Source organism: Equus caballus, chromosome 16 (assembly GCF_041296265.1).
Source record: "Equus caballus isolate H_3958 breed thoroughbred chromosome 16, TB-T2T, whole genome shotgun sequence".
In the NCBI taxonomy this organism is placed as follows: domain Eukaryota; kingdom Metazoa; phylum Chordata; class Mammalia; order Perissodactyla; family Equidae; genus Equus; species Equus caballus.
Window position 1 is genome coordinate 62267719 of NC_091699.1, and position 210265 is coordinate 62477983.

Consider the following 210265-nt stretch of genomic DNA (forward strand, 5'->3'; position numbering starts at 1 on the left):
TCTCTCCTAAACTAATTATCAGTGTCCATTTACTGCACTGCTCAGAACTAATGAGAAACATAATTCCACATTACAAAACATGTTTATTTCTAATGGGTTTTTCAAAATCTATAACAGACTTCAGACATTTTCAAGTGAGATATGGTTTGAACATGAAATTTTAAATTTGGAGTAAATTTGCTGTATTCTTTCATATTTTGTTCTTACAAACTTTAGGTCAAAATGACTTTTCACCAAGTTATGTCTTACAGTAAAAGACTAGAATCTCATCATCAGGCCAGATCTATTTGTAAATTCAAGTGTATCTTATAATGATTAATTTATAATAATATTTACGGTAAATAGAAAGGATTAGTATATTAATCCTTAATACATGAGGGTTTTTTTAAAAACTTAACCTTTGACTTCTCATATTCCTGCATTGTTTTAGTTCATTTTATTGCAGTTAATCAGTACAGTTTTATAGCTATGCAAAAGAAAGGTCTAGAATTAAGCTTAAAAAATATTATCTAACAATTATCTGTCTATTGTTGAATATTTGGAAAATAATGTAAAATTGAAGAAGAAAGAATTACCTTAAATAACACCACTTGAGATAATCTGTGTTGCTATTTTCTGGAGTACTAAGATAACAAATTTGATTTAATACTGAAAACTGTAAGGCAACAGTAAATTTTGTTAACCAGAAGAATGGCAAGATTAGAATGAGCTAGTATTTTGAATGCTGCTGTTCTTCCATGCATGTATTTAACTATATATTTTTAATATATTAATCCTTTCTTTGTTCTTCTATAGGATGACTTCTAATGGCAGCAAAGTATTCCTTTGTGTGTACAGCATAATCCGGGGCTGGTGATCTTCACTGAATGTTCTTATAACAAATAGCTACATCCTTGGCACATCTCCATTTGTTTCATACTAGGCAATTTTGTCGATGGCTTTAACATGAAATTGGTAAATTTAGAAAGATATTGATTATTCAAAGATACACTAGTTACTTAAATAGCTGGGTTTAAATTATTCTTACAATAGTAATCTAAAATAGAACAGGAAAGAAAAGATATCTTTATATGTATCAGAATTTCAGTATTTCAAATTTACCTACATCCATCCCAGCAACAAATATCTGAGTACCTGCCTTCAAGGAGACAGAGTAGAGCAAATAACTACAATCCACTGTGGTTAGTGCTATAATAGTAACACAAGGGACTAATGGGAGCTGGGGATTGGAGGTGGGGCACACATGAGATATAATCATGGAAAGCTTCCTAGAAGAAGAGGTGATGCTTCAACGTAGTTGGAGAGCTGAATGGATCTGAGACTTATTGGGGTTATAGGGTAGGGAGAGCAGAGGAAAGCAAGATAGCAAAGCAGCAATGTATGAAATAACAGGAAGCAGTAGGACATGTTGCTGGAACTTTTTAAGCATGGTTTCCTTTGGTAAATGTAAAAAACCTCATATACTCCCTTTTCCCTTGAAAATACCTGCAACCTTTGGGGCCGGCCTGGTGGCATAGTGGTTAAGTTTGGGTGCTCTGCTTTGGTGGCCTGGGGTTTGGGGGCCCACATCCTGGGTGTGGACCTACACACCACTCATCAAGCCATGCTCTGGCAGCAACCCACATACAAAATAGAGGAAGATTGGCACAGATGTTACTCAGCAATAATCTTCCTCAAGCAATAAGAAGAAGATTGGTAAGAGATGTTAGCTGAGGGCCAATCTTTCTCACCAAAACATAAATAATTAAAACAAAAAACCTGCAAGCAAAAAAATTAATTTTCCGTCCATCCTCACAATCAAGAAAACTTGGATATGTCTTTTCTTTCAGTGTTTTTATTTCAAGTTTTTTTCTCTTATTATAAAGTTATAATTTAATTTGCTTTCCAAATTAAACATGCCGCTTGTGTCTTCCCAACTGGCCATCACTACACAGCTCAGTTTAGCTGCAACATGGATACCAGTGGGGGAATTACCCAAAATGGAATATTAGGTATTCTAAGATATAATCTAATTGAATGAAGGCATTCATTGAAGACTTAAGCAGAAGAATGTGATTAGAATTAACATCATAAACACTTTAATTTTACTCTGAAAACTTCAGAAGTTAGGTGTGTTTAGGCTACAATTTTTTGCAGGCTGGTCCTATGAATCTGGTTCTGATTACGTTTATTATTAAATATTTGAATTCCTGCTGTGCATCTGACACCCCTAAAATCTGTCTGCTGTAAGTATGTGGTTGTGGATCTGGTAATGGGAGAAGGGTATTAATGTGCTTTCAGGAATGAGATTGGTCCAGGAGGGACCAGCCTGTAAATCAGGGTAAAAACGTGCCTAGAGGTGCTGCTCCTTGCAAACCATCCTCCCAGCATGCCGTGGGTGCAGCCCCAGACTCCTGGTGCAGTGTTGATATCAGACTCTTAGGGCAATATGTTTCTTCTTAAGAAAGTGTAAATCTGTTATTTTATTGGAAGTGAGTGCAAAAAGAGATTGACAGAGTGACGTCAGCATCATGGTGGAGCGAGTTCTCCCAGGAATCTCCCTTCCATGATACAATGAAGAAGACATTCATACTCCAACAGAGGATATCCACACAACACAAAAGACATCTGAGAGACCCACGCAGCCACATTGGAGGGTGGAGAGGCTGGAACTCTCCTCGGAGGAAGTGGAATGGCATAAGAGAAAAGACTCTCTACAAAAGACTGCAATCCAGGACTGCATGCAGCCTCCAAGAGGGAAGAAAGCAGGGAGGGGACTCCTGTTCGTGGGAACATCAAAGATGCCCAAGGTCCCGTGTGGCCTGGGGGAAGCCCCCTGCTGGGGTGAAAGCTGTCATAGCGGGTGACCTCATCAAGCCAACACCCCAGGAGAGCAGATAAAGCTGAGTGAGTAAGCCCACAAGAGCACACAGAAGAAAGTGCCCTTTCCCCGCATCCGCCCAGCACCAGCTCCAGCTCCAGGCCTGGAATCCTGGCAGATTTCAGAGTGCTCAGAATACGTGTCTCTTGACAACCACCCAGTGGCAGTAGGTGGTAAATGCGACCAAATACCAGGATGCGAAAGAACAAAGCCACACTCTCTAGCAGTATCAAAAATTATTAAATCTGCAGACCAGAGAGAAAATGACAAGTACCCAGAAATCAGTCTTGAAGACACAGAAGTATGTAATCTAAATGACAGAGAATTCAAAATAGCTATCATCAAAAAACTTAATGAGTTAAAAGAGAATGTAGAGAAACAATTCATTGAGTTCCAGAGCTACTTCACAAAAGAGATTGAAACTATAAAGAAGAATCAATCAGAAATATTGGAGATGAAAGACACAATGGATGAGATAAAACAAAATATGGATTCCCTGAATGCTCGAATGGACATCATAGAGGAGCCAATCAGCATAATCGAAGATAGACATATTGAAATGCTCCAGATAGAGGAGGAGAGAGAGCTAAGACTAAAAATAAATGAAGAAAGTCTGATAAATATTCAACTCAATTAGGAAATGCAATATAAGAATTATAGGTATTCCAGAGGGAGAGGAGAATGGAGCAGAAACCTTATTCAAAGAAATAATAGCAGAGAACTTCCCAAACCTAGGGAAGGAGATGGAAATCCATGTGAAAGAGGATACCAACTCTCCTAAATATGTCAATGTAAAAAGACCTACTGCAAGGCATATGGTAGTGAAACTGGCAAAAGTAAATGACAAAGAAAAAATACTAAGGTCAACAAGGCAGAAGAAAGTAACCTACAAAGGAACCCCTATCAGGCTTTCAGTGGATTTATCTGCAGAAATCTTACAGGCTAGGAGAGAGTGGAATGACATATTCAAATCTTTGAAAGACAAAAACTTTCAGCCAAGAATACTCTATCCAGTAAAAATATCCTTCAGATATGATAAATAAAAACTTTCCCAGATAAGCAAGAGCTAAGAGAGTTTGCAGCTACAAGATCCCCCCTACAAGAATTTCTCAAGAAGGCCCTCATACCTGAAAAGAAAAAAAAAAGGGGGGGAGAAAGGGGTTACAAATCACACAGTAAGGAGATAAATAGGTAAACAAAATCAGAAAAGTGTAGCTATACACCAGAACAGGTTAATGAATACTCAAGTATAACATTAAAGATAAAGAAAAGGAAAACACCAAAAACATAGATAATCTTGTCATTTTAACCACAAACTCACAAGATGGAATAAAATGTGAGAAAAACAACTTAGGAGGAGAAGAGGAAAGAGACTGAATCAGCTTAGTCTATGGAAATAAGAGGCAATCAGAAAATGGACTATCTTAACTACGAGATTTTGAATACAAACTCCATGGTAACCACTAAACAAAAAACCAGAACAGAGACACAAAGGATAAATAAGGAGAAAACAAAGAAACACAACATAAAAAACTACATAACTCAATCCGTAGCCCAAACACACAGGACGAGAAACAAAGGAAATGCAGGAGAATCGGAAAACAAGTGATAAAATGGCAGCATTAAGCCCTCATATATCAATAACCACCCTAAATGAAAATGGAGTGAATTCTCCAATAAAAAGACAGAATTGGGGCCAGCCCAGTGGTGTAGTGGTTAAATTCGCATGCTCTGCTTCAGCAGCCTGGGCTTTGCAGATTCAGATCCTGGGCACAGACCTACACACTGCTCATCAAGCCATGCTGTGGTGGTGTCCCACATACAACAATGGAGGAAGATTGGCACAGATGTTAGTGCAGGGACAATCTTCCTCCAGCAAAAAGAGAAAGATTGGCAACAGATGTTAGCTCAGGGCCAATCTTCCTCACCAAAAAAAAAAAAGGTGGGGGGGGACAAAGAGTGGCAAGATGGATTAAAGAACAAGACCCAACAATATGCTGCCTCCAAGAAATACACCTCAGCTCCAACAATAAACACAGGCTCAGAGTGAAGGGATGGAAGACAATACTCCAAGCCAATGGCAAACAAAAGAAAGCAAGTGTCATAATACTTATATCAGACAAAGTAGACTTCAAGATAAGACAGGCAAAGAGAGACAAAGAGGGGAAGTACATAATGATCAAAGGGACACTCCACCAAGAAAACATAACACTTATGCACCCAACACAGGAGCACCAAAGTACATAAAGCAGCTATTAACAAACCTAAAAGAAGACATTAATAATAACACAATAATAGTAGGGGACCTCAACACTCCACTCACATCAATGGGTAGATCATCCACACAGAAAATCAACAAAGAAACAGTGGAAGTAAATGAAAAGCTAGAACAGTTGGTCTTAATAGACGTATATAGAACACTCCATCCAAAAACAGCAGAATACACATTCTTCTCAAGTGCACATGGAACATTCTTAAGGATAGACCATAAGTTGGGAAACAAGGCAAACCTCAAGAAATTTAAGATTGAAATAATAAGCATTTTTTCCAACGACAATGCTATGAAGCTGGAAATTAATTACAAGAAAAAAGCTGAGAAGGAACAAACATGTGGAGACTAAACAACATGCTATTGGACAACCAATGGATCATTGAAGAAATTAAAGGAGAAATCAAAAAATATCTTGAGACAAATAAAAATGAAAACATACCATACCAACTCATATGGGATGCAGCAAAAGTAGTACTAAGAGGGAGATTCATTGCAATGCAGCCTCACCTTAACAAACAAGAAAATCCCAAATAAGCAATCTCGAACTACACCTAACTAAATTAGAAAAAGAACAACAAACAAAGCCCAAAGTCAGCAGAAGGAGAGAAATAATAAAAATCAGAGCAGAAATATATGCTAGTGAAACAAATAAGGCAGTAGAAAGGACCAATGAAACAAACAGCTGGTTCTTTGAGAAGATAAACAAAATTGACAAACCCCTAGCCAGACTTACAAAGAAAAAAAGAGGGAAAGCTCAGATAAACAAAATTAGAAATGAAAGAGGAGAAATAACAATGGATACCACAGAAACACAAAGGATTATAAGAGATTACTATGAATACCTATATGCCAATAAAATGGGCAATCTAGAAGAAATGGATAAATTCTCAGATGCTTACCACCTCCCAAAGCTGAATCAAGGAGAAATAGGTCATTTGAATAGACCAATCACAAGGAAAGAGATTGAAACAGTAATCAAAAGCATCCCCCCCCAAAAAAATCCCAGGACCAGACGGCTTCCCTGGAGAATTCTATCAAACTTTCAGAGAGGATTTAATATCTATCCTTCTCAAGCTATTTCAAAAAATTAAGGAAGATGGAACACTTTCTAACACATTCTATGAGGCCAACATCACTCTGATACGAAAGCCTGACAAGGACAACACAAAAAAGGAAAACTACAGGCTAATATTGCTGATGAAGATAGATGCAAAAATCCTCAACAAAATATTGATAACCTGAATACAGCAAAATCAAAAAGATCATGCATCACGATCAAGTGGGATTTATACCAGGGACACAGGGATGGTTCAACATCTGCAAATCAATCAATGTGATACACCACATTAACAAAATGAGGAAAGCATTTGGCAAGATCCAACAGCCATTTATGATAAAAACGCTTAACAAAATGGGGACAGAAGGAAATTACCTCAACATAATAAAAGCCATATATGAAAAACCCACAGCCAATATCATACTCAATGGGGAAAAACAGAACGCCATCACTCTGAGAAGAGGAATAAGACAAGCATGCCCACTATCACCACTCTTATTCAACATAGTACTGGAGGTTTTGGCCAGAGCAATTAGGCAAGAGAAAGGAATAAAAGGAATCCAAATAGGGGGCAAAGAAGTGAAACTCTCGCCGTTTGCAGACAACATGATCCTATATATAGAAAACACTAGGGGCTGGCTCCGTGGCCCAGTGGTTAAGTTTGCATGCTCCACTTCTGTGGCCCAGGGTTTCGCTGGTCCGAAACCTGGACATGGACATGGCACCACTCATCAAGCCATGCTGAGGTGCATCCCACATGCCACAACTAGAAGGACACACAACCAAAAATACACAACTATGTACTGGGGGGATTAGGGAGAAAAAGTAAAAATGAAATCTTAAAAAAAAAAGAAAAGAAAACACTGAAGAATCCATCAGAAAACTATTAGAAATAATTAGCAATTACAATAAAGTTGCAGAGTACAAAATCAACTTACAAATTCACTTATATTTCTATGCTCTAATAACGAACTTACAGAAAGAGAACTCAAGAATACAATTCCATTTACAATCACAACAAAAAGAATAAAATATCTAGGAATAAATTTAACCAAGGAACTGGAGGACTTATATAATGAAAACTATAAGACATTATTGATAGAAATAGATGATGACATAAAGAAATGGAAAGAGATTCCATGCACATGGATAGGAAGAACAAACATAGTTAAGATCTCTTTACTACCTAAAACAATCTACAGACTCAGTGCAATCCCAATGACATTCTTCACAGAAATAGAACAAAGAATCCTAAAATTCATACGGGGCAACCAAAGACCCTGAATTGCTAAAGCAATCCTGAGAAAAAAGAACAAAGCTGGAGGCATCACAATCCCTGACTTCAAAATCTACTACAAAGCCATAGTGATCAAAACAGCATGGCACTGGTACAAAAACAGACACACAGATCAATGGAACAGAACTGAAAGCCCAGAAATAAAACCACACATCTATGGACAGCTAATCTTCGACAAAGTTGCCAAGAACATACAATGGAGAAAAGAAAGTCTCTTCAATAAATGGTGTTGGTAAATCTGGACAACCACTTGCAAAAGAATGGAAGTAGACCATTATCTCACGCCATACACAAAAATAAATTCAAAGTGGATCAAAGACTTGAAGATAAGTCCTAAAACCATAAAACTCCTGGAGGATAATATAGGTAGTACACTCTTTGACATCAAACTTAAAAGGATCTTTTTGAACACCATGTCCTCTCGGACAAGGGAAACAAAAGAAAAAATAACAAGTGGGACTTCATCAGACTAAGGAGCTTCTGCAAGGCAAATAAACTAAGATCAAAACAAAAAGACAACCCACCAAGTGAGAGAAAATATTTGCAAATCATGTATCCAATAAGGGGTTAAACTCCATAACATATAAGGAACTCACACAACTGAACAAGAAAAAACAAACAGCCCAATCAAAAAATGGGCAGAGGATACAAACAGACATTTTTCCAAAGAAGACATACAGATGGCCAATAAGCACATGAAAAGATGTTCAACATCACTAATCATCAGGGAAATGCAAATCAAAACTACACTAAGATACCACCAGTTAAAATGGCTATAATCACTAAGACTAAAAATAACAAATGTTGGAGAGGGAGTCGAGAAAAGGGAACCCTCATACACTGCTGGTGGGAGTGCAAACTGGTACAGCCACTATGGAAAACAGTATGGAGATTACTCAAAAAACTAAAGATAGAACTACCATATGACCCAGCTATCCCACTACTGAGTATCTACCCAAATAACTTGAAATCAACAAGCCAAAGTAACATATGCACCCCTATGTTCGTTGCAGCACTATTCACAACAGCCAAGACATGGAAGCAATCCAAGTGCCCATCGACTGATGATTGGATAAAGAAGATGTGGTATATATATACAATGGAATGCTACTCAGCCATAAAAGAAGACAAAAATCATCCCACTTTCAAGAACATGGATGGACCTGGAGGGTATTATGCTAAGCGAAATAAGCCAGACTGAGAAAGACAAACACCATATGATCTCACTCATATGTTGAATATAAATAAACACATGGACAAAGAGGACAGTTCAGTAGTTACCAGGGGAAGGGGTGGGGGAAGGGCACAGGGGGTGAAGGGGAGGATGTATATGCTGATGGACAAGATATAACGTACAACTGAAATTTCACAATGATGTAAACTATTATGAACTCGATAAAAAAAAAGAGAGAGATTGACAGTTTTGCTGGTTTTGGTCTAAAGCTAAATTTACATTAATTTTCTTATCAAAGTTTAGGTCAGAGTAGAGACTTGAAATCAGAGTTGGATTACTTCAACGGCAAGAAATATGCTTTTTCTTCCCCAACCTCCTACAGCAGTGGTTGTCAACTTGGGCTGAATTTGCCCACTGGAGGACATTTGGCAATATCTGGAGACATTTTTGGTTGTCACAACTTGGGAGAGAAGGCTACTGACACCTAATGGGTACAGGCCAAGCATGCTACCAAACATCCTACAATACACAGGACCACCCCCAACAACAAACATGTATCCAGCCCCAAACGTCAATAATGCCCAAGTTGAGAAACCCTGTGCAAAAGCAAGAGTCACCATGGACAGCTCCTCTATTAGCCCAGTTTAAAGACAGTCATTTTTTTTACACTAACGTTGAAAGGTGAACAATCCAGATCTCACTTCTAGCTGACTGATTTTAAGATAAACTTTCTCGAGGAGGGGGCAGAGCAAAATGGCGGGGTGAGCTGACCCAGGATTCTCTCCCCTCCAAAATACAACAAAAGATTGGAAGAACTGAATTTCAGAGAACAAAAATAATGCCAGCTCGTTAGAGACCTACAATACCAAGAAGGCAGAGATCATAAACTTTGTTTACCCCTTCGGAGGCGCTGGAACGGTAGGAGAGAACATCGCTCCCTCCCCTAGAGCCTGCGATCGCTGCAGCGCAGGTCGGGAAGGAGCGGGGGAGGGGCCGCGCGACCAAGGGATCATCCAGGACTCCTGCCGCTGATTCAGTGGAGACCCGCTGATGGGGGGAAAGCTTCCGTCCGCGGGCACCCCATAAATCAAGGGCCTTGGGAGACCAGAGAACAGAACTGATCTGAACCCAGACCAGCGCGTGTGAGTAACAGCCCCTCCCCCCCAGCAAAGCCAGTGGGCGCAGCCATCTTGCCCCAAGGCGGAGAGGTCATAACACGTGGCTCTCGACCACCCCATCTAGTGGCGACAGGCTGTAACTGCAACTGAATTCTACCACCATGAGAAAAAACTGCTCCTCTACCATCCAGCAATTTATAAAAGCCCCAGACCAGAAGGAAAACAATAAAAACATAGAATTAAGTCCTGAGGACTTGGAATTAGGTAAACTAAGTGATAATGAATTCAGAGCAGCTATAATCAAAAAACTCAATGAGGTAGAGAGAAAGATAGAGAAACAAGCCGAGTTCTGGAGTTACTTCACAAAAGAGATTGAAATCATAAAGAAGAATCAAACAGAATTACTTGAGATGAAAAACACAATGGACCAGATAAAACAGAATACGGATTCCCTGAATGCCCGTGTAGACAACATAGAGGAGAAAATTAGCATAATCGAGGACAGACAGGCTGAATGGCACCAGACAGAGGAAGAAAGAGAACTAAGAATTTAAAAAAATGAGGAAAATCTCCGAGAGATAATGGATTCAATGAGGAGTAAGAACATAAGGATCATAGGAATTCCCGAGAATATGGAAAAGGAAAATGGAGCAGAAAGTGTGCTTAATGAAATTATTGAAGAGAACTTCCCAAATCTAGGGATCAATGGAGAAATGTGTGTAGAGGAGGGTTTTAGATCTCCTAGATTTGTCAATGTAAAAAGACCCACCGCAAGGCACATAGTAGTAAAGTTGGCAAATAGGAATGATAAGGAGAGAATTCTCAGGGAAGTAAGGAAAAAAAAGAGAATAACCTATAAAGGAGCCCCTATCAGACTGTCAGTGGATTTCTCTACAGAAACCCTACAAGCTAGGAGAGAATGGAGTGATATATTCAAAGCTTTAAAGGATAAAAACCTTCAGCCAAGAATACTCTATCCAGCAAGAATTTCCTTCAGATATGAGGGAGAAATTAAATCTTTTCCAGACAAACAAAAGTTAAGGGAATTTGTAACTAAAAGCCCTCCATTACAAGAAATCCTCAAGAAGGCTCTCATACTTGAAAAAAGAAAAAAGGGAGAAAGGGGACACAATCCACAGACTAGGGAGACCAATGGATAGAACCAGAACAGGATAGCAAATATTCAATTATAGCATTAGGGTAAAGGTAAGGAAACTACCAAAACAAGAACGATGTTAGCACTCTAACAACAAATGAATAAGACGAGTTGGAATAAAAAATGAAAATAATTATTTAGGAGGGGAAGAGCAAAGGGTCTAAATCAGTATTGGTCAAGTAGGTAAGAGACCACCAGAGAATAGACTATATTATAGACGAGATTCTAAATACAAACTTCAAGGTAGACACTAAAATAAAGTACAGAACAGAGTCACAAATCATAGATAAGGAAAAATCTAAGAAACCCAGCATAAGAAATTACAGTATTAAATGGGTAGGATAAAGCACACAGGAAAAGAAACACAGGAAAACAAGATAATGAGCAACAGATTGACAGCATTAAGTCAACATGCATCAATAATCACTCTCAATGTGAATGGATTGAACTCTCCAATAAAAAGACACAGAGTGGCAAAATGGATTAAAGAACACGATCCAACAATTTGTTGCCTCCAGGAAACACACCTCAGCCCCAAGGACAAACACAGACTCAGGGTGAAGGGGTGGAGGACAATACTTCAAGCAAATAGCAAGGAAAAAAAGGCAGGTGTTGCAATTCTCATATCAGACCAAGTGGATTTCAAAATAAGACAGGTAAAGAGAGACACAGAGGGACAATATATAATGATCAAAGGGACACTTCATCAAGAAGAAATAACGCTTATAAATATCTATGCACCCAACACAGGAGCACCAAGATTCATAAAGCAACTATTAACAGACCTAAAGGAAGATGTTAAAAACAACACAATAATAGTAGGGGACCTCAACACCCCACTCACATCAATGGACAGATCATCCAGACAGAAAATCAACAAGGAAATAGTGGAGCTAAATAAAAAACTAAAACAATTGGACTTAATAGACATATATAGATCACTCCACCCTGAAAGAGCTGAATACACATTCTTCTCAAGTGCACATGGAACATCCTCTAGGATAGACCATATGCTGGGAAACAAGGCAAGCCTCTACAAATTTAAAAAAATTGAAATAATAACAAGCATCTTCTCAGATCATAGTGCTATAAGGCTAGAAATTAATTACAAGAAAAAAGCTGAGAAAGGCACAAAGATGTGGAGACTAAACAACACACTACTGAACAAGCAATGGATCATTGAAGAAATTAAAGAAGAAATAAAAAAAATACCTGGAAACAAATGAAAATGATAGCATGCCATACCAACTCATATGGAATACAGCAAAAGCTGTATTAAGAGGAAAATTCATTGCAATAAGGCACATCTTAACAAACAAGAAAAATCCCAAATAAGCAACCTTAAAGCACACCTAACTGAACTAGAGAAAAAAGAACAAATGAAGCCCAAAGTCAGCAGAAGGAGAGAAATAATAAAAATCAGAGCAGAAATAAATACTATTGAAACGAAAAAGGCAGTAGAAAGGATCAATGAGACAAAGAGCTGGTTTTTTGAGAAGATAAATAAAATTGACAAACCACTAGCCAGACTTACAAAGAAAAAAAGGGAGAAAGCTCAAATAAACAAAATCAGAAACGAGAGAGGAGAAATAACAACAGAATCTGCAGAAATACAACAGATTATAAGAGAATACTACAAAAAACAATATGCCAACAGAATGGATAACCTAGAGGAAATGGATAAATTCTTGGACTCCTACAATCTCCCAAAGCTCACTCAAGAAGAGGCAGACAATTTGAACAGACCAATCACAAGGAAAGAGATTGAAACAGCAATCAAAAACATCCCAAAGAATAAAACCCCAGGACCAGATGGCTTTCCTGGGGAATTCTACCAAACTTTCAGAGAGGATTTAATACCTATCCTTTTCAAGCTATTCCAAAAAATTAGGGAAGATGGAACAATTCCTAACACATTCTATGAGGCCAACATCACGCTGATACCAAAACCTGACAAGGACACCACGAAAAAAGAGAAGTATAGGCCAATATCACTGATGAACATAAATACAAAAATTCTAAACAAAATTTTGGCAACCAGAATTCAGCAATTCATCAAAAGAATCATACATCAGGATCAGGTGGGATTCATACCAGGGACACAGGAATGGTTCAACATCTGCAAATCAATCAACGTGATACACCACATCAACAAACTGAGGAATAAAAACCACATGATCATCTCAATAGATGCAGAGAAGGCATTTGACAAGATCCAACAGCCATTTATGATAAAAACTCTGAACAAAATGGGCATAGAAGGAAACTACCTCAACATAATAAAGGCCATATACGACAAACAAAGCCATAGCCAACATCATACTCAATGGGCAAAAACTGAACCCCATCCCCCTGAAAACAGGAACGAGACAAGGATGCCCTCTATCACCACTCTTATTTAACATAGTGCTGGAGGTCCTGGCCAGAGGAATCAGGCAAGAAAAAGGAATAAAAGGAATCCAAATAGGGAGGGAAGAAGTGAAACTCTCACTGTTTGCAGACGACATGATCTTATACATAGAAAACCCCAAAGAATCCATTGGAAAACTTTTAGAAGTAATCAACAACTACAGCAAAGTTGCAGGGTATAAAATCAATTTGCATAAATCAGTAGCATTTCTATACTCCAGTAATGAACCAACAGAAAAAGAACTCAAGAATACAATACCATTCACAATCGCAACAAAAAGAATAAAATACCTTGGGGTAAATTTAACTAAGGAAGTGAAGGACCTATATAATGAAAATTACAAGGCCTTTCTGAGAGAATTGGATGACGACATAAGGAGATGGAAAGACATTCCATGTACATGGATTAGAAGAATAAACATAGTTAAAATGTCCGTTCTACCTAAAGCAATCTACAGATTCAACGCCATCCCAATCAGAATCCCAATGACATTCTTTACAGAATTAGAACAAAGAATCCTAAAATTCATACGGGGCAACAAAAGACCCCAAATTTCTAAAGCAATCCTGAGAAAAAAGAACAAAACGAGGGGCTGGCCCCGTGGCCGAGTGGTTAAGTTCGCGCGCTCCGCTGCTGGTGGCCCAGTGTTTCGTTAGTTCGAATCCTGGGCGCGGACATGGCACTGCTCATCAGACCACGCTGAGGCAGCGTCCCACATGCCACAACTAGAAGAACCCACAACGAAGAATACACAACTATGTACCGGGGGGCGTTGGGGAGAAAAAGGAAAAAATAAAAAAAATTTAAAAAAAATAAAAAAAAAGAACAAAACAGGAGGCATCACAATCCCTGACTTTAAAACATACTACAAAGCTACAGTAATCAAAACAGCATGGTACTGGTACAAAAACAGGTGCACAGATCAATGGAACAGAATTGAAAGCCCAGAAATAAAACCTCACATCTATGGACAGCTTATCTTTGACAAAGGAGCTGAGGGCATACAATGGAGAAAAAAAAGTCTTTTCAACAAATGGTGCTCGGAAAACTGGAAAGCCGCATGTAAAAGAATGAAAATTGACCACTCTTTTTCACCATTCACCAAAATAAACTCAAAATGGATTAAAGACCTAAAGGTGAGACCTGAAACCATAAGGCTTCTGGAAGAAAACGTAGGCAGTACACTCTTTGACATCAGTATTAAAAGGATCTTTTCGGACACCATGCCTTCTCAGAGAAGGGAAACAATAGAAAGAATAAACAAATGAGACTTCATCAGATTAAAAAGCTTCTTCAAGGCATATGAAAACAGGATTGAAACAAAAAAACAACCCACTAACTGGGAAAAAATATTTGCAAGTCATATATCTGACAAAGGCTTAATATCCATAATATATAAAGAACTCTCACAACTCAACAACAAAACATCAAACAACCCAATCAAAAAACGGGCTGGAGGGGCTGGCCCCATGGCCGAGTGGTTAAGTTCGCGCGCTCCACTGCAGGCGGCCCAGTGTTTCGTTGGTTCGAATCCTGGGCGTGGACATGGCACTGCTCATCAGACCACGCTGAGGCAGCGTCCCACATGCCACAACTAGAAGGACCCACAATGAAATATACAACTATGTACCGGGGGGCTTTGGGGAGAAAAAGGAGCAAAATAAAATCTTTAAAAAAAAACAAAAAACAAAAAAAAAACGGGCTGGAGACATGAACAGACATTTCTCCAAAGAAGATATACGGATGGCCAATAGGCACATGAAAAGATGCTCATCACTGCTGATCATCAGGGAAATGCAAATCAAAACTACACTAAGATATCACCTTACACCCGTTAGAATGACAAAAAATATCTAAAACTAATAGCAACAAATGTGGGAGAGGTTGCGGAGAAAAAGGAACCCTCATACACTGCTGGTGGGAATGCAAACTGGTGCAGCCACTATGGAAAACAGTATGGAGATTCCTCAAAAAACTAAAAATAGCACTACCATACCATCCAGCCATCCCACTACTGGGTATTTATCCAAAGAGCTTGAAGTCAGCAATCCCAAAAGTCCTGTGCACCCCAATGTTTATTGCAGCACTGTTTACAATAGCCAAGACGTGGAAGCAACCTAAGTGTCCAGCAACAGACGAATGGATAAAGAAGATGTGGTACATATATACAATGGAATACTACTCAGCTGCAAAACAGAACAAAATCATTCCATTTGCAATAACATGGATGGACCTTGAGAGAATTATGTTAAGTGAAATAAGCCAGCGAGAGAAAGATAATCTGTGTATGACTCCACTCATATGAGGAATTTAAAATTATGGACTAAGAGCAGTTTAGTGGATACCAGGGGAAAGGTGGGGTAGGGGGTGGGCACAAAGGGTGAAGTGGTACACCTACAACATGACTGACAAACATTAATGTACAATTGAAATTTCACAAGATTGTAACCTATCAATAACTCAATAAAAAAAATTGGTATAGCAAAAAAAAAAAGATAAACTTTCTCTTTATTTTAATGCATATGGGCTTACCTGCCAAACATTCAACACAAATCATTGATCCCCAACTCGACCCAAACTGTCTCTGCTTATTTTCTCCTACAACTTTCTCCATTCTAAAGTCTCAGTCTAATGCTAGGTTAGTCTCTCAAAATTTGCTCTCATAAAAGGAATGGTGACTTTTATTTAAAAAAAGTGATACCTAGCTCCTGACATCAGAGAATTTCCATACAGTGAGGTTTACTCCTGATCAGCAGCTATGTGGGTGATCAAGGAGACCCAAAAGAATGGCCTTGGGTTTGGTTGGCTGGTATTAAAAACTTAGTCCTTCAAATATTGTATGATTGCCCCTGTATGAGGTACCTAGGGTAGTCAAATTCACAGAGACAAAAAGTAGAATGATGGTTGCCAGGAGCTGGGGGAAGGAGGGAATGGGGAGTTATTGTTCAATGGGTACAGAATTACTGTTTGGGAGGATGAAAAGAGTTCTGGAAATGGACATTGGTGATAATTGTACAACAATGTGAATGTACGTAATACCACTAAACTAAACAGTTAAGAAGATTAAGATGGTAAATTTTATATGTATTTTACCATGATTAAAAATAATAGGGGCCAGCCCAGTCGCGTAGTGGTTAAATTTGTGCACTCTGCTTCAGCAGCCCAGGGTTTGCAGGTTCAGATCCTGGGTGCAGACCTACGCACTGCTAACGAAGCCATGCTGTGGCAGTGTCCCACATACAAAATAGAGGAAGATGGGCACGGATGTTAGCTCAGGGACAATCTTCCTCACCCAAGGGAAAAAAAATCACTTATTCAACAACTACTTGGACATCTGTTCAAATGTCAGCCATTCTTCTAGGCACTAAGAATACTGCACTGAAAAAGCAGACAAAAATGTCTTCCTTCATGGAACTTATATTCTAGTTGAAGAGAAAAGACAAACAAGAAAAATTTGGCATACCTGAGATAGCGATGAGGACTAAGAAAAAAAGATCAGGGAAAAGGGGTAAGAAAGGCAAGGAGGATGTGACAGAATCTTATAAAGACTGGCCAGTGAAGACCTCACTGAGAAGGACATTGAGCAAAGAGGTGAAGGCAGTGGAGTGTGGTAGGTAGAATAATAACTCCCAAAGAGGTCCTTGTCCTAACGCCCGGAACCTGTGAACGTGTGACCTTATGTGGCAAAAGGGACTTTGCAGATGTGATTAATTTAAGGATCCTGAGATGGGGAGATTATCCTGGATTATCCAGGTGGGCCCAGTGTAATCACAGGGGCCCTTATAAGTGAAAGAGGGAGGCAGGAGGGTCAGAGTGAGAGAAGGAGAGGTGATGGCAGAAGCAGAGGTCAGAGTGTGGTAGGAACCGAGGAAGGCACACCGCCTCTCGAAGCTGGAGAAGGCAAGGAAACGAATTCTCCCCTAGAACCTCCCAAAGGAATACTGGCCTGCCAACACCTTGACTTCAGTCCAGAGAAATATATTGTGGACTTCTGACCTCCAGAGCTGTGAGATAATAAATTTGTGTTGTTTTAATTCACCCAGTAATTTGTTAGAATGCAATAGGAAACTAATACAGGGAGCTAGACCTGTGGTTTTACAGAAAGATTAACTGTTTTACCAAATATCTCCAAAATTGTAGTGGCTTTACATTTATTCCTCATGTACAGCACCATGTAATGCTCCACGGAGACATTCAGGGATCCAGCTCCCTTGGTCCAATTAGTGGTTCCACCACACCCTAGGCCTCACAGTCCTCCACTGAATACTTTGCATCTGACTTGATTATAAAAGAAGAAAGAGTATAGAAAATCACAAGGCGAGAACTTAAATGGCTGGGCCTGGAAGAGGCAAACAACACTCCCACTTGTGTCCCACTGGCTAGAACTTACATATAATTCCATGGCCACCTCCAGCAGTTGCAAGGGATACTGGGAACTGTACTTGTGTGCCTAAACAAAAAGAAATTGGTTTGATAAATAGCCAATCTGCTATAGTCCACCTTTCTGGATGCAAAATGTTTGTGTACATCCTTTATCCCGCACATAGAACGGAGTCACCCTTTTACAAGAGATACAACCCCCAATCCACTCAGTCAATACACCCCACTCAAAGTCCAGATCGCCAGTGATGTGAAACTCTCTCCATCAGATCTTATTTTAAAAGGAAACAGAATGTCACCCCCAAAAAAGAGAGTGCAAAGAATCTCACGAGAGTTTTGAAATGGCCAAGCCTAGAAGTAACTTATGTCACTCTTGTCCATATTCCTTTGGTCAGAACTCAGTCACATAGCCACACAAAACTACAAAGGAACCTGGAAAACATAGTTTAGTCCTGCTCAAGAAGAAGAAACCAGCCCTCCAAGTAGACGGATGGATAAGAGCAAAGGGTGATTCTTGTCTGTCTTTACCTATTGTTGGATAAAATTTCTATTGCTTTACCAAATCAGTTTATCTTGCTTGCAGAGTCCTAGCCCAATTTATTTTCGTGGTTAGCATTTTATGTAAGGCAACTTATTTTGAATGTTTCATTTGTCCGTGCTTCTCTTGAAAGAAAGCATACAGTACATATGAAAGGAAAGTACTTGTAGATGCAGAAAGACATACTCTAGAGAAATAGAATCATACAGAGTTGGTTAGCCTTTAGATCCTGTTTCTCCTCTTTCTTTTCAGATATCTCTATTCCACAGTTTTCATTCCAGTTTTGTCTTAAATACGAGAAAATAAATTTGGGAGAAGTTACGAGGTAGGGGAAGGGAAGGACTTGCTGCCCAGCTGCAGGGAGTGCGGTCAGCGCGCAGCCTCCAGCTGTCAGCCCCTTTCAGGTCAGCTCATGCCTACAGCCACGTGGAAAGTCTATACAACCAGGTGTAGCAAGAGGGAAACGCCTGAGCTTAGTTTATGACGGTTCACCGTAGTAGATAGTGCACATTACATTTTCACTCGGGAGTGGCTTTGAAAGGTAACGGTGAAAGAAGGTGCCCCCCAGGAGGAGAGCCTGAGGTGGTGGACATATTCACCACTGTGTGGGGAAAGAAGAGTGGCTTGAGATGAGGATGAATATATACATGCACACTCTTGGGCAGTGGTGAATGGCCTGCCTCTCTCATCAGGGTACCAGAAGCAAAAATATTGGAAGCTAGGTAGAGTTGTCAGGCATCTTGATAGTACACAAGCTATGTCCTGTATTTAATGATTTTTGTCCTATGTTCTGTACTGACTTGGTCAGAATAACCTAAATGTCCTGTGTTTAGCTTTTTCAACAAATTACAAAAATTTGGCAGTGAGAACTATTTTTTCAATCCAACTGAGTGTGCCGTATTTTTATTTGCTACATGTAGCAACTGTAAAGGTAGAGGACAAGGAGCTCTGTGGTAGAGACGTGTTGATAGACGTGTGGCAGTGAGTGTTAAGAGTGGAGATCTTTGTGTTAACGCTCACCAGAGAGTATCCATCCCTGAAGAAGTACTGAGAAGCCAAGTAGAGGGGCTAGCCCCATGGCCGAGTGGTTAGGTTTGCGTGCTCCACTGCAGGAAGCCCAATGTTTCGTCGGTTCGAATCCTGGGCGTGGACATGGCCCCACTCATCTAGCCACACTGAGGTGACGTCCCACATGCCACAACTAGAAGGACCCACAACTAAGAATATACAACTATGTACTGGCGGGGGGGGGGGGGGGGGCTTTAGGGAGAAAAAGGAAAAAAAATAAAGAAGCCAAGTAGACAAAATGTCTCAGCCAGTTGATGTCAGTCAGTCTCTGTCATTAGCCATTTTAGTGCTGATATGAAGGGCATATGAACAAAGGCCATGGTGGCAGAGATGGAGGCTACACATGGGCCATCTATATGGACTCCCACTTATCAAAGCTGAGCTGCTGTTGCTGACACTGAATATGGACATGCCAGCCACAGACACTGACACTGAGTCTCCAGTGTTGAATCATTCTTTCGGGAGACCAATCAGCCACTTGATGGCAAATCGACCACGTCGAGCCCTTCCAGCCTGGAATGGCCAGAAGTTTGTACTCAGAGAAGTGAGCACGTATTCTGGGGATGGTTTTGCCTTCCCCGCCGGCAGGGCCTTAGTCAGCAGCACTATCCATGGGTTTACAGAGTGTTTGATCCACCAGCACAGGATCCTAAACAACAGTGTATCAGATCAGAGAACTCACTTTATACCAAATTTGTATGAGAGAGGGCCTAAGACCATGGGTTAACTGGTCGTATGACACGCCACACCAGAAGAGAATATACAGTATAAAAACACAGGCCCACGGACAACATGAAATAGCTGCCACAAAAGTGATTTTCTTTGGAATTTATCTAACGTTTCTTTCCTGACATTGGACATTAGTTTCAAGAAATAGTATCAAATTGTACATATCTTATTAATAATTGCACTAATAATTGTGTTAATAATTATTGTTAATAATAAGCCTTTGTCTGATATCCACAGCCTATGAAAATGTAAAAATCAAAACAAAAGCAAAACAATCTCAATCAATCAAAAATCTCAATTAATTATCCTAGCACAAAAAAATCCATGAGAATAATCTTCATGTACCCACAACAGTCACATAGAGTGTCTTGGCCAGAGGAAGAACCGAGAAGGAAAAATATCCCACATTTAAGATAGGCAGCACTGCATCACTCAGTATTTCTGGAAAATGGCTCTAGGTCATTATGATCCATATTTAACTTGCCAACTTACTAAAAAGCTACAACTATGACTGAAAATACTGCAACAGCTTGCCAACTTAGTCTAAAATTCTTCTTTATTCTGAGAGAATCCCTCTTTAAGAATATTTGAGGGGCCGGCCTGGTGGCACAGCGGTTAAGTTCGCACGTTCAGCTTCTTGGCAGCCCGGGGTTCTCCAGTTCAGATCCCGGGTGCGGACGTGGCACTGCTTGGCGAGCCATGCTGTGGTAGGCGTCCTACATATAAAGTAGAGGAAGATGGGCACGGATGTTAGCTCAGGGCCAGGTTTCCTCAGCAAAAAAGAGAAGGACTGGCAGTAGTTAGCTCAGGGCTAATCTTCCTCAAAAAAAAAAAAATTAAAGAAAAAAGAATGTTTGAGAAGCCACTTGTTTTTTCTAATCAATTCCCCTGTTATGAAATGTAAGATAGGATTTTGACAAGCGTCATAATCTAACTCGTCTGAGATTTTTTTCTTTCATATCTGTGCACACTAGTGCCCAGCCACACAGTTCTGGGATGCTTAAGTACTGAGATTCTGTCCTGCAATCCTTCTAACATAAAAGTCTCTTTCCAAGAAGTGTACTCTCAGTCCAACGAGAAGTATGGAAAACAGCCCCACAATGTGACTCCATGTGAAACCCTGAGTTGAAAATAAATCTATCTTTGCTTGAAGGTCCAATTGTCCACGAGCTGAGTCTACCATGAATTACCTGAGAATGAGAATGAGAAGCTTACACATTGCTTTCCAGAATCACAATCCCTTGTGCAGACCTATTTTTAAAATGAAGTACAACAAGAAAAGAGTTGAGGAATATTTAATCTAATAATCCTGAAATTTTAACCTACTGTTTGTCAATACGTATCAACCCTGCTCTGACAAACATTTGTCTAAGAGCATCTGCTTGCTGTTCACCAGTTTCAACCAGCATGACTTCATCACTGTTGTAAAACAATACAGACCTGTTGACTGAGGAAGTGATCATAGTCCCTGCTGGCTAACGTGTCTCTAAGGAAAGTGAAGCAGAGTGTTGATGTATCTCTAAGGAAAGTTAACATGTACTGTTGTCCTTGCCAAATGAAAGCAAACTTCTTCTGGTATTCTGATTGTTAAGAAATAGAAAAAAGCCTATGTCAGATCTGTTAACTGCATGCACAACTATGGGATGTATTGATTTATGCCAGTAAAGAACCATCTAAAAGAGCAGCTGAATTTAACACAGTGATACTAATTTCAGACTTCTGGCCCCCAGAATTTAAGAAAATAGATTTGTGTTATTTTACGCCACCACGTTTTTGGTAATTTGTCACAACAGCTAAATGAAACTAATAATACCCATGTTGAGAGAAATGGAATTGAATTGTCCTTGAGTAGAAAGAACAATTTTCCAAGGTCATCTTACCTGCTTCAAAAGAGGAAACTTGAACTTCTTAAGGATCACGTTCATTGCAATCATCACCAATACTATCTTGAGAGCCTCAAATTTAAGATTTTTGTAATCTGGAGACTGGATGTAAATAGACAAAGAAGGAGGATCTACACCTTCAGCTCTTTCTTAAGGACCATTATTTATTCGCGCATCTAGGACTCTGAGCCTCATCTAGTGACGCCCATTCCTGAAAAATGTTTCACGTGTTACAAAGGCTGAGGCAGAGGAATACTATTGTGACTTTATAAGTTTATACATCCTTTTATGAGTAAGTGCTTTTCAATTCTCATTAGACAATATACACTACTCCCAAATTAACCTAATTCACACAGAAAAATTTACAGATATAAAGAACATCTCAAATCAAAACGTCAAAAACTCAGAATATAAATGGATGTAAAACAGGAAGATATGAAATGAGAGTTGACCAAACACAAGAGGGAAATTTAAGAAAAATTTCAAAGCAATCAGAAAAGAAGACTAAATTAAAATTTGCAAGGTAAAAGAGATGTGACTGAAAAATACAATGAGGGATATTGAGGAGATAAGTGAAAACAACCAAGAGAATGAACTGAAATAAGGACAGAGGCCAAAATGATCAAAGAAAAAGTGATAATGATAGAAGATAGGCAAAAATGATCCAAGCATTCATATGATTGGAGTTTTTTAAAAGGAAAACAAAACAAGGGAATAGAATAAATATTTAAAACTAAATATTCAAAAATATCTTCCAGAAAGAAAAGAAGATCTGAATCAACATATTTAAAAAGCCACCATGTTCCTGGAAAAATTATTCTGAAATGATCAATTCTTAGACATATTTCAGTAAAATGATTAGACTTTAAAGGTAATGGGGGGGGGGGCGGCTGGCCCCGTGGCCGAGTGGTTAAGTTCACATGCTCCGCTGCAGGCGGCCCAGTGTTTCATTGGTTCGAATCCTGGGCGCGGACATGGCACTGCTCATCAAACCATGCTGAGGCAGCGTCCCACATACCACAACTAGAAGGACCCACAACGAAGAATATACAACTATATACTGGGGGGCTTTGGGTAGAAAAAGGAAAAAAAAATAAAATCTTTAAAAAAAAAAAGGTAAGGGGGGAAAAGTCCTCTGGCCACAGAAGCGAACAGATCAATGACTTATAAATAAAAGAAAAGTAGGAGGGCATTAGACTTCTTGAGAACAATACATAAAACAAGACAACAGTAGAGGAAAAAAGAAATCAATGAAATTGAAAACAGGAAAACAATAGAGGAAAATGAAAAAAACCAAAGCTGGCTCTTCAAAAAAAGTCAAAACTTTAACCAAGCTAACCAAGAAAAAGAGAGAGAGAAGACAAAAATTACCAATATCGGGAAGTAAAAGTGGAGAGATCTGACAAACACAACCTCAGCCAGGTGATCAAGGTCAATATCAACACTGATAAATCATGTTGATACTGTGAACCCTTGATATATGTGGTGACACGGTGCTTCACCTCTATGGTTTTTCTCCTCCAAACCTGTAACATGAGTCTAATCATGAGAAGAGCATCAGACAAAGTCCAGTAAAGAGGCATCCTATAAAATGCTTGACCAGTATTCCTCAAAACTGTCAAGGTCATCAAAAACAAGGAAAGTCTGAGAACCTGTCACAGCCAAGCGGAGCCTAAGAGGACAGAAAAACTAAATGTATGGTGGCATCGTGGATGGAATACTGGGACAGAAAAAGGCATTAAGTAAAAATTAAGGAAAACTGATCACACCATGAACTTTGATTAATAATAATAATATATCAATACTGGTTCATTAATTGTTGCAAATGTACCATACTAATGTAAAATGTTAATAATAAGGGAAACTGAGTGTAGGTTATATGAGAACTCTCTGTACTATCTTCTCAACTTTTCTGTAAATCTAAAACTGTTCTAAAAAAAAAATAAGTCTATTGAAAAAAACAGATAGGGGTCGGCCCTGTGGCCTAGTGGCTGAGTTTGATGCACTCTGCTTCGGTGGCCCAGGTTCAGTTCCCGGGGGCAGACCTACATCACTCAGTGGCAGCCATGCTGTGGCTGCAAACCACACACAAAATAGAGGAAAATTGGCACAGATGTTAGCTCAGGGCGAACGTTCCTCAGCAGAAAACAAAACAAAACAAAACAAAACATAGGTGGGGGGAAAACTGCTCTTAATGAAAGCAGACTGAAATGAAAGGAGACTGAAGAAACTCAAAAAACAAATGGAATTGTGACCCTTGAGTGAATTCTGAATTTTTAAAAAGCCATAATAAACAATTTAGGGACAAACGGAGAGATTTAGAAATGAATTGAATATTAGATAATATTATTGAGTTTCTTTAATGAATTATTAAATGTCTTGGATGTAATAATGATATTACAATTATGATGGAGAATTTCTTTGCTCTTAGAATACATTTTGGAGTATGTAGGCATGAAGTATGAAATCTGCAATTTAATTTCACGTGGTTAACACATAAGTAAATGAAGAGAAAGAAACAAACAAATATAACAAAATCTTAATCTCAAATATAACATATGACTAAAGAATACATAGGTGATCATTTTTATGTTCTTTCAGCTTTTCTGTAGGTTTAAAAAAATGTTAAATACATAGTTGGAGAAAAAATAAGAAAGTTCACTAAGTTTTTTTTGGAGAAGCATAATTGTATACGAAATATGCCTAGGAGAAAAAAATCACCTGTTCTGTTTTCTTCAAGATAAAGGCATTTAGAAGCGTATAGATTACCAGTTCCACAGTTCCAGAGTAAAACTTTTTTCAGTACGTCATCACTGAGTAAAATATCCAAGAAACTGGCAAGTGGCTGGTGTGTCTCAATGAAACGGCTGTAAGCAGTAGACTGTCCACATTCACATATGGTCAAATAACATTTCATCCTTGGTTGGTTTTTATGACATGATCAAAAACACCATGAATAGTGACAACAAGGGCACTGGCAAGGAGGATGTCTGTCCTTGAGTTGCCTGTTTATCCAGGGCATAGGAGTCAGCTCATTCTCGTTGATGAGATGGGTCAAAGAGTAAAGCTCTTCAGAGATTACACATAATAGCAAACACTCACATGATGCTAACCGTGAACCAGCAGAGTTCTAAGCTCAGCCAATGTATTAAGTTATTTAATCCTCACAACAACTCCAGGAGAAAGATCTACCAGTACCTCCGTTTTACAGATGAGGAAACTGACAGAAAGAGAGGCTATATGACTAGTCCTGATCACCCATTAATAACTGGCAGAGCTGGAATTCGAATCCAGGTGATCCAGCTACAGTCAAACTACCATCTTATGTTCAAAAGAGCAGCTGGGCCTTATCTGTGGTTATGTAGCTGACATGATGTTCATGTTCTTTTTGACACAGTTCCAGTTCTCGAAATCTGGTTGCAGGGCATTCTCCCCATGCACATACAGAACCTGAAGGTAACATTCTCATTTTAAGGGCAAAAGGACTTTTATCAAACCCTACCAAATGGCATTGTTATCCACCAACCTCAGAATGAGCATATTTGTTAATTGTTCCAGGTACAAACTTTGCTAGTTTTACATCCAGTTGACTTGAAGCATTTCAGCCATCTTCCTATCTACCCGGTTGGGGTATGTTGTTTTACAAAAATGGCCACAATTTTCCAATCCTTCCCCCACCTCTCTTAACAAAGAGAGAACCTGAAAAATGCACATTTTATAATGGCGAAGCATTTTAAGAACCACCGGCCAAAAATATTTTTGTTCCTTGTCAATTTACATTCACAGAATTTTTGTGAGTTTGCATCTCCTCCCATCAAGAGGTGGTGGAGTCGTTTTCTCCAGCCCTTGGATCTAGGTTGGTCTTATGAATTGCTTTGGCCAAGAGATTTCAGCAGAAGTGATGGTGTTCCAGTTCCGGGCCGAGGTCTTACACTGCCATGTCGTCTCTTGGAACCCACTCACCCACCATGAGAGCAAGGCAGGGCTAGTCTGCTTGAGAATGGGAGACCATGTAGTGTAACTCAAGTCAGCCCAGTCAGCCCAGACGAACCCCAGATATGCGGGACAGGCAGCCAAGATCAGCAAAGCCATCCCACAGCTGCTTGCAGATGCCTGAGGAAGCTTAACTGAGCTCATAAGAACTGCTCAACTGAACCCAGCTAAATTTCTGACCCAGGGAAGCATGAGCTAAGTAAATGGTTGTTGTTTAAAGTCATTGAATTCTAAGATGGCTGATTACTGTCAAAAGCTAACTGTCACTCTGGCTCACTGGGTACTTGGCACTGCCTTTTCCAAAACCTTAGCATGTCCGAGAGGTATACCTGGGACCCCATTGTCTTGGTTTCTTCAGGCTGCTATAACAAAATACCGCACACTGAGGGGCTTATAAACAACAAAAATTTACTTCTCACAGTTCTAGAGGCTGGAAGTCCTAGATCAGGGTGCCAGTGTGGACAGGTGAAGCCGTCTTCTGGGTTACAGAGGACTCACTGTATCCTCACATGGCAGATGGGGGGCGAGGGAGCTCTGTGGGGTCTCTTTTTATAAGAGCATTAATCCCATTCATGAGGGCTCTGCCCTCATGATCTAGTCACCTCTCAAAGGCCCCACCTCCTAATCCCACCACCTTGGGGTTTAGGTTTCAACAAATGAATTTTGAGGGGACACAAACATGCAGACGACAGCACCTATGAACCTCTTAACAAAGATGTACATGTCTGAAAGGATGCATATTTTGAAACGATTAAGCAGCTCAAGAACCATCACCCAGAAAGTGTTGTTGCTACTTGTCAGCATTTGAAAGTCACGCTATTTAGAATTAACTCTTCTTGAGGAAAAATTAATTGCTGTGTAGAAGTCCAAGCAGGTAGCACTTTTTAATCCCTGTAGTCAAATGTGAATATTTCTTAAAGACTTAATTTTCTCCATCAAGAGCTCATTCTTCCCATTTACCAGCTGTCTCTTCCTGTTCATTAGCTGCTGCTGAGTACTGATTGGATAAAGGCTCTGTAAGGAGAGCAGTTGTCCCTTAGCCTGATCCCCAGGGTCACATCTAATTGGGAAAAAATGGTAGGTATGGGATTATTGACCACAGAGATAGCAGCCTTTCTGTTGAGAGCTGTGATCAGCTTCTTTCACAGTTTTGCAAAATAGCAAGAAAGTAATTTTCACCACTACTGGCAACAAAAAATTCTAGCAGTGAGGTTTCAGATCGTGCTGCAAGAACAGCCCCTCAGCTTAGTTGCTCTTTTCAATGAAAGTTTCTGTGTGGGTGAATCTCAGAGAGATGTACTCCAACTGGTATATTTCTTGGAGTTGAGGGTATAAGTGTCATTTTCATCCTACTTTGTTTAATCTATTTTAAGAACTCTTTATATATTAGGGAAATAAAACTTTTCTCTATGATCTATGTCCCAGATGGGTTTTTTCTTTTCTGTTTTCTTTTGATTTTGCTTACGGTGGTGTTTGCTATAAAGAAAGTAAAATTTTTATGTTGTCAAATGCATCAATCTCTTAAGATTTCTGGGTTTTGCGTCATAGTTAAAGAAGCCTTTTCCTCTCTGAGTTTCTAAAATTATTCTCGCATCTTTTCTTCTAGCGTTTAATGATTTTGCCTTTTATCCTTTCAAACCTTTTTTGAAAAAAACCTTCAAGCCACTTGGAATTTATTTTGGTACGGGTGTCCCCCACTATCCGAAAGTTTGCTTTATTCCCCTTCTCTTTCACAAAAGACCTACATTAATGCCTGCTGAGTGAAAGAAATCAGAAGAGGATTTTCACTTTTATGAAAAAAAGGCAAAAGGAGAAAATAGCAGTCAGCGTTTGCTTTGCAGGGAGGCGTTATAAGGGCTAAACAATGAAGCCTACTGTCATATTCCAAACCCTCCATGTCAGCCACAATAGACAACAGACCTCAATCTTTGACACCGAGGCGGGCAGATATAGAAGATGTAGACATTAGTGACCCGCCTCCCCTGATGGATTCAGACAACGATGAGATGAGAGTAGCCGCCCCTCTTCCTCTCTCTCCTACACTCAAGTCTCCTGTACCTCCCACCAACTCAGCCTCTGATGACTCAATCTAACACACCCTGGTCACCACCGCCACCTCTCAGCCATCGAGTGTGCTTGCTGTCTTCCGCATTCTGGTGAGTGAAACTACACTATACATACATTATTTCTACTTTATATAGGCTGTGTATTTACCATGTCATTCCTGCTTTTACTATGTGTCAGTGTCATTTTAGATTTTATGTGTTATTTGGTATGTTTTGGTAGGTTATTTTTTGGGTCTGGTAACATTCAAAATTTTTTCCATGTAAATTAATAGTAACTGCTTCTTTGCTTTATGCCATTTCAGCTGATAGAAGGTTTCATAGGAACACTCTACTTTTGGATAGTGACAGAAACCTGTATAAGCGTTTTCAGATGGTTAAAGGTGATTCCCAAACCATTTATTGAATAGTCCATTTTCCTCTACTGATTTGAGATGCTAGTTTTTATTGCATAATAAATTTCCACATGCATATAGATCTGTTCCTTGATTTTTCATTCCCTTCCCTTGCTCATCTATTATTTCACCAATGCACACTCTTTTAAATATTCAGATTTTATAATGTTTTAATATCTTTTAAATCTTTTTAATTTTTTCTTTACTATTTTTGCTCATTTACTTTTTCATATTAATTTTAGAATCAGTTTGTCCAATTAAAAAAATTCTGTTAGTATATTTGTTGGAGTCACATTAAAGTTTTTGGTTAGCTTACAGAGAACTATTATTATAATATTGGATGTAGTATTCTTTATGTTCAGTGTACTTCTCTGATCATTTTGAGAATTTAAGTTTTGTTCACATAGTTCTTTACACTTCTTATTAAGTTGGTTCTTAGGTATTTTACCTTTTTAAATCCTATTATAAATTGATCCTTTTCTCCTATTATATTTTCAAATCTGTTTGTTTATATAAAGCTATTGATTTATGAATATTCATGGTATATGCCACCATGTTATTAAATTTTTATTTGGTTCCCATGAGATTTCCAGGTATATGAGCCCATAATCTATAAACAGTGATAATTTTAACCTCTTCCATTTTTATTATCTCAAATTTCTTCTTCTAATCTAATTGTGCTGTTTAGTAACTTCAAAAACCTACTAAGTGATAATGGTGAATGTGACTGTGCTGATTAAAAATATGCCCATAGTATCTATCCAAAGAACTTGAAATCAGCAATTCAAAGAGACTCATGCACCCCTATGTTCACTGCAGCATTATTCACAATAGCCAAGACGTGGAAGCAACCTAAGTGCCCAGCAACTGATGATTCGATAAAGAAGATATCATGTATATATACACAATGGAATACTACTCAGCCATAAACAAGGATAAAATCACCCCATTCACATCAACCTTGAGGGTACTATGTTAAGTGAAATAAGCAAGAAAGACAATAAAAGACAATCTCTGTATGACTCCACTCATATGTGGAAGATAAGCACGCAGACAAAGAGAACAGATTAGTGGTTACCAGTGGAAAGGGTGCATGGCAGGTGGGCACAAAGGGTGAAGTGGTGCACCTATAATATGACTGACAAATAATAATGTACAATTGAAATTTCACAAGGTTATAAACTATCATAACCTCAATAGAAAATAAAATAGAAAAAAATATGCCCACAAGTTCTTTGACATTCATCCCTTCAAAAGATGGAGACCAAGTCTCTTCATGAAGGGATGCTGGACTGAGTAACTTGCTTCTATTGAACAGAAACAAAGTGGAAGAGATGGTGTGTGATTTTGGAGACCAGGTCATAAAAGGCACTGTGGCTGCATCTCTCTCTTGTTTTACTTACTCTGGGGTGTGTGTGTGTGTGTGTGTGTGTATGTGTGTGAGTGTGTGCTCAGGCAACCCTATGGTCCCAAATGTTGAGGTACAGAGGCTTCTGGCCAACAGTCACGCTAGTGAGCTTAGAAGTGGTTCCTCCTGCCCCAGTTAAGCCTTCAGATGACTGCAGCCCCAGCTGATATCCTGACCGTAACCTTTTGAGAAAGCTTGAGCCAGAACAATACAGCTAAGCTGCCCCCAGGATAGGTGTTGGTGCAGATTTTCTTTATTGGAATGGATTATAAACTGATTCACAAAAAACCCACCAAGTTTAAAAATGAATTGTTTTAGCTTGGACTGAAAGGGACAACGTCAGTACAACATGAAGAGAGGACTTCAGATCCCTGCACAACTATAGACAGGAAGCAGCTGAGAAAACCATTTAGCTGTAAACATGGGCTTCTTTTTATAGAAGTGAAAGGATAACTCAGAGAGTGGAACGGAGAAGAGCCCAGTGGATGGAGACAAGAGCCACTGAGTATTCCCAGGAAGTATGACAGAGTCCTTCTAATCAAGGAACTGGCAACCTTTACCCAACTGAATTTCAGAATTTCTATGGACTAGTGACTGCTATATACCTTCCATTTCCACCCTCTTTGAAGGGAAATGTCTGTAAAGACAGTTTTCGATACCTCTCCCATCATTACATGTAACATGTGGTAGTGGTTGGGGCAGATCACTTGTCTTTTTAATTCACAGATCTTCATATGGAGAGGAACAACTTGAGTTACACCCAAGGAACTGCATCCAGGGAGCCTCACCTGCTCCAGGGCCTCCCAAGATCCTGGACCTTAATGCTGTAATGGAATGAGAACTTTGCAGGGGTCTGGGGAAGCGGTGAGTGTATTTTGCATGTGGAAAGTATGTAAAACACTTGTGGCCAGAGGATGGATTTTGGAAGTTTTAAAACATGGCCCCCAAATTATTTAACTCACCTCTCATCAATCTGATTTTGTGGCTGTTTGACTAATAGGATTCAGTACAGAATGAAGATTCTGGGTCAGTTTCTGGTCCCAGGCCTTGAGTGTTAAAGAAAAAAATATTCAATGACACTTGTTAAAGATGGTAAGGCAGACTTTATTCAGGACCATTACAGTAGGTATAGGGCCCACTGCAATGGGATTTTGCAGTTGGGGAGAGAGATTGGGCGCAACTCCAAACCCAGCATGGTCAGTGGGAATTTAGAACCAGAGCACGGTGGTCAGAGGATGGAAAATTACTACGAAGAAACATCAAGGGTAAGGAAGGTTCTGGCTAAACCCACCTAACAGGATTCTTGTTGAAGGCAGGCCAGGGTGATCTGTTATCACCTGGGGGATGGTGGAGGCTAAAGAATCTTATCAGATATCGAGGTAGAGGGTTTCACAAGGAAGCACAGAGATGAGCCTAGGGAGAGAGTTCAGGAGCCTGACTAAAATTTGGCCAAGCAAGGAATCTTTGTCATAAAAAATTGGCAGCTTCCACTTCCTAGTTTGGGACACTTGCTTTCCGGACCCAGCTGCCACGCTGTTAGGAAGTCAAGCCCACACGGAAAGGCCATGTGTAGGCATTCCAGTAGTCCCAACTCAGGTCCCAGTGGACGGCGAGCATCAAGCAACAAACATGTTGGTGCAGCAGCCCTCACATGACTTTAGTCCCGGCCATATGACTGCATCCGTAGGAGAGACCCTTTGGGAGAGACACCTAGCTACGCCCAGTGAACGCCAGACCATGAGATACAACAATAACACGATCGCCTGCTGTTACTGCGACGGAACCCTTAATTTAAGTCAGCCTGGCCATACCGCTTACGGCTATCAGTAGTTGGGAAAAGACTTTCCAAAGCTCTTTCTCGGGAGCGTTGATTGGATTACACTAACATCAATCAAGATTTTCTGCCCAGGGGGCCTTTCAGGCCCCAGAAAGAAAGTGAGCCTATTGGCTAAGACTCCCAACCGCGCTCTCCATCTATAGTGCGGGCAAAACCCAGAGACTACCTGAAAAGACCACAGGGGAGCAAGGCAGCTCCGGAAGTGGCGTTTCGGGCTGCTTCCTCTAGTGCAGTCCAATGAGCTCTTTCTTTTGGTAGCAAACTCAGTTCTCGAGTCCGCCCAAGAGGAAGAACGTTTTGATTGGTTGTTTAGCCCGGGGCACAGAGATTCACGGGAGCCTCGACCAAACGCTTGCCGCTATTGTCCAGTTCGCCTGTCAATCAGCTGACCTCTCTGCATGGGCGGAACTGGCTGTCCTTTTGGCACCGCCTCTTCCTGGGTTGGAGCGTAGGGAGGCTGCAAGGCCGCAGGGGCTGGGAACCTGCCGCTTGGGCGGGGCCGGTATCACGGCCGGGACAGTTCCTCGGCCGCGAAGCGCCGGCAGTGTCCCGAAGCGCGTGGCCGGGCGGGGCTGGCCTGGGCGAGGGGCGAACGCGGGGGCGGGGCCGGGGCGGGGCCGGAGGAGGCGGAAGCCGCGCGCGAGCTGGAGCCGGAGCCGTATCGAAGCCAGCGTCCGGGCCGGCGGGACGGCGTCGGCGGGGTTGGCCGGGGCGGCGGGGCGCTAGAGCCTGGGCGGGCGGGCCGAGGGCCGGGGGTCGGGGGACGGGCGGGCTCGCTCCCGCGCGGGCATCGGAGCGGGCTGAGCTCCCGCCCCCGCGCAGTGCCGGGGAGGATGCGGCCCGGGGCCCCGGGGTGGGGCGGGCGGCGGCGGCTGCAGCGCTAGCGGCGCAGGGGGTGGGCGGCGGCGGTATGAGGCGCGGGGCCGGCGCCCGCGGGAGGGAGGCGCTGCCGGCGGCCCGGCCGCTCCCGCTGCAGCTGCTCGCCGGGCTCGTCCTGCCCTGCCCGTCGGGCCCCGGCCGCTCTCGTCACGGCCGCCGCCCGGGTCGCCGCTGGTGACCACTCGCCGCGCCGCCGGAGGCTTCACCCGCGCCCTCCCCCAGGACGCGCCCGCGGAGCTCCGGCCCCTTCGCCCCGCTCGCGGAGACCGCGCTGCGCGCCGGGCGGCGGCGAGGCCGGAAGATGGCCTGGGTGCTCAAGATGGACGAGGTGATCGAGTCCGGACTGGTGCACGACTTCGATGCCACCCTCTCGGGCATCGGGCAGGAGCTGGGCGCCGGCGCCTACAGCATGAGGTACCAGGCGCCCTGGGCCGGGCGGGCGGAAGCCTCAGTCTCCTTGGGAAAGGCCTGCTCGACCCTAGGCCTCTGCCCACCCCGGTAGCGGGCGTGGGAGGGCGGCCGCGCAAGCTGCGGCCGGGGACCACTCGTGAGGGCTTCATTTTTGCTGTAAAGCACGCCCCGCTATTAGGATGGCTTGGGCTGGTGGGGGAAGGAGCTTCCTTTCCTTGCAAGTGTTTTACAGGCCTTTTAGAGCTGGCACACACCGTCCGAAATGGCAGGGCTCACACTGGGAAAATACTCTCCAAGGTTTTAGTATCAGTTCCTACTCTGTTGTCCTACATTGTAGTCTTTCTTGTTTGCCAATTGTAATCACTTGATATTACAGTAGTAATTATATCATAAGGGAGAGTAGCCACGGGAGAAAAGCACATTGCCTTAGGTATATTTTTTTATTGTCGCAAAGTGAAATTTCTCATTTTGGGGACTTCCCTCGCAGGCTGTTTCCTGCCGAAGAAGGCTGAGAGATGCAGTGATTGCCCCACAAACCAGAGTTTGTTAAGTATCTGCTGTCTGGCCCAGCAGCCATTCATTTTGCTTAATTCTGAGAGGTTGACACAGCTCTGAGCTTAGTGTCTGCCCTTTCTCCTGAAGAATACTGTTTTTTAACTCCTGTCAGTTTGGCAGCTCTTTATTTTTATTTCTTAGCATCTTTGCTGAAATACAGTTTACATGGTAGAAGTTCACCCGATTAAAAGTGTAAAATTCGATGGTTTGGCAGCTTTTTGTTAATGCGAATTGAGGTTTTCCAAATATGTTCATTGAAGTAAGGCCTCCTGTCTTTGGAGTGCTGTCCAGTTTCCCCAGAGGTTTTTCATACATGTCACCCAAGCCCTGGGGAACCAAGGGAGCACACGTGTCCTGACGACGACGGAGGGCTGGCTCGGAGCCCGCCTGGAATGATAGGGGCTGCTCCCTGTAATTCGGCTTTTAAGTCTTCGAGGGAAACCCTGGGCCATAGCGAACTCTGGGGAAGGTGGAGATGTTTCTTAGGGTGTGGACATGCACGGAGGACAGACTTTGGTCCCCAGTCTCTCTGACTCGGAATCTGTTGGTCCCCCTGAACTTGGCGCTGTTCTCTGCAGTTGTGCAACTTGCGGGCTCTGAATGAGGTGGCTTATTTTCTAGAACAACTCTCTCAATTGTTGAGGAAATTGAGCTATGTAAAGTCATAGGGTCGCCCCAGATGGGACTACTAGAGGCAGTGATTACCTAGGGAAGACCCTGGGCCTCAGGTGCAGTGAAGGCCTAAGCGGGCGGGTAGAGCAAAGTCACCTCTCTTTTTTCACTTGCTTCTCGCTTACGGTAAGATGCAAGTTTGCTGCTGAGAACCCTGCTTATTGAGGGTTATTTTGAGCTTTTACTTTTTTCTAGAGTTTTGTTTTAGTGAGTCAGCCAGCTAATTAACTTTTGTTCACGGTTTATTCCGTGAAAAGGAAATAAAATCTTCTTATTAAACCTTTCCCTCACCTTGTTCTTAAAGTAATGCCTGACATCCTTGTAATTCTGTGCCTTTTTCACCACTTTCCATGGGGTAACTTTTTCCACTGAATGTTTTTGGGTCCTGGTTATATGTTGTGTGTCATTTAATCTAAATGTTCAGGTATCTTCGAAGGCAAATACCGTTTTTAAGGAGCTTATTTAGTTTTTTCGTATTTCATTGTGTCCTCAAAAACTGAAGAGCCAGTGAGAGTACTTGCTTCGTGCAAATTCAAGCCCCCTTATTGGGAATTCAGACTTAGGAAATTCCCAAATTGAATTGATAAGGGAAAGGCAGGAGAAGGCAGAGGCTGTCGAGGGCCTCCTGCGATTGAATCTGCCGTTGGTGCACCTGGGCCCGAAGCTCCACCGGCTGGACCTCAGCTGCCCAGCATCTTTCTTTCTTGGGCAGTCAGTCTCTTTCTCTGGCATCCCATGGGAAGTAAGGCTGTTGATGCTTGTCTTTCTCTTTCATTTGTTCTTTCTTAAGTTTAAGAAGTAAACTTGAGGTGCTAAATTTGAAATTATTAGAAAAATGACTTCTTGAGAAAAACTTACTTTGTAAGCGGCTTTCCAGTTTTCTTTCAAAGTGAAGTATGCTTACTGTATTTGCTTTTTGGATGGCTTAAAACAAGAGGTCTTTTTAAAGATTTCTTTTAGGAAATGGTTTCCTCAGCTTTGGGGAAAGATAGCTTGAAAGGAAGAGGTGGTTTCTCTCAATAGTCTGACTTAATGTATTTGCATTAAACAGTGTAGGCTGATAGTACTGGGATATGTGGAGGCTAATTTCTGATATTATCTTTACTACTGTTTTTTTGCTCTGGTTTTTATTTTGTGTGTGTGATCCCGTGTTACTGTTGTTCCCACATTTGTATGTGAGGTATGAGCTGCTGCAGTCTATTTGAAATGAAGCATGTCCTAAATGTTTTCTAAAATCTTAGTTAAAATATCAGGATTCTAGCAATGGCCAAAGAGACCTTAGAAAACTAACAGACCGGTCCTCTTCTTCTAAGTGAGTAAACCAAAGCTCATAATTGTTAAAGTGATTGGCCCAAGCGGCCTGCCATGGTACCGTTCCAAATGCAGGCCGAGTTTCCCCTCGCTGAATGAAGGCCGAAACCCATTGTAACTTGAAATCTGGGTCATTCATGTTTTGTGAAGTAAAGAACAGACAACCAAATGACTTTAAAAAGTAAAACTCATTAAAACTCGCCTAAGAGGGTCTTTTGGGCCACCTGGTAATTTTCTTTCCATCTTACCATTCATATGTTATAATCTGTAGCAAGTTGATTTTCAGGATTTAAGGAGTAATGCAACTTCTTTAAATTATGCATAAAACTTTGCTATTAAATTACTACCTCACCAAGGGCATTGATCTGAGTCCTGTTAAACTTCACTATGGTATAAATCTGTTTTGAAGCAAAAGGTTTACTTTACATTTTCTGAAGTGGGAGGTACATCCATAGTTTACATGTCATTTGCTAAATCAAAACTGCTTTGAGGTGAAGACAAATTTCCTATATTGATTGAAAGGTTAAAATGTCAGTTTACAGATCCTCTGGGGTAATGGGAAAATTCCAACTATGATCAGTGTTAAGTTAGTAAAAGATTACTAAGGATATAGATTATTATGTAGCTATTAATAGCTGATTATTTCCTTTTGGTCTCAGGCTAAAACAGAATGTCCTTGAGTAGGTGACATGTCTTGGAAGTATGGAAAAATTTTAGGATCAGTGAAATTTTTAAAATTTATTATGGTGGTGCCTGAGATTGCTTCCAGAATTGGCAATAATTTCTATAAAACTTCTCATTTTAAAGTTTATCTCTGGATTTAATCTTGGCTGAAGTGCAGGAAAGAATTTAATAAATGGCTGATTAAAAAACATCGATTTCAGATTATAGTGTCCACATTGGTTTTTAAATTTATTCCTTAAAGCAGGGATTGGCAAGCCTTTTCTCTAAAAGGCCAAATAGCAAACATTTAAGGCTGCAAGCCAGAGGGTCTCTGTCAGTTTTTTTTTTTTTACAACCCTTTAAAAAATGTAAAAACCATTCTTAGATCATGATTGTACAAAAACAGGCCGCTGGATTGGGCCCTGGGCTGTAGCTTGCTGATCCCTGCTCTGAAGGATCGAGTCTAATAATAACTTTGATCGCCTTGGAAAAAGATTTGCTGAGTGTTGAAATCTTAGAGGCAAGAAGTAATTTTTATGTAGACTAGGAACTCTCTCAGTTAATTTACGTTCTATTCATTGTCCACAGATTTTATTGTGTTCAGTTTTTAAAATGAGGGTGTCCCCCCTCCCCACTAAAGGTAAGACTCAGTACAGTTTATATCCTTTAGTCAGGGCTGTGTGAAGCTTAGTAGTTTATTGATAAGGTCTCATGAACTTGCTGTGTCTCATTGCAGTGACAGGACACAAACATTGGCTCTTGGTGGAAATACCATCTGATGTCTCATCTTTTTTCGCTTTAGGCTCTGTGACTGAATTTAAGAGAAGCTCCGTAGTGCTTGCTTGGCTTGCTCTGGGACACCTAATAGATGGATGTCCAGCTGTTCTGCTGTGAACCTTAGGAGTAGGCTTTTTTTCTTTTCTTTAACTTCCTGCGTTTTTTGGAGATTGTTAAATTGTCTTGATTTAACTATGACAAAATTAGTTTTTATTCATTTATATGTTGGTAGTTGAATTTTTAACTTTTAAAAAAACCTTCTCATTTTAAAATAATTTTAGGTTTACAGGTTACAAAGATAATATAGAGAGGTGGTATATTCCCTTTACCAGCTGCTTCTGCTTCCATAACCAGTGGACAGTTTTCAAAACTGCGTGGGTGCAGAATTGCTATCTAAAGTACAAAATTTTTTTGGATTTCACAGTTTTTCCTCTATTGTCCTTTTTCTAATCTAGGTTCCATCTAGGTTCTAATCTAGGTTCCATATTGCATTTAGTTTTTGGCTCGTTCAATGACAATTTTTTAGTCTTTCCTTCTCTTTTGTGACTTTGACACCTTTAATATGTAGTGATCAAAACTGTCGTTTTTAAACATATAAAGTTTTTTTGGAAGCAAAGATAGAATATACCTATGAATACTATTTAGCTTTTAAAGGATCTCTGTCATTTTAGCAGAATGATTTTGAGTAGACTAAGACTACTGTTTGTGTCGTTCATTTATGAATTACTTTGTCTCGATCTATCTGAATAGAATATGCTGTGTACTTTGTAGTCCCTTCATGATCAAGGAATTTAAAAATTTATTAACAATCACAAATCGTTATGTATTACCATAAATGTTTTCTATTAAAAAATTATTTTCCACAACAAAACACTCAGTGAGAAGAGTGGCATTATCTTCTCCTTGTTGCAATCTCTTTAATGTCTGTCTTAGAAAAACAGATGTATTGTCCTGTCTGCTATTGGAATACATTGTTTTGGTTGACATGTGAAGAAAATCCAGCCTCACGTAGGTATGTGGTTGGAAAAAGGAAGATTACTTTAATAACCCTTTCAGATAATTTTGGATGTTCTTCTTTGATACTATACCAGCACTTGACAAGTGGTAGTTTCTTAAAGTTGCAATGTGGAATCTGAAACTATATCAATATACTTTTTGTACTGTTACATTAGAATCAATTGGCCTGTTTTGTACTTTGATCTCTTACCCTGCTTGATTTTGAAATATTCATGTGTTGGCCATTTGGAAAATAATGATTTTTCTGAGTTATGTAGATCTAAATATTGGTTGACACTTTTTATTAGGCAATATCAAAAAATTCTTATTCCTTAATATCACCACCAGTCCATCAGAGAAAGCATATGGTGGAGGGTTCAGATTTTATTGTTGACAACAAATACCATCGCAGGTGGTTTCCTTGAAATGATAGGCTCACTTTATTCATTTTTTGAGGAAATTTCTGTCAAATATGCAGGTCTGAATAATCATAGTTGTCAGGTTTTCTTTCAGGTAAAAATGATATTCTGTGAGAGAAACTGCTAAATCAGCTCACAGATCACACCGACGTATAAAACTTTTCCTTGAGACAACCATTGCACTTAGGTGTGTGACAGAAATACATTATACCTACCCAAGGACCAATATTTAATAAAATTAATAATTTTTATTCAGTGACTACTAGTACAGTTTGGTGCCACTGCCTTGATTCATGCCAAAGCACCGGCAGTCTTAACCACCATTGGTTTTTTGTGTTTTTTTAAGATTTTATTTTTCCTTTTTCTCCCCAAAGCTCCCCTGTACATAGATGTATATTTTTAGTTGTGGGTCTTCCTAGTTCTGGCATGTGGGATGCCACCTCAGCATGGCCTGATGAGCGATGCCATGTCGGCGCCCAGGATTCGAACCGGTGAAAGCCTGGGCCGCTGAAGCGGAGTGCAAGAACTTAACCACTTGGCCATGGGGCTGGCCCCTAACCACCGTTGGTTTTGTGCCGTGAGTGTAAATGTCAAAAAGGTGAAAAAGGCAAATAATGTTTTAGTGTTATTCTGAAAAAGGTATGACCTCCTGAACCCCCTGAAAGAGCCTCAGGTTCCCCAGGATTCCTCGGACCACATGTTGAGAACCTCTGGTCTAATGTGTGCCTAGAGTTTAAATACTTAAAACATTTTCTTCTAAAGTGGAAACAAACCCATTATTAAATAAGAGCTTAGAGAAGTTAAGTAGCCTGCCACAGTGTCACTCAACAAATGGCAGAGCTGGGATGTCACCTCCACTTCTTTCTACCACACCCTTTGGCTGCCTACCAAGTAATAATGGAGAAGTCTTCTCAAGGTGGTAGAATATGATCTTTGTGGATAGGAGGAAAATCAGTCAGGAATGCTATATATATATTTTCTTGTTGTGTCTTGCTTTCTTTTTTCTTTAGGACCTTGCTGAATTTACTAGCTCTAATAACTGGTAGGATCTCAGATTTCCTAGTTAATGTCTTTAAATAGCGATAGATTTGTTTCTTCCTGTGTAATCTTTGCATCTCATTTTCTTGCCTTAGCTTGCTGGCTAGGGCTTCACCGCAGTGTTGTTTAGAAGCTCTAAGAACTTGAATCTTTAATCTTCTTACCGATTTTAAAGAATGCTTCCAAAGTTTCATAAATAGGTCATTCTCTGTTCCGAGATGAGGTTGGTCCTCAATTTTCTTTGACTTGTACTCCTGTCTTTTTTTTTTTTTTTTTTTTTAAACATTAAGGCTATGTCAGTTTCAGGGGAGTTGGATTGCTTTCTCTTTTTATGGGCTGCAAATTTTTATATAAGATGGAACTTAATTGTTTCTTCAAGGTTTTGTAAAAGTCATCTGGAATATAACCTGGATTTGGTGGTTTTAATTTTTTTTTTTTGGCATGAGTAGGTGTTCTGCACATATAATTTACTTAATGGACATAGGAATATTTACAATTTATCTTAGTCAGTTGTGGTGATTTTTATTTTCATAGAAAATTGTCTGCTTTAAGTTTTCATTTTTTTTTAAAGCTCTCTACAGTACTTCTGTATCTTCAGGATTTTGCAAGAAACCAAATTTTGATTTTGTTTTTCCTCTCTGTTGGGTTTTCTGTTTTATTTTTGTGGTTTTCTTCTTCCTCATGTTCTTGCTTACTCTTATTTTTCAACTTCTTGAGTTGGTTTCTTTCTCCTTAGTTTTTGGTGTCTGTTTTCTTTCTTTCTTTTCTGATGAGGAAGATTTGCTCTAAGTTAACATCTGTTGGCAGTCTTCCTCTTTTTTTTGCTTGAGGAAGATTAGCCCTGAGTTAACATCTGTGCCAGTCTTCCTCTATTTTATATGTGGGATTCCTCTACAGCGTGGCCTGACGAGCAATGTAGATCCGCCTCTAGGATCCAAATGCATGAACCCTGGCTGTTGAAGCAGAGTGTGCTGGACTTAACTACTGTACCATGAGCCAGCCCCTGGTGTTTGTTTTCTAAGAGATGCATTTAAGGCTATTTATTTATTTATTTTTGCTGAGGAAGATTTGCTGTGAGCTAACATCTGTGTCAGTCTTCTTCTCTTTTGTATGTGGGTCACCTCCACAGCATGGCTGCCAACAAGTGGTGTAGGTCTGCAGCTGGGAAGCAAACCCGGGCCACCTAAGCAGAGTGGGCAGAACTTAACCATTAGGCAACAAGGCCGACCCCCAAGGCTGTTTATTTAACTGTAAGTTTCTCTCCCAAGTTTTGAAGGCAGCACCTTTGTTTTTATTCAGTTCTGTTGTTTTCTTATTTTCTTTATTATTGCAGTTTTTTTGCATATTCTAGATGCTAGCCTTTAAATATATGGATAGGTCACAAAAAGTTTCTGCTCCATGTCTTGTCTTTCCATTCTCTTTATGATGGCTTTTGAATAGAAGTTCTTGATTTTGATATGGTCAAATTGACCAATCTTTTCCTTTGGTCTTTCCTTACTCTGAGGGTCTACAGATATTTTACAGTCTTTTTAAAAGATTTGTTACTTTATATATTACACCTAAGTTTACAATCCATCTGGAGTTGATCTTTTTTTCTTCTGTTTTTGGTATGGTATGATGTAGGGGCCCTCTTGCAGTTTTTCCTGTATAAATATCAAGTTTACCTTAGTATCATTTACTGAAGACTGTTTCTCTCCTCTTTATAATGCCATTCTGTTCTAAATCAAGTGCCTATAGATGTGGTGGTCTGTTTTCAGATTCTGTATGCTGTCCTTGTTTTCCTGGGGAATACCCAACTAGATCATGGTTTGTCATTATAGTCTTGGATTTGATTTGATAAGATGTAGCTTAGGATTTTTATTTGCATATTTATGGCTGAAATGAGCTTTTCATTTTCTTTTCTAGTTCTGTTTGTACCTAGTTTTGACTTCGAAGTTATATTACTCTCATAAGATGAGTTAGGAAGTATTGCCGCTGTTTCTGTTCTGTTGAAGACTTTGTGTAAGGGCTACCATTTAAATTTTGGTTAGAACTCGCCTGTGAAACCATTCTAGGCCTGGAGCTTTCTTTGGGGGAAGTATTTTAACTACAGTATCAGTCTCTGTAGGATTATTTTTTAAAGCTTTTTACGTCTTGAAGAAAGTTTTGATATTACTTTTCTAGGAAATTGTTCATCTTATCCATATTTTCAAATGTAAGGGCATAAAGTTAGTGACATTCTCATCTTTTGAGTTTTTGTGCCGTTAGTTTTATCACTTTCTTTATTCCTCCTTATTTGTGCCTTTTCTGTTTTGATCGCTCTCCTAGACATGTATCTCATTTTTTAGAGCATATTGGCATGGTCCTTTTGTGCCCTGAATACTTGTTTGTATGACGGGCTGTGAGAAGTTCCACATTTTCAGGACACTCCTTTTCTCAAGCACTCTGGTCAGCTAAGGCTCTGCGCCTCCTCCGTTCTGTAGCCATCTCCCCTTTCTTACCAATTCCTTCCACTTTGCCCTCTGGAATTCTCAGTGTGTCATCAGAAAATTGCCTAAATGGTCAACGTTATGGATTGAATTGTGTCCCCCTGAAAAGATATGTTCAAGTCCTAACCCCTGATACTTCAGAGTGTGGCCTTATTTTGGAAATAAGGTCTTTAGAGGTAATGAAGTTAGAATTAGGTCATCAGGGTGGGCACTCATCTCATTGGTGTCCTTATAGAAAGGAGAAGTTTGGACACAGGGACAGGCATGCACTGAAGGAAGTCTGTGTGAAGACAGACAGGGAGAAGGTGGCCATGTGACTAGAGTAATACACCTGCAAGCCAAGGCACACCAAGGGTTGCCGCCAAACACCAGGAGCTGGGAGCGAGGCCTGGGACAGCTCCTTCCCTCACAGCCCTCAGAGGAACCGACCCTGCCGACACCTGTATTTCAGACTGCTGGCCTCCTGAACTGGGAGGCGGTGAATTTCTGTTGTCTTAAGATTCCCGTCTTTAGCACTTTGTTACGACAGCCCTGGGAGACTAATATAGCCAGCTTTGTCTCGTAATGGTATCTTTACCTTCTTATTCTTTGGAAAGCTGGCTGTCCCGAGTACACTCTTGCCCTGAAGCCCTCTCAGGTGCTGGGGTTTGTTGCCACAGTCCTGCCAGTGCACTGGAAGGTTGAGGGATCCTCCTTACTTCTCATGCCGCTTTCAAGCTGTTCTCCTTTCTCTTTCCCTGCAGACCTGCACCTCTTCCTTCCCATACCCACCTTCATCTGATTGCCTTACTTGGTACTTCACTGAGAAACTTGAACTGCCACATCCTGTGCTGGCTTAGACGTTTTCCTTGATATATTTCTGTGGATTTTTTAAAATTTGAATTTCTTTGGTTATCTGGGCTTTTTTTGTTGTTTGCTGAGGAAGATTTGCCCTGAGCTAACATCTGTGCCAATCTTGCTCTATTTTTTAGTATATGGGCTGCCAGCACAGCATGGCTACTAACAGAGCAGTATAGGTTGGCACCCGGAAACTGCACCTGGGCTGCCAAAGCAGAACACTCTGAACTTAACCATTAGGCCACTGGGGCTGGCCCAATTTAGGCTTCTTGAATCAGTAAATTGGTGTATTTCATCAGTTCTGGAATTTGCTTAGCTTTTATCTCGAATATTACCTCTGCCCCATTCTTTCCTCTTCTGGGACTTCAATTCAATGTAAATCTCAGTTTGTCCTTTCTTTCTTTGTTTTTTTTTTTTTTTGGAGGAAAATTAGCCCTGAGCTAACTACTGCCAATCCACCTCTTTCTGCTGAGGGAGACTGGCCCTAAGCTAACATCCGTGCCCATCTTCCTCTGCTTTATACGTGGGATGCCCACCACAGGATGGCTTTTGCCAAGCAGTGCCATATCTGCACCCGGGATCCGAACTGGTGAACCCCAGGCCTCCGAGAAACGGAACGTGAGAACTTAACCGCTGTGCCACCGGGCCGGCCCCTGTCCTTTCTTTTCTTAACGTCTCTTCTGTGTTTTCCATGATTTCGCTCTTTGTGCTTCCTTCTTGCTAACTTCTTGTATCTATATTCCAGTTTCCTTGTATACTCTACATTTCTGTCTGAGCTGCTGTTAAACCTGAGTTTTTGTTTGTTTGTTTGGTTGGTTTTTTTGAGGAAGATTAGCTTGAGCTAACATCTGTGGCCAATCCTCTTCTTTTTGCTGAGGAAGACTGGCCCTGAGCTAACATCCATGCACATCTTCCTCTACTTTATACGTGGGACACCTGCCATAGCATGGCTTGCCAGGCAGTGCCATGTCCGCACCCAGGATCTGAACCGGCGAACCCTGGGCCACCGAAGCAGAACGTGTGCACTTAACTGCTGCGCCACCGGGCCGACCCCAGACCTGAGTTTTTAATTTTAGTAATTTTATTTTCCAGTTCTAGAAGTGCTGTTTGTTCCTTTCCAGTTCTGCATCCCTTAAAAATTCCTGTTCCTTGTACATCTTTTCAGGCTTGTCTTTTATTTCTCTTTTACATAATAAGCATAATTTTACAGTATGGGTCCAATAATTCAAGCATCTGAAGTTTTGGGGAATATCTGTGTCCAATCAGGAAAACAGAAAACATTTAGATGTTTCAAGCAGAGGAAGATTTAGTGAAGTATTTGATTGGAAAAGTGCTAGAAGGGTCTGGGGTGGAGGGCATGTTACCTGGTTGCTCCTGGGCTAGCCGCTGGAGGCATGGCTGCTGCCACCTGAAATTTCCTGCAGCTGCAGGCTGTGTTTGCCTGCCTCTGCCCTTTCCCATTCCCTGTTAATTTCCCACCAGTGCTTCCCTTTGGAGCAAATAACAAGACTGCAACTGGCCAGGAGCCTTGTAAATGTAGTTTTCAGGCTCTAACCCTCTGCAACAAAGGCAGAGAAGAGCTGAATACCAACAGACGGAACCTGGAACAGATGGCATACATCTGTTGTTTTTGCTGTTGGTTCTTGCTCCTAGAGTCTTGTTTGTCTGTGTGCCTGCTTATTTTTGGGTACTGACACTTCAAAATTATTTGGAATAAATTGAAGCCTTGAGGCTTTTCATTTGCTTGTCAGATACCTTGGAGTCCTGTCTGAGATATGGGATTACAAACACAATTGAATACTAGGACTCTCTTAGAGTTCAACCTAGTAGAAATGAGGATCTTAAATTGTCTGGAGGGCTGGCCCGGTGGCATAGCTGTTAAGTGTGCATGTTTCACTTCAGTGGCCTGGGGTTTGCTGGTTCGGATCCCGGGTGCGGACATGGCACCGCTTGGCAAGCCATGCTGTGGTAGGCATCCCACATATAAAGTAGAGGAAGATGGGCACGGATGTTAGCTCAGAGCCAGTCTTCCTCAGCAAAAAAGAGGAGGATTGGTGGCAGATGTTAGCTCAGGGCTAATCTTCCTCAAAAAAAAAAAATTGGAGACCTAGTTTTTCACTTTAGTAACAATTGATTGGTTATTAATGCTGCAATTGTTTCCTTGAGTCAGCGGATACGTAAGCTCCGTCTTTGTGTTACATGCTGGAGTCAGTCAGTGAAGAGAAACAAATTTCGGGGATGGTTATATACTTATGGGGAATACAAACTTATGTCATGTATACTGTTGGAAAGTGATAAGTTTTATGGATAAATAGAGCAGCAAAGGGAAATTGGGAATGTGGATAAGAGGACTGCACTGTCAGATTGTCAGTGAGAAGGTGACATTTGAATGAAATGAGCCAGAAGGACATCAGCTGAAGAGTAGAGCCAGTGCAAAGGCTCTGAAAAGGTTGGGGAAGGAGGCTGGGGGGAAGAGGAGCAGATTGAGTAGGGCCTTGTAGGACCTTGTAAGGATGCTGGTTGAAAGTGAGCTGATGGAGAATTCAAAGGAATGAAATGATCTGACTGCTGTTTGAAGAGCATCACTCTGGCTTGAGTGGAATGCATTTTCCTTCTAATTAAGTAAAAAAATTAATTGAGTTTTCAAGAGCAAATGATGTTTACATGATTGTATGTTAAGTTCACTCAAGAATCATTTAGCACCTACCATGAGCGTAGTATTTCCTGTGTGGATCATCTAGGCTATAAGTGAGTGAATAAAATGGTGGTCACCTTCTAGGATCTGAAGCAAATAAAATTTTATTTGCTACATGTGACAGTTTATTTATAAATGGTCATTCTTATGCAGTCTTATTTCTTATTTTGATGACCTGTATTTAATGATCAACTCAAGGAGTTAGCATTGAGATCTTAAAATTATTCTCCATGTCACTTATAAGTATAATGCTCGTGAGTCATGGCTCTCATCTCATTTTTGTTTTCTTTCTAACTAAGAGACCTTTAAATGGTTACGTATATATGATGTAAGACTATATATATGTTCATCTGCTTTGGAGCCATTTTGACTGTTACGGTTGTTTTTCATAAAGACAGCTACTTTGAGTCTTAAAGTACCATTTTTAAATCTCCTGAAAAGTTTTTATATCTGCCCCAACGGTTTTATATCTGTTCCACCTAGATGGGACAGAATTCCTAGGTCACAGTGTTAAGAACTCTAGCAGAGAGTTGGGGACCATCACTGAGTATGTGTTCCTCAGTTATACTTTTGTACTGCGGAGTGTTTTGACAGTTCCTAGATATAAATAAAAGAGAAGGAGAATTAGTGGGTAATTTAGTCTCTGAATAATCAGTCACTCTAGTGCTTTAATAGAAATGTAGGCGGGGAGGAGGGAGTGCAGAGTTTCCCTCCCATTTCATTTATTTCCACATTTTGTTTTTAAATTGAATTTAATTAAAATGGGCCAGCCACATACCTGACTTAGGCAACAGCTTGTCAGAAGGAAAAAAAGGGAAAATAAGAAATTCAGATAAGCCTTTGCTGTTGGTATTGATGTAGTAGTTATTTGTTTGGATATTTTATTATTTTACTTTTTATTGAAGAATGAACATACAAAAGTTATCAAGATATAAATGTACAGCTCAGCGAGTCATTTCAAAAACAAATATCCACCTTTTATACATTAATGGTGGGAATGTAAAATGGTGCACCCACTTTGGAAAAGAGTTTGGCAGTTCCTCAAAAAGTTAAATAGTTACATATGACCCAGTAATTCTACTCCTAGATATACACCCAAAGGAGTTAAAAACATGTGTACACAAAAACATATGCAAGTGTTCATAGTGGCATTATTGATAATAGCCAAAAAATGGAGACTATCCAGATATCCCATTATCTGATGACTGGATAAACAGAATGTGGTATATCCATACAGTGGAATACCATTCAGCAATAAGAAGGAATGAAGTATGGATACATGCTACAAGACGGGTGGACCTTGAAAACATACTGAGTAAAAGAAGCCAGTCTCAAAAGGCCATATCATTCTATTTGAAGTAAATGTCCAGGGCCAGCCCCGGTGGCCTAGTGGTTAAGTTTGGTGTGCTCTGCTTTGGTGGCCCAGGTTCAGTTCCCAGGCGCACACCTACACCACTTTTGTCTGTCAGTGGCCATGCAGTGGCGGTGGCTCACATACAAAAAGAGGAAGATTGGCAGTGGATGTTAGCTCAGGGCAAATCTTCCTTTAAAAAAAAAGAAATGTCTGGAATAGGCAAATCCGTAGATCAGTGGTTGCCAGGACTGGAGATAGAGTGGAGGGATAAGGAATGACTGCTAATTGGTACGAGATTTCTTTTTGAGGTGATGAAAACATTCTGGAATTAGTGGTGTTGATTGCACGGTTCTGTGAATATACTAAAAATCACTGAATTATGTACTTTAAAAGGGTGAATTTTATGGTATGTAAATTATGTCTCAGCTCAGTTAAAAAAAAAGCACACATCCATGTGTATTTAACCACCCAGGTTAATAGAGAATGTAGACAATGCCCTAGAAGACTCCCCCTCCATCTTCCTCCTAATCAATGCCCCTAGTTATTCTTGGGGGAAAAGATAGCAGCTGTTTCTGCTGTTGCTGTTTGCCTCTCAGAAGGAGCCATTGTTTTAGACTAAGCATCAGGCTTTATGCTCTCAGCACGTGCCAGGCCTAGTAGGGAACTTTTTGTAAAGTACCATTTTAATCAAATGCTTCTTTGTGATTTCATGGGGCCAATGTGACCTACCTTTTGAAATAGGTAGCTACACACTGTTGTTCTTTTTTTACGGAAATAATGAATTTAAAGTTTTTAAAGATTTTTTTGAAGTAACTTTTTTTCAAGTACCATAGATATCGTTAGCCTGATCTCTTACTTCATCAGTAGCATGGACTTTATTAACTATTAAATACTTTTTATTTTACCTGCCTCATGATAGCTGCACACCCACACTAGAGATAGGGGTTATTAATATTCTCTTTGAGGGGAGCCAGATTAGCATTAATAGTTCTTTTATTCTGCATATCATTTCTGATCTTAAATTTTAAAAGAAACTACCCCTAAATGTTTTTATATGCTTTTACATATTTTCAGTGCAAGTAAGGTCAGTGTTGATGTTTTGCTTTTCAGCGATGTCCTGGCATTGCCCATTTTCAAGCAGGAGGATTCCAGCCTTCCATTGGATGATGAGACTAAGCACCCACCTTTTCAGTACGTGATGTGTGCTGCAACATCGCCAGCAGTAAAACTGCATGATGAAACGCTCACTTACTTGAACCAAGGTTAGTGTGGCTGTGTCAGATTTTGATGTAAGAATTTACAAAAATCTGAAATAAATGTTTTGGCACTGTAGCCAAGATTACTGTAATAATTTAAAATTAGATTCTTTTTCTTACATTTTCCAACTTTAGTTAACAAAAATTGTAGGAATTTTACAGTTGAGCCAACAAAGTAATAGTTTGTGGAGACTGATTTACATAAAGAGGGTCTGGAACAAGATTTATTACAGGATTTTTCAGACAGAATCCAAAGGAGGAGCAAGTAGGAAAGGATGTCAGTTATTTTTAGGAACAGTGGTTTCAATATGGAACTTGAGAGTGAATCGGAAGTCCAGCTATCGAGGAGCCTGGGTCTCAGGCATGAAGCAGGTTTGTGCTGAAAATAGACATGAGCTGCAGCAAGATGGAGTCTGTGGCTAAAGTAAACCTTGTCAGATTTTGTCTACCCATGTCTTCTCTGTGTTCTAGAAGAATAGTATCTTTTGGTGATGTGCAAGTGAGAATGGGCAGAATGGAAAACAGCTGTGGGGGTAGACTTTACCCTTGGGAAGGATGAGGGGTTGTTTTAGGTGCTGTTAGCAGTTTGGACACAAGCCAATGTGACCTACCAATGTAAACAAGAGTACTTTGTTATGCAGGAATTAATTTGTTGGATCATTTACTGAAAGCATGTTGAACTCTTATTTTGTAAAAAAATTGAAGATTCTTATTGTTAGAAAAGTAGTGTATACTCATTGTAGAAAAGTTGGGAAATATGTCAAGGGATGAAGCTGAAAATTGCCTGCAGTTGCATCCACCAAGAGAACTAGTTCACAGTTTAGGTATATCTCCTTGTCTGTATATCTATTTTATTTCAACAAAATTGGAATTAATGTCTATTCACTTAGGAGTGTATTGTGATTATCTTTCTGTCATTAAATGGAATCTTTAATTCCTTGAACTTTTAGAAAGAGCTATAGATTTTAGACTCTTTGTGATTAATATTCTGAAATGGGGAAGAATAACTTCTAACCTTTCATTTGAAAAATAAATTTAGAATCTATGAAGTTTTACTTCAGGTAATTCTATCTGTAGCACCTATGGCAATACCCTAACGTTATTGTTAACGTCAATTTAGTATTGGTTTGGGGAGGCATTCAGATATTTGAGACTTAAGTTTCACATTTGAAAGAACTTTAAGAGTTTACGTGGTAATCTGTTTTAGACCTAAAAATATCAGAAGAAACAATGTAGGGGCAAGGATATTCACTGTAGCTTTATTTCTAATGACAAAAAAGGAAATAACCTGAATTTCTCTTACTTAGGGAATAGTTGAATAAGATCTGTTATGTGCATACCGTGGGATGAATGAGTACACACACATACACACACATACCTCTGTTTAAAGGAACATGTTGCATGTATCTGTCTATTGGCTTGGGGAAATAATCCATAATTTGTTACTATTATTAAGCTGCATAGCAATATTTCATATTGAGAAAGTGGCAATCTACCATCTCTAGTGATGATACATTATACTGACATTCACTGAGTGTTTACTGTGTATGAAGCATTGTACTAAACTATACATGTGTTATCTTATTTAGTTCCCACAATAAACCTAGAAGTTTTATTAAGCCACTTTACAGATGAAAAAAAACTAAAGCTTAGAGCAGTTGATTAAATTGTTCAGTATCAGTTTGGTCAAGCTTAGATTTTTTAAAAAATTATTGCAGTATATACAGTAGTATGCACAAGTCTGAAGTGTACAGCTCAATGAATTTTTACGTATATTATTCCCATGAAACTACTACCTGTGTCCAGTTTTTCCAGCAGCCTCCCTATGTCTTCCTCCCAGGTGATGCTCCAGCTTGACTATGATCAATATAATAAGTGCAGGTGATTTTCTTGTGGTTAACTCTGCTCACTGCAGTATCAATGATGAGTATTTTCTTGGTTGTAGAATTGTTAGTTTATTTATAATTAATATAAATTTTTTTCTTTTAAGAAAAAAAGTAGAAAAATGAACTGCATATGTAGACATATTTTTTAAAACTTTGATTTGAATAATCACTAAAAATGCATTCGAGTAATAAAAGAATTCTTTTATATGCCTTTTAAAAAGAAATTATAATACCTTTAATACCTGAGTATCAAATATACATAGTGTGTATAGTTCTTTTACATACTTGTCTCGCAGCATTTATCACTTTGCCAAAAGGTTCTGAACCCAAGATTTTCATGAATTCCCTAAAATTTTCAAGTTTTTTATAAATGTACGTTCTCCTAGGAAGAGGATCCATAGCTTTTTCTAGATTCAGGCAAGGTTTGGACCTGACTGAATTGTTGCTGCGTATCTTTCACCTCACCTCCTAAACTGATAAAACAAACGAAGGTCCAGACTTAGCAAAGGATCTTCAGATGCTCAAGCGCACTTTCCCAAAGAAAACATCCTTGACAGTGCATCTGCAGTTTTGACTTTTTACTGAAGCCTTTCCTGCAGTGAATAGTGTAAAGAGAATCAGCTATAGATATAGAAAATAATATTTAGGCTTGATTAGTTTTATCCAGGAATTCTAGTAAAATCCCATGAATATTTTTTTTAGCTAAAGTGACATTGCCATGGAAAGTTCTTGCAGAGTATACCTAGGTGATACCATTTTAGTATAGTAACATCTATGCATCAGCTTTGATGGTGTGACTGTTAGGTATTGACATAATGTACTGTTTACTCTTTCTGTTTTTAGGAATCAGATCGTTATTCAGTTTTAATGCTCACCAATCAGTTTTTCCTGTATTCAGATGAACTCTTCAGCTCTAACCAAGGAAAATGACTTATAATGGCAGTGTTGCCTTGTTCATCAAAAAAGCATACAAGTTTTTTTTTTTTCCTGAGGAAGATTAACCCTCAGCTAATATCTGTTGCCAATCTTCAGCTTTTTTTTTTTTCTGCTCGAGGAAGATTAGCCCAGAGCTAACGTCTGTGCCAGTCTTCGTACGCTTTATATGTGAGTTGCCACCACAGCATGGCTGATGAGTGGTGTAGGTCCACACCTGGGATCTGAACCCACAAACCCAGGCTTCTGAAGCAGAGCATGCTGAACTTAACCAGTATGCCACAGGGCTGGCCCCAAGATACAAAAAATTTATAAAGGATTAGATAGGGCATTTGAAGTTGTCATCCATTAGCACAAGTTTTCATTCTGCCTAAGCTTCCACATGTCAGTCTGTTTGCATTCATTCTAACAAATGAGAGGGAAATTAAGCAGTCACTTTCTTCTGTACTACTTGGAAATAATGACAACTAATGAAAGCACAGTTATTCCCATTTTATGATATTAAAGCTTTAGAGGGAGTAAATTTTTCCTACAGTTTTCTATTTAGATTATTGACCATGTTTTTTATAGATAAAGGTTTCAACCCGGAGTTTTCTCATTCCAAATCTCATTTTCTTGACTACCAAGTCTGTTTACTAGAATAGTTCTAATGTTTTCTAAGTTTTCAGTTAATTGTTATCATTTTAAATTTAACAGTTTAAATAGATGATTTATATACATGGTTCAAAACTCAAAAGATATGAAAGGTTGTACAACAAAGTCTTCTTCCCCTGTCACCCAGTTATCAAGTTTTGCTCGCCTCAGATAGCACTGAATTAGAACCATTTTTAAACACCTAAGAAGATTCTAATCATGTTTTATGACAGTCTTTGTATAACAGAAGTATAGTTAATATTTTATTGAATTTATTCTAGTAAACTTATTTGTTCATGTGATGAGTGAATTATATGGTTAATGTAGCTGTGGTGAATATAATGGTCTTGTTACTAAAGGATGAAATTCAAGAGAGAAGTTCCATCTCTGAAAGTAATGTCTAGTAGAAGCTCTCATATGAATGAAATAGAACTGCCCAGGATCTATGCTCCTCTGCTGCGTAGTGGACGTCCTTATGCACATTATTCAAATACCTTTTTCTTCCTTTTAAGTGTTTCAACTAGTTACAGTGACCAGTGATTTAAATGTCTTTTCTGCATTTACTGGGGTGTGAGAGGTAGAAAGAGAAGATTGAGTAGTGGTTATCAGCGGTGTCTGGAGCCAGGCTGCCTGGGTTTAGATCCCATTGCACCACCTGCTAGTTAGGCAAGTTACTTAATTTAATACGCTCCACATAAGGCAGTTGAGAATTAAATTGAGTTAATATATGTAATGCACTTAAATAAACTGGCCGGCGCATGGGAAGCACGACATGAGCCTTTGCTGCTATTACTATTATTTATAACTAAGTAGCTTTAATGATTTCTGATTGTACTGGAAGACCAATTATTTAGACCTTGGTTGATGTGTTAGTTTCCTATAGCGGCGAGATGAGCAATTTTTACAAGTGGTTAGAACACAACCCTGGGATTAGATACCCGTGTGATGACTCAGGAATTTTGCCAGATTTGTTGGAAAGTACAATTATAATCTTTTAAATAAACCTGTGTCAGTTTTGAACTGTAGAAATGGTGTGTTTGCATTGCTTAGCAACTGTGGGAACCTGTTACTATTTTACCTTATATAGCAAAAGAGACTTTGTAGATGTGATTAAATTAAGGGTGTTGAGATGTAGAGGTTATCCTAGATTATCCAAGTGGGCCCAGTGAAATCACAAGGGTCCTTAAAAGTGAAAGGAAGGCAGGAAAGTCAGGAGCCAGAGAGAGATCTGAAGATGCTACGTGCAGCTGGCTTTGAAGATGGAGGAAGGGGCCGAGAGCCAAGGGATATAGGTTGCATCAAGAAGTAGAAAAAGTCAAGGAAAGAGATTCTCCCCTAGGGCCTCCAGAAGGAACGCAGCCCTGCTGACAGCCTGATTTTAGCCCAGTAGACTCATTTTGGACTTCTGAACTCCAGAACTGTGTAATAATAAATTTGTATAGTTTCAAGCCACTAAGTTTCTGGAAATTTGTTAAAGAAGCTACAGGAAACTAACACATTAACCAAGGCAAATGGGTACTACATGGATGATCTCCAGGGTGGTGCGGGATGAACCACTGTTGTGTGTATCAGAGCTGTTTCCGTATGGTGGTCATCATTTACGGTTCTAGACAAAACCTCCACATCTTCCAGGACTGCCTCCAGACAGAGCTTATCTCTGAAGGCCCTGTCTAAGTTTCTAAGCTGGGTCTTGAAATGGGCATCTCATGAACCCTGAGCCCTCACTTGTGGTCATGTATATAAACAAAATGTGTGCATATACATATATTCAAATACGTGGACTGTACACACGTGTAATGAATATATGTGAACGTAAATGTACTTATGGAGCATATATATGTAATATAACAAGAACTGTCCTAGACTGTTGTCAGATGTACAGTCCTGTCAAATAAGTGAATGACTGTTTAGTGAATTTTGGTTACGTGTATAGGAATCATACTGCAATTTATTTATTTATTTTAATTTTTATTTTTTTCGGATGTACATCATATTTCGAATTCTGTATACATTACATCATGTTCACCATGCAAGTTATTTTAAAGAGCTTTCAATTGACTTAGTTCTTAATTTTAATAGACAACTAAATAATTTGAACTATAAAGGACTTTTGAAATCTTGTTACCTTTGATATTGAACAGTGACTCATATAACATTGTATTAAATGATCCCTGTGCAAAATGATGCAAATGTATAATCAGCATTCTAAACCAGGCCATTTTTCTCTTTGGTAGAGCACTTTGGGAGAGTGTTTAGCATAACATATCCTAGTATTTGTTCAGCTGCTAAGAAAAGATGGTTAGTTCTTATCGTTTTACTCAGAGCATTTTGAGTATTAAGTTATTCCCAGGAAAAGGTCCTGAACACTTTATGTTGGAAAGAGTATTGACTGACTGAATATTTACATCTTTACATAAAGCAGTGGTTCTCCAACTTTAGCATGCATTGGGGTCACCCAGGGGACTTGTCAAACATGACTGCTCGGCCCCATAGAGTTTCTGATTCAGTAGGTCTGAAGTAGGGCCAGAGAATTTGCCTTTCTGACAAGTTTCCAGGTAATGCTGATCCTCTGGTCTGGGGACCATGCTTCAGTTTTTTATTACTTTGAATATTCAAGCAAATATGTGAGCTTACCCTCCCCATCACCTGTTATGTTGAATGGTTTTCCTCAGAGGAAGGCTGGTGCATAGTTGGGGCTGTGTGCCATTCTTTGGTCATAGCTTGGGCACTGCTAGTAGCCTCCTCGTAAAACTCACCTTCTGCCTCTTGGGCAGCTATTGCTGAAGAATATTGATCATTGCATAACACCATAAAGAAAAAGATGTAAATTCTGTATAGCCTTAACTTCATCAGTCAGGTAGAAATTGGAACACATTTCACAAGTTGTATTGATGCCTTAGAGTGTTCGTTTTTGTACTATTTTGAACAATAGAAGTACAGAGTTTAAAAACTGTATTATGTTTTCCTAGTTATGCCTGAGCAGCTGGCCTCCTCTGCTCATAGGTAACAAGAAGAGTTAAGTCTCTGACTTTGTGGAGTAAAAAACTGTAGTCCCAACATGGAGCCACAAGAGGGTGGAATAAACGCAGTTGGCTCTCCCTTTGAGCTGGCATAGGCTGCCCCTTCTCTTACAGCTCCAGCTGAGTCTTTGATGCTTCCACACCTCATGATACGAGGGAGACTTCTGATCTTAACCCCTTGATTTATTCCAGATCAGCTCATTGCTGCTGCTAGATCAGAAATATCTGTTCATTTGGAGGCCAGATTCTGCTTGGAGAATCCTGTTAATTAATCCATATTAGCTACTTTGCAAATGGTTTTAGGCCCTAGGAAATAGTGTCTCGTGGATTAAAAATACTGTTAAATGATAGAAGCTTCAAAAAAGAAAAAATATTTTTTATTAATTTCATTTTACACATTAGTAGATTTCTTTGAGGTTAGCTTTGGTTCTTGTTATAGATTAAAGTTCAATATTAGGACCTTAGAAATAAATGCTTTGAACTTAGCCAAGGAGGGGCTGTCACATCTTGGGCTTCATGTTGCTCTGGAGTCCATCTGAGGAAGCTAGACTTTAGAGTCCATATTCAAAGGTGAGTGGGGACATGAACTCAACAGTTATATTTTTCTGTCAGTGCTTTTGTGTATCTAAGCCAAAAAAGGAGTGAAAAATCAAAACATGAAAGGTAAATTCAGAAGGTAAAGCAAAAAATAAGACTAGCAACTCACAGGATATAGCTGTTTAAGTTAGCTTTGTACTTCATATATAGTGGAACCTTCTTTATATTTCAGTTAGAACCCTGGCCTAATATTTCAACAAGTTGTGTTATTAAAAGAATTATGGAAGAATACAAGAAGGAGAAATTAAACCAATAAAAGCCTGGTAGTTCACTCAGTGGACATTACCATTAAAGAATATTGTTAATAGAGAGGGGTTTCTAAGTCGTGAGTGAGTTGGGATAAAACTGAAGGAGAACAGCTGGGACGTGCATAGTTTCCAGTAGGGAGACCATCTGAAGCACAACAAATGTTACAGAACCTTTCTTAACCTACTTTTTGATTTTAGAAGAATAAAAATTTACAGTGTGTTAATACAGGAACAACAAATCTCAAGATCTGTTTGTAGAAATCGATTAAAGTTTATATTGAGCACAGAAGTATTCTTGTTAGGTTGACTAGAAAAAGTTATACAAAAGAGGATAGGAACATTGAGATTCCTTCCTTTATTTGATGTTTTCAATCCTGAGAATTTTTGAGTTTTTGAGGATCACAGGGTAATCCTGGGGAGACAAGTTTTCCCTCCCTGCTTGGCAGCCAAATGGAAGGGCTTCCAGGATACTGTGCACTTTGTTCACTTCTTCCACCTCCCAGCTCGCTGGCTTCTTTGACTCTTTATTTATCCCAGCAAAGTGCCCTCACTCTCTTCTCTTTTTCTGCACTCACTTTTTGAATGATCCTGTCTTTAAATGGCTTTACCTAACAACTATACCCTGAAAAGTCCCCTATTAATATCTCCAACCGAGATCTCTTCCTCTTGGCTCCAGATTTGTAAATCAACTTGATTATCAACTTGGATGTCCAAAAGGTATCTCAGACTTAATGTATTCAGTCGCACTTTTGATTCCCCCCTCAATTCTAAGCCTAGTGATCTTCCATGTCAGGAAATTCCTTTGCCAACAATCTGGAATAATCTTCAACTCTTCTTTCTCTCACACTTTGCATCTAATACACCAGAGAATGCTTAGGCTCTTCCTTCACAATATCTCTAGAGAGTGACTGCTTCTTACCGTCTCCACTCCTCCTGTCAGTATATGAGAGTCCCTCTTTCGTCCACAGCCGTACCACCCAGAATGCACCCAGTCTCATCTGCTGTCCGAAGCTGAGCAGGGTCAGGCCTGGTTAGTGCTTAGGTGGGAGAATGTTTCCCTTTAGACTCAGCAACTCAAACTGAGAGATTTATGCTAAACTGACTGGTGAAAAATGGCTTTGGTGTGGTTTTAATTTACATTTCTCTGGTCGAGGTTGAATGTCTTTCAATATGTTTAAGAACTGCGTTGGCATTTCCCTCTTTCATGAACCACATGTTCATGTCATTTCCTCCTTTTTCTTCTTCTAGGGATGTTGGATATTTGTTAGTGATTTTGTAGGAGTTCTTTATATATTAGGAAGAGTAGCCCTTTTTGTGTAATGTGAGTTGCAAATATTCCCCCTCTTGCATTTTTTCCTGTTTTCTTGACTAATGAATCCCTGAGTCAAAGGATACAGTATTTAATTCGTTAATAGGTACAGCCAGATTGCCTTTCAGAAAGACTATATCAGTTTATATTCCCCCACATTTTATGTGCTTATTTCTCTCCATCCCTGCCTACTTGATTTTTAATTAATTAAACATTTTTTGTTGATCTGTAAATCACATTTTGTTAATTTTGTGTGTATGTGTGAGGAAGACTGGTCCTGAGCTAACATCTGTGCCAATCTTCCTCTATTTTACGTGGGACGCTGACACAGCATGGCCTGACGAGTGGTGCTAGGTGCACGCCCAGGATTGAACCCACAAACCCTGGGCTACCAAAGCAGAGCGCACAAACTTGACCACTATGCTGGCTGGTTGGACAGCCCTACGCTTTGTTAATTTTTATTTCCTAAATTCTTGTGAAGTTGAGTATAACTTTAAATGTATAATGGTGTATTTTTCAAAGATATCTATTCATATGCTTTATTTTAAAAATTATTTCTTAGTTCAGATCCATTGTTAGATATGCTGCAAATTTAACTTTTTAAAAATGTCTCTTACCATAAAGGTGTTTTTTAGTGTTAATCTCTTTCAATCTGTTGAATGAATCCTAAGGACTATTCCTTGGTAAATACTATATATAGTTGTTTTCCTTCACCAGTCTTGGAGTGATTTGGTTGTGTTTTGATACCTTTGTTGTATTTTGATCCTGTGATCTAGTACCCTTTATATATTTTTCTGCAAGCCTCATTGGAGTGTGGACAAGATATTGGTAGTTATATCATAAAGAGCCTCAACTTCATACGATACTAGAAGCCCTCTTTCATTCCTCCTGATTTTCTACATATCAAATTATACTGTCATTTTTTAATGGCATATAATCTGGAAATCATTTTCCTGGGTTTGGAGTACATTATTAACTTTAGGCAGCAGCTTATTTTCCTAATTATATAGATTGGTGTGTGAATATCTCCTCATGTTTTCATATGGATGCTAATTGAGCAGTGAGAAGGTATGAGTTGGGTGCATTGGACACAAAGGAGAAAGCTCTAGGATTAAAATTTGACCATGCCTCACAGAAAAACCTATACACAAATGTTTATATTATTATTATTCATAATAGTCAAAAAAGTGTAAACAACCCAATGTCCATCAACTGATGGGAATGGATGAACAAAGTGTGCTTTGTTCATGCAATGGAAAAATATTCAGCAATAAAAAGGAATCAAGTACTAATATGTGCTGCAACATGTGTGAACCTTGAAAACATTATGCTTAGTAAAAGAAGCCAGTCACAAAAGGCCACATAATTCCGTTTATATCAAGTGTCCAAAGTAGGCAAATCCCTAGAGACAGAAAGTAGATTGATTAGTGGTTGCAAGGGGCCGGGAGGATGGGAGAATGAGAAGTGGCTACTGATGGGTGTGAGTTTTCTTTTTGGGGTGATGAACATGTTCAAAAATTGATAGCGGTGATGGTTACACAACTCAGAATATACTAAAAACCAGTTGTACACTTTAAAAGGGTGAATTTTATGGTATGTAAATTATATCTCAATAAAGCTGTTATAAAAAATTAGTCTTGGATAATGCATGTATGCATAATAAAGATTTAGTGTGAGAGAGTAAGATGAAAATAAATTGACAGAGAAACTTTAGTCTTCTGTAATAGTGTAAGAAGGAATGGATGGTGTGATTTGCAGGGAAGAGAAAGATCAACCGGAATTTGTTTCTCCAGCAAATTAATATTGGGTAATTGTATGTTTTGAGAGACAGTTGAATTTTTATGTTAAACAGAGTAATGTTCTTTATATGGATTGTTTTTGATACATGATGTCTTTAAATAGGTCAGTCTTATGAAATTCGGATGCTGGATAATCGGAAAATGGGAGATATGCCGGAGATCACTGGAAAATTGGTAAAGGTAAGGACGATCCATTTTAATTCCTAATACATACTGCAATGATTGAAAAAAGTAGCAGTTTTGCTGCAAGGGATTTTTCTTTTTTGCTGCAAGAGTTTTTATAAAAGATTTTACTTAATTTCACTTTAACAAGTAATGGCTATATTAAAACTCCTAAAATTTTGAGCTATATTTTGTTCACTCATCTGTAAAATAGGAATTATAGCAGCTACTGGGTGAAGTAATTGTGAGAGCCCTTTGGAAACCAAAGTACCATAGAAAAGTTAGTTGCAGCCATTGGGGGAAAAACTCACCACCACAACAAAAACTTTGTTTCTCTTTAAAAGTAAAAGATAATGTGGGGGAAAAATGTAAGTGTTAATATGAAACTTTAAAAAGTCCTTTTATTTCACTTCTTAAAATTTCTCTAAGTAAAATTTGAAATCTCTGTTCACCTTACTGATGTATCTGAATGAAGAAGTCAGTCATTCCAGGTATAGGAGGCGTAGCCATTGGCCGGCCAACCTGTTCCTTTTAGGATATATCTTCAGAACCATCCCCGCCCCCTCCAGTGTCATGCAAGGTGGGTCCTTCTAGCCTCTACCTATCATGCACCACAGTTTATTATAAATTCCATAGCATTATAGGGCAAGGTTTATGGAAGAAACTTAATTGGGAAACAGCAAAAAACTTCAGTGTGACTACGTGTTAGCAAGAGAGAAACAGGCATGACTTCTCTTGATTCTTCCATCTTCCCACAGAGAGCCATCTTGGGGCCTTGGTGCTGCTGGGTCCTCAGTATGGAGAGGCATTCATTGGAAAGACCCTCCCCTCTCTGGACCCTCCTTTTTAGAGGGCAATCAAGGAAAAGGAAGCCTTGGTAGGGCGAATGGGTACTAATACTAAAGCTAACAAATTGGCATATCTGGGAAAGCCAGTTGCTCAGCACCTAGAGGCCTGGGAGTCTTTGGGATATTTTAGTACTCCTCCCACTCCTGGGGGCAGGAAGCCCCCAATTATTTGGAGAGTTGAGGGAAAGATAGAGGGTCTGTTCCACACTGGATCATTGTCTCTCCAGCTCGGAGTAAGCTCCTAGATTTATCTTTCTGCCTCCTGGGGCTCCCAACATACTTGCAACAGAAGGAGAGAGGTTATTTCCCCATTCTCGAATTTGCCGTCTGCTCTTTGAATCTGTTAATGTCTATGGTCAATCAGTGCGTTTGGTCATTTCCCTAGAGGATGAGTCAGATGGTCTTATTTTTTTTAATCCTTCCTATTGTTAGTGGATTGGATTCACCATTTTAAAAAGTCATCAGCATTGTTTGCAGTAAGCAAGCCCTACTTGGACTGGCTATACTCTGCTAGACTCTAATGACAAATAGCTACAGTTTGGTCAAGGAGCCAGACTAATAGCTCTCATTTTCTGTGTCCGGGGAGCTTAGAAATGTTGAAGATTGTCTCAGCATGCCCTAGTCCCAGCTGGCTTGCTGTCAGACAAGCCATTGGATGTCCTGGTGCACCTTTGGGCAAGTCTGCCAGTTGTACCACATGTGGTTAAAATTCAATATATATGTATTTTTTTTTAAGATTTTATTTATTTATTTATTTTTCCTTCTTCTCCCCAAAGCCCCCCAGTATATAGTTATATATTTTAGTTGTGGGTCCTTCTAGTTGTGGCATGTGGGATGCTGCCTCAGTGTGGCTTGATGAGCGGTGCTAGGTCCGCGCACAGGATCTAAACCGGTGAAACCCTGGGCCGCTGAAACTTAACCATTCAGCCACTGGGCTGGCCCCTCAACCTAGTAATATATATTTTTTTTAAGGGAAGATGTGGGTGAACTCTTCTGTCATGTGGAAGTTACATTTGATGACTGAGATGCTGGTTTAAAAAAAAGTGTAAAGTGTTGAAAAATTATTTTAATTGTAGATTCCTCTATAAAATGGAATAGGGCTTGATGGGCCCTGATTTGAGCTCCTTAAAAGTGTATCAACAAATGTTAGAACACTTTTTTCAACTTCTTATAGTAAAATTCAAACATACTCAGAAGTAGAGAGAATGATGTGATGAATCCACACATTTCTCTTATGATGGTATATCATCTCTTATTTCATTATTATCATTTCTCTTATGATGGTATATGATAAATACATCTATGTCATGAGTCCTCATCATAAGTTCTCCCAGATTCAGCATTTATCAATAATTTGCCAGTCTTGTTTCATCTCTTCCTCCTGTGCTTTTTTTTTTGCTTGAGTATAGAATTTACTAATTCATAATTTTAACTCATATTTTAAATAATAATTTTAACTCAGTTCATCATTGATGACTCTTCAGTATTCTGACGAAAATATAACAAATTTTGGTATCTAGATCAAATGCCAAAATTAAGTTTCCATCAAAGCATTGAAGAAAGTCATTCTGAAGCAGTTTGTCATTTATCGATGAAGACAAGCTGGCTTTCACGGGCAGTTCCCTGAATAGGTGGTAAGATTTAGAAATAACCAGTCCGATAGGTGAGACTTAATGTTTAAAATACTTTTGGCAAGCTAGTTAAAATACCTGTCAGATTAACTTGGAATGGCAGGGTTAATCAAGTTGTTGCTTGACTGTTTTAAGTTCACCTTCCTTGCATTTATTTCCAAGTTAAAACATTTAATATACAAAATTAGTGCAAGTTAAGAAAATTAAGGTAAAAATGACCCTTCATCATGAGATAATGAATTGTTGACACAGAGAAACCAGGCGGCTGTAAGTCCAAAGTGGGTGTTTTGCTGACATAACACTAGCATGTTGTACCTAGACAAAGGTAGTTATTTTGAAAGCATCAGTATCCCTGAACAGTTAGCTTATAGATTGGAAAGGGCTAATTTTTAAAAGGTCTTCAGTCAGTTTCATCTTCCACTTGGTAAGCAACATGTCTGATTTTTGGTGGGTGTGCCGGAATACATCCAGTCATATCCTGAGAGCTTGCCTGGGATTCAGAGCTACAGTCTGCTACTGCCAAAGACGACAGGATGAATTCCTTAAAAATCATATCCTTCTTCAGCTAGAGGATCCCTAAACTATTCTATAGCCATTGAGAGTTTAATTTCCTAGCCCCACGATCTTTGGCTTTACTACTGTGAGGGAGTCTTGGGCATCAAATGCTGGGTTAGTAAAGGTGCTTTGGAGCTTCTTCAGTGTGCTTAACATACTCAGCGATGTGGTTGCTCTGCTTGTTCTTTCTCTTATTGTTAGGGCCCCTTTATCCATTGCTGGTTTTCCAGGTGTGTTCGGTCTCCTTTTAGTCAGAATGTCCACACAATGACTTTTTCCTTTCCAAATTTAAGAAGTTTTGTTTAAATCTTGCAATTTCTTAACTATGGTGCTCCTTTCATATTCTTTACTGTACTCTCTTAGTCTGGCCTTCTAGAATGGGGTTTAGTAAGGCTCTTAAATCTATTATCTGTTTTCATCTGAATTTGTGGATTTAATCTGGTTCTTACTAAATATGGAAGAATCAAAATTATGACATTTTCTGTGCTGTACCTCCTTCTGAGAGATCGACCTGCTGGCGACCGTGAACCAGGGGCCACCAACAGCCCATGCCCCATCACTGTGAGGGCTTTGCTGCCAGCAGGCGGTGGTGTGAAATGGGTGCTGGAGAACTGCCCAGGGAGGCTCTGCAGACGTGGGTGCAGGTGGGGAAGATGGGCATGGATTGGAGTGGCCACAGGGCCTTTATAGACTTACACATCAGTCCTAACCACTGACTTGGCCTTTTTAACTATTTCAAATTAAAATATTGCTACTTGTAAATGGTTCCCTTCAAAATAATTACAGCTATGTTTAGGACAGTATTTGGGGGGTGGGAAAGGCAGGAGCACTAAAGTAGTATTTATGTGTATTGCTAACAAATTATTTCCTGTCCAAATCAGCAGAGAGTCTACTGGAAATAGGATTATCTTATTGCATCATAGTCTGAGAAATGCTTATTTGTAAATGTGTCAGACACACTCATTAGTGCAAATCTGGTAGCTGAATGGATTTTGATGACCTGTTATCTGTTCCTGGAATGAAACAGTAGTTGGCACCCCAAACCTGTGGGAGGGAAAGGAGGGGATGGTTGGAGAGCAGAGAATTGGCCTGGAGTTTGTAGAGTTACAGCCTTCCCTAGGGACCTGAGTGTCTGGATAAAGGTGACCTGTGGGGTTTTTCTTTTGTTTCTTAGATACCCTAACTTGCAGGTTAAATAGTTGAGAATGAATTTTGCATATAGGTTCTCCTTTTCGACGGGCGGGCAGATCCCCTCCCTTGACTGTCTTTCTAAAGAAACTCGATTATTAACTACTATTTTAAATTAATAGTTTTACCATTATACCTGGGTTTCTCTGTTTCTCTGGGTTTTACTACCTTTTAATTTTAGTAATTCCTCTGTGCATCTGATGGTTTCTTCATAGAAAAGTAATTCTTGCTCACTAATTTTATGGGCATGTACCTTAATTTTGAGCTGCAATATCAAATTTTTAAATAAAAATTTTACTAAACCATTTTATTCATGCTTTTTATTTTTGAGTTATAATTCTTTGCACCAAATAATTGTACCCATAATCCAGGTATCCAAGAGCAAAACAGTTCACTTACAAAATGTTAAAGCAGAGTTAGTTTTTGTACTCTTCTATTAGAGGTTAATTCATAAGAAGTGAAGATGCTTTTGCATTTTAGCTGCAGCAGTTTAAAAGTACTTGTTTTCCCCACTTATTCCATAGAGCATCATAAGAGTTGTATTCCATGACAGACGGCTACAGTATACAGAGCATCAGCAACTTGAAGGTTGGAAGTGGAATCGCCCAGGAGACAGACTTCTCGATTTAGGTACAAGTGGCCATCAGAAGAGCGTGGAGAGAGGACGGCGGTTGGTTAGCTGTGCCTGTTAATATGTTGGCACAACATGTGACTGTGGAGAAAGTTGTGGTGTTAGCAGATCCTGTGTGCCTTGAGTTGTTTTATAGTTAAAAAGTCATTTTTTTGGTGCTAAAAGAACGAGCCAGGAACTTTATGAGTTTGAAACCATTTATTTAATTCTCAATTGGCACCATCTATCATATTCTTAGTAAAATGAAATAGAAACCATGGTGGGACAAAGTATGACATGCATTAGGTGGGTTTTGATGTTGAAGTGGTTGACTGTGGAGAACATTGGAGAACAAAATTCAGCATGGAGCTATCATAATTTCATTAGAACATAATTATAGTAAGTTGTAAACTTTTTAATTATAGTGGATGAGTTTCTATGTAACTTCTTTTTAAAATATAGATATTCCAATGTCTGTGGGAATAATTGACACAAGGACAAATCCAAGCCAGTTAAATGCGGTTGAATTTCTTTGGGACCCTGCAAAACGCACATCTGCTTTCATTCAGGTTTGGATTTTTACGTTATTAGAAGCGTACTAGCTTAGTTATTTAGAAGGCCTTGGATGAGACTACATTCTTGATGCACAATATCTTTTGTGATGCACAATATCTTTTTCTTTAAATGCTTATTTGTGAGCTGTCTTGTAATGTCTTTTTAAAAAATATATACACTGTTAAATTGGAGTTAATCTACTAAATCCGTGATTTATAGACTAACAAATATAAAGGAAATCTGATATGTAAAGCATTATTCAAGCATTACTTTTACCATTGGTAATAACAATAATCAAGTCTTCCATTTTTCATAAGATGCATTTTTCTTGAACAAAAGCCATTTAAATGGATTGTTTGAAAAAGTGTACGGTTTTAAGATTCTCTAAGCATTATTTAAAAACATTCTTATATGGAAATTTTCAAACCCCCACAAAAGTAAGAGAATAACAATAATGACTCCTCTGTGTACCCGTCACCTGCCTTCAACAGTTAGTAGTAGTTTTCCCTTTTTAACTTATTGATAGAATATTTTAAAGCAACTCCCAAGCATTTCATTTCACCCATAAATATTCAGTTTGTGTCTCTAAGAGATGAGTTTTTTAAAAACAAAAATATAATATTATTATATGTAAAATAAAATCAGCAGTAATTCTAATACCCAGTATGTTCAAATTTGTAAGTGATAGAATTAAAACTACTGAGTAGGTCATCTTTATGTAGAAAAGGAAAACTACTTAATTGTTGACCAGCCTAAGTTGCCTCTGGTTTGTGTGAATTGTAAAGAATCTTTAGTGTTTTGCATTTTTGTGGTCTCCCAAATATCATGCCCCATCCACGCATAATCCCTAGGGACATGGTTCATATTGGTTGAATATTTTTTCATAGTGTTTGTCTAACAGGGTAACTAGTCATATATGAAATGACTAGAATGAAAGCAATGTAAATGTCAGCCTTACGTCTCAGGTTGTGCACAGTCATACTGCAGAGATCAGTTTTAACCTTGAGCCATTAGAGGAACTGTGTAGCAGTTTACAAATTACCAAAGTCTTGTTGCTAACCCTGTGCGGTACCCTAAAGCTGTCACTGTAGTGGTATTGGGAGAGGGGGCAGAAGTGGTGGAAGATGAGTATTGTCCTCAGGATCCTCAGTGAACTTTGAAGGGTTGACAGAAGAGTTTAGATGGATACAGGTAGGATGAGTAGTGGGCAAAGCATCACAAGTTGACGTATGTGGGACCAACAATAAGGTGATTGACTGGCTAGAACTGGGGTGATGGCGGCAGAGGGCACACAGTGGAAGCTCAGAATGATGAGGTGAGGACTGCTGTGGATTGAGCCACGTTCACAGCTTAGGAGCTGGGTCTGAGAGCAGCACAAGGTCCGGAGTGGAGGTAGGGGGAGGACGCAGGAAACGACTGGACTGTTGTCCCTGTATTCGGAGCAAGTCCTGAATTAGAGGAGAGGCACTGGATGGGGAAGAGCTCATTCCCAAAATGTTCAGAAAGGCTCAGTTGGATTTGTGAAAAGAAAGCCATATATCAAAACAATCAGAGAAATTCACGACAGATATCTGGCTGATATGTAGGAGTTTGTTTTAGAGGATCTTGAATTTTATAGCTCTAGCAGGACATCTGAGAGGGAACAAAGTAGAAGGGTAATCACTGGGCGGTACTTTGAATCCATTTCAGCTTGACTTGTTTTCTAGGTACACTGCATCAGCACAGAGTTTACTCCACGGAAGCACGGAGGTGAAAAGGGAGTGCCTTTTAGGATCCAGGTTGACACTTTTAAGCAGAATGAAAATGGAGAATATACAGATCATCTACACTCAGCTAGCTGCCAAATCAAGGTTTTTAAGGTAAATGATGGAAACCGGGCTTTTAGTAATTAAGGCCCAGTCTTGCTTATAAAGTTGTCTGTCTGAAGCCTGATGGATGAAATAATCTACTTTGTTTTTAAGCCTAAAGGTGCAGACAGGAAACAAAAAACTGACCGAGAGAAGATGGAGAAGAGAACTGCTCACGAAAAAGAAAAGTATCAGCCGTCCTATGATACCACGATCCTCACAGAGGTAATGCAGAGCGGCATGTCGGCTTCTGAAGAGAAGCAGAGGTTTGCATATTAGCAGTATCTCTAAGGATGAGTTTTGCTACAAAGGGGTTGGGGAAGATTGGGTGGTAGACAATGTTCTTTGTGAAATTTGTGGGGAAAATATTTTATTTAAATTTGGGGATTTTAATGGTTTCCTGGGTGGGATCTTGAATGAAGATGCTGAAATCCCAATCAGGTCTCAGAAAAAGACCTTAAAAACCTTGAAGTTGGCAAGAGATTAAGTCGGGGCCTAGAATGTCCTATTTTTGTCACTGCTGGGGTTTTGCATTTTCTTTAATTTTGAATCCTGCTAGTCATGCATTTGTTTAAGTGGACTGCAGAGACGTAAAGCAGGGTATTAGATCTTTCTTTGTATAATGAAAAGACATTGATCCCAATCTTTGGTGTTTGTCCAGATGAGGCTTGAGCCTATAATTGAAGATGCAGTTGAACATGAGCAGAAAAAGTCCAGCAAGCGGACTTTGCCAGCAGACTACGGTGATTCTCTGGCAAAGCGAGGCAGTGTAAGGGACTTCTGCTTCTCTTTTCATTGTGCAAGAAACCTTGTGCAGTGTTAGATATAGGACCAACTTCCACCGAAAAGTAAAGCCAAATTTGTTTCGGATGTCCTTGTCTTGATTTAATTTGCTTTTGTTTAGACTTCCTGCTTTCTGTTTGTTCCTCACTGAGGAAAATTTCCTAAATCTAACACTTTAAAACAAAGTTGACCATATTGGGTGGTTTTGGAGGGAAAAACGACACTGAGAAATATGTTCCCTCTCTGTCTCCTTCCCTTCCTCCCTCCCTCTCCCTCCTTCGTACACACACTTCCTTCACGAGCACTGAAATTAATTGAAATACTTTCTTTAGTAAAATAATTATCATTTTTGTGTAATTAAAAAAGGTTTTGCTTTCTCATGTGTATAACTGATAAGAAAATTTCATGGCTATTTCAAGAAATGATGGCAGCAAGCATGACATTAACGTATGCAGTATACTTTGTGTCACACTTCCCTGCATGTAGTATAAGAATGTGTGTCTGTCTGTGCTTTTAAAAGCCTGTTTGGCAGCACTAGTAGGAAGAAAATCTTTGACGGTGTTAGTGTTTCCTCTTGGCACCTGCATTGTGACCTTATGCTTCAGGCCAGAATAGTGCAGCTTGCTACACTCTCACCTGGTTCCCCCAACCTGCACTTAACGGGGTTTTTGGTTGAATATGAGCTTTGTCAGCCTAGGTTTAGCAAATCTTTATTTTATGACACAACTTTTCATCTAACAATCCACAAAGGATGATCCTGTTATATAGACTTAGATCAGCTATATACCTGCGGTAAATGTAAAGACAGAGCATTAAATAATTTTTTTTAAATAACTGTCATCATATGTATTAATGGCTACTCTATTCGTCATTGAAGTGTTTGTCCTATCAAGGTGACAGAAATGGAATTTTCACTCTTATACATGTATCTGTAATTATCTGTAGACTGTGAAACTCAGAAGTACTATCACAGGAACCTCATTTCCAAATTAAAGCATTGATTGAAAATATTGTTAATGCTTCTTTATGCATAAAACTGAAAAGATACTCATCTGAGTGAATGGGGAGCACACATGTTGCATTTTCTTTAACTGGGCTTTTTGGACTGAAATCAAGGTTGTATGGAACAACTGTATACTCCTTCCCCAAAATGCCTGCCCCTCAATTTTATGTTTTTATTTCTCTTCTGATTTCCCAGCTGAAGACTCGCAAATGGTTCTTAGTAAACTTTTTTGGGGAGACTGATAAATCACTTTTCTTCTCTTGTTAACCAACTAATTAAAAGGAGCGAGTTCTGATAATTCATAAATCTGTTACAGCCCAAAGCTACTCTGAAGATGGTAGAAATGTTGGTAAATTATTAATGATTCTTAAGTCTAAAGTATGCAAAACATCAGCAGTTCACTGGCCTGGGATTTCACATCTTCCTAGTGTGCTTGTTTGCTGCCCCGGGCTGCATTTGGTTTGGTTAAGATACTTCTGGGGGTGGTTAGAGCTCCTCTTGGAAACCTGTTTTAAAAAAGCAAGGTACAGATTAATCCCTTAAAAAATAAAGTCCGCAGCATTTTATGTATTTCTTCAAGTGCCTACGAAGGAAGGCCAGCATTTCTTATCGTTCTTGGATAGTTACAATTGGCTTTCAGTAGAAAGGGATGTCCAGACTTACCTGTTCAAGTTCAAAGGTGCTGTGTGAAATGGTCCCACACTGAATAGAGGCAGTACTCTTGGTTCCTAAGAGCTGCTGCACAGCAAAACCCTTCGTGTGCTCCTGAGCTCTTTTTTATTGGGTCAAATCAGGACTGCCAATTTCTGCAGTGTAAGAGGGGTCATTGTTTTCTAACCTACGAGGGGAGGGACTTTGTTCACTGTATACCAAAACCATGACCGTACGAGTCCAGGCCAGGTATTGCTAAACCTTAATGAATTAACAGATTGTCTTCAGAAACGTAGGCACCTTGCCACTGCTTGCTTCTAAAGACAGGCAAGAGTGACAAGGTAGAAGAAACACTGAAAATATTCCCAGCTATGCCTTTTTTATCCTCCTGGGTTGAGACAGCAAGAGAAACCTGTAAAACACAGGCAGGCAGGTCTTGGTGTTTCCTTCAACCTGGCCATTTAAGAACTTGGAATCCATTATTTTCTAAAAGTAGAGGCCTCCCAACAGGACCGGTTTTCACTGAACGCTGGTTTTTAGTGTTTGGTGAATTGAGTCTGATATTTATTGGGCAAGTTTTAGATGTCGACTATTAACAGCCCTTTTCTACTGCTAAATGCATCTAGATGTAATAGTAAAATAGGTGTGTTTATGGAGTTTCAGTAAATTTGATGTCTCTGCCTTTTAGTCTGCCGTTATAACTTGAAGCTTTTTGATGGCTTCATTTCCTCAAACAGCTGGCAGTAATTACCAAAGAAATTTGGGGAGACTTAATTTAATTAAATTTTTTTTTTGGAGGAAGATTAGCCCTGAGCTAACTACTGCCAATCCTCCTCTTTTTTCTGAGGAAGCCTGGCCCTGAGCTAACATCCGTGCCCACCTTCCTCTACTTTATACGTGGGACGCCTACCACAGCATGGCTTTTGCCAAGTGGTGCCATGTCTGCACCCGGGATCCGAACCAGCAAACCCCGGGCCGCTGAGAAGCAGAATGTGCGAACTTAACCGCTGCGCCACCAGGCCGGCCCCAAGAGACTTAATTTTAAAAGGTTTTTACTATTTAGATTTGTGTGTTATGTTACGTTGTAATATTTTGTATCTGGGGAGGACGGTGTAACAGGAAAATCTTCCAGGTAGTAGAGATGACCGTGAGCATGTGACACCTGTAAGTTATTATCAATTGGCTCACTGTGTCTTGGGTTCCTCAAACTGCATATGCTGAGGACATACTACTTTTTAAGATAGAAAGAAAACAAAGACCCTACTTTAAAAAGAATGAGTATTGTTGTATAAAATGTCATTTATAGTGAAATCGGTATGCCATGCAATAAGTTTAGCAGTGCTATCCAGCCAGATTAGATTTCTTTTTTGAAAGTTGACAGTAGTTGAAGCAATAAGTCTGCAGTCATTTTCCCCATTTTTGAGGGGATACATAATGGGTAGTTGTAAACAATGTTAAGATTCTGGGATTTCTGTTTTATGTTCTTTGTATTCATGCTTCTTACAGGTGTCAGACATGTTGTTTTAAGCTCGTGTAACCATTGGAGAGATTTGGTTTCTGCCCTCAGGGTGCTTCAGTCTCAGCTCCTTCACACAAGAAGTGGTCTTGACACTTACACTCAAAAGAATTTTGAAAAAGAATATCCTCCCTTACACATTTTTAGGTTGACATCTGAAAGTTTTCATATAAATTTAAATAGATGCAAAGGAGACAATTTTCTGGCATAGTGAATATTTATATTTACAATTTAAGATAAAACTATTACATTACTTTTTGAAGTGTATCCTGTGGAATCTAAATGCCCTGGCAGTGGTGACACCCACCATCATTCATGTAAAAAGTCCGAGATAAAGCTCTTTAGTGAAGTCCGAATTTTACTGTGCTCTTCCTTCTTGATCTCGTTTTCTCTTCCATTCCCCTTAAACAATTTTATGCTAATATGACATACTTTTATGCCTGAAAACCTTTTAATGATCACCCTAATTACTTCTTTACAATGAACTTATATTAATTGAAATTTCATTTTAAAATTTCCTTTGACCATAATTCTACGTCAGTTGAGAAATTTAAAACATCATTATTGGTACCACTTATAAAACAACAAATCCTACAAATTTTGATGAATAATTGTTAAATATAAAAACAGAAATGTTATTGGAAATGCATCTTGAATGATGAGACAGAACAGAACATAGTTAAATTCCAGGTTTTTTTTATAGATAAGAGAAACTTTGGTTAGAGACATTTACTTTTCTTTCAGCAGTCTCATTCAGGTCTTGGAACTCCTTTTGAGTTATCTGCCCCAAATCCCAGTGATCTATTTTTGTATGATCTAGGAGATTATTTCACTTACGTGTCAGCTGACAATAGGTCCTCCTGAAGTTTTTTGAAGGCAAAGAATTGAAACCACCTGACGTACAGAAGAGTGTTTTGAGAGTCAGGTACTTTCTTAGTATCTATCCTGATAACTTTGAGTGGCCTTTTCTTAGTTTCTGGCAGAGCCTTCTACCCCATGGCCATGGGGAGATACGATGTCTTTTTTGCGTAAAATGGAAGAAGATTGATTATGAAGGGGAACTCTTGAAACCGAGGGCTTTCTGAGGCAGATTTGTTTTAGAAAGAATACCTGTGGAGTGGTATGGAGTCCCTCCATACCTCCGTTTGAAGACATCTCCTTGAGACCACCCTAGCCTGCTCAGCAGGTTTTTCAGCTCTCCTAATTTACAGTCAATGTGTCTTTGTATCTTTGCTCTATTTTTGGTCAGAATTGTGCCGAGGGCTGAAAAATATTTTAAGTTCACCAAGTGCCTTCCAGGAAATATAAAATAATAAACATGTAGATAGGTATGGGCAGTACCATACACAGTTGATGTATTTTGATGCTAGGTCTGTCTCATCTTACTTGGGAAGCTCAGAGCAATCAAGGAAGCAAATAGAGACTGGTGAGGCTGCTCCTTGGGGAAAAGGGCAAAAGGAGCGCTAGGTAGGACACAGCCACTGTCCTGGTCACCCTGCCGTGTCATATGTTGCTTATGAATCCTTTCTTGCCTCTGCTGTTCTTAAACCTTGATAGGCACCTGTTGGGGAATTGAGAAAGAGGGAGGTGAAAGTTCTCGAAAGCAAACTGTACATAAGTATATATTTAAGATGCCTTTATAAACTTTTGCTGCTATCATCACTTCAGGTCTTCCCTAAGATTAATCAGTATCTAGACGCATACAGCAGGTAAAATTTTTCCTTGCCGCACAGAAGATTTGATATGTTTCTGTGAGGTTGCTTGATGAGTGTCAGGTGTCTTGTGTTTTAATCTTGCTTTTGGCCAGACTAGAGAGTGAATTACAAGAGTATTTCTTCCACCTACTTTATAAGCATATCATTAATTTATTTTTGTTTCTATCCTTAGTGTTCTCCGTGGCCCGATACCCCCACAGCCTATGTGAATAGCAGTCCTTCCACAGCGCCCACTTTCACCTCTCCACAGCAGAGCACTTGCAGTGTCCCAGACAGGTATCTGGTGTGTGTAATTGTGTGCCCGAGGCGGATTCATGCTCATGCTCCTTTCTTTCCGTTTCTCTCAATTTTCAGCACCCACCCCCCCTTTTTGTTTTTTTTTTTTACTATCTAAAGTATATAGTGATAGGAAGTAGCCTGTACCTCATTTTCAGAGGAAAGTTATCTTTTGTTCACCCACCAGCCTTTCCTAGCCCCTTATTTTTCACACATTCACAACTACGGAAATGGTAGAAGAGGGGGCATTTTCAAGATATAGTCTTTGTGAGATGAACACAGCATTAATGAGGTTCATGAATAGAGGACAGGGAGTTATTACGGTGATACCGAGACTTGAATATGTTAGATTGCATTTATTATAAAGTGCATTTGTCTTTAATGCTCACCATATCAGAGTTATTTTCTGCCCTGTTTCTTCTCCCTCCCAACAGAGACCCTATTTTTTAAAAATTAAGTCTTTAAACTTGAACGGCTTTCAGTTTCTAAAGATTTACTGTGGTTTTAGAAATGGGAATGGTGGACTTTGTTTATCTATTATCTGGCCCTGAGTGGCAACTGAGAATCTCATGAGCTCCAGGCAGCAGCAGGAGAGGCGTCTCAGGCGTCCAAAGAGGCTGCCGTGGTGCCACTGCAGAGCTTTCTGTCCCCGGGCTTTGCTGAAGAACTAATGTGGCGTAGGTCACATCTTGTTTCTACTCTGGTCCTGCTGACAGGGTCGGTCTTAGTCTGCTTGGGCTGCTATAACAAAATACCACAGACTGGGTAGCTTATAAACAACAGAAATTTATTCTCACCGTTCTGGAGGCTGGAAGTCTGAGATCAGGGTGCCAGCAGGGTCAGGTTCTGGTGAGCATTCTCTTCTAGGTTGGAGACTGCTGACTTGTGTCCTCACATGGTGGAGAGCAGAGCAGACGAAGCCGACTCTCTGATGACTTTTATAAAGCCACTAATCCTATTCATGGGGGCTCCACACTTAATGTCCTCATTTAATGCCAATTACCTCCCAAAGGCCCCACCTCCTAATGCTATATAGCACCTTGAGGGCAAGGTTTCAGAGAGTGATTTTTGAGGGAACACAAACATTCAGACCATAACAGGGTCTGTCCCTGAGGAGATGGACAGACTAAGAAGGCAGCTTGTTTTCATCTAGGTTACTATGCTTGAAGAGTAGAAAAATACTCATAGACTCAGAGACATTGGGGAGAGAAGGAGCCCAGCATGCTGCCATGTAGGGGGACTCTTCTAGTTTCACAGTCAGTCTGGTCTGAATAAGCCTAACAAATGATTATGATTTTACACTGGAGCTGTGAATTCACGTAGCCACTAGTTGACCTGATATTTCCTGAGAGCCCACTGTGTGCCCTCCACTGTTATGGGTGCTGTGATATGTAAGTGACAGACAAATCCCTGTGTGAAGGAGCTTAAGTTCTGGTGGGTGGAGACAGTTGGTAAACAGAATAATAAACCTAAGGAATTGAGGTTATAAGTACTAAGAAGGGTCAGAGCTCAGGACTAGGAAGGTGGTCACATTCCTATGGAATTGTTTTTCATTTTCATTTTACCTTAGAAACCACTAGGATAGTGGTGCAGTTTCTTTCTTTTATTCTCTTGAATTCCACCCTCTTTAATCGCGGATAAATGTATTAAAGGGATATCATTTTCTATCTTGGCTTAGGATCATTATACCCTTTCTTGTAGCTCATTATTTTCTTAAAGTAGATTTTTTGCAGTTATTTTCAACTGTTTATCTTATTTGATTTCTCATATTTTTTTCCTAACTAAAATGAATCAGTATCCTCCATTTTCCTGGCACTCTTGGAGATAATTAGAACCCTTGTGTTTCATAAATCTTGAATTTCTTACTAGAACAGACAGAGAAGGAGGCAGCACAAATTAAGAAACTGTCTTCTGTGTCTTAACCTTATCATCAAATTTACTCCCTGACCAGTTGTACCAATATTCTTGTTGCAAATTTACATTGTTCTGTCCCACAGTATTATTTTAAATTTATGTAGTTTAATAGCCTTTAGGGTCTTAAAAAAAATATATGTATCATAATCATCCTTGCTTTCCTTCTCTCCAGCAATTCTTCTTCCCCAAATCATCAGGGAGATGGAGTTTCACAGGCCTCTAGTGAAGTAAGTATCTTTTTCCTGAAACTATCAGATGCTTTCAAAGTTCTGCATGTTTAAGCCTCTGATGACAGGGCTTGAGTCGTTGTTTGGGGCGCTGAGTGTCAGACCTGTGCTGCTGACTTTAAACTTGGAGGATTTGTGTGTTCTGTTTGAGTGTTCTTCTTTATAACATGCCAGTGAGTTGGATTATTTTTTTAAGTTTGAAGAGTTTCTTCTATTTATATTCATTTTCTTTGTTAATAGAAACTTCAGCCTTCAGCCACAATCCAGGAAACACAACAATGGCTGCTCAAAAATAGATTCTCTTCCTATACAAGACTGTTTTCCAATTTTTCAGGTATGTCTGTGTGTATGCACATGCCTGTATGGTTTACTTATTTCTGTGCTTTTATTAACTTTAATTTAAAAAAAAATTTCGAAATAGTTATAGATTCATAAACAGTTGCCAAAATGTGTACAGGGAAGTCCTGTGTACCTATTGTCCAGTTTCCCCCAGTGGTAACATCTTGCATACCACTTGTACACCCTCAAAACCAGGAAATTGACTCAGTATAATCTACCATTTCACCAGTTGTATGTGCCCTCATTTGTGTATAAGTGTATGTAGTTCTTTGCAATTTTCTTTCTTTCTTTCTTTCTTTCTTTTTGGTGAGGAAAATTGGCCTTGAGCTAACGTCTGTTACCAATCTTCCTCTTTTTGCTTGAGGAAGATTGTCGCTGAGCTAACATCTGTGCCAATCTTCCTCTGTTTTATGTGGGATGCTGCCAAAGCACGGCTTGATAAGCGGTGTGTAGGTCCATGCCCGGCATCCAAACCTGCGAACCCTGGGCCTTATATGAATGGCAGCATATAATAGGTGACCTTTTGAGATTTTCTCACTCAGCATACTGCCATTGAGTCCATCCAGATAGTTGTGTGTATCCATAGTTTGCTCCTCTTTATTGCAGTATAGTACTACATGGTACGAATATCCTCAGGTATGGTTTGTAAAGTGTGAATTTCTTCTTGTATAGTAAGCTAAGGGAGTATTTAGATGGAATTTTTAAAGGGACCAAGCATTGCTTCTCTAGGAGGTATATAGGGAACCTGTCTAGAGGGACAGTAATAGATAATGCCAGGAGGGGCAAGGGCAGCATTTCCCAAATGTATTTGGCCCAGGGACCGTTTTCCTACAGAACACTTACCAACGTGTCCTGGCCAAACACATCTTGAGCAGTGCTGGGCCACAGTGAAATGGGGCTATAAAAACACAGCTTGAGCCTTTTAAGAACGTGCGTGTGCACACACCCGGCCTAGAGGAGAGCTTGATTTCACAAAGAACGTTGTGTCCTATTACGTCAGCCATTTATTGCAGGGCTTGTGCAATGATTAGTCATTCCCTGTGTTGCTCTTTGTCTCTAAAGTAGCCAGTGAAAGTTGTGTGCTAGCTGGTAGCCACATTTTTATATGACTGAGTAAAAGCCTTTATCTGTGAAAAACTGGAAATTAAGAAATTTCAGTTGGGGGGCATACACACATATTGAACCCTCATGGGGAAGACAGATGCAGAGCATAGCACATACAGAAAGCTCTGGCAGTTGGAACTGGGGGCAGTCCCAGGTTACGCCTATTATATGAGGTAGATACATGTTTTCGTCTGGAGAGTTCTGAGCCCTTTTCACTGTGAGCACTGATCTCGTGGCTTGGCCTCCTGCCTTTTCCTTACCCTGTGAGCTTCCCAACAATAGAAAGGTGAGGAGGAGAGTTAGGCTCCTTGACCTGAGCCTCTTGGGCATTCACATTTCAGAAAGAGTTGTACACATAAGTATCTGTCCAGTTCTGTGGACGGGTTAAGGATGTTTACACACACCTCTGGGCACTGCTGTGAACCCTGTTTTCAGAGGTGTGTGCAGTATGCCCTGGTAGAGAGGTGAGAGGGAGCCTGTCTTTGCTTACTTGGCTTGCATAAAACCACGCCATCAATGCTTGTGCCTTGTGGGAGATGTGCTTCTTTGGTCTTTATTTCTTTTATAAATTAGAAAGTTATTAGGCTCTCACATTCAGGCCTAGAAAGTTATTAGGCTCTCACATTCAGGCCCTCAAAAACAGAAAGGTAACCCTATTATCTTGTTACATATGTAGGTGGATATTTATCCTGTGAAAGTCATGGCTCAATCCCAGAGAGTATCTTAATTCTCCCAGTTAAACTACATCTTGAGTGTTAATAAAAGAGAGAAACAAAAGATTATGGACACATCAAACATAAAAAGTAGAGAGAAGAGTATGATGAACCCCGATGAAACCATCCGCAGCTTCAAAAATCATCAGCCTTTGGTCAGGCCAGCTCTCTACCCTCTCCCCCTTTTCTGTTGTATTTTAAAGCAAATCCTAAATATCATGCCATTTACATTTACCAACTATTTGTGGGAGAAATCTTAAGGTATAATATGCAATTCTTTGCCATGCTTTTGTCCTGAAACTGGCTGCTGTGACAGAGTTATTTTCCAGAATGTTTGACTTTTCACTGTGTGTTGCCGTATAAAGAGGCCTAGTCCTGGCTCTGCTGCTGACTTGTGTGACTTGGAGCAAGTCCCCCAAACTCTGGACTTCCATTTCCTTTTTTTGTAATACAAGATTGGTCTGAGTGATCTTAAGGTTAATTATCTGGGGTCAGAATCACGTTTATCCACACATCCACCACCCAGCCAAAATAAGGTAGGTGGGGAACTCCTGTATAGGGCCCCCCCATTGATCTGCCTCACCAGACTCTGGGCTTCTAAGCTCCTTCTTGATTTAGGACATGGAAGAGCCAGCATTTTTTTTGGCTCTGTGGGACAGAGAGCGTGTGTGTGTTCTTGTGTTGCTCATGTATATGTGTATACTCAGGATACCTGTGATGGTTTTGAAGGACAGTTAACTGTGTGAAGACAAATGCCATAAAGTAGCCAGTCCTGCTAGTTCTTTTCCATTTCTTTGAGAAGAATCTTTCTGCTGTTCTCCAGGTGCCGACTTATTAAAACTGACAAAGGAGGATTTAGTACAAATATGTGGTGCAGCCGATGGAATTCGGCTCTATAATTCACTGAAGTCAAGGTAAAATACTGTGTTTAAAAGGAACTGTGTGCTTGAAATAAAAATGTACCTTTCTTCGCGTGGGGAATTTGGGCAGAATGTGTTTCCACGCTGGGTTGGCGTGTGCCTGTGTGCGCTGTCGAGCATCGGCAGCATCGCGCTCACAAGAAGACTGTTTTGTGTACACCTTCAGGGCAGGCCCAGATATGATGCAGGCACTGATGAGGGCAGAGGTAGACTGTAAGACTGGTAGAAATGCACATGGGCAGTACTGATTTCTTGAAGACGACTGGGTTTGTTGCCAAGAAAACAAACTTCTCATTTAGGTGAGCTATACAGAATCTATGGTTTTCAAGGTCGTTTGACTACTACTAAACAGTTATTAAAAATGTAAACTTCTCATTGTGAATTAAAATGATAGAACCGTAAACTGTGCTGGCTTTTAAGATCCATTTACTATCATTGCTATTTCTAGACTTGTGGTATGAGAATTCCATTAAAATTGAATCTTAACTGATTTTAAATTGCTGACTTAATCTTGAAACTTAAATTTACCAGCATCTGACAGACCATCTCAATGGTTTAGAGTCTGGATCATCAGATTAGACCACCTGTGATAGTTGGTGTGAGGTGTGTGTTTTTATATTTTTATTAGTAAATTATTTTGTATAATAAAATAACATTGTAAAGTTCTCATAAGGAAATAGAACTTAGATTCCTGTAGTTATCATTTGTTCATGTGGTGAGGCAGCTTTGTCTCCCCGACTCATGAGTGGCATCTTCTGCTTACAGGTCGGTTAGGCCCCGCTTAACCATCTATGTCTGCCAGGAGCAGCCAAGCAGCACACCACTGCAGGGGCAGCAGCATGCTGCAGGCAGTGGAGGCGAGAGTGGCAGTGGGACACCCTACGGTGGGTATCAAGGGCATCTCAGCTTCCTGTGACCCTTTCTGATGCGGAGGCAGAAACGGGAGAGACTGAGCAGGGTTTCGAGGACTCCTGTCACATCAGGACTGCAGAGTTGCTGCCGTAGGGGTCTTGCCAGCAACGAGAGGCAGCAGCTCTTGGTTCAAGTTGTTGGAAGAAGAGGAAACTATTGGCCTTTCTCAGTGATTTCAGCCACACTGTGGGTCTTTTTTTACATAGTTCTTTATGCCAGAAACCTCTAACAAGTGAAAGACTAGCTTGAATGGTTTGGGGTTTTGCTGTTTGTTTTTTTAATCTCAGATTTACTGAAATGATGACTATAACATTTGCAGCTTGGAAAGCAGGGGGTTTTTCTTTTCTTGTTTTCCATTTTACTGATTGGGGAAAAACTTAAAATATCACATGAGCAAAGATGCGTCTGTGTAACAGGACTAAGTGTGTATAGTTGTCTCTCACAGCATCTGGCCAGCACTGCGCTTGGTGCAGTGAGTGGTGCCATGGCCTTTTGTTACTGTAAATATGCTCTCTGTCATTATCCCTTGAGTACTGGGGGGCTTCTCATCCTGCAGGTTTGCCTTAATTGTCTGATAGAGTGCTGGATAGGGCAGAGAGAGAAATCCTGACCCTCCTCCCCTCCTCTAAATATGATCCTTAAAAAAAAAAGCAAGCATTTTTTTAAAGGCACATGTTTTCCCATTTGTAAGGTGGTATGTGGAAATATGTTCCCTCTTCCCAAATTCTGAAACAAAATAAGGGCAGCACACCCAGAATTTTCAAAGAAAAATGTGTTATGGAATTCAGAGAGGCAGCTGTTTGCTCTCATAATGAGTAGAGTCTGAAAAATACTTAGCAGCTTGAATTTTACTGCAGAATCCCAAGGAAAGCATCTGTGGTGAGCTTTCCATTGGTATCATTTTGAGTTCAAAAGCTGTGAATTTTAAGACTAAAGATACAAAGTCTTAGTCTAAAAGGATAAAAAGTCTAAAGGAGCTCTCCACATATCACCAAGGTCTTCTGTATCATTTACGTGTGGTCAGTATTATAATATTTTGGAAGGCGTATCCTCAAACATGAGTGTTTATGGAGGAGTGTGTGGACATATTGGTGAACTTCACCCTGGATCAGGCACAGCAGACCTTTTCTCTGAGAGGCCAGGTAGTGAATCTTGCCAACTCTGTGGACCACAGGGTCTCTTTCCCTCTCAGCTCTGCCATGTGGTGCCACAAGCACCATAGACAATCTGACACAATGGGCCATGTTCTGACAAAATTTTATTTTAAAAGAACAAGTGGAAGGCTGGGTTTGGCTCACACAGGCTGTAGTTTGGTGACCCCTGCTCTGGATCATCTGTATAGTCTTTAATTATAGTTCCAAATTCTAAGCTTTTCATAAAGTATAATTAGCGAAGCTTTCTGTACACACACCAGGAAAAGCCCTTGTTTAGAGAAGCAAAGCTCCAGCACTGATACTCCTGATGGATGTCGGGCCTGAGTCAGGAAGGGAGCAGGACCCACAAGAGGCAGACTCATGCGGCTGTGCTGAGTCACATGTTCTAGAAACACAGAACACTGGGTGGACTGGGACTTTCTGTAAAGAGGAACCAGGCTGCATTGTCTGCATCCTTAGCTTTTTGTGTGGCATCTTTTACATTGTTTTTAATTCTTTGGGGCATGGAGAGGGAGGAGAGGTAGCTTTTATTTCTTAGGATAAATTCCCACTAGTAGGATTACTGAATAAAAAACTATGACCCTTTTTAGGATTCTTTGTATATACTGCTAGAAACACGTGTTTTTGAAAACAGCTTTCTTGAGGTGGAGTTTATATACCATAAAATCCTCCCATTTAAAGTATACAATTCAATGATATTTTAGTAAGCTTACAGAGTTTTTGCAGACATTACCACAATCTTACTCCAAAAAGATCTCCTGTGCGCATCCGCAGTCAATTCCTGTTTGTTTTTAAGAGAAATTAAAACCTCAAATCGTTTTGTACAGAGATTACTGTTACTGGGTATTCTAGGTGTGAGCACAAAAACTTAATGCATTATTGTATTTCAGATGGGTGATAAGGGGGAAAGAACTATCAGGTTGTTCCCATTTTCTTCTGTTTGTTTTCAGTACTTTGAAAGGTGTGACCTTCCTCTAGATGAGGTAGAAAACAGATCAAAGATGACTGCTAAGATGCTGTTCTTATTTTTCATTTCAGTTTATCATGCAATCTACTTGGAAGAAATGGTTGCCTCAGAAGTCGCTCGAAAACTTGCATTGGTGTTTAATATTCCTTTCCACCAGATTAACCAGGTTTACAGACAGGGTCCCATTGGTATTCACATTCTTGTTAGCGATCAGGTAACTCGAACTGGCATGCCCTCTTGCTTTTCCCATTCACACTGGTGTTCACTTTTATATATATCATTGCAGAACTCGGGAAAAATTCTGTGATCTCTTTTGCCCAGTACTCATGGGAATTGTTTTCAGGGAGTTGGGGATCAAAATTTGTAAGAATTTATAACCAAGAGTTTCAGATATCCTAGTGATATAATAACACAAATCGGGGAGAACTGTGGCTCCCCCATCCCTTTTCAGTTCAGACACTCATGGGGGGACTTCTGGGTGAGTGGGGGCTTTGGCCCTTTTTATGTAGACAGGCATTTGGATGTGTTTTCCTTTTGTCCACTATTTGATGAGTAATTTTAAAAAACAGTAAGGTTAGAAGTACAATTCCTCCCCCGCCAGTGTTCAGTGATGAGCAAGTAGTAACAGAAGAGCGCTTAACGCAGTGACTTGTCCTTAGAGTGGTTATTCACGGGATCAGATCTCACAAGGACTGTCATGGGCAGGCCCTGCCAGTGCAGCAGGTGTAAATTTTTACTACGTCACACTGCCTTCATGAATTACCATTTTGGCTGTTGAGTCCTGTACTTGTGTGACAACATATAGATTATGACACTTTCTTTTACTAATTTTAATCTTTTCTAAAGAAAGGACAGTTGGATCTTAATTATACATCTGCTTTATCCTTCTAGATGGTTCAGAACTTTCAAGATGAGAGTTGTTTTTTATTCTCCACAGTAAAAGGTACTTTGCATGTGTGCATGTGTCTTGAAATGCTGGAATCATGAAAGAGTGTGTGTGCCTGTAATCAGCAGTCATCTTGTGTGTTTACTTTTGAAAATGCTGGCTTTACTAATTTTAAGAGAGTTTGACAAATGAATCAAGAGAATGTTTCTAGCGATTGTAATGGAAGTTAACTGGCAAATAAAGAGGAGAAATCAGTCCTTCTAGATGACTGGGGGGAAAAAATCTCAATTCCTTCAGCCAGTGTTTCACTGAGCATCATGTGTCAGATACCATGCTTTTGGTGCTAGAAAGATCTTGAACAAAACAGACTCCGTGGAACTCTAGAGTGGGGAAAGCAAACCAGAATTGGCCAGCAGATGAGCATAATTACAGATATGTTAAGTGCCATGAAGGAATGGGAAAGTGTGGAGTGCTTATGGACAAGGGGGATCTGGGTAGGGGGACATGAGCCTGTTAGGCAAGGCTTCTCTGAGGAGGTGTCGATAACGCTGAGACCTGAAGAGTGAGAAGGAGCCGACCATACGAGGAGCATCCCAAGTGCAGGGTAAAGGAAAAGGAAAGAGCTTGGCCTCTTTGGAGGCCTGAGAGAGGGCCATGGAGCTGCCGTGCAGGATGTGAGGGCCAAGCAGAGCAAAATGAAGTCAAGACGGGCAGCAGGACCTGCTATTGATGGTAGTTTAGACTTGATTTGAAATGCATTGGGAAGTCAGTGAAGTTCTTTAAACAAAGGAGTCATCTGATTAGATTTTTCTTCCATCTTGCAACTCTGTGGAGAGAGAAGAGAAGGTGGGAAGGCTGAAGGCAGGAGATATCATCTAGGTGAGGGGTGATGATATCCTATACATCTATAGACAGGGCCCTGCTGGGCTCCACGTTTGAGGGAGGAGTGGTTGTGACTCTTGTAAGAGCAGCTGGGCAGACAGTGGTCCCAGTAGAGCGTTAGGAATGGTGAAGAGAAAGCAGCAGGAGTTCCATTTCAGTATCTGGAATTGTCAAGGTGGCAGTGATTATGCCCATCTGGAGCTGGCAGGAGAGGCTTGGGCTTGAAATGTAAATCTGAAAGCCTTGAGCATATCAGCGGTGACTCAAAGCTGTGAAATCGTTGGGGTCATTTAGGGGAGAATGTGCAAAGAAGGCCTGGACAGGGCTCACGTGAGTTGCAATTAAAGAGTTAGATGAGGGATTTTTTTTTAAGATTTTACTTTTTCCTTTTTCTCCCCAAATCCCCCCAGTACATAGTTGGGTATTGTTAGTTGTGGGTCCTCCAGTTGTGGCATGTGGGACGCTGCCTCAGCATGACCTGATGAGTGGTGGGATCCGAACCGGTGAAACCCCGGGCCACCAAAGCAGAGCGCGCGAACTTAACCACTCGGCCATGGGGCCGGCCTCCAAAGGAGGGATTTTTAAATGTTAAATTATTATACAGAAAGAGACTTTTAAAAGCCTGTGGTTTAAGATCTAACTCCAGTCCTGCACAAAAGCTGCACTTTGAAGAGCAGGATATCCTGTGTCACTCTTTCCTAGAAGTGACTCTGGAAGGGAGTAGCCCAAAACAGTGCTGAAGTTGATGTCACTTTGTGCCTGATGTGATGCATATGTCATCAAGTTACCTGCCAGGTTGAGTTTTAACTGTGAACTGGTTTACTTTATCTTTTACTTTCACAAACATCTTTAGCGTAGTACCCTTCTGCTCAGTTTTTTGTTCTCAAAGCAATACAATTTTACTCACAAAACTCACATCATTTAAGAAAGGGCTTTCGTACTGTAACTGGATGGTAGAGTTCTGTGAAAGCAGTGGACCCTTCTGACGTCAGGCATCACAGGTATCCCCTCCAGTCTCAGGGTACCGTTGTTCTCATGAAAAAATTCATTTGTTCCTCCATGAATGCCTGTACTGCTTCTCACCATTGCTTGAGAAACACTAGGCCATCAGGCAAAAATAATGATAGATTTTTAAAATGTTTCAGCTCTACCTCTAAGCAGTTCAAACATTATTTCCAGCAAGGACCGATGTGTGCAGTCAGTTGATTTGTATGTCTGTGGAGCTGATGGTCCTCTGCCCTGGCAGCACAGGCTTTTCACTTCTTCTGCCTCCAGCTTTTGCCCCTTTGCTTCCAGCACTTTCGCTGCTGGTCTTGATACCCCCACCGCCCTAGAACTGGCAAGCAGTACGGGCCAGACATGGGAAAGCAAAATATCTGAAAGGGAATGTGTACATGTTGTTGCCTTAGGGAAGAGGAGCTGGAGCAAGTTAATTGGCTTTTGCTCCTGTAGAATTATTTAAAGGTAATTCTGAAATGGGGAGGAAGGGTGTAGATTTCTGGGACTTTTCACTTTAATAGCCTTGATTTTCCTAAGCCTGGCTAAAAAAATTGTACCTTCTTTCCTTTTTTTGTAGCTGAAAATGGTGATGGTATCCACATAATTTTGAAATGATGTCTTACATAGTCTGAACTATATTCAGTACCAAATAAAGTCACGCTTAAAAGTGTGTGAAGACTGAATCCAAGAAGTCTTGGGATTGGATTTTACCGTATGAAATGTTTCATATTGAAAACACAAGATGACCTTTCTAATGAGCTGTATGAGAGGCGAATCTCCTCACTGTCACTGCCATAGCCAAGCATCCTCGTGAGAGTGAGCACGTCCGGACAGCATGCGTGCAGCTCTGGGGGCCACGGTGCAGGCAGGGCTGCCTGCTTCTCTGGCAGAGGCCAGTAGATACAGTTCCTAGAAGCAGCCTGTGCTGTCTTTTTACACTGTATGCGGTTTGGAAATGAATGTAAAAATGGACTGTGGGCATTTACCTTTCTGTGCCAGTTTGGCTTTTATTGCCTGAACCTTATGCTGACCTGGGGCAGGTGGGGACAGTGCTGCTGTGGAGCCAGCATGGAATCTGTCTGCGGAGAGGCAGTGTGCTGATGCAGTGATTGGTGGTCAGGTAAGAGGCGTGGCACCTTCTCAGAAGAATCATGTCTAAGGCTGTGCGTCTGATGCGATCATGCCAGATGGAGGAAGAGCCAAGCCAGGAAGCCGGGCTCGAAGCAAACTGCATTATCAAGAGTACCTTGGTGAGAGGATCAGTGTAAATCCTAATAGGTACAAAGACTTGTGTTTTGCTTTGTCACAGTTTTATTGAGAAACTTTCGCTTCTGCTTCCATTTTTAGCATTTTGTTTCTGGTTTTCATTTTTGAAGCCCCATTGTCTTTTAAACTCATGTGGTTTTCTTTCTCTTTTTCCTCCTCCTCTCTGTCTCTAACACCCTTCCTACTCTACCCTGTACCATCCTGTTCTTAGACATTTTCAAAGCCCTTCCCCAGACATCGGAAATAGGTGACTTAAGCAGGGGGAGAAGTATGATAGTTTCTGACTTGGTGTTAAGGGGTCCTCGTTATCAACAAGTTGAAATTATTCATGGAACACTAGACATGATAAATCAAACACTAAATTGTACCATAAAAATTCCCTACACCACTTCTCAAATATTAAGCTTTAGTACAATCATGGGTGAACATTCTGCTGATTAGAGGCTTTTTTATACACCACATAGTAGCTTCTTTTTCTATAAAAAAGAGTATCTCTTTCATAAAACCAAATGCTTGTCTGCTAGTCTGCTTTTCAGAGGGAATCCACTGTTTTCAAGTCTTCCCGAAGTTCATCAGCAAGCATTTTTGAGGGTTGTGGTATAGCAAACCCAGTGTTTTTTTTTAAACTTTGATTCCATTTTAATTATACCATCTCTGTCCTCTTACCCAGATTTGATCCTTATCTTTGTTCAGGAAGAACAGAAGTGAGTAATTTTGAGTTTGAAATCTCTCCCAGAAGACAAGTTTGACATTTTATGTTTTATTCATAAAGGGGGTATTTGATATGAAGCAGCACTGTCTCTAAATATTTCCATCTTCGGTTTGAAAATATCTGTGACTCCTACAGACCCTAGAGCAGGAGAGCTTTCCTTTCTGTCATCTTCCCTTTGCTTTTGTGTGACCCACATGTTTTCTGTACCAATCACTTGGGAAAGAAGTGAGCTTCTCTCTTAATTGTTTTAGAGTTTTGCTTGTCTATTTAGCATTCCTTTTTGAGTCTCAAGATTTATGGAACAATAAATGTCATTTAATGCTGTGTGCTATTTTGAATTCCTCATCAGGTTTTAGAAGTGGGGTAAAAAGAATTTTAAAAGCTCATCAAACTTGAAATTACACCAAGTGGTGGTGAACATTAGTCTGTCCCAGTGAAACAGGTTCAATTATGGCACCAGCAAATTTGCTACTTTGTTTTTTTAATAGTAGGATGTATACATTTCAGTATAATAAATGTTTTCCGATTGTTTTGCAAATGTGTGTCTCATTTAAAATCCCAGTTCCTGCCAGTGTGATCAGTCATAGGATCAAGGGGTTCCGTGTCTATGTCCTGAGTACACACCAGTCCTGTGCTAGAAGAGATGAAGCCCGTGTGGTGGTGGTTTCTTTTCAGTTTGTTTCCTCAAAGCTGATGCAACTGAGCACACTTATTCCAGTAACTGTTCCATACTCAAAGAAGCAAACGTGGTTTCCTTAGCAGAGGTTGAGGTGATGGGACACTGAGCAGCCAGTCTAGTAGCTGTGATAGGTTGTGTCCTGGCTCAAAAGAGAGAGATAATGTATGGAAGGCCCTGGTCATTTAAATTTTTAAATAGAAACTACAATTCATAGTCACTGAAGCAAGTCTGTGTAATACGCTCCTTTGTTTATTTAAATAGCTTCCTGCATCAGTCATTTGTCCCTCCACACAGTGGTGTAAATGTATATTTAAGTAACTGCTATGGTTACACACAATTTTTAGACCAGGGAATACTAGAGTATACCATAAGGCAATAAAATCATCAGGACTTTAATGCTTATTCCAGTAATCCTGTTAAATCGACTTATGCGGTTGTAGATGTATCTGCCTTCCCTTCTAGAATGTAGCTGAGGCACTGTATCCTAAATGCTTCTAAAACTGTCCATCTAAGAGGTATTGTTAGTCATGGGAAAATCTCTCATTTTTGCTATTTCACTTCAGCTTCCCTTGAGCTCTGAACTCTTCAGTTTGGAGAGTGGTTGCTAGGAAACGTTGGCTACCATTAACACAGAGGTTCACAATGAAGATGGCGATGGGTTCCTAATCTTTAAAAAAATCACAAATATGGACAGCACAGAGCACAAACTAGATCATCTTATCAGATTTTAGGTAATATTAGGAAGATATGAAATTGGAAAATGGTTTTGCTCAGATTGTCTACCATAAGATTATAGCAATAAAACCCTCTGACTTAAGCATTGCAATGGTTTGTTCATTTTTATATGAGTCTAAAAGGTGCCAACACTTTACTGATCTGAGTTTTAAGTGTGTAAAATTTTCAAACAGTTCTGGTGTAACTTGATTTCTAAGATTTTAAAATAAACTTGGAAAAAAGATCACACTCATTCTACATGCATCCATTCATTATTTTTAATTGATTATATTATAGATAACTTAAGCCTTAATCAGTTCTATTTCTTTAAGGTCCCCAAAATTTTGTGGGAGATGACATTAGCTTTTCTCCTATAACAAAAATGCATTATGTGCTATAGCATACCCCAGAGCCTATAATTTCCAACCAGGCAACACAAACTCTGAGTTGCTTTTGTTTAGTTTTTGGTCCCCAAAAGTTTATATGACAAGTTGACAGAAAGGTGAAGACCCGGCTTCACCCAGTTGAGAGTCCTCACTTCTTTGGTGTCTCATGGAAACCTATTTGCCTTCCACATAGATCTCTACATATAAAAGTATCAGACATTAGGAATTTGCAGTACAATCACTTTGATAAAGTTGCTTTAATCTTCAAAGTGGAAAAGTCCTGCTAATCAAAATGGAATCAGTGTGAATTAAACTAGCCCACTGGCTTAAGTATCAGGTAGAAATACAACAGCTTATTTTTTTGCTCAATTGGTGCTAACACTGATGGTTTGTTTGAGGAACGCTGACAAAGCCGAGGGCAGGACTTTCGAACCTGGGAAGGCACCCACCTCTCAAGAGATCGGGGTTTATTGCACGGTCCTGGCTGCACTGAGACCTCTCCTGCCGTGTGTTAACTGACACAGGCTTTAATTTGATTGCATCACAGCAGAATAAAGGTGAAAACTATCACCAGAGTTACTGCAATCCCTACAGAAGTCTTTTACCTGTAAATGCCTTTCCCAATGGAGAATCAACAGATTTGGGTGACAGTGGAGTAGGTCAGGAAGACTCGGGTCTTCTCTGGAGGAAGGGACATCTCATCATGCCTTGGTCCCAGGCAGCTGCTGTCAGAGAATGACACAGCACCTGCACAGTCGCTGTCCACTTCCTCCCACTGCTGTCGGTGGGGTGACAGGAGCGAAGTAGGCATGGACTTTGACATGAGGGAGCTGAGCCTGAAAGTAGAAAAAAGAAAAAAGTGGAGTAGTCTTTACACTGGTATTTTTAGGATTATATGCATAATCCTAGAAAAGCCCACAGTTCTCATGTAGAATCTATTTCACTTTACTATTAGGCAAATAGTTCAAAGAGAATTTCTGGTGTAGGACAGAGTTACTCCTGTTTACATACACGTCCCCTAAAACAGCACCTTCTAAAGACAAAGGGAAACTAATATTTCTGCCCAGAGAAAGTCACTGGCCTTGTATGCAAACTGAGTGGAGTTCTGGACAGCTGTAGCACCCTGGGGCTGCTTTGGGGTATAAATGCAAAGTTGCCTAAACTTAAGGCATATTCAAGAAAATGACATAGGTGAACTATGCGGGGAAAGAAAGCCACATGCTATTAAGCCCTCTCACCCGGAAATTAGCCAAGACCACGTTCTTGCTCCTACTGGTAATGACCTTAAGTCTCTTTCTTTATAAGGGTGCTGATCATCTGATTACATGGAACCTCCACCCTAGACCCATTCTGGATGTTGAATCTTCCAGGGTGGGCTCTAATAAGAACATTTTGAAGAAGTCTAAGGAGACACTTGTCTAACAGATCAGTTTGCATAACTATTGGCTTAGGACAGAATGTAAATAGATGTTGATTCTTTTTTGGTGAGGAAGACTGACCCTGAGCTAACATCTGTTGCTATCCTGCCAATCTTCCTCTTTTTGCTTGAGGAAGATTGTTGCTAACATCTGTGCCAGTCTTCCTCTATTTTGTATGTGGGACACTGCCACAACATGGCTTGATGAGCAGTGTGTAGGTCCGAGCTTGGGATCCAAACCAGTGAAACCTGGGCTGCCGAAGCAGAGCACATGAACTTAACCACCATACCATTGGGCTGGCTCCTTGGATGTTGATTCTTGATGTAGTCATTGTTTGCTTAGAAATTATGCCAGGTGTGACTGATTCCTCCCCCACACTTACCCGCATCCGCTTGATGCCTGCACGGGTAACCTGCTGGCAGTCATAGAGCTCAAGGCGCTCCAGGCCGCGGCAGTTCTCTAGGTGTTCCAGGGCCACATCAGTGATGAGGAGGCAGTTGTCCAATTCGAGTACCCGCAGCCTCTCATGGCCACAGGTGCTGTTGCTCAGGTGCAGAATCCCATCATCTGTGATGAGCTCACAGTGGGACAGACTCTGGAATGGAGAAAAGAGCAAGTGTTTGCAAGACTCTCTCATTCCAAGGCTCAAGGCCTAGGAAAAGCAGAGAAGCTGGCTTGGGTAGTGTCCCAGAGTAACCACTTAGCAACAGGAGGATCAAACACAAAGCCCTGGGGCCCTATGGCCAGGGATTTGCTGCAGCTGGGCAGTGGCTTCTCTCACCTTTCTGATTGTGTAAGGATGGAAATCAAAATTGCAGGGAATAGTCCAGTTCAAGTCGGTGACGCAAGAGGATCCTGAACTCACCTCCTCCCACGAAGACACCAAATCTACAGCTACGTATGGAACACTTCCTCTGAAGAAAACCTGAAAACTGGCTGAGCGACTCCTACACATCAGGCGAATGAGAGAAGACCCATGTTGAAGTGAACAGGAGAGGGTGGGACACAGTCTTGCCATAAACCCCACCTCCAGTGCAGTGACCCACAGTCAGGAGGGAACTCAAAACCTGAACTTCTCCCTGAGGAGCAAAGGGTTTGACCCCACATTGGGCACCTCCAACTTTAAGACCTGTACCTGAAGGACAACCCCCCAAAACGTCTAACTTTGAAAACCAATAGGCTCACATAGACAAGATCCACAAAACTATAGTGATAGGAGAAAAGGCTCTTAAAGAGCTCGTGTGCTCGGACTCACCCACACCAGGACCCAGTGCGGAAGCAGCCTATCTACAAGAGCCTGGGCTTGGTGTGGGAGAGGCTCATTTGCTTGTCTTTGAGGCAGGCATCTGATTTGACACATTTTGGGGGGCCTGGTGGGATGCTCTCTGGGGATAGATACTGATGAGTGCCATCTTTGCACACTCCCTCTGCCTCGATCCATCTGGAGAGCATCATCTTTTTTTTTTTTTTTACCCCCAGCCAGCACCATCTTCACATTCTCCTTCCACCTTGCTCTAGCCATTGGACACTTTTTCTTTTACTTTTTTTTAATAAACTTTAGGCTTTTTCTTTTCTCTTTCCTGGTAGGCACCATCTTCACACTCTCCTTCTGCTGTGCTTCAGAGAGCCAATGTCTCTTGGAGGGGAGCTTTTACACGTGTCTGGTGCCCCAGTTTTTGTGGCTGCCACCACAGGTCACTACTACTCCTGGCTCTGGTGGCCAGCAGGGCTTAATTTCTGGGTCCCACCAGACTGTAACCAATGGAGAAAGAGTTCTTAAATGGCTACCACCTCCAGGGAACAGCAAGAGACTGCAGACCCAGGAGCTCAGTCTTTCTGTGAAAGAGGCCTATTAGGCTGTCACCATAGTGGTAGCCTGAGGAGCACTCTTCTAATTAAAACACATCTTAAGGGCTAACTGTAATCCTTTTTAGACACCTTGGAGGGCGGATGCTGTACTTGTGCTCCCCCTCTGCCACACTCCAGAGCACCACTATCTCCCAGAGGGAAACATTTACACACATCTGGTACCCCAGTTTTTACTTCCTGTGCCTGTCTTTGCAGCTGCTGCCCAAGGGATGCCCCTTGATCACCTGGCTCTGATGGCCAGGAGGGTTTGCATTCCTGGATCCCATGGGACTTTAACAATTGGAGACAGAGTTCTTGGCAGGTTACCACCCCCAGGGCACTTTACAGACAGCAGACTAAAATATACCCCCAGTCTTTCTGTGAAAGAGGCTTATTTCCTTGGCTTAGAGCTTCGGCCTGAGGAGCAGGTTTCTGCTTTGGCACATATCTAGAGTAGTACAAATGTGCTCTCAGGGAATGCAGGCTGGTGCATGCCATCACTGTGCTCTCCCTCTGCCTTGCTACAACTTACTGGTATCTCCCAGACAGGAGTTTATGTACTCATCTGGAGCTCTGGTTTTTGCAAATGCCACCCAGGGGACAGCTCTAAATCACCTGGCACTTGTGCCAGTGGGGCCTATGCTTTCAGTCCCATAGGAGTACATATACTTGCATACTTTAAAAGCTGCTGCCTGAGGGTCTGGCTTCCAATCAGCCTGAATTCATCTACTGACTGAGATCCTGCCCCTTTGGGACACTGACAGGTCTTGGTACACCCTCAATTACCAGGAATCATTAAAAAAAAAATAGGCTTCTTGGACAATCACAAAAGTGTGAGAGAAAACAAAGAGCTAGGGCAGGGTTGAACAATAAGGTTCATCTCCCACATGAGGCTACTCCTTCAAGACTGGGAGAGGTTACTGTTTTATCTAATGCATAGAAACCAACAAAGAGAGTCAAGCAAAGTGAAGAAACAAATGAATATGGTCCAAATGAAAGAACAAGATAAAACCTCAGGAAAAAATCTTAATGGAATGGAGATGAATAATTCACCTGATAATGAGTTCAAAGTAATGTCATATAGATGCTCACCATACTCAGAAGAATGGATGAACACAGTGAGAACTTCAACAAAGAGATAGAAACTATAAGAAAGTACCATATAGAGCTCACAGAGCTGAAGAATACAATAACTGAAGTGAAAAATACACTAGAGGAGTTCAAGAGCAGACTAGATGAAACAGAACAAAGGATCAATGAACTTGAAGACAGGGCAGTAGAATTCACCCAGAGCAGCAAGAAAAGAAAAAGAATGAGAAAAGTTGAACATAGCCTAAGGAACTTACAGGATAACATCAAGCGTACTAATATTTGCATTATAGGAGGCCCAGAAGGAGAAGAGGAAGAGAGAGAGAGAGGAGCAGAAAACTTATTTGAAGAAATAATGGCTGAAAATTTCTCTAACCTGGGGAAGGAAACACACATTCACATCCCAGAAGCCCAGAGAGTTCCAAGTAAGACGAACCCAAAGAGACCCAACACCAAGACATGTTATAATTAAAATGTCAAAACTTAAAGAAAAGGAGAGACTCTTAAAAGTAGCAAGAGAAAAACAACTTGTTACATATAAGGAAACCCCCTAAGACCATCAGCGTATATTTTAGCAGAAACTTTGCAGGCCAGAAGGGACTGGCACAATATATTCAAAGTGCTTAAAGAAAATAATTTCCAACCAAGAATACTCTTCCCAGCAAAGTTATCACTCAAAATTGAAGGAGCAATAAAGAGTTTTCCAGAAAAGCTAAGGCTAAAGGAGTTCACTACCATTAAACTGGCCTTACAAGAAATGTTAAAGGGACTTCTCAAGCTGAAAAGAAATGGCACTCATTAGTAACAAGAAAACCTATGAAAGTATAAACCTCACTGGTAATGGTAAATATATACAAAAAGTAGTGGATTAATCACTTATAGAACTAGTAGGAAGGTTAAAAGACAGCAGTAGTAAAAAAACTCCCAAAACTAAAAAGGTAAGAATACACAAAATAAAAAGATGTAAAATGTGACACCAAAAACAGAAAATGTAGAAGGGAGGGAGAGTAAAAATATAGAGCTTTAGAATGTATTCAAACTTAAGTTATCAAATTAAAATAGAACAACTTACATTTGTAATAGTCTATGTAAGCCTCATGGTAACCACAAAATAAAAACCTATAGTAGATACACAAAAGAGAAAGAGAAAGAAATCCAAGCACACCACTAAACAAAGTCATCAAACCACAAAGGAGGAGAGCAAGAGAAAAAAAAGAAACAGAGGAACTTCAAAACTGCCAGAAACAATTAACATAATGGCAATAAGTATATATCAGTAATTACTTTAAATGCTAATGAATTAAATTCTCCAATCAAGAGGCATAGACTGGCTGAATGGATTGAAAAATAAGACTCACCTATATGCTGCCTACAAGAGACTCACTTCAGATGTAAGGACACACAGACTGAAAGTGAAGAGAGAGAAAAAGATGTTCCACACAAATAGAAACCAAACAGAGCTGGGGTAGCTATTACATCAAACAAAACAAGCTTTAAAACAAAAAGTGTAATAAGAGACAGAGAGGGATAATACATAATGATAAAGGAAACAATCCAAAAGAGAATATAACATTTCTAAATATTTATGCACCCAGTGTAGGAGCACCTAAATATATAAAGTAAATATTAACAGACCTAAAGAAAGAAATAGGCAGCAATACAATAATCATAGCGGACTTTAATACCCCATTTACATCAACAGACAGATCATCCAGACAGAAAATCAATAAGAAAACATAAGCCTTCAACAACATATTAGACCAAACGGACTTAACAGTTAGATACAGAACATTCCATCCAAAAGCAGCAGAATACACATTCTTCTCAAATGTACATGGAATAGAATCCAAGACAGATCATATGTTAGGCCACAAAACAAGTCTTAATTTAAGAAGATCAAAATCATATCAAGCATCTTTTCTAATCACACTGGTATCAAACTACAAATCAATTACAAGAAGAAAACTGGAAAATTCACAAATATGTGAAGATTAAACAATATGCTACTGAACCACCAATAAGTCAACAAAGAAATAAAAAAATACCTTGTGACAAATGAAAATGGAAATATAACATTCCAAAATTTATGGGATGTAGCAAAAGTAGTTCTAAGATAAGTTCATAGTGATAAATCCCTACCTCAAGAAACAAGAAAAATCTCAAATAACCTAACTTTATACCTCATGGCACTAGAAAAAGAACGAGGCCCAAAGTTAGTACAAGGAAGGAAATAAAGATCAGAGCCAAAATAAATTAAATAGAGACTGAAAAGACAACAGAAAAGATGAATGAAATTAAGAGCTAGTGCTTTGAAAAGATAAACAAAATTGACAAACCTTTAGACTCATCAAGAAAAAAAGAGGGCTCAAATAAAAAATCAGAAATGAAACAGGAGACCTTAGAACTGATACCACAGAAAATCAAAGGATCATAAGAGACTACTATGAACAATCATAACCAAGAAATTGGACAACCTGGAAAAATGGATAAATTCCTAGAAACATACAACCAAGAATAAATCATGAAGAAATAGAAAATTTGAACAGACTGACTACTAGTAAGGAGATTTAATCAGTAATCAAAAACCTTCCAACAAACAAAAGGCCAGGACTAGGCAGCTTCACTGGTGAATTATACCAAATATTTAAAGAGAAGTTAATACCAATCCTTCTTAAACTCTTCCAAAAAACAGAAGAGGGGGGAACACTTCCAAACTCATTTCATGAGGCCAACGTTACCCTAATACCAAAACCAGATAAGGATGCCACAAGACAAGAAAATTACAAGCCAATATCCCTGATGAATATAGATGCAAAAGTCCTCAACAAAATATTAGCAAACCAAATTGAACAATACATTAAAAGGATCATACATTTCCAGGATACAAGGATGGTTCAACATTCACAAATCAATGTGATACACCACATTAACAAAATGTAGAATAAAAATCATATGATCAACTCAATAGATGCAGTAAAAGCATTTGACAAAATTCAACATCTATTTATGATTAAAAATATCAACCAATTGGGTATGGAAGGGACATACCTCAACATAATAAAGGCTATGTATGACAGGCTTCAGCTAACCTTATACTCAACATTGAAAAGCTTTTCCTCTAAGGTCAGGGACAAGACAAGGATACCCACTCTTGCCACTTTTATTCAACATAGTATTAGAAATCCTAGCCGGAGTGATTAGACAAGAAAAAGAAATAAAAGCCATCCAAATTGGAAAGGAAGAAGTAAAACTGTCACTATTTGGAGATGACATTATATTAGATACAGAAAACCCTAAAGACTCGACAAAAAAAAACTGTTAGAACTAATAAAGAAATTCAGTAAAGCTGCAAGAAACAAAATTGATATGCAAAAATCTGTTGCATTTCTATACACTAATAATGAACAATAAGAGAGAGAAATCAAGAAAATAATCCAATTTAAAACTGCATCATGGGACCAGCCCCGTGGCCGAGTGGTTAAGTTCACAGGCTCTGCTTCGGTGGCCCAGGGTTTCACCAGTTCAAATCCTGGGCATGGACATGGCACCACTCATCAAGCCATGCTGAGGCGGCATCCCACATGCCACAACTAGAAGGACCCACAACTAAATATACACAACTATGTACTGGGGACTCTGGGAGAAAAAGGATAAATAAAAATAAAATCTTAAAAAGATAAAATAAATAAAATTGTATCAAAAAGGACCAAAAATAATAAATGTTGGAGAGCTTGTGGGGAAAAGTGAACCCCCAAACACTGTTGGAATGCAAACAAGTGAAACCACTATGGAAAACAGTATGAAGATTTCTCAAAAAATATAAATAGAAACACCCTATGACCCAGCTATCCCACTACTGAGTATCTATCCAAAGAACTTGAAATCAACAACTCAAAGAAACTTATGCACCCCTATGTTCATTGTAGCATTATTCACAATAGCCAAGATGTGGAAGCAACCCAAGTGCCCATCAACGGATGATTGGATAAAGAAAATGTATGTGTGTGTGTGTGTATATATATAATATATATAATGGAATACTACTTGGCCATAAAAAAGACAAAAATCATCCCATTCGCAACAACATGGATGGTCCTTGAGGGTATTAGCTTAAGTGAAATAAGCCAGACAGAGAAAGACAAATACCCTATGATTTCACTCATATGTGGAAGATAAACATACAGACAAAAAGAACAGCTCAGTGGTTACCAAGGGGAAGGGGGCTGGAGGGTTGGCACAAAGGGTGAAAGGGAGCACTCATAACGTGACAGACAAATGATAATGTACAACTGAAATTTCACAATGTTGTAAACTATTATGCTCTCAATTAAGAAAAAAAAAGAATAAAATACCTAAGAATAAATTTAACTGAGGAAGTGAAAGACCTGTATGCTGAAAACTATGAGATTGATGAGAGAAACTGAAAAAGAAATAAACAGAAAGATATTCCATGCTCATAGATTGGAAGAATTAATATTGTTAAAATGTCCCTACAACTCAAAGCAATCTACAGATTCAATGCAATTCCTATCAAAATTTCAGTGGCATTTTTCACAATAGGACAAACAATCCTAAAATTTATATGGAACCACAAAAGACCCTGATTAGCCAAAGCAATCTTCAGAAAAAAGAACAAAGCAGGAGGTATCACGCTCCCTGGTTTCAAACCATATTACAAAGCCATAGTAATCAAAACAGTATGGTATTGGCATAAAAACAGACACATAGATCAATGGAAAAGAATAGAGAGTCCAGAAATAAACCCATGCATATATGGTCAATAAATTTATGACCATTAAGCCAAAAATATACAATGGGGAAGGAAGAGTCTCTTCAAAAACTCATTCTGGGAAAACTGGACAGCCATATGCAAAAGAATGAAACTGGATCACTATCTTACACCATGCACAAAAATCAACTCAAAATGAATGTAAGACCAGAAACCATAGACCTCCTAGAAGAAAACACAGGCAGTAAGCTCTTTGATATCAGTCTTGGAGAAAATTCTTTTGATTCAATGCCAAAAGCAAAAGCAACAAAAGAAAAGTAAACAAGTGGGACTACATCAAACCAGAAAGCTTCTGCATAGCAAAGGAACCATCAACAAAATGAAAAGGCAATCTACTGAATGGGAGAAAATATTTGCAAGTCATTCTGATAAGCAGTTAATATGTAAAATATATAAAGAACCCACGCAACTCAGCAAAAAACAAACAAAAACCCAAACAAGCCAATTAAAAAATGGGGAGAGGATCTGAACAGACATTTTTCCAAAGAAGGCATACAGATGGCCAACAGGTACATGAAAAGAGGCTCAACATCACTAACCATCAGGGAAATGCAAATCAAAATCATGATGAGATATCTATCACCTTAAACCTGTTAGGATGGCTATTATCAAAAGGACAAGAAATAACAAGTGTTGCTGAGGATGTGGAGAAAAGGAAAGCTTGTGCACTGTTGGTGGGAATGTCAACTGGTGCAGCCACTATGGAAAACAGTATGGAGGTTCCTCAAAAAGTTAAAAATAGAACTATCATATGATCCAGCAATTTCACTTCTGGGTATTTATCCAAAGGAAATGAAAATACTAATTCGAAAAGATATCTGCACCCCCATGTTCATTCACTGCAGCATTTACAACAGCCAAGACATGGAAACAACCTAAGTGTCCATGGACGGATGAATGGGTAAAGAAAACGTGATATATATATATATCTACATATACACACACATACAGTGGAATATTATTCAGCCATAAAAAACAATGAAGTCTAGCCATTTGCAACAACATGGATGGACACTGAGGGCATTATGCTAAGTGAAATAAGTCACAAAGAAAAAGACAAATACCATTTGATCTCACTTCTTTGTGGAATTAAAAAAAAACCCTAAAACCAAGCTCATACATACAGACAATAGACTGGTGTTTGTTGGAAGCCAGGGGAGGGGGTGGGAGGGTTAGAAAGGGGTGTCTGAAACAGGTAAATGAGGTGAAATGGTAAAAATTTCCAGTTATAAAATAAATAAATTATGGGGATGTAATATACATCATGGTGACTATAGTTAATAATACAGTACTATATATTTGAAAGTTGCTAAGTAAATCCTACAAGCTCTCATCACAGGAAAAAACAATTTGTAGGATGTAGGGTGACAGATCTCAACTAGACTTATTCATAATAATCATTTCACAATGTATACAAATATAGAATCATTACACTGTTCACTTGAAATTAATGTAATGTTTTCTCAATTATACCTCAATAAAATTAAAAAAAAAAAAAAAAGAACCAGAGCTGCAGGTGCCCAGGACGCTCTAACAGTAGCAGTAATTCTCCTGGACATTCAAAGTTTAATGCCTGGAAGGCTCAGGAATGAAGGAGTTAACACTTTTAAGTGCCCGTCAAGGCCGACTTAATGGGCCTTAAGAGAAACCTGAACAGATCAACCACCTGCATTCAGACGGAGCACTTTTCTGTGAAATCCTGGGTGGTCTGCCTAAGCAGGTTTCCCCACACCCTGCAAGGCTGCCTCTGAGAAGAATCCAGTTCAATAATGAGCAAAAGATGATTAACAGTGCTTCCTGCCCTCAGTTAGAGATGGGGTGGGCAAAGGGATGCTGGAAGAAAAACAAACAGGTGGATATTAGGTTGCAGTGTGGACTGAAACCGCTTACAGTTTTAGATTTGAGGATCATTGTGGTGACTGAGGAAGGGAATTGAAGCCCTTTTGTTTTTTTCCTGCTTTTTCTCCCCAAATCCCCCCAGTACATAGTTGTATATTTTAGTTGTGGGTCCTACTAGTTGTGGCATGTGGGACACCACCTCAATATGGCCTAATGAGCGGTGCCTTGTCTGCACCCAGGATTCGAACCTGTGAACCCCCGGGCCGCCGAAGCAGAGCGTACAAACTTAACCATTTGGCCATGGGGCCATCCCCGAAGCCCACCCTTGACTGAGCAAGGCAAAGAGTAAGCAGTTGTGCTATTTTTATTAAATTGTTATTAATCTGTTCATTTATCATTAAAGACCACTTTAAAACTGAGAAAGAAAATTGCAGGGGAAATTTCAGAGTTTACTCCATTGAGTGCAGTTTTATAGCCCAATTCTCCATTTGAGGGTTGGCCAGTGAATCAATGAATCTGATGTCCTTGTTCATTTAGAACATTGTGCAGCCATGACTCAGAGACACACTGAGCATTTTTTAAGGTTATAATTAAACAGACCTGGAACAGAGTGACCTGACATTACTGGCTTCTCTTGGGTATAAACAGTAAAGGTTGAAGAACATAAATTCAGATTAGTATTATATACCAAATGGATTTTTGTAATTTAAGTCATCCATATCAATAGTTTCAGACCTGACAGTTTCTCTCAATGCATATAAAATGTAACATTCATCCCACCACAAAAGTTCAGAGGCAAAAAGTACTGCATCAAAGTCACAATTATTCATTTTTCCCTCAAATATATGAGTTTCGACTCTGTGCCAGGCCCTATGTTGCAACAGTGAGTAAAAACACTCTTCTGCACTGGTAGGACTGAGGTTCTAGAAGTGAAATAGCATGACTATTAAACTGAAACTATGGCAAGTGCACTGAGAGCATATGATAGCGGGATTTGACCTGAGGAAATGACCACTGACTGGATATCTGAAGGATTAGGAGCCAAGAAGCAAGAGTGAAGAGCGTGTTGTGTGCAAGCCCCCAAGTGGCCAGAGGAGAATGGTACCGAGTGTGGGAATACAGGAAACATTTGGATGTAGATGGAACTAGGGAAGTAGAGGCCAGATCACAGAGTTGTGTAGGTATCTGGAAAGAGTTTTAAGGAGAAGCTGATACCATGTTTGTTTTTCAAAAAGATTATCATGTATCACTACATATCCACCAGTACGGCTAAAATGAAAAAGATGGAAAATAAGCTGTTGGTGAGGATCTGGAGCAACTGAAATTCTCATATGTTGCAGGGGATATTTATATATTCCTGACTGAAATGCATACATGTGTTAACTAAAAGATGTAACAATACTGGTTGTAATAACCCCAAACTAGAAACCACTCAAATGTTCAATGGTAGAAAGGAAAAATAAATCACAGTGTACCCAGTCTGCAGCGCAATGAGAATGAACAACGTTCAACTACGTGGAACAATATGGATGAATTTTACAAATGTAACAGTGAAGAAACCAGGCACAGAAGAGTACATATGATGATTCCATTTGTATAAATTACATAATAAAGTACAAAAAAAGGCAAAACTAACCTTATGCTATTAGAAATCACTACCCTTTGGCAGGGGTTAGGGATCGGAAGGGAGCGGAAGGGGTCTTTCTGGGGTGCTGTAATGTTGATTCTCAATCTGAGTGTGCTCAATTTAGGGAAATGCACTGATGTACACACCTAGGATAAATGCTCTTTCTGCATGTGTATTTTACTTCACTAAAAAACTAAAATTGAAAAAAATAAACCACCCTGACTGCCAAATTATCAAGAGTGTAAATGTGGACAAAGCTGAGCAACTGGTAGGCTCCTGTAATGTCTGGGGCAAGGGAATGCCTGCTTCTTTGGACCTGATGAGTTTTGGTGGAGAAGACAGAGATAAGTGGATGGGTATGAGGTATTTTTGCAAAATGAAAAAAGAACCACAGAAAATTTGATATCGGACATAAGAAATAGGCAGCTGAGCACAAACCAGCCGGAAGGGAATCTAGTAGGAAAAAGAGAAATTCCGTCAGAACCTTGACGCTTGAAAGACTCCTCTTTGAGCTCTTTAACAACATGGGACCTACTTCCCTTCTCAGGAATCCAGCCACACGGCATGTCTCTACACCCAATACAGTCTTGACGTAATCAGTGACTGCCACTCATTGGTTTTTAGCTGTAGAATTGACTTATGCATAAAGCCAGAAGGCTTTTCAGGAGACTGTTTAAAGTTGATAAATCGAGAAATAGAATTGTTTACAATAAAGCACAATCAGAAAAGAAATGTAACTTTATTTACATATACATATATAGGGATATATATACACAGATAGGAGCAAGAGGATGATGGAGGTAAGTGTAGGAATGCCAACTTCCTCATGGAAGAGGAATTGAGGAATCAAGGAGTTAATAGTTGCATCTGGGACCAAGGAGATATTCTTATATTATTTGAAAAACTTCTATACTGGCATACGCAAGCATAAATGCTGGCACATTTATGTAATTTTTAAAAACTGGTTTCATTTAAGGATAATCCCTGAGTTCACAGGAAAAACTTGCCAACATGGTTCACACAGCAGAGGGGCCTTTTATTTTACATCAATAAAGAGCCAATAGTCAAAGCCATCTGCTTTGGGCTACCCACTGTGTATACATTGTCTCCTTTATTCTTCAAAACAACCCTGCAGAGAAGGTATTATCATCCCCATTTTACAGATGAGAAAATCGAGGCTCAAAGAAGTTGAGCTCAGGTTGATTAAAGCCTTTCCCCTCTGCCCTGCACCGTTTCACCACATCCCTGGCATACTACAGAGGGGTCAGGCCATTTTTATTTCCTCATCTGTTTATAGCAGGTGTGTTAGGAAGGAGGAATATTTCATAGAAACAAGTTTACATTGCTGGGTATTATATCCCCCCAGTCTAGTTAGGAGTGGGCAGCTTATACCAGCATTTCTGAGAAGTCAGAGGTAGCTAGGGTTGGTAGGGGCAGAGTATGCAGAGCAGGGGGTGGAACTGCTTTTAAATGCCAAACAGCAGGTGTCTTTTGCTCCCCAGATGTAGCAAGGAGAAGGGAGAAGGGGAGAGGAGAAAACCATCTTTCAATCTCACATAGAATTTCTCTAGCAGGCTATAGACATTGGCTACAGTGGTTATCCCTGGGGAGGGAGCAGGGTGACTAGGGGTTTTAAATGAGAATGGGATTTTTCTCTTGTATTCTTTGCAGTTAAAAAAAAGAACTCTTTTTCTTTTGAATTTTATCAAATGCTTTTTCTGCATTAATTGATATGATCATGTAATTTTTCTTCTGTATCCTGTTAACATGGTGGATTACATTGATCCGTTTTCAAATATTTAACAAGACTTGTGTCCCTGGAATAAACCCTGCATGGTCATGGTGTTTAATTATTTTTATATATTGCTGAATTCTATTTATTTTTTGTTATGGACATTCGGTTCTATATTTATAAGGGATACTAGTCTGTAGTTTTGGGTTTTGGCACGATTTTTGCCTGGTTTTGATATCAGGGTACTACTGTGTTAGTTTGTGCTTTTAAAGGTATTGGTCTAAGTTATCAAATTGACTTACGTAGATGGTTCCTAGTATTCCCTTATCATCCTTTTGATGTCTGTAGGGTCTGTGGTGATACCCCTTGTCTCAGTCTGTTCACATTGCTATAGCAAAACACCACGGAGAGGGCAGCTTATAAACAACAGAAATTTATCTCTCAGTTGGGGAGGCTGGAAGTTCCAGATTATGGGGCCAGCAGATCTGCTGTAATGGCTACGGAGGGCCCCCTTCCTGATTCACAACCAGAGCCTTCTTGTTGTGTCTTTGCTTGGTGGATGGGGTGAAAGACCCCTCTGGAGCCTCTTTTATAAGAGCACTTATCCAATTCATGAGGGAACCCTTATGACCAATCACCTCTCAAAGGCCCTACCTCCTAATAACACCCGCTTCGGGGGTTAGGATTCACTAACATCCAGACCATAGCACTCTTGTTTCATTCCTGACCTTAGTAATCTGTGTCTTCTCTTTGTCAGTCTTGCTAGAGGTCTGTTTCAAAGAATGAGCTTCTCATTTTGCTGATTTACTTCTGTGGGTTTGCTCTTTTCAATTTCATTGATTTCTACTTTTATCTTTAGCATATCCTTCCTTCTTATTTTCAGTTTATTTTGCTCTTCTTTTTCTGGTTTCATGGGGGTGGGACTTCTTTTTAATGTAATCATTCAACACCAAAAATTTCGTTCTCAGCACTGCTTTAGCTGCATCCAACACATTTTGGTATGTTCTGTTTTCATTTTCATTCAGTTTAACTCTTCAAAAAAAATTTCCCTTGAGACTTCCTCTTTGACCCATGGATTAATCAGAAGTGTGTTTTTAAGTTTCCAAGTCTTCAGAAATTTTCCTGTTATCTTCTGTTATTGATTTCTGGTTTGATCCCATTGTGGTCACAGAATACATTCTATATGATTTCAATGCTTTTCAATTTTTTGAGGTGCGTTTAATGGCCCAGGATATGGTCTATTTTGGTACATATTCCATGGTCTCTTGAAAAGAAAGTGTGTTCTGCTGTTGTTGGGTAGAGTGTTCTATAAATGTCCACTAGGCCTTGCTTGTTAATGGTGTTGAGTTCTATATCCTTGCTGGCTTTCTGTCTGGTTGTTGTATCAATTGTTGAGAGAAGAATACTGATGTGTTCAACTGTAACTGTGGATTTTCTGTTTTTCCTTTCAGCCCTATCAGTTTTTGTTTCATGTAATTTGTAGCTCTGTTGTTTAGTGCATATATATTAAGAATCACTATGTTATCTTGGTGGACTGACCCTTTTATTATTGTCATGTTCTCTGTCCCTGGTAATTTTCCTTGCTCTGAAGTATACTGTAAATAATATAATGACTCCTGCTTTCTTTTGTTTAAAGTTTGTATTGTATATCTTTTCCCTTTCAACCAATCTATATTGTTACATTCAAAGTGAGTTTCTTACAGCTTATGTTATTTCATCCACTCTGGCAATCTCTGCCTTTTAGTTGGTATATTTACACCACTTATATTTAAAGATATCTTTGGGCTTAAGTCTGCCCTTTTTCTTTTCTGTTATTTCAGTTTTTCATTTCTCTGTTTTCTTTTTCTCTTTTTTTTTTTTTAAGATTGGCACCTGAGCTATCAACTGTTGCCAATCTTTTTTTTTTTCTGCTTTTTCTCCCCAACCCCCCCCCCCCCAGTATCTAGTTGTATGTTTTTTTTATAGTTGTGGGTCCTTCTAGTTGCGGCATGTGGGACGCTGCCTCAACATGGCCTGATGAGCAGTGTCATGTCCGTGCCCAGGATCCGAACCAGCAAAACCCTGGGCCGCCAAAGCAGAGCACGTGAACTTAACCATTCGGCCACGGGGCCAGGCCCTCTGTTTTCTTTTTCTTGCTTTCTAATGGGTTACATAAACTATTTTTATAATTCCATTTTGATTTATCTATTGTGTTTTGAGTTTCTCTTCTGTAGACTTCTCAGTGGTTTCTCTACGTATTACATTACATATCCATAACCTATTACAGTCTACTGGTGTCAATTATTTACCAGTTTGAGTATAGAAACTTTACCTCCCTTTAAGTCCTTTCACCCTGCTTCATTTATAATATATCATCCTAATTACTTCCTCTACATACATTGAGAATATCAATGCTATAATTTCTGCTTCATCAATCAAATAAAATTTAGAAAACTCAGAACAAAGTCTATTGTTTTACACACATTTTTTCCTTACTCTTTCCATTGTTCTTTCTTCCTGATATCCTAAGATTCCTCCTTTCATCATTTCCTTTCTTTCTTTAAAATTTCTAATTGTGGTATAAAAACCAACATAAAATTTATCATACTTACCATTTTAAAGTGTTCAGTTCAGCAATGTTAAGTATGTTTACACTATTTTGCAATGGATTTCCAGAACTTTTTCATTCCGCAAAACTTAAACTCTATACCCATTAAACAATGTTCCCCATTTCCCCCTCTCTGCAGCCCGACAACCACCATTTTACTTTCTGTTTCTATGAATTTGACTACTGTATTTGACCTCAAATTTGTGGAATCATACAGTATTTGTCTTTTCTTCTTTTGAAATTTTATTGTGATAAAAACATGAGCTCTATCTTTTTAACAAATTTTAAGTGTACATTATTGTTGACTATAGGTATAGTGTTCTACAGCAGACCTCTAGACTTTATTCATCTTACTCAAGTGAAACTTTATGCCTGTTGATAAATAACTCTCCATTCTCTCCCCTCCCAGCCTCTGGTAACCATCATTCCAGTCTTTGATTTCATGAATTTGACTATTTTAGATACCTCATATAAGTGGAATCATGCAGCATTTGTCTCTGTCTGGCTTATTTTGCTTAGCATGCTGTCCTCAAAGTCTACACATGTTGTCATACATTGCAGAATGTCCTTCTTTTCTGAAGCTGAATGGTATTCCATTGCATGTATATGCCACATTTTCTTTATCCATTCATCTGTTAATAGACATTTAGGTTGTTTCCACATCTTAACTATTGTGAATAGTGCTGCAATGAAAATGGGAGTGATAATCTCTCTTCAAGATGCTGATTTCAATTCTTTTGGATGTATACCAAGAAGTGGGATTGCTGGACCTTATGGTAGTTCTATTTTTAAGTTTTTGAAAAACCTCCATATTGTTTTCCATAACAGCTGCACCATTTTGCATTCCTACCAACAGTGCACAAGGGTTCCAATTTCTCCACATCATCACCAACACTTGCTGTTTTTGTGTTTTGATAATAGCCATCCTGACAGATGTGAGGTGATGTATCATTGTGATTCTTACCTGCATTTTCCTGATGATTAATGAAGAACGTTTTTCATATACCCATTTGCCATTTGTTTATCTTCTTTGGAGAAATGTCTATTCAAGTCCTCATCCAATTTTTAAGTGGATTATTAGTTTTTTTGTTGTTGAGTTATATAGTTTCTTATATAACCTGGAGATTAATCCCTTACCAGATACACTGCTGGCAAATATTTTCTCCCATTTACTCTGTTGATGGTTTCCTTTGCAGAAGCCTTTTAGTTTGATGTAATCCCATTTGTTTATTTTTCTTCTTGTTGCCTGAGCTTTTGGTGTCATATCCGTGAAACTGTTGCCAAGACCAATGTCATGAAGCTTTTGCCCCAAGTTTTCCTCCAGGAAGTCTTACATTTAAGTCTTTAATTCATTTTGAGTTGGCTTTTATACATGGTACAAAATACAGGTCCAATTCCATTCTGTCACATGTGGATATCCAGGTTTCCTGACCTGGATATCCTGGTTTGCTGAAGGGACTATTTTTTCCCATTGTATATTCTTGGCATCCTTGTTGAAAATTAGTTGACCATATATGCATGGATTTATTTCTGGGCTCTCTATTCTGTTCCATCGGTCTATATGTTGTCTTTATGCCAGTATCATACTGTTTTGATTACTTTGATAGCTTTGTAATATAGTTTGAAATCAGGAAGTATAAGGCCTCCAGCTTTGTTGTTCTCAGGATTACTTTAGCTATTCAGGGTCTTTTGTGATTCTATATGAATTGTAAAATTATTCTATTTCTGTAAAAAATGTCTTTGGAATTTTTATAGGTATTGAATTGAATCTGTAAATCACTTTGGGCAGCATGAATATTTTAATAATATTAAATCTTCCAATCTATGAACATGGGATGTCTTTCCCTTTGTTTCATCTCTTTCATCAATGTTTTGTAGTTCTCAGTATATAAATCTTTCACCTCCTTATTTAAGTCTATTCATGAGTATTTTATTCTTTTTGGTGCTACTTTAAATGGGATTGTTTTCCAAATCTCTTTTTCAAATAGTTCATTGTTAATGTATAGAAAGGCAACTGAATTTTTTATGTTCTTTTGTATCCTATAATTTTACTGAATTTACTAGTTCTAATAGTTTTTTAAATGTAGTTCTCTGTATACAATATCACATTGTCTGCAAACAGGGATAAATTTACTTCTTCCTTTCCGATGTGGACGTCTTTTATTTCTTTTTCTTATCTAACTGCTTTGGCTAGGACTTCTCATACTATGTTAAATAAAAGCAGTGAAAGTGGGCACCCTTCCCTTGTTCCTGATTTTGGAGAAAAAGCTTTCAGTTTTGCACTGTTGAGTATGTTAGCTGTAGGCTTTTCATATATGGCCATTATTATGTTGAGATATTTTCCTTCTATTCCTAGTTTCTTGAAGAGTTTTATAATGAATAGATGTAGAATTTCATTAAATGCTTTTTCTGCATCTATTGAGATGATCTTGTGATTCTGACCCTTTAATCTGTTGATGTGATGTATCACATTAATTGATTTTCATTTATTGAATCATCCCTGCTTCCCAGGGATAAATCCCATTTGATTGTGATGTATGATCCTTTTAATGTGCTGTTGGATTCAGTTTGCTAGTATTTTATTGAGGATGTTCACATCCATATAGATCAGGATTATTGCCCTTTGGTTTTCTAGTAGTGTCTGTGTCTGGCTTTGGTATTAGGGTGATGCTGGCTTCATAAAATGAGTTTGGAAGTGTTCTCACCTCTTCAATTTTTTGAAAGAGTTTGACAAAGGCTGGCATTAATTCTTCAAATGTTTAGTAGAATTCACCAGGGAAGCCCTCTGGTCCTGCAATTTTCTTTGTTAGGTTTTTGATTACCGATTCAATCGCCATACTAGTTACAGGTCTGATCAGGCTTTCTATTTCTTCATGATTTAGTTTTAGTAAGTTGTATCTTTCTAGGAATTTGTCCATTTCTTCTAGGTTATCCATTTTATTGGCATAGAACTGTTCATAGTCATCTCTTATGATCCTTTTTATTTGTGTCATCAATTGTAACATTTCTTCTTTTGTTTCTAATTTTACTTATTTGTCTTCTTTTTTCATAGTTAGCTTAGCTAAGAGTTTGTCAATTTTGTTTATGTTTTCAAAAGACCAACAGTTCCATTAATTTTTTTCTATTGTTTTTCTATTTCTGCTCTAATCTTTGTTATTTTCTTCTTTCTGTTAACTTTGGGCATGGTTTGTTCTTTCTTTCTAGCTCCTAGAGATGTAAAGCTAGGTTGTTAGAGAACTTTCTTCTTTTTTAATGTACATATCTATCACTATGAACTTCACTCTTGTGCTTTTGCTGCATCCTATAAGTTTTGGTATGTTTTTAATTTCATTCATTTCAAAGTATTTTTAAATTTCACTATTTTTTGAAGTTTCTTGTTTTCCTTTTGCAACTGACTTCTAGTTTCATTCCATTGTGGTGGGAAAAGACACTTGGCATAATTTTTATCTTCTTGAATTTGTTAAGACTTGTATTATGACCTAACATGAGATCTACCCTGGAGAAAGAGCCATATATGTGCTTGAGAGAAACATGCATTCTGCTCTTGTTGGTTGGAATGTTCTTATTATGACTGTTAGGTTAGGTCTATTTGGTCTATAGTGGAGTTCATGTCCTCTGTTTCCTTACTGATCTTCTGTCTGGTAGTTCTATCCAGAATTGAAAGTGGAGTATCGAAGTCTCCTCCTATCAGTGTATTGCTGTTTATTCCTCCCTTCAGTTCTGTCAATGTCTGCTTTATATATTTAGGTCATCTATTGTTGGGTGTATACATATTTACAATTATTATATTCCTGGTAGATTGACCCTGTTTTATCATATAATGTCCTTCTTTGTCTCTTAGGACAGTTTTTGACTTGAAGTCTATTTTGTCTGATGTAAATTTAGCCATCCTGCTCTCTTTTGGTTACCATTCACATGGAATATGTTTTTCTGTCCCTTCACTTTCAACCTAGGTGTCCTTAAGTCTAAAGTGAGTTTCTTGTAGGCAGCATATAGCCTTGTCATGTTTTTTTTAAATCCATTTAGCCACTCTATGTCTTTTGATGGAGGAATTTAATCCATTTACATTTAGAGTGATTACTGATAGGAAAGGATTTACTACTGTCATTTTTAAAACTTAAGGAAGTTCACTTAGAGCAGAGATAGGAGGCTGATATGACAGTATTCAAGCTTGTTTATTCTCCCCCACTTCTCCTTCCACTTCCTCTAGGTTGCTACAGGTCTCTTAGGATGAAGAAGTGTGTATGTGTCCTACATCCTGGGAAATGCTCCTCATGGAAGCCCAGGGACTGAACAGAATTTCAACTGAAACATTTAAAAAAAAAAATTGAAGCCACTTGTCTGTCAAAGTTGGGGTAGGCCATGACCTGAGGAATCCAGACATTCTCTTCTTCTCTAGGGCCAAGAACCTTCCCGAGACCTTTTCCAACAACAAGCGCCCTTTCCCTCCCCCTTATCTCTGTAAGTTTAGTGGTGTGACACCGAAGGAGCTGCCAGACTGCCTTGACAAGGTTGCTTGAAAGTGTGGGTAAGGAGAGTTTGGAGGAACCTCGGGATTCCTGACTGCAGGAACCCCTCACCTGCTCCCTCCTCCAAAGAAGCAGCTTCTTATGGTGGGCCTCTGGCAGGCAGGGAATAGCTGGCAGTCTCATGAGAAGGGCTCAGTCTTTGGGACCTGAGACCACAGCTGTAGGGATCGCCCTCATCACTCACACAATAGTTTTCGTGCCTGACTCTGAGACTTTGGCTGGCTTGTTTATATCCTTCTTTGTTCCAAAAGAGGATTTGAAGTGGCTTCCCCTGGTTAAGCCTAGTGCAAGGTGCTGGTGCTAGAGGAGAGAGGGAAGATCCTGTCTCTGTCCTCTAAGAGTTGACAGTCTAAATCACAATCCTAGACTCCCCCTGAATTCCCACTGAGGAAAGCTTCCTTGGATTTATGAATAGAACTTTTAAAACCTAAGGTTAATAGTGCAAGCACTAAAAACATCAAGGCACAGAGAGATGGCTAAAAAGCCAATAGATAAATTAAATGGAATTTTAAAAATATTCAGTTAACCCAAAAAGAAGGTGAGAAGGGAAGAATAGAAAAAAAGAGAGAGAGAGAAAACTCAACTGTATCAATATTATATTAACCTTAAATGACTAAACATTTCAATTAAAAGACAGATTATTAGACTGGCTAACAGCAAGACACATAGATAAAAACACAGATAGGTTGAAAGAAAATGATAAGCCATGCAAAAAGTAAGCATAAAAAGGCTGATATTAACATCAGATAAATAGACTTAAAGACAAAGAGTATTACTAGTGATAAAGAGGGACATTTTATAATGATAAAAATGTCACTGCACCAGAAGGATGTAAGAATCATAAATTTGTATGAAGCCAAATTGTAGGATAAGACCTCAGTGAGGATACACTAAACATCTTAGCCATGGGAGGGCTACTGTGTACTGGAGATGGGGTTGGCCCCAGCAGCTGGGCCAGGACTTGCAGCTTCCCATATGTGTACATGAAGTCACCCTGCTTGTGGAGTTTTGGGAGTGGTCTAATGTGTCTAGTGAATCTCAACATTCTAAGCTGAGATAACTAGAAGGTCTGAATAAACCAGGGGCCTCAATTTGGGACCAAAACATAGGCTGGACTGCTCTCCTTCAGGTGGTGCCACAGAACAGTGGCCCTTCAAACTGAACCCCCACCTCAGCTTCTCACTGTCAGCTGTTTCGAGCCTCACAGAGACAGTTAAGAAAGAAAGGAAGGAGTCTACCCTCCTTAGCAGTGCCCATGAGGCTCTGGTCCTTGCCTCCCATTGAGCCTCATCCCTTCTCCTTCCTCCCTCACTCTAAAACTCAGCCAATTGCAGAAAGAACACGTGCTGTTTCATCTCTGTAAAATGCCCTCAAGCCCTTTTTCTACCTCATTCTTGCTGGTGCTTTGAAAACTGGCCCAGTAGCTGAGAGTTGGATTTAAACAGGATGAGAGCTTTGCTAAGTGAAGAAGGTGAATCTTGAGGATCAAGGGAGTGATTTAATAATTGACTGTAGAATTTATGCTGAGTTGGGGGGTGGGCATCAAACGGGGATGGACAATGAAAAGATGGTGGGATCAATGGGTCCCATATAAATTATTGTTGTAGCTGGGTAATACAAGAGATGATCAGAAAGACAGGAGATGGTCAGACTGGGGGGGCATTAAACTGAGAAATAAACAACATACATTCTATTCTACACTGTTATTTTCAAAGTTGCTAAATGTTTCCACTTAAACTGGAAGAAATATTCATCCAAATCTTACCAACTCGTGCGTCCCTATTTTTCCTCTACAGCAGTGAGTAGTGGCATAACAAGATTGTCTCACATCCCCAAAGGCAGGCTTTCTACTAGCTGGATAACTTATGCACTTGTCATTCTGAAGGGAGAGTGACTGATCTGACACCTGATGGACATGGCTTTCTATACATCATCACTGTGTTTTGATAAATCAGGATGAAAAATAAACTCGGTAGCAATGAAGTAATATATTTCCTTTTTGGCTACATTCCTTATTCTTCAATATAATAGACTGCTAAAATTCTTCTTGGATAGCTTCTATGACCAATGAGTTACATAGTATGATTCAAAAAGCCGGCTCTGATATTGAACAGGAAACCAGCTCTGCCATGATCAACAGAAGCTGCTGCTAACACATCCTACAAGCTAAACACTGGAGGAACAAAGAGGATCCTTACCCTTCTTGGAACAAATTTCATGACTCTTTACAGATCCTTCCAGGTCCTACTCCTCTGCATGTGGAATTCCCCTTGTTCACAAATGTATATTTGACTAATTTTCAAACAAACAGGATCAGTTTTCCCTTTCAAATAGCCTTCTGAATTTTTGGGTTTTTTTGGTTTGTTTTTGTGGGGGTTTTTGCTGAGGAAGATTATCTCTGAGCTGACATCTGTGCCAATCTTCCTCTATTTTATATGTGGGTCGCTGCCACGACATGGCTGATGAGTGGTGTACGTCTGCGCCCAAGATCCAAAGTCCCGACCCCGGGCCGCTGAAGTGGAGTGCATGGCGCTTAACCACTGCAGCACAGGGCTGCCCCCTGAATTGCGTTTCTGTGTGAGTACAATGCCCTTCCTCCCTTGAGGATCACAGAGTGACTCCTGGAAGCGGCAGTGTGTGTGCACACCTGCCTCATTCACGTCTAAAGGACAACCTGGGAAACTGAAGCGTTAGGAACTGAGGTGTGATAGTCACCTAGCTTTGGGCTGGTGGTCACTTCCTTCATTTCTTCCTGCTTGCAGATCTTTAGTAAAAGGTAAAAGCCGTATTTCAAAATTCTGAGTCTATGGGTTTTTCCCCCAAGAGTATTGCCTCCTCTAATCTCTGCAGGCCAGGGGAGGAATCCCTGAGGAGGACCCCCTGAGCAGCCTGTGCCCAGCTTTGTCACAGAGTGCTGTCTGTGACACTCCCTCAGTAAGAGGAGTTTCCTTACGGTGGGGACTGCGCTGCTCCCGTGTGGCCGCCTGCCCCAGAATGAGGCCTGTGGAGAAGAAACGTGCACGTTTCACCTGGCACTCAATGCCTGCCATCCTAAATCCTCCCAGGGCTGCCATTTCATCAAGGCAGGTGGCAAGCCGGCTGCACATGTGCACTGTGGGACCTGCTGCAGTAGAAATGCACTTCTGACACAATCCGCACTTTAACTCACCCTCAGCTTTACCTGAGAGTTGACAGAGGCACTGCTACTACTGGCCACTATCAAAGTGGGTCGTGCTCCTTGAGTATCCCTTAAATAAGGATCCAGGCACAAACTTCTCCGGAATTTCAGAGTGAGTATAAAGTTTCTCTCTCCTGATGAATTATCTTTGATTTCTACAGTGCCTAGGACAGTGCCTGGCATGTGGTGGTCCTCAAGAGGTGTTTGTAGCGTGAATTAGATGGATATGGAACAAATGTAATCCATAGCATTTCCCTTTTCTGTTTTGGCTATTAGGAATCTTCAAAGCTAAGTTCAGATTTCAACTGCAACTGTTTCCCTGCTTTTCTGCTAATAATCCTTTGTGTTTTTTATTCTGGGCTCTTATTTTGGACTTCTGGTTTTATTATAGCTTACCTTTTACTCTTACGTCCCCTTTCTGGAAGTAGCTTATACAAATACAGGGGACAAGATGGAGATTTAGTCACCAGCATCTCCGCTGGGGAGAACGCTATGTATTTGGAAGACACTCCCTGACAAGTCGCTGGGGTAGATCCTGCACTCCTGAGGAGGCAGGAGGAAGAGCAGGAGTTAGGGAGCTGGCGGAAGGCCTTGTTGGCTCCGTGTAACCCCTCCTTAGGTGCCTCCGTCCTGATGTGAGTAGATTTCTTGCAGACACTGATGAAGGGGCAGGAGTTCAAGTCCAGGGTATCCCAAGGGAGGACAGAGAGAGCCCTTGGGCAGCACAGAGGAAACAAGTTAAAGCAAGGAATAAAACCTGGGGCTCCTAATTTTTCCCACATCTCTGAGAGGCAGAAGGTGTCAAGGAAAAAGGGTGGAGAGGATAAAAGGAGAAAGCACATCTGAGTAAGAGGTTCTACCAATTATAAAACCAAATCTGAACCAATTTGTGAGTAAAGACATCACTAGAACTACAAAATTATCTGTAACACGTATGGGGAAATGATTTAGACAGAGAATTTGGATACACATAGATTCCTGACTAATCTCTGAAATCTGACCCCAAATTCTTTTTAAAAAGTCCTAGAGCTGTCCACAGCCCAGCTGCACTTGTGCCTGAGGGAAAAAGTAGCCAGAATGCGGAAACAAGGAAAACTGGTGGGGAGAGTAACTCAAGGCCAAATGGAGCTTTAATGTTATAAAATTCTAGTCCCTGAGGACAAAGCAAATTTCAAAAATGACAGAGAAAGTGCGCTTAAGAAAAATCTGTTGTGTATCTCAGGGCAGTGGAAAGCCCAGACCCCAGGGAGGCCAAGAGATCCAGGACCATAGTGCAGTTGTGTAACTTTGGCCAAGTTCCTTAACTGCTCTGAGCCTCAGTTTCGTCACTGATAAAATGGGGACGTCCATAGTGCCTGCATCACAGGGCTGTGGATGGCATCAAATGAGACAATGTATCTAGCACAGATATAGGCAGCACGGTTTACATGGGCTTGCTCAATGAATGGGGATTCCATCCCTGCTCCTGGCTCAAACAGCTGGATGTGAAATGTGCATGAGATGTCTGCAGGGCTAAGAGTGCCAGTGACACTATTCACTGCTCATTTTGGATCTCTCAATATATTCTAATTCCTTTTCCCCCTATAGATATATATATGAGGAGATGTGAAATGTAAATTTAATACAAGGATGGCCTCAATCTTTTGTCTTAGATTATATCATTTTAACGTCCTTTCACTCCACCTGACATGATGAACATGAACTTGAGAAAAGTGGTAAGGACATGGGTCCCTATATTAGGTCCACATCCTAAAATGGAACCAGTAACATTTAGATATCCCGCCTCCCAAGTGAGCCCAACTAATAGGTCTCTGAAACCAAGAATGATGATACCTTTACAGAAAGGAAACCCAAACAGATTCCTGTTGTAGTGGGAGGATTTTTTCATTCCTAAAAGGTTAATAATGTCACAAAAAACTCAGACTCACCAGGGCTTGGAGTTTAGGACAGTGAATGGAAAGCTGGATGAGTGTGCTGTCGGTTATCTAGAGAGAAACATGCTGCGTCAGTGTGGCTTCTATACCAGAACTTAATACCTAATCCTGGCTTCTCCTGAACACGAGAATCAAAGGGGCAAAAGAGAATTAAAAACTAATCTCAAGCACACTTGGGCTGGGAGCTCCTCTTTTTACCAGCAACCTCAAATCTGTCCACTCCTGGAGATGCAAAGTCGTTCTCTGGTCTCTCTCTGGTGCCCCAAGGGGGCCTAGGGACAAGGGGACAAAGAGGGAGGGGGTAAGGAGGGTCCCCCAGGATTCTTCATTGTAGAGTCACCTCGTTGCTGGACATGCAAACTTTACCTCCCTTAAATTCTGTGAAAATAAGTTTCTTTTTCTTTCAATGTTTGGCAAAAGATGGAGCTATCCTGAACTTCTCGACTGTAGCTCTGTCTGATGACTGAGAATAGCCCAAAGTTTACGCATCTCACTGCCATGGTCCTCATGAGTTCCCAAGCTCTAACAACTATGCTGGGCAAGGAGAGTCCAGACAGTAGCCAGTCTCTGGCTATGTGGTTGTCTGTTAGGACTAAGGGGTAGCCCTGCAGGGCTATCAGGAGTCCACTCACCAGAATGCATTCCTCAAGATCCATCTTTTCCAGGTCATGGCAATTCTGAAAGAGTCCATAAGACATCCCCCACATGCAGTCAGCGGTTGGGGCAAAACTGGTGGCTTGCTCTGTTCCTCTGAGTACGGGCCTAGTATCCCTGTTTTCTTCCATCAAGGAGTGTGCCCTGTTGCTAAAGTGGCCCAGTACTAATGAGCAGGTGCCCTTTGAATCATATTCACTTTAGAAATGGGAATAGGGCTGCCCTGGGCTGCATTTCCTTCTCTCATCCTGGACAGGTAGTTGCCTATAACCTTCCTGGTGGCTCATAGATAGCAGCATGTAAATTTTAGCCATAGAATAGGTTCTGGGAGGGCATGAGAGTGGGGAGCGCAGGCACAGTGTGGGCAGGTGAAGGTTGGGGGAAGAGTGTATCAGTACCCCAGGAGGACACGGGTTCCCAGCCGCAGGCCACAGGGACCCCGTGGTGGTCGGCATTTGCAGGGCAATGTGGAAGAGGGAGCAGAGGCAGAGTGCAGCCCGGTTAGGGGAAGCTGCTGAGAGGTGAGTCAGGTCTGTGCGAGGAAGGGCATCTCCTGCCCGGGATGGGGCTCTTCTCATTGTGGGCCCACCTGACCAATGAGAGTGAGGCTACACCTGCCACAGAACCCTCGACAGGACCTCCCGAGTTTTCTGGCCAACTGGAAAAAATGCAAAACACACTCAGAGGACTGTATTCCACTCGGTGCCTGTCATTTCTGAAGGTATTTTTTTGCACACTCCAAAATCACTCCAAGTCACTTTGATTGAGGGAAGTGAATTACAGTTTGGTTTTGTTTTTTAAAACTTCTACCTTACCCGAGCTAAAAGTGTAAAGCCTGCGTCAGTCAAATGGGAACATCGGGCAGCCTCCAAAATCCTGGGATAAGGAGTGCATGGGAGAAAAAGTAGCGACTGGTTAACAGGAGAAACATTCACTTCATGATGCACGCTCTTGCATTTATTCTGCTCTTTGACACAACTTTGCTTCTGCTAAAAGCGTTGGAAATGCAAATACTGTCGCCACTAGACAGATGAGGAGAATGAGGCTTAGGGAGGAATGTGACCTGCCCTAAGCGCCAAAGTCCCAACCTGAACTCAAACAGTAAATCCAGGCATCTTCCCACTGCACCGCACACTGTTGCTGTTGTTGTTTTTAAATATTATTTCAATATTTGTTGACTTCTAAATACAATTAAAATGAACTTTTACTCAACAAAATCATCTTGATATATATTGCATTTCTTGAAGTTACTCTAAAGGAAACTTTAAAAATTTGCAGCCAAAGAAAAACATGAGTTAATTCTCAATACTCATGCTTAACAGGGGCAGATGCATGAATACCATTTTTAAGTTAAATACTAATAGCAATAATTTTGACCTCCTTTCTGACCAGTTTTGATTACCCAAATTCCTTCTACTATGGAGAAACAGCAAAAATATCTAGAATTTTCCATAATACAACGGTAAGAAAAATGGGCAAAAGACAGAAATAGACAATCCTTAAAGGATATGCAACTGGTGTGAGCATAAGAAATGGATCCGTTTCACTGATGAGTAAAGAATAACAAAACAAATGGCTTTTTGCTGCCTCTTTCTAGGGTTAAGACTGCTGCTTCTGAAGTCGAACTCTGTTAAGTTCAAATTCTACTTTTACTTCTTACTCATTATGTGACCCAGGATAAATCATGGGATTTTCTGAGTCTCAGTTTCTCCTCCGCAAAACAAGCGAGAATAACAGTACTTATCTCCTAGAGACGTGGTGAGGATTAAATGAGATAATGCTTATAAAAGTGCCTAATACAGAGCCTGGGACATATGAGTTCAAGTGATGTTAACTATGATTAGTAGTTTGTTGCCATTATTAAAGTTTTAATAGTCACAATATTACATGGATAATCAGAAAATCATTATTTGTTAAAACAAAACTTTTTTCCTGATGGGAAAGATGATAAATAAGGTAATTGTAATTTTCCTCCCATGCTGTCCATTTAGCAGCTGGTTTAGAGGAGAACATCATGGCATTTGGATGTGAGGCTATCACTCTGCTCACTGTCAGATCACTCGGATATCAAACAGCATGAGGCAAATCATGTGGGCAAACGTGTGAAGTGCATCAAGAAACTGGTGGTAGACAGTTTAGTGCTTTCTCGTATGTCCCTAAATGAACTGGATTACGTGTTGTCCTACTCCAATCCCCCGACAGAAGCCAACAACAACACAACAACCGCCTTCTCCACCACCACCTGTTCCTACTGGCAAGCCTTTCTCCTCCTGCAGGAAGCCCTCCCAGTCAGCTCAGCCAAGCTCTGGGCTGCAAAGCAAAAGTGTGGTGCACTCACTGAAGTCTTGGGCAGTTCAAAGCCAGGGCTGTGAGAGAGGCGTCTGTGAGGTTGCTGCAGCCAGAAAGGCAGAGGGCCTGCAGCCGGTGGCATCCCCTGCATATCTGCACCACGCCTTCATCCGTAATGCGCTGGTGAAAACCAAAACAGGAAGGGAAATCAGAGGGCACCAGCAGTACCGAAATGAGAGCAGCAGAAAAACAGGACCTACTGCTAGTCGATTAGTTTGGGTTGCCAGTTACTCGCATTTTATCCTAATAATTTAAACAAAACAAGATGAAGCACAGGGCAGATGTGTTGTTATCTCTGCACAGCTTTAAAATATCCTAAGGTTACTAATGAAGAGTAAAATTTTAAAATTTCATTTCCCTCCCCAGAATCATTTGATTTTTTTCAGGAAAAATTCATAAACTTGTGTTAAAAATCAGGTTAAATAAAGAGCTCATGAGACTTGCCTAGTTAAGTGACATATTAATTTTTGGTTGAATTTCTACAGATTAATGTTTCAGATATCTACCATATAAATCATATGTATATACTTATAGCATTTCCTCAATGTTTAGAAAATAGCAAAATTAAATAAATCACTGATAAATCGCTTGGGATTCTACGAATTTAGCCATGAAGATTCAAAATAAAATCTTTCTTTAAAGATACTAATTTATGTAGAAATAAACATGCACATATATGTCATACTTCAATTCATCTGGCAGTACTAGCAATCCAAGGTCCTATTTTTGAACAGTGCAGTCCCTGTACTCCCCTGTAAGGTCAATATTTGTCCCAAAGATACTTTGTTCTATCTCTCACTATCAGGGACTCTAAAGATTTATGATTCACTCACTAAATGCCAAATGAAAACGATTTCTCTCACTTTACTCAAGATTGATGTTCTCCCTGAGAAACCAAATAGGATTTAGCAAGCGTGCTCTTCAATCATCAATATTTACAAGGGCAGTGAAGAAGCAGCAATAGTTTTTCACAGGCTAATGCTCTGATGAAAATTATACCTTGCCCTTGCATACGCCCTTTCTTTTTCAAAGTCTTTTCACATCTGTTACTTCATTTTATTCACTGAAACAATGTGAGAGGTGTCATCATCCCCAGTTTATAAGTAAAAAAAAGACACTGAGACGTTACCATGGATTGTTTAGGTTAGTGACTAGTTTCACAGCATTCCTGATATCTCATAATAAACCAAGACCTTGATCTGTATTATTTTTAGGGGACATGTCAGTAGCTTTGTATTGGCCTTTGGGTTTAGATTGTTGTTCTTTCATCTTGCGGCAAATGGATAGATCACATCAGGCCACAGGAGAAGTAAGGGTGTGATCATCCCAGCTGCCCAGGGTGCTTCACAGCGGGGCCTGCGGCCGATTCCTGAGGGAGAGAACGTGGAGCAGGAGGTGCTCACAGGAGAGGCACACTACTTACTGAGCAGGACTGTAAGTTGAGGCTCACAAGCTCATGGCAGTAATTCTGAATGTGCTTCAGAGCTTCGTCTTCCAACTGAGTAGAGAGAGAAAAGAGGGATGGAGCCAGGTCAGGGAACAGTGGGGCACCAAGAAAAATGCAGCAGCAAGTTCCCTAACGAAGTGCCCACACCTATTGTTAGATAAGTGTTAGATGAACATGACTCTATTGACCCCTTGGTACCTGTGTGCAGCCCCTCAGAAGCAGGGCTTTTAGGCCTCGACAACCTCGCACCAGTGCCTCGATGCCATCCTTCGTGATCTGATCACACCAAGAGAGGTTCAGGTACTCCAGGTTTCGGCAGCCCTCACTGAGAGAACAAAGAACAAAACCACGCATGTGCAGTCTATCCTATAGAGAGTTTATTACCAACTTTGAGTTTAGTAAATCACAAGCAATTCAGAGGAGCAAGAACCTCTGAGACCTGTCTGAGTCACCTACTTCCTGCTCCAATGAGACCATTAGAAAGGTTTCAGACACTCCAGAATGTACATAACTTTGGGTATTTCTCATGACCACAAACAACAGGTACTTTTACCTGATCCCCTTTAAGGAGCTGTTTGTAATGGACACACAGGAGGTCAGATCCAGATGCTTCAGCTTGGAACAGAATCTGCTAAGGCTATAACACGTGCTGAAAAAGAACAGACACACTAAAGGTATTTTCAACCATGTTTCTCTCCCCTCACTCTCCCCATGGCCAATTAGTGCCCAAACTAATTTTCAGTACTTGCCTGTCAGTGATTTTTGTGCACCCATTGAGGTTTAAATGTTCAATGTTTCGGCAGTTCTGTGCAAAGGTCCTAAAATGAGAAAACATTTAAAAACTCTGTGCAAGTTGCTGGGCAGCCACTAGAGGGCATGTGTAACCGTTCACATTTAAAACAGTGCTCCTCAAACTTTAAAAAAATTTATTTAATTGTGGAAAGAACACTTAACATGGCATCTACTCTCTTAACATTTTTAAGTGTCCAATATATTACTATTGACTATAGGTACTAGTGTCTTCAAGCTTTAATGTGCACACAAATCAGCTGGGGCTCCAGTCACAGTGCAGATTCTGATAGTAGATCTACACAAACTCCCTGATGTCTGCATTTCTAAGCTCTCAAGTGATGCCAGTGCTGCTACTCTGGGGACTATACTTTGGGAAGCAAAGTCCTAGACTGACTACACTTCAGTTGTAACTCTCCTTCATCCACACCTTGGCAGTCATCTGAGAATGGAGGCCTGGCTCCCTGTTTCTTCCTCTTTACAGGAAAATCAATTGGAAGCAAGGGGGCTGAATCTTTCTTGCATTGTGTCATGCTGCCAGTTGGTTACAGAGCTTTCTGGAGAAATTGTCTCTGGCCATTAATAGCATCCAGTAGTTGATGAGTATCAAGAACCATCCATTTACTGGTGAGAACACTAATTCATGAAGGGCAATTTCCTCAATGATTTGTGAGGTGGTAGGGAGGCCAGAAGCAGAAAATTAGCATCCCTTACTCACCACTTACTACTTAACATATTCAGCAAGGACTGGCTCAGGTCATCTGCATTTTCCTGAAATTCAGCTTCAATGTATCCTATAGGATAGAGTCCTGATTCTTCCAAGCAGTACCCAAACATCTTCAAAACCTGGCCTCAAATCAGATGTCATTCTCATCTGTTCCTTCTGCCCTGCTATGGTACAGGGAAGGGGAACTGAGCTGGAGTCTAATGGACTTCCTGACTTGGGGATATGGAGCCAAAAGTCTGACCAAGGCAGTTAGAGTTATTAGAGAAAGTACTGGAGTGGAGGGAACTTCAGAGATCTGCAGAGGGTTCCCCTCAAGAATTCAGCAAAGTACTGATCAGAGCATGCATGTGAGGAGACTACTCAAAGCCTGGGAAAGAATCAAGAAAAAGCACTAGAGGGAACAAAAGCCAGATCTCACCCAGAGCCAGGAATAGTGCCCATTCCCACCAGCCAACAGTGAAAAATGTTACAATTTGTACGGCACTGGGTAGAGTACTGAGAAGGCTCTTGTTTCAGGAGTCGAGTACAATTAGCTCTAGACTAAACACTGCTTTGGTCCAACCTAAGAAATTTTTAAAACAAGATCTGAAAGGAACTATGTCCAAGTAACTCAACTGCATCCTAGTACAAAACCCAAGAATATTTGTAGAAACACAAAAATATTCTGCACTCAGAGTAAAATTCACAATATCTGGCATTGAACAAAAAATTACCACACTTTCAAAGAAGAAGGAAAATATATCCATAATGAGAAGATTCAATCTATTAAAGCTGACCCAGAACTGACAGAGATATTAGAAATAGCAAAGGCATTAAAAGTTATTATAACTGTGTTCTGAAGAATATGGTTGTATAAAGCTAGATAAAGTTTGAACATGTTATGTTTAGTAAACACATTATATAGAGATATGAAAGATACAAAAAAGACCCAAATTAAGGTCTTAGATATGAAAACCACAATGGCTGAGATGAAAACTTACTGGATGGGATTAATGAAAGATTAGACATTGTGGAAAAAAAGACTGGTGAACTTGAAGACACAGCAACAGAAACTATCCAAAATGAAACATGGAGAGAAACCAAGAAAAAAGAACAGAGCATGAATGAACTGTGAGATAGCTTCAAGAAACCTAATATACATGTGATTGGAGTCCTTAAAGAGGCGGGCCCGGCCCTGTGGCCAAATGATTAAAGTTCCACGCACTCCCCTTTGGTGGCCTGGGTTTGGATCCCAGGTGCAGATCTACTCCACTCACCAGCCATGCTGTAGCAGTGTCCCACATACAAAAAAGATAGAGGAAGATTGGCATAGACGTTAGCTCAAGGCTAATCTTCCTCAAGCAAACAAAAGAGGAGGATTGGCAATGGATGTTATCTCAAGGAGACTCTTCCTCAGCAAACAAAAAAGAATAGGAGACAGAGAGGGGAGGGAGAAAATATCTAAAGAAGTAATGGCCAAAATTTATCCAAAGTTTATGAAAACTATCAACCTATAGATACAAGAAAGTGAAAGAATTCCAAGCACAAGAAATATGAAAGGCATATCATAACCAAACTGGCCAAAACTAGTGACAGAAAAATCTTAAAAGCATTTAGAGAAAAAGGACACATTACGTACAGAAGAATAAAAATAACAGTGATAGAAGATTTCTCATTGGTAACAAAAGAGCAAGAAAACAGAGGAGCAGCATCTTTAAAATACTGAAAACAAAAAACTATCAACATAAAATTTTATGTTCAGCAAAAATATTTTTCAAAATTGAAGGAAAAATAAAGATATTTTTCAGACATAGAAAAGCTGAAAGAATTCATCAGATCTGCAGTATGTGAAATGTTACAGAACGTTCTTCAGGCAGAAAAAAAGTGAACCAGATGAAAATTTATGTCTACACAAAGGAATAAGAATACTGGAAATGGTAAGTACTTGGGTATATAAAGTCTTTCTTTTTTTTTTTAGGTATTTAATTCTCTTAAAAAAAAATAATTGCCTGTTAAAACAAAAATACTAACAATCTAGTGTGGGGTTTATATCATATGCAGAATTTAAATGTATGACAATAATAGCATGAAGACTGAGGAAAAATGGGAGTGATGTATAATATAATTTAACAGTAGACTATAATAAGTTAAAGATGTAAACTATAAACTCTAAAGCAACCACTAAAATTATGAAACAATGAGTTATATCTACTAAGCCAAAAAAGGATATAAAATGGAATCATAAAATATCCTCAATCCAAAAGAAGGCAGAAAAGGAGGAAAAGGGAGAGAAAGAATGTACAGAACAAATAGCTAACAAATAACAAGAAAGTAAATTTAAAACTAACCATACCATATCAATAATCACATTAAATGTAAATGATCTAAATATCCAAAGCAGAGATTTTCATCACGGATCAAAAAAACAATACCCAACTATATACTGCCTACAAGAAACCAACTTTAAATATAAAGACACAAATCAGTTAAATGTAAAAGAATGGAAAAAAATATACCATGCCAACACTAATCAAAAGAAAGCTGGAGTGGCTATATTACATGAGACAGAGTAGACTTCAGAGCAAAGAATATACCAGGGATAAAAGAAGGCCACATGATAATGAAAAACTGGTCAATTCATCATAAAGGCACAGCAATCCTAAATGTCTATATACCTAATAACAGAGCTTCAAAATACATGCAGAAAAGAAACTGATAGAACTGTAAGGAGAAACAGACAAATCCAAAATTATAGGCAGAAATCTCAAGACACTTCTCTCAATATTTGATCAAACAAGAAATCAGAAAATCAGTAAAGATACAGAAGATCTGATCAACACTCTCAATCAACTTGACCTAATTGGTATTTATAGAACACTCCACACCTAACAGCAGCAGAATACATTGTTTTCAAGTGAACATGGAACATTTATCAAGATAGACCATATTCTAAGTCACAAAGCAATACTCAGTAAAATTAAAAGAATCCAAATTGTATAAAGTATATTTTTTATCACAATGGAATTAAATTAGTAATCAATAACATAAAAGCTGGAAAATGCCCAAATATTTGGAAACTGAATAATACACTTCTAAACAAGCCATGAGTCAAGGAAGAAATAAAAAGGGAAATAGAATGCATTTTGAACTGAATGAAAATGCCAACGCAGCATTAGAATTTGTGAAATGCTACTAAGTCAGTACTTCAGGAGAAATTTATAGCACTAACCTTCTATATTAGTAAAGGAAAAAAGGTCTCAAATCAATGACTTCTGCTTTCACCTTAAGAAAGTAGAAAAAAGAAGATCAAATGAAACCCAAAGCAAATAAAAGAAATAAAATAAAGATTAGAGCAGAAATCAATGAAGTAGGAAACAGAAAAACAATGAAAAATCAATGAAACACAAAGCTGGTTCTTTGAAAACAGCATTAAAATTAATAAACCTCTAGCCATACAGATCAGGAAAAGACAAAAAATTACCAATGTAAGAGAAATTTAATCATCTTTACTCTTTAAAAATGCACTATTAATGCCAATAAAAGAATTCAAAGAATATTGAATTACAATAGGCACTGTATAATCATTGTGATTTCTATTAGACATGACAAGTACTTCCATTTACTTTAAAAAAAATACCAATATCAGGAATGAAGAGAGGAGATATCACTGCAGATTTTACAGATATTAAAATGATAATAACAGCATTATAAACAACTTTATGCCAATAAAATCAACAACTTAAATGAAGTGGACAAAATCTTTGGAAGACAAAACTAAACCAAAGCTTACTCAAGAAGAAATAGAAAACCTGAAGAGTTCTACATACATTAAAGAAATAGAATTTGTAGTAAAAACCTCCCACAAAAGAAAGATGCAGCCCCAGATGGCCTCAATGGTGAATTCTATATTTTAAGGAAAAAGCAATACTAATTCTACATAAAGTCTTCCAAAAAACTGAAGAGGAGGAAACACTTCCTAATTTATTCTATGAGGCCAGTATAACTTTGATACCTAGACCAGACAAAAACATCACAAGAAAACCAATTAACAATATCCCTCACGAACACAGATGTAAAATTATTTAACAAAATTTTAACAAATAGAATCCAACAACATGTAAAAAACACAGGTGCCAGCCTGGTGGCATAGTGGTCAACTTTGTGTGCTCCACTTTGGTGGCCTGGGTTTTGCTGGTTTGGATCCCAGGTGCAGACCTACATACCACTCATCAAGCCATGCTGTGGTGGCACCCCACATAAAATAGAGGAAGACTGCCACAGATGATAGCTCAAGGCCAATCTTGACACACACACACACACACACACACAATACATGACAACTCAAGTGGGGTTCATCTGAGGGATGGAAGGTTAGTTTAACATTCAAACATCAACCAGTGTAATTCACCATACTAACAAACTAAATAAGAAAAAAACATATAGTCATCTAAATGATGCAGAAAAAGCATTTGACAAAATCTAACATTCACTCTCAATTTTAAAAAAACCTCTCAAACTAGAAATAGAAGGAAATTTCCCCAATTTGATGATTATAAAAAATCTATAGCTAACATCATACTTGAATGCTTTCTCCCTAAGATGGAGGACTGTCTAGGATGTCTATTTTCATCACTTCTATTCAATGCTGTACTAGAGATTCTAGCCAGTGCAATCAGGTAAGAATAAGAAAAGGTACTTATTGGAAACAAAGGAGAAAAACTATCTTCATTTACAGGTGACATGACTGCCTATGTAGAAAATCCAAAGGAACCAACAGATAAGCTACTAAAACTAATAAATGTATCTATTAAGGTTGCAAGATAAAAGATTGATGTACCAAAACCAATAGTATTTCTATTTACTAACAATGAACAATTGAAAATTGAAATAAAAAATAATACCATTACAATAACATTTTATAACTTAGGGATAAATATGACAAAAGATGTGCACAACCTGTACACCGAAAACCAAAAAACATGTTGAGAGAAATTTAAAAACACCTAAATATATGGAGACATATATCATGTTCATGCATTGGAAGACTCAATATTGTTAAGATATCAATTCTCCCCAAATTGATCTTTGCATTCAACATCACCCTAATAAAGATCCCAGCAAGACCTTGAAGAAATTGACAAGCCAGTTCGATAATTTATATGGAAATGCCATGGATCTAGAACAGTCAAAACAACTTTCAAAAAGAACAAGAGTTGGAAGACCACTACTACCTGATTTCACGACTTACTGTTAAAGCAACAGTTATCAAAACAGCATGGTTTGGAGTAAACATAGACAAATAGATCAACGGAAAATATAAATAGTACAAAAACACTCCCACAATTATTTTCAACAAAGGTGCACAGGCAATTCAGTGGAGAAGGGTAGTCATTTCAACATATGGTGCTAGAACAACTGGACATCATAGGCAAAAAAATGAATTTCAATCTATACCTCACACCACATACAAAAATCAACTCAAAATGATCATAGATCTAAACCACAAAACTTCTAGAAACAAAGAAGAAAATCTTTATGACCTTGGGTTAGGCAAAGATCTCTTATATATAATACAAAAAACATGATTCATAAAAGAAAAAAACTGAACTTCATTAAAATTAAAAAACTCTTCAAAAAAGAAAATAAAAAGATAAGCCACAGACAGGAAGAAAATATTTGCAAAACATGTATCTGATTAAGGACTTGTATCCAGAACATATTAAGAACTCTCAAAATTCAATGGTAAGACAACAAAGAATCTATGAAAAAAAATAAGTAAAACCTCTGAACAGACATTTCAGCAAAGAAAATATACAGATAGCAAAAAAACACATAAAAAGACACTCAACAGCATCAGTCATTGGAGAAATGCAAATGAAAACCACAATGAGATACCACTACAACATCTATTAAAATGGGTAAAATTAAAAAGACTGACCTACCAGAAAAAAAAAAAGACTGACCTACCAACTGTTGGCAAGAATGTGGAGGAACTGGAAGTATCATACACTTCTGGTGGGAATGTAAAATGGTACAATCCTTTCAGAAAACAGTTTAGAAGTTTCTTAAAAAGTTAGACATGCATCTACCAAATGATCTGGCCATTCCACTCCTAGGTATTTACCCAAGAGAAATTAAAACATATAACATATAAAGTCTTGTACAAAAATGTTCATAGCAGCTTTTATATGTAATGGCTGAAAACTGGAAAGAATCCAAATGTCCATAAATAGATGAATGAATAAATTGCAGTACATCCATACAATACGCTACTACTCAGCAATAAAAAGGAATGAATTATTGATACACAGAACAACATGGATGAATCTCAAAACAATTATGTTGTGTGAAAGAGGCCAGGCAAAAACGAGTACATACTGGATAAAATACACATAAAATTTTAGAAAATGCAAACTAACCTATAGAGATAGAAAGCAGATCAGTGTTTGCCTAGAGATGGGGCAAAGACAGGGGTGGAAGGCACGGAGGGATTACAAAGGTATGTGAGGAAACTTTTGTGGGATACAGATATGTTCATTATCTTTATTATAGGGTTGGTTTCATGGGTACGTATCTCAAGTGTATTGTATTGCATTACATTGTATTGTATTATTGTATCTCAATTGTAAAGTTGTTAAAAATCCATAGGACATCATATATAATGATGGAGCAGGAGTTATAGAGAATACACATTCAAGATCCATTAGTACTGGGATTTTAATCTATTTTGATTACTACTTTGTCTCCACTGCCTAAATCAGTGCCTGATACAGTAGAGGCTCAGTCAACATTTGTAAATGACTAGTCCCCCTCTCACCAAAACAATAACAACACACGTGTGGGGGCAGAGTAGACGTCAAGGCTAATTCTAGGTGATTACAATAAAAAACTGGAGGCATAAAATCCTTTCTGAGTCATAATTTGTGTTTATGCATATCATTATTTCTCACAGTAATCTGGTCTCATATTAAAAATGTACGTAGACAATACAGATTTCTGCTCTAACAATTATGGTAAACCAGTAAACATTCTTAGCCTTATAGGATAGTTTTGCTAGCATATATGGCTTTATTGCAATTGCCAAGATAATGTATTTCTTTGACATTCCTCATTGACCAATTCACATCTTCACATTTATTTTAGTTTCCTCAAGGAAACTACTATTAGATTTATGTTCTATATTACAAATTATCATAGGACCTATTTGGTACATTTAAGTTCCCTGTTAAAATAGAATCAATCTATTCCACTGGTTTACAAAGCTTTTGAAGTAGCAGAAAATTTGGTCTGATGATCTTAATTTCTTGATTTATAAAAAGTCACTTTGTTCCATAATATTTAAAGGGTGTGTACTGATCCTTAAAAGATGTTATGAATCAATTTTCTTAGCAACGGTGTAGCAGGTGTTTCTATTACAAATTCTACTGTCTGCAATCACTATATACTGTACATTCTCACTGGCAGTCTGGGACTGATGTACACTGGGGTAATGTTTGGGTCTGCAAGAGACAAAATCTGTTCCAAGGTTCTAGGAGATGGTGTGTGTCCTAATTTAGCCAACTCAAACAATACTAGAGGCCACAAGGATAAGGACATAAAGGTTTTAATTATATGTTGTCTCCAGGAAAGCTCAAAGCACATGTCCTTTAACAGTTGATTGATAACATTTCCAATAAATAATGGCTCTCTAGGAAGAAGTGGGCAAGCATTTGGTTGGATAGGACATATTGCTAACTACAGTAAAATGAATACGGTGATCACATCCCTTTTGAGTAACGAAATTCCAGGTTATGCTAAGGAAGTTTCTGAAAGAATTATGTTCTTAATTAGTATAATTTATATAAAAAGGTAGCTACTCTTATGAGAAGGGAACTAGGAAGATAGGAAAATGAAGAAGGGAATAGAAGAGAGGCGAACTAATGTTATACTATGTGCCAGGCACTTCATATATGTTATTTCATGCGATACCCATGACATTCCCAAGCAGAAGCTATAACTGCCTTCACTTTGCAGAAAAGAGAACTGACACTCAGTGAGATGAAATAATTTTTCCCAAAGTCACACCCCCAACAACCCTGGAGCTCTGTTTCTAACCCAGGTCTGTTGACTCCAAAGTCATGGTTCTCTCATTATTCTATACAAATTACCATAGAAAGAATTTAAGATTACAAAAGCACATAACATGTTTATTTTTGCTAATGAAAATGTCAGCCACAAGCTGCCATGACAAAGTGCGTCACTGTGGAATCGACTTACTTCAAGGAGGAATCCCCGACACCAATGCAGCCTCTCAAGCTGAGCTTCCTCAGGAATCCACCACATCGCTTTGAGATATTTTCCACCACTCGACCCTTGAATCAAGAAAGTTGGGGGAAAAAATCTTGTTTTTCATGTTGCTCATCTAACAGCATAATAACCTGAAATTTAGGACTGAATCCTATTTTTCCAGGTATAACAGAAGATATTTTGGAACATTCCTCCAACACCCCACTTCTGTCCCTAGTGCACAAAGGGGCTGCAAGCACTGATAAATGTTTTTCAATTAAAGCATTTAAGTGTTAAAACAAAAAAAAAAAAAGCACTACTTTTTGAAAGTCTTAACCCTGGAGAGCCGGCCCCATGGCCGAGTGGTTAAGTTCGCATGCTCCGCTTCGGCAGCCCAGGGTTTCGCTGGTTTGGATCCTGGACACAGACATGGTACTGCTCATCAAGCCATGCTGAGGTGGCATCCCACATGCCATAACCAAAGATACACAACGGTGTACTGGGGGGATTTGGGAGAAAAAGGAAAAATAAAATCTTAAAAAAAAAAAAAAGTCAGTCTTAACTGTGGAGTTAGGACTCATAAAGAGACTACTACTCCACAAGAGAGGTAAGGAAGAGTATGTCTGGAATACAGGAGCTCACTTAAGCTGTCTCTAATATTACAATGCCCTGTGATTAAAGTCAATGGAAAACTACAAGTCAATTCAGACAGGACTACTAATGGCCCATATACTTCAGGAATCATGGTTTGGCTACCACTGGTGGCAGCTGGAAGCCACTGCCACCTTGAACTGTTACTTTCCCCCAATGGACTTCCATTTACAGCAGCCCTGCCCTATTCCCACTTTTTCTCTATAAAAGCAAGCCCCTTTCTCTGTTCACTGGATTTGCCTATGGTTCATCATAGCATGCACCATCCTCAATTGCAATTCTTTTGACTATTAATGAATAAACTTGTGAAGGTAAAATAACTGGTGAATTTGCTTTTTAAGTTGACATATATGGTGTCAGAAGTGGGATCTGAAGGAAGTGATCCCCAAGAGATGGCAAGCCCCAGAACTGAGCGAGGTATGTGCACTGAGCCCGTTGTGCTCATTGCTTCTGTGAGTTGCCACCTCCTTTCATTTTGGTGAGTCTCTTCCAGGATTCTGAGCTCCACTCTCCTTGTTATTTGAGCTCTCCAACCTTATTCAGGATCAGGAAAGGCTTTGTACTCTCAGGGGTAGGACTTTGTCCTTCCTGGTTCAAGGCTCTATCCTTGAGTTCAAGACATCGTCCTTAATGAGTACTCAGTTATTTTCTGAATGTAACACAGTTCCTTTTGGGGCTCAGCCTTGCTGAGAATCCAAAAGCTTTTCTTTGGTTTTCAGATTCCTTTTGGAATCAGGGCTGAAAATCTGGCAGCTTCCTTTTGTTTTTAGATTTCTTTGGGGATCAGGGCTAGGACTCTAGCAACTTTCTTGGGTTTTCAGAGGATATTTCACAAATGGGATCCCAGTCATGTAAATGTTCTGAAGAAAATCCTCCAGAGATCCTGGCTGGATTTGTGTTTCAGAACTTTGGGCTCCCTATGTGCACATTTTTAACTAAATGCACCAAACCAACCAAGAATAATCCATAATTACAAGAGCCATTATGTGGAACTTTTGATCTCCCCAAACTCGCTTTTCTTAAAACCAAACTGGAAGACCACAGCTCTAAAACTAAGCAAAATGAAATGTCTATTTTCCTTGGTACCTGGAGGCTTCTGGACATGCATAAAACTCTAAAATTGCCTCACTACATGACACTTTGTCTAAATTAGCTGAAACAACTAAAAAACTGGGGGAGAATAAAATGGCTTCTAAAGCCTTGTCTTCCCCTCTCCCTTCTCCTTTGTCTCAAGCACCAGCTTGTTTGTCTTCCCAGACTCCTTTGTCTCAGACTTTACCCCCCAGCCATCTTGTGCATAGGTTCCATCCCTGGCACCATCTTCCTCTTTTCCCCTCTGCAAAAACCTGCCCCTTTATAATCAGACCCTCTGAGGAGTCAAATGCTAAATCCCTATTAACTATTTCTAAGTTAACAGGAGGAAATAAATAACTAGAAGGAAAAATTTAAATAGCAATTACCCTAGACTTTTGATAGTAGACAAAATGACGCCAAAGACAGTTCTAAAAGGATCCTTACAGCATGCACAAAAATTCCTTAGTAGAAAGATTTGGCTGTGTGAATAAGTAACCTCAGCTTAGTCCATCTGCCAGAAATACAACTGGGATCCAACTACCATTTTGAGTTTTGTACCTGAGATATGGCTAAAATTTTTTAAAGGAAAGCTATGAGATCTCTGTCTGTGCCTGTATGTTATGTATCTATGGATGCAAGTTATAGAGATATGATATTTTTCTACCTCTGGATGGTATTGATAAGATTGATTTGTAAAAGAGCTCTATTTAATTGGCTTGAAATTTAGTGCTTATAAATTAAGTATTCCTAAATCTCAGAAATATAATGGAAACTCACCCAAATGTTATGTGATGTAGGATTAATCTTTTGTAAATAAAAGCTAGCTTAAGGTTGTTGGTTTAATTTAAACAAGCACATCTTTAGAGTTATCAATACTGAATATAATGCAGACATCCAATTTTCATTCTACCTGGGTTTACTAAACTGCTGTTATCTCTTACAAAATTTGTTAGCAAGAAAGTAACTTAAGACAATGGTTGGCTATTTAATGTCTAATTTAAGTGTGATTGTTAAAAGTAATTAAAATATATGTAAATAAGACCAAAGTTTAAACTACGTTAGACTAAATAATGGATGGCTATTGAACACCTAAATCATTTCCAAATAAGATAAACATTAATTATTGAACATGGGTTCAGCTACTTTTGGCTTCCTAGTGTAGAGAGGCTAAGGATATTTGAGTTTATTAGTGAACATGTTTTAGGAAACTGAGAAATTTTCTAGGAAAAGAGGCATATGTTTCTAGAAATTTACAAAAGGTATTTATAAGTTTGCCAAGCCAAAAAATGCTAATATAGTTCACAATTGCTTACTTCTTAGTTTTCACTAAGAATTAAGGATGCTAAGGGTTAAAAATTCTAATATACATAACAAAAGCTACTAGAAACAAAAACAGAAACATCTCTGTAAGCAAGGAAAGTAGGATGTGTGTTCTAGTAAAGGAAAGTATGAGGAATGGAAATGCATTTTATTGAGGGAAAGGAAGTAATTTTGTCCTAAAGAGAGGCTGGTTGTTTCAGAATGGGAAAGAGAAAAACATAAGACAAAATCTGAACATAACAAGAAAGCTGTACAAGGTATATGGAAAGGAACCTTGGGAAAGGAATTTTATGGGCAGTCAAGACTGACTAAAATTGAAATGAATGAGTTTTAATACTGAAAGTAAGCTGATGCAAAATTGAAATTTGGCTTTCTTTTCTGTTAAAAGAACAAGGTTTATGGGCCAGCCATGATGGCCTAGTGGTTAAAGTTTGGCACACTCTGCTTCAGTGGCCCAGATTCGGTTCATGGGCATGGAACCAGACCACTCATCTGTCAGTAGCCATGCTGTGGTGATGGCTCACATAGAAGAACTAGAAGGACTCACGACTAGAATATATAACTATGTACTGGGCTTTGGGGAGGAGGGAAAAAGGACAAGGTTTTCTTGGGCTACTGGTCTGCCTCTGATAGATTGTGAAAGCTTCTTTACTTTTAAGCAATAGGCCTAGAAATAGAGATTTTATGTGGTTTTTTTAATTAAGATTATGATAGATTACAATCTTGTGAGATTTCAGTTGCACATTATTGTTAGTAATGTTGTGGGTACACCACTTCACCCTTTGTGCCCTCCCCCATCCCCCCTTTTCCCTGGTAACCACCGATCAGTTCTCCTTGTCTATATGTTAACTTCCACCTATAAGTGGAGTCATACAGAGTTCGTCTTTCTCTGTCTGGCTTGTTTCGCTTAACATAATACCCTCAAGGTCCATCCATGTTGATGCGAATGGAACAATTTGGTCCTTTTTTATGGCTGAGTAGTATTCCATTGTGTATATATACCATATCTTCTTTATCCAGTCATCAGTTTCTGGGCATTTAGGTTGGTTCCACGTCTTGGCTATTGTAAATAATGCTGCGATGAACATAGGGGTGCATGGGACTCTTGGGATTGCTGATTTCAGGTTCTTAGGATAGATACCCAGTAGTGGGATGGCTGCGTCATAGCGTATTTCTATTTTTAACTTTTTGAGAAATCTCCATACTCTTTTCCATAGTGGCTGCACCAGTTTGCATTCCCACCAACAGTGTATGAGGGTTTCGAGATTTTATGTTTTATCAAAATAATTTCCTGTGCTGTTTGTATCGAGTCTTTAAGAAAACCGAGTCTTCTTAACACTGAAGGAGTTAAGTTTTGCTTACAGCTATGTAACTCTTTGTATTTGCCTTTGAAATTTTTTATTGTTACTTTGGTCTGATAGATAACTAGGTATTTTCTCATAATGATCTGTGATCCAATTTGGTCAAGTGTCTTCCCCAAATATTCAAATTTTAAATGAAGTCTTTTCCACCTGGACGTAACTTTAGGATTTTCCAGAGGGCACCTGGGATATCTCAAAAGATTTGTTCCCTCTCCTAATAAAAAGAGAGAGATTACACTAATTAGGCTTATTTAGCATGTCAAATTACATGAGAAGCTTGGTCAAATAAGCAATAACAAACCTTTTAAGGTTATAATGTATGGGTGAATGTTACTAAAATGTGTTCTAGAAACTGTATAAAAATAATAAAAATCTGATATGTCCTAATATAATGTTATTACTTGTAATTCTAAATACTATCTAAAATGTATATCATAAAAATACCCAAATTTCCTTGTCAACTGCATTTACCCACTGCCTTTTTTAAAAAAATCTTTTGCCAGTTACACTTATTATTTTACTCTGATGCCTTTACAAATATGTATCATTTTCAAAGAGATTCATGGGAAAGACTTTAAGAATACTCTGTAACACAGGTTTTGATAACTTTAAGATCATAACATTGAGCCGGGTGGGAACTTCTGGAACTTGAGTGGAGGACTGATTGCTTTAATGTTTTGTTTCCCAGATTTAAAGGATCTCTTTTTCTCCTCTTCTTTAAGCTATCTATAACTTACAGCAATTTTGCAAAGTAGATCTTTGCAACAAGGGTTGAAACATTTATCTTTTTCTCCCTACCTAATCTCTCCAGAATTCAGAAACTCTTAAGTATTCTTTTCACGACAATATGTGTATTTGCATAAATTCAATGAGAACCTGTTCTCCTTATAACAGGACAATTGGAATAACATTTGGAAATATTGGCTAATATTACCAAAGCTTAGACCAGAATGTCATATTTGAAAGAGATCTATGTAAACTAAGATATGACCAGACAGCTTTAAAGAACTGCTTGGAAAAATAGGCCTAGCATCTTGCTTACAAGGTTCCAGCAAAGCAATCTTTACAAAGAGTTTGCGTGGTCAATCGCTATTTTTACATAAATAATCAGGCTAAGTTTAATACAAATTAGTTTTACTATGATTATCTTTAATAAAAATGGGGGTAATTGTGGAGAGAGAAATCATGCTTGCACCTTTGTGGATATTAAATTCTAGTCCTACTGTCTTTAATGTCTTGTTATATACCTGTAAGCTGGATTGGATCCTATCTTCTTCTGGTTTCCTTAAATGTCTGGCTACAACACTCCAAATTGATGTTTCCAATTTTACTAACCTTGAAATCTCTTTGAAAGGGATCACACCAGGTCCTCCTATCAAGATGGCAGCCAAATTTCAGGGACTCGAGACTTGGGTACATGTCTCACAGCTAAAGAAGGTTCACCTGACATCTAGACCTCTACTAACACTGGGCACTTCCAAATCAAATTGACTAGGAAGAGAAGCAGCTGACATCTGAGGCAGACAGCTTTCCCAAGATGACTGGACCAGGCCTGTATACCCTCTTCTCACTTTGTTTCTTATTTTATTTTCTCCCTCTCTTTCCCAGAAGGACAATGCTTTCCTCTGCCTTTCCCAATTCTTTGCAAAAGGGGGAAGTCTCTCTGAGTGCTGGATTTACCAACAGAGACCTCAGTCTGTCCAAAACAGTAATGACCCCTTAGTTCACCCTATAAGTAATTTCACTTGGATTCCAGATGATGTTGTATATCTAAACTGCTCTGTTGGCCCCTTTCACCAAATCAGGGTGCTACCCTACCTAAACTTGTCCCTTGCTTTAATTTAATCCAGGCTTGGAAGGTGAAAACAAGATCTTTTGAATATTTGCATGAAAAATTTTGTGGGACCATCAATGTCAGTTGAATCATTTATATATTCTTAACATGTCCATGTATTTAGACAATCTCTTGATGTGTAACAATATAGTATCTAAGTCTTGGTTATGTAATACCAATGCCTCTTTCCCAATGAATGAGTCTATAGATAATATGACTTATGCAGGAGCCTTATGTACATCCCCTGGTTATGTCTTCATCTCTGGAGGTTTCAGTAATAGCGTTTATGCCCAGGCAGCTCACTGCCCTGACATCTGGAAAATATAAGGACAGTGTGCTCTTAGGGGATTCACTGTCCTGTTCTCTCTGCATAATCAAACAGAGACCTCTCATTGGTCTCTCCCACTGAATCTCCATAACCACTTTAAACGAGAACTTTCAAGAGGCATGTACGACTCTGGGTTTGCCTCCACAGGAAGAGCTTTCTTCCCATGGATCAGAGTGGGTGCCAAAGAACAAGTGATCAGGAATCTCTCCCTGACACCAGAAGAGTTGGCCAACTCCACAGCCAAAGCAATTTCAGCTCAGCAATGGTCACTTAACTCACTGATCAATGTTTGGGATAATCATATAGGCCTTCATTACCTACTTGCTGAGCAAGGAGGTATCCATGCAGAAGGAACACCTCCTATTGCACACATGGGTAAATGCCTCCAGGGGGGTAAAAACCCAATTACAGAAGGTTAGAGAGTAAATACATTGGCTATAACAAATCTCACCTAACAGTCCACTGTCTTTTGTTTTGTTCAACTAGTTACCTTTAGGTTTGAGCTCCTGGTTTAGAAGCATCCTGCAAACTGGGTTTGTAATACTGCTCTTAATCTTACTTTATATACTTATTGCAAAGTTCTGTACCTCTTGCCTGTCAAATCTCTGTAAAAATGACGTGCCCAATAAGGTGATGCTAGCTCAGCACTTCAAGATGATTGCCAATGCTTATGGCCTTGGAGAAATATAGACTTTACATGGGAAAGGCCTGAGAGTTCTCCCTCCTAACCTTTCTTGTTACTCAAATGTGGCATAAATGGTTTCCAACCACTATTTTACCTTCCCTACCATGTGGGAGAAAAAGGTCCTTCCTGGCACCAAGGGACAATACCACTACATGCAGAGAACTGGACTGTTGATTAGCAATGCTTTTGGAGAAAGATTTTGATCAAAAGGGGAAAACATGGAATGAATTAGAGAAACCACAACTAAATTAAAGTCAGGAAGGCCTGTAGGAGGAGATCTTACACCCCCTCATACATCGTCAATTACTCCAACCAGGACAAGACCTATGCTTGTATCTCCAAGTGGAAGTACAGCTACTTTACTACTGAAGGAAGATTTCTCCCCCCACCCAGAAACAGCCCAGCCAATGAGAAACACTGCAGTTCAGCCAATGACATGCCACTGCCACCCTGAAGTGTTACTTTCCCCCAATGGCCCTTCGTTTACAACAGCCCCTCCCTACTCCCCCTTTTCTATATAAAAGCAAGCCCCTCTCTTTGTTCTCCAGATTTGCCCATGGTTTGCCATAGCACAGACATCTAGAATTGCAATTCTTTTGGCTATTTCTGAATAAACATACTTTGAGGGTAAAATAACTGGCAAATTTTCTTTTTAAGCTGACATGGCAAAATATTATTCTGGGTGTGTCTGTGAGGGTGTTTCTGGATGAGATTAACATTTGAATCAGTAGACTGAGTAAAGCAGATTGCCCTCCCTAGTGTGGGTGGGCCTCATCCAATCAATTGAAGACCTGAATAGAACAAAAAAGGTTGAGTTAAGAGGGAACTCCTCCTGCTTGACTGTTTGAGCTGAAACATTGGTCTTTTCTAGCCTTTGGACTTGTACTGAAACATCAGCTCTTCTTGGGTCTCAAACCTGCCAGCTTTCAGGTTGGAATTTACACAATCAGCTCTGCTGGTTCACAGGCCTTCAGACTCAAACTGCAGATACACGTTGGCTCTCCTGGGTCTCCAGCTGTCGAATGCAGATCTTGGGACTTCTCAGCCTCCATAATCACATGACTCAATTCTTTATAACAAACCACTCTATTTATCTGTATCTATAACCACACATATCCTATTGGTCCTATTTCCCTGGAGAATCCTGACTAATACAGATTGGATCCCTTACCTTCATTTTGCAAATAAAAAAATTAAATGGTTAAATTGCCAAGGTTATACTTTAGTGAGTAGCAGAGTTCAGGTTCTAACAGGTTTATCTCATTCTAAACCCTGTGTGCTCTGTAAAACTAATACCTCCACAAGGAAGAAAACATTGAAAAGGGCTATTTTATTTTGTTTTTAATATTATTATCCTTATTTCATAAAATAGCAACCTTGACACTGAACTGTAAGCACTCAGAAGTCACAAGGACACAACAAACCATAGGATCACAGGGGCAGGGCTCACACATATTATCACCTGGTTAACATCTTAATTACAGTGAATATCCAAACTTTGATATTGCTAGAGGCTTTATTTATGCTTTCTTGAACATTACCTAAGTTAACAATTAGTTTTGAAACAAAATTCCAGACAACCATAAAATAAATCTCTGTCATGGGGAGGGGTGGAGTTTGTGGCTTGATAATCCAAGATTTAAGTACTGAATAAAAGAGCAAAAAAAAAACCCCTCCAAACTAATGTCTGCAAATGGAGCACACAATATATTTTTCTCCATTTCAGGTTAGTCACACTTATATAAGCTTTCTATTCTTCCTTTCTTTGGAGTAAAAGTTTTTATACTGAAATTAAAAAATTATATTTACATTTTCTGCTCCATTGTTTCCATCTAAAAGGAAAGAATGAGGAAATCCTTTCCAACGCAAAATTCAAGTCAATGACTCTGCATGTTACCTATTACATAGTATGTTGCAGGTGTGCATTTTGAGAACAAAGGGCTTTAGAGAAAAATAAGACCTAAATAGAGAAATCCTTGGATTTACAACTTTTAAGTTAGCATACTACTTGTTTATTTCTCATTTTTGGCTTGGGAGAATCTTTAATAACTATGAAGCACTGACAACAAAATGTCCAACTTTTAAAGGCATAGAAAATACCTAAACACCAGGGAAACAACACTTATTCAGGAAACAGTGATGCTCAAGGAGACACTCAATGCACATTTGTCATCTGGATGTTTTAATCTGTCTTTTCTTTGAAATGCAACAGTCATGTAACCATTGTGCAAAAGTACCTACCTCTCTACTCTTACTAGGTGAGAGACCTTGGGTAAGTTACTCAAACCTTTTGCACCTCAGTTTCTTCAATACAGTGTTTTTGAGAGGATTAAATAAAGTAACTTACATAAAGTACTTAGAATAGTGCCTGGCACACAGTAAACAGTATTAATATATTAATCCTGACCCTTGGCACCTTCTCTCACCTCTTAACATATCCACAAATCATTGCTTTCATCCCAATGAAATGAATTTGAGACCATCAGTTTATCCATGGACTGCTTCCCAGGGTGAGTATCCAGTGGGTCCTCTTTAGAGACTATGGGAAGCCCAACACTTGGTTCATAATTCAACCTGGATTCAAAGCGTTAGCCCAAAAAGGGAACTAAATAGTATTAGACTACACTGAAACCCTGGTGCCAGCTATTTCAAGTTTTTACATGTAATTGGTGAACCATAAATTTGTCTTTTAGTGGAAGCACTCAAGTATTTCTGCAATGTGTTTATATAGCTGCAGTCAGCACTTGACTAAAATTCTGAAATCAAATAATGCACAAGGTAGTGCTATTTGCTTAAAATAGTATTTTTTAATATCTGAGTTTAAAAGTTTTTAATGTGATTTCCAAAAAATTGTATAGTTTGGAAAAATCATCTAAGAAAACTGAGGAGACAGAAAGAACTACAGAAAAAGAAAAAATATTTTGCAAATTTTTTTAAAACAATGACTTTCCTTTGCCAGTAAAAATGACTACAACTTTTGGTATTTCACGTTCTCAATATCACTAAGTAAACACAATGAACAAAGATCTTGAGATTATCCTTTTGAAGGGGAATTACATGTCAGCATGTTTGAGTGGGGCACTGTTGCAATCATTGCTATTAATTCTGGAAAGAGCATTAAAGAACTCCTAATTCATGGACCACATTCCAAGCCAGGAACTACAGCTTATCTTTCCAAGATGGGCATGAAGTCCTGAGGTCCCTGCCTCCTTCCAAGCTCAGAGCACCACAACAAGAGAGGAAATCAACTGTGGGAAACCCTCTGCTCAGCCCCACTTGCTGTAGGTGCTCTGCTCCACAGGTCTGAGATGGGACCAGAAACTCTCAGGCAGCAAGTAACCTAGAGAAGGAGGTGAAGGGGCTTCCACAACTTGCCATTAGTTCTTCGAGGTAACACCAGGTTAAGTAACTCACAGGAAATTATTTGGGCCCATCTCACTATTAAACACATTCATTTCCTTATCCATTAAAAAAGACACAAAACATACACTTTGATAAAAACACTCGAACACACTACATGAGTAACTGAATCAAAATACAATTCCCCTACTGTAACTGAGTTGGCTAAACTAGAAATGAATAAGATTTTACTAACAATGGGGAGATGATAAACTTCAGAATCTCCAGACAATTAAAACAGCACTCCAGGGGACCAGCCCAGTGGCGCAGCGGTTAAGTTCGCACATTCTGCTTCTCAGCGGCCTGGGGTTCTGCTGGTTTGGATCCCGGGTGCAGACATGGCACCGCTTGGCAAGCCATGCTGTGGTAGGCGTCCCACGTATAAAGCAGAGGAAGATGGGCATGCATGTTAGCTCAGGGCCAGTCTTCCTCAGCAAAAAGAGGAGGATTGGCAGTAGTTAGCTCATGGCTAATCTTCCTCAAAAAAACAAAAAAACCCAGCACTCCAGACAACTACTATGTGCAAAGCTCTTTATTACTTCCCTCTCTCTTTTTGGTTATAAATTAGAATTTAATATCAAAGTTGTTTTAAAATAAATTTTTCTTATTTGGTCAGGTTTACTGTCTTAAAGAGAGAGATTTACATATTTACAGACAAATACATCAGAATCCTAGAATTATAAAAGGCTTTAAAGATTATTTTACTTCTTTGTTTTCTAGATAATAAAACTGAGACACTAAGAGATCCTGTGCTAAGTGGTCAAGCCAGAGTGACAGTGCAGATCTCCAGCCTCACTTCTGGGCCTGTGCTTCTGACATTTTCCATTCCTGATGTTGAATTAGAATTCTCACTGGATCTTTCAGACAGACAAATATCTGTCAAGAGTCTCCTAAGGTTAAAACATTGAACCAGGTGTTAACGATGCAGGTGTGAGTCTTTAAAAAGCTGAGCGGTAAAACTCAGAACAAGGGAGAAAAGTAATCTGTTACTGATACAGAGCAAAAAGTAAAATACAAGCAGAATTTTGGTCTTGATGTATGCAAATACCTTCCAGGTTTTTTTCTGCTCTACTCCACCTTGGCACCTTAATATTAAATCTAAATGCAGCAAAATAAAAAGGCAGGAAAAAGTGAGCAGTTTACTTACAAAATCTTTTTAAAAAAATCTTTTGTTGAAAACAAGGTTAACTTACCTCTACATCTGTTTGAAAGTTAAAAAGGTCTATTCGTTGCCAGTTGCTTCCATCCAGGGCTAAGATGTTCCAAGCCTGGGGGGTGGGAGGTAAAGGAGGAGGGATTGGGGTGAAAGAGATATATTTATGTATTTCCAAACTTTTTTAAAAATATACATCAGTTGATAATCAAACATGGAATTATAACGTGTTACGTTAAATATACAAAATGACATTTTAATTTTTAACTGTTTACTTGAACTAAAACATCCTCATTCTAATAAGACTAATATTTATTGATTAAAACTCTGGTTAATACTTTACCTTGGAAATCTGTGCACATCGGCACAAAGTTACTATATCCAAGAAGGAAAATATTCTAGGAAGAAAGGGAAAAAACACAAAAATGAGATGGTGTTAACATTTTAGGATATTTATAACTTGAAAGATACAATCTAATGAGCCATGTGGATAGATCATAAGTTTTTTCAAGATTCCTCAATTTGCAATACACAAATGCAGCATAATTCTACATCACTACCGTGAAATATTAAATGTTTGCACTCACTAAACTTTATTTCCCTTGTTCTAAGACATGGATATGGGACAGCAGATCATAACTTGTTCTACTCAAAGACCCAACTCTCTAATCGCCCAGGCACTAAGCCTGGCAAGAGCTAAATCCTTCTAATTCTCATGCCCCCAACAGTGCAAATCCCTCTTTCAGTGGTAGATGCACCAAACAAATTCAGATGCCTCAGCCTCAAATAACATGGCCAAGAAATGCTCGATGATAAAACCCATTTGGTTTTAAGATGCATTTGTTTACAGGGCAGAAAGATGGAGCTCATTAGCTGGCAAGGTCTACAAGTGACCAGTTTTTCCTGAGCAAAAGCCAAGAAGCCAGAGAAGATGAGAAAGATGGTGAAAAAGAAAAGAAGACAGAAGCAAACAAAAACTTAGTTGACATCAGTAACGTCCCTAGAGGAAGCAGTAGCTGTCAGCATGGCAGGAGTCTGAGTGAGGTCCCAACATTCTGGCAGTGGAGGAGATGAGCTGCTGATGATAGCAGAGTGGCAAATAGCTGTGTGTGCCTCTGCACTGCGCAGTGACAGCTGAAAACAAAGAACAGCTTCATGTGAGAAGAAGGGTAGATGGGGATGAGGTCAAGGACAAAAACAGGATCTCAACTGTCATAGTCCTGGAAGGTAAATATGAGTCTGCGCCTCTGTGTGTGGGATGGGGAGGAGGGTGAGATGAAAAACAGCTACCTATAAAGTTCTTCAAAATTCTTCAAAGGTAACAATGAGTGGAGTTGAAAATCCATTGGCCCAGGAAAGAACAGTAATAAGACATCAGCGTGTTATACGCTACAATAACGCACCCACAAGCAGCACCACACCGCTAGTGACAAGGTAGATACCACGCTACAATACAGGCTTCAATCATTTTCTAGTGAAAAGCAAGGGATAGAAGCCTAAGAGCTGCACTGACCTCAAAAGACTTAATGGAACTTTGTGCATAGGAAAATGCTGGTGGCTGAAAATGTGTATTTAAGTAAATAAATATAAACATATTAAATATATAATATACATATTTCAGGGTGTCTGTATACCTACATTATCTCTATGGGAACACATCTTGCCCCACCCACAGGCCCTCCTGCCTCAAATGTCCATGTTCTGTGACATGTGACCATTCCACAATGAGCCACAACTGATTGTCAGCTCCCTAAAAAACCAAGGACCAGATACAGAAATGAGTATGGTACAATAGTCACATTTCATGCTGGGGTTGGGTTCTAAAGTACAAGCTGAAGGTGAAAAAGGAGTTAGCTAAGTTTCCCTTGAAAATCCCTTAAGAATGTACCACCTTGGAGAATCACATACTCTGTCGCCTCTCAGTAGTAATAACAATACTGATAATAATAAAAATAGTTAACATCGATTATGCACTCACTATGTGCTAGCCACAGTTTATGTTAGTCATTTAATCATCACAACAATGCTATGAGGTGCTATTATTATCTCCATTTTATAGATGAGGACACCGAGCACAGAGAGGTTAAGTAACCTGCCCAGGCCACATAGACAGTAAGAGTGGAGCTAAGATTTGAACCCAGGTAATCTGGCTTGGGAGCTCAAGCCCATGACCACTACACATACTGCCTTAGAAAGTTTAACACAGCTAATTTTCCCACAGGATTGAACTAGATGCTATTTCTTCAACTAAACAGCAGAGGAAGTAGTGTGTCTAGCGAGCCTGCAGTATGGGAAGCAGATGTCTTTAAATGCTAGAATCACGCCACCTGGAGCAAGATGCTCACACAGAGAATGAACAGGTGGAACAGAAGTTCACATTTCTCACCTTAAGCTTATTAGCCAATTTTATGGTTACTGAATGAAAAAGTAGATTGCTTTTAGTATTTACATTATTTCCTCTTTCCCGCCACGAATACACGTAGCTGAACTTGCGCAAGTTAAAAAGGGCATGATAGGTCTCCAAACTGCTGAACTGCAGCCTAAGCCAAATTCCTGAATCATGTTTCAAAGAATAAAATAAATGCCCCGAATGACAGAGCCTGGGATACTGGCAATAGAAACACAGATAGCTAGAGGAGTTTGAGTAGTGGGAAACTGAGTTCTGGCCCTTCCAAAACACGTTTTTCTGGAAATTGCTTCCTGCTTCAAATGTGTAACTTCACCCTTCATTAGCAAAGCACTGCAATGGCAACTTGGTTATAAACAAGTACATACAGGGGTATATGGGAGTGGATGTACTTCTGGACTTTGCACTCTGTTCCACTGGCCTGTTTGTCTTCTACCTTTGTGCCAATAAGACCTTTTTAATTTATGAGGCTTTATAATGTCTTTTTTCTTCCACTGAGAAAGATTCACTCTGAGTTAACATCTGTTGCCAATCTTCCTCTTTTTTTCTCCCCAAAGCCCCAGTGCATAGTTGTATATTGCAGTCGTAAGTCCTTCTAGGTCTTCTCTGTGAGCTGCTGCCACAGCATGGCTACTGACAGACAAGTGGTGTGGTTCTGTGCCCGGGAACCAAACCCAGGCCGCCAAAGTGGTGAGAGTGCCAAATTTTAACCACTAGGCCATCAGGGATGGCTCTATAATAAGGCTTGATGTCTGCTACAGTAAGTCCTTCAACTTTGTTCTCCTGCATCAAGATTACCTTGGTTATTCTTGGCTATTTTTGGTTCTTTGAATTTCCACTCATGTTTTAGAATCAGCATATCAATTTCCATAAGAAAACTTTCTGAAATTCTTATGGGATTGAATTTTTAGAAACTTCAGGGAGAATTGAGAGCTTTACAATATTAAATCTTCCAATCCAGAAACATAATATATTCCATTATTTATTTAGAATTTCTTTAATTTCTCACAGTAATTTTTGTAGTTTTCCACTTAGACACTCTGTTCATCTTTAGATTTTTTTCCTCTGGTTATCTGATGTTGTTACTATTAAAATGGAATTTTTAAAATGTCACTTTCCAGTTGTTGCTAGTATTTAGACAGACTTAATTTTCATATATTTACCTTTTACCCAGTACTATTTCCAAATTCATTAATATAGTCTAATGATTTTCTACATACAAAATCAATTCACTTGTGAATAACGACAATTTTCTTTCTTCCTTTCCAATAATCATACTTTTCGTTTCTTTTTCTTGCCTTATTGAAGTGGCTATGATCTTCTCTAGTACCAATAATGGCAATGAGAGACATCTTTTTCTTATTCCTATCTCAGAGAAAAAGCTGTCGCTCTTTACTCATTATGATATTTACCATAAGGTGTTTTCTGCCTTTTCAATTTTTTAAAATTACTTTGTTATACCCTATAAAATATCTCAGTTTTGCACATGCATGGTTTTAACATCTAACATCTGCTTATCTTCTCTTTTAAAAATTTATTAAAAATAAAAGCAGATAATAGAGTTCTCATATATTACCCCCTACCTTGACATACATATAGTTTCCTCTGTTATTAACATCTTGCGTTAGTATGGTACATTGGTTACAATTAATGAACTAACATTGACACATTATTATTAACTAAACTCCATAGTTTAAGGCTCACTCTTTGTATTGTACAGTTAGTTCTACGGGCTTTGTGAAATACACAATGACAGGTATCCACCATTACAGTACCAAATAGAATAGTTTCTGGCCCTAAAACTTACCTGTGCTTCACCTGTTGATCCCTTCCCCTCCTCCTCATCAACCCCTGGCATCTACTGTGTTTTTCTGAGGAAGATTAGCCCTGAGCTAACATCTGCTGCCAATCCTCCTCTTTTTGCTGAGGAAGACTGGCCCTGAGCTAACATCTGTGCCCATCTTCCTCTACTTTATACATGGGATGCCTACCACAGCATGGCATGCCAAGTGGTGCTATGGTCGCACCTCGGATCCAAACCAGCAAACCCTGGGCTGCCAAAGCAGAACGTGTGAACTTAACTGCTGTGTCACCAGGCCAGCCCCAGTCTACTGATCTTTTTAATGCTTCCATCATTTTGCCTTTTCCAGAATGTCACATACGTGTAATCATACAGTATGCAGCTGATCAGACTAGCTTCCTTTGTTTAGACATATGCATTTAAGGTTCCTCTATGTCCTTCAGTGGCATGATAGCTCATTACTTTTTATTGCCAAATAATATTCCATTGTATGGGTGTACCACGGTTTGTTTATCCATCCATTTAAGGACATCTTGGTTGCTTCCAGTTTTGGTGATTATGTATAATTCTGCCATAAACATTTGTGTGCAGGTTTTTGTGTGGATATGATTTCTACTCAGTTGGATAAATATCTAGGAGTGTGATTGCTAGATTGTACAAGTTTATGTTTATCTTTGTAAGAAACTGCCAAACTGTCTTCCAAAGTGGCTGTACTATTTTGAATCCCCACAAGCAACCAAGGAGAGTTTCTGTTGCTCTGAATCTTGCCAACATTTGATATTGTTAGATTTTTTAATTTTAGCCATTCTAACTGGTGTACAGTGGTACCAAATTGTTAGTTTAGTTTTTAATTCCCTAATGACCTACGATATTAAGAATCTTTTCATATGCTCATTTACCATCTATACATCTTCTTTGGTGAGATGTCTGTTCAGATCTTTTGCCCATTTTTAAAATGGTTTGTTTGTTTTCTTGTTGGGTTTTAAGAGGTCTTTGTATATTTTGGACATCAGTCCTTCATCATAGGTGTCTTTGGCAAATATCTTCTCCCATTCTGTGGCTTGCCTTTTCATGTTCTTAACAGTGTCTTTCTTGCAGGAAATTTTAACTTTAATAAAGTCCAACTTGTCAATTTTGTCTTTCATGAATCATACTTTTGATGTTGTATCTGAAAACTCATTGCCAAACCCAAGGTTACCCTACCTTTTCTCCTATGCATTCTTCTAGAAGATTTCAGTGTTTTTACATTTAGGTCTATGATCCATTTTGAGTTGATTTTTGTGAAAAGTGTAAGGTCTGTTTCTACATTCTGTTTTTGCATATATGTCCAATTGTTTTTGCACATAAGTCCAATTGTTCCAACACCATTTGCTGAAAAAGATATACTTTATCCAATGAATTGCTTTTGCTCCTTCGACACAAGATCAGTTGATTTTATTTGTGTGGTTCTATTTCTAGGCTCTCTATTCTGTTCCACTGATCTATTTATCTATTCTTTCACCAACACCACACTGTCTTGATTACTATAGCTTTATACTAAATCTCTAAGTCAAGTAGTGTCAGTCCTCCAACTTTGTTCTTCAGTGTTGTGTTGGGTTTTCAGAGTCTTTTGCCTTTGCATATAAACTTTAGAATGACTTTGTCAATATCCACAAAATAACTTAGTGGCATTTTCACTGGGATTGTGTTGATTCTATAGATGAACTTGGGAAGAATTAACATTTTAACAATATTGGGTCTTCTTAACCACAGATATATAACATCTCTCCATTTATTTAGATTTTCATTGATTTCTTTCATTGGAGTTTTAGAGTTTTCATCACATACCCCTTGTACAAATTCTGCTAGACTTCTACCTAAGTATTTCATTTTTTGAGCTAATGTAAACGGTATTGTGTTTTTAATTTCAATTTCCAGTTGTACACTGCTGGTAAACAGGAAAGTAATTAATTTTTGCCTATTATCTTATATCCTGTAAACTTGCTATAATAGCTTATGAGTTACAGGAATATTTTGTCAATTCTTTGGGATTTTCTACAAACACAATCATGTCACCTAAAAACAAAGCCAGTTTTATTTCTTCCTTCCCAATGTATACCTTTTCTTTTCCTTCCTTTTCCTATCTAACTGCATTACCTAGGACTTCTAGTACTATGATGAACAGGAGTGGTAAGAGGGGACAATCCTTTTCTTGTGTCTCATCTCAGGGAGAAAGCACCCAGTTTCTCATCAATAAGTGTGGTGTTAGCTGTAGGTTTTTTAAAGATATTCTTGATCAAGCTGAGGAAGTTCCCGTCTATTCCTGGTTTGATGAGAGTTTTTATTATGAATGGGTGTTAGAATTTGTCAAATGCTTTCTCTGCATCTACTGCAATGACCAGATGATTTTTTCTTCTTTAGACCACAGATGAGATGGATTGTACTAATTGATTTTTGAATGTTGAAGCATCCTTGCACACCCAAAATAAACCCCACTTGGTTGTGGCGTATAATTCTTTTTTATACATTGCTTAATTTGATTTGCTAATATTTTTTTGAAGATTTCTGCATCTAGGTCAAGAGAGATATTGGTCTGTAGTTTTCCTTTCTGTAATGTCTTTCTCTGGGTTTGGTATAAGGGTAACGCCGGCTTCATAGAATGAATTAGGAAGCATTCTGCTTCCATTCTCTGGAAGACACTGTATAGAATTGGTACATTTGTAGAATTCACCAATGAAATCATCTGGGTCTGGCGCTTTCTGTTTTGGAAGGTTATTCATGATTGATTCAATTTATTTAATGGATATGTGTCTATTCAATGTATCTATTTCTTCTTGTGTAAGGTTTGGTAGTTTGTGTCTTTCAAGGAATTGGTCCATTTCACCTAAGTTATCAAATTCGTGGACATGTAGTTGTTCATAATATTCCTTTACTGTCCTTTTAATGTCTGTTGGATCAGTAGTGATGATCCCTCTTTTGTTTCTGATATTTGTAATTTGTGTCTTCTCTCTTTCATTCTTGGTTAGTCTGGCTAGAGGTTTACAATTTTATTGATCTTTTCCAAGAACCAGTTTTTGGGTTCATTGATTTTTCTCTATTGTTTTCAACTTCACTGATTTCTGTTCCAATTTTTATTATTTCCTTTCTTTTGCTTGTTTTAGATTTCCATTGCTCTTCTTTCTCCAGTTTCCTAAAATGGAAGCTCAGATTATTGACTTTAGATGTTTCTTTTTTTCTAATTTATGCATTCAATGCTGTGGATTTCCCTCTAAGCACTGCTTCCCACAAATTTTGGTAACATATTTTCATTCTCATTTAGTTAAAAATATTTTAAAATTTCGAGACTTTTTTGGCCCATCTGTTATTAAGAAGTATGTTGTTAAATCTCCAAATATTTGAAGATTTTCCAGCTCTCTTTCTGTTACTGATTTCTAGTGTAACTCCATTGTGGTCTGAAAGCATACTTTGTATTCCTTCTATTCTTTTAAATTCGCTAACATGTATTTTATGGCCCAAAATACAGTCTATCATGGTGAATATCCTGTGATCTTGAGAAGAATGTGTATTCTGCTGTTGCTGGATAAAGCATTCTATAAATATCCATTAGATCCAGTTGACGAATGGCGCTGTTCAATTAAACTATATTATTACTGATTTTCTGCCTGCTGGATCTGTCAATTACTGACAGAGCATGGATGTTGAAGTTTCCAACTATAATAGCAGTTTTGTCTAGTTCTCCTTGCAGTTCTATTAGTTTTGCCTCATGTATTTTTGATGCTCAATTATTAAGTGCATATATGTTAAAGATTATTATATCTTTTTGGAGAATTAACTCCTTTATCATTATGTCATGCCTCTCTTTATGCCTGATAATTTTCGTTGTTTTGTCATCACTGTCTGAGCTTGAGATAGTTACTCCAGCTTTCTTTTGATTTGTTAGTATGGTACATTCTCTCCATCCCTTTACTTTTAATCTATCTCTGTCTCTATATTTAATGTGGGTTTCTTACAGAAAACATACATAAGTGGGTCTTTTTGTTTTAATGCACTCTGAACTTATACCATATTTGTAACTGTTTTCTATTCACTGAACTTTTTTTAATCTTCCATTTTTTCTACATTCTCTGGTTTTAAATGAGTATTTTATATGATTCCATTTTCTCTCCTCTCCTAGCATATCAGTTACATTCTTTTAAAAATATTTTTAGTGATTGCCCTAGAGTTTGCATTTTCTTTTGCCTCAAGGTATATTTTTATTTCGCTTTTGATTTTTTCACTGACCTATTTTTTTTGTTCAGTCCTTTACTCTCCATTTAAGACATCTTTGAAATACTCAAATAACTCAATAATATTGGTATATTTTTGTTGGTTGCTCTGATTATAGTGTACATCCCCATTTTGGTCTACCTTGAATTAATAATATACTTCCACCACCAAAGTAATGATAGACTGCCATTTAATCCTTTCCTATCTTTTGTGCTAATGTTGTCACATATTTTACTTGACATATATTATAACCCAATAATATATTGTTATAATTTTTGCTTTAAACAGTCAATTATCTTTTAATGAATTTTTCAAAAGAGGTAAAAGGTATTTTATATTTACCCACAGAATTACCATTTATAGTGTTCTTCATTCTTTCCTGTAGACCTGAGTTTCATTTCCCTTCTAAAGAACTTCCTTTAGCATTTCTTACAATATGGGAATGCTGGTAATGAATTCTCCCAGCTTTTGTTTACCTAAAAATGCTTTTATTTTTAAAAGATAATTTTGCTTGATATATAATTTGTTTGAGAGGTTTTTTCCCTTTCCTTTCTGCACTTGAAGATCTCATTCCACTGTCTTGTGTTTTGAATTATTTGTTATATGAAGTCAATGAACATTCTTATCGTTATTCTCCAGCGTCTATAAGTTTTCTCTGTCATCTTTTAAGATTTCTCTTCATCTTTGGTTTTCAGTAATTTAACTATGGTATGGCTAGGTGCATTTTTTCATTGTATTTATTCACTTGGCATTCACTGAGCTTCTTAAATCTGAAGATTGTCTGTCATCAGATTTGGGGCTATTATTTCTTCAAACATTTTTATTCCCCATTCTTTCTCTAGACCTCCAATTACATGTATGTTAGACCACTTGATATTACCTCACAAGTTGCTAATTATGTTTTGATGTTTTTTCAATCTTTATTCGTTCGGTGTGACAGTTTGGATAATTTCTAGTAACCTGTATTCAAGTTCAATGATCCTTTCTTTTGCAGTGTCCAATCTGCAGAAAATGATATTTTTAAATTTGAGATATTATTGTATTTTTCAGTTCTAGAAATTTCATTTGATTCTCTTTGGTGTTTCCATTTATCTCCTGAAATATCCCATCTCTTCACTCATTATAACCATTTTCTCCTGCAAATTCTTTAATGAATTTGTAACAGTTGTTTTAAAGTCCTTAGTTACTAATTCCAATAACTGGGTTATCTAAAAGTCTGCTTACATCAATTGTTTTCTCTTGTTTATGGGTCATGTTTTTCTGCTTATCTGTATGTCTCAATTTTAGTCTGTATTTCAGTCATTGTAGCTAAAAGAACAGAGAAGAATATAGTATAACTTTATTTTGGCTTGTTATTTCCCAGAGAGTGCAAGCCCCTTCCTCTGTCTGGAGGTTAAAGTTAGTTTCCACTCATTCAGAATCCTTCTTGAGTTGAGCTGGATCATAGCTAAAATTAAATTTAGATCACTTGTGTTTGGCTCAATCTTCAACCTTCTGAGCCACTACATTAAGAATAAAAGCTTGTCAGTATGTGATCCAGAATGGGTTAGCTGCAGTTTCAGATAGCTTCAGTTTGCTTCTGGATTCAAGTCTGGCAAGTATTCTGAATCCTATCACAGAAGGAATGTGATAGCCTAGACAATTTCTCTCTGCTTATGGGCCTTTTCTCTGTTGCTGCCTTCTTGGTAAAACTTTCTTGGAGACAATAGGGGCAAAGACGAACTAAAGAGGGAGAATTCCTAGGCTGAATTATTTGTTCTTGTATTTGAGTCTCCAAAGCACGGCTGATTTAGCTTCTATGTCTAATGCAGGCCCAGCTGTACCATGACAAGGCATCCACCACCAGGTATGGAAGCTGCTGTAGTCCTCTGCTCACTAAGAAGGGTATGTCTCTCAGTTCAGTTCATTCAGACCTCCTCTTGTCCACTCCTCTTTGCTTGTCCTACAGAAAGCAAGATTTTTAAATTTTGTCTGTAATTTTTCTTGGATTACCATGGAAGCAAAAATCTTTCATGTCCTTCCTAAACAAAAGGAGGAATCTCTATAATAATGTTTTTTATCTCAAGGCCTATTTTATCTTATATTAGTATTTCTGAAGTCTAAAGTTAATCAATATTATCTACCCCAAAACTGTAAATCACTTTAACTCTAATTACCCTCTTCCCATCATCCAACTAAAATTGTTGACTATTTTAGTTCCACCTTCCTTTCACCAAATCTTCCACATAATATATTAGTTATTAGCAATATTTTCTTTCTTTTTCTGGAGTCAGTATTTATTAAGATGTACCCACATGATTACATTTTGTTTAACACTGTTTCTTGTTTCTCATTCATTCCTTCTGAGATCAAATTTATTAAAGTTTATCCTTTAACAGTTCTTTCAGACAGGGGACTTCCAAGAGTTGGAAGATTTTTTTTTACTGTGATCTTTTTTATTGAGGTAAAACTCACATAAAATTAATCATTTTAAAGTACATGATTCAGTGACATTTAGCCCACAATGTTCTGCAAACACCATCTCTATCTAGTTTCAAAATATTTTCACCCAAAAGAAAACACCATACTTATAAAGCAGCCATTCTCTATTCCTCACTCCCCTTAGCTCCTGGCAACTACCGATCCACTTTCTTTCTCCATGGATTTGCCCATTCTGGATACTTCATATAAACAGAATCATACAATATGTGGCTTTATTTCTTACCAAATGTTTTTGAGGTTCGTTCAAGTTATAGCACGTATCAGTACTTCCATCTTTTTTATGGCTGAATAATATCCCCTAGTATGTATATACCACAATTTGTTTATTCATTCATCCATTGAGGGACATCTGGGTTGTTTCCACACTTTGGCTACTGTAAATAATGATGCTATGAATATTCATGTACAAGTATTTGTTTGAGTTTTCAATTCTTTTCAGTATATACCTAGGGCTGGAATTTCCAGGTCATACAGTGATTCTATGTTTAGTTTTTTGAAGAACTACCAAAACTGTTTCCCACAGTGGCTGCACCATTTCTGGAAAAGGTTTTTATTTCATTTTAGAATGATAATTTAGCTGGGTAAAGAATTCTAGATTTACATGTCCATTGGCACATGGAAAATATTTTTCCACTCTTTGCTTTTATTGTTGCTGATGAGAGATCTATTGTCAGTTTAACTGCTAATCCTTTTAGGTAATTTTACTCATCTTGCAGGTTTTTTAAAAACTTTTCTTTGTCTTTGAAGTTCTGCTGTTTCACTATGATGTGTCTAGGTACGAACTTATCTTTATTGATCCGGTTCAAACTTCACTGTGCTACTTCTATTTAAGGATTCATATCTTCAATCCATTCTGAAAAATTTTCAGCCACTATTGCTTTAAATATTACCCCTCTTACATTTTCTCTATATTCTCTGTCTAAATTTCCTTTACACATATGTTGAATCATCTAATCTGACCTTCTGGGTCTCTTAACCTTTTCTATATTTCCATATCTTTCTCTCTCTATGCTGAATTATGTGTAAATTCCCCCATCTCTATTTTCCAGTTTTCTCATTCCCTTTTCAGTTTGATATAATAGCTCTTTAATCAATTTACTCTACCTTATGCTGGATCATATCCTTAGGTAACTTGTCATATTTTATTATGACCTCATTTTCATCTGATTATTGATATGTGGAAAGCTCATGCATCTTGGTTTGTGAAATGGCCCTATGAAATTGTTTTACACTTGATTCTGCCAAGTTTTCCCAAAGGTTTCATCTTTCCAGCATCAATTTTACATTAATTTCTAAGCTTGGAATTTCTTAATCATTCATACATGGGATTAGATTTTTCAAAAAACGACTTTTCCCTCTTCATTCAGAGTCCTGAGCAAAACCAAGGTTTTGTTTATTTTCTGTTTGTTTTTTTTTACAGTCTCATCTTACTTGATAGAGGGAACCTTTCCAGGGTCTCTGCATTATGAAGCAGTCACATATTCAATTTCTCTCCTTGTACAGGCAAGGCCTCATCTCCTTTCTCTGTCTAGCATTAAAATTCCAGCCACTAGCTATTACAGACAGCCTGCCAGCTGGTTTGCTAACCACTCCAGTTATAACTACACTAAGATTATTTCTTTCTTGAACTATGTATTTACTTCTGTTTTATTTTATTATAACTATTGTTTTTCTTTGTTATTTCATGTGAGCCCAATTATAAGGTTACAGGATCCAGAAGTCAAGTGTTCCTTTTCTTTGATGACAATTAACAGCATAGTACATAGAATGCTCTATGGGGTAGAATATCAACTACCCTTCACTTCCACTACTACAGCAAGGAAAACTAGGTACATGATCTAGTTGATTTTTGATTAGACACATGACTTATGATGTTGACTAATGTGAAACTTAAAAGTCTGTGCTCTGCTGAATAGAATAAAAATTATATGCCCTATCCTTTATAGGTAGATATATGAATATTTATGAAGGGTTTTTGGGTGTATTATAAGACTAATGCATCCTGCAAACAATTTTTTTACTAAACAGCAATCAAGTATAGAAGGAAGAACATAAGATGTGAAGTCAAGGCCTTGGTTGAAGTCTCATATCTACACAGACCCTTTAAACTCCAAATTCCATGTTCTTAACAACCGTGGAATCTTGATCAAGTCATTTAACCTTTAAGTCTCAGATTTTTCATCTGTAAAATGAAGATAATTAAAAACTGCTCTATCTACTTCAAAAGACTGTTTTGAGTATCAAATGATGATTATGAAATTGCTGCAGTGTATTCAAGAAACACTCCTTTTTTTCTCCAAAATAATAATCATTAGTAAACTTTAGGCTGAATGGATGGTGCACATTGAGAACAAATTTTTAAAAATGAATAAAAAGAAATATCAACAGTTTCTCTCAAATTGGAGGCAGAATCTTTTTCACCCCTCGAGGAATATTCACCCTGAGCCAACATCTGTTGCCAAACTTCTTTTTTTTTTTCCCTTGAGGAAGATTAGCCCTGAGCTAACATCTGTGCCAATATTCCTCTATTTTGTATGTGGGCTGCCGCACAGCACAGCTGACGAGTGGTTAGGTCCGCACCAGGGATCTGAACTCACAAACCCAGGCTGCTGAAGTGGAGCATGCCAAACTTAACCACTACGCCACAGGGCCAGGCCCTGGAGGCAGAATCTTAACAGGACTTTAGGAAAGTGTGAGGAACTTTAAATTGTCACACAAACGTCAGTTGTTCTGCCAGGAATTGCTGTGAGTTAAGAGTGTCAGCAAGCCCCAGAATATGACAACTGTTGGCATTTATGTATTTATACACATCCTCTTATGGGACCACCATCGTATACGCGGTGCATCATTGACTGAAACATCCTTATGTAGACATGACTGTATTTTACCTGAACATCCAAAATACTGATGTGTTCTTTAAGCAAATGTTAAACTTGAGGTTATTGAGAGAGGATTTGTTTAGTGATGTTATCAAAATGGAAAAAAAAAACCTTAAATTCTCCATGCGTTTTTTTTGAAGGTCATCCTCAAAGAACTATGAGACAAACAAACATTTACTCAGACTGCTGAGACGAGGAAATTCTGAAACTCAATCACCACTTTTCTCCCTACAGTCTAACCCCTTCAGAACCACATGATGCAAAGACTCCGGTTTTCTGAAAGGAAATCAGATGAAATCTCACACTAACCCTCACTGAATAGTAATTATGTTGTTGTTAATGTATTGTTGATGCCGACACCTAGCGACCCTGTGTACAGCAGAGCAGAACCCTGCCTGGTCTTTTTGCACTGTCCTCTCATCTTCCAGAGCTGGATCAGACAGTGCTCCGCTGCTATTCACAGGGTTTTCATGGCCAATTTTTTCAGAAGTGGGTGGCCAGGTCCTACTTCCTAGTCTGTCTTAGTCTGGAAGCTCTAATGAAACCTGTCCACCACGTATTTCATGTCCACTGATATACCAGTGGCATAGCTTTCAGCATCACAGCAACACACAGCTACCACAGTATGACAACCAACAGACGGGTGGTGTGGTTCCCTGACTTTGGGAAACGAACCCGAGCCACGGCAGTGAGAGCAACAAATCTTAACCACTGGACCACCAAATAATTATGAGGTAGCACAAATAGAGTTAACCACTTCAGAAATGTTTCCAAAAGTGCAGATACTATTTACACTTGCTATCTCAGAGTGTGAGAGCTGAGGTATGTTAAAGAGAGATGTATCTTTTTCTTCATGCATCTTTTAACCATCACTTGCTAAAACTATCAAGTTTTTAAATTTAAAATCTAATAAAGAAAAGAGCAAAGAAAGACAATGAATCCAGAATAGCAAAATTAGCCTCACATGAATGCATAGTCTCTCTTTGGTTTTGACTCTCCACATTTTCAAGGGAAGTTAAACCTAAGTTAATTAGCTCATTATTAAAACCTGTAATCAGCAAATTTTCTGACAAAGAACAGACATTTTTATGGCTGGGTTCCAATTTTTCTATTACTAATTCATAAATAAAGGTGTCATCATAAATGTTGAGCACTAACTAATAACTAAAATAAAACATAGCATAAAAGGAAATTAGTCAGCCTGACTAAAATTATTTAAAAGACATTTTAACAAGAAGGATACAGTCAAAGGAAAGATCAATGACTTCATGCAAATGCAAGACACTTTACAATGATCAATCTACTTCTGCCATAATGCCAGTGATCTTAAAGAATCCATAATTGAGTTCCTAGAAGAAAGATTTAATTTTTAAAACATAAGTCAACTAATTGATGGGAAACATGAAATTTTCCAAGTTTAGACAACTGCATCATAAACTGGAGAAGGAAGATTTGCAAAGTCAACATTGGACAGAAACCAATGTTGAATGTATTATTAAGATTGAATCAAATCAAATTGAATCAAATTACAATAAAGGATGAATAAAGTTAACTTTGGACTTTAAAAAAGTCATTTGAGAAATTAACAATGAACTTAGTAAGGTGGCAATTCAAGAGGTTTCCATAGCATTGGGAACAATTCTGAACGGAATGGGAAACAAGATATTAATAAAGGTTAGGAACACCTAACCCTAAAAGATAGCAAAGGGAAGACGCAGCAACAAGACGGTTAAGCACAAGAACAAAAAACAGTAAGCAGAAGACAAATTGAGAAAAGAAAAAAATGTAATAGGCCCTCTTCATACCTTTCAAACTTTTCACAAATCTTTTTATTAGGAATATTTTGATACCTACAAAAGAATTTATGACACTTTGTAGTCCTTAATAATAAAAATAGTATGAATCACTACTCAAACTTAAAAACTAGAACATTACCAGTATCACTGCACCTACTTTGTGGCCCTCCCTTGTTTCCTTCCTCCACTTCTCAACCAATAAATATGCTCAGAATTCCTGTTTTTCATTCCCCTGCCTAATAGTTTTATCACAATGTATACATTCCTAACAATATACCATGTATTTTGCTTGATTTTGAATTTTATAAAAATGGTACACGCTGTGTATAGTCTTTTGCAACCAGCCTTTTTTCACTCAGCATTATAATACTAAGATTTATGCATGCCATTTTGTGGGACTGTAGTACATTTCACTGCTTTAGAATATTTTGTATTTCAGTTAACGAACATTTGGTTGTTTTCAATATTTTTGCTATTATGAATAGTGCTGCTATGGACATTTTTATACATGTTACCTGGCCACAAAGTGTACATTTGCAAGAACTTCCTTAGGGTATACTCAAAAGTAGCAATGCTGTGTCACATGTTCAATTTTATAAGACAATGATAATTACTTTCCGGGTACACACCTATACTTCATTTCCTGGCTTCCCTTGCAGGTACATGTAGCCACATAACTCAGAGCTAGCCAGGGAAAGTGAGCTGGCTGGGGGGAAGCTGTAGCTGAAGACAGCAGAGTTTCCTTCAACCAGGTCCTCAATAGCTGCACAGAGCAGGGCTGCCCTGCTGACTTCATAGAACACACCTAATTCTACTAGTTGAGTAATAAGTAAACTTCTGTTGTGTTTAAGACATAAGAAGTACATGAGATATATATGCCTACTCTAAATACACTAATACAGAAAGAGATACCTTGAAACGGGGTGCTTCTAGAATGAAAGCCTAAAATATATGATCTCTACCTTGTGGCTAACAGCACAGCAAACATGTATCAGAGCTGGGAAGATGAAGACATTTGTTATGTGATATTTCTAACCATGATAACATGGAGAGCAGAAAAGCATGTAGCTCTAGAGAAGAAGTTGGAAAGTGTCAAAATGTTTGTGAATAATGGTTTCTCCTTGCTATATTGAGCAACGCATTACAAGAAACAAAATACTCAGGAAAGAACTGGTGGTTTGCAAGCAGAAATAAAAGGGGAGACAGTACAGAAACTGAGGGCCTCAGACAGTTGGAACAGCCAACTATTTCTAAAAACCATATGGTAGAAAATAAGACTTAAAAATACCTTAAGAGATTATTCAGACTTCTCTGTTAAACATAATAACTAAACCCTGTAGCAAAGATCAGATGAAAGTAGCCCCCTTTCATTCCAAGCCTGTTTCAGATGTCTCAAGATAGACACCACGGAGAAAGAAAGGCATAGGAGCCAGGAAGCAAAAAATCAAATAAAGGAGGCCTGAGAGTACTCTAAGAACTGTGGGTGTGGTTACTGGCACAGGGAACTAACTAGAATCAGACGGATTAGAAGACCACCAAATTGTTAAATTCTCTCAAAGAATCCATAAGCCTAGCCTAAAATATGCTGTGATGATAAACTAATCCCCAGGCCTCCAAAACTGCACAGGTGGGAAATGGCTGTGAAATAAAAATAGCCCCTAGGAAAGGCATATTCCCTAACATCCACTTCAGACACAGTTAGGGAAGATAACGGGCAAGGAAGAACCTTCCAGAGGTTAAAGTTAAGAGTCAACAAGACCAATGGTAAGGGAATCCCTTTCAGAAAATAGAATAGGAACTTCCCCTACTGCTAGGACAAGGGGGACTTCACAATGCCTGCCTAGCAGAATCTCCTCATTGCTATAGAACAGTAACTGCTGTGTGTCTTCCTTTCCTCCCCTTTCCAAATTTTATTCTGTATTGCAGTTATCCTGCCCCTGTCCTGAATAAGGAGTGACGGACAGCAGTTGGGAGAAGGTAACAAAACCATGAAGCACCACATGCCGATCTGATGGAGAGGACTGCATATCACCCACAGATCCCCGAGCTGGATGTAGTGAATGGATGGGATCCGGTTTACCTCTTGGGGATGAGGTATGTTGTGTGTGGAAAGAAGGGGCATCAACACGGTACTCTGGTTACCAGAAAGGTAAACTATGACATAAGAGGCTAGCTGCTCACCAAATTTCATGTTTTTCTCTTCTTCCTGGGCATACATGTGGTCTAACTATGGATTTTGGAGAACAGCTAGCAGCCATTGCCTCTCTTGCAGTTAGGTGAGGCTATGTAGTTGAATTACTCTCAAGTGAATGTGAGAACACGATATATGCCACTTTCAGGCCTGGTCCATAAGCATTTCTCATCACGCTCCCCCACGCACTGATCTAATCTTACTGTAGATTACACCATGTGCCATCAACATTATAGGTCATCATGTACGTCTGCCACAAAATTGTATAATAGAAATTTTTTTAAAAAAAGAATAAAAGGATTGAAAAATAGATACTAGGCAAAAGAAAGCTGGTGTCACTATATTAATATCAGATAAAAAAGATTTCAAGATAAGAAACATAAAGGAGAATAGAGATGATAGCTATATAATAATAAAACATTCACTTCACCATGAGGATGTAATGACTTAAAATGCATCTGTACGTAATGCTGCCTCGAAATACATAAATAAACAATTGACAGAACTATAACTAGGATAAGACAAAGAACCCACTATAGTCAGAAACTTCAATATACTTCTCTTGGCTGCTGACAGGCCAAGGAGTCAAAAACCAGCAAAGGTTTTAATCATTTGAAAAACAAGTTTGGGATTCCAGTTCAAGATGATGCTGCAAGAAGATCCTAAACCCAACTCCTCCCACAGCCACACCAAATCTACAGCTGCATGTGGAACAATTTCCTCTGAAAAAACCCCAAAACTCGCTGAGTGACTCCTGCACATTGCGTAAATGAGGAAAAAACCCATATCAAAGTGGATACGAGAGGCTGAGACACAACCTCACCATAAACCCCACCCGTGGTGTGGTGACTCACAATGGGGAGAGAACTCAAAATGCCAAACTTCTCCCAGAGGAGCGAAGGGTTTGAACCTACACCAGACACCAAAACTTTTAAGACCTGCACCTGACAGACAACCTCCAAAACATCTAGCTTTGAAAGTCAACAGGGCTTGTGTCCACAAGACCCACAAGGCTACAGTGAAGTGAGAAATGGTTCATAAAGGGCTAAGGCGCACAGACTCACCCATGCCAGGCCCCAGTGCAGAGGCAGCCAACCGAAAAGTGCCCAGACTTTCTGTGAAAGACGCTTATTTGCTTATCTCAAAGCATCAGTGTAAGGAGCAGGCATCTAATTTAACACACATCTAGGGGCCTACGGAAATACTCTCCATGGACAGAGGCCAGTGTGTGCCATCTTTGCACTCTCCCTCACACCAGCCAGTGGGCATCAACTTTGAAGTCTTCCTCTGCCTCACTTCAGCTCTCCAGTATCTCCCAGAAAGGGGCTTGTACCCTAGTCTGATGCCCAGATTTTTGTGGTTGCTGCCTGTGGGACACCTTTAAGCCACCTGGCTCTGGTGCCCGGGAGGACTTACACTTGCGGGTCCCACAGTATTGTAAACAATGGAGAAAGCGTTGTTAACCAGCTACCACCTCGAGGGCACCCTAAGAGGCAACGGACTGAAGTGCCCAGTCTTTCTGTGATAAAGGCCTATTAACTCATCTTCATGGCTGCGGCCTGAGGCAGGCTTCTAATTAAATATACATCTGTATATGTATAGACTATAACCCTCTCGGGACACCTCAGAGGGCAAATGTTCTCTTAGCTCTCTCCCTCTGCTGTGCTCCAGAGCACTAGTATCTCATGGAGGGGAGCTTTTACATGCATCTGGTGCCCCAGTTTTTACATGTGGTGCCCCAGATTTTATGGCTACCATGCAGGGGACACTCCTTGATTGCATGGCTCTGGCGGCCAGCAGGGCTTATATTCCTGGATCCCACGGGACTGTATGCTTGAAGAGAAAGAGTTCTTAGCCAACTACCAACCCCAGGACACAGTGCAAACAGCAGACTGAAACACACTCCCAGTCTTTATGTGAAAGAGGCCTGTCTGCTTGTCCTGGAACTTCAGCCTGAGGAGTAGGATTCTACTTTGGCACATATCTAGGGACCTACTAAGTTGTTCTCTGGGGACGCCATCTTTGTGCCTTCCCCCTACCTCACTCCAGGTTGCTGGTATCTCCCAGAAAGAAGCTTATACACGTACCTGGTGCCCCAATTTATGTGGCTGCTGCCCAGGGGACACCTCTAGATTACCTGGCTCTGGTGGCCAGCAGGACTTAACGCTTGCAGTCTCACAGGAATTTACATATTTGCATACTTTAAAAGCTGCTGCCTGAGGGTCTGGCTTCCAATCAGCCTGAATCTAGGTATTTCCTGAGTTTCTCCCCTTTGGGACATTAACAGGTCTTGGCACACCCTTAATTACTAGGAGCCACTAAAAATAAAATAGGCTGCTTAGACAATCATAAAGATTTGAGAGACAACCAAGAGCTGGGGCAGGGTTGAACAATAAGGCCAACTCCTAAATAAGGCCACTCCTTCAAGACTGGTGGAGGCTGCTGTTTATCTAATGCATAGAAATCAAGAAATAGAGTCAAGCAAAATGAAGAAACAAAGGGATATGTTCCAAACAAAACAAGCTAAAAGATTAGGGAAAAAAAACTCAACAAAACAGAGATAAGTGATTTACCTGATAAAGAGTTCAAAATAACGGTCATAAAGATGTTCACCAAGATCGGGAGAAGCATGGATGAACACAGTGAGAACTTCAACAAAGAGAGAAAAAAATACGAAAGTATCACACAGAAATCACAGAACTAACGAATATAATAAGTGAACTAAAAAATACACAAGAGGGGTTAAACAGTAGACTAGATGAAGCAGAAGAAAGGATCAGTGAAATCAAATACAGGGCAGTGGATCTCATCCAATAAGAGCAACAAAAAGAAAAAAAATGAAAAAAAGTGAAGATAGCTTAAGGGACTTACAGGACATCAAGAGGACCAAGATTTGCATTATAGAGACCTCAGAAGGAAAAGAGAAGAAGATAGGGTCAGAAAGCTTATTTATAGAAATAATGGCTAAAAACTTCTGTAACCTGGGGAAGGAAACAGACATCCAGATCCAGGAAGCCCAGAGAGTTCCAAATAAGAGGAAGCCAAAAAGGCACATTATAACTAAAATGCCAAAAGTGAAAGACAAGGAGAGAATCTTAAAAGCAACAAGAGAAAAACAACTGTTATGTACAAGGGAACCTCCAAAAGACTATCAGCAGATTTTTCAGCAGAAATTTTCCAAGCCAGAAGGGAGTGGCATGATATATTCAAAGTCCTTAAAGAAATAAATTTCCAACCAAGAATATTCTACCAAGAAAGGTGTCATTCAGAACTGAAGGAGAGAGAAAGAATTTTTCAGACAAGCAAAAGCTATAGGAGTTCATCACCACTAGACCAGCCTTATACGAAATGTTAAAGGGACTTCTTTAATCTGAAACTAAAGGGTACAAATTAGTAACAGGAAAACACATGACCATATAAATCTCACTAGTAAAGGTAAATATATAGTAAAATTCTGAATAACCTAATATTGCCAAGGTGATGGGTTAACCACTTATAAAGCTAGTATGAAGGTTAAAAGACAAAAGTTGTAAAAATAACTATAACTACAGTAATATGTTATGGATACAAAAGATAAAAAGATGTATATTGTGACATCAAAAAGATAAATCGTGAGGGGGAGTAAAAATGCAGAGGTTTAGAATGAATTCAAACTCAAGAAGTTTGGCAACTTAAAATAGACTGTTATAAATACATGCTGTTTTAGCCTCATGGTAACCATAAAGCAAAAACCTATAGTACATACACAAAAAATAGAAACGAATCTAAGTATACCACTACAAAATATCACCAATTTACAAAGAAAGAGAGCAAGAGAAGACAGGACAGAGAAACTACAAAACAGCCAGAAAACAATTAACATAATGGCAATAAGTAGATATCTATCAATAATTACTTTAAATGTAAATGGACTAAATTCTCCAGTCAAAAGACATAGAGTGGCTATATGGATTTTTTTTTTAAAAAAGGACCCACCTACATGCTGCCTACAAGAGGTTCATTTCAAATTAAGGACACACAGACTGGTAGTGAAAGGATGGAAAAAGATATTCCATGCAAATGAAAAACAAAGGAAAGCTAGGGTAGCTATACTCACATCAGACAAAATAGACTTTAAGACAACTGTAATAAGAGACAAAGAAGGCCATCACACAATGATAAAGGGGTCAATCCTACAAGAGGATATGACATTTGTAAATATTTATGCACTCAGCATAGCAGCACCTAAATATATAAAGCAAGTAACAAACCTAAAGGGAGAAATAGCAATACAATAATAGCAGAAAGCTTGAAAAGCCCTCTACATATCAAACAAATTAAAGTACTTAAAATTTTTCCTACAAAGAAAATTCTAGGCTCAGACAATTTTTCAGTTCTATCAGACTTTCAAGGAACAGTTAAACTAAGACACACAGACTCTTCCAAAGAACAGGAAAAGACTGAATACTCCACAATTCAATTCAAAGGCTTGTATTAATTCCCAAATCAGATAAATACAGTATGAGAAATAAACTTATAGACCCTGATCACTCAAAAATAGACATGCCTTCTGGTGGTTTGCCCCATGGTCAAGTGGTTAAGTTTGCACGCACCACTTCAGCAGCCTGGAGTTTGCTAGTTCGGATCCTGGGCACAGACCTATACACCACTCATCAAGCCGTGCTGTAGCGGCATCCCACATAGAAGAACAAGGAGGATTTACAACTAGAATATACAACTATGTACTGGGGCTTTGAGGAGAAAAAAAAAAGAGGAAGATTGGCAACAGATGTTAGCTCAGGGTCAATCTTCCTCATGAAAAAGAAAAGAAAATAGAGATGCCTTCTGTGTGGTATTAGCACATAGAAAATAAACTGACGGAACAGAATAAAGAACAGAATATATTACAGAGATGATATGGCATTTCTTTGGAGGAAGAGAAGAACCATTCAACAAATGAATCAGGAAAAATTGATAAACCCAACTCAACTGAGTCTCTAATCCATTGTTTGTATGAATGTAAACTGATAAGACCCCTTTGGAAAAACAATATAATATCACTATATAAAGTTAAATATTTGTATAGCCTATGATCTCCAGTAATTCCACTCCTAGAGGAACTTTTTTTTTTTTCTTCTTTTTCCCAAAGCCCCCCTCAGTACATAGTTGTACATCTAGTTGTAGATCCTTCTGGTTGTGCTATGTGGGATGCCACCTCAGCATGGCTTGACTAGCGGTGACATGTCCGTGCCCAGGATCTGTACCAGAGAAACCCTGGGCCACCGAAGCGGAGCATGCAAACTTAACCAGTTGACCATGGGACGGGCCCCAAGGAACTTTTGTGTATTTGTACCAGGAGACATTTACAAGGATGTTCTCAGCAGCACTGCTTTTATTAACAAAACACTGGAAACCCAAGTACTCATCAAAAGAAGAATCAGTAAGTGAATTTTGGTATATTCACATGATAGAACATTATACAGCAGTAAAAATGAATAACAGGCAACCAGAGCAACATGGATCACTCTTGTAACATAATTTTGAGTGAAAACCATGTCTCAGAAGATAGGATATACTTTTTTTTTTTTACAAAGTTGATAAAAACAAGCAAAAGTGAACATTGTATGATTTAGTCAAATATATTTAATATAAAAATTTTTTTCAAGAAAGGAATCATAGATACAAAGTCCTTGAGAATATTAAGTTGATGGTGGGGAAAGGGAAAGGGCAATGCATGGATCAGTAAAGAAGTGTATCATTAACCAAGAATTACGAGTAATCCAATTTAACTACAGTAAAAAAAGCTGCAGTAATCATCCTTGTATATTTATCTTTGCAAATATATCTGCTACTAAGTTCCTACAAATGAAATTTGTGAATATGTATACTTAGCATTTTGAAAAATCTTCCCCATTGGCCCCAAAGAATGGCTACAGCAGTTTATATTCCCACCTCTAAAGTATCTTAGACTGTCTGTCTCCTACCTTCTTGCCAAAACCTAGTATTATCAAACTTTTGTGTTTTGCCCAGTCAGATAGGTAATATCTAATTATTTTGATTTGTATTTAAATATTGGCCTGATTGAGCATCTTTTTATACATTTATTGGCCTTTTGTATTTCTTCCTTTGTTCATATCCTCTTCAAACTATATTTCTAATAGAGTTAATCTACCTTATGGTTAATAACTTTTAAGATTTTTTTTTCTTTGTGTATTGAAGAATATAGCCCTTGCTTATAATGCGTATTCTAATTATTTCACCTACAAATGTGCTATTTATCTTTAGTTTGGTATATTTTGTCATATTTTACTATTCACAGAGTCAAATTTACCAGTCTTCTCTGTTGTAATTACTGAATTCACAGTTTTTAAATTACAAGTCTCTCACATAACTTTCCAGGGCTAAAGCTCTGGAGCAGAATGTATAGTTCTATCCTTCCTATCAGTGGAGCTTTTCTGGTGTTTCATCCTGTCTCAATGTAGACAAAAAACCCAAAGGCATCATCAGAGTTTTAATGTATAAGCATAACCTCACTCTGGACTAACGGAAATTTGCTTCTGCCATGCTTTAGACTCAGATGCCGACCCTAAAATAGCATGTAATAGTATACAGAGGTAATGAAAAGGAAGGACCTGTAAGCTTTTGCATTCAGTTTCAACACATTAATTCAGTCCTATATTGCTTCATGCAAAGTAAAAAAATCAACAATAAAAATGAACAAACCCCAACAAAAAGTCTTTAACAAAAAAGACAAATCTGTATAGATGCTTAAACTTGAATTTACAGTACCCCCAAAATAGCATCTTACCTGTTAGGCTGCCTTGGAATATATATAAGGCATCACAGACAGCAGGAGGTGGAGGCACCAGTCCTTGAAAAAGTCCATGGAGTGCTGAAACCCACCAGCAGGCAGCAATACCCACTTAATGATGCCCAAAACAGGGATGAGCCCTTTACTGCACTGCTCCCCACGGTCCCAAACTACACAGAAGCACTGGGCTGTAACTTAGTGATTGCAACAAAAACCACAATTACTTTCACTCATGGAATTGGCTTACAAATTTTAGAAAAAGCAAAATTTGAAAATTTATGTGCTAGTCATTTTATAATTTTCCCTAGTAAACTAGTAAAATTGCCAAATTATGTAATTGTGTAGTCGATTTCATTTGCCCAGAATTATTAGGCTTAGCTCTCCTGTTTGGGGCAAACCCTTCATCAAGCCAACAAACACTATTAGTACTTAATTTTGTCATGTATTAGTACTAACTTTAAGAGGAAAGAAAATGACATAAATAATGGTGATTTAAGTTTTTAAAAATGTCTAATAAGAGGTTTCTTTCATTATTATCTATTACTAACAACAGCTTTGTCTTCTCAGAATGTTTTAAAATATTTACTGCATGTAGCACTCCCTGTCTCCTGTGAAGTAGTTTTCATTTCATCATTAACATATGAAAGCAACCATAACAGAAGTAAAAACTTAAGGTCAAACAAATTAATATTAAAATGTATAATCTAAGTGTGAAGCCAATATTCGATTCAGACAAGACTTCTTTTCTAAAAAGAGGAATGGTTCCTTTCAAGAGACTGCCTTTTTTATAATACAAAATAATTATCAGTTTTCTTAACACCACCATTAACCTGCTTAGGTCCTAGTAGTTGTCCATTTATTATCAGATAGTAGTATGCAATTTCCATTGAGATTGAATTAGTCCAGGTTGATGAAATGAAGCATTGGGCTACATTAACTTACTTAATAATCAGGTTCTTTACTGAGATATTGTTAGCAGCAGCATACGTTAAGATTCATATCAGGACAGCTTGCTTTTGTCAGTTATTTGCACTAAAACTGACTGCATTGTCAAACACCATTTAGTAAGTATTCAGGAATCCAAAACTGATATTAATAACAATAAGAGCTAACATTTATTAAATGCCAGGTACTCTAAGAGCTAGCAACAACCCCATAAGGTACAAGTATTACTACTCCCTTTTTACAGATATGGGAAATTATGGCACAGAGAGTTAAGTCACTTTAAGGTCACACAACTAATAAACAGGGAGAGTTGAAATCTCAATGAAGTCTGGCTCTAAAAATAATATATAGATAATAACAATGAGGACAAATATATGTAAGGACAACCAGCTCACTAATAGATATATAGATTACAACCAATTAAACATTCCCATTGTTATAAACATTATATAACTGCCTCCCCAGGAAGAGGAAAATTACAAGCTGTTTGTTGAACTGTGTGAGAGTGAAGGGTAGAGAGGGAGAACTTAAGTACCTTTAACCTACGAGAGAAGGCTGAGCAGAAAAAGCAAAATTGTAAAAACTTGTTAAACTAAAATTGGGTGGTAGAAGGAAACCCTGAATATCGGCTGGTCTTAAAACAGGCAATAAGATGAGCAGAAGGGAAAAAAACCTAACAGATTTTTCTGAGTGAATTCAAAGTGATACAAAGAGATGAAAAGAAGCACATAATTCCAGGTTATGCTTGTTAACAGTTCCAAAGAGGAAGCTGAGTCTTCACTTGACGTGACCAGTAATGGAAGCTGGTAGAGAATTTACGAGGGTGGCTGACACACTCAAAAATTTCAGAAGAGAAATTACCTCAGCTGCAAGCAAATGAGATTATTACAAACTCAAAGAACTCATATCTATCGAAGTAAGACTGGCAGTGAACAGGAATTCAACAAGAATACGAACAACAGTTTTCACTGTCACAAAGAAGTCTACAATATGAAGTAAAAATGTAAGTCTACGACAGACTGAAAGTACGAAGACATCGTTTAACTGAGCAAAATAATCAACACTTAAGTTCCATGAGGCAGGGACTTTGTTGCACTCACTCACTTTGCTGTGGAATTAACTGATGATGAAGATGGCTGTTTCGGTAACCTGGTTCAAACCCTTCTTCAAAATTTTGCTTAGAAAGGGTGGCTAGAAGAGGGGACAGCTATTATTACTGAGAAAAGAAAGCCTGAGAGTAAAATGGTAGAAAAGATTTAAAGGCCAACAAAATCATGGTTACCTAGAGTTAATTTTGAGACTCACAAGTCAGAGAAGATCTGTAGAAGTACTTCAGAATTTAAATTCTCCTTACAGACTCCAAAATAAGAAGAGAAGTGGGAATGCAAATCTATGAATAGACACGTATGAACATTTGCTCTCAAATGGCAATTCTTTTGGAAAAACGATCTATGTATGAGCCTTATGGCGTGATTCAAAAACTGTAACTCCAGGATTCTTAACAGCTGGGTCCAACATGGATCTTTAAAAGAATTAAAGTTTCTAAAACGGAGTTCAGAAATCACACTAGCACATGAAGTGACATAAATCCCCTCCTCTTTTTTTTGTCAATAGATAGAAACTGTTCCATGGCTGAGTACAGAATGAAAGCTAACCCTACCAAAAGGGAAAAAATATTAAGTTAGCAGCCTTGCATCACAGACAGCAGCAGTATTCATGAGAAGAGTAGACCTTAATCACACTCCAGTGCTGAATGACTAATACAAGTCTGCCTGAAGCTGGTTATGATTCTCCATAGTAAGAACGACATATTCATATTACAACTTGATGTCTGTGCTGTAAAAATGGTTCAGATCAGGAATGAAACATCGCACACTTCTAGGGTACACCATCTACTTTGTAGTGTGTTGTGGATGGTGTGCCCTACAGTTGTACAGTAACAGCCTGCTCACCCTAACCCAGCAATCTTAGTCTAACAGCTTACGGTGTTTGATCAAGACCTTGCCAGTTTATATCATTCCTTCCTTGTTAACACTTTAACTTTAAAATGGTCCAAAATGCCAAATATTCTCTCTTATCCAAACAAATATTTGTTTTATTGAAGTAAAATATAATTGCTGTATTTTTCATATGATACTGTCATTAGTTAATTTTCCTTTTTTATTAACTGAGTAGAATGAGCTCATGAGGACAGTGTCAAACACCTGATGACTAATGAAACATCCTCTGAAGCCCCTGAAATGAGATCACAACCACAAAGAGGCTAAGTGTCCTCGCCCCGTTTCTGACTCAAGAAAAAAAGTCTAACATAATGAGGATGGCAAAGGTGATTAATCTGTGACATTTACACAGTGACTTTGTGGTGAGCTCCAATATGTAAACAAAACTCATCCCCATTCACCAAATGCTAAAATGAAATTTAGCACCACTAAGAAATGGAGTCATCTGGTCAATCTTGTAATGCATGTTGGCATTTCCTAAAATTTTTTCCATGGAATATTAAAAGGATTCCATGCTCAGTAAGTCTGAAATTTCACAACTATCCATCTGGGAGCATCACCAAGCACAGTAGCCTATTAAGGCTCCGGGAAGTCATGCAGTAAACAAACTGGTTTTGTTAACCCAGTGTTTCCCATACTTCTTTGATCACAAAACCTGTTTTTGTTTTATTTTGTTTTGTGGAACAACAGTGAAAGGAGAAGAGTTTGGGAAATGCCAGCTCAAAGATTACCATATATACATGTATTAATTATTTGTAAACAATTAAAAAATAACATCCAAAACTAAAATAGGATGTCTTTAACAATGCACAGTACTAAAGAAAACTACAGTGCCTCAAGGTCAACAAATGCTGCTTGATAGCTTTACTTGGTAAAATGACAAGCAAAATACCATTTACTGTATACTCAGTGATACCAAAAGTAAAGGACAGAAAGCCTTTATAGTATTCACTGTCTCTTAGCACATAATTCTCATAAAATGGATAAAAACATATCAATATTTGGGCTGACAGCATTTTAAATGCTCAGTGAGAACATATAACTGTACTTATGTTAAAACTGACTTATCAGAAAACATCTAAATGTCTATGATTTCAGGAGCTCACAATCTTAACAACAATCTCTCCTCATGTTATTGACTACATTGAGATTATTTACGGCTACCAAAACAATGGCACCTACTGAAGATTATTACAATACTTACCACATTACAAAAAGAATCCAGACCAATGCTATGTACATACTTAGTACACTCTGGATTAGACCAAGTAAAATTTAACAACAAGCTGAACAGCATTCTATAAAACAAAAACAAAAAGTCAGTTAGGCTAATTCTGTCTGTTTTTCTATGCTACGGACTCACAGAGTGAAAGAAGATTGTCTTGGAACTTGATGACTGAATCAAATCTGAATTATGTAAAGTTTATCTATACTTACCTTAAGAGAAGTTCTTTGGGTAGCTTTTTGTTAATAAGACCTTCATCATTATTTGAGAAAACCTAAAAGGAAAGAAAGAGAAATTGTTAAAGTGTTCCTCAATCAATTAAAAAAAAAAGTTATGTATTTTTCAGATCAGAACAGCCCCAACCACTGTCCTACAAATATGATGATACTAATTTCATGAAGCCACCACACTTCAATATTGATGGATATAAAAACAGTTTATCCCCTATCACCATTTCATAAAAACAGCAACAGGCAGCCATTTCTATACTACATTGTATTAGTGGCTCTGGTTAAGGCTATTAGGCAAGAAAAATAAATAAAAGGCATCCTGATTGGAAGGGAAGAAATAAAACAACCTCTAGTCACAGATGACATTATCTTGTATGTAGAAAATTCTAAGAAATCCACAAAAACTCTGTTAGAACTAATCAAGGAGTTCAGCAAGGTTGCAGGATACAATATGCAAATGTACAACATACTTAGCATCAAAAAGAATAAAATACTTAGGAATAAATTTAGTTAAATAAGTGCAAGACTTATATATTGAAAACATACAAAACATTGTTGAGAGAAATTAAAGATGACAAATAAACTGAAACACATTCCATATTCATGAATTGGAAGATTTAACAGTGTTAAGTTAGCAACACTTCTCAAACTTATCTGCAGATTTAGTGAAATCTCTATCAAAATTCCAGCTGCCTTTTTTGAAAAAATTTAAAAGCTGATTCTAAAATTCATATGGAAATGCAAGGGACCCAGAATAGCCAAAAAAATCTTGAAAAGGAAAACAAAGCTAGAAAACTCATATTTCCTGATTTCAAAAATTACTATAAAGCTACAGCAATTGAAACACTGTGGAACTGGCATAAGGAGAGATACATAGATCAATGGAGTAGAACTGAGAGTCCAGAAATAAATCCTTATATTTATGGGCAACTAATTTTTGACAAGGGCTCCAAGATAATGCAGTGGGGGAAAGAAGACTTTTCAACAAATGGTGCCAGGGCAACTGGATGTTTACATGCAAAACAATAAAGCTGGACCCCTACCTTGTAGCATATTAAAAAAATTAACTCAAAATGAATCAAAGACCTAAATAAATATGAGTTAAAACTACAACCCTTAAAAGAAAACATAAGCATAAATCTTGGTGACCTTAGATTACGTATGTAACAGTTTCTTAGATATGACATCAAAATTACAAGCAAGCGAAGAAAAAAATAAATAAATTAGACCATCAAAATTAAAAACCTTTGTGCTTCAAAGAACATCATCAAGAAAGTGAAAAGAAAACCCACAAAATAGGAGAAAATATTTGCAAATCACATATCTGATGAGGGAATTGTATCCACAATATATAAAGAACTCTCAAAATTCAGCAATAAAAAGATAAACCAGCTAAAAAATGGGCAAAAAGATACATCATGATTAAGTGGGAACCACAGGGATGGTTCAACATCTGCAAATCAATCAATGTGATACAACACATTCACAAAATGAGGAATAAAAACCACATGATCACCTCAATAGATGCAGAGAAAACATTTGACAAGATCCAACATCCATTTATGACAAAAAACTGCTAACAAAATGGGGATAGAAGGAAAGTACCTCAACATAATAAAGGCCATATATGACAAACCCACAGCCAACATCATACTCAATGGGCAAAAACTGAACGCCATCCCTCTGAGAACAGGAACAAGACAAGGATGCCCACTATCACCACTCTTATTCAACACAGTACTGGAGGTTCTGGCCAGAGCAATTAGGCAAGAGAAAGGAATAAAAGTAATCCAAATAGGGAATGAGCAAGTGAAATTCTCACTGTTTGCAGACGACATGATCTTATATATAGAAAACCTTAAAGAATCCATTGGAAAACTATTAGAAATAATTAACAACTACAGTAAAGTTGTGAGGTATAATATCAACTTACAAAAATCAGTTGCATTTCCGTACTCTAATAACAAACTTACAGAAAGAGAACTCAAGAATACAGTTCCATTTACAATTGCAACAAAAAGAATAAAGTACCTAGGAATAAATTTAACTAGGGAGGTGACAGACTTATACAATGGAAACTATAAGACATTATTGAAAGAAATAGATAATGATATGAAGAGATGGAAAGAGATTCCATGCACATGGATTGGAAGAATAAACAAAGTGAAAATGTCCATACTACCCAAAGCAATCTACAGATTCAATGCAATCTCAATCAGAATCCCAATGACATTATTCCTGGAAACAGAACAAAGAATCCTAAAATTCATATGGGGCAATGGAAGACGCTGAATTGCTAAAGCAATCCTGAGAAAAAAGAAAAAAGCTGGAGGCATCTCAATCCCTGACTTCAAAACGTACTACAAAGCCATAGTGATCAAAACAGCATGGTACTGTTACAAACAGAGATCAATGGAACAGAACTGAAAGCCCAGAAATAAAACCACACATACATAGGAGCTAATCTTCAACAAAGGTGCCAAGAAGATACAATGGAGAAAAGATAGTCTCTTCAATAAATGGTGTTGGGAAAACTGGACAGCCACATACAAAAGAATGAAAGTAGACCATTAACTCATGCCATACGCAAAAGTAAACTCAAAACGGATCAAAGACTTGAAGATAAGTCCTGAACCCAGAAAACTCCTAGAAGATAATATAGGTAGTATACTCTTTGACATCGAACTTAAAAGGATCTTTTTGAAGACTGTGTCTTCTCAGGCAAGGAAACAAAAAAATAAATAAACAAGAGGGAGTTCATCAGACTAAAGAGCTTCTGCAAGGCAAAAGAAACTGGGATCAAAACAAAAAGACAACCCATCAATTGGGAGAAATATTTGCAAATCATATATCTGATAAGGGGTTAATCTCCATGATACATAAGGAACTCACACAACTGAAGAACAAAAAAACAAACAGCCCACTCAAAAAATGGGCAGAGGATATGAATATTTCCAAAGAAGATATACAGATGGCCAATAAACACATGAAAAGATGTTCAATGTCACAAATCATCAGGGAAATGTAAATCAAAACTACACTAAGATACCACTTTATGCCTGTTAAAATGGCTATAATCACTAAGACTAAAAAGAACAAGTGTTGGAGAAGGTGTGAAGAAAAGGAAGTCCTCATACACTGCTGGTGGGAATGCTAACTGGTGCAGCCACTATAGAAAACAGTATGGAGATTCCTCAAAAAACTAAAAATAGAACTGCCATATGACCCAGCTATCCCACTACTAGGTATCTACCCAAACAATTTGAAATCAACAATCTAAAGTAATATATGTACCCCTATGCTCATCGCGGCACTATTCACAATAGCCAAGACATGGAAACAATCCAAGTGTCCATCGACTGAGGACTGGATAAAGAAGATGTGGTATATATATGCAGAATACTACTCAGCCATAAAAGAGGGCAAAATCATCCCATTTGCAACAACATGGATGGACCCGGAGGGAATTATGCTAAGTGAAATAAGCCAGACTGAGAAAGACAAACACCAGATGATTTCACTCATATGTGGAATATAAACAAACACATGGACAAAGAAAATAGTTCAGTGGTTACCAGGGGAAAGGGAGGGGGAGGTGGGCAGAGGGTGAAGGGGAGCACTTATGTGGTGACAGACAAGAAATAATGTACAACTGAAATTTCACAACAATGTAAACTATTATGAATTCAAATTTAAAAAAATAAAAAATAAATAAAAACACGGGCCGGCCCCATAGCACAATGGTTAGGTTCATGTGCTCCAATTTGGCAGCCCAGGGTTCACATGTTCGAACTTGGGCATGGACCTACACACCACTCATCAAGCCATGCTGTGGCAGTATCCCACATACAAAATAGAGGAAGACTGGGACAGATGTTAGCTCAGGGACAATCTTCCTCAAGCAAAAAGAGGAAGATTAGCCCTCATACCTTAAAAAAAAAAAAAAAAAAAAAGGAAAGGGGATACAAAACCCAGAGCAAAGGAGATAAGTAGAAAGACAAAATCAGAAAATTATAGCTCTCCATCAGAACAGTTTAGCAAATGCTAAGTATAACATTCAAGATAAAAGGAAGGGAAACATCAAGAATAAATATAATCTTGTCATTTTAACCACAAACTCACAACACAAGAAGGAAGAAAAAAAAACATCTGACAATAACAATCTAGAAGGGGAAGATGAGAGGGATGGAATGGCTTAATCTAAGGAAATAATAGGCTATCAGAAAATGGACTATCTATGAGATGTTTTATACAAACCACATGGTAACCACTAAACAAATAACAAGAATAGAGACACAAATTACAAATAAGAAGAAAGCCAATATAGAAAACCACCTACCTGAATTGGTAGGCCAAAAATCATGGGAGGAGAAACAAAGGAAATGCAGGAGAACCAGAAAACAAGCGATAAAATGGCAGCACTAGGCCCCCACATTTCAATGGTCATTCTAAATGTAAATGGATTGAACTCTCCAATCAAAAGACACAGAGTGGCAGGATGGATTAAAGAACAAGACCCAACAATATGCTGCCTCCAGGAAACATACCTCAGCCCCAAAGATAAACACAGACTCGGAGTGAAGGGATGGAAGATGATACTCCAAGCAAATAATGAACATAAGAAAGCAGGTGTCACCATACTTATATCAGACAAGGTAGACTTCAACACAAAACAGGTAAAGAGAGACAAAGAGGGGCAGTTTACAATGATAAAAGGGACACTTTACCAAGAAGACATAACACTTATAAATATATATGCACCCAACAAGGAGCACCAAAGTACGTAAAGCAACTATTAACAAAACTAAAAGGAGATATCAACAACAATACAATAATAGTAGAGGACCTCAACACCCTACTAACACCAATGGACAGATCATCTAGACAGAAAGTCAACAAGGAAACTGTAGAATTAAATGAAAAACTAGACTAGCTAGACTTAATAGATATATATAGAACACTCCATCCAAAAACAGCAGTTTACATGCTCTTCTCAAGCGCACATGGAACATTCTCAAGGATAGACCACATGTTGGGAAACCAAGCAAGACTCAACAAATTCAAGAGGGTTCAAATAATATTGAGCATCTTTTCTGACCATAATGGTATGAAACTAGAAATCAACTATAAGAATAAAGCTGGGAAAGGGGCAAAAACGTGGAGATTAAACAACATAATACTGAACAACCAGTGGAGCATTGAAGAAATTAAAGGAGAAATCAAATATTATCTGGAGACGAATGAAAATGAAAACGCCATACCAACTCATCTGGGATGCAGCAAAAGCAGTCCTAAGAGGGAAATTCATGGCAATACACGCTCATCTCAATAAACAAGAAAAAAATAAGCAATCTCAAACTACACCTAACAGAATTAGAAAAAGAACAAACAAAGCCCAATGTCAGTAGAAGGAGGGAAATAATAAAAATTAGAGCAGAAATAAATGAAATTGCAACAAAAAAGACAGTAGAAAGGATCAATGAAACAAAGAGTTGATTCTTTGAGAAAATAAATAAAATTGACAAACCCTTAGCCAGGCTTACTAAGAAAAAAAGAGAGAAGACTCAAACAAATAAAATTAGAAATGAAAGAGGAGACATCACAACAGATACCACAGAAATACAAAAGATTATAAGAGAATACTATGAAAAACTATATGCCAACAAATTGGACAACCTAGAAGAAATGCATAAATTCGTAGACTCTTCCACCCTCCCAAAACTGAATCAGGAAGAAATAGAGAATCTGAATAGACCAATCACAAGTAAAGAAATTGAAACAGTAATGAAAAAAACCTCCCCCAAGATAAAAGTCCAGGACCAGATGGCTTCTCTGGAGCATTCTACCAAACATTCAAAGAAGATTTGATACCTATCCTTCTCAAACTATTCCAGAAAATTGAGGAAGATGGAGCACTTCCTAACACATACTATGAAGACAACATCACCCTGATCCCAAAACCAGACAAGGACAACACAAAGAAGGAAACTACAGGCCAATATCACTGATGAACATAGATGCAAAAATCCTCAACAAATTCTTGCAAACTGAATACAGCAATGCATTAAAAAGACATACACCATGATCAAGTGGGATTTATACCAGGGACACAGGGATGGTTCAACATCTGCAAGTCAATCAACGTGATACACCACATTAACAAAAGGAGAAACAAAAACCACATGATCATCTCAAGAGACATAAAGAAAGCATTCAACAAGATCCAACATCCATTCATGATAAAAACTCTCAATAAAAAGGGTATAGAAGGAAAGTACCTCAACATAATAAAGGCCATATATGACAAATCCACAGCCAACATCATACTCAATGGGCAAAACTGAAAGCCATCCCTCTGAGAAAAGGAACAAGACAAGGGTGTCCACTCTCACCACTCTTATTCAACATAGTACTGGAGGTTTTGGCCAGAGCAATTAGGCAGGAAAAAGAAATAAAAGGAATCCAATAGGCAATGAAGAAGTGAAACTCTCACTGTTTGCAGACAACATGATCTTATATATAGAAAACCTTAAAGAATCCATTGGAAAACTATTAGAAATAATCAACAACTATAGCAAAGCAGCAGGGTATAAAATCAACTTACCTAAATCAGTTGCACTTCTATACTCTAATAACGAACTAATAGAAAAAGAACTCAAGAACACAATCCCATTCACAATCACATCAAAAAGAATAAAATACCTTGGGGTAAATTTAACCAAGGAAGTAAAAGACTTGTACAACAAAAACTACAAGACTTTCCTGAAAGAAATTGATGACAACATAAAGAGATGGAAAGACATTCCATGCACATGGATTGGAAGAATAAACGTAGTTAAAATGTCCATACTTCCTAAAGCAATCAACAGATTCAATGCAATCCCAATCAGAATCCCAATGACATTCTTCACAGAAATAGAACAAAGAATCCTAAAATTCATATGGGGCAACAAAAGACCCTGAATTGCTAAAGCAATACTGAGAAAAAAGAACAAAGCTGGAGGCATCACAATTCCTGACTTCAAAATGTACTACAAAGCTACAGTAATCAAAACAGCATGATACTCGTACAAAAACAGGTACACAGATCAATGGAACAGAATTGAAAGCCCAGAAATAAAACCACACATCTATGGACAGCTAATCTTCGACAAAGGAGCTGAGGGCATACAATGGAGAAAAGATAGTTTCTTCAGCAAATGTTGCTTGGAAAACTGGACAGCCACATGCAAAAGAATGAAAATTAACCATTCTTTTTCACCATTCACAAAAATAAACTCAAAATGGATCAAAGACCTAAAGGTAAGACATGAAACCATAAGGCTTCTAGAAGAAAATATAGGCAGTACACTCTTCGACATCAGTCTTAAAAGGATCTTTTCGGACACCATGTCTTCTCAGACAAGGGAAACAATAGAAAGAATAAACAAATGGGACTTCATCAGACTAAAGAGCTTCTTCAAGGCAAGGGAAAACAGGATTGAAACAAAAAACTAACCCACTAATTGGGAAAAAAAATATTTTCAAATCATATATCTGACAAAGGGTTAATCTCCATACTATATAAAGAACTCACACAACTCAACAACAAAAAAATCAAACAACCCAATCAAAAAATGGGCAGGGGTCATGAAGAGACATTTCTCCAAAGAAGATATACGGATAGCCAATAGGCGCATGAAAAGATGCTCATCATCGCTGATCATCAGGGAAACACAAATCAAGACTACACTAAGATATCACCTTACACTTGTTAGAATGGCAAAAATAACCAAAACAAAAAGTAACAAATGTTGGAGAGGTTGTGGAGAAAAAGGAACCCTCATACACTGCTGGTGGGAATGCAAACTGATGCACCACTATGGAAAACAGTATGGAGATTTCTCAAAAAACTAAAAATAGAAATATCATATGACCCAGCCGTCCCACTACTGGGTATCTATCCAAAGAACTTGAAATCAGCAATTCCAAAAGTCCCATGCACCCCTATGTTCACTGCAGTATTATTCACAATAGCCAAGATGTGGAAGCAACCCAAGTGCCCATCAACTGATGATTGGATATAGAAGATATGATATATATATACAATGTAATACTACTCAGCCATAAAAAAGGATAAAATCGTCCCATTCACAACAAAATGGTTGGACCTTGAGGGTATTACGCTAAGTGAAATAAGCCAGATAGAGAAAGACAAACTCTGTATCACTCCACTCATAAGTGGAAGTTAAAAATGTAGACAAAGAGAACAGGTTAGTGGTTCAGGAGAAAGGGGGTGGGTGCACACAAAGGGTGAAGTGGTGCACCTACGACACAACTGACAAACAATAACGTACAACTGAAATTTCACAAAATCTTAAACTATCATAATCTCAATAAAAAGTTTAAAAAAAAGAGAAATATTAGCAACAAATGTTAGCTCAGGGCCAGTCTTCCTTGCTAAATAATAATAATAATAATAATAATAAAATAAAAACATAATGACACACTTCACAGCCACAAGGATGGCTAAAATCAGACAGACAGATAATAACAAATAATGGCAAGAATGTGGAGAAAGTGGAAACCTCATACACCTTTGGTGGGAATGTGAAAATGGTGCAGCCACCTTGGAAAACAGTCTGGCAGCTCCTCAAAGGTTAAACATTGAGTTACCATATTAACCAGTAATTCCAGTCACAGGCAACTACCTAAGTGAAATGAAAATGTGTCCATACAAAAATCTAAACATCAATGTTCACAGCAGCATTATTCATAATAGCCAAAAAGTGGGAACAATTCAAATGCCCATCGGCCAATGAATGGGTAAACAAAATGTGGCATACCCATACAAAGGAAAATTATTCAGCAATAAAAAGAAATGAAGTACTGACACATATTACAACAGGAATGAGCCTTGAAAACACAAAGGCCACATATTGTATGATTCCGTGTTTACATTAAATATCCTGAAAAGGCAAATCCATGGCAACAATATAGATTAGTGGTTGCCTAAGATTAGAGAACGACTGCTGATGAGTATGGGGTTTCTTTTTGGAGTTATGAAAATGTTCCTGAATTAGACAGCTTGGTGAATATACTAAAACACACTCTAAGTTTTTGTTTGTTTTTTGTGAGGAAGACTGGCCCTGAGCTAACATCTGTTGCCAATCTTCCTCTTTTTGCTTAAGGAAGATTGTTGCTGAGCTAACATCTGTGCTAATCTTCCTCTATTTTTATGTGGGATGCCACCACAGCATGCCTTGAAGAGTGGTCCTAGGTCTGTGCCTGGGATCTGAGCCTGCAAACCCCAGGCCACCAAAGTGGAGTGTACAGATTTAACACTACACCACTGGGCTGGCCCCTGGATTGTACATTTTAAATGAGTGAAACTTACAGTATATGTGTATTATCTCAATTTAAAAAAAGGCATACCACAATCCACCAAAGCAAACTGCAGAAGTGGAAACAGTGTCATAAATAGTATCCTACATTCATTTTTAAGGTATTCCAATGATTAGTCTTAGTGGTGTGTATGTGAGATACTAACATTTATTAAGTGCCTACTATATTCCAAGCTCCAGTAAGAAATGTGTTAGATGAATTAGCTAAATTATCTAATTAATCTTTCTCTAGTTCCTTGAAGTATCAAGTTAGGTTACTGACCTGCTATCTTTCCTCTTTTTAATGTAGATATTTAGAACTATAAGTTTCCCTCTGATCACTACTTCCAGTTCATGCCATAAGTTTTGACATGTTGTATTTTCATATCCATTCATCTTAAAGTATTTTCTAATATTCTTTGTTATTTCTTCTTTCACTCACTGGTTGCTTAAAAGTGTGTGGTTTAACTTCCACCTATTTGTAAATTCTCCAGTTTTCCTTCTTTTTTGGTTTCTGGCTTCATTCCATTTTGGTCAGAGAAGATATTTTATATGATTTCAGTCTTTTGAAATTTATTGAAACTTGTTTTGTCACCTAACATAAGGTTTAACCTGAAGAATGTTCCACGTGCACTTGAGAAAAATACGTTTTCTGCTGTTCTCGGGTGGAGTGTTCTATGTATCTGTACTAGGTCTAGTTAGTTTATAGCGTTGTTCAAATCTTCTACTTCCTTATTAATCTGCTGTCTAAATGCTCCATCACTGAAATTATAGTGATGTGGTCGGGGCTGGCCCCGTGGCCGAGTAGTTAAGTTTGCACACTCTGCTGCAGGTGGCCCAGTGTTTCGTTGGTTCAAGTCCTGGCACGGACATGGCACTGCTCATCAAGCCACGCTGAGGCAGTGTCCCACATGCCACAACTAGAAGGACCCACAACGAAGAATATACAACTATGTACTGGGGGGCTTTGGGGAGAAAAAGGAAAAAAATAAATGATAAACAAAATAAAATAAAAATACATAAATAGTGATGGGGGTGGTTGTGAATGATACCATAACAATCTTCACACATCTCAATAGCTGTCCAAAGGATGCGCTTATTTTCTGTTATTACAAAGACCAGTGAATCAAAGTTATAAGATTTCAACTCAACATAGAGAAAAACTTTCTAACAATAGCCCATACTAGAATGTTCTACTCTTTAAAGCAGTGATACTCTACCCACAGTGCTCCTGCAGAGACCACAGAAACAGAAATGTCAGAGAAGGAAACCCCTTCCTTCAGTGAGAGATTTGAATAAGACATCTCTAAGGACCAAATCTAATTTCTGAATCTATCATCCAGGTTCTGCCATGTACATCTTGCTTACCTTGGGCATATCATTTAACTTTTCTGTGCTATGGTTTCCGCTTTTGTAAAATGAGAATAGTAATGGAAACTGCCACAGGAGTTGTTGTGAATTAAATGAGTTCATTTGTGTAAAATGCCTAGAATAGTCTTGGCAAATAGTAAGTGCTCAACAAATAATAGCTATGATGATGATGTGAAGTCTCCAACTATTATTGTAGAACTATCTATTTCTCCCTTTAATTGTCAGTTTGCTGCACATATTTTGGGACTTGGTTGTTTTGTGCATATGTGCTTATAATTATTATAACTTCTTGAGGAACTGACCATTTATCAACATATAATTAACTTGTCTCTTGTTTTAACTTAAAGTCTATTTTGTATGATATTAGTACTATTTGCCTGAAAAGTCTTTTTCCATCTTTATACTTTCAACATATTTGTCTTTGAATCTCACAAGAGTCTCTTGCAGACAGGACATAATTGGAACATAGGTTTTAGGGGTTTTTTATCCATTCTGTCAGTCTCTGTATTTAATTGGTAAATATAATACTTCTACATTTAAGGTGACTACTGATAAGGAAGGACTTACTTTTGCCATTTTGCTATTTCTGTATTCTGTAGTTAAGTGTACTACTACATAAATGTCAGTTAGGTCAAGCTGGTTGATAGAGATGTTCAAATCTTTTATATCCTCACTGATTTTTCTTTTAATCTATGAATGCTATCAGTAAGAGAGAGAGGTCTTACTATATCCAAACATGATTGTGGATTTGTTTCTTTCTCCCTTTGGTTCTGTCAATTTTTGCTTCATGTATTTTGAAGCTTTGTTGTAAAGTGCATACACATCTAAGATAGTTACGTATTTTTAATGAACTGACCCTTTGTCATTATGAAATATCCTTCTTTTACTCTAGAAGTTATCCTTGTCTCAAAGTCTACTTTGACTAATATTAATATAACAATACCAGTTTTCTTCTGATTTTTGCATTTTTTCCATCCTTTTACTTTCAATCTGTGCCTATACACTTAAAGTGTTTCTCATAGACAGCATATAGTTGGGCCACACTATTTTATCCAGCCTGACAATTGCTACCTTTTAATTGGAGGGCATGGCCTACTTCTATTTAATGTAATTATTGATATGATTGGTTTTAAGTCTACCAGCTTAATATTTATCTTCTATTTGTCCCATTTGTTCATCATTCCTCTGTTCCTGCTTTCTTGACTTTTCTTTTGGTAAAGCAGTATTTATTTGGTTTGTCTTATTGATCTCATAGTTGTAGTTGTTTGTATTTTTTTAAAAGTTTGCTCTAGTGATCACAGAGTGCATCTTTAACTTACCACAGTCAAACTTCATTTACAGTCATGCACCACATAACAATGTTTCAGTCAACGATCGACCACATATACGACAGTGGTCCCATTAGTACTATACAGCCTAGGTGTGTACTAAGGCTATACCATCTAGGTTTGTGTAAGCACTGTAGGGGAGGAAGACATTTTCCTCTACCCTTTTAGGTTCTTCTGGCTGGTCTAAGAATTAAACTGACATGAGACAGATTAACAGGAGAAAAGCAAATAGAAGTTTAATAAGATATATACCCAGGAAATGGAAATGAAACCCAGGAAAACCAAGTAAGTCACCAAAATGGCCATAGCCCTCAGCTTAAATACCATTGGCAGCTAAAGACAAAAGAAGATGTTGCAGGTGGGGAGAGCAGGGGACTTCAAAGAGAAGGAAGGCAATTCACAGGTAGGTGAAAAGAAGCAAACACTTGGAAAACAAGTGTTTGGCCACACAGACACAGAAGAACACAGAGGGGAGCCCAACAAACATGCTTTTCCAGGTTCCTCTCTATTTACCATCTAGTTCAAGTTATGCTAAGGTGATTGCTCACTTCCCAAGACAGGTTTTTTTATGTGAATTCTTTTAGGCAGTTAAGGGAGAGGGAATAAGAAAAACTTTGAGTCCTTTGTTTCTTAAAAACAATCAGCCTAAAATTAACCTCATGTTAAAGAGACACATTTTGGGGTGGCAAGTTTTGTTCCCCCTTGGTACACGCTACAATGTTCACACAATAATGAAATCACCTAACGATGCATTTCTCAGAACGTAAACCCATCGTTAAGTGACATGTGACTGTAATTTCCTCCTGCCTGCTTTGCATTTATTGTCATATATCTTACTTCTCCTTCTACCATGTGCCTGACAATATATTGCTATTATTTTTGCTTTATGCAGTCCATAATCTTCTCAATAAATATATATATGAAAGAATGATATTTTTTATAAGATCTCTTATATTTACCTATTCACCTTCATGGTGCAATTCCCTCCTTCCTTCAGAAGGAGTACTTTTCAACATTTCCTGTAATATAGGCCTGCTGTAGACAAATTGTCTTTGCTTTTATCTGTCAGAAATGTCTTTATTTCTCTTGCATTTTTGAAGAACATTTCTCTGAATATAGAATTTCAGGTTAGCAGGTTTGCCTTTTTTTCTTTAAATCACTTTTAAAAAGTTATGAGATTGTTCTCTGGTTGCATTGTTTCTGAAGAGATGTCAGCTTTCATTCATATTATTGTTCCCATTATGTAATTCTTTTTCTTTTCTACCTCAAGATTTCCTTTATAAAAATACTTGATTTTTGGAAGTTTGACTACAATGTGCCTAAGTTTAGACTTCTTTGTATTTATCCTGCTTGGGGTTTGCTGACTGTGTCCAATTGCTGTTGAGTCCATCAAATGAATTCTTAATTTCTGATATCACATTTTCCATTTCTAGCATTCCCATTTGGTTCTTTTTACAGTTTTCCTTGTTCCTGCTGAAATTTTCTGATCTGTACATTCATGTTGCTCAACATCTGGATCATGGGCCACATTTTCTTGTTTCTTTGCATGTCTTATAATTTGTTATTTCATGTCAGATATTCTGTGTAAAGAATAGTGATTTACAAAGGTCAATAAAACTAAGAGCTAGTTCTTTGAAAGATAAACAAAAGCGACAAACCTTTACCTAGACTCACCAAGGAAAAAAAAAAAGAGAGGACTCAAATAATTTCAGAAATGAAAGAGGAGGGGTCGGCCCAGTGGCACAGCAGTTAAGTTCACATGTTCTGCTTCAGAGGCCCGGGGTTTGCCAGTTCGGATCCCGGGTGCGGACATGGCACTGCATGGCAAGCCATGCTGTGGTAGGCATCCCATATATAAAGTAGATGAACATGGGCACAGATGTTAGCTCAGGGCCAGCCTTCCTCAGCAAAAAGAGGAGGATTGGCAGCAGTTAGCTCAGGGCTAATCTTCCTCAAAAAAAAAAAAATGAAAGAGGAGACATTACAACTGATACCACAGAAATACAAAGGATCATAAGAGACTACTATGAACCAAATGCCAACAAATTGGACAACCTAGAAGAAAAGGATAAATTCCTAGAAACATACAACCTACCAAGACTGAATCATGAAGAAAGAGAAAATCTGAACACACCAACTCCAAGTAAGAAGATAGAATCAGTAATCAAAAAGCTTCCAACAAACAAAAGGCAAGGACCAGACAGCTTTACTGGTGAATTTTACCAAATATTTAAAGAAAAATTAATACCAATCCTTCTCAAACTCTTTTAAAAAATATAGGAGGAGTGAACACTTCCAAAATCATTTCACGAGACCAGCATCACCCTAATACCAAAACCAGACAAGGACGCCAAAAGAAAAGAAGATCACAGGCCAATATCCCTGACAAACATAGATGCAAAAGTCTTCAACAAAATATTAGCAAACCAAATTCAACAACACATTAAAAGAGTCATACACCATGATTAAGTGGGATTTAATCCACGGATGGAAGGATGGCTCAACATCTGCAAATCAATCAATGTGATACACCATATTAACAAAATGAAGAATAAAAGTCATATGATCATCTCAACAGAGGCAGAAAAAGCATATAACAAAATTCAACATCCATTTATGATAAAAACTCCCAACAAAGTGAGTATGGAGGGAACCTACCTCACCAAAACATGACAAGCACACAACATCATACTCAACTGTGAAAAGCTGAAAGCTTTTCCTCTAAGATAAGACATAAGACAAAAATGTCCACTTTCGCCACTTTTATTCAACACAGTTTTGGAGGTCCTAGACACAGCAATTAGGCAATAAAAAGAAATAAAAGCCATCCAAATTGGAAAGGAAGAAGTAGAACTGTCACTATTTGCAGATGACAAGATATCATATATAGAAAATCCTAAAGACTCCACCAAAAAACTGTTAGAATAAAGAAATTCAGTAAAGTGGCAGGAAACAAAATAAATATACAGAAATCAGTTGCATTTCTATACACTAATAACAAACTATCAGAAAGAGAAATTAAGAAAACAATGCCATTTACAATTGCACCAAAAAGAATAAAATACCTAGGAATTAATTTAACCAAGGAGGTAAAAGAGCTGTCCACTGAAAACTATAAGACACTGATGAAAGAAACTGAAAACACAAACAAATGGTATGGAGATATTCCATGCTCCTTGAAAGAATGAATAGTGTTAAAATGTCCATACTACCCAAAGAAATCTACAGATTCAATGCAATCTCTATCAAAACGCCAGAAGCATTTTACACAGAAATAGAACAAACAATCCCAAAATTTGTAAAGAATCACAAGAGACTCCAATTAGCCAAAGCAATCTTGAGAAAGAAGAACAAAATTGGAGGTATCATACTCCCCGATTTTAAACTATATTGCAAAGCTATAGTAATCAAAACAGTATGCCAGTGACATAAAAACAGACACACAGATCACTGGAACAGAAGAGAGAGAGCAGAAATAAACCTATTCATGTATGGCCAATTAATTTATGACAAAGGAGCCAAGAATATACAATGGAGAAAGGACAGTCTCTTCAATAAATGGGGTTGGGAAAACTGGACGGCCACATGCAAAAGAATGAAACTGGACCACTATCTTACACTATACACAAAAATTAACTCAAAGTGGATTAAAGACTTGAATGGAATATCTGAAACTATAAAACTCCCAGAAGAAAACATAGGCAGTAAGCTCCTTGACATCAGTCTTGGAGATGATATTTTGGACTTGAAACCAAAAGCAAAGGTAATAAAAGCAAAAATAAACAAGTGGGACTACATCAAACTAAAAAGCTGCACAGCAAAGGAAACCATCAACAAAATGAAAAGGCAACCCTCCAAACAGCAGAAAATATTTGCAAATCATTTCCTGATAAGGAGCTAATATCCAAAATACATAAAGAACTCACACAACTCAATAGCAAAAAAAAATCCAACTTAAAAAATGGGCACAGGACCTAAATAGGCATTTTTCCAAAGATAACATCCAGATGGACAAGTACATGAAAAGGTGCTCAACATCACTAGTCATAATGGAAATGCAAATCAAAACCACAATGAGGTATCATCTCACACCTGTTGAAATGGCTATTACCAAAAAGACAAGAAATAACAAGTGTTGGCGAGGATGTGGAGAAAAGGGAAGCTTGTGCACTGTTGGTGGGAATGTAAATTGGTGCAGCCACCACGGAAAACAGTATGGAGGTTCCTCAAAGAAGTAATAATAGAGCTAATATATGATCCAGCAATTCCACTTCTAGGTACTTATCTGAAGAAAATGAAAACACTAATTGGAAAAGATATCTGCACTTCCATGTTCATTGCAGCATTATTTACAATAGCCAAGACATGGAAACAACCTAAGTGCCCATCAATGGATGAATGGATAAAGAAAGTGTGGTACACATACACAATGGAATATTATTCAGCCATAAAAAAGGGAAATCTTGCCATTTGTGACAACACGAATGGACCTTGAGGGCATTATGCTAAGTGAAATAAGTCACACAAAGAAAGACAAATATCGTATGATCTCAAGTCTTATATGCGGAATCTAAAAAAAAAAAAATCCTAGATACAGAGAACAGATTTGTGATTGCCAGAGGCAGGAGATGGGGGTGGGGAGCAAAACAGGTGAAAGGGCTCAAAAGGTACAAACTTCCAGGCATAAAATAAATGTCATGGGATGTATAACATACAGCATGGCAACCATAGTTAGTAACACTGTATGGCATATTTGAATGTTGCTTAGAGAGTAAATCTTAAAAGTTCTTATCACAAGAAAAAACTTTTGTAACTAGGTATGGTGACAGTAGGTTGCTGGCAGGGGAGGCTGAATCTTGTTAACCTATAGTTGAGGTGGGTTTGAGATTTGTTGTAGCATTAGTTAGATTCAGTTCATGATTTGCTTATTTTAGGGTGAGATCAGAACTCCACCTTCAGGAGAAGCTGGGATCTGAGCACTGGTGAAACATCACAGATCTCCTTGAGCATTACAACCTAGTTGCTAGCTTTCTGAATTGTGAAAGACCTTTCTCTATTCTACATCCTGGCTGCCAGCTGGGAAGCAGTCTTTGCTCTCCAGTAGCACCCTCTGCTGTCCATGCCTTAAGGAGATCTCTCTCTCTGTACCCTCTTACTCCGCCTTCTGAAAGCCTGCTGCCTTGTCCTCAGGGAAAACCTGAGTAGGGGGATATTTCCCAGCTCTCCTGCCATGCCCCCAGCCTGTGGTAGCCCTGCCTTACACTTCGTAAAAGCCCCTACTGCCTCAGAGAGATTTCTATTTACTCTCCTGCCCTGCCCCTAGCCTTCAGCTGACTTCATCTACCTCAGGATCCTTCTTAGCTCTCTCTTCCTCTGGCCCCAACCTCCAGCATACTACATCCATGTACTCAGTGAAGGCCCATGGGAGAGAGGTGGCAGGTAGGTGCAGCCTTTCTCTGTGGCTGGGACTCCTCAGGATTCCAAATTGTTGCTCAGCCCACATGCAGTCAGTAAAAGTTGGACTGATTTCTCCTTGCCTGTCTATAGCAGATTCTTCTTCCTGCTATCCCACCACAGCTGAAAGTATCTGTCTCCTCATTTCTGGGAAGGGCTTATCATGTTTTGGATCGTAATTCATTTAGATTTGTGTCCTCAGCTTTCTGGTGGGTTTTAGAGAACTTCAGATCTAGCTTTTGAGACACCTTTTCTTACTGTTAGAGTGGAAACAATGCCTAACTTTTGCAACTTTCAATAACAAAGTGGAAGTCTTTATTATCCATTTTTTGTGTTTTGAGGAAGATTGGCCCTGAACATCTGTGGCACTCTTCCCCTATTCTATGTGGGATGACACCACAGCATGGCCTGACGAGCAGTGCTAGGTCCATACCCGGGATCCAAACCTGTGAACCCAAGGCCACCAAAGCGGAGCATGTGAACTTAACCACTACACCACTGGACCGGCCCTTTTTGACAGAAGAAAAACAGACTTGGAGCAGATAAATGACTTGCCCAAGGTTTAGAACTAAAAAAAACCCAGAAAAACTACAATTTAAACTCCTATCTCCTGACTCCAAGTCTAGGGTTCTTTGTACTACATAACAGGTACTAAAGGCTACTTGAGTCTGGGCAAGTCATTTAACCTCTCAATGCTTCTAGTCTGTAAAATGAAGGGGCTATACTAGAGAAAGCCAAAACTCTCTTCCAAATCAAATATTTCAAGATTCAATGAAGTTTGTGTTTTTAAAGCACATACCATCACACTGTTTCTGAAAGCATAACTGTGTGTCTTCAGATGGCTTTAGATTTTAGAGGTCTAACAAGCATAACAAATTTATCAAGTCCCAAACCAACTCCTGCTTTCTTCATCCCTACTCTAAATTTACTCCTCCCATAGTCTCTCCATCTCAGTAAATGACTTCCTCCTATTGCTCAGGCTCAAATTTGGAAAGAAGCCATGATGTAATGGTTGCGATGCCAGACTTGGGACACAAGCTGGTTGAGTTTGAATCCTGGCTCTGCCACTCACCAACTAGGTGACCTTGTTGATTAAATTGCCTAATCAACCTGGGCCTTGTTAAATGGGTATAATAACTTCATTCTCATAGGGATGTTGGAAGGATTAAATGAGATAAATGTGAAGTGATCAGCTTAAAAGTGGACAAAGTGGAAGGGCTCTGTGAAAGAAAGTTATTGTTACAATTACTAAAAACTATTTTCCACCCTCACCCCAGTGTAGACAAAAGGGAGACAAATATTGTCAAGAGAAGGGAAATTAATATAGAGAGAAACCTCTTCTTTTCATGATCTACTAACACAGACCTCATTATATAAGCTCTCTTAACTATACTATAAGATGACAAAGAGACCAAAAACTGTCTAAATCTTGGATATATTTTATTGTAAAGTGTCCCCGTCCCCGCCCCACCTTGTGCTTCCCAACACCTTTGAGAAATCCTAACACAGACAAATACAGAAAGGGAAGTGCCAAAATAGGAGGAAGGTCCAGATGAATGAACTAAAATGGGAAAACTGTATGACACAATGTTATTTTATATTTCAAACAAAATACATCTGCCTTACAAGCTAAAGTATTAACTAACAAAAACCTGACAACAGGCATCCCGATGTACATTTTGATTCATGTGAATTAAAATTTAAACAATTACTTGATGTATTTTTGTAACAAGTTAGAAAAGGCAACTAAAATAAATGTAAAAACTACTATTAGGAAAACCCTCAGAAAATAAAATTTTGTTTTTAAAACAATTTCATCCCTCAAGTCTAAACGGCTTTATGTAAAACACCGATCTCTGATTCACAAAAAGCAGGTGCCAACTCCTAAACACAAAATTAAATGACAGGAGAAACTTTCAATGCTATTGCCGTTATGAGTATGAATCCTAGTCCAATAATCTGTCTCCAATAATTCCTCTTGATTTCACCTTTGTGAAAGAGGAGAGGGAAAAGGAGGAGGAGAGAAGGCTAGGCGTGCCACTGTTCTGTAGCATCTAGCTTGGTGCCAGGAACAACAAAATGCCAAGTATTCATAAGTGCTGAAAAAAATCAAAATCCAAATAAGGAAGAAAACTAATTTCCCTATATATATATGCCATATATATTGGGGAACATATAATGACACACTATACATTACAGTATAATCCAGTATTTACATAAAAGCAGGTTCTGAGACAAACTGCCTGGTTTTGAAATCTGGCTCAACTTATCAGCTGGGTGATCTGGGCAAGTTACTTTACCTCTCTGTGCCTCAATTTCCTCATCTATAACATGGGGAAATGGTATCTTCCTCATAGGGTTGTTGTGATGGTTAAATAAGACAAACAAGGTGCTTACAAAAACATCTCACACATAGAACATACACCATAAATGGCATTATTATTATACAGGCAATAGAAACAAGTGGCTTAATTGAAGAAATTTTCATTGACAAGTAGTTAAGCAGAGGTTGAAAATTCACATGCAAAGTCATTTACATCAACTACTAAAGCTGTACGTTTAGATTCAAGCATTTAATGAAGAGTAATGTTATGATCTCAAATACAGTTTGGGGATTATACAGGCAGCTTCCCCAACCCCCCCCCATACCGGCTCTCCACTTCCCTTGGGGCCCAGGCACCAGCTTACCACCCAATTAAATCCCTTCCATGAATTAAACTCTTAATGCTTCAAGATACACAAAAAGCAAAGCATTTCTAAGTTTAGCAAAGCAACCATTAGTACATAAGTACAGTAAAGTGCTTTTAGAGCAAATAAAACTCTAAAATTCACACTAGTGAATCAAGGCGGACTGTGGGTCAGGATGCAAGAGGTGGACGAAGGAGAAGAAAAGGAAAATGGACAACAGGAGGAATATGAGACTTCAGAGAGCTGTGAGAATTTAATTCCTGAATATTATTACTTTCTCCTGGCTATAAATATAAGAGCTCTTCTCACATATAACATACAAAAGTAAGTTACTGCAATATTTAAAACACTTAGATTTTTGTAAAATTCATTTTCTAAAACTCTTGCTGGCTGGAGCCATTGTCACTTAAAAGCAATTCAGAATTAAAAAGAAACATACACAAAATAAGACATTGCTGTTACTGGTGGATGATGCTCTTTTCCTGCTATCAAAAGGCCACACACCTGGCAGCTGTTTTTCCAGAGTCAATGAGAGACAGACTGTCCACCTTCTCTTACTGCCACGCCTCTGCTTAGTTAAGACAGAGCCAGCTAGGGTTCCAAATGGCAGGTTTTCTCTCCAGAGGGCCAAATGGCACTTGGGGAGCACTCTGCATCCTCAGCTTATTAGTACTTCCACTAACTCCTGCAGGTAAGGAGCAAATCTACACTAAATTACTGATAGTTAAGAAAAAACGTTTCTCAAAACCAGGCTTTTCCTTACCCCTCGCACCTGCTCTCAAATATTCTATACCAAAGGTGTGTCCTCAAGCTGAGAGTCCAGTTCCTTTCTTCTTCTATCTTCTCTTTCAGGCCCTCTTTTCCAGGCCTCTGGAGATCTCACACCTTTGGGTGGCAATTCCCTGAACCTTGTCTATTCAAGTCAACACCTCAGCTGAGTCTTCAATTCGGGTTTTAAAAACGCTTAATGGAGGCCAGGTGGGATGCCCATCACTCTCAAGTTTACTCAATAAAGGTAATGATTTAAGACGTTTACAATGTACTAATTATGAATTGAATCCCTGACTGAGGGTGCTGCACGCCGAAAAAACCACCAACTTAATGCCCCCATTTTTTTAAGAGGAGGAAGAAATCTCCAAAATCACAAATTTCCACATGCTAAAAAACCTATCAGAATGATGAATTTAAAAGAAATACATATTAAGTATCGTTATTTATATATAATAGCACAGAAACAAAACAGGAAGCACACACACTGCAATATACGGTTAATATGAACATATGTGATAGTCACACGCCTTTTTCTTTTTTTTTAAAACCACACCCTCTCTGGGTGGCTTCCCAGGCTCGCCAGGGCCAAAGAGCGTCACGCTGTCCGGCGGCCCACGGGGTGGCGGTCCCAGCTGGGACCCAGACACTCAGCGGCAGAGAACGCTGCGTCGCGGTCGCCCGGGAGCAGGCGGGCGTCAGGGTCCCCCAGGGTTCGCCCTCCTCCGGGCCCGCCCAGCCCTGCCCCGCCCGGCAGCCCCGCAGGCCGCGGCCCAGCCTCTCGGCGACCCCGGCGCCGCCCGCCTGAACCTAGCAGGCGGCCGCGAGGGGACACAGTCCGGGCCGGGAAGGGCGGGGCGGCCGAGCCAGCCCGAGCCCCAGACTCACCATGGCCGGAGAGCCGCGAGCGCGCCCACAGCCCGGAGTCACAAGGCGCCGGCAACGCCCGTTGTCCTGGTGACGCCAGCTGGGCGCCCCGCCCCGTCCCCAAGGTGGGCTCGGAGGCGGCCATTGGCGGCCGGCGAGCACGTGACGCGCAGGGGCGGTGCCCTTTGGACCGCCCCCTCCGCCCCCCACGCCCGGACTGTGGGGCGGGGCCTCTTCGCCCTCCCTACTTTGCATCTGGTCCATGATCACCCTGATCACCTTGACTTCGCTCACCTGACAGATAACCCAACCACAGACTTCCCAGCTGGGAGAGACCTTTATGGTTCTTCTTTATTTAAGAAACAGATTGTACAGGTAATACGTGATTATTGACAGCATTTTAAACTAACGATAACAAGAATTAAAAGGAATAAAACCATTCTAAATCTCAGCACCTGAAGTGACGACCAATTAAATTTGTCTATATCGAGTCTACCTGCTTCCAAGATTCCAACGAAATATGTATTATAATATATTGTATTCTTAAAAATAGAAGCAAACCATACACACTTTCATAATCTACTTTTTTTCAATTAAAAATTGTCATCTTTGCATGCCAATTCATGGAATAGCATTGTGTACATGCACTCTAATTTATTAAATCAATCAGCAGTTTGTTGAATGTTTTTAACAAGGTTGAAGGGAACTTGGGATAGCCTCAAGTCCAGTCAGTTAGGTCTATGAAGAAGAGATATATTCAACAGCCAACCTGACATCTCCCCTTGAATGTGTAACAGGCATCTCAAACTTAATATAGTCCAAATAAGACTTTTGACCCACGTTTCTTTCTCACTCTCCAGTCGTCTTCATCCCAGAAAATGTTCCCACTATCCCCTTGGTAGTTCAAGACAAAACTTAGGAATCATCCTTGATTCTTTCTGTTCATCACACCTCACATCCAATCCATTAACAAATATTCTTGACTCTGTCTAAATAAATCCTAAATCTATCCATTTCTCACCAGTCTTCACCTCACAGCCACCATCATCTCTTGCCTAAATTCGTCTGCATGCCACCTGTCTCCCTTCCTATAGTCCGCACTATAATGGCTTTTCAGTAGATTCTCATGGCGCTTAGGCAAGACATCCAAACTCTTCCCATGGTCTACAAGGTCCTCCATGGTGGGGGCCTTGTCTACTGCACTAACCTTATTTCCTACCACTCTTCCCTCATTCACTCCATGTTAGCCATGTTTTATTTCCCAAGGTTCCTCAAACATGTCAAACATCTCCTACTTAAGAGCCTCAGCAACCGCTGCTTCTTTCATTTGGGAAATTCTTCCTCCAGAACTTCACACTGCCCATTATATAACTTAATACAGGTCAGTTATCTCCTTAAATGCCGTCTTCACAGGAGCCTTTATTGATTATTCAATCTAAAATATCTCACCCCATTTACTCTTTCTCATCCCAGTCAGCCTCTCTTATAACTCTGCTTTGTTTTCAAAATATTTAGTACCATTTGAGATTACCTTTTTAAATTTTTGGTATATTGATTACTGCCTGTCTCTTCATCCTGGAATACAAGGTATCTATCTTGTTGCATCCCAGTGTTCTTAGTGTTTACAACAGCTTGTCGCTTATAGTAGGTGTTCAATAAATATTGATGATCGATTGAATGAATGAATGAACATCTTTCCTAGGACTGGATGGTCAATTTGAAGACACAAATATGAACATGACTGGTCAAAGTAGTGATTGAGACAGAAGAAGAAAAACTGTAATTACTGACAGTTTTTGTCTATTTTATTATAAAATATACATAAAAGTAATAAAATATTAATGCACAGTTTTTAAAAAGTGAACTCCTATATAAACACCACTCAGTCCAAGATATAGAACATTGCCAGAAACCCAGAAGATCTCATGTGTCCTTTCCCAATTTTAACCCCTCCCTTTATGTGAGTGACTACTATCTTAGTATTTATGGAGAACACTTTCTTGCTTTTCTTTATATAATTTTTATAGTTCATTCATTTTCATTGCTGTAAAGTATTCCACTGAATGTTGTATACAAGAATATATCCATTCCACTGTAGATGGGCATTTAGGTTGTTTGGGTCATTTCCTGTTTAGGACTATTATAAACAGTACAGTTATGAGCATTCTCCTTGTGCATATTAGCACTCATTTCTCTAGATGAAGGTTTCTCAATCTTGGCAATTTTGACATTTAGGGTGAATAATGAAGAATAGAATTGCTGGTTGGTTTATCTTTGGATTTACTACATAGTGCCAAACTGTTTTCCAAAGTATTTGCAACAGAAGTGACATCATGGAATTAGCAAAGTAGAGCACTCCAAGAATTGGTCCCTTGCAAGAATTAGTCTCCCCAGCAAGAATTAAGCTGGCAAAAACTGACAGAATCAATTTTTTTGGAATTCTGCAATCTAATCCAACACCTATGTCAACCAGGGAGTACTTAATGAAGGAAGAGGCTGTTGAATTTTGGTGAGAAACCATGTGGTTTCTGCTGACTTGCCTAGCATCCCATATTCTTCAGTTTGGCAGCAGCCTTGTAGACAATGGCCCATGTTCCCAGTGCAGCTTACAGGTGCCAGGGAAAGCAATTTGGACCTTGTTCTCAAAAATTGTGGTCATGCATTTCACTTGTCTGATGTTTCCCTAAGGGACCAGCACAGAGACTGACCTTTATTTTGCCCCCTTCGGGTTGGAGTAGCTTTCTGCGTGGCATCTGAAGGAAGCATTTAAAGATATATGCTAACCATTGCTACCTGGGGCAGAGAATGAAGGATGAGGCAAACAGCAGACAGATCCAAAAGCCTGGGTATGAGGAGGCTGAGGACGAAGATTTTCGAGGCAATAAGAGCTGTGGAGGGCTGCTGTGTACACTGGGGAATCTGGAATGTGCTGTGCATGCCCAATGCCAGACACATGCTCAGAAAAGACCTGAGAGGACCCTGGACTTACACCTCTGGCTGATCTTTGGACTCCACATAAGCAGGAGGTGAAGGCTAAGGCAGAGTTGTAGTCAGCTTGGCTTAGCTTTGAAGGAGCATCCTAGCTCAGAGCCAATGTTGCCAATCAGGGGAGTTTTTTTCTTTTTGTCTCCAGGCATTTAAGGAAATACCTTCTAATCACTAACTGACTGCTGAGGTAACAGAACAGAGACTTCAGTGAGCATACATAACAAGGAATATGATCTTTGCAAAAATACTCTGGAAAAGTCACTAAACAAATGGACAACTGCAACCCTGAATGATCAACCTCAGAGAACCCTGTGGAGGGAGAGAGAATCTGTAGAGACAGAAAGTAGATTAGTGTTTGTTTAGGACTGGGGGAAGAAAGGGAGGGTAGAGACATGATAGCTAAAGAGTATAAGGTTTCTTTTCGAGGTGATGCAAATGTTCTAAAACTGTGATGATGGTTGTGCACAGCTGTGAATGTGCTAAAAATCATTGAATTGTACAGTTTAAATGAGTGAAATGCATGGTATGTGAATTATATCTCATTAAATTGTGTTTTCCTTTTCTGTTCTGATTTTTGTTTAGTGATTACCATGAGGTTTGTATAAAAGAGCTCATAAATGAGATAGTCCATATTCTGATAACCTCTTATTTCCTTAGTCTAAGCAGGTTCCATTCCTTACCTCTTCCCCTTCTGAGTTATTGTCACAACTTATTCTGTTTTGTGTTGTGAGTTTGTGGCTAAAATGAAGTGATTATATTTATTCTTGATAAATAATTTTCCTTCCCTTTATCTTTAATGTTATAATTCTTTGCTAATTTGTTCTGAGAGTTGAAATTTTCTGATTTTGTCTGCCTATTTTGTTCAAAGCATTGTAAACCCTTTATTTTTCAGGTATGTAAACCCTTCTTGATCGTACCTTGTTCCAGGAGGCGGGGATCTTGTGGTGATGAACTCCCTTAGCTTTTGTTTATCTGGGAAAGTTTTTATTTCTCCATCATATCTGAAGGATATTTTCACTGGATATAGTATTCTTGGCTGAAAGTTTTTGTCTTTCAGAATTCTGAATATATCATTCCACTCTCTCCTATAGGCTTCTGCTGGGAAATCCGCTGAAAGTCTGAAAGGGGTTCCCTTGTAGGTTACTTTCTTCTGCCTTGCTGAATTTAAAATATTAAATTTTTTCTTTGTCATTGACTTTTGCCAGTTTTACTAATATATGCCATGGAGAAGGTCTTTTACATTGATGCAATTAGGAGTTCTGTTAGCTTCTTTTACTTATACTTCCAGCTCCTTCCCCAGATTTGAAGTTCTCAGCTATTATTTCTTTGAACAAGCTATCTGCTCCTTTCTCAATCTCTTCTCCCTCTTGAATACCTATAATCTTTATGTTGTGTTTCCTAATTGAGTTGGATATTTCTCAGAGAATTTCTGCATTTGTTTTTAGTCTTAGTTCTCACTCCTCCTCCATCTAAAGCATTTCTATATTCCTATCCTCTAAATTGCTAATTCTACCCTCCATAAATCAGCTCTGTTACATAATGACTCCAGATTTTTCTTTATCTCATTCATTGTGTTTTTCATCTCCAACATTTCTGATTGGTTTTCCTTCATAGTTTCAATCTCTTTTGTGAAGAATTCCCTGTGTTCATTCCCTATGTTAATTTTGTTCCTGATTTCATTGAACTGTTTGTCTGAGTTCTCTTGTAACACATTGAGGTTTTTTTATGATAGCTATTTTGAATTCTCTGTCATTCAGATTGTAGATTTCTGTGCCTTCAGGATTGATATCTAGATGTTTATCTTTTTCCTTCTGGCCTGGAGTATTAATATACTTCTTCATACTATTTGATGGGGTGGATTTGTGTCTTTGCATAGTGATCATAGCTGGTCACAGATCCCATCTGCTGCTACTGGTGGGGGTACATGGGGAAGGAGCTGTGTATTCTCGGCCCACAGCAATCCCTGTCATTTCTGCCTGTCTGAGCCTGGGCCACTCCTTGGGACTGCAGCAGCCCTGTGGGCCCTCCCACTGAATAGGAAAGCAATCACACAGAGGCTCAGAGCTGCCACCGCCTGCTCCCACAGTCCTGCTGAGATACGCTCCCCACTTTGGGGCCACAGCAGTACTACAGGCATTTGCAGCAGCCAGAAACTCATTCTCCCAGGCCCATAGATCTGCCACTGTCTGCTCCTACATCATACCAGCTGTTGTGCTTGGCGGGTGGGGCCTCCCCACTGGGTCTGAGCCAGAGCCACTGCCTGGGACCTCAGCAGTACTGTGGGCTCTCCCACCAGATGAGAAAGCAATTACACAGGGGCTCAGGGCTACCATCACCTGTTCCTGCAGTCACTCCAAGGCGCACCCTCACCTTTGGGGCCACAGCAGTGCTACGGGAACTCCAGCTGGGAAAGCAGTCACACACATGTAAAGGGCTGCAAGGGGGCCAGAGAATGTTCACTTATCTCCACCACCTCCTCAGGGATAGTCCATACATCTTCAGATGTACAGCTTTGCCAGTCTCTCAGGCATCCTGATGTGCTGTGTGGGTATCCTCCATTGATCAATGAATGTCTGTTTAGTTGTAGTTCAAAGGGGGAGAGACAAAAGGAAGAGCTCACTCTGCCACGTTGCTGACGTCACTCCTAAACTGTGATTTTCTTAAAGGTATGTTGTTGGTACAAATACATTCTTAACTCTCATATGTTCTTGGTAAATTATCTTTGTATCAATGTTAAATATCCATTTTTGTCCTGAATTTTTCACTTTGAATCCCATTTACTCTTTTTCTCCAAGATTTGGTGAGGTATAATTGACAATAAACAATTGTATATATTTAAGGTGAACAGCTTGATGATTTGATATATGTATACGTTGTGAAATGATTACCACAATCAAGCTAATTGACATATCAATCACCTCACATAGTTACCATCTTATTTTTCTTTCTTTTTTTTTTGTAGAGAGAATACTTGAGATCTACCCTCTTAGCAAATTTCGAGTATTCAATACAATATTAATAACTATATTCACATTGTTGTACATTAGATCTCCAGAACTTATTCGTCTTGCATAACTAAAACTTTGTGCCCCTTGGTGAACATCTCCCCATTTCCCTCTTCCCCAAGCACTTGACAACCACCATTCTACTCTCTGCCTCTCTGTGTTTGACTATTTTAGATTCCACATATAAATGAGATCATGCAGTATTTGTCTTTCTGCATCTGATTTCTTTCAATTAGCATAATATCCTCAGGTTCATCTGTGTTGTCACAAATAGCAGAATTTCCTCCTCTTTTTTTGCAGGGAAAGATTCACCTGAGCTAATATCTGTGGCCAATCATCCTCTTTTTTGTTTTCCCCCAAATCCCAGTGCATCATTGTATATCCTAGTTGTAAGTCCTTCTTGTTCTTCTATGTGAGCCACAGCATGGCCACTAACAGATGGGTGGTACAGTTCTGCAACTGGAAAATGAACCCAGGCCGCTGAAGCAGTGACAGCACTGAACTTTGACCACTAGACCATCAGGACTGGCTCAGGATTTCCTTATTTTTAAAGGCTGAATAAGGGACCAGCCCCATGGCCAAGTGGTTAAGTTCACATACTCTGCTTCAGCAGCCCAGAGTTTTACCAGTTCTGATCCTTGGCACAGACATACACCGCTCATCAAGCCATGCTGAGGTGGTGTCTCACATAGCACAACCAAAGGGACCTACAACTACAATATATACAACTACATACTGGGGGGCTTTGGGGAGAAGAAGAAGAAGAAAAGAAAAAAACCCAGAAGATTGGCAACAGATGTTAGCTCAGGCGCCAATCTTTAAAAAAATAAAAATAAAAAGGCTGAATAATATTCCATTGTATAATGTATAGATTTCCCTATTCTAAAAGTTTATGTGAATGTATAATAATCTGGCTTTTGTGACTAGCTTCTTTTACTTAGCACAGCATTTTCAAGATTCATCCCTCTTGCAGCATGCATCAATACTTCATTCCTTTTTATGACCAAATAATATTCCATTGAATGGATGTACCACATTTTGCTTACCCATTTGTCCACTGATGGACATTTCAGTTGTTTCCACCTTTTGGCTATTATGAATAATGCTGCCATGAACATTCATGTACAAGTTTTTGTATGGAAACATGTTTTCTTTTCTCTTGAGAATATACCTAGGAATAAAATCGCTGAATAGTATGATAACTCAATGTTTAAGCGTTTGAGGAACTGCCAGGCTGTTTTCCAAAGTGGCTGCACGACTTTACATTCCCATCAGCAATGTATGAGAATTGCAATTTCTCCACAGCCATGTCAACACTTTTTCTCATCTGACTTTTTGATTCTAGCCATCCTAGTGGATGTGAAGTGGTATTTCATTGTGATTTTAATTTGCATTTTGTTAATGACTAATGATGTCAAGGATCTTTTCATGTGTTTACTGGCATTTGTGTATCTTCCTTGGAGAAACAATTATTTATATCCTATGCTCATTTTTAATCCAGGTACTTGTCCTTTTTTCTTTTGTTGCATATGCTTTTGGTGTCATATCTAAGAATCTTTTGCCAAATCCAAGGTCATGAAAATTTATCGATATGTTTTCTTCTAAGAGTCGTATATTTTTAGCTCTTACATTTAAGTCTTTGATCCATTTTGAGTTAATTTTTGCACATTGTGTGAGGTAAAGGACCAACTTCATTCTTTTTATGTTGATAAGCTATCCCAGAACTATTTCTTGAAAGGACTATTCTTTTCCCCCATTGAATGGTCTTGGCACCTTGTTGAAAATTAGCTGAGCATAGATGTATAAGTTTATTTCTGGACTCTCAATTTTATTAAATTGTATAGCACAAAAATTGGCAAATGTGACTGATATGCATGTTTTTTTCAAATATGCAAAACATTCCCTCAAATCAGGAAAGGCCACCGTGGACAGCTACAGAGCCTACATACTGTGCAACAATGAAGGATGACGGCCACATAAATTAGGATATAATTGGTACCTCCAGAGTTATGCAACATGACATTCTTGCCCAAAATTAATCATACCAGGATATCAAGGATGTTGCTTGAAATTCTTTAAGGAACTAGTACTGTACTGACCATATGTTCAATGACCATATATATTCAATGACCATAGTGCAATAAAATTAGACAAATGACAAAAGATAGCCATACATTTGAAAAGTAAAAGGCAGATTCGAATCAGTCATAGTTGAAGGATGAAATCAAAACTGAAATTAAAAATTATTTAGAACTAAACAAAATTAAAGTATTCCTATGAGTACTTGTGAGAATCAGCTGATGCAGCGCTTAGAGGAAAACTTATTGTCATTAATGCGTTTAGTAAAAAGCAAAACAACTGAAATTAAAGCAGAAGGAGCTAGAAAAAGTACAATCAAATAAACCTAAAATGTGTTGAGGGAAAAAGTAGTAAAAATGAAGGCAGTTTAAGACAATGAAAAGATAAGCCATAGATTAGAAGGATATAATTGCAAAACATGTCTGACAAAGAGCTTGTATCTGAAATATACAAGGAATTTTGAAAACCCAGCATTAAGAAAATAAACAACCCAATTTTAAAAATTGGCAAAAGATTTGAACAGATACTTCACCAAAGAAGATATACAGATGGTGGCGCCAGCCCCATGACCTAGTGGTTAAGTTCAGTGCACTCTGCTTCAGTGGCATGGGTTTGGTTTCCAGGCACAGATCTACACCACTCATCTGCGACCATGCTGTGGCAGTGACCTATATACAAAATAGAGGAAGATAGGCACAGATGTTAGCTTAAGGCAAATCTTCTGCAAGCAAAAAGAAGATTGGCAATGGATTTTTAGCTCAGGGCAAATCTTCCTCAGTAAAAAAAGAAGAAGAAGAAGAAGATTTACAGATGGCAAATAAGCATATGAAAAGATGTTCAACATCGTATGTTACACGAGAATTGCAAATTAAAATAATAGTGAGATACCACTACATACCTATTAGAATGACAAAAATCCAAAACACTGACAGTACCAAATGTTGATGAAGATGTTGAGCAACAGAAACTGTTATTCTTTGCTGGTGGGAATGCAAAATGGTAAAGCCACTTTGGAAAACAGATTAGCAATTTCTTATAAAACTAAACTTACTCTTACCATATGACCCAGAGATTGTCTTTGTTGGTATTTACTCAAATTAGTCAAAAACTTATGTGCACACAAAAACTGGCATACAAAGTTTATAGGAGCTTTATTCATAATTTCCAAAAATTGGAAGCAACTAAGATGTACTTCAGTAGGTGAATGAATAAATTGTAGTACATCCATTCAGTGGAATATTATTAGCATAAAAAGAAATGAGCTATTAAACCATGAAAAGACATGGAGGAAACTTAAATGTATATTGCTAAGTGAAAGAAGCCAATCTGAAAAGGTTACATACTATGTGACTCCAAGTATATCACATTCTGGAAAAGGCAAAAGTATAGGGACAGTAAAAATATCAGTAGTTGACAGGGGTTTAGGGGGAGAGAGAGACGAACACAGGGCATTTTTAGAATAGTGAAACTATTCTGTATGATACTGTACTGGTGGATACATGACATACATTTGTCAAACCCACAGATCTATACAACACAAAGAGTGAACCCTAATGTAGAATATGGACTTTAGTTAATAATAATGTATTAGTTCATCAGTTGTAACAAATGTACCAGACTAATGCAGGATGTTAATAATAGGGGAACTTGTGTGGGGATGGGGTGGGGCAAAGTAAGAGAGGGGCAGGGGATAGAAAGTATATGTGAACTCTGTACTTTCTGCTCAATTTTTCTGAAATCCTAATACAACTCTAAAAAATGAAGTCTATTAATTAAAAAATAATAATAAAGGCAGAAATTAATCACATAGGGAAAAATAGAGTTGAATAGGACCGTAAGATGGTTTTTTGAAAAGATTAGTGAAATAGTTAATGCTCGATAATATTGATCAAGTCAAAAAGGGAGAAAGTACACAAAAACATTGAAGACATTGTGTGGAGAAAATGATACATAATAGTATGAATAATTTTGCACCAACAAATTTGAAACCTCAGATGAAAATAATAATTTTCTATAAAGTTGTAAATTTCAAAAACTAAGCTGAAGAAAGTGTAGAAAACAGAAATAGACCACTAAACATATGAGAAATGGAAAGATCTGGGTGACTTCTCAAGTGCATCGAATAATTTTTCAAACAAGTTTTGCAAAAACTTTAGGGAACAGAAAAGTGCTATCTTACATAAAATATTCCAAAGTATGAAAAACTATTTACTTTGTGAGGTTGGGATAATCTTGTCACAAAAACTAGACCTACATAGACAGCAAAACAACAATAACTAAATAGAAGGCAATCTCACTAATACACATGGATGTAAAAATTCTAAATATTAATGTTCAGCATATCAATTCCAGCAGAGGAAGAAATCACTAATGATAAGTAAACTTTGATCACAGAATGCGAAAATTGACTTGGCTGGCTTTCTGTCCATGCTCACTAGCCATTTGCAAAGGCTCACACTCACCACCCTTGGTGCATGTAGGGAGGCAGTCATTTTACTGGGGGGGTGTGTGGTGAGGCACATGGAGCACTGGGGGTGCCTGTGGGCCAGTTGGGGGGGATCCACAGGCTAGTCATCCCCAGCAGCTTGTGGTCAGGCTTCCTGATGGAGTCCACAAAGCAGCTAGAAGCATCTGTGTCCCTTTGATGCCCTCCGAGAGCCTGATGCTGTCCTCCCAGCCCCTCCTTGCCCCTTCTTGTACAGCACACCTCAGCAGTCTGGATGGAACAAGAAAGAAGTGGGCCTCTTTGTCAGCCTCGCACACAGCTGGGGAAGCCAGACATCCACTCATACTCTCTCACTCTCCCTCATGGGAGAAATCATGGGCAGAGAAGGTCTCTCTTGGCACTGAGCTGTGTCACATTGGGGGAGGCATGGGTGACACAGATAAAGTGAAACTGTTCCTCTTACCCTGTTCAGTGCATCTAATCTCAGATATTTTGCTATTCCAATACTGTGCTAGAACTTCTCCACTGGACTCCTGGACTTCCACAAAAGCACTTCCATTCATATGCTTGTTGTCATAATTGGTGTTCTTTGGGGGGGAACTTGGTAGAAACGTCTATGCCATCAACGTTCCTGATGTCACTCTCTATCATCTCTTTCTAGGATTCCTGCTAGACATGTAGTGGATCCATAGGAGGATATGAAAGATTTACCTTTTTCCCCTGTATTTTCCATCTTTTATCTCACTGGGCTATGTTCTGAAAGGTATTCTCAGCTTGATGTTTAGTTGTCTGATCTCTCTTCAGCCGTGTCCAATCTGTTATCTGACCCATCTATTTGGATTTTTACAAATTTCAATAGCTATATCTTATATTTTCAAAATCTTTTATTGTTTCTTTTCTCACAGCTAACTGTTCATACTGCATAATGATTTTTAATTTTTTATTTTGAAATAATTTTTAGACTTTTTGAAGAGCTGCAAAGACAGGACAGAGTTCTCATATATCTTTCACCCATTTCCCTTTAATGCTAACGTCTTACATAACCATGGTACAATTATCAAAACTAAGAAATTAACACTGGTACAACACTATTAACTAAACTGCAACTTTATTCACATTTCACCAGTTTTCCACTAATGTCCTTTTTCTGTTCCAGCATCAAATCCAGGATCTCACATTTCATTTTGTTGTCATGTCTTGTTAGTGTCCTCCAAACTGTAACAGGTCCTCAGTCCTACCTAATCTTTCATGAACTTAACCCTTTTGAAAAGTACTGATCAGGTGTTTTCTATTTATTTATTTTTTGTTTATTATTTATTTTTTTTGCTCAGGAAGACTGGCCCTGAGCTAACATCTGTTCCCATCTTCCTCTACTTTATATATATGGGATGCCTGCCACAGCATGGCTTGATAAGCGGTGCATAGGTCTGAACCAGCGAACCCCAGGCCGCCGAAGCAGAACGTGTGAACTTAACTGCTGCACCACCAGGCTGGCCCCATGATCAGGTGTTTTTTAGAATGTCCTTCAGTTTGTGTTTGTCTGATACTTCCTCACGATTAGATTGAGGCAATAGCTTTTGGGGAAGAATATCACAGAGGCAATGTTTCCTCCTCAGTGCACGTCATAAAGGAGTACGTGATGTCAGTGAGTCTTATTTGGGCTGACGTTAACACTGATCATTTGGTCAAGGTGGTGTTGGCCAGGTTTCTCCAGCGGAAAGTCACATTTCCCTTTGTAATTAACATGTGTCTTGTGGGGAGATACTTTGAGGGTATGCAAGTATCCTTTTTCTCCTTAAACTTTTCCCACTAATTATAGAATTCACAAGCAGATATTCCAGAAGCTAGTGTTATCGTGGTATTCTAATTGTGATGGTGATTTTTCTACTCCCCTCACTCCTTCTTATTATTGTTCTTATTACTCCAACTTATTATTGGAATTCTTCTATAAGAAAGAGTTGTTCCTTCTCCCCAATTAATTTATTTATTCAGTTACTCATATATATCAACACAGACTTCAAGAATATTTATTTTATTCTGTGGGTTATAACTGAAACTATTGGCTACTGGCCATTTTCCTATCTTTGCCTTCCTTTCTTCTTTCCGTCCTTCCTTCCTTCCTTTCTTTCTTTTACTCCTTCCTTCCATCCACCCATCTTCCATCTCTCTCTCTCTCTCTCTATCTATATCCACTTATTTATTTAGCGCTCCCTTGTTCTGCCACCACAAAGTGCTCTAGGATCATCTTGTATTTTCCCTGACTCAGTCCTAGAATCAACCACTTCTCCAAAGAGCCTCAGTTCTTTGTATTAGAGAACGGTATTTAGAAATCCAGATCTGGGCCCCAGGTGTGCTCACTGCTGCCAGTACATCACTGCATCCAGACCCCCTAAGCAAACAGGGCTAGAAAATACAGGCATGTATGCTAACCTATGTATTCTGTATCCCTTTCTGTATATGTGTGAAAAGAAACCACGAGCATTTGGATTGGATGCTGATGCTTTGGATTCCAATCTAATACCACAGTGTTTATTCGCTGAGCTAACATCTGTGCCGATCTTCCCCTGCTTTATGTGGGATGCTGCCACAGCGTGGGTTGCTGAGCAGTGCCAGGTCTGTGCCTGGGATCCAAACCTTTGAACCTGGGGCTGCTGAAGCAGACCACGCGAACTTAATCACTACACCACCAGGCCAGCCCCTTGTTCTGCCTTTTTATAGTCAACCTCTTCTCCCATATCCATCCCCTAGCAACCACTGACCTATTTTCCATCCCTATAGTTTTTCCTTTTTAAGAATGTCAAATAAATGAAATCATACAACATATAGCCTTTTGGATCTTTCACTCAGCAAAGTACAATTGAGATTCATCCATGTCGTTATGTGAATCAATAGTTCATCTCTTTTTATTGCTGAGTAGCATTCCATTGTGTGGATGTACCACAGATTGTTTATTCATTCACCTATCGGAGAACATCGGGGTTGTTTCCAGTTTTTGACAGTTTTGAATAAAACTGCTGTAAGCATTCATATACAGATTTTTGTGTGAACATTAGTTTCAACTCACTTGGATAGATAACCAGGGCTGGGATTTCTGGTTTAGAGGGGAAAAACATTCAGTAGCTCATCATTAAGCATGATGCTAGCTGTAGATTTTTTGTAGGTACCCTGTATTAAGTTAAGGAACTTCCCGTCTGTGCCTAATTTGCTAGGAGCCTTTTTGGTTTTTTGTTCTGTCCTGTTTTACTGAAAGTACATTGAATTTTGTCCAATGCTTTTTCAGAGTTCTCTGGTACTTCCTTTTTCTATTCTGTCCACAGTATTTTGTTGCAATACAGTGTAGACAGGCTGTAGTAGACATACTTCAAAGTCCTCGAAGTCTAATCTTAACTGATACTCCCCCCTCTCATGTAGTGGGTGCTCTATAACAAAGTACTATAGACTGAGTGGCTTATAAACAATGGAAATTTATTTCTCACAACTTATTTCTTCTTCTAGTTCTGGAGGCTGGAAGTCTGAGATCAGGATGCCAGCATGGTCAGAGTCTAGTGAGGGCCCTCCTCCAAGTTGCAATCTGCTTTCTTCTTGTTGTAACCGCACACCATGGAAAGAAGGCAAGAGAGCTGTCTCAGGTCCCTTTTATAAGGGCACTAATCCCATTCAGGAGGGCTCCACTATTGTAACCTAATTACCTCCCACAGGCCCCACCATCACATTGGAGGTTAGGATTTCAATATATAAATTTCAAGGGGGCACAAACATTTAGTCTATTGAACACTCTTACAATGCAATACAAAGACCTTGGAACATCTTAACTCTGTTTCCCTCTCCCAACTTGTATGCTGTTTTCATGTATTTTAGTTTATTAAATATTTTAAACCCCATAAGATAGATTGTTGTTTTATGCAGTCAATAATCCTCTATATTTACCTATTTATTAATTTTCATCCTTTCCTATATCTCTAGTCTTCCATCATGGATCATTTTCCTTCTGCCAGAAGGACACTTTTGGTAATTCCTTTAATGTGGGTATGTTGGTGTTAAGGTCTATAGTTTTTGTAAGTCTGAAAATGAAAGGTCCTTATTTCACCTTCCTTCACAAAGGATGTTTTCACTGGGCATAGAATTCTCTGTTGGCAGTCATTTTCCCTTTACAATTTAATATATTATTCTTTTGTCTTTGGATTTTCATTGTTTCTAGAGGGAAATCATCTGTAAATTTGGTTGTTTGTCCTTAGAAGATAATATCTCTTTTTTTCTTCAGCACTTCAGGTTGTTTTCTTCTTTTTTTGTCTTGGAGTTTCAGCAGTTGTACTATAGTATGCCAAGGTATGGCTTTCTTTGTACTTATCCAGCTTAGATTTGTTAGTCTTCTAGGATCTGTGGCTTGATATCTTTTCTCAATTGAGAAAAAATCTCAGGCATAATCTCCTGAGGCATAATCAAATATTTTTCTGCATTATTCTTACTCTCCTTTCCTTTTAGCACTTAAATTATGTGCTTGATCTTCACACAGTAGTCTCTGTATCTATTATTTTATTTTTTATTTTATATTTTATTCCTCTTGTCTCTTTATGCGTTATTCTAGATATTTTCTTCAACATACCTTCCAATTCACTAAATCTCTCTTCAGCAACATTTAATCTGCTGTTAAAAAAATCCACTGAGTTTTTCATTTCAGTTATGATTTAGTTGTAGACTTTACATTTTTAAATTTTTTATAGTTTCTAGTTCTTGGCCATATTTCTCAGGCTTGTCTTTTATCTCTCTGAATATAATGAATAGAGTTATTTTAAAGTCTGTATTTGGTAGCTCCAATATCTGGTTTCTCTGTGGTTCTCTTTTTATCATTTGTTGTTTCTGCTGGTTTTCATTCTTTTTTTTTTTCTTTTTGTCTCTTGTGTGCCTGCTTTGTTTCAATTGTAGGCCAGATATGTATTTTCAAAATTGTTTGTAGACTAATTTGTTCCCCAGAATTATGTATTCTTCCTCTAGAGAAGCTTTTTATTTATTGCTGGTAGGCACATGCATGTCCAAGTAATATGAGTTAAGCTTAAGCCAAATTCAATAACTGAGATTATTTAAAGCTGAACTGCAGTCTCTGCAAGGACCTACCTTTTCTTATAACCTTATTGCTTATTATTATTTTACCACCTTATTGCTAACGTGGAGCATTGAGATCTCAACACAAAGCAAAAGAACACCCCTTCTTGGTTGAACTGTGTCATTTTCCTGTTCCTTTACTCTGACAAGGCTATCAAAAGAAACATGCAGTTTCTCATCCTCTCAGCAGTCCCCTAAAATTAGTAAATAGTCCCACAGAGGGAAAGAGGTCAGACTCCCTAGGATCATCTCTGTGGGCCCCTGCCCTTCCACGGATCCCAGTCTAACTATTATTCACAATGTTATTAGCTGCCTGATGCATTTAAGTAGATGTTACCAAGTTTTGTGCAGGTTTTTAAATTGTCCTTATCCTCAGAAAGAGACTTATCTAATTATTTCAGCATTACCAGAAGTGAAAATTCCCTTAAACCTTTTCTATTCATATCCTATAGATATAGATATAGATATCATAAACATAAATAGAGAGAGCTAGATATGATATAGATATGTAGATATATGTACTATATGGTATTATCTAGAGTAAATTTTAATTTTTTACATGAATAGTATCATAATGTATATTCAGTAAATTTCTTTGTTTTCTCAACAGTATGTCTTGGACTCCTGTATTAGGACATATAGATCTTCCTCATTCTTTTTTGCATAATACCCACCAAACTCAAACAATGACATTCCTTGTAGGGTAAGCATTTGTCTTCAACACTGCTGGTAGTCAAAGGGTACTTTGGTTTTTATACAATATTTTGATTTTTTTAAGGTGGATGAATTCACTTTGACTTGTGTAATTAAAAATTTGAAAAATAAGTAGGGTTATGCCGGTGAAAAGGGCATCTTGGAATAAGAACAGAAGACTTTTGGGTAAGAGACTGTCATGTGGCCAGACAAATTCTGTGGCATTTGGGGATTATGTTTAACATACTGTGTTTATAGTAGCTTTTCCTCTGCAACATTTCCAAAGTACTTATTACTCTTCCTCTTTTTCCCCAATAATTTGGTCAACATTACCTCCTAATCAATCCATTCAGTCCCCTCTGTTCACTGGCAACAGAATCTCTTCCTCTGAATACTGAGTCATTCTTCCCATCCTTTTTCCCATTTTGCTTCTGTAGACACACATTGTGTATTTTTGTGGGACCTGGAGAAGCTGCAAGTTAAGAATTTGTTTGTTTTTTCATGTGAATGAGGATAAAGTTCCTTGAAAACCAAGTCCAAATAGCTACAGAGCAATCCTTTTATTTGCTCATTTACGCTTACACAGACTGTTTGGCAGGACCCTCTTCAAAGTCAGTAGACAGGAAAATATGCTGTCTTAAAATATAATGTAATGAAAAACAGTAAGCTTCTAATTATTCACCCAAGGCTATTCCTGCCCTTTTCAATAAATTAAAGCAAGCTTGGCTACCTTTGTATGGATGGCATAAAAAGTAAACAGGGGCTGAGACAGCAGATGGCACGCCTAGCAATCCAGGATGCAGATGATGCAAGTCTTCTCAGAGCAGGATGCCCTTCCACGGGGTTTAATCAGGCACTATGTCAATGTCTGGTGGGGTTCTCAATGGCTATATGCCTATCTCGTATCGCTCATGTGCTCTGGGTGCTCTCTCTTGATCCCAGCCCAGATTCATCCCTAGACTTTGGCTGTCAAACTTCCAACTTGAATATTCCCTGAAACTGCTTCTCACCTTCTTGTTTCCCCATCGCTTATTTGATGAATGAACGAATGAATGAATGAATGAGAGCTGAGCAATTTGTTCATAGTCACAATACTATCAAGTGGCAGAACCCACTTGTTTCTGTTCAGCACTCTGCTACCCACCTTAGGGAATAAAGGAGAAATACAAAATTTATCTCTCCCCCTTTTCCCACTACCTATCTGTGTCCAAGTCAATTCTAGGTAAGTACCTGGAATGTTGTCATGTGTATATCCCTGTAGATATATATAAACTGTTATCTACAGATGACTTAACCTAATTATTATTGATTTGCTAACTCAGCAGTGAGTGATTTTAGTTTCCAATACAAAATAATAAAAAGAGAAAATATTTGCACATAGCTTGATGTATATCTTCAGATGGTAAACTGAGGTGCCAAATGAATAAAAAAAAATTTAAAGTATATGAGTTGGTATGTTGAACAAAAGGGATACATAGATTGTCATCAAAGCACACGTTTATTTTTACTGTTCCTTTGAATATTACTTAATGGGGATGGGTAATCATCCCTGTTCCCCAACTCCCATGGGGTCCATGGAGTGTTTTCCACTTTAAGGTAATGGTTCCACTCTCGTTTAAATTTACAAATATGGGGCGGGCCCTGTGGCGTAGTGTCTGGGTTCGGCACACTCCACTTCAGAGGCCTGAGTTCACGAGTTTGTATCCTGGGAGCAGAGCTACACCACTCAAAGGCATGCTGTGATGACAATCCACATATAAAACAGAGGAAGACTGGCACAGATGTTAGCTCAGGGCTAATCTTCCTCAAACAAAAAATGAAGAAGATCGGCAACAGATGTTAGCTCAGAGCAAATCTTCCTCAGCAAAATAAGTAAATAAATAAATAAATAAATTTATAAATACAATTTTGTTTCAGAAATCAGCACTAGACACAACAATTGAAATGCACAACTCTGATGGGAGTAAGTCTTCTCCTCCCCCTGTTTGGGCTCCCATGTCTCTTGTGGTTGCATCTCTGTTTTGGGATCCCTAGAGCTCTTTTCTCAGCCCTTGGGCAGCTTACATAAACCTCTGTCCTATGTCTGCTGAAGTCTCTTTGCCTTTCCAGATAGCCTTGTGTGGCAGGACCAAAATAACCCCAAGCCAACTCTCTTTCCAGCAGGGCCCACATTTGGTCCCAGGCTCTGACAAATTTTGGGAGTGTGGGAGTGGAGACTCCAGCTTGGCCAACAGGAGGCATTCTAAATGCAGAAAACAACCATGCATGATGAAAGGGACCATTGGACTCAAACACAATATTGGAAGTCTCTTTAGAAGTCATCTCCCTGTTGCTGGCCTTTACTGAACAAGAAATGGAGAGCAAAGGAATGATTAGCTCAACAATAGGTGGTTGATAGACTTAAGAGTAGGATTGATTTTTCTGATGGCCAGGCATCTTGGACCCTTCTATCACATTACTTCTCAAAGTAAATTTAAAAATATCTACGCCTTTGCTACACTTCAGTAAAAATCAAAATGAATATATGGGCTAAGATGAGAGATATTTCATGTCACATCATTAGGCTGAGTTTTTTCTGCCTTCTCACCACATCCCGTGCACATGATGACCATTCTTCTGGAAATGAAGATTTGAGTACATAGCCTGACAAGTACATGTATATCAGTGGGTACAATAAGACTGTCTATTATTATGTATCCTAGGTTGCCTTAGATATTTGATCTTAGGTTTGTTTGTGTTTTTTAAGGTAAAATGAAGAAAATTTGACTTACATACAGATGGAAACTATCATCCATAATAAATGGCTCTAAGGATCCTAAAATGTTGAACTTCAGCAAAATGATTCATAGCAACTATTCATCAAGCATTTATTTTGGTTAAGATAATAATGAAGACTTTTTTTCTTTGGCTGGGAACTACTATTTCATGGTTGTCATGAATTATTTGAACAAAACTGCCAACCCAAAATTCCCATAGTTCAGTCATGGAAGATTGCGAGGTATTTTAAATTAGTAATGACCTTGGTGAATCCAAATGGAGAAGAAACTTCTATAAATGAACTGTTTGATATATGCAATGTCTGTATTTCTTCCCTAGATAACTTGGTGGTGCTATTTACAGGGGGTGAGTTCTTCATTACTACCTTAATACATGGACTGTCTGAGGGGGGTCTGCGATGAGAGATCCCCTGAATAGCAGTCATGGTCTTCAATGGCTGAGAGTTCCACAGGGAATTGCCCTGTTGTCCCAGAGCAAACAGATATAGTCCAGAGGTTGCTCTGTGATCTTTAAAGAAGTGAAGGTCTTAATGTTAGACATAATAGAAGACTGGAGTATGCATATCCTTCTCGCTGCTGTGAATTAACCTTACTCAACTCACCTCCCCTTTATTGGGCGCCTACTCTGTTCCATGTCCTGAGCTAGAAGCTGCAGACATAAAACAAGACACAGCCCTTGCCCTCAAGTGGTTTGCAGAGTGATGCAAAGTGCTAAGGTACCATGCATGTAGAAATTATTATGGGTAATCGTTTTATCTGTGGAAAGTTTTTTGATTTACAAAGTAATTCCAATCTCAAAGACCCTGTATGTCAGGTAGCGTTATCGTCTCTATTTTATAGGTAAAGAAACTGAGGCCCAGAGATGTAAAGTGATATGTTCATGGTTCATGTCCATGGTTCCACGGCTATTAAGTTGCAAAAGTCAGACTTACACTCAGTTCTTCTGACTCCTTTCCGGAGTGGTCCCTCTCAGTGGCATTTGCATCTCAACAAGGATCAAAGTCTGCTCTGAAAGCTACGGGAATCACACCATGGACTGCAGGAGCTATATCTGAGATTGGAGCACTGGGGCCCTCCCGGGGTCCCTGAAAAGCCAGCACAGAAGCAGCCTGTGGATAAGACCCACCCGGAAATAGGTCTTATTCTGATGCCAGCACTGCAGCCCAGCTCCTTGGCTGCCCTGAACAGCCTTCCCGCCAAGTCCAAAGCCCGTCTTCCTGTGGAGCCAGGGTTTCTGAATTGCTTTCTGAGGGCTC

General features: G+C 38.8%; 2 protein-coding genes and 1 long non-coding RNA gene across 26 annotated transcripts; 1 reads left to right on the forward strand and 2 right to left on the reverse strand.

Moving 5' to 3' along the window:
- Window positions 1-17727: 17727 nt before the first annotated feature.
- Window positions 17728-31920, reverse strand: LOC111768385 (uncharacterized). Its single transcript, XR_011426989.1, has 3 exons — window positions 31805-31920; window positions 30764-30847; window positions 17728-17794 (listed from the first exon to the last, which is right to left on the reverse strand). It is a non-coding gene; the product is annotated as an uncharacterized lncRNA (long non-coding RNA).
- A 169-nt stretch (window positions 31921-32089) lies between these two features.
- On the forward strand, window positions 32090-85267 carry UBP1 (upstream binding protein 1). Of its 6 annotated transcripts, XR_011426980.1 has the most exons (18): window positions 32536-32931; window positions 47824-47975; window positions 58498-58574; window positions 63303-63408; window positions 63851-63957; window positions 65650-65802; window positions 65905-66015; window positions 66452-66559; window positions 71631-71734; window positions 73821-73875; window positions 74116-74209; window positions 76855-76945; window positions 77118-77250; window positions 77483-77554; window positions 77717-77835; window positions 80056-80198; window positions 80876-80927; window positions 83329-85267. XR_011426980.1 is itself a non-coding variant. In XM_023620780.2 (17 exons), exons 2-17 carry the CDS (start codon window positions 32819-32821, stop codon window positions 83364-83366), a joined length of 1623 nt encoding a protein of 540 aa, XP_023476548.1. In that variant the 5' UTR covers window positions 32090-32339; window positions 32740-32818; the 3' UTR covers window positions 83367-85267. The 6 variants fall into 6 exon arrangements, 3 of the variants coding, with proteins under 3 accessions (XP_023476548.1, XP_070094153.1, XP_005600910.3); XM_023620780.2 differs by lacking the exons at window positions 77118-77250; window positions 77483-77554 and adding an exon at window positions 32090-32339 and having other exon boundaries at window positions 32740-32931; XR_011426978.1 differs by having other exon boundaries at window positions 77118-77554.
- FBXL2 (F-box and leucine rich repeat protein 2) lies at window positions 63589-190089 on the reverse strand. Of its 19 annotated transcripts, none has more exons than XR_011426984.1 (17): window positions 189943-190016; window positions 168066-168127; window positions 167833-167926; window positions 139437-139491; window positions 139134-139208; window positions 127280-127374; window positions 118278-118346; window positions 118082-118196; window positions 117727-117853; window positions 117505-117579; window positions 116071-116201; window positions 114548-114608; window positions 113711-113755; window positions 113073-113129; window positions 88309-88521; window positions 87114-87344; window positions 63589-68082 (listed from the first exon to the last, which is right to left on the reverse strand). XR_011426984.1 is itself a non-coding variant. In XM_070238054.1 (17 exons), exons 8-17 carry the CDS (start codon window positions 118300-118302, stop codon window positions 87237-87239), a joined length of 957 nt encoding a protein of 318 aa, XP_070094155.1. In that variant the 5' UTR covers window positions 118303-118346; window positions 127280-127374; window positions 139134-139208; window positions 139437-139491; window positions 149370-149488; window positions 167833-167926; window positions 168066-168127; window positions 189943-190012; the 3' UTR covers window positions 86376-87236. The 19 variants fall into 19 exon arrangements, 10 of the variants coding, with proteins under 10 accessions (XP_070094155.1, XP_070094154.1, XP_070094156.1 ...); XR_011426988.1 differs by lacking the exon at window positions 167833-167926 and adding an exon at window positions 149370-149488 and having other exon boundaries at window positions 66888-68082; window positions 189943-190009; XR_011426985.1 differs by lacking the exon at window positions 63589-68082 and adding an exon at window positions 79105-81696.
- Window positions 190090-210265: the final 20176 nt, after the last annotated feature.

Excerpts from the sequence above, each read along its gene's own strand:
- FBXL2 (XM_023620782.2), bottom strand. Across the intron at positions 139,492-168,065 it reads CCCAAAGAACTTCTCTTAAG|AATATTTTCCTTCTTGGATA; the intron begins GTAAGTATAGAT and ends CTTTCTTCCTAG. Across the intron at positions 127,375-139,133 it reads ACTTTCAAACAGATGTAGAG|GGTCGAGTGGTGGAAAATAT; the intron begins GTAAGTTAACCT and ends TCTTGATTCAAG.
- UBP1 (XM_023620780.2), top strand. The coding sequence starts at position 32,819 with ATGGCCTGGGTGCTCAAGATGGACGAGGTGATCGAGTCCGGACTGGTG. Across the intron at positions 47,976-58,497 it reads GCTCACTTACTTGAACCAAG|GTCAGTCTTATGAAATTCGG; the intron begins GTTAGTGTGGCT and ends GTCTTTAAATAG. Across the intron at positions 71,735-73,820 it reads ACTTGCAGTGTCCCAGACAG|CAATTCTTCTTCCCCAAATC; the intron begins GTATCTGGTGTG and ends CCTTCTCTCCAG.